The sequence below is a fragment of the Rhincodon typus genome, chromosome 1 (assembly GCF_021869965.1).
Source record: "Rhincodon typus isolate 14 chromosome 1, sRhiTyp1.1, whole genome shotgun sequence".
Lineage (NCBI taxonomy): Eukaryota > Metazoa > Chordata > Chondrichthyes > Orectolobiformes > Rhincodontidae > Rhincodon > Rhincodon typus.
The window spans coordinates 111,287,687-111,511,046 of record NC_063332.1 but is presented as its reverse complement, the minus strand read 5'-3'; the positions used below and the strand labels follow the sequence as shown (position 1 = coordinate 111,511,046).

General features: G+C 39.6%; 3 protein-coding genes across 10 annotated transcripts in view; 2 read left to right on the top strand and 1 right to left on the bottom strand.

Moving 5' to 3' along the window:
* Positions 1 to 9,743: 9,743 nt before the first annotated feature.
* Positions 9,744 to 88,596, bottom strand: cnot6l (CCR4-NOT transcription complex, subunit 6-like). 6 transcript variants are annotated; one of them, XM_048594719.1, is made up of 12 exons: positions 88,060 to 88,596; positions 57,298 to 57,421; positions 54,764 to 54,950; positions 50,011 to 50,096; positions 48,263 to 48,352; positions 47,093 to 47,161; positions 35,008 to 35,165; positions 31,000 to 31,154; positions 25,460 to 25,608; positions 23,427 to 23,660; positions 22,803 to 23,005; positions 9,744 to 14,692 (listed from the first exon to the last, which is right to left on the bottom strand). In XM_048594719.1, the coding sequence occupies exons 1-12, from the start codon at positions 88,072 to 88,074 to the stop codon at positions 14,480 to 14,482; spliced, it is 1,683 nt and encodes a 560-aa protein (XP_048450676.1). In that variant the 5' UTR covers positions 88,075 to 88,596; the 3' UTR covers positions 9,744 to 14,479. The 6 variants fall into 6 exon arrangements, with proteins under 6 accessions (XP_048450676.1, XP_048450779.1, XP_048450835.1 ...); XM_048594822.1 differs by lacking the exon at positions 88,060 to 88,596 and adding an exon at positions 81,820 to 81,904; XM_048594878.1 differs by lacking the exon at positions 88,060 to 88,596 and adding an exon at positions 81,793 to 81,864.
* A 27-nt stretch (positions 88,597 to 88,623) lies between these two features.
* mrpl1 (mitochondrial ribosomal protein L1) lies at positions 88,624 to 140,617 on the top strand. Of its 2 annotated transcripts, none has more exons than XR_007261745.1 (9): positions 88,624 to 88,774; positions 95,718 to 95,823; positions 102,361 to 102,628; positions 103,634 to 103,717; positions 104,269 to 104,340; positions 112,841 to 112,952; positions 120,780 to 120,880; positions 127,806 to 128,007; positions 136,398 to 136,480. XR_007261745.1 is itself a non-coding variant. In XM_020521263.2 (9 exons), the coding sequence occupies exons 1-9, from the start codon at positions 88,675 to 88,677 to the stop codon at positions 139,974 to 139,976; spliced, it is 1,050 nt and encodes a 349-aa protein (XP_020376852.2). In that variant the 5' UTR covers positions 88,626 to 88,674; the 3' UTR covers positions 139,977 to 140,617. The 2 variants fall into 2 exon arrangements, 1 of the variants encoding a protein (XP_020376852.2); XM_020521263.2 differs by lacking the exon at positions 127,806 to 128,007 and adding an exon at positions 139,852 to 140,617 and having other exon boundaries at positions 88,626 to 88,774; positions 136,398 to 136,479.
* A 33,449-nt stretch (positions 140,618 to 174,066) lies between these two features.
* The window catches only part of fras1 (Fraser extracellular matrix complex subunit 1), a 423,924-nt gene continuing 374,630 nt past the window's right edge, over positions 174,067 to 223,360 (top strand). The window contains exons 1-2 of one of the 2 annotated variants that reach the window (XM_048599246.1): positions 174,067 to 175,010; positions 192,602 to 192,633. In XM_048599246.1, the coding sequence (XP_048455203.1) occupies positions 174,938 to 175,010; positions 192,602 to 192,633 (105 nt within the window). In that variant the 5' untranslated portion in view covers positions 174,067 to 174,937. The remainder of the gene's footprint in view (positions 175,011 to 192,601; positions 192,634 to 223,360) is intronic. The other variant, XM_048599242.1, reaches the window with a different exon arrangement.

The following is a 223,360-nucleotide window of genomic DNA, read 5'->3' as shown; positions in this document are numbered from 1 at the left end:
AGTGTGGAGCTGGAGGAGCACAGCAGGCCAGGCAGCATCAGAGGAGGCTCTTTCTATTTCAGAACTCCCTTCTCCTTCCCCCATTTCTGAAGAAGGGTCCCTACCTGAAAGGTCAACTTTCCTGCTCCTCTAATGCTGCCTGGCCTGCTGTGCTCCTCCAGCTCCACACAGAGTGTTATCTCTGACTCCATCATCAGCAGTTCTTGCTATCTCTAAATTAAACATGAGATTGCTATACATATGGTAGTCACAACAATCAAATTTGAAATTCCGCATAGACAGTGAAAATAAAATCTGATTGCAACAATTGTGATACATGAAAGTGGTAGAATTTTTAGAAAATGCCTGCACCAAGAATATTGATTTTAAAATATTGACGTTATAATATTTTCACAATCCTTGAGGTTCCACCAAGTTAGGAATATGCTGATGTGCAAAGTGCTTACAAAGGCTCTTTAAACGAAATCTTAAGTTCCTTGTGAACTCATGGTGCCTCAAAAGGCTCCTGTGGAAAGTACACTGTTTGAAAAATTACTTCTGCACTTGTACCTACCTCAGAAAATGTGTTTATTTAGCGTATTGGAGCCAGTCAGTCACTCATAGCACCTGGGTATTCTGCTCTAAAAACCCCAGTGGAAATAAGGCATAGCATGATTAATTTCCACGACAACTGAAATGTGCTACTTTGATTTTGATCTAGCAACAAGAACTTCTAAGAAATGATCATTAATTGAGAAATGTACTCTCAGGTACCTATTAACAATACATGTTAAGAGTTCTTTTGGAGAAAGGCACAAATTTATTGCAGAAGCATCTGTCCTATATCTGAGGGATTGCAACCTTTTCCCTGAATATATTCAGCAGTAAAGACAAGCCGATTATCATTATTCATGAAACTCTTCACCGAAGTCAATATTCTTCAAGAAAATTTAATCAAAAAAGACTTGCTCATCAAATATCCTTACCCTCCGATTCGACAACCTGTAACCTGAAGAAAAAGTATACTTTCAGAGTACATTTTTGAAGTAATCATACCAGGCTCAAAACATCAACACTGTTTCTCTCTCCACAGATGCTGTCAGACCTGCTGAGTTTCTCCAGCATTGTATTGGTTTCATACTTTCCGAAAACTTCAGAATCAGGACAGACATCCAAAAAGGATAGCACTATGGTGTAAAAGAGTTTCACAATTGTGAGATCGACTTGAAAAAGGACATTAACTTCCAAAGATAATACAGTCGTGTCTGTCTTCATACCACATTTCTACAATCAATTGAATTTATTGTCGACTGAGATACCCAGGTGCACCTAGAACAAAAGAACAAAGAACAAAGAAAATTACAGCACAGGAACAGGCCCTTCGGCCCTCCAAGCCTGCGCGGATCCAGATCCTCTATCTAAACCTGTCACCTATTTTCCAAGGATCTGTATCCCTCTGCTCCCTGCCCATTCATGTATCTGTCTAGGTACATCTTAAATGATGCTATCGTGCCCACCTCTACCACCTCTGCTGGTAACGCGTTCCAGGCACCCACCACCCTCTGCGTAAAGAACTTTCCACGCACATCTCCCTTAAACTTTTCCCCTCACACCTTGAAATAGGGCCGCCTAGTAATTGAGTCCCCCACTCTGGGAAAAAGCTTCTTGCTATGCATCCTGTCTATACCTGTCATGATTTTATAGACCTCAATCAGGTCCCCCCTCAACCTCCGTCTTTCTAATGTAAATAATCCTAATCTACTCAACCTCTCCTCATAGCTAGCGCCCTCCATACCAGGCAACATCCTGGTGAACCTCCTCTGCACCCTCTCCAAAGCATTCACATCCTTTTGGTAATGTGGCGACCAGAACTGTACACAGTATTCCAAATGTGGTCGAACCAAAGTCCTATACAACTGTAACATGACCTGCCAACTCTTGTACTCAATAGCTTGTCCGATGAATGAAAGCATGATGTATGCCTTCTTGACCACTTGATCGACCTGCATTGCCACCTTCAGGGTACAATGGATCGGAACACCCAGATCTCTCTGTGCATCAATTTTCCCCAGGGCTTTTCCATTTATCGGATAGTTCGCTCTTGAATTCGATCTTCCAAAATGCATCACCTCGCATTTGCCTGGATTGAACTCCATCTGCCATTTCTCCGCCCAACTCTCCAATCTATCTATATTCTGCTGCATTCTCCGACAGTCCCCTTCACTGTCTGCTACTCCACCAATCTTAGTGTCATCTGCAAACTTGCTAATCAGATCATTTATGTATATCACAAACAATTGTGGTCCCAACATGGATCCCTGTGGAACACCACTGGTCACACTTCTCCATTTTGAGAAACTCCCTTCCACTACAACTCTCTGTCTCCTGTTGCCCAGCCAGTTCTCTATCCATCTAGCTAGTACACCCTGGACCCCATGCGACTTCACTTTCTCCATCAGCCTACCATGGGGAACCTCATCAAACGCCTTACTGAAGTCCATGTATATGACATCTACAGCCCTTCCCTCATCTATCAACTTTGTCACTTCCTCAAAGATTCTATCAAGTTGGTAAGACATGACCTTCCCTGCACAAAACCGTGCTGCCTATCACTAATGAGCCCATTTTCTTCCAAATGTAAATAGATCCAATCCCTCAGTATCTTCTCCAGCAGCTTCCCCACCACTGACATCAGGCTCACCGGTCTATAATTACCTGGATTATCCTTGCTACCCTTCTTAAACAAGGGGACAACATTAGCAATTCTCCAGTCCTCTGGGACCTCACCTGCACTCAAGGATGCTGCAAAGATATCTGTTAAGACCCCAACTATTTCCTCGCTCACTTCCCTCAGTAACCTGGGATAGATCCCATCCAGACCTGGGGACTTGTCCACCCTAATGCCTTTTAGAATACCCAACACTTCCCCCCTCCTTATGCTGACTTGACCTAGAGTAATCAGACATCTATCCCTCACCTCAACATCCATCATGTCCCTCTCCTCGGTGAATACCGACGCAAAGTACTCATTAAGAATCTCACTCATTTTCTGACTCCTCGCATAACTTCCCTCCTTTGTCCTTGAGGGGGCCAAACCTTTCTCTCGTTACCCTCTTGCTCCTTATGTATGAATAAAAGGCTTTGGGATTTTCCTTAACCCTGTTTGCTAAAGATATTTCATGACCCCTTTTAGCCCTTTTAATTCCTCGTTTCAGATTGGTCCTACTTTCCCGATATTCTTCCAAAGCTTCGTCTGTTTTCAGTCACCTAGACCTTATGTATGCTTCCTTTTTCCTCTTCGCTCGTCTCACAATTTCACCTGTCATCCATGGTTCCCTAATCTTGCCCTTTCTATCCCTCATTTTCACAAGGACATGTCTGTCCTGCACTCTAATCAACCTCTCTTTAAAAGCTTCCCACATATCAAGTGTGGATTTACCCTCAAACAGCTGCTCCCAATCCACATTCCCCAGCTCCTATCCAATTTTGCTATAGTTGGCCTTCTCCCAATTCAGCACTCTTCCTTTAGGACCACTCTCGTCTTTGTCCATCAGTATTCTAAAACTTACGGAATTGTGATCACTATTCCCAAAGTAATCCCCTACTGAAACTTCAACCACCTGACTGGGCTCATCCCCCAACACCCAGGTCCAGTATTGAATCAGAGAGAGATAGTAGGAACTGCAGATGCTGGAGAATCCGAGACAACAAGGTGCAGGGCTGGACGAACACAGCAGGCCAAGCAGCATCATAGGAGCAGAAAGGCTGACGTTTCGGGCCTAGACCCTTCATCAGAAAAGGGGGAGGGGAAAGGGGGTTCTGAAATAAATAGGGAGAGAGAGTGGGAGGCGGATAGAAGATGGATAGAGGAGAGGATAGGTGAAGAGGAAACAAACAGGTCGAAGAGGCTGGGATGGAGCCAGTAAAGGTGACCTATCCGTCCTCCCTGGACTGACCTATCCCCTCCCTAATCCCCCACCTACAGTCACCTTTACTGGCTCCATCCCCACCTCTTTGACCTGTTTGTTTCCTCTCCACCTATCCTCTCCTCTATCCATCTTCTATCCGCCTCCCCCTCTCTCCCTATTTATTTCAGAACCCCCTTCCCCTCCCCCTTTTCTGATGAAGGGTCTAAGCCCGAAACGTCAGCCTTTCTGCTCCTATGATGCTGCTTGGCCTGCTGTGTTCATCCAGCCCTGCACCTTGTTGACCAGGTCCAGTATGGCCCCTTCCCGCATTGGACTATTTACATACTGCTCCAGGAAACTCTGCTGGATGCTCCTTACAAATTCCACCCCATCTAAACCCCTAACACTAAGTGAATCCCAGTCAATGTTGGGAAAATTAAAATCTCCCATCACCACCACCCTGTTGCTCCTATATCTTTCCATAATATGTCTACATATTTGTACCTCTATCTCACACTCGCTGTTGGGAGGCCTGTAGTACAGCCCCAACATTGTCACCGCACCCTTCCTATTTCTGCGCTCTGCCTGTATTGCCTCACTGCTCGAGTCCTCCATAGTGCCCTCCTTCAGCACAGCTGTGATATCCTCTTTGACCAGTAATGCAACTCCTCCACCCCTTCTACCTCCCTCTCTATCCCGTCTGAAGCATCCATATCCTGGGATATTTAGTTGCCAGTCTTGCCCTTCCCTCAACCAAGTCTCAGTAATAGCAATAACATCATACTCCCAGGTATTAATCCAAGCCTGAAGTTCTTCTGCCTTGTCTACTACACCTCTTGCATTAAAACAAATGCACCTCAGACTACCTGCCCCTTTGCATTCATCATCTGCTCTCTGCCTACACTTCCCCTTAGTCACACTGACTTCATTATCTAGTTCCTTGCAGGCTTTAGTTACTGCCTCCTTACTGTCCACTAACCTCATCATTTGGTTCCCATCCCCCTGCCACATTAGTTTAAACCCTCTCCAACAGCATTAGCAAAAGCACCCCCTAGGACATTGGTTCCAGTCCTGCCCAGGTGTAGACCGTCTAATTTGTAATAGTCCCACTTCCCCCAGAACCGGTCCCAATGTCCCAAAAATCTGAACCCCTCCCTCCTGCACCATCTCTCAAGCCACTCATTTATCCTGCCTATTCTTTCATTTCTACTCTGACTAGCACGTGGCACTGGTAGCAATCCTGAGATTACTACCTCTGAGGTCCTACTTTTTAACTTGGCTCCTAACTCCCTACATTCTGCTTGTAGGACATCATCCCGTTTTTTACCTATATCATCGGTGCCTGTATGCACCATGACAGCTGGCTGTTCACCCTCCCCCTTCAGAATGTCCTGCAGTCGATCCGAGACATCCCTGACCCGTGCACCTGGGAGGCAACATACCATTCGGGAGTCTCATTTTCGACCACAGAACCGCCCATCTACTCCCCTTACAATTGAATCCCCTATGACTATAGCCCTTCCACTCTTTTTCCCGCCCTTCTGTACAGCAGAGCCAGCCACGGTGCCATGAACCTGGCTACTGCTGCCTTCCCCTGGTGAGCCATCTCCCCTAACAGTATCCAAAACAGTATACCTGTTTTGGAGGGAGATGACTGCAGGGGACACCTGCCCAAATATATCAGTTCACTCACGTTCCGAGCGCGCAAGTCGACCGCTCCCACTCAGCTCCGTTGCCAAAATGAAAAACTTACCTCCCGGCAGCCCTCTGGTCCTCGCTCCCACCGCTACTGCTGTAAAAAAAATGGAGCTGGGAACGACTTCAGTGCCCACATTCTAATATTACTGATGGGCTCCTAGCAGTCTCATTTTCTCTCATTGGGAGGTCCCATTAATTAAGATGATTTATTTAAGGTTCTTGTGAACTCACAATGCTTATAACGCTCCTGTGGAAAGTACATTCCTCAAAGTTACATCTGTACTTATACCTACCTCAGAAAGTGGCCTTGTTCATTCAGCGTATTGAAGCCAACTTCCTCTTTTAAAAGCCCAGAAAGTCACAGTGGAAATAAGGCAGAGCATGATTCATTTCCACCATAACTAAAGATGTGTTACATCTGAGAAAATCTGACAAAGCAAGACATTGCGTGCTATTGCAAACTTTAAGGGTTTGGAGCTGCTTAAGGAGCAGAAGAATCAAAGATCCTTTGGATAGATCTGGAATCCAATTTTACAACACAGAAATAGATCATGAAACCCAAGATGCTTATAGCAACTCTTAGAATATACAAAACAGATTCATTTCCCCACCCTATCATAGAAACTACAAGTAGAAGACCATTTAGCCCTTTGAACCTGCTCTGCCATTCAATATGCTTATGGCTGATCAAATTATTATTTCTTTCAAGTGTGTATCTTTTCATGCTACTCAGTATTTAGCTGCTGCACTAAATCCCAACCATGTGTTATTAAAAGACCAAATCTCTTTTGCTGATAAGATTATGTTAGATTTCTAGCTAGTGACTCACTGATGAATGCAAGTATTTGTCATCTTATGTACCAGATCAGAATGCCATATGTGATTTTTATTAGGCCAAGTCTTTTCCTTCTTTGATCCAATTGAAGAGTCTATTTTCTCCTCACGAAAAAAATTTCCCATCAGAGTACCAAGTTAATGAATCACTGTTACAACATTTTCATAATTTTGCCATCCTTCCCCAAGTTCAAATTCCAAATCTTGACAATATTCTGACAGCACTGAAGAAATTATTTTGATAGTTTTTACATCATCTCTTTCCATAGTCAGTATCCTCATCAATCCAAACTGATCAATGTAATCTCCTTTTCTAAAAAAAATACATCTAAACCTCCCAAGTTCTTTAAACTTCCTTTATTATATTTTAGTTCTCAAGCTACTGATTGAAAATTATTCCCCCATTTCTGCCTTTCATCAGTTTTGAAACCATGTTCATATTATCAATTTCCTGTACCTTGTGTCATGTCCTGATCTCCACATGTTGCATTTTAAAAATTCACATGTAACCCATCTGCTTCACACATGTCCTTTCCCTGACATCTGTGATCAATACCAGATCCGGCATACATGAGATTCCACACCCATAGTAAGATGGAAATGGCATAACAAGCTATCTTTTCTTGGCAGAGAAGAGGCAGTAAGTGTTCTTTTGCACAGCTTCACCTTGCAGAAAAGGCATTCTGACTTACTGCTCAGGCTGCAAAGTTAAAACTGAAGTCGGGGACCCCAATGACATATGTACAAAAAAAAAAGATACAAATGCCTTTGCTATCTGCTCAGTTGTGTATGGTTAAAATTTGAACCATCAGTTCTTGACAGCTTCAGTACAGGCAAGTAAACTGGTTAATTTTCAATGTCCACCTTTTCTGTTTGTTCGGTGGAAATTCATTGTATAATGCTTTAGTAAGTCAAAATTTCAGACTTGTTTTCTCCTATAAATGTAAAACAAAAACTATTGGAGAAACTCAGTAAGTTGGCATCATCTGCAGAGAGAAATTGAGTTAACAGTAAGTCCAATATGACCTGTATGACTCTTGTATTCTACATTCGCTACACTATTCAACATTGTTAGTTATGGTGACTGCCAACCTGTATTGATTAGAAATGCACATTGAACTGAAGTTTTAGGGATTGCAACTCCTATGCGAAAAGCATTCATTGAATACGAGGCAGCATGCACTCAATGTTGAAGACTTCTGATCAATTCTCACCTGTCATTGTTCAACATACTTAAATATGTTGTCAAAAATTCTATAATTGCCTCATTCTATCAGTCTTGTTGGTTTAGTATTAGCTTTATATTTGCCAAAAGAAATATGTTGGGTTTCTGAAACAATTTGCAAAGATAAAATTAGAAACACAGTCAAGTGTCCCAGTGATCACAGGGATTCAACCCTGAAAAGTGAGAGGTGATACACTTCAGAAGGAGTAACTTGACAAGTATTCAATGACACTAGAAAGTTCTGTGGAACAAAGTCACCTTGGCATCTTTGTCCATAGATCTCTGAAGATGGAAGGGCATGTTAGTAGGGTGGTGAAAAAGGCATATGGGACACTTGCCTTTATCAATCGAGGCATAGTTTACAGAAGCAGGGAAGTCATGATGAAATTGTATAGAACTTAGGCAAGACCACAGGTAGAATACTGTGTGCAGTTCTGCCACATTATTCTAAGATTTGATTGTATGGGGCGGGGGGGTGGGTGGGAGCAGAGCAGTTTCACCAGGATGCCGCTTGGGTTGGAAAATTGCAGGTATAAAGGAAATGTTGGATAGGCTTCAGTTGTTTTTTGGTGGTGCAGAGAAGACCAAGGGGCCATCTGTTTGAGGTACACAACATTATGACGGGCATGAGCAGAATGGATAAGGAGCAGCTGCTCCCCTAAGTTGAAGGGTCAGGAACAAGGTGGCATGGAATTGAGGTGAGAGCTTGGAAGGTTTGGCAGAGGTGCAGGATAGGAGGAAAAATCTTTTTACCTGGTCGGTGGTGATGGTCTGGAATATGCTGCTTGAGAGGGTGATAGTTGCTTCACGTCCTTTAAGAAGTACTTTGAATGAGAACTTGGCATGTCATAACATTCGAGGCTATGGGCCCAAATGCTGGTAAATGGGTTTAGGTTGAAGGTCAGATGTTTCTCACATGTTGGTACAGACCCAATGAGCTGAAGGGCTTCTTCTACACTGTATGATTCTATGAACTCGTCAAGCAAATACTCAATCATTGCTACCCTCAACCATAGATGAGATGGATCTTAAATTTCTCCTTCAACTTAAATGACAACCACCTGCAGATGTTTTAAAACCACAGAAGTTACAACAGTTCACTACTTAAATAGGTAGCAATGACCAAAACCACAGAATGAGAAATTCTGAATGGGCATTCTCTACCCAAGCCTTGTGATTTGTGTACTTGTGACTTTCAACTTTACAATGTACAGGAAACCAACCTGTAATTATATTTTTCTGTGGTAGAAAAATTCATCACTAACCTTGGGGAAAGAGGGAAGAAGAAAAATAAATCAAAATAGGTCAGAACCATGCATTAGGAATATTATTAACCAGTCAAAGCATAAAACCTACTGAGAGTCTGTGCCCTAGAAGGGTTTTTTTATGTCATCCCTAGGGTATTAGGTCAATGCCCTTATTTAATCTTTGATACAGATAGGAAATTACTTGTTCTAATTCTGAAACCATTTTGCCCCACAGTATCAAAGTTCAGCATGAGGGAAAATTTGGAGACTAAACAAACATCGGAAGTTATAGCTTTGACTTTACAACACCAGGTAAAATAATGTGATTACTTGCATACTAGCATTTCTAAATTCATTCACAAATGTGGATTACACTATGGCCCAACCATAATTGTCCTTGAAATGGTGGTCAAGAGAGTGATCTTCAAATCCAACTCAGTGCCTTGTTCAGCCACTTCAGAGGACAATTAAGAGTCAATCATATTGTTAAAACTCTTGCATTACATAGGGCCAGACCAATGCACAGAGGACAGATAATTTTGCCCAATAAAGATATTAGTAACACAGATTGGTTTTCATGATGATCTAGTACTTTCATGGTCACTATTACTGATACTGGCATTTTACCGCACATTTATTTAATTAAGAGAATTGGAATTCTGCAGCTGCCAAGGCGAGATTTGAACTCATGTCTCTAGATCACTGGTCCAGGTCTCTGGACCACTCACACAACATAACTTTACCCCAAAATATGTGGAAATAAAACCAACTCATTAAATTTTAAAAAGGGTGGCAGACAGAAACCTCAATGTCATTCTCCCTTACAGTTTTGACTCATTAAACACAAAAGAATAATTTTCAAATGACCATTTATTGCCTAATCAAAAAGGAAAGAAAAAAAAAACTACACAGGTGCAAGGGAACAAGCAGACATAATTTAGCCCCATACATTGAGAGCAGTACCCGAACTCCATATGGAAAAATACTCATCTTTTTAAATCTTTCACATAGTAGTACAAGTGAAGCATCTCTGCTGAACTGTCACAAGCTCAAAGACAGACTGAGAGTACAGTTACTGGCTTAGTTGGTATATTTCCATTGCAGTTAAATAACTGGAGACAAAAAACATAAATCTAGAGCAGATTGGATAATGCAAAAATACTTACGTAAATTAAGCAGTTTCATTTTTGGACTGATTTTAAGAGGGGAAAACAAAAATCAGCTGGTGAACATCCAATAACTTCTTCATGCTTATTTAGTTCAAGTAAAATAGCACCTATCACATCAGTAGGAGGCAATTTACTTTTACTAAACCTTTACATTTTTACCCTTTGCAGAGTATTCAGGAAGAAATAATATATAAAAATAAAAGATTGTTGGGAGTTGGGGTGTTGGGAAGAAAGAACGAACGAAAGAAAAATAACATCCAACTGCTCAGAGTTCAGGGAAACAAACACTATCCAGTGACCAATGGTTCTATACAGACACTGGTGATGCAACACAGTCCACTTTCATTTCCTATTAACCACCATGATAAATTTCTAATAGCAAAAACTATATATTTTTTTAAAAAGGATGTTAAAAAAATAAAGGTGGTCAAATGCTGAAAATGTCTGATTCACGTTTAAAAAAAACTAAATCATTGCTACCACATTTACAAACTATATTCCTTTAATACAATACAGGCAAGGCTTTGCAGACAGAAGCACCATAGGTCTCAAAAAGAATCATATCACTCATTTTTTTGGCGTTGCACATAAATAACGCAACATCTAAAAACATGCACTGAATCCCCCAGTAATTTAACTAACACTTAACTACACATCACTCTAAAATCTCACTGCCCATTTCCCAACAAATATATCCAAGTATTTTTTAAAACCTTATTTGGAATTTATGTCCAAAATCTTTTGTTTTTTAAATTTAAATTTATTTCCACTTTCCACAATAGAGCCCAAATGCAGCATAATAGAAATATTAATGAGCATCCTTTTTACTGTCTGTAGGATAGAATAACTTTAGCTAGAATCATTTCACCAATACCTTATATCTTCTGCTACTGACATACAACATGCAAACATTCTGACCCAATTTGTCATTCTCCATCTGAACTTATTCTTGGCCCAAAAGCATTATTTTTGAGGTGCGGGGGGCGGGGGGAGGGAAGTGGAGGAGAAGAATGGGGAAAAGGTGAAAAAAAGAGAGAGAGTGTGAGGAGGAAGCTGCAATCCACCAAATCAGCAAAAGTTTTACTGTTTCAATTAGGTATTAACAAAATCAGCATGTCAAAACAAATCAGGTTTCTCTAGATCTAATCAAAAGTGCAACTTGTCACCAATTCTCAATGACTGATCTAATTTAAAAATGTCAGCAGTTACTTATAAATTGCCTATTAGAGAGTGTGTTTGGAAAACCCACCATTTAATTAGGCCAATTTTGTAGTGCTCCTTTATTGAAATGTAAAAGTACCTATGCATTAAAGGCTGAGATCACGGTATATTTTTGATCGTGCTTCATGGTTTTAAATAAGCACTTTTTTTGGTTATCTGCAGCTTAGTGAATATGAAGCTGCCATATGCGATTCATAGAAATATATAATTACTATTACAAAAACCTGCTTTTTGTGACTGTCTTAAGTCATGAGACCCGTACTTCATTTTAAATGACATTATCCAATATATATGCTTTTGTACTGAGTGATATGAAACCTTGAAAGACTGAAATTCAGTAGCTTTTCAATCCATTGAGAGCTAGTAAGTACATTTGATAAGGGAGTGAAGGGTATTGAACAAGAAAGGGAATCTCTCCACATCAAAATGCACAATACCCAGAAAGTGACAAAAACCTTCACGCATTTGCTGGCTTTGCGCTAAAGGTAGTACACTCCTGCATTACACAAAATAAAAACAAAAGACAAGCAGTGCTGGGAATGAGACAGAAATAAAGCTCATCTCAGAAATCATTGTGCCATATCTGACTTATGATGCGGTTTCCAATGTCCCACACTTCTTACACCAAAGTTAAACACATTACAGAGCTTGTACAAAACTGTTTTTAAGTTGTTTTTCATGTGTTTTTTTTACATAAAATCTCACAAATCTTAACAGATTTATTGTATAGAATTTTAAAAGTTGCCTGGAGAAGGCCTGTCAGGTTTTCTCTGCTTGCTTGGGCAGTGCAGCTGCTTGGGCAAATTGAATGAGGCACATTGTTATGAAACGAGGGACAAAATATAACAGAAACGTACATGAATCTGACTGTGCTTTCTTTATTTTTTTTGCCTGAACAATTAAGATAAACACACACATAACAAAACTTACTATCATCTCCATTTCATTGTTTTTTTTCTTAAAATGTTCTTTCCCTCACTTATCTATTTTTAAAGTACACAGTTGTTGAAACTCTGGAAAAATGCATACAGAAGCAAAGAAAACCTGATGAACATCCTCTTGCAACAGAGTGTCTCGATCCTTTTTATACTGAAAGCAGACAAAATTTGCAGCTATTAACAGTAAGCTTTCCCAAAAACTGTTTTCCTCTTCAATTATAAAAAACAAAGCGAAAAATCCAGTAATTGGGCTCTTCTGTAGTTCATATACAACCATTATAGGTAAATTTTAAATTCCATTTTATACAAACTGATCTGACAAAATATTGGGAGTGAAGTATGGTAAGTTAATATTGCTTATAGTTATTAAAAGAAATGCATGAAGGAAGTAAGTGTTTTAACAAGCAGGGTCATCACAAAAAAAATTTAAGCACATGAAGCCTGGGAATTTTAAAAAAGGGGCTAAAAAGTTCAAATTCTTTCACCAGAAGTGAATGCAAAACAAAAAGCTTGAAATTTAGTTGGTGCCTCCAGTTTCTTTCATTCTCATTAGCTTTATCTTGCTCCATACTTCATGTCCTTAAAAACATGAAAAGTTATGAGGTTGCAGAATTAAAGTGCTGACTTAAAGCTTCAGATTTCAAACAAACAATCTTGAAGTCAAGAATCCAGTCAAAGATATCAAAAGTAGGTTATTGGCAAATTCTAAAACTAGGTCTTGTCCACTTATGAACTTTATTTGATGTAACACTAGCATTATATATTAAACTAAAAAAACAGATTTTACACATCAGAAGATATGCTGTCTGTCTGATTCAAAATCAAGAAGATTAAACTTTCAAAGTGGGTTCTTAAAATGCAGTCTGTCTTTTTAAATGGGGGTGGGATATAGTTGAAGGGGCCCATTAGACTGATAAACTATAACTGCATCAATGAAAACCCAATTTCTTTATAAAGTGCAGTAGGTTGTTGGGAGTATACAACATGAGAATTAACGACCATCAGATGGTGCTTATTTAGTACAGTAATCTTTTAGGTGCTTTACCTGACTGTGTTCAAATTATTTATGGTGCACCTCAATCACTGCTTGCTGCATGTTTAATTCATTGTGGAATAGAAAATGTGGTCTTGTCCGATAGACCAATATTGAATTGTACCTTTGACTGGCTGATGACAAAGCAGCTATTGGCTGTTATGTCCACGATTATCTTTCTCCCCAAAAAGGAGTAAATTATTGCCAGTTCAACTGGGAAGACAAAATCTAAATGGTAGTTCTTTTCTTTTTACAAAAATGCTTTATAAGGCAATAGGATAAATTTAAAATTCTATAGTTCATTTTCATTTGCTGTAATATACGCTCAATAAACAAGTAGTTTGAAAAACCTGAATCTTCTGTCCAACTCTCTCTTTCTTTCTATACAGATCAATAACCAATGGGTATCCTCTTTCATGAAACCAGATATGAATCTCATTCTGAACAAAAAAGGCAAATGTCAAATCAAGTCACAGCTGGACAGAACCAACCCTGTCTCCTGGCCACCACCTCCACCTTTTGGTTTCAATTGTCTCTTGACTCAGGATCTGCCCCGAGAGATTCCACTTAGCTGTGGCAGAGAGCCAGAGAGGCGAGGCAAACTGTTGATCAGCCATCAAAAGTTGAAAAGAGAAGCACCAAAGAATTAAAGTGAACTATAAAAAAACATATGATTGAGACAGGCAAGGAAAACAAGGATAAACAAATAGAAAGATATCAAAAATTCTCACTCAAACCCGTGAAATGAGTCAATATGATTTCAATCATGATTTATGAACAGATCTAAACAAAAAAGGGGCAAAGCTCAGAACAAACATCTGAAGATGTTCTGCTTGTTGGTCTTTGGAGAAGAAGTCAATGGCACCATATTGTAAAGCACGTAATTCTGCTGCTTCAATGCCAGATTATTTACATAATCCAACAGCAAAACCCAAACACTTGACACACAATATTGTAAGACAATGCTTTCAGAGTTGTAAGGAATGTGATCTCCAGTGTCTCCAAAGGTCTGAGTAATAAACCTTTTCAAAGCAAGTTTTTGTTTGTTCCAGCCTTAGTGTTAATAGTGAAATAAACAGTATACTAGAAACATATAGAACACATACATTTTTTTGTAATAAAAAGAACAAATAAAGGTTTCACAGGCCATACTTCACTCCTTCATACTTTGACTTTACAACTGTACATGTCCGTAAAAGTGAGTAGTGCTTCCATGATAGGGATTCACTACCTCCTGCTGGGTAAATGTACACCATTCATCAATGGTGGCAAGGAAAGCTGAAGTTCAAGCTGTATTAACAGTGAAAAGTGGTCAGAGGGGATATGAGGATGTGGACATCCGGTGATAGAATTGTCCACAAGCCACTGAGGATCCAAAGGGCCAAGAACGCCCAACACGTTCATCAGAGTCTTGGAATAGAAAATGTAGTCAATAACACCCTGGGAAACAAAAAAAAAAAGGGAGACCATATTAACATCAACAAAACAAGAACAAAATACTTGATATCAACATTCTGTAAGTTGCATCGCTGCACACACACTGAAGGTTTGCACATTGCGATCAATGCACTAACACTTCACATCAGGAACCGGAAGTCACAGCCATGGATGAACCTGAGGTCCACGCAGATGAAAAAAAATGAGTGAGAATGATGCTGCTGGAAATCTGGAATAAAAATAGAAAATGCTAGAAATGCTTAGCAGGTCAGTCTGCATTCTGTGAAGAGAAAGAGTTAATGTGTCAGGTAATGATACTACTAAAGTAGACTGTTGTTTCTGCCATCCTTAGTAACAATATGAAATAAAATTAAGAGCAGAAACATTGAGAACATAGGTTTTGATTAAAAAAAGATGGGAAATAAGTTTCTAGAGACCACAGATCAGTCCCTTATACTTCACTAGTGCAACTGTATATGCATCATAAAAGCTCAATTACCAGCATTTTACATTTTTGTTTCAACGAAGTGCTTACTAATATTAGCATGCACCCAGCTACCTTGAATGAGGTTATATTAGCACAGTAAAAAATGGTTGCCATTGTACTACATAACATAGTCAAAATCTGAAAAGGTAGCACAAAGAAATGGGAAGACAAAGGCGGCAGGTTTAAAATTTCACTCCAACAATTAGTGCATACACAAGAGTAACCCAAGTTGAGGTAACACTGTGTGGAGCTGGAGGAACACAGAAGACCAGGCAGCATCAGAGGAGCTGAAAAGTTGACGTTTCAGGTCGGGACCCTTCTTCAGAAAATGAAGAAGGGTCCCGACCCAAAACACCAACTTTCCTGCTCCTCTGATGCTGCGTGGCTTGCTGTGTTATCTCTGACTACAGCATCTGCAGTTCTTACTATCCCTGAGTGAGTAGTAGCCCAAGTTGACATGGTTTTTGGATTTGCATGCTATTCTCTTGTGATGCAAGATGTATAAATAATATTAATATATGTAAATCATTTTAGAATCTGGAGTTCAAACTAATAGCAAGTGGGTTTTGGTCTATTTCTATGATGGGTTTAAATAACCTCAGTCTTTCTGGAGCCATAATTGTAAACCAGTGAGAGTCAAAAAGTGCAGGCGACTGGCACCACATGGAACAATAATTTCAGCTTGTTGGTATTAAGTTTTACGGTGTGAGAGAGAGACAGACAGAGAGAAAGAAAAAAAGAGAGAGAAAAAGAGAGAGAGAGAGAAAAAGAGAGCGCGAGAGCACGCACGCCAGAGACAGAACGCGAGTGCGACAGCGCGCAAGTGACAGAGTGTGTGTGAGAAAGTGAGAGAGAGAGAGAGAGAGAGAGAGAGAGAGAGAGAGAGAGAGAGAGAGAGAGAGAGAGAGAGAGAGAGAGAGAGAGAGAGAGAGAGAGAGAGAGAGAGAGAGAGAGAGAGAGAGAGAGAGAGAGAGAGAGAGAGAGAGAGAGAGAGAATACCTCTACCAAGTATTTAAGGACAATGGATACCCAAACAGCTACATCCTGACACACTTATCATGTTACCATACATCAAGAACATATCCAAACTGACCACAAGATTCCTTCAACCAAGCAGAAAGGCTAAAATGGGAAAAACCAGGGAAACTGTGTGAGATATTTGCAGTTTTAAAAGCAAGTTACTTGACCATGTTGATATGTATCTACAATGTTGCTTTATTTAAGCACAGCAGGAAAGTCTAGACACAATAGCACTGCCTGTATGTATTTAAAGCAATCTTGCCCAGGAATTATCATTCGATGTGGTTAGTTATTTCAGAATCAGTTTTGTCGGGTCAAGGGCTCACCATGGTGACAAGCACTTGATTGCTTCCTGTGCTGGTGGCTACATCCCTATGTGAACTGTGCAACACAAAGCATAGTGTCTCTATTTATTCTCCATCACCTTTCTCTGCAAGCTGCTCCCTCTGCAGATCCCCTATTGAAAGGAAAGGAAAGCAACCACTTTAGGGACACTGAAAGGGTGAATCCTGAACTTGTAAATGAAAGATTGACTATTGGTCATGCTCACAACCTCAAATTACCAGCAAAGAATCAGAAGGAGTCAAAAGAAAGCCGAAAGAAAATAACTCATCCACTGTGATTTGTCTTGCGCTGGAAATACACTCCTAACTTTTATTTCTTTCCCTACCCATAATATCTGTCTTATCCTGTTACTTTGCATCAATTTGTATGTAATTGGGTTTTGAAGAAAGGGTTTTTCCCATTTTAGCCTTTCTGCTTTTTTATACCCCACAACCCCCAACCCAACTGTGCCATATTGTGTGATGCTGTTTTCTTCTACAACTAATAAGTGTCATCACGTTACTAGTGAGACTAAATTCCCAAGATTGTTATGCTTGTATCCAAAATGTTGACCCTTTAGCACATCAGATCCACTGGGGATGGGTTAGCTTCATATAATGCACTTCTGCTGAGGATTAAAGAGTATAATCTATGAAAAGCTAGTCTGCCTCAAGTGTCACAGTTATTGTCCGTTATTTCAAGGATGACATCAACCCAAGGTCTTAACAAAACCAAAAAAAGAGTCTTTTTTTGACTCAGATCTTTGGGCACATGGGGAGAGGTATCCCAAGTAGTTAATGGGACCCAGAATGTAACTTGCTTTCTTTACTTTCCTTCTCTGTTCTTGCCCTAGCCCATCATTAAGGTGTTTGAACAGTTATGACCCCATGGCGATACTGGGCAAATCGGATCGCACAGTGAAACCTGGCTTGATGGACAAGTTTTAATTTTCCTTTGTTTACTATAAAGGTCAGATATTGAACATATTCACAAGAGGCTGCCAATGTATATTTAACAAAAGATCACGTTGTTACATAGAATAAAAACTACTTTAAAATTGCACAGGAACTACTGGAATTATTTCTTTCCAAACATTGGAAAGATTTATCCCAGCGTTATGCTTACAGACGCTCTAACATCACTGAAGAGACGCCCCATCTCCACACTCAAGCATCTTGCATTAAAGACTCTTAAAACAAACTGCTAACTCAGTTCGCTATTTCTTAACATGGACTGTCAAAACTCATGTATTCCACAGCCTTTGAGAGAAAAAAAACCTGCAGGTACTGGAATCCAAGGTAGACAAAGAGGAGGCTGGAAGAACACAGCAAGCCTGGCAGCATCTGGAGGAAAGCAGCAGTCAACATTTTGGGTATTACCCTTCTTCAGGGCTGCTCTTTTTTTAAGATTATCAAATACAGATATTTTATTTACACAAAACAGGGACCACAAACAACATTTTTGATTACAGAATGTGCTACAGATAATTAGGGGACATGGTCAAAAATAAAATCAATGACTTCTCATGTCACTGGGGGTAAAAATAGTCATTGAATTGTGAAATACTGGAAGGTGGTGATGATTGGAGCATACAGAGGGCACGAATCGGTCATTGAATCAGCACTTGGTCTCACCGACAGAGGATGTCATGTTGGGTGCGACAGATGCAATAAACCAGGTTAGATGACGTACACATGAATCTCTGTCAGATTTGCAGTGATTGTTTGGGACCTTGGATGGACGTGAGAGGTGAGGTGTACGGGCAGGTGTAGCACTTCCTGCGGTTGCACGGAAAAGGTGCTGGGGGTGGTAGGCTTAGTGGGGAGTGTGGAGCAGATGAGGGAGTCGAGGAGAGAGCGGTCCCTACATAAGGCAAATACGGGTGGGGAAGGAAATATGTTTTTGGTGGTGGGGTCTGATTGCACGTGACGTAAATAGCAGAGGATGATGCGTTGGATTTGGAGATTGGTGGGGTGGTACATAAGGACCAGGGGGACTCCATCCTTATTGTTGTTGAAGGGAGGAGGTTTGAGGACAGAAGTGTGGGAATTGCAGGTGGTTGTTTAAGGCATTATTAATCACAGGAGAGGCGAAATTATGGTCCTTGAAGTAGGAGGAGTGGTATGTTTCATCCTGGAAGCAGATGGGGTGGAGGAATTGGGAGTATGGGATTGCATTATTACAGAAGAGCGGGTGACAGAAGATGTAGTCAAGGTAGCTGTGGAATCAGTGGGTTTGAAATGGATGTTGGTGCTATGTTGGTTGTTGGAGATGGAGCCGGAGAGGTCCAGGAAGGGGTGGGAGGTATCAGAGATGGTCCAGCTGAATTTGAGGTCAGGGTGAAAGGGGTTGGTGAAATGGATGCACTGTTCGAGCTCTTTCTGGGAGCAAGATGCAGCATCGATACAGTCAATGTAGCGGACGAAGAGGTGAGGATTGGTGCCGGTGCAGCTGCGCCAAGAGAGACTGTTCCACATATCCTACAAAGAGGCAGGCATAGCTGGGACACATGCGGGTGCCTATAGCCACCCCTTTGGTTTATAGGAAGTGAGAGGAGTCAAAGGAAAAATTGTTGAGAGTTCACCAGCTTCAAAATCTTCCCACCCTCACCACATCCCACGTCCAGTCTTCCGTCTCATTCCCGCTTCCTTGACCTGACATAACCTGTCCGTCTTCCTTCTCACCTGTCCGCTCCACTCTTCCTACTGAACAATCTCTACAACTCCCTACCTGCATCCACCTATCATCATCCCACTTACCTTTCCCCCAGCCCCAGCCCCAGCCCCATCCCCCTCCCTCTATATATTTTTGAGCTCCCTTCCCCCTTCCCAGTCCTGATGAAGGGTCCAGACATGAAATATTGACTTTTCTGCTCCTCCAATGCTGTCTGACCTGCTGTGCTTCTCCAGTTCCACATTTTATTGACTGTAAACATTTGGGAATTGTTTACCAGTAAATCCCATTGGCTGGGTTCAAATGTTGTGATCAGGTTTGGTCAATTCATTGACTGCGTGCCAGAGAAGTTTCTGGAAGAACGAGCACACTGTGGGGTAAAAGTTACCAGCACAAAGGATTTTGCAGGAGTAACCATTCGAGATCCACGTTTGCAGAGTATGTGCCCTGAAGTTACCTTCAGAGATACAAAGAACTACAAGGTAAGATCTACACCAAGAGCAAATTGGGGTAGTATTTGTTTCAAGCCAAACTTAGAGTTAATGTTAGAGTCTGAGTCAAACGTGAATTAAGTTAAAGTAAGTTTAAATTAAGTGAGTTAAAATAGAAGTTAAGTTAAATGAAGTAAGAAGTAAACATTGCAAGAAATTTGAGATAGCACCGTGTGGAGCTGGAGGAGCACAGCAGGCCAGGCAGAGAAGCAGGAAAGTTGATGTTTTGGGTCGGGACCCTTCTTCTGGCCTGTTGCGTTCCTTTAGCTCCACACTGTGTTATCTCTGACGCCAGCATCTGCAGTTCTTATTATCTGAGTGAGTTGCAACAAATATATATGTTTTATTTAACTCTGAGGTATCAATATAAAGAAGAGTTTGTTTAATTAAATTCTGAATTGACTCTGTCTTTTGTCTGTCACACAAGAGAAGAACATCTGGGAGAAGGTCGAAGTACTCTTTTGGGTGAGCAGATGATATCACTAAACTGTCATCAGCTCGAGATTTTTTCCAGGTGCAAAAAATATCAACTTTCAGATGTTGTCCACAAGGAACCTTGAAGTGGAAAGTTTGGTATAATACTGGTATTCTCTGGTTCCAGTTTACAGAAGTTCTTTGGCTCAACTTCAGGCTTCCATCCAAATGTTTTTCAAAACTATGAATTCACATTTGCTTGATGACTGCCAATATACTTGGGAAACTACCATTTGGGATTGCTGTCACCTTTTATGGTAAGACAAAAAGCTGCAGATGCTGGAAATCTGAAACAAAAAACAAAAAAATTGCTGGAGATGTTCAGCAGGTCTGGCAACATCTATGGAGTGAAAATAGTTGACGTTTTGAGCCCAATGACCCTTCTTCAGAACAGTCAATGGACCCAAAAAGTTAACTCTGCTTTCTCTCCAAAGATGCTGCCAGACGTGCTGAGCATCTCCAGCAATTTCTGTTTCTTCCGCATTTATGGTTTTGCCCCTCTGCAAGAAATGTTCAAACAGCTATGTACACACATTTAGCAGACTCACTAAATATGTATGAACTAACATTAAGGATGTGGAAATGCCAGTGTTGGACTGGGGCGGACAAGGTCAGATGTCAGACAACACCAGGTTATAGTCCAACAGGTTCATTTGAAAACACAAGCTTGTGGATGCTGCCCTTGGTCACTTACTTCACCTGGCTTGTATCCAAGTTATTTATATATTCAGTGAACAGAAACAGCCCTGGAGCTGTCACCTGAGAGACACTATTATTATCGACTTCTGATTACTCTGGAAGAATTGCCTTTAATCCCAACTTCACTTTCTTCCTTTCAACAAATTTCAAACTAAAATATTATTCTTCCCCTAATTCTATATTCCTCAATCTCTTACACTGCGCAAACATTTTACTTCAATAGCCAGAATAAAACTATAAAAGAAAATGTAAGGCAATGGTTCTTGCAAAGTGAGCAATTTGGTTGGGCAGTCATCTTTTTTCGTGATTGATATATTTACTTTTAGGTATTCTTACAGTATCAGTGCTTCCCAAGTGTGTTTTCTCTGAAAACCAAATAGCTGCTTCCATTTAAACCCATTGGTTGCTTGAAAGAGAGTTGGCTTGATGCCAAAGCAAAGCAATCTCAAATAAAACCACAGCACGAATCCTCAACCACATGACTGAATATGGCAAAGTACCAAATGATGTGATTTCAGCAAGAATATGTACCATGTGATAAATGTGATAAGAAAAATTGCAAAAAACCTCTCAAACCGATTCCTTAAAAACTGGACTGTCAGCACGTTAAATTGTTGTCAACTCAGTTAACACAAGCATACAGACATAAAGCAGCACTCTAATAACATCTCCATAAAGTGCGAAGATATTTTAGATTGGACGCAGCATCTCTGACATGGCACATACATAACAGTGAAACTTTTATTTTCACTGACCAGCCTTTTCAAATTGAGCCATGATACTGCTGGGATAAGCAAAAGATGGGAATTTACAGGAAAACAGAAAAGGATGACAATCATTCCACTGAAAAGCTTCCTGTGGACTTAGGGACTGAAGTAAGGGTCTTTGTTAGAGCTGGGAAGAAAGTTTTTAAACTAATAATTTCCTTCAATTCTAAGTATTGGACTGAAACTTGGTAAACCCTAGGCCTGATAACTCTGGATACTAAGGGACGCAATGGAAACAGCTGATGTTTTGGTTGGGGTTAAAATTGAATCAGAGATAGTAGGAACTGCAGATGCTGGAGAATCCGAGACAACAAGGTGCAGGGCTGGATGAACACAGCAGGCCAAGCAGCATCATAGGAGCAGAAAGGCTGACGTTTCGGGCCTAGACCCTTCATCAGAAAAGGGGGAGGGGAAGGGGGTTCTGGCAGCTTCCAAAATTCTGCAGATTCTGGAATACACGCAGTAAATTGAGAGTGGCAAATGCAAACACACCATTTTTTTAAAAAAGGAGGTAGAAAGAAAGCAGGAAATTACAGACTGGTTAGACTATTATCAGGGGGAGGAGGGAAAATGCCAGAGTATATTGTAAAGGATGAAATAACAGGGCACTTGGAGCAATCCCCTTGGTATTTTCCAAGTCAAAATGGATAAAATGAAAGGGAAATTATATTTGACAAATCTTAAGATTTTTTTGAGGATATTATTAGTAGAACAGATAACGAGAACTAGTACATATGATGTATTTGGATTTTTAAAATGCTTTTTGTGTAAAGTTCTACATAGATGAGAATGCGCTAAATTGAAAATATTAAGAGAAATACAAGATAATTAAAGAACGGCTCCAGACCACAGATGTTCTTAAATGAATGGAGGAATGGGGACCTGAAACACTGTGAAACAATGAATGCAAAATGTACCTCCTTGTACTGTTAAACAAGTTAGAAGATAACTGTTCAGAAACACCATTTTGAGCCAATTTTTCTTCCAAAATGCATGCAGTTTTTCTTAATGAATGTAAAATTTCATTTTATAGTATTTCAACACCTATTAGCAAAATAGAATAGTTATATAATCATTCTTACACCTAGCAATTAACTGTGAAAAATATCAGCATTAATCTACAAAAGGATTCCACAAGCCCATTTCAATGAGAACTCACAGTGCAGCATACTACTTACTTTAAAGTCAAAAGTGTAATTTGTGTAAGGCATCAAGTTGTTTTCGTAAGCACTCTTGAGTTGGAAATCATGAGTAATTCTACCATCAGAAGTTCCATTCTTCCCATTACAGCTGAAGTTCATCAAACACTCGTTGTATCTCAGCTCCTTGAAGTCTTTGTGATTCTGTGCAACACCTCCAGTGCTCAAATATTCCACAACACCTAAATAACAATCAGCAATGCATGCAGTTGATAGATTGAATGTTGGTAACTTTGATTTACAATTTGCTTTGCAATAACATCTATTCTATAAATCGATCTGATATATAGACACACACATAATTTAACATCAACTGCATGAAACAGTTAAAACATTGTTGTATAATATAATTAGATTCAAAACTGAATATATTCCCTGCAATTCCATTTCGATTAGTGTTATTTTCCCTGAAGACACTCATTCTTACAAAGGTAACTCAAATGTACAAAATTGATCTGGACTGAAGGGCAAATATTTCAATTATGAGGAACAGAGAGAGTTGACTTTACTCAAAATCCGAACAAAATTTATACAGATTTTCTTTCCAAATTCATATGCACAGCAAGAGATAACAGTCACTGTAAATTATCTTGATGGTTTTACCTGAATCTGGCAGTGAATTGAGATCTGCACACAGCACCAATGGGATGCAGTTAGGATCTGCAGAAGGGCAGCTTGGCCTAAGGGAAGCAGCTGACTTCTCTAGAATGGTTTTGAGTTCAGAGATAATCATCATGGTTTGGATTAATTTCACATCAGAATACTCAGGATCCCAGTGCATGTGTGCATTGGCGACCAGAATGAGCTGCTTTTCTGTTCCTTGAAGTGTCTTCACACCTAAAATGGATGATACTTTTAGGGCATGCAACAACTGACAGAACAAGCAAACCTGCATTTGTATAGCACCTTTAATCCAGGGCACATTACTGGCAAAAAAGTTGTTTTGAAGTCACTGCTGTACCGTAGCAAAGACAATAGTCAAACTCTAAACACCAATTAATGAAATGATCCATTTGTTTAGTTGCAACCTGAGAGTCCAATGTTGGTTTGGACACCAGAACAACATTGTATTTTGAGACAGCAAGACAGGCATTGAATCTTTTACACGTACCCGAGGCGCCAAACTGGGGCCTTAGCTTAACATTCTGAAATTTGGTACCTTTAACAGCATAATACTAAAGTAGTACTGTACAGAAACAGTTGTCTTGATTATATGCTTGAATCTCAGGAGTAGGGCTTTAAACCAGGACCTTCTGACTCAGATCCAAGGCATAGTTATTTTAACCCAAATTTGTAAAATGTGGTCAAATCAAGTGCTATAGGAAAATATCAAGCTTGGCCGGTCTTTCAACTCTCCAATGGTGCTTCTCTTCTTCCTACAAGGAAAAAAAAACTTAACCGAGGCAATTCCAATGGAAGAGCTCACTGAGACAGTATTTCATTTATTGATTGTGATGGTGATGATTGGAAGAGAGAAGGAGAAAGACTAGATAGCTCCCGAACAAAGTGACTATAGAAAAAGGACTGAAGGAAGTGTTTGAAAAATTGGCTGGAAGTTGTACAAAATATCTCCTTACAAAGCTCTTTTAATCAATGACCTCAGACAGATCACAATCTCTTCCAGTTCAGACCGACAAAGAGACAGACACACACACAAACAGGCACACCTACGTACACACCCACCCTAGCTTGGCACCACATTCCTACCCAGCAATGTTATGACAATTGGTCCACTTTACAAACCGATGAGCTACCTTTAGGATAGTTGATTAACAGAAGGCATAGCTAAATTTGTCCGTTAGACATTAATATAGGTGTTTCCAAATGAAGAAGAATGAAAAGCATCCTTTGTAGATACAAAAGCACTCAATGGCATTTACCCCACTTCTGGTTTCCCCTTCTAATGTACAAAATTATGCTCATATTTACAATCACTGTGATTACTTTTGAAAAAATGTCCACATACACACACGTGTTTTATGGAGAGTAAAACAATGCGAATGACTGGATTCTTAAGATAACCCTACATTTTTTTTAAAACTCGGAACAGTTCAGTCAGTCATTCTCAGGCATCTGCGACACATCTTCAGTTATATATGTATTGAACATTTACAAAACAGCATGAATAAAAAGGAATAGAATCAAAAATATTGTTTGTTTCACAGACATTGTTCTTTGAGTATATCGATCATATTTATGTTAATACAACATATTCTGTAAGAAAATTAATTTTTTTTAAAGTCACTATGGGTGGTGCTGGTTCACCTCCAGCAAATTTCCTGGAATTAGCATTAAAAGGCCTACAATCCATTGTTTTATTTAAAAGGAAATGGGGAAACGATTGGAGGAGTCAAAAAAGGAAGAAATGCAAGTACGTAACTTGCTTTCTATATGCACCATACACAAGTTTGAATGAAAGCTTTTTGATGCAAGTTGGAAAATAATAATAAATTGATCATGAATTTAATCTTATTAGTGGTAGCAAAGCATTTTGTTTTTCCATCAAGAACATCAGCCAGACATCTGAATTATGCCCCCAATCAGATGTTGGTCAAATCTTCATGCACTAGTTTTATCTAAATAGCTGGTCAATTAGCTGGTTTTCAATTGCAGTGTTAACAGTATAAAGCAGGTACCTCCAAAAAGATCCTTGTGGACCTCTAAAAGCACTGCGACCCCAATATTATCTTTTGTCATCACTCGATTTAGCATGGCTTCAGAGCCATCCGAATTGGCCATTGCCAACTGGTTGAATTCCACTGTGTGTTTCTGCACCAATGCAAATCTGTGAGGGAGGAAGAGGAGAAAAATCAAAAAAGGAAAGAAACAGAGGACTGAAAACTATTTAAAATCAACATAGAAAAATGTTATTACAAATCACAACAAATTCAAAACTACAGGTTTCACAAATTCAAGCAATATTGTAAAAGTACAGTCAAAAGGATAAGACTTTAATAAGTCTGTCCAGAAATGAACACACCAGGAACCCGGGTTCAATTCCACCCTTGGGCAACTGTCTGTTGAGTTTACGCATTCTCCCCGTGTCTGCGTGGGTTTCCTCCGGGTGCTCCGGTTTCCTCCCACAGTCCAAAGATGTGCAAGTTAGGTGGGTTGGCCATGCTAAATTTCCTGTAGTGTTCAGAGATGTGTAGATTAGGTGGGTCTTTGTGGGATGGGTCTGGGTGGGATACTCTGAGGGTCGGTGTGCACTTACATAGAGTTTACATAGATTTATATAGAATCCCTAAAGTGTGGAAACAGGCCTTTCGGCCCAATAAGTCCACATCGACCCTTGGACCATCCCACCCAGACCCATCCCCTTAGAACCCACCTAAGCTACACATCCCTGAACACTATAGGCAATTTAGCATGGCCAATCCACATACCCTGCACATCTTTGGACTGTGGGAGGAAACCAGAGTACCTGGAGGAAACCCACGCAGACACGGGGAGAATGTGCAAACTCCACACAAACAGTCGCCCGAGGGTGGAATTGAACCCGCGTCCCTGGTGCTGTGAGGCAGCAGTGCTAATCACTGTGCCGCCCCCTGACTTGTTGGGCCGAAGGGCCTGTTTCCATACTGTAGGGATTCTAATATTCTACGAATCTTAGTCTTAGTGTCACCCACATCTAGGGAAAGACTGTTCTTCAAAATGCCATAATTTTGAATGGGAAAGCACTGAATATAGCAGACATTATTTTTGGTCCGTCTGATCTCAATTCTTTAGCAGATAGAGATACAATAAGAAGTGACTACATCAGTGACTTCATTCCAAGTCATGGTAATAGGGTGATAGGGTGTACAGATGATAAAAAGATGCATTTGTCACTAATTACCCCACAGGTCTAGGCTCACGTCCCTTAGAGTCTACAATGGGAATACAAACAACTCAGGTTATATATAAGTTAAATGACCAGAAACCAAGATAAAAGTTCCTACAGATGATGTAGAGGAGAAATACATTAAAACTTATGTAACAAGAACTATAGAAAATGCACCAGTTGTCTTACAGTATTAAACATGTTCAAAATAAGTGCACAAGGAGCTAGCCACATCTCCTTTTAAGTATATAAATGCCATATTTTCTACATCACCAGGATTAAAGATCCCACAGCTCATTAAAAAGCTGTGGGGACAAAGTGAGTGCGGCATATATGTGGGTGAGGGAGTGGTTGGATCACTTTATTTTGGAGGGGGTTACAGTGAAGATCGGGGAAGAGTTAAAATAGATTTTAATTATTCCAACGTTCCTGTATAACTATTCAGGTAAATGTGCTGGAACCCTTGGATGTCTCTGACGAGTTAGTGAGTAAGGACTTGAAGAGTATCATACGCATCTTTCAGGATACAATGCAATGCTTGTCTTCCAACTGGAAGATCTAGTCCTATGTAAATATTTAAAAAAAAGTTCCCTCAAGTGGTAGATTACAATTACTACATGTAAAATGTGAGCATCTGACAAATGTTTGCAGTCATTTACTTATTAAGTACGCACCTTGTCTTTTTCCTCTTCACAAAAGACTCAATAGGAATACCCAGAGTAGGGGTGGCTTATAACATGTTTAAAACATACAGGTGGTCAGATATAATGGTGAAGTAAACAGCAGAAAATTGTGTTATGGATTAAGAAAACGGAGACCCATCTATTTATTCTTATCCATTATCTTTGGAATTTCCTCCATATTGGTACCCAGAGATATGCACTAAAAAACTCATCTTAAAATAGCCAAGAACATTTAGCATTAATGAGCTACCCATGTACACACCCAAACATTCTTGACTTGTTACAGTTTTCTATTGATCGGCCTACTGAATCCATTGTGACCACAGTAATAGCCCATCTACAAATGAAGGATCCTTGATTTCTTGTAATTATTCTTGCTTTGAGCCTCTCTTCAAATTACATGATTTGCAAGCACAGCAAGAAATAAGATAATTTTCTTGTGATTTATTGCCATGTTTTAGATTTGTTTTACAACTTTATCCTCAAGAGACTGTAATATAATTACCTTTCTTAAAAGAGTCAAGATGCCTCACAAGAAACCGGAGCTTTTCCTGACAACAGATTCCTGAATATTCAGTGCTCAATGTATGAGAATGATGGATAACTAAGCCAAATCTCCAATTTTCAGACTCAAATAAGGACAGTGTCCGATTTTTGCTAATTTACATTCAGAGACATCCTACCAAGAGGTAGGTGTAACTGAAAATGGGCAGAAGGCTCACTTGAATGGATATATGTTCAAATCTAACTTTAAGCTTGCAGCAGGTTCCACTCTCGAGGGTCATTCTGGCTCAAAATGAAACGTCCAAGTATCTCATACCACCTAAGGTTTTTGAAAACACTGTTCTGATCCAGTTAGGGACCATTCAGATTTAAAGAGAAATTCAAAACCTCATTTCTTGAACGAGTTTCAAGGCTGGGCAGCAAGATGGCCCAGTAGTTAGCACTACTGCCTCTCAGTGCCAGGGACCCAGGTTTGATTTCAGCCTTGGCTGACCGTGTGGTGTTTGTGCATTCTCCCGATGTCTGCTTAGGCTTCCACAGGGTGTTTTGGTTTCCTCCCACAGGCCAAAGATGTGTAAGTAGGTGGATTGGCCATGCTAAATGCGGGATTATGAGGATAGTGGGGGGCTAAGTCTGGGTCAGACACTCTTTGCTGGGCAAAATGATCTCTCTAGGCACTGTACAGATTCTAATATACTATGAAGACACAAGTTTTTACACTCGTATACAAAAACAAATGTTATTCAAGTCTTAACTATTAACTTCACAATATGGCTGAGGTATAGATAGAGTGGACAGCCAGAGACTTTTTCCTAGGGTGGAGGTAGCTATTATGAGGGGGCATAGTTTTAAAGTGAGTGGAGGTAGATATAGGGGAGACATCAGAGGTAGGTTCTTTACTCAGAGTGGTAGGGGCGTGGAATCATTGCTGGAGAGGGTCGTGGAGTCGGCCTCATTAAGAGCATTTAAGCGGCTATTAGATAGGCATATGGACGATAGTATAAGGTAGAGGTGGAGGTTAGATAGACATTAGGTTTAGGGTAAAAGTTCAGCACAACATCGTGGGACAAAGAGCCTGTACTGTGCTGTATTGTTCTATGTTCTATGGCTTATGACTATATATGCAGTGCACTTATTTTTACTTCATTCTTCCAAGAATTCGCTTGTATTTCGATACTTCACAGTATTTAGGTCAGATCCATTTTAAAATTATATCACAATGCTCTAGAAACAGCACTTAACCACCATGAAGTCAGTAAACAATTGATTGTGCACTGTGCATTAGGCAGAAAAGTACATACAGCATTATCAGAAGTGTGCAACTGTAGCCTGGAATGGCATGCACTTAAATTCACTGCAACTAGTTTTCTAATTGGAAGATCTAGTGCTATGTAAATATTTAAGCGCTCCCTCAAATAGCAGATTACAATTACTACATATAAAATGTGAGCAGCTGACAAGTAATTGCAAAAAGGACATGGAAAGGAGAAGTTGTTAGAAGTTATTAATGGCATTATAACCAGGCATTTGGATAAGTTTAAGGCAGAGCCAAAATAGTTTTATAAAAGGGAAACTATGTTCGACTAATTTATTAGAATTCTTTGAATTAGTAATTTGTGCTGTAGATAAAGGAAAACCAGTGATGTACTGTAATTATATTTGCAGAAGGCATTTGATAAGATGCCACATCAAACATCATTGCAGAAAATAAAAGCTTATGGTATTGGGGTAACATACTGACCTGTCTCGAAGATTGGCTGACTAATAGAGAGCAGAGATTAGGAATAGATAAGTCTTTCTTAGGTTGGCAGGCGTCGGGAGTGATATTGCACAGGAGTCCGGTGCTGGGACCTCATCACTTCACAAATTTATATTAGCAATTTGGATGAAGGGACCAAAGGTATGATAGCTAAATCTGCTCATGACCCAAAGATAGGGAACAATGGGAGTTGTGAAGAGGACATCAGAAGCCTACGAAGGGGTACAGACAAGTTGTGAATAGGCAACAATTTGACAAATAGAGTAAAATGTGGAAAAAAAAAGTGAAATTGCCCATTTTAGCAGAAAAAAAAAGGAGTATATTATTTAAATGGCAAATGATTGCAGTGCTCTGAGATGCAGAGAGATCTGGGCATCTCAGCGCATGAATCACAAAACGGTTAGCATGTGGTTATAGCAAGTAATTAGGAAAACTAATAGAATTTCACATTTTCTTGTGAGGGAATTGAACGCAAGGGTAGAGAACATACACTTCCGTAATACATAGCATTGGGAAGACTCATATGGAGTTCTGTATACATCACTGGTCACTGTACTTAAGGAAGAATGTTAATGCTTCGAAAGCAATTTAGAGAAGGTTTATTAGACTAATACTTGAAATAAGTGGACTGCCTTGAGGAAAGGCTAGCCCTATATCCTCTGGAGTTCAGGAGAGTCAGAGGTGAGTTAATTGAAACATAAAAGATCCTGCAAACAGTTGATTGGGTGGATGTGGAAAGGATATTTCCTCCTGTGGGAGAATCTAGAATGAGAGATCATAGTTTAAAAATAAAAGGAGATGCCCATTTAAGCCAGAGATGGGGAAACCTTTTCTCTTTCAGGAGGGTTGAGTGCCTTTAGAATTCCCATCCTCAAAAAGTAGCGGATGTAGAATCTTAAATTATTTTTAAAGGAGAGGTAGATAGATTCTTGGTTAGCAAGGTGGTTAAAAGATTATTGTGGTTAAAATGTAGAGTGGAGGATAAAATTAGGTCAGCCATGATATCATTGAATGGTGGAGCAGACTCGAAGGGCCGAGAGGCCTACTCTTGTTCCTTGTTCATAGGATAAAATATTTAGAAAGAGCAATTTCTTCAGTGCTTTAGAAAGATAATAAACCCCAAAATCTTTCACATTAACACTAAAATTAGTTTATAGCCTTTCATCCATTCTCGTCTTTATATTACTTTGTAAGCCTGCACTGTAAATTCATGAAGTTTCAAAAGTTCAGAATACAGCTGTATTCTGTTGACAGTGAAAGTCAAAGTACGTGATTAGCGCAATTAATAACACCTACATCAGGGTCCAAATAAAATTGACAAAGGTTACACTTTAACAAACCCAAAACAACAATCAACAGTGGATGACCAGGGCATAAGCAGTACATTAGCCAAGTGTCTACACGTACTTCTCTGTTTTGAAGAATATTGCACATCCATCAACATGCTTTCTTTCTTGCTCTGACATCAATTTGGCACGAGATTTTGGACAGAAGAACCCATCGTATCCACGTTGCTTCAACTCGGGCAAAAAGAGGTTAAAGTATTGCTCTGTTTCTACTTCCTATTAATAAAAAACAAAAACATTTTAAGTTTGGAACATCTATTAAAACACAAAACATTAGGACTGAGTACAAATCAAAAGGCAAATGTAATCATTTTGAAATGTAATTCCTGGCAATCATTACAAATTTCACAGAAAAGGCTTACAAACCTGGATCCAAAACAAGTTTTCTATTTACAATCCTTTATTTAGATTCAGGGCCACAGTATCAGAATCAACTACATCACTCTCTGTTCTATTTATGGTCACTCTTTCCCAAGGAGCCTTGCAATATCAGATTGTCAATTATTCCTTTTTTCATTACATAATACCCAGTCTTGGATGGCTTGTCTCTACTTAGTCCAACAGACCGATCTAAAAAAACCAACTTGAACATATTTCAGAAACTCTTCCTCTATGGTGGTTATTGATTTGATTTGCTCAGTCTATATGCAGATTAAAGTCAACCATAATTACATCTGTACATTTATTGCTCGTTTCTCCAATTTCCTGTTTAATGTCTTCCCCAATGTTAGCACTACATTTGGGGGTCTATATACAATGCCCATTAGAGTTTTTGGTCCCTTCGTGTCTCTGAGCTCTACTCATACAGATTCTACCTCACCAGAGCCAATACCCTTCTTCATGATTGTGCTTACTGTTTTGACAGCAATGCTACCCCATCTTGTTTTTCTTCTTGTCTGTTCTTCCTAGAAAGAACTCCGCATTGTGACAATGTCTTGATTGGCTCATGGTCAAGTGGCTACAGCTTTGTATGATGGACAGATCAAGAGAAGCTTTTAGCCAGGAAAGAGAAAGCACCTAAAATTTCTCTGACCCCATGTGGATAATTCACAGAAAATCTCCTGGTAGCTTTTCCTCGCTCACCATTTTTCTGTAAACCACCCTCTCTGTAAATTCCCTTGTTAGAAAGAAAAGACAGGGCTGAGGAAGGTGAAAAATAAAGAGAGAATGAGGAGGAAGCTGCAATCCAACAAATCAGCAAAATTTTTTAATGGTTCAATTTGGTATTTACAAATCAGCATGTCAAAACAAATCAGGTTTCTCTAGATCTAATCAAAAGCGCAACTGGTCTCCAATTCTCAATGGTTAATCCAATTTAAAAATGCTAGCAGTTACTTATAAATTGCCTAGTTGTGACACCATCATTTGACAGAAGTATTATTTAAGCAGGATGTTCAAAGTCTCCTTGGCAAAAGGTTTTCCTCATTTGTCTATTTGATCAAATAACAAGCCAATACAGTCCATGCAGAAATCTGAATGTGACAATCCCAAGTTGACAGGCTACAAATCACTTAAGTTAGTGAAGCTCCTACGTGGGCAATTACATCTAGTATAACTTATACATTTGTTGCTGAGCCAAATGTACAGGTGTTATGATTTTTCAGGACCCATCATCCTGTTCTGATTTCTACTTTTAAGTTACATAATGAGCCTCTGCCAACAGAGGCCCTCCTGACAGATGTAGATTCAAAACCAATCCTTTGTGCTGATAGTTGTAAAGACAGAACTGGACATTTTTACAGTTTTTACTATTTTAGTAAAACTCCTATTCTGGTCATACTTCCAAAAGAACAGTGCCCAGAATCATCACAGAATTATCATACAATCTCTACAGTATGGAAACAGGTCATTCGGTCAATCAAGTCCACACTGACTCTCCAAAGAGCATCCCACCCAGATCCCACCCCCCACCAATTCCTGTAACCCTGCTTTCCCATGGCTAATCCACCTAACTTACGCATACCTGGACTAATATGTTATAAAATTTTAACATGACTTTGTAGTATTTTTGGACTTTGACATTTATTTATAAAAGGCAAGCATCTAGTCTATATTTTTAAAAACAGCATTTTCAATATGTCCATCCACTTCCAAGAGATGTGCACCCCAAAGTCTTTCCATTCCTGCTCTTCTAAAATTGTAATGGTTTATATTTGCTCACTTCATCCTTCCTACTGAAATTAAATGCTTCACATTACAGTTCATTAACTTGCATTTCCGTGAGCCAGTTTATTTCACCAGTTGATATCCTCCTGATTATGTTCCTTACGGCTCATAAGGCTTTAAATTTTCAGGCTATCTACCAACCAACCTTGAAATTATGGCCCGCACAAAAGTTTAAGCCATAAATAAAATCAACAAAGATTGATGATTCAAACATCGACTTCTCATGCAATATTATATGATATATTTATCTCAAATCTGTGTTTACCACTACTACATTTTGTTTCGGAGCCATTATTCACTAGTACAGCCACTGCTCCTTTAACCCACGTGATTCAGATTTTGCCAACAAGTCTGCAACAGCGCTTTATAGATCACCTTTTTAAAAAAAGTTTATATAGACATCATTCCTAATACCCTCACTGAGCCAGTTTAAATACTTCAAAGCAGTATTGTTAATTATGATTTATTTTTAACAAATCATGTTTCTCTCTAACAAATCATGGCTGGATTTATTGTTTATGTATACCCCGAACCCAAGCCAAATCTTCACCAAATTGTCTCATCACCTACACTAGGTTAATAGATCTGTAGTTGTTAGGCTTAACTGTGTATTGTACTCATTTTTCAAATAAGTAAGTGTTAATATTTGCAATTCTCCAGTACCACTACTTTATCAAAGAGGAATTGGCAGGTTGTGTCCAGAGCCTCCACGGTTTCACTTTTAATTCCCTCAGCAATCTAGGATGTATCCAATTCAGATTCAATTTTACCACTTTGCACACTAACAATATTTTGAAACCCACCTCAATGCTTTTATACAATTCCAATTTTCTACTGCTTTCCCCTTTCATGGTGAGTAAAATCCTTGGCTTAGTAATGACAGATGCAAAATACTCAATTTGCAACCTCAACAGTGTTGGCCGATTCCACAAGATCTAATGTTTGATCCCAAAAATCTGTCTCATCTGTTGTTTGATTAACTTTACACTATATACAGATTTATTCTCGGAGAAATATTTTAATTGTTATTCAAATGCTTTGAAACAGAGAGTTTAGGGAGACAAAAAAGGCCGTTTTTTTCCTCTCCCTTGATGCACATCTGCTGGAAAAAGGAAGACTGACACACAGAAGTGGACACAACACACACAAGATAAAAGGCTGCTCACATGCCAGAAGAAGTTTTTGAACTCATAACAGAAGTTCCAGAACACCCATCACTGCATCCCACTGAGCTAATCTTTTATTATGCCTATTATTATTTTTTGTGCAAAATCTTAATACTGCATGAAAGACCAACAGTAAATCAGCAAATCTAGGTGTCATACAAACTGCTTTAGCAGAACAACCACATCTTTGAAATTACAGAACCAGCTGGAGAAGAAACAGAACAGCAAAGCTTGAGTTTTAGGAAATAAATGTCAAATTGTTCCAAATGGTTTACATGAGGCTTCCAAATTTGTTGAATTGTAGAAATAGAGCCTGAAAGATTCAATTTTTGGCATTTTCTAAATTAATGGAACATTAAGAGCTCATTATCCACCTTGTGATTCTCAAGTGAATGAGTCTTTAAGCAGCTTTCTTTTAAAATAAAAAAGTTCTGGGTACAGGGAATCAGAGCTGCATATTCTTCTTTTCTTTGCTTCATCTGCTCAAGATGTAGATGAAGAAGAGAAAGTGAGGAAATGTACACAAACACATTCAACAAACTCCTTTATTCTTCCTGATGGTAGGACCTGACCAGATACAATACTGCATCATGAGACTAAAGAAAATTACTATTTAAACTTAGAGCTCCTATTTAGGATTCCAAATCTAAGTATTAGTTAACTACCTCATTAACAGCATGAATAAATATCCTCTCCTCAACTGATGCAGCATGCTTTCTGTTAAACATTGGTCTTACCTGAAGGCTAAGGATGTCTGCATCACAGTTTACGATTTCTTCCATTATTCCCTTTTTCCTGTACTCCCAGTTCAAAGCCCAGGAAGGGCAGTAGCCGTACAGCTGCCTTGTGGCATATTTGTCGCACAGTACATTATAACACATGATAGTGAACAATGCTGTAAAGAAAATCCATAATTATTGAAATGGTGTAAATGATCAACAGCTTGCTAATACTGGGAGTTCTTTGATTAACATTTAATTATATCCACACAAAATAAATCAAACATTCTGCTGGTAGACAGCAGATGCAAAGACAGAAAGTATATGGACATCATAAATGGAAATCCACATGATTCAAAACACACAGAAACAACACTGTGAACATCATTTGTGAAACATTAAAAGCAAAACACACCCACAATATGATATGTTAACTGGAATTTGGGAGTCTCTTTAATGTGACTTAGGAGTAGCTGCAAACATGAGCTTTTACTAAAAACTAAATTTTCTTAAAATTTTAGCAACTCCACTTCTTAGTACTGCAGAGCATTAATCAAAAGCATTTTCAGGTTAGACACAATAAAGTTTCTCCATAATTATAAGTTCTTTCACACAATTCCAGGAAGATGCTTGATCAATGATTTCCGGTTAAGAATCACTGACTGTACACTTCTGTTTCTCATACACCATCTTTAACAGGAACATTAATTCATGTCTTTCCCCACTATTTATGACTAGTACTATCAACATATTTTGAAAAAAAAATTACCAAATTTGATTCATCTTTTCTGACAGTCCAGATATGTGCGGCTCCATAGATACCACAAGCATCATAACGTTGGTCAAATGCTCAATCATCCAAAATACCATTCAAACTGGAACGGGCCCAACCTATTCGTGCCGATCTGTGTCGCCTGCTTTGGCAATTTTTTCCTTGCTGGAGACGTGCATCATCCTTCATTTTTAAATTTATATTGAAAGTACAGATTCTCAACTGCCACAATTGATATCATTTAAGTCAACACTAGGATGTCACCTTTTGTGTCTGTGTGGATTAACACCAATTCAGTAGGTTCCTTTTCAAGTTAATCCATTAGGGGGAGCCAATTATTACTTTTGCACACTGGACTAGATTCATCTTTCCCACTGTCACAGTCAATTTACAAAGATATCTGACATCTGTCATGTAGAGGCAAAACTTTCACTCTATAAACCCAAATTTGATTTGAACTCCGGCCGTAAAGTGGCAAATGAACTAATCCATGACAATCATTCATCAGTAGATTAAACTAAGACCTATTGAAAAAGATGGTTGTAATACAGCACTTCTCACAACTAGATTTCTCCAAGCATTTTGCAGCAAATGAAATACAATTTAACCGTAATCACTGCAATAATGTAAGAAACATTGCAGACAATTTGTATGCAATTCTCATTTCAGTGACTTGGAGAATGATAGATATTGACCAGGATATCAGTAATAACTCCCCTGCTGTTTCAAGAAGTGCCCAGAATATTATATATCCATTGAAGCAGGCAGATGGGGCCTCAGCTTAATGTCTCATCTGAAAGACAGCACCCGACACTGCAGCACCCTCAGAACTATGCAGGAGTGTCACTCCTGATTTTTGTACTCAAGACCTGGAGTCGAACCTGAATCCAGAATCTTGTGGGTCAATAGAGCGAGTGCCACAACAAAACCTTTATTGACGTTTGATTAATTAACAGAAAAGTAGACCCAGATTCGGAGGTAGGAATAACTGGGAGACTCTGAGCATTCTCCTCTTTAAGGAGCAAATTCAGGAATCTGTACACATATGAAATATAGCAATCATGAAATTGCTCTCTGGTTTGTTCAGTCCATCCACATGCTTTGCTAACAGTATCATGCTGCACAGACATTTAAAATGAGTACGAAACACATCAGAAAACAATAGGATTGGAAAGTGTTGGTGCAAACAAATTTTTAATTGCAAGATTAAGTCTTAATTAGGGTTAAATCACCTCTGTGAAGTTCTACATTTGAAAAATTCTTATTCCTCCAGAACTCAGTTTTAAATTTTTTTTATTAAAACAAAACCTATTCCTCTTCCATTCAATTTATTCTGTTCCCTTTTCTTCAGTATGCTATAAAAATATTGAATTAAATATTCTGTTCTAGATTTCCCAATTTAAACTGCTCATTTCAGTGAGGTTTCTTGAAGAGATACTATTGCTTGTCATGCTCACAGGAGGAAGGATTTTGGAATATTTTTATACTTTGCAGTTGCGACACAAAATGTAGGTTATTGTTGTTGATGAGCATACTACATCTGGGGGTGGCGGGGTGGAGGCGCGGAGGAAGGAAATCCAAATGCTGCAAATGCAGCATTTGGTCCGGCATGACCTCAGCATGGACTTCTGGTCTTCAGGTGATTCCTCAAGTGCAGTCCCACCAGGGCCAAACACTTAAAGATTGTAATGTTTGAACTTTCAGCTTTGTTTCTTTATTTTCTACTTAAAACTAAGGAGATCTGCAATGTGTGATTTTCGACCTTACTTCGTATTTTTTACGCTATATGCAGTGCAATGCTTAACTTTTAACTTTGTTCTTTCTTTAAACCCTGTTCTCAATTTTCTGTACCAAGATACTTGTACCCAAGATGGCACCTTGTGCAGTGACATTATACACTATTCATTGTACTCGTGTGTTTTTATACTGGAGTACACGTGACAAAAAATCAAAATAAAAATCAAAAATCGAAAGTTGCTTCTCAAGTCTGCAAAAAGTTTGTGGGCAGCTGCAAATGCAATGAAAAGCAAGCAGCATCCTTTTGCTGCTCTGACAGCCATTAAAAATGCTGTACTGCCTTTCTTTACATCACTATTAATCTGGGGGATGAAAAGAAAACCTGTTTTATGGCCCCAGCAAATAATATTATTTAATTAACTACTGGAAGTGGTATTATAAGAGGTTACAATGCCTCAATTTGAAACTTTGCTGCAGCGAAGCACATGCTCTGTGCTCTGCATTCTTGGTAGCAGAGTAGGGAGTTGATTAGTTCTCTTGGCTGAATAGCTGGTTTGCAATGCAGCGTTATGCCAAAAGCATGGTTTCAATTCCCGTACTGGCTGATGTAACCATGAAAGACTCTCCTTCTCAGCCTCTCCCCTCACCTGGGGTAGTTTTGGTGACCATCCAGTAAAACCACCAACTGTCACTCTCTAATGAGACCAGCGTTATGGTCTGTAGCACTACGTTGACTTTACTTTTAAATGAAACAATTAATCCTAAACACCCAGTTAATGTGTATTAAATTCATATTTTTAAGCGTGTAGTCACACGTTGGTGTTCTAATGCTGTGCACCACCAGAAATACAGCCAGATTTTATCCCTGCCCTCAGTTCATATACTGCTGAAAGCCACACCCGTCGCTTTGTTACTGCTACACAGTACCATTCCAACACACTCCCTAGTGATCGCTCTTAATTTTCCCCTCAAACTTGAGGTCATCCAAATCTCTGCTGCTGTGGTCCTATTTCATACCAAGACTCACTCACATAGTGAACACTAGGATGATTGGTGAACACAGAAATACAATGGTTCCTGGTCAAGCAATAATTCTTTGCTGTTTCCCATCACTTTGTCTCCTATAGTTCCACGACCCCAATATCTCTGCACTCATCTAACTCTAGCCTCAACGATCCCCGATTTTAATTACTTCACTGGTGGCATGGCATAGAGTCATAGAGATGTACAGCACAGAAACAGACCCGTCAGTTCAAATTGTCCATGCCGACCAGATATCCTAAATAAATCTAGTCCCATTTGCCAATATTTGGCCCATAGCCCTCTAAACCCTTCCTATTCATACACCCATCCAGATGCCTTTTCAAAACGTTGTAACTGTACCAGCCTCCATCGTGTCCTCTGGCACCTCATTCCATACACTCCCCACCCACTGCGTGAAAAAGTTTCTCCTTATGTCCCTTTTAAACCCTTTCCCTCTCATCTTAAACCTATGCCCTCTGCTTTTGGACTTCCCCACACCAAGGAAGCGACCTTGTCTATTTACCCTATCCATGTTTCTCGTGATTTTTTTAAGAACTTCTATAAGGTCACCCCTCAGCCTCCGATGCTCCAGGGAAAATAGCCCCAGTCTATTCAGCCTCTCTCTATAGCTCAAACCCACTAACCCTGGCAAGATCCTTGTAAATCTTTTCTGGACCCTTTCAAGTTTCACAACATCCTTCCTATAGCAGGGAAACCAGAATTGCACACAGTATTCCAATAGCGGCCTAACCAATGTCGTGTACAGATGCAACATGACCTCCCAATACCTAAACTCAGTGCACTGACCAACAAAGGCAAACATACCAAACACCTTCTTCATTATCCTATCAACCTGTGACTCCACTTTTAAGGAACTATGAACCTGCACTCCAAAGGTCTCTTTATTCAGCACACTACCTAGGACTTTACTATTAAGTATATAGGTCCTGCCCTGATTTGCCTTTCCAAAATGCAGCGCCTCACATTTCTCTACATTAAACTCCATCAGCCACTCCTCAGCCCATTCGCCCATCTGACAAAGATGTACTCTGAGGTATCCTTCTTTGCTGTCCACTACACCTCCAATTTTGGTGTCATCTGCAAACTTACTAACCATAACTCCTATGTTCACATCCAAATCATTTATGCAAAAGGACAAAAAGCAGTGGATCTAGCACAGATCCTTGTGGTCTCAGGTCTCCAGTCTGAGAAGCAACCCTCCACCACCACCCTTCGTCTTCTATCTTCGAGCCAATTCTGTATCCAAATAGCTAGTTCTACCTCTATTCCATGTGATATAACCTTGCTAACCAGTCTATCATGAAGAACCTTGTCGAACGCCTTACTGAAGTCCATATAGATCATGTTCACCACTCTGCCCTCATCAACCCTCTGTTACTTCTTCAAAAACCTCAATCAAGTTAGTGAGACACAATTTCTCATGCACAAAGCCATACTGACTATCCCTAATCACTCGTTGCCTTTCCAAATACATGCAAATCCTGTCCCTCAGGATTCTCACCAACTTGCCCACCACCGATATCAGGCTCACCAGTCTATAGTTCCTTGGCTTTTCCTTACCACTTTTCTTTTTATAAAAAAAAAAAATGGCACCACATTAGCCAACCTCCAGACTTCCGGCACCTCACCTGTGGCTATCGATGATAGAAATATCTCAGCAAGGGGCCCAGCGATAATTTCCCTAGCTTCCCACAGAAATCTAGGGTACACCTGATCGGGTCCCAGGGATTTATCCACCTCTCTGCGTTTTAAGACATCCAGCACCACCTCCTCCATAATATACCTAGCTCCAAAAAAGATAATTCCATCCCTACTCTTATTCCCCTTTCTTACACTATTCGTTCCATTAACAAAGGTACTACATGAAACCTACGTGCTTGACCAAGCTTTTGATTATGTGACCTACTATCACCATATGCAGCTTAATGCCATATTTATGGCATTCCTTGGGCTGTTATATCTCTCATGTTGCTAGCATAAGTTTTAAGCTATTCAATAGTTGAGAAATCTAAGATTAGAGTTCGAACAAGTAAGTGGAAGTATTTTTAATGGAGCTGACTTTATTTACTTGTGGTTATGATCAACTGATCTGGGATGTTTTTCATTGCAGCAAGCTCAGATGATGTGGAATTCACCAATAGAACACTAAAGCTGATAGACTCAATTGAGTCTTTGTAAAGAGAATTGATATAATTTGTTCCTTTTCAAACATAAAAAAAGGTAGTGCAGGAAACTAACACATGTACAATGAGTGGAATGCCCTCCAAATGAAAATATTTCACTTAGGATTGCTATTTTACTGTCACGCACGGAGTCCAACACGATAAAGAGAATTATCAATTTATTCAACAAGGTGGCAACCCATGCCTATCAATTACAGAAAAAAAAATCTATACGTGCTATAAAGTACCATCATAGAAATTCATTTGATAGTCAGAGAAAGAGAAATCACTTAAGTCTGGGGAAAACATCTGAAAATTTTGATTCAAAAATGTGTATTTGTGTATACTTATGGACTGAAGTATCACAACTTTTATTTGACATTTAAACTAAATTTCAAAACAGAATGTGCACATGTTAATGTTTCCAGGAACACGTGTTCTTGATTTTATGTTTACCGTCTAGTACAAGTTATTTTGCAATAAATTGCTCTTTTATTAAGGAAAGGACAGTGGAACGAATTGAAAATCTGTTAATTGGAAATTATACCTATTCAGACTACCTAATAAAAAAAAAAACTCTGTCCAGCAGCAAAACCCCAAATTCCAACACGCAATGAAAATTCATCAGTCACAAAAATCCATAATCAAATTACACACTTCACAATGCCAAACAGTTCTATTTACACTCCACTCGAGTCAATATAAATATATTTCACGTGTTGCGGGCTAGTCAACAATAAAAAAATTTCTTCAGCAGATTTAACAATTTGTGTTTTCCAAATGTAAAAGTGTAACACCTCTGTTCAAACAAACAGAGGGAGATAATTTCACAACTATAGCTTAGTCAATCCAAATGTCAATTCTGGAGGTTCATGAGACATTAAGCTAAAGCAAAAATTGGGCTTACAAAAAAGTTATATTAACAAAATCAAAGTCAGCATGAATTTTTTAGAAGCAATTAGACTAGCTTAATTGGAGTTCTCTGTTCCATGAAAGAAGATTTGGGGGTCACATAGTTGATATATGCAAGATGATTCAAAAGATATTTGTTAAAGGGGCACATAGCAGATTGCTTGGCAAAAAGTGAGGAGATTACATTGACTGTGTAAAAGATAGCAGAGAAGTGCTGACAAGTTGTTTCACAGTCCAGAGGGTAGCAGGCAGTGGTGTCTCTAGAGGGTTGGTTTTGACCTTCGCTTGAATATATAAAAAAAAAGGTATAATTTCAAAGTTTGCAGATGACATGAAACGCCAAGGTTCTGCAACCAGCAAGGAGGTAGTGAGAAAAACATAGGCACTTCGCCCAATATCAGTAGTCCAGAGAATGCCGAAATCTCGAGGAAATCTCTGGCCTTAGAAAATCATGGCATAATCAAACTTAACATGACTTTATGAAAAAGACAAAGACATAGACATAGTGTTGAATAAATTTAAAAGCTTTTTTAACATATTACAAAGAGATGGACAAACAGCAGATATTCAATGGAATAGCTGAATTTCCAAAAGGCATCTGATGAAGTACCACACAAGTTGAGAGCTGGTGAGTTTAGAGTAATAGAGATTACCCTAGAGACAGAACTGGCTTACAGAGAAGATATGGAAGTGCGAGTGTTGGACTGAGGTGGACAAAGTCAGAAGTCACGCATCACCAGGTTGTTGTCTAACAGATTTATTTGAAATCACAAGCTTTCAGGGCGCTGCTCCTTCATCAGGTGAAGTCAGATGAAGGAGCAGCACCCTGAAAGCTTGCGATTTCAAATAAACCTGTTAGACAATAACCTGGTGTTGTGTGACTTCAGACTTTACAGAGAAGATGCCAAGCATAGGGCTAAACCAGGCATTTTCAAGCTAGCAGTCTGCGACCAGTGAAGTGCCAAAGATCAGAATGGAGGTGTCAAATACTTGCAACCTAAATTAAATGAGTTGGACAAGAAAAGACTAAGAGGAATTAACTATGTTTGTTGACAATACAAAGTTAGGTGGGAAAACAAGCTGCCAGAACATAAAAAATTTACATAGAGATAAAGACAGGTTAAGTGAGTGAACAAATAAGGTGGCAGATGAAACATAATGTGGGGATGTTATGTCAAGTGCTTGGGTTGCAAGAACAGAAAAGAATTTTGGTTTTCAAAAGAAGTCACAAAACTTCAAAACATTGATGTGTCAAGGGACCCTGGTGAACCCTATATGGAATATAAAGCTACCATACAATGCGAAAGCCAAATCGCATGTTAGCCATCACTACAAAAGAATTGGAATAGAGGAATGAAGGTCTTCTCTTATAATCATATTTAGCTTTGGTGAGACCACAACTGGAAACTATGTGCAGTTTTGATCTTCATATTTCAGCAAGAATGTACAGTACTTGCATTGGGAGCTGCAGAGTAAATATTCACTGGAATGTTCCCTAGGACAATGGGACATTGTACTGTGATGAAGGGACAGGTAACTGGGTCTATATTCCCTGGAGGAGTTGTGCAAAAAAAAGGATGCTCTCACTAAATCATTGAAAATTCTGATAGGGCTCGACAGGATAGATACTGAGAGGTTGTTTCTTCTGGTTCAGGGGCACAGCATCTCAAAGGTAAAGGGACCAAACATTTAGCAAAATTTTAAAAAAAGAACTGCAGATGCTGGAAATAAGCAATTAAGACGTTGCTAGAGAAAACTCAGCAGGTCTGGCAGCATCTTTGTTTTCCTTCCACAGATGCTGCCAGACCTGCGGAGTCTTTTTCTGACAATTTCTTTTGTTGTTATCAATTAGGATTGAGAGGAGGAATTTCTTCAGAGTTATGAATTTCCCAAATTATCTACACCAGCAAGTTGTGGATTCTCAACCCATTAAAATGTATTTCAAATGGAGATGGACAGATTTTTGATATCTTGGCTAATCAAGGAACACAGGAGGAAAAGCAGAGCTGAAGCCGAAGGTCTACTATGATTGCACTGAATGGGCAAGCAGGCTTAATGGGCTGTATGGCCTACTCTTGTTTCTGCTGTATTTCTTACATTCGCACGCTGAAATGACAGATGAAATTTAATACAGAGATGTAAACCGATTTAGAGGAAGAATGGGGTAACAATATGAATAGATTTTGAAGTGGGTAAAAGCGTACAAGGCAGCAGGACAAGTCTTACAAGATTATTAAAAGGTAGGATGAGATCCTTGGCCCCAAAAATAGAGCACAAAAGCAAGGAGGTTTGTTAAATTTCACCAAATATTAGTTAGGCCCCAGTTGCACACTTTCATAGAACATCAAGGCCTTAGAGGACGCAGAAGCTAATTAAAATGCTAAGAAGGACTTCAGTTACATGGAGAGGCAATAGGTAGCAAAGTTATAATCATTTGTGTTGCTATCTCAGAAAATTAAAATCCTTATGAAGGGAACTGAACAATAATTAGACCTCTGTATTGTTGTAGTGGAGTGCATTAAAAACTTTTTGAATGTCTCTCCTGGCACTGTAATCATAAGAAAATACACTCTCTAATGGGTACAGAGACTGGAGTCAGACAGGAAGTGTATTTGATGAGCAGATTGTTCATGACAAAAGTCCACACTCAAAAAATTTTGACGCAAGTAAAGAAAGCTTCACAATAAGAATCAACCCTTGTTTCAATATTATTGTTGGGCGTTTTCAGGAAAAAAGGCTGTGCAATTCTGTATCAGTTTTGTACCCTTTCCTAAAAAAAGCTATGACTGGGTGAACATATTCATGATGGGGCACAGACTATTTTAATATATTTACTTAAAAAGAGAGAGTTAGTTCTGTGATAGGGCCATACAGGTTTTGAATGAGTGAGTAACGTATCTGGAATTAATTTCCTTACAATAAGATAAAACTGAATTCTACTTGAAGAAACTGAGCTGTTCTCATTAAAAACAGAAATGGTTAAAAGAGGATTTTTGCTCAAAAATGTTTCAAATTCATGAGCTTTGATGGAGTAAATGAGGACAAACTCTCATACTGCTTGTATGGATCTGAAAAGATTTAAATTTATAGGCAAGTGGCAAAATAACCATACAGAGTGCAGGGTTGTTATGATACAGACTACGTTGCATAAAAGAGAGTGCGGCAGCAGGTTCAGTAAGTACTTCAAAAAGTAAAAATTGGGTTAATATCTGCAAGCAAAAACTTTTCAGGGCTGCGGGGAATAAGCTAGGGTGTTGAATGTTCTGATAGCGCTTTCAAAGTGCTGGACAAACACAACGACAATTTATCTTTACCATCTGCAGCACTTTGCTTTTGGATAGGTTGAACTTTATTATTCCATAAAGTTTTTCCCTTACAGTTTTACACTGTTTTCTTTCTCTCTTCCCTCTGCCAGATTGACCCATTGGGTAGGAGAAACTGTGAGATGATTGGCAGAGGTCAACTACCATATAGATATACAAGAAAGCTATTTACAGTGTCAAAAGTCACACGACACCAGGTTATAGTCCAAAAGATTTATTTAAAATTGCAAGCTTTCAAAGCACTGCTCATTCATCAGGTGAAGTGGAGGGAAACGCACAGGCACAGAATATATTGACAGAGAGATAATGGCAAGCTAATTCCAGGTGATTAAGAATAATCAACAGTTAAAATATAAATAGTGTGAATAAAATGTTGACAGCTGAATAATAAGTGAAGGAATGACCTATGAACCAATTAATAAAGGCAGAGAAATAATTACAAATAATCGAAAATAAGATGGTTCTACAGAAACCAAATCGACTGGAATACCATGAGTAGGTATCAGAGTTGCATAACAAGGGTCTAACAAAAGTAACAAATCAAGTAAAAGTTACAATAGTGTACAAACTATTTGAGGCAGAGAGATCATCACAAGTAATTAGTTTGTACAATTTTTGATGACTTGTTACTTTTGTTATCAACATGCAACTATGATACCTACTCATGGCATTCCAGCCAATCAGTTTATCTCTAGCACCATCTTATTTTCCATTATTTGTAATTACATTTCTGCTTTAATTAATTCATAGATCATCCCTTCACTTGTTCAGCCTGTCAACACTCTACTCACACGATTTGTACTTACCTGTTGATATTCTTAACGACCTGGAATTATCTTGCCATTATCTCTCCACCTATATATTCTGAGCCTGTGCGCCTCCCTCCACTTCACCTGACGAAGGAGCAGTACTCCAAAAGCTTGTGATTTTAAATAGATCTGTTGGACTGTAACCTAGTGTCATGTGACTTTTGACTTTGTCCATCCCAATCTAACACCCGCATCTCCACATTACGGCTAACAACATTGGCTGCAAAGCCATTATCAGGAGAATAATCTTTGAAACAAAAAATGTATTGACGACAGTGAAAACCATGGCTCTGTATTATCAACTTTATTGCTAACCCTGGAGTCACCAATTGATAAAAAACATGGCCCCTATGAGGGGAAAAAAAAAATCAGAAAAACCAAAGTAAGTACAACATGATCAAGGAGATTGTATGAAGCAACCTGATTAATTTTGATAGATTTATTTTTCCACTTAATGTATCTCTTGAACTCAATTTGTCCTACTCGTTTGTGTCGATAATTGTGACGAAAGCAGCTGAGAAAAATTGCAACACAAACACTTTACCACCAATTGAAATCCAATTTCTGAAAATTCCCAGTTGTTTAGCACTGCATTCCAGCATTTCAATTCAATCCCTTATCATAACAATCCAGTTTAATTACTCATTAAGTTTCAAATTTATAAGAATTGACTAAATGAAAGGGCTCAAAAGAAGATTCGAGAAGCAACTTAATGCTTCGCATTAAATGCTGTGAAACATCATTCTTTTATGTTGGCTTGTTGATGAGGATATAGATGTCAGGATTTAAACAGTAAATTTGAAGCAGCTCACTTATTGTACCATGGATTATGCATGTGCAGGAAATAAGTGGTCACCTTACTGGTGTGGCATGAACAGACGGAACTTTATTCCCCAGGGCAGAAATCTGGTTTGTGTGTTTGACGCATCCATCATCCTTTAATCATACATATAATTCACCCAAGTCATCTTAAAAGTAAGAGGAGCAACTTTCACAGTATCCCAATTGAACCTCCACTCTCAAATGCAGAGTAAAAGTTTACACAACAAACTTTCAACAAAGTCATCGCATAAGACTTGGCTAAAGTACAACTGTTTACATAAAATGTTTATTATTGCATCATATTTAATTTTACTTTTGTTCATTATTGACAATGTTATTGATTCACTACTCAAGCCTCTAAAATCAATTTGCTCATAAAACATTAAACATGAAATTACTAAATTAAGCATACAAGAAAACTACTTCCCATTATGTGAGCAGCAAGAAATTGCAGGAGATTCAGTAGCAACAGATCCACTTTAAATATGCAACTATGTTTAATGACATAAAATGTACATTTACCTGTTGGCAACACTTGGTCTCTTTCCTTCAAAGTGATCCACGGTCTCTGAGGAAGCTGCTCCGGATGAACTTGAGGAAAGAAAACATAAAACTTTCAAAATGCAAGACTGCCATTTTATGTCTTCCCATGGTCTTGCTTGCTACACACCAGCTACCGCTTAGAATAGACAATTTCTAATTGCACACCTGCATTTTTGAAGTAAAGCAAAATCGTGCATTTGCTGGAAACTTGAAACAGGCATAAAATATCCTGGAGGAATTCGGCAGGTCTCGCAGCATCTGTGGCGACCGTGCCAGCGGAAAGTGGAGGGGTAGAGGGAAGAGAGTCAACATTCTGAGTCGAATACGAGCTTCAGAAGTAGGGTCATACTCGACTCAAAACGTTAACTCTGTCTCTCTGCTCTCTCCCTCCCTTCCCCTTCCCCACCCCCACCACCCATACTTGCCAAGTTTCTTCAGCATTGTGCACGCTAGTTTACATTTGTGAAGTAACCACTAAAAGCTGCCAAAACAAAAAAAAAGCTTACTCAAACTGGCCTACTCTTCTTGCCCAAATTGCTGAGGAGACATAAATTTCAAATCCCATAACACCAACTGTTAAAATCTAAAGTCAAACACAGAAATCTAGAACTTAAAAAAGAAATCGATAATGGTGGGCATGAAATGGTGAAACGTGTTCACTCTCATGTTTTGGGCAAGAAAATTTGCTATTCTTTGCCTATATGATTCCAAACCAACAGCAGCAGTACAATTGACTTGAACTCTCCTTTGAAATAGCCTTATGTCTCACCATCAGCGTCAAGGACAAATGTGGACTTTAAAATAAATGTCACTTTGTTAGTGTCACCCATCAGCTGTGAATTTATTTGGAAAAAAATTGCAGCAGTGAGAAAACAGAAAATAATAGGCCAATGAAAATGATAGTGGGAGAGAAGGAGAAATGCAAGACACAATTATGTCTAGTTTGTGGCTCTGCTAAGTGTAAGAAATACCAAAAGATCATGCACACAAAATCAGAATACAATACACTGGAACATAGATTTTCTTTTTCTGTTAGGGATTTTAAGAATTTAAAAAAAAAACTGCATACATTAAATGTTTTTAAAAACAACTGGAGTATACATTATGAAAGATTGTGGATACAGTCAATGGAAAGAGCTCACAAAATACCTGCTAAATTATCAAGCATGTAGTTCAGTAGCTTTCTTGTTCCGTCTGGTTCCTGATAGAGGTTCAAAATATCCTGTGACAAAGGATTGCCTGTCACCAAAACAGAAACATCACAATTATGTTAATCTACACATGACTACTTACTGCCACATTATCAAAAACACATTTCTAGTTTGTTGCACTGAATAATAGAATTTGATATCAGTATATTTTCACAAAAAAAAATCCTGATTTCATCTCAGCCACTAAAATAAGCTGAGAGAAGGCCAAGAATGTTCCCCCAAGTACAGAGAGGAAAAAAAAAAAATCAGACACTACTTGGCAAATCACTTGCACAAAACCAGCACACTAAAAGAAAAATGAGAACTACTGACAAAAATGTGACATGAAATCAATGATCTGCCATATCAACAGTGTGTATCATGAAGGAGGACGAGCAATGTAAAAGGGAACAAACTCTTTTTGTAATGAAGCATGCCACCTCACACTCACTGCATTGTAAATATATTTCTTATACTTGCATTCACATCCAATAAGTTCAGTCAAATTGATGCTTTATTACATTGCAGTTACTGGTTTCAAGGAAACCATTCCTGAAATGATATTCATAATCGCCAACAAAATACAGCACAAGTTCAATTTTGCATTCCTGTAAATTTGCTGAACTACTAGCTTGCAATTTCTGATGTTGTACTTGTAATTCATGTCATAGAGTCTAACAGCACAGAAATAGACCCTTTTAGTCCAAACTGTCCATGCCCCCTACCAGGTTTCCCAAACTAAATTGGTCCCATTTACCAGTGTTTGGCATTGACAGCATAATTTCAGTCTAGAATTAGTGGGATAGTTTCAAAAGAAAGATGGATGTATAGTTTAACACTGAGAACAGGAGAAATTTCTTCTCCCGGTGGGTCATTAGTCTTTGGAATTGTCTACCTCAAAGTAATATAGGATGGGTCACCGAACATTCAAGATTGCGTTCAATATATCTTCAATAGACAACGAAGTCAAAGGAGGGTTGGTACAGGAGTCAGGAACATGATGGCCATAATCAGATCAGCTCTAAATTATGCTGAATGGCAGTGCAGACTCATGAAGTCAAACAGCCTACTGCTTCTCCTATTTACATTTTCTCTAATGACGCCATTGTAAGTTAAGCTTTGGATTGCCAAGTGTATGTCAATAATAGCAGAGAGGTTTTCTCACAAACATTGGAAAACACTCAAATGAACTAACTTTGAGAAGTCTTGAAATGTACATCTTCTATCAATAACTGAAATTGAAACAAAGGGAGGATGTAAGGGGAAAACAAAAGTGCACAAATCGGGGCCACAACAAGGTTAACAGAGATAAAAGCTGCTACTCAAGTCATTTTGTGAACCATGCACTTTTTAAAAAAATGTTTTACCAGGCATTACACAGTAAGTTTACATTTAACAAGGAGCTATGAAAAGAAAACGTACAAATCATTTCAACATTTCACTTACTTAAAATTAGAACAAACTGGACAAAAATCTGCAAAACGAATCATCAAGTAATATATTCAATTACATCTGTACCCTTATTTTTAAAACCTAAATCACAGAACAGGTTTTAAAAAAGTAACTAAAACAAAAGTTACCCTTAAAATTAGGGTAGTGGTGTGGGAGGGGTAAAAGGATTCAAGAAATCCATCAGTAAAGTTATAAAAGTTGTCAGAAATCAAGACAGGATTATTAACGTGCATAATAATACTGATCAACCCTGACCTTTTAAACCTAGGGTCTGTAGCTGGAACAGTCTTCCTAGTTCGTAAGGCAAAACCCGTAACAGATTGTTATTTAAAAGCAATTCCCTGCAGGAAAAGAAAACAAAAATGCTTAAATGTAGAACTTTTTCCCACCTGTACAGATATTGTTAAAAGAAAAATACAAAAACATTGTTACTATAAAAGACCTTCCTTTAAAAAAAAAGCAGACACCATGCAAAAACAGAAAAGGAAATAAATATAGTTTCCAGAGTCAAACAGGGAAGTTCTACCAACATCTCTCCCCTTATGACAGCTTTAAAGGACATGAAGTTTAATCACAATAGCATCACCTGATTATGTCCACAAAAAGCTAAATTCACACTCCACTAACAATAATTTTGCTTTAAATACATCTGAGAATTTGCAGTTGATCTGGGTTTTAGTTTTTTTTAAGAGCCACTGTTTTGGAGTTTTTTTAAAAAACTCATTCATGGGATGAAGGAATTATGGCTAGGCTAGTATTTATTGTTCATCCCAGAGGCTAGTTAAGAGTTAACCGCATTGCTGTTAGTCGGGAGTCACATGTAGGCCAGACTAGGTAAGAATGGCTGTTTCCTTCCCTAAAAGGACATTAGTGAACCAGATGGATTTTTCTGACAATCAATAACGGATTCATGGTCATCATTAGATTCTTAATTCCAGATTTTTTTTTAAAAACTGAATTCAAATTCCAACAGCTCCCATGCCAGGATTAGAATTCGGGTCCCCAGAACATTACCTGGATCTCTGTATTAATAGTCCAGCAATAATATCACTAGGCCATTGCCTCCTTGCGACCAGTTTGTAAGTGATAATTTGACACGATTACAGAATTTGATCTACTGCTGAAAATTTTAAAGTTTACAATGATGACGAGCTTCTCAAGACAGTCCCATGTTGTAACAATACATTATACATGGTCAGTTATGCTAAACACCAAAAGCAACACACGTTAAACTACAAGCAGCCACATAGGATATTCTGTAGATCTGCCTGATCACTTCCAATCAAGAATAACAGTGAACATTCAGACATTAAATGGGAAGACGTTTCAAGAACATCCCTCATTCCCAACCAGCCCGAAAGCAAGAATCAAGAATAAAGCAGCTGCAAGTGCGTTTAATCAAGAGTGTCGAGTGAAACATCCTACATGACCTCCTGAGATTCCAGCCTTCCTGGATGCCAGTGTGGAGTCAATTTGTTGTGCTTCAGCACTTTGCATGACATCAGCATTATAGAGTTAATAAAATCAATGGACTGTAAAAATTATATGACCTGGCTTTTTGGTTGCAGTGCTCAAATCTATATGCAAAACTAGTCACCACCTCATACTAAGTGGAGTTGTGCACTGCAACAGCAGCGTTTGTCCCTTTCTATTTAAAACTAACCTCCAGACCTAAACCGAACACTGGGTTAGAACTGTCCTGTGTCTTCCTAAAAGGTGAAACCATTCCTGTGGCTCCCACGTAAGAGGCCATTGGTACTGGCTCTGCACAAGCTGGTCACGGAGACTGTCCTCACAGTCTACTCCGACATTAATCTCAGTACTGGGGTCTAATTGCCTTGCAGAGGTGACAGCGACAGCAGTTATTTGTCAATGTGCCCTCTGTGGAAACATTTCAGGATTAAAAAGTATGCAAAAGAAGTTTTGATGCACTAGTGGCAAGTGTACTCCCTAACAAAGCGGCTTCAGGCTTTCAGCAATACTTGAAATATTAAGGAATTTTTAAAGATCATTGCTGAGGAAGCCTAGCCAACAAACCAGACAGGGCTGTAGATGAAAATCACTTTTCATTTTGAATGCTGAACAGGATTCTCGATATAAAACAACCAATAACTGTTACCTTAAAAAAGGTAGCAACTAATCATTTTGATTCATTCCTTTGAAAACAACAGCGACTACTTGTGGGACAAAAAAGTGATTTCTTTGACATAGTTCTGAGTTTCACGCTGAAGGGGTGATCAAGTACCTGTGAACAGTCACACTCAACCTTCTGGTATTAGACCTGAAAGAGACAAATGTACTGGCTGGTGCTTCTGAACAGTGAATATTACGCAAGATTTCCTTCCATCAGACACATGATTTGGGAAGAATGACAGGCAACTGTTCGTCACATGATACAAGTTTGCAGAAGTGGCTAAATTCCATCAGAATCCACTCCTACTTGGGAACATACTTGCCTTCAGGTTTCCCTTATCTGTGGTAGCCCCTGAATTATCGGAACCAAAGTTCTGTATTTTCAGGTTTGGGACACATGGCTGACAGACGGAAAGACCAAATTTATGGATGCACTAGATGGCAACGGAGTAAGTTGGAGGTCAGCTGAGACATTGGATGCTTGGATGCCCTAACACCATGTTCAACCTTCAAATCCATCCAGGTTCTAGCAGTTACAATTGACTCCACTACCTACTGGTCTCTGGGAGGACCAAACATGCAGCAACTTAAATCGATTCTCACCCTCATTGAGGCAGTCATTGATGCAGATTCCATTCTTAAAAAAACGTTTAATGATTTGAGGTGAATACAGATCTCTATTAATATAGGTCTTGCAGCTTGACACATCTTGACCCATTTGACTCATAAATAAATGCAAGACTAATTAGTTATGGGATTGAGGTATTTGCACAAGATGCCTTGACCAGAGTTTCTCTATTTTTTTCTGTTGTATGATAAGTGTTTTTATATCTTTGTAGTTTGCAAAAATTGCTGTCTTATGTTATGCCTGAAACTCTATAAAACAGCTCAATCAAACTGTTCTCCACCTTTGTATCATAGCATTGCTTTGAGAACCAGTTCTGTGTTATTTACAATGCTAAAAAGAAATCAATCCAATTTGGTGCTGGAACAAAATGCAGATTTGAAAGGAATATTTTGTGACAGCTTTCTGGCTACTAGATAGAAAAGTTTCATACACAAAAAGGATTGCATTGTTGGGAGTGTAGTCTACATGACTTGGGCCACTTGCAACGAAACAATTTTGTTTTCAAACTGAGGAACTGTTTATATTACTATTCATGCACTATAGTCATGTCTAAATTATAGTAAAGAGCGTAGTTTTCATTCAACATCGAGAAAATATTTCAATTTTGGTCATTTAAAGTGAAGAATGTTTTCTGTTAACACATGCTGACTGGAAGTCAATATTCTGTAAAATTCATTCATACCAAAGACAAAGGCGATCTTCAAAACAAACCAACAAGTTTTCCAATTCTTTCCTTCCCGAACCTAGATATTTTATCTTCCCATAATTAAACTTTCCTCTCATGTATTGTCCTCTTGTCCTAATCATCCTAGCTAAAAGAAAAATGACTTCAATCTCCCTTCTAACAGAAAAATAAACATAATTAACTGTGCGCAAATACTAACGTAATTTTCAGAGTAATTTCTTTCAGATATCGAAGGAGTTAAACTTTTATACCTAAAAGGCTCCGGAGTCCATCATCGGATAATTCCACTACTTGCAATGCTAAAGAACCAAATCGGTTTGGAAGCTAAGATTTCTTAACAACCTTGGCAACTTCTGAATCAATACTTGGGTATGTTTAACAATCATGCATTTCCCAATAATGTTAAATTGTCTTTGTCCTGAATTTAGAGGAGATGCGTCCAGTTCCATGGATGCATAGGAGAGAAAAAAAAATTCTTTGGGATTTAAGCCTCAAGTTTCAATGCGCCTTGCACTGTTGTCACATCAGGCTTTATGCATCCAATAATTTCATGGAACTTCTGAATTGGAATAGTTAAATTTAAATCTTTTGATGAGAAACAACAGAAGAAGAAAACTAAGACAAAAAACATCCTCTCCCCAAACTATGCATAGAGAGAAACCAGATATATCAAACCTATATTTTAATCATCAGTCAGAACAATATGCATATTTGGAACATGGAAACTGACTTCTTCTCAGCTTCTTTCTTTTAAATCGTTCATTCATAAATCTAAGGTAATGATTTAAAATATCCTAAAGACAACATTCAATGATAAAAATCACAAAAAAAAGCACAACATAGATTAAAAACAAATGCAGACAGACCATCTTTACAGTACTATTTTGTCTAAAACTATACAAATGCTATTCAAACACTATACAAACAACACTAGGTCAGATCAGGTAACTAGAAGGTTGATCGAAGCTGAAAGGTTTTAAAGGAATGTTTCAAAAGGACAAATACAAATTGAGAGAGGCAAAGAAGTATAGTGATGGAATTAAAGCACAGATGCTAACTGAAGGTGCAGCCACGGCTGCCGGGGCAGCGGGGGGGGGGGGGGGGGGGGGGGTTGGTGGGTGACTAAAGTTTTAGATGTTCAAGAGGTTACAATTAGATGACCATAGATGTCTCAGAACTGTGGGAATGAAACACATTACAAAGAGATAAAGAGGCAAAGCCAGGATAGAATCTAAAAACAAAAATAGACATTTTAAAATCAAAATGTTGCTTGCATTAGGTCATATAAATTAGAGAGCAGAGGGGTAACACAAGATCAGGGCTGTTGTGGTTGCTTTAGTCATGAAGTTAGACGCCTTTACAAACATAATCGCAACAAACAAAAGTGGAATTGCTTATTTCAGGACTGAACTGTTGAAAAGCTATTCAGGAAAAATAATGATCCAACAAGGTAAACACTTCAGTAGAAATTGGATAAGAATGGTTCTAATGAAACTACCATGAGAACTTCCAACTTGCAATAGTTGAACTGTTTGTTAGAAATTAATCTTTAAATCACTTACCTGAGTGACACCATGTTTCCAAGCTCAGCTGGTAAACTGCGCAATTTATTAGATGATAGATCCAAATAAGCTAGATTATGGAGCTTGGCAATATCAGGTGGAATGCGTGCAAGGTTATTGTCCTTCAGGTGCAGTACAGTCAAGTGTGTTAAAGACCACAATGAAGTACTCAAGCTCCTCACTTTACCTGCATAGGGAAAAGGAATTTGAAAATATTTCTGCATATATTGACTGCATAACAAGAAATTTATTGCCAACTGGCTATTAGAATTCTAGAGTGGTGAATGTTTATGTAACTGACTTTGGAGCCTCTTAAGAGGATTGAGAGGGTATTTGTAAGCCACTAGATTTCTGGGTTGTGGTCATGGTATACTTATTAGGTCGAGAACAAAAATTCAGGTAACACTGCTTTAACTTTAACTTTACCATAGGACAAATATCGTTGAGAGTTGATGACGGTTGAAATCTTGCAATAGAGGGGATTCCTGCACCCATTCAGGTGGAGGATATCAATGTGAAAGCCATCATTTTCTGATGCATAGGCACTGGACTGCAAATGCCAACCATAAACAGAACAGCCAGCTCAGGGAAATGAGTTGGAACAGAAGTGATGTCCAAAACTTATAAATCAATAACATTGTATCTACTGAATGGTCAGGCGTATGTCCATGTCAAATTTTAATGAGAACCAGCTCTTGCAAAACTAGCATGATCACAGGGTTGGTTAGTAGCAGGAACAGTGCCACAGGGTGTTCAGTTAGACCACATTTATAGATTCAAACACAAGACTGGTGTCCTAATCTGTTTGATGCAAAGAATGGTAGCCTTGGGCTTGAAGCACAATAGTTACTCAGATAACAAGGTATAGAGCTGGATGAACACAGCAGGCCAAGCAGCATCAGAGGAGCAGGAAGGCTGACGTTTTGGGCCTAGGCCTTTTAAGTCACGTATTGGTTACTTGCAGGTATTTTCTAAATCAACCTGTTCTGTTCTAACATGTTATGACACACCTATGGAGCAGGGGAACCCAGGCCTTCTGACCCAGAGGCAGGGGCACTACCACTACATCACTGAAGTCCTCTTAGGAAATTGCTAGAACATTTAAGACAGCTTAACCACAGTTTGCCAAATCTCTGTTGATTTAGAAACCATTAGATAGAATTCTTTCTAACCAACCTGTGTTTAGAGATGTTATGACACGCCTCTAAAGCTGGTGGGACTTGAGCCCAGGCCTGTTACACTGCACGACAAGATTTTTCTTCCCTTATTTGTTCCTTCTCTACTTTTAAACTGAGCAAAGATATTGTTATTTTAATCAATTTGTTCAAACATGTTAGATCACATAATTGCAGCAGGTTGGACTTGAACCCTGGCTTTCTGACTCAGGAGTAGGGACTCTCCAAGCATTTTTAGAACAAACTGTTCAGATATGTCATGTCTTCCAAACATGTGGGACTTCAACCCAAGCCTTCTAGGGACATTTACCACTGTGCCACACAGCCCTTGATGCACTTCAGTTGTATGTATTTTCTAAATCAGAGATGTTACGACACTCTTCTGGAGCAGGTGGAATTTAACCCCAGACCTCCTGACTTAATCTCTGCACCAGAGGAGGCCTTTATTGCTTACTAGTAGATATCTTCTACATCAACCTATTCAGAAATGCTCTTACTTACCCCTGGAGCAGGGGGGACCCGAACACAGACCTCCTGATTCAGAGGCAGGTAGACTATCACTGCCTACTTGTAATCAGATTTGATTGATTAGAGTGATGTGTCAATACTTCATCAAGATTTGATCCACTGGATGGTACTTAAAAATGCTCAGGTTGTGTTTCCTCCAAACCTCTCCTTTTTCCTCCCAAAACTCCATCTGGCACAGTTCAAAGAATGTTGACAACATTTCAGTACTTTGCTCAAGTGGTCATTTTTCATGGCTAAACCCAAACCATATTTTAGAGTTTAATGCCTGCATTTGTTGTGGCATCTTCCATTCACCAGGTTTGCACAGCTATTGGTAACACATGAAACAAAAAAAGCTCAACTTTATCCACAAAACGAACACTAAGTGATGCTCTGGAGGCAGAAGCAAACCAACTAGTTATGCCATGATTTTGGTTAAGTGTACTAGCCAATCATTTGACAGTCTACACATATGCAAAGCAACAGGTTCCAAAGTGTAATGCATTTACTGGAAGGCTGGGAGTCTGCATTATGTACTGTTAAACATTGGAGACTGATGCAATTAAGTCACTCTCCAAAACTCAGATTATAGTTTAAAATCCATCTACTAGTTCAAATCAAATTAACTGCAGAATCCTGAAAAACAAACAAGGAATAGAGAAAGAACTCCAACACAACAAAGCAACACAATGCCACACAATTCTGAAATAAGAAGAGGAACAAAAGGCACAAAATTTCACTACCTGTATTTCAACTTGAATGGAACCTGCAAATAGCTGTATATACACACAACCTTAAAAACGCTCTTGCATGAGGAAAAGAAAGCCGCATTTAAGAATCACATCTACTCACCCGAGATTTCTAATTCCGCCCAGTGTGTTTTTTTCCCATTGGCTGCTTCTTCTAATGACATGATTGCATATATTCTGTGTAGATCTTTTGGATCATATTTTTCCTTTGGCATTCCTATGGAATTCTGTGGAGAAAAAAAAATCTCTGGTCAATATAACAGAGCAAACTGCACTTGTTACTTTCCTCTTAAAGAAGAAGTAGTTAAAAATGCAAGAACCTTCCAGTTTATTTGCAGCTGGTAATCAACAAGTGACAACACTGTTAGGTTTTGATTCAGTTCAGTGATTTTAAATGAACATTTGCAGAACCACAACTTGAACTATTACTTCAAGCCTACTCAGAAGTATTTGTATAGTATTGATTTCTTTCTTAAAATATCCTCAAGTGAAGACACAGGAAGAGATGATAAAGATTACTTGAGGATGGTACAGGCTGCACAATAGGTACATCAAATCAAGGTTCAGTAGCAGGACCTCTTTTGTATTAAAAAAATGACTAGATGTTGGAAAATTTGAAAATATTACTCCTTATCCAAATGATGCCAAATTTGGAAGTGTGGGAGACAATGGGAACGATGCCAATTGACTGCAACAGCACATTAGACAGTCAGAACGGGCAGACAGAATAAATACAGACAAATGGCAAAGTGGCATTTTAGAATCAGATGCAGGAAAAGCAATACAGACTTAACGGCACAATTCTAAAGAATGCTCAGGAACAGAAAGATCTAAAGGTTCATGAGGATTGACCTTTGAAGATGGGAGGCCATATTGGGAGAGTAGTTAGCAAAATATATGCAATGCTGGACCTCAGTAGTAGAGGTACGAGTGAAAAGCATGGGAGTTATGTTGAAACTTTACTTAATAATACTTTGGTTAGCCTCAACTAGGTATTGCATTCTGTTCTGGTCACCATAACCAAATTTAAAATACGATACTCATGATGTTGTGCCTTGATTTGATACATTTACTCAAGTACAGTGAGCAGCCCTGATTGCCATCTTACAAAATAAAAATAACAAGACAATGGACAGGGTGCAAAAAAAAAATTTGAAAAGGACGATACCAGAAATGCATAGGCATACTGTCAGTAAAAGGACTGGAAAGCTGGGTATCCTCTTTCTGTAGCCAAGAAGCTTTTAAAAAGTTATCTACATACCCCAACATTTTGCCAATTATCTTTTTATTGGTATCTCTGATAATCAGCTCCCAGTGGAAAATTGACATGTTTACTCTAAACCCCGATTAATTTTTAAAGAGGACTAAAAAAAATTGACCTTCTTCGCTCCAAAGGAGAACAATTTGCCCTTCTCTAGTCTCGCCACATGATTGAAAACATTCATCACTGGTAGAATTTGGAAAGTTTCTCATGCCTTCTTCCTCTTCAGTAGACTCTCCCTATATCTTTGACTTGCTGTTCCTCACTTATTTAGAAGATTAAAAAACTACTTCAACTGTGCATTTGGTTATTTCTCTGTTCATCCTCACCTCTGCTTTGCCCAGCCATTGCTCTACACTAGCGATGTTATTGTACAAATTTAAATAGGAATATAAATTAAATTATGCAAGGAAAGTGAGGTTCCACTGCATAGGAACAAAATACAACATTACAAACATAAAACTTCTGTATCACACATCAAACTTTCTCAGGATGGCAGCCGGTGACTAGTGGTGTTCCGCTTGGGTCAGTGTTGGGACAACTTTTCATTTTAAATGTTAATGATATAGATGAAGGAACTGAGGGCATTCTGGCTACGTTTGCAGATGATACAAAGATATGTGGAGGGACAGGTGGTATTGGGGCGGGGTGGGGTGCAGGGTGGCTGCAGAATGATTTGGACAGGTTAGGAGGGTGGGCAAAAAAAAAAGTGGCAGATGGAATACAATGTGGGTAAGTGTGAGGTCATGCACTTTGGTAGTAAGAATAGAGGCATAGACTATTTTCTTAATGGAGAGAAATTTCATTAATCTGAAGTGCAAAAGGCCTTGGGAGTTGTAGTCCAGGATTCTCTGAAGGTAAACTTGCAGGCTAATCAGTAGTTAGGAAGGCAAATACAATGTTGGCATTTATTTTCAGAAGACTGGAATATAAAAGCAGGGATGTATTTCTGAGGCTTTATATGGCTCTGGTCAGATCATATATAGAGTAGAGTACTGTGAGCAGTTTTGGGCCCCATACCTCAGGAAGGATGTACTGGCCGGGGAGTGGTTCCACAGAAGGTTCATTAGAATGATCCCAGCAATGAAAGGCTTAACGTATGAAGAACATTTGAGGACTTGGTCTATATTCTAAGGAACTTAGAAGGATGAGGGGTACCTAACTGAAAATGAACTGCTTGGACAGAGTGGGCATTGGAAAGGGGTTTCCATTAGCTGGAGAGACTAGGACCCAAGAGCACAGCTTTACAGTAAAAGGGAAGACCCTTTAGAACAAAGATGAGGAGAAACTTCTTCAGCCAGAGAGTGGTGAATCTATAGAATTCATTGCCACAGAAGGCTGTGGAGGCCAGGTCGTTGAGTATATTTAAACAGAGATAGATAGGTTCTTGATTTTCATCACGGGGATCAAAGGTTACAGGGAGAAAGCAGGAGAATGGGGTTGAGAAACTTGTCAGCCGTGATTGAATATCAGAGCAGACTCGATGGGCTGAATGGCTTAATTTCTGCTCCTACATTTTGTGGTCTAACTGCCCCCAATCTACTTATATTGTGTGAAGTTATCTATTGGCATACCATGAATGCAGATTATTTCAAATATGCAGTTGGGAGTTCAACGGGGGGTGGGGGGTGCATGTGGGGTGGGGAGAGGGGAGAGGAGAAGAAAAATCTGTTCATGTGTATTTCATTTCAGTTTTACAGCTTTTTTGCTTTGAACAGGAAAATCTTGGGTTATACCTATAATTGCAGAGAGGGTGGCTCAAAAAAGTGGCAAAGGTAGTGATCTTATTTGGGGGGCTGAGAGTTGATTAAACCAAGAAGTATCTATTCTAACTTATTTGTGTAAACACATATTTAAAAAGATAGGTTCAGACTGATTTTGATACTTTTCTACATAACCCTGGATGTTCATATGATTCAATCTATGCAAACCAATGACATACATAGAAAAGGTACTAGGTAAATATATGTGTCTTTCCCACAACTAACAAAGCCAGCTGTTGCAAAGTTGCTTCAGTGCCTGAGATAAGCAGGTAGGCACATTTCATCCACTTGGCTGAATGCTGCTGTTTATAGTCTTCTGCTTCCAACAACATGCCACTCTTATCTTTTATGTGGAAGGTTGTGCAGCACTAGATTTGTAGCAGCAGTTTATTGGAGGTGGTTCTGCTATCATAACTAGGGCAAACATCAGAAAAACGGCAGAAAAAAAAACTTCTGAAAAGCACAAATCGATTAAGTTGGAAACAGACGTTCACTTTTAATGTTCAAAAGAAAACTAATTGAGCCCCGAGGCTGGATGTACCAATTTGTCTTATAATGTTTTGTTATTTAAAAATTCAGATATGCTTGCAATACATAATGCAATGCTGTTTGCCCTCTGTAAAAGCTCCATTATGCAGCAGTTTGAAAAAATAAATCAGACTTTAATGTAAACAGAAGCTACCTTGGCAAGAGATGGAGCACAACATGAGACAAAAATCTAATCAAAATTACTGACAATAATTGACCAATGTACTTAACCAAGGTACAAGAACACTGTACAAGAAACTGGGGGATGCAGGAATGAAAAGAGCAGCATAATTAAGATATCAGCACATCCGTGGAAACTTGAACAAAATAGTTTACTTTGTGTGATATTATTTTCTTTCTATATCCTGTAATATTGCTGTGAAGGGAAATTGTTCAATACCTTGAAACTCTGTTCCACAAATACTCCCAATAATTCTGTACAACACTCTGAAATATTTTGCTATATAGAGATCAGGATGGTATAATAGTTATACAAAGATTTTCAGAAGACATTGACCAAGATGCCTTACTCAAAACCCATTAAAAAATGAATTAGCTACAGGCATATATCATCGAAAATAAAATCCCCTGGGATAGGCATGAAAAACATGGGTCATGCATTTCGCAGGTTTGGAAGTGATGCACCTGGCATATTAATTCTGGATTCCCATTTGTTCTTAGCATATTCAGATGATTTGGATGGGGTTTTAAAAAGCACAATATTGAAATTGATGATCTGGTGAGGTACAAGCAAACAGTCCACTTGGGTATCCAACATTGTATGATGTACATCAAACCAAATGAACGGTTTGTGAATGCATTTTAAGTTTAGGTCCAAAAACCTAATAAACCTAAGGCAAACTGGTGTTAGAATCCACATCAATTTTTAACAAGTTTATAATTTTTTTAACACATTAGCAGATGGGAAGGGAAGTTAGACCATACAAACAAGGGGCAGAAGAGTGACATTAGGCCCTTTCAGCCTGCTTCACCATTTCACGGCTAACCTAATTGTAACCTCAAATCCACATTCCTGATTAACACAGAATATATTCAATTATGCCTTAAAAATATTCAAAGACTCTGTTTCCACCACATTTTTGAGGACGAGTGTTCCAAAGATTCACAACCCTCAGGGAAAAAAAACTTCATAGAATCATGGAAAAGTTAATAGTACAGAAAGAGGCCACTTAATCCATCTGAATAAACTAGCTACCATTCAGATCCCACGTACCAGCACCTAGTCCATAGCCTCATAGGTTCTTCGATTTTAGGTGCAGGTTCAGATTTCTTTCGATTAGGTTGATGGTTTCCACCTCAAACAGCAAACAAGATAGTGAGTTCCAGGCAATCTGGTTTCCTTAAATCCCATCAAATCCTTCTACCAGTCACCTCAAATTTGTGCCTCCAGTAAATGGCCTCTCCAGTAAGGGAAACAAGTCTTCCCTGTCTACTCTAAGTCACTCATTATCTTGTACACGTCAATTAAAACACCTCTCAGCTCCTCTGTTCTATAACCTGAGCTTATACAATCTTTCCATATGCCTGCAATTTTCAAGCTCTGGCAATATTGTTGTATGCTCCTCCGTACTCATTCTAGAACAATTACGTCCTTCCTGCAGTAGTAGGAACTGCTGATACTGGAGAATCTGAGATAACAAGGTGTAGAGCTGGATGAACACAGCAGGCCAAGCAGCATCAGAGGAGCAGGAAAGCTGACGTTTCGGGTCTGGACCCTTCTTCAGAAAAGGAAATGACCCTTCTCTACGTCCTTCCTGTAATGTGTTGACCAGAACTATAGACTAAGCTCCAGTCTTACTGGTGTCTTGCATTATCCCAGCTTTACATTCCTGCTCTTGCATTTATACATCATCCAATGCATTCTTTATCACCATCTCCGGTTTTAATGTGCACCCTTACTTTTAAAACAGTGACCCCAAGTTCTAGATTCCCACACAAGTGGAAACATACTTTCCACATGCAGCCTATTAAGACTCCTCAGGATCTTGTATATTTCAACTAAATCACTCTTAAGCTTCAAAACTCCAGTGAACACAGCTATCCTAGCTTTCTTCATAGTACTAAAATTTTTTAAAAAGTAAATGCTGAAAATCTGAAACTAAAAATAAAAGAAACGTCTGGAGAAAAATCAGCAGTTCTGGAAGCATCCATGGAAAGCAAGCAAGACTAGACGTTTTGTGTCCAGTGATCCGTCTTCATAACTAAGGGTGGCTGAGTGGTTAGTACTGCTGCCACAGAGCGCCAGGGACCTGGGTTCAATTCCAGCCATGTTGAGTTTACATGTTCCCCTTGTGTGCGCGTAGTTTTCCACCAGGTGCTCTGGTGGATTGGCCATGCTAAAAATTGCCCAGTAGTGTCCATGGATGTGCAGGTCAGGTGGGTTAAGCCATGGTAGAAAGAAAACCTATTCAGGGTTACGTGGAGTGCTCTTCAGAGGGTCAGTGTAGACTCAACAGGCTGAAAGGCTTCAATCTGCAGTGTAGGGAATTCTATGAACTGGTAGTAGCTAGGAAAAGGGGGCAGATATGTGGAAGATGGAGGAAGGAGTGATAGGTGAAGATGGAGCCCAGAGGTTGAAAAAGAAAGTTAGACAAACAAAGGAATGGCAGCCAGAAAGAAGAGCTGCCAACGTGGATCGTAAGTAGGGGAAAAGTCAGTGACCGACATATCTGTCTGTCTGTCTCAGGCTTGAAGCAGTACTCCACCAAGGCTCAGTGCAAGCTGGAAGTGTAGCATCACATTTTCTACTTCAGGACTCAACATTGGAGTTCAATAATTTTAGAACCTGAACACCACTCTCTACACCCTTCACCCACCCCGACATCTCAGGCCCCATCATATGGGTTCCTTTCAGCACAACCAACCCATTTTCGCCTACTCGTAGTCCCAATTAGTAGCTCTTCTTTCTCCCTGGCTTGCCATTATCTATCCTTTTGTCTGCTTCTCTCTCTCTCTCTGGGTTTGGTTACCACCATTCATCTCACTCCTTTACCCTTCCAGCTCCTGTCTTTAGCATTTATACCATCTTTTCGTAGCTACCATTTATTCTGAAGAGGGGTCACTGGACCTCAATAGTTAACTCTGTGTTCTCTCCAGAGATGTGAACACTCCTGCTAAATGATACTCTAGCACATCTGTTTTTGCTTCCTCATAGCTGGACTGGACCACTTATACTATTAGTATAGAAAACCTCAAAACTGCTTCCAATGTATTTGCATCTTTCTTTACATAAGGTGACCCAATACTGCACAGAGTACTCTCTGGAAGTCGAGTTGACGAATTATGTACAGATGGAGCTTTAGTTGGTAAAAGTAACTGATGGGCTCGCTGGTGCCTTGTGCAACTGAAGCATAACCTCCCTACTTTTGTAGTCCATTCCCCTCACAATAAATAATGACATTCTATTAGCTTTCCCAATTACTAGAATACACCTCAATGGCCACATTTAATCTGAAGTTATCAAACTTCATGGATTTGAAGTTGATTTTGAGGACTCAAAGGGAACTCAACCCCAAGATTAGCACTGTGCCATTCCAGGTTTGTTGTTGGTCCCTTTTTCAATAATCTGTACTACAGAAGTACTTCAAAGACAAAAAAAAAATGAACAGCTATGGATTGTCAACTATAAACAGGTCGTCTCCTAGAGCAGTGCAACCAGTCTTACTGTCCATATACAGCACCAAACACGACTGAAGGATATAAAAATCATTTTGCATCTTGAAAAGGCTGTTGTGGAAGTTGAACCAAATTGTCAGGCAAGTAAACCCTTTCTGCTTAATTGACTTAAGGGATCTTATAGAGGTTTATAAAATCACGACAGACATAACTAAGGTGAATAGTTAAGGTCTTTTCCCAGGTTAGGGGAGTCCAAAACTAGAGGGCATAGGTTTAAGGTGAGAAGGGCAAGATTTAAAAGGGACCCGAGGGGCAACTTTTTCACAGAGAGGATAGTGTGTATGATTGCCAAAGGAAACAGTAGAGGCGGGTACAATTACAACATTTAAAAAGATATTTGTACAGGTACGTGGATAGGAAAAAAAGTTGTCAAGGGATATGGGCCAAATGCAGGAAAATGGAGCTAGTTCAGTTTCGGAAACCTGTTTGACATGGACGAATTGGGTGAGAGAGACTGTTTTCATGCTATATACATCTATGATTCCCTGTCACGTGTGTAGGAAGTGCAGTTGTTTTGGTATAATGAGCAGATAAACATTATAACTGTGCTCTAAAACTCAGACTACCAAGGAATGAGCAATGCCACAAGTAAGCAGCTACACATTTTTCAAAAGCCTACAGAAAACACTGTACTCTGAAATTTCAGGTCTGTACAAAAGAAAACATGGTATACTGTAAAGACTTTCTTTTTATCTGCATTTTTAAATTATGGACTGAAACAAGGAAAGAATGGTTTGGAAAAACCAAAGGATTGCTACATGTTTTACAAGCAAGCAAGCGGATACTCATCAGAAGGACCATTTACACTAGTGCATGCTCGAGCGGTGGTTAGAGCGAAGCAGAGAGCACATGCCAGGCAGAGAGATCCCTCTCTTTTCTGCATTAAAAGCTACTTTAAACATGATGAAAACCAGATCATCTTTCCTTCAGCAGTTGCTGTAAATTGATAAATCAGATACATTTTATTAAGTGAACCAGCCACCCTGTGCCTCTTTAAAACCAGTGGAAACATCCCAGAGAAGAATGACTGAGAACATTAATTCCGATCAACACAAGTATCAGAAGAACCACATCATGAAACGTAACGACTTCCCTGGTTTTTTTCTCCATCCATAATGCCCACGCATTATGTGTGTGCATGTATGTATTTATACGAAGGGGAGTTTATGAAGGAATTAAAATTTTTAACTGGTATAGTGAAATGCTGACAGTTCATAAATATTTACATGTATTACTTGCGACGAATATAATTTCTGCTAAGCACAGAAACCTGATCCATGTTTTCTGTTAAATTGGGAAATTCTGCTTAATTTTTAAACTAACTTTTGTGACAATTCAATAAATAGCAGGCTTTGACTACCAGCACATACCCCAGTGAGGCATAACAACAGGCTTCTGAACATTATAAATATGTTGTATTCATATGCACTCCCATCCACAAAACCTTAGCTCCTATTGGTACACTCATGATGACATTTTTTTTCTCATAATAAATGTTTATTACAATGGAAACTTCCTTAGTAAACAAGACACACCACAACGAAACCATCTTGCTATTAAGATGTGACACAATGTTCATCCAAGATCATAGGGACACTACCGTGGCTCAGTGGTTAGCATTGCTGCCTCACAGTGCCAGGGACCCAGGTTCGATTTTAGCCTTGGGTGACCGTGTAAACTTGAAATATACATTCTCCCCGTGTCTGCATGGGTTTCTTCTGGTTCCTCTGGCTTCCTCTAATAGTCCAGAGATGTGTTCGGTGGATTGGACATAGTAAGTTGCTCAGTCATGTCCCGGGATCTGCAGGCTAGGCAGCTTAGCCACGGTAAATGCAGGATTATGGGGATAGGGCGAGATGCTCTTCCGAGGGTTGGTGCCGATTTGATGGGCTGAATGGTGAAATTGTGCTCTGTGGGTATTCTATGATTCATAGAGTTCTACAAATTCTTCCCCTGTAGTCCTTTTCAGTAAATATCCAAATCCCCTCAAGGGTACTACAAATCAGCTTCCACCACTCTAAAACATCAAGGACAGGACATTACATGACCTCACCAACCCACCTCCCCATAAGCTTCTGCCTGATGCTCCAGGCCATAGCTTAATCATTAATATTTTGTGTGGGGAGTGTTTAAAAATGTCAAAAAAACTACAAATCACATTTAAAAATAGATAACATCTCAAAGTTTTACTTGTAGGCCTCAACTTCCCATGAGCTTTAACCTCAAGTCATTGTCATTAGATCACAAATGCTTCTCAGAATTTCAACTGTGAAGTCAATCTTAATGGCCAGGATAATGCAGTGTTTTCCTTCAGCTTCCACACTTGTATTTCAGCATTACTCAAAGAATAATCTAAAGACAAATTTTAAATTTTATTTAGATTTATTAGCACAATGCCTTTTTTCTAAAAAAAAATGGGGAAAACATACAGACAAATGGGCAGAGGTTATTTTCTCAGTCTAATTTGATTTCTCATTTTGTTACAGCAAGATTTTTTGAGTTTACAAGCAAATACCCCCTAGGCAGAAGGCAGGGAGAATTTGGCTGATATTCAAAGGGCTTCTAAAATCTCCTTTCCTATCCCTGGAGTAGCAAATAGTGGGGGGTGGGGGGAGTAGAAACAGAACCAAAGTCAAGATTGCAGGTGTGTTGGGAATGGGCAAAGTAGAAAGTGGAGAAGCAGACAGGAAATACCACACACAATTAACAGCAGAAAGAGATAACATTCACCAACTTACCATGTGAAACTTTAATCAGTATTACAAATGTCTGTACTAGTTAATTATTTATGGAAGAGCCAAACCTTCCTTAACTACAGAAAAAGATTCTAAGGAACCAAGGTCACGCCAAGAAGCAATCCTTTAGGGATTGCTTGTTTATTGACAAACCCTCATGTACTTAGTGATTCACACTGGATTTCTCTGCTTGAACACATTTTATTGTTACTGCTTTCTTGCATTAACATATGCAAGTCAGTTTGTCCTAACAATATGTAATATACATATTCATTCCATAACCAAAGCTTTATCGTGTTTCCACAAAAACAAAGGTGCAAGAGACTATTTTGGATCAAAAACAAAAATTGGCAAGATTAACTCCAAGGAACCACTCATTCATACATTCCATGATGTATCTGTACCTCTTTAAAATGAGTTTCTTTTTAATGTTGCATCCCTATGTTGTCACCCTCTACCCAATTAAGTTCTCTTTGGCTCAATAATGAGGTTTAAATTTACTTAATCTATCTGGATGTAAAACAAGTCTCTGTCAGGTTGTACTTCTGTCTCACAGGTGAAAAATATAAGAGTGAGAAAACTGACAACTATGCATTGACTGGTTAATTTACTGTATTATTCTGTTTGGATACACCATCTTAATCTGACACCGTCAAAAATAAAAGGTCAAACTCAAAGAAAAACAAAAAAATGTAATATATAAACTTGCTACAAAGTCAGCAAAAGCAGTGAACATAGTCTGATGACCCTGTCTGTGATTGTACACAGTAAGAAAAGAGGGATATGAATGGCATAAAAACATGAGCTACAGGCTATAAATACTTAAACTTTGTTAAAGTTAAACAAGTCCGAAAAGCAGTCCTCCATGCCCATTTGGCCCTGTATCACTAACAATTCTGATGAGTTACACTGTTCAAGAACACAAGAAATAGCAGAAGTAGACGACATGGCCCTTGCCATTCAATACAATCATGGTTAATTTTATGCTTCAACTTGACTTTTCTGCTCACTCCCCAGATCCCTCAAATCATTGAGGGAGATCAAAAATCTGTCAATTAAAGGATATTCAATGATGAAGAATTTACAATCCTGTGGGACATACAAGTTAAAAGACTCACAACTAATTGAGTGATGAAATCTCTCATCTTAATCCTAAATAACTGGCCCTTTATCCTGAGATTGTACCCAAGTTTTGGATTCCCTAACTGTCAGAAACACACAGTCAGTATCTACCCTATCAAGGCCTTTCAGAATCTCATACATTTCAATGAGATTACCAATCAATCATTCTTCTAAAATCCAAAAAAATTGACTCAAATTGCTTAGTTTTTCAAGTAACAAGTCCTTCAACCCAAGCTTGACTTCACTGAACTCTAGATGTGATCTCATCAAAAAGTCCTGTAACATTCTAACAGAGCTTTCTAACACCTATACGCTAATATTTTGCGAAGGCAAATAGCATGTTTGACATTATCACAATTGTTTGCTGTACCTGCGTAACAACAGTGCACGCAACTTGCACGGGACACCCACATCTCTTTGAGTGTGAACACTTGAAAATTTCACACCTTTTAAAATATTATTTTGTTATTGACTAAAGTGAATAACATCACACTTTCCTACATTGTAAGCCATTTGCCATCAATGTTCTATCTATCTCTTTACAACTTTTGTCCTCCCCACAGCTTACCTCTCCACCTAGGTTTGTACCATTGCAAATTTAGATACATTACTCTTTGTAACTTCTTACTAATCATTAATGTAGATTGTAAATAGCTGAGGTCCAACAGTTACCCTTGTAGCACTCCTTTATATTCACTGCCTGTCAAATTAAAAATACCCCACTTATGTCTACTTTCTGCTTGTTAATAAATCCTCTACTCACACAAATATATATCCCATCTCCAAGAGACCTCACCTAACCTATTAATCTTTTGTGTCACATCTTATCAAGGTGTGGAAAGGCATTTATTGCCTTTTACATATTTATTTGTAAAGATGATTGAAAGGTGGGCATATTTTATTAGGGTCAGAACAAATAACCTTGAGCAAAATCAATATTATGACAGGATAACACACAAGGAAACTGATTAAAAAGGTACTAAAATTTAAGCCTTTAGAAATAAGTCTACGTGAAGGCCCTGTACTTGAAATAACAGTGAAAAGATGGGTCCATTGAGAGACAAAGATAACAAGAATCATCTTGTACCTTAGAACTGTCCTAAAACACTGGTTTAGCTTCAACTACAGTATTATGTTTAATCCTGGGAACCACCCTCAGAAAGGTGGAGGTAGCATTACAGTGGTTACACAGAAGCTTTACGAAAACAGTTTCGGGGATGAGAGATTTTAGTTACCAGGAGTGCGGAGAACTGCAGTCGTTCATCTTGGAGAAGAAGATTAAGAGCAAATTTGATAAATGGCGTTCAAAATCATCAGTGGGTCTAGACAAAGTAGCTGAAGAAAAACTTTTTTTTGTTGGAGAGGTTCAAGCACTAGAGGACATAGATAAAGATGATTGGTAAAAGTATTAACAGCAGCATGAGAAAACTTCTCTTTCTCCTTACATGCAGCAAAGTTACAGATTGTACGACTGAATACGATGGAGAAGGCAGATTCTACTGTTGTTTTACAACATTTCAACTGCTCTTTGCCTCTTTTATGCCTTCAGATTCATAATTTTATTGTTGAATACTACTGTTACTGTTGAATTTGCTTCCAATCTTTCAGGCAGTACATTGCAGATCAAAACTCAATCTTTTAAAAAAAAAAGTTTGTGTGCCACAATTGGTTCTTTTGGCAATCAACTTAAAATTTGTGTCTTCTGGTTACTAACCTTCTGCTACTGGAAGTAGTTAAGACAAGGATGAACTATTAAAATCATGTATCAGATCTCCCCACATAACTGCAGTCCTGTACTTGGTACCATTTAAATAAATATTTCCTCCAAAATCAAATTCGATGAATGAGTCAGTGTCGAACAGCTAGAAAACAAACATTCTTCTCTATGAGATAGTAGGAACTGCAGATGCTGGAGAATCTGTGATAGCAAGGTGTAGAGCTAGATGAACACAGCAGGCCAAGCAGCATCAGATGAGCAGGAGGTCCAGTTTTCTCAACTATCAAATGGCCAATACTACAGCTAAGGATGAAGAAAACATGCTGAGGACACTCAAGTTCTCCTTGAAAAATGTTATTATTGATATCAATGATTTGGAGGAGCTTGCTGTCATTCACTGGCAACAGCTTGCCATCAAGCTAATGTCACAGTGACTCAACATCTTAATGATGAGGTACAATGACAAAAAAGAGGAAAGAAAAGAAAGCAACATCTGTCACCTAGATCTTACTAGCTCACAAGACAACCCACCAAGAGCCAGAGCTCTGTGGGTTGAGAATCAGCAAGTTAATCACACGAAGACCCACGGCAGAAACTCGAAAACCTAAGTAAATCTCATCCTCAAATCAACAGTCAGCCAATGACAAGGATCTCTCCCAAGACTTCTAAAATAGCACTGGATCATCTGCAATTCTCCTGTCTTCTGGCACCACTCTCAAACAAAGAGCACTGCATGGCTCCAAAAATGTCCACCAGTGGATTTCCCAAGTAAAAATCAAGAATGCAAGCCATTTTTAAAAATTCATTCATAGGATGAGGGCATCGCTGGCTTAGCCAGCATTTATGGTCCATTCCTAATTACACAGAAGGTAGTTAAGATTCAACCACATTACTGCGGGTCTGGAGTCACATGTAGGCCAGATGAGGTAAGGATGGCAGCTTCCTTCCCTAAAGGGCATTAGTGAACTAGATGGGGGTTTTCTTGACAATCAACAATGGTTTCATTGTCTCATTCGACACTTAATTTAAGACTTTTTTTATTGAATTCAAATTCTATCATCTGCCAATGGTGTAATCCGAACCTGGGCTCCCAGGACATTACCAGAGTTTCTGGATTAACAGTCTAGCCATAACACCACTAGGCCATTGCCACACCTAGACCCAAGGATAATAATGCTTAGGTGTATTCAATACAGCCACTGCCTCTGTATTTTTTGGAACATTAAACATCCTCTTCTCAAACAAAGAGAGATAAAGTACATAGTTAGCAGTTCAGCCACGCTGTCTCTGTAAGATCATGTTCCCACACGCTTAATTTTATCGATATTTTCTAATCAACTTGTTCAGAAGTGTCGTTACACACCTCGGAAGCAAGTGGGATTTGAACTCAGGCCTCCTGGCTCAGAGGTAGGGACACTATCACTGCACCACAAAAGTCACTTGTTAATTGCATAGAACGTTTTCAAATCAACCTGCTCAGATGTGTTCATGCAGGGGCAGGGAACTGGTGTTTGGTGGAAGTGCAAATGTTAACAAAGCCATTGTTTCATCCTTCTTTCACTGGTTATCCAAGCTCGAACAGTTTTATTATTTATCATTCTTCTAAACTGATGGAATGGACAAGTGAGTGGCAGCTAATTAAAAGCTGTGCAGTTAAAATATTAAGAAGTGATTCATATCATATAACAGTAAAGTCTAAGCCTACCACAGTGTTCCAATGAAGACCATTATAAGCTGAAGGAACGACACCTGACTGAGCACGTTATAGCCTCTGATCTCAACATTAAGTTCAATAACTTCAGACCATGATATCTTTGTCATATTTGTCCCCCATACTCCGTGTACACATCTTGTTTCGGTGTCTTGGCTTTCAATCAGAACTGTCCTTTAAAATTTTGCTACTAATAGGGCAAATAGGGCAAGACGGCAATGGAGCAGGACACTCCAGCTGAAGCTCATCTGTTCTGCCCATTCTTCTTCCCCTTTTTACTCCCCTTGTTTTTTCTCCCTCTGCAACTCCCAGCCTCCTCCTGTAGGGGCCTCCCGGCATGGTGTGTCGCCAGCGCAGTGTGGAGCCAAGGCCCAGTGCGGACTGGAAGCTAGGTGCCAGTGTGGTCTGTTGAACAGAACTTTTATTTCCATAATGCTGAAGTTTTATTTTTCTATTGTCTAAGATCTTGTAACTAAAGAAGCTGTGCCGAGATAGTTTTGTGCCTAAGTCGGTGCTATAATTGGTGACATATAAACTTTTCACTGTACTCACTGTCAAATACTCAAATCAAGGCTATTCTATTTTATTATACATCAAAGCTTGTTTTTTTTTTAATCTCTGTAAACACAGAGGTTTTCTACTTATTTTATTCCACAACGTGTGAACTCACTTTGCCTCCAACCTTTCTATCTTGTTCCACTTGCTCTTCTCCATTTTTACAACATCTTAAAACACATCATATTTCCACTACTCTTCAGTTCCAACAAGCAGTTATACAGGACTTGAAACATAAACCAAGTTTCTCTCTCCACAGATGCTGGTGGGCATACTGAAGTTCTTCGAATGAAGTATAGGAAGCTACTGTTATGATCCCAGCTGATGATTATAACCGGACACTTAAACCTCAACGTGAAACATGATAGACCCTAACTTAATTTTTTTTTAGAAGCCAAATTGTGGCAGTCAAATACACATTACAGTCACAACTGTATGTCATTGTACTTTAACACAACAAATGAAACATTTATTAAGAGAAACAGGAACAATATTACAGTTGGGAAAAAAAGGTTGGAAACATGTAATTGCCAAAAGAAAATGATTTAAATTCGGGAGTACTTTATAACCGTCAATTTGCTTACGAAAACCATACAGCCGTGAAGCTTTCCCACTATCTCCACACCGAGATTTTTTGATTAGGCTAACACAGCTGCAGTCAGTTTCCTTCCAGCAAATCCCTGCACATTCACTAGATACTTCTTCCTTCAGCTGGTAGCTGTTCTTGGAGAGATTCAACCAAACTATGGTAATTATTACATTAACTCAAGAACTACCCACAGGTGTTTGATAAACTCAGGTTCCAGCAGTCTCCCTCTATCTGGTACATACTCACTGACTAACTAGACAACATCAGAAAAATATGCAAAAGAAAAAGAAGTTAACTGTATAATCTATGATGAAACACAGTTTGTAATCAGAACGTGCAGCAAATCTATGAAAGTTGTTGACAGAAGATCTTAAGTATCACCAATGTTCAGAGTTATGAGAAAAATTTCAGCCAACTCCAAAGTAACATACATAAGAGACAAATTTATCATACTAGTCAGAAACCAGTGATTCTATAAGCAATGCTTCTACAAACAAAGAGACTGGGAGCAACGTTGGTAGAAGTGGAAAAACTAGTAGCATTCACATCCAAAGCTCGAACAGCAGCTGAGACCAAATTATGCCAACACAAAAAGAATAATTTTGGCATTCGTGTACGAATGTGAGGAGTTCCATTCATATCCCTATGACAAGGTTTCAGGGGAGAGACACCTCATTGGAATGGATCTACGAAAAAAAAACCTCAGTAGCGAGCTCCAGCAAGACTGCAGAGGTTACACGCAAAGCTCCAAAGTTATGATTTACTCGAAAATAAGGAAGAGAAAAAAAGCCAGGGAGAGAAACGTTGCCAGCAGTAGTTCCATTTCAGTCACGACATGAGAAACAGGAGTCAAAAGATCTAACTATAAAAGATCTATTGTCAAATGGAAGTAACACCATCTAAACAAAATCAAATCAGAAACGAAATCAGCCAAAACAAAAAGGTGGCATTTCTCCTCCCTGGTGTGCCATGAGCAATGGAGTAAAATATGAGAAAATAAAGAAAGAAAACCAAGAAAATACAACGTCGATGTTAAGATTTATTATTACAATTTTGCACTCAAGCTTTATGTGGTGTCTTCAGAATCTCACCATTGAGCAGCAACTACCTTATTTCCATGCACTTTTGTCTCATTGAAGCTCCAACACACCTGACTTGTATGTCACTTCAAATTCTCTTCTCCTTCCCAAAGAAACTAGGTGACACAAATCTCCAGCATGTAAACCGGAATGGATACTTGGTGGCTGAAACTTGCTGAATGTTTGTCCCCGCCATCATTCAACTACCTTCATTTCAATAAAGATTGAACACATCATAGCCACCATCCTCCTCGACCCTTCATCTATGCAAATCAACACTGATGAACCACCAGCCTCACCAAATCAGAACTGATCTGAAATCAGTTATGATGACCACACTACAGCTTTTCAATGCTACTTTAAAACTCATATATAACTATGATTTGTATACTAAGGCAGGGTGCACTGTATACAGGGACAAATCTTACAGATGCACTGATCTTAAAGGTTGTATCTTATTGCAGTCCATGGGTTGTTAACAGTTGCCAAGTCACTTGGTCCCAGCAGGGTCAGGGGATCCGTGTCTTTGCAGTCCAGAGAATGGAGTTAGTCAGTCCCAGAGATCAAGTGCATGCAGTCCACGAACTATAGCTACATCTGTCAAGATTATGGAGAGACAAGTCCAGGGGTCAGGCCAATTTTTCCTGCAATGAGATAAAAGGCTGGAATTGAGCATGATGGAAAGGGGTGGAAAAGCAGTTCATGGTGATGCACAAGTAAGAGAGACACAGTGAGGTGTCCCCAGTGAGCAAGTGCAAAGTACAGAGGGCAGGAAGGCTTACCAGACGATGAAATGAATAAGAGCTGCTGAGTAGTTACAGAAGATGTTGATATTATGATTTCCAGAAGATATTTACTAAAGTTCCCAATAAAAAGTTTACAACACAAGAGGGGAGTTCATGATGTTAGGGCAATATTAACGTAGACTGGGATTGGCTCATGCAACGATAACACAGCCACGACAAATCAGTTACTTTCAGGCTGGCAAACTCCAACTAGTGAAATGCCACAGGATCACTGGTAGGCTTCAATAATTTACAATGCATTTTACTAACTTGAAGGAAGGAATCGACTTTTGTTGATCATATTTAAAAAAAGATGGATCGTATGTTGCAAGAAGGACAAATAGACTATCAAGAGATATAATTACATTAAGTGAGTAGTCAAAAAAACATAGTATGATGTGGGAAAATGTGAGGCTATGCATTTGCGGGAAAGAACTATAAAGCTTATTAGTTAAATGGAAAAAGACTGCATAAAACTGGTTCAATAAGGACCTGGACGTCCTTGAACATGAATCATAAAAGTTAAATGTAGGAACAGTGAGGGGAGAGGCAAACGGGTTGTTCGTCTTTTGACAGGGAAATAAAGCATAAATTTAATGAAGTCTTGTTACATTGTATATGCCATTAGTGAGACCAAAAGCAGGGTTATGGTCTTATTTTTTAAACAAAAAGGATATACTCAGAGTGGACAAAATGTGGAGGTGGAGGAACACAGCAGGCCAAGCAGCAGAGAACAGGAAAGTTGACGTTTCAGGTCAGGACCAAAACATCAGCATTCCTGCTCCTCTGATGTTGCCTGGCCTGCTGTGTTCCTCCAGCTCCACACTTTGTTATCTCTGACTCCAGCATCTACAGTTCTTGCTATCTCAGTGTTTTATATACTCAGAGTGGAGTCAGTTCAGACAAATTTCACAAGGTTGATTTCTGAAAACAATGCATTGCCTAACGAGGAAACATGGAGTTGGTTGAGCTAATATTTGATTCAATGGGACTCAATTGGATGGAAGGCTGGTTGGCAAGGCATAAGTGACAACAACAGCGACGTGGATTCAATTCCCACACTGGCAAGCTCACCATGAAGGCTCTGTATTCTCAACTTTGTCCTTCGCCCGAGGCATGGTGACTCTCTGGTTACATTCATCACCAGTAATCACTCTCTCTTTAGAGAGAGCAGCCCTATAGTCTTCTGGGACAATGGCAACTACTACTATTTGTTTCAACAAGGAATAAGTAAGATCCTATGTGAGCTTAACAGCTTTGGTGGCCTCATGGGGGAATCCAGGACTTGGGTGCAGAGTTTCAGGGCAAGGCATTTCCCATTTAAGATGGCAGTGAAGAGGAATTTCTTCTCTCAAGGGGGCGTTAATCTCTCGAATTTTCTATCGCAGAAAACAATTAAGGCTGGGTTACTCAGTATGTACAGGATATTTACAGACTTTTTACCTGTAAGGTGTCAAGGGGTATGGGAGACAAGCACAGAAGTAGATTTGAGGTTTTGATCAGATCAGCCATTATCTGTTGATCATGTTTAACAGGCCAAATGGCCTGTTCCTGTTTCTATTTCTCACGTTCTTGAAATGTGTGATTAAGGGTGTATAATATATTACATCTTAAAAATTCAAAACCCAAAAATAGAGAAAGGTGGATATAGGTCAGTTACGTGAACATATTTTTCAACAGGTCAGAAAGTCAGCTGAAACAGTGAGCCAAATGCATCTACTCAAAAAAAGCATGTGACTGTAGTCTTAAAATGACTTTCACAAGAGAAGTGAAAGTAACTTAGTCAATTTTACAGATATGTTACAAAAATAGGTGGGAAAGCAAATAGTGAGACACAGTCTACGGAGGGACATAGACAGATTAAGTGGGTGTGCAAAAACTTGGCAGATGAAAGATAATGTGGGAAAACGTCAAGATATGTGCTTTAGTAAGAAGAATTGTGGAGCTGAACATTTCCTGACTGGAGAAAGACTTCAGAAAGCTTCAGCACAGACAGAACTGGGGGTCTTCATGCACAAAAATCATGTTAGCATCCAAGTTTCGCAGGTAAAAGTAAAGACAAATAGACTGTTGGCCTTTATATCAAAGGGAATGGGATTATAAAAATGGCAAGTCTTGTTAGAACTACGCAATAAACAAGTCAGACCACACCCAGAATGTTGTGGACAATGTTGATCCCCTTATCTGAGGAAAGATATACTGTTTTGTAGTTAGTCCAGAAAAGGTTCACCAAATTGATCCCAAGCATGGAGGAATTTTCTCATGAAGAGAAGCACTGAGTTGGTTAGACTTGTTCCCATTTGAGTTCAGAAGAATGAGGCAACCTTAGTGAAACACACATGATTCTTAAGAGGTTTGAAAGGGAAGATGCAGAGAAGTTGTTTCCCTTTCTGTAGGGGAGTTGAGATGAGCCATCAGTGGCAAATGGAATTCAATCCCACTAAATGTGTGATGATGCACAAGAAAAAAAGGCAAAGGAAAACACAAATGTGAGGACCCTGGGAAGTACCAAGATTCAGAGGGACCTTTGGTCAGCAGATCCACCGTTCGCTTAAGACATCAGAACAGGTGGATAATGTGATATGCCGATAAGGCATATGGCATACCTGTCTTTATTAGTGAAAGCATAGAGTTCAAGATCAGGGAGGTTATGCTAAAACTTCATAAAATGTTGGTTAGGTCACAGCTAGAGTACTGTGTGCAGTTCTGGAATCCACATTATAGGAGATATGTGTTTGCACCGGACAGGGTGCAGAGGAGATTTACCAGCATGTTGACTGAGCTGGAGAGGTTTAACTACGAGGAGAGATTACATTGACTGTGTTGTTTGTCTTTGAATAGAGATTTGGCTGAGGGGGGGGGGGGTACATGATTGAGATGTATAAAATAAGAGGCATAGACAGGGTAAACTGGAAGGAACCTTTCCCCTTATTGGAGGGAGCAGTGACCAGAAGGCTTAGATTTAAGCTAAGGGGCAGGAGATTTAGAGGGGATGTGAGGACTTTTTTTTTCATCCAGACGATAGTGGGAATCCGGAATTCACTGCATGCAAGGTTGGCAGAAAAGAAACCCTCATAACATTTAAGAGGTATTTAGGTGTGCACTTGCAATGCCAAGGCATACAAGGCTATGGGTCAAATGTTGAAAATTGGGATTATAATAGTCAGGTGGTTGATTTTTCATCAGGGCAGACTCAATGAGCCAAATGGCCTTTCCTTGTGCTCTGGATAGACCTCTACGACCAGAGCACATAATCTCAGAATAAAGGGTCACCCATTTAAGACAAAGATGAGGATTTTTTTGCTCTCAACAGGTACTGAATCTGTGGGAATCTTTCTTTACCACAGAAGACTGGCAAATGGCGAGTGGCATTGAGGATTATCAGATCATCCTTGACCTCACTGAATGGTGGAGCAGACTCAATGGGTGTACCTATATCCTATGATCTGGAGTGTTAACGGATGGAATGTTTACATCGCTGAACTTTTACAGACTCAGAATCCCTACAGTGCAGAAAGAAACCAACCAAGTTCTCATCAACTGTCCGAACAGCATCCCCCCCAAACCTACCACACCCCATCTCTATAACCCTGCATTTCCCAAGGCCAATCCACCTACCTCCACATCTTTATACTATGGCAGGAAACCAGGGCAGAAACCTACACAGACATGGAGGAAATGTGCAAACCCCACACAGTAACCCAAGGCTAGAATCAAATCCGGGTCCTTGATGCTGTAAGGCAGCAGTGCTAACCACTGTGCCATCACACCGCCCAATGGAGCAGAAATCTTAAGCAGAGCTTTGACTACAAAAAGTTCAAGGTCTCAGCTCAGAAAAGAAAAATTAACAGTGCATTCAAAAGGGAGAACAATTCTCCTGGTGGAAGAGTCAAGTTTTTTTATTCAAATCAGTCACCCTAGCCGAAGTGTTTTAGCTTGTGGAGCTTCTACTCAATCAAGTTAAAAAGCTCTTTGTGGAGAAATATAAACAAAAATTGCAAATAAACGATTGACAGAAAGTCATTAAATCAAAATAATATTGTCCAGGGTGATGATGCACCCCAGCCCCTGTACCATCCAGAGGTCTCTAAAGGCATCTATCACGCGAGTGAGCATTGCACACTCCCTCTCAATGGACATCCAAGTGCGGACATGACTGCAAATGAGGGGCAGTCAGGCACAAAGACCCCCTCCAAGGCCTGTTGTCAGGATCTGTTAACGGCCTCTTTGGCCTAACCCAGAAGGATGCCCTCTGATCCATCTGCATCTCCCAACACTGGGAGCCTGTAAAACAGGAACATGGGGTTGAACAGCAATAATGAAGAGCGGCCTCTTCAAAAACTAAAAAGGGGCTTCAAATGAAAACATTCAACATAAATGTGAAAAACAGTTTCATTCAGGCCACAAAAACTTCGTGTAGCCAGGGACCCAGTGTACTTGCATGGGACTGTTGCGTGCAGAACTCTCCATCCCAGATCCCCGACAGAAAAGAGAAGGAACTTATATGTTAATCACATTGCTATGGATCTGCAACCATGTATAGGTCAGATGATTTCCTTCCCTAAAGGATATGAACGAACCACATGGGTTTTTATGAAAATTGACATAGATTATATGGTCATCATTAAACTAGCTTTTAATTCCAGATTTTTTTTTATTGATTTCAAACTTCACCATCTACCATAGTGGAATTCAAACTCCTGTCCCCAGAACATTAGCCTGGGATACTGCAGTGACTAGTCCAGTGATATCACCACTACATCACCACCACAGGGGAGGTGATCGCTTAATGGTATTATTGCTGGACTGTTAATCCAGAGACGTGGGTAATGTTCTGCAGACTCAGGTTCAAATCCCATCACGGCAGACAGCGGACTTTGATTTCAATAAATATCTGGAACTAAGAGTCTAATGATGACGGTGAATCCAGTCAATTGTAGGAAAAACCCTCCTGATTCACTAATGTCCTCTGTGGAAGGAAATCTACCATCCTTACCCAGTCTGGCCTACATGTTACTCCAAACCCACCGCAATTATGCATGACTCAACTGCTCTCTGGGCAATTAGGGATGCACAATAAATACTGCCTGGCCAGTGATGCCCTCATCCTGTTAATGAACATTTTAAAAAAAAAATTCCCTTGTGGAGCTTCTAAAGCTGGACAGTGTTGATAGAAATCTTCGAATTGTTCAAACTGGAAGGTAACCAGAACTGTCAAAGGCTCATACTATTCATCTCAGAAAGGAATTGTAAAACTGTCTCTGTGGTCCAAGGAAAAGAATCTGGGAGGGTTCAGTTAGGTGAAAACATAAGACTTTAGCTTGGAGTGACATTTCTGTGAAATTGAGGATCTGTAGGAGGATAGTGTTGGTGAATGCATTGAGACTTAGTTATATCCTACAATGGCAAAATTTGTCTTAGATACATCTTAAGTTTATTACATGAAAGAAAGAAAAAAATGTTCTATTAATAACACAGAAGAACAATGATGCTGCCTCACGTGAACTTGAGTAAAGGTAAAAGGTAAAGTCACTATAGTCCTAGCGGACCATAGTGCTGCCCTCTTAGAGTTAGGCGACTGGTGGAGGTTTAACCTGAGGATCAACATGCCTCCGGTGAGGGGAGAGGTTGACAAGGACAGGCCTTCATGGTAACCACAGCTAGTGCAGAATTGAACCCATGCTATTGGCATTACTCTGCACAAACCAAATGAGTTAAATCGGCCCCCAAAATGAATGATCACCATGGTCAGCAACTACAAAATTAAACATTGAGGAAATAGGTGATTTACAGTTATACAAGGCTTATAAAAGTCAAAAATATGCAGTTCTCATGAATTGATCATACAGAGTCTAAGGGACACATATTTAAAGCTTTCAGCAAGACATGCAGTGGGTTGGGAGAAAGATCTCAAAAGTCCCCAGCAAGTGGAAATGACCTGCAACTTTATATGCATGAGAACAGCAAAAACAAAAACAAGGAGTTGATTCAAAAGAAGGTGTATTTGAGGAAACAAATTTGAAAAGCTCCAGGATTACAGTGAGAGGACTAATTGAACTGCTCGAGAGCCAGCACAGATTCAACAAGCCAAATGTTCTCCTCTGTGCTACAATGACCCCAGGTGCAATGTTGAAAAGCATTTTGAATTCAATTTTCAGAACACAATCTAATGGCAAATATCACTTTTAAATTTTCAAACACAATTACATTACATGTGGAATGAATATCACTGGTCTTTTTAAGTCAGGCTGATATGTCTGCTATATATAATGCAACTAAAATTAGTTATTATTGTGCAGAAAATTCTCAGCATCAAAAAGTTGGCAGAATATCCGTCTCTCTTTTATTCTCTACTTTCTCTTCTGCATGGATATCTTCTCAAAACAGACAGGAAACAAGATCTCACTTAAAACCTTAAAGCTCTCCACCAAAGGGCCCACAACACAACCAAACCAAACTCTAAAAACTTGCTGCCTAAAAACAAAGTTCCCCCCTCACAAATACGCCATCAATTGAATTTCCAGCTTTTAAAAGTGGAACTCTGTAAATCTACAGAGCAAAGGTTTATGATCGCGATACAAACATTAAGGTAAAGGGGAAGTGCCTGAACTTCACCACCAAAAGAAGTCATTTCCAGCGACATTTCCGAACCTCCCGCAACAAAGCCCCAGTCGCTACCTTTCAGGGTCCAGTCAAGAATCAATACAGACCCCAAGGTTCCCGTTTCTTGCGGCCAGCAAAACGAAAAAATACGGATTCAAACCCCCGGATCCACGATGGGCTAAGGCCGCCGTGCTGTCCGTCCCTCCACCGCCCCGGGGCCTCGCTCACAGGCCCGGGCATCCCCTCAACCGCCAACAGGCCGGAGACAGGGCCCAGGCAGCAGCTCCCAGGAACCGAGAGGTTCAGGCCCAGCTCTCAGACTCACCTCCAGCCCGAGCGGCGCTCACATCTCTCCGGAGACGCGGCGCTGGAAAGACCGAGAGACACCAACGCCGCCCCCGCCAGCGAGCGATCCGATTGCTGATCGCCCCCCCACACACACACACACACACACCTCACACCCGGAGCCAAGCGGACTCACTGAATCTCTGACATGGCCCTGCCTTCCACCGACCGCCTCCCTCCTAGCAGCTGGTGTACAGCAAAGGGTGTGCACTATATATATATAAATGTGTGATCTATACCGTGTGTGCAATATACATATACACATGTAAAATATATAATTTGCACTATTGATACCATCTATATGACGTCATATAAACCATGTAAACAATTTATATACTCTGTACAAAAATGCAGTGGTCACTAAATACAAAAATACTCTATTCAACATACAGCATCCAGATATAATCATAAAATAATTACAGTACAATGGCCAATCTGCCCATCAAACCTAACCCAGCTCTATCCCCATGGGTAAAAGTGGGGAAGCGATATAGAACATAAAAGAATATACATTCTATTTAACCTTGTGAAATATGCATCGTGTATAACACCAATTTATATAGATGGAGAACAAGATACACCTTGCAAGATATAAAGTCCACAATAAGTATGATGATATTTATCACATAGAATAAATAGTACTGCATTATGTATACAATATTTACCACATATACTGTGTTCATAATGTCATGTGCACAAACTTTCTATTGTTCACATTTACTCTGTTCATAATATATTTATTGTACATAACAAATGTGCACAGCATATGGCATTTACAATATGTACAGAGAGCACAATACATGCTTGTACTATAGAAAAGAAATATTTCAATCCACTTCAAAACATGTAATCATAGACAATAGATGACAAGCAAAAAAAAAGTTATTTGGAGTGACCAAAAATTCAGTCCAGAAGGTAGTTTCATGAAATCTTAAAGCAAGGGTTTTGGTGGGAAAGCATGACATTTAGGAAGGAAATTTCAAATTGTGAGGCATGGACAGCTGAAGGCACAAGTGCCAATCATGGCGCAAAGGAGTTGGAGGAGGCAGAGCTCTTGAAAGGTTGAGGTCTGGAGCAGACGGTGATAGGTAAGGGTGAGACCAAAAGGTTTAAATAAAGGATAAAAGTTTTAAAATTCAGGCATTGATGACTAGAAACCAATGAGCACAGATGTGATAGGTATTCAGGATTTTATGTAGATTAGCAACCAGAAATCATTCTTTTGAATTAGGTCAAAATCATGAGATTGGAAGACAGGAAGTCAAAGAACATGTTCCTTCACCATTGACCAAATTCCTTTCCCTGCCAATTGTCTGTACACAACTATGGTATCATATTTGATCCCAAGATGAATTTTCAACCAGATAACCATATCATAATCAAGACTACTTTTGTCCACTTCCATAGTACTGACCAATTCTGCATCGCTCTCTACTCATCTACTTTTGGTCACCAGCCCTAATATTAGCTATGTCAGTTAGAGTCTGGTTTTGTTTATAATGCTCCTGTGAAGCTACTTGATAGGTTTTAAAATGTTAATGCATGATAGAAATACAACTTTTTATGTTGCAGTGGACAGGCCTAAATGTAATCAAAGCATAGGGAGGCTTTTCCCAGTAGTTGAGCAGATCAAGGGAAAATTAAGATTAGTAGATGGAAATAGTCTTTGTGATGGGGAGGATATGGGGTGAATGCTAATCTCAAAGTGATATGAGATGCTGTGGATGTAAGCAGTTTGGTTACTGTTTCAGCATAGCCAAGGTGGGGAATGGAATGAGCAACCCAGTTCCTGGAGGAGGCTGTTGATAATGTCTTCCCAATGTTTAATTTGAAATGATACATCCAGGATTGGTCTATATGTAACTTCAGAGTCGAGTCAAGCCTCAGCCAATTAGATTTCTGTCCCTGCCACAATTCTAAATGGCCCTAATATCAAAGTCACAATTTCTTCTCAACATTCTTGGCATTTCTCCAATTTTTACCACAGTTGAACAGACTATTCTCTGTCAAAATCTCTTCACTGTTGTCCAGCAAGGACTGAAATGCTCCCACATGGCTTAATTCTTACTTACCTAATCATAATTAGACCAACATTTGCAATGGCTTTACTTTGTCCTCCTACATAGACACTTCCGGTGATCCCCAGGAATTTATCCTCGGCCCCATCATTTACCTCACCCACATGCTACCCCTCAGCAACATCATTCAAAGTATTAATTTCACTTTTACGTTAACAGCTACCTCTACCCCACCACATTTTCTCTCAACTCTTCCACTATCGCTAAATGATCAGATTGTTTATTCAACAGCTAAAGCTAGTTGAAAAGAAATATCTCCCATTTTCTAAATACTGAAAACACTGAATCCATTATTTTTAAATGCAAACTCCAAACCCCAAATACTGATTCCACCCAGATTAACCAGTCTGTTCACAAACTTAGTCATATTTGTTCCTAAAACAAGCTGCCAAACTCATATTTATACAATCATTAAGACTAACTACTTCGCCCTCTATAACATCACCTGAGTTCATCCCACCTCAGCTAATCTGGTGCGGACACCCTCATTTATGCCTTTACCAACTCTAGACTATTTCAAAGCACTGCTGGCTGGTTACATATATCCTACCTTCTCTAAACTTGAGATCATTAGAAACTCAGCAGCCTGTGTCTTAATTCACAACAATGTCCTATTCACCTATCACCTCTGTTCCCTAAATATTTCCACAATCTAATCCAATATCATCTTTAAGAACATTTTAAAGCCTATCATTTTGTAAGTGCCAAGCCAGAAAACATGAGCTGTGGTGCTATTTCTGGCCTGGGCCCCACTGTCAAGCTGGAAACTGAACCCCACCAAAGTACAGCATCTCCATCCCAGGCACAAGTACAGAAACCTCATCCTGATCTGAGCACAAGAGGCCCCAACCCCAATCCAAACAGCCCAGCTCCCGATTAGTGGCCCTACTTCCCCAACCTAAACACAGTAGCCCTGCAATGACCAGCCTTGCCCCTGCCTCAAGGTTACACCCCACATCCAACCCAGCCCTACCCTGACACAAGTATAATGATTCCACTAACCCAACATCAGCCCAGCGGGAGCTCCCCCAGAACCTCAAGGCCTGGTCATTGGGTTCCAATGTACCCCCATGTGTCCCTCCCTACCTTTTTGGCCAAACATTTTGTCATACAACCTGACAACTCCATATTTGTTATCATAGATTGTTTTATAATGTTATTGTGAATTTTCTTGGAATTTTTCGTTATAATAAAATGGCTATATAAATGTAATGTTGTTGTTGTTAAGTTTCAACCCACAGTCAAAATTTTACTTATTTCCACTGTTGCGGCATTGTTCATTACTACCTCTACTTCATACCCTCAGAATGCTTTTGTTCCTTGCTTTTCTACCTTTACTGCCTCTAAAGCAGGTCTGATAGTGGTGTAGGAGTAACTTATAAGGTTGACAAGGCTGGTATGTTATTCTGTGATCTATGAGTGTAAACTGACATCAGACACACTGCAGAGAGAAACTTGCATCAGAATCCTAATTTGTGATTTTGGGTAAGTATGAAGATAAGGATCTGAAATGAGAAACAAGAATAATTCAACCAGGTTAAAAGTGTGAGGTTATAAATTCTAAGCCTTAAATTATTTCAAGACTAAAATTTTATTTCTTATAAACTTAGCAAGTTATTAATAAACAGAGACATTGCAGGGTACCTCAGCTCTGTCAAATACATATCCTGTAGCATGTGGAAATTCCAGGGGGCTTTTTATGTCTATGTCAACAATATGAGCAGGAAACGTTGTCAGCTTGGAAGCTCAGCTCCAGATTTTGATGCTTGAGCAGTAGCTCGGGGCACTTTGATGCATCCACATATCTGAGGGCTATCTGGATAGCATGTTTCCAGTGGGTGTCATCCCACATCTTATTATGGGGAGATAGAAAAGGAATAGATGAACCCTGGATAGACAAGGAGAACCAGGCAGGGAATACATGATCCCACTAAGAATATTTCTCTCTCTCTCTAAATGATATTTCATAGTGAGCGCAATGCTTTTTACTGCAACTGCAGCCAAGTCAAAAAAGACTAAAAGAATATAAATGTTTACTATAGATATGTAAGCAAAAATAGATGGTTAATAAGAGGTAGGCATAGAAACTAAACTAAAGGCATAACTTGGAAGCAGAAGTCATTTCCCGAGTACTAAAATGAGTATGTTGCATCTGTCTTTACCAGGAAAAAGGATAATACCAAAGTCACAGTAAGGATGGAAATATTTCAGAATGGCTAATAATTGATGAAAAGTGTGTTTTACAAGGCTGGCTCTACTTTAAATAGATAAACGTCAAGATTCAAGGCAAGTGTCCAAGGATGCTTGGCAAGTCAGCTGGAAATTGCAGAAGCACTGACCATTGTCTTACAATTCTTTTTTGATACAGAAATAATACCAAAGGACTGGAGAACTGAAATGTTTTACTCCAGCTCACAAAAGGGTATCAAAATAAAATCAGCAACTGTAGGCCAACCTCGGTTCTGGAGAAGCCTTTAGAAATGATAATCCAGACAAAATTGTCAGACACATAAAATACAAAAGCCTTTCTAAAACATCAGTTCAGCCACAATTCTGGGCACTACGCTGTGCAGATGAAAAAGGCCTTAGAGAGAATACAGAAAAGATTTACTTAAATAAAACAGGAATGAGGGACTTTAGTTGCTTATATAAATTAAAGAAACCGGGCATGTTCATCTTAGAGAGATAAGGTTGAAAGAAGGTTTGATAGAATTGTTCAAAATCATGAGAGGTCTTTACAGAGAAAATGTTACCAATGATAGACGTGATAAAATGATTGTCAAAACAACCAAATCTTTTATTTATATTGGTTACATTGTGTTCTGTCATGCAGCACTATCATGATTTTGTGTTTATATCATTGACTTTTACAGCACAAAAGGAGGCTGTTCGCCCATCATTCCTGTGCCAGATCTTTGAAAGAGTGAAACAATTTAACCACAATTCCTTTCTCTTTCTCTAAAGCCGAAAAAGTTTCCCCTTTTTAGGATATTTGTTCCGTTTTGAATGATAATGAAATTATTTTCCAGCACCCTTTCAGGCAGAAATTCTAAATATGAACAAAATTTTGAGTAAATAAAAACTCACCCCCCTCCCCCCCACCGACAGCACCCCCTCATCCCTACCCCACAACTCTCCCTCATACCAGGAAAACTTGTCCCATAAGCTCATACTTTATCTTTGGAACTTAAATCTAAAGCAGAATTACTTGCAACAGAGAGTTTCCTTCTTATTTAATTTTCAAGAATTTCTCACAAGAGTTAGTTTCTCTTACAGAACTAAAAACTGAGGTTGCTGAAAACCTGGAAGAAAAACAAAAATTGCTGGAAATGCACAGCAGATCTGGCAGCATCTGTCAAGAAAAACAAAGTTAATATTTCAGATCTAATCAGTTCTCATAAAGGTGACAAACTCAAAATATTACTTTCCATGATTTCTATTAAGAAAGGATGGCTGATCAGACATTGTTTTCCTGCTTTGTCTTTTGTGCAATACTCAATTGATAAAATTAACACCAAATTTTAACATAATAAATTGACTGTAAATTGCAACTATTCCCTTGCACATTTTACATTTGTAGTTGCTCCAGTACCAGCATGTTGTCACTTGAAATTGAACAGATTATGTGTAAGATACTAAACCAAACTCAGACAAACTGGATTAGCAGCATACTCCAATAGTTTATGTAATTGCAATGTGTGAACAAGGATCATTTCACTTGACTTGCCAACAGTAGTGGCTGGAAGATCAGTTGAAGTTCTAATGAGGAATGTCAAAATTCCACAGTATTTTCTGCACAATGTGTATGGACGTGTATTGTATTTGTTGCTTTTTACTTATAATTTATGCATGAAGTCCATTTTTAAAATAAAAAAGTTGTCCATTGCAGAGACTGCCAAGCAATGTGGGAGGGTTGTTCGAAGTGCCAAGTTCAAAAACATTGTTATTATTTACATATGGTGTTATAATCTCAATCAACAGTATCTCATAACTTTCGTCCAGCACTATATGATCCATTTGTCCTTGAAAAGACAGTATGTATAGTTAGTAAGGCTACATCAATGGAATGTATATAATTAATTTAGTTATGGTGGTCATTTTCCCTTGCACATGAAGCATTTGCTTCAATTTGAATTACTTGCTTATTTTTCAATGGTCCCCAAGAAGAACGCGTATCATATAAAGCTTTATGTTTCCATTTGGTAATACTGGGGCAAGTTTGTATCTCTGCCACAGGTCAAAAAAGGCCTGTGCCCTGTATCTACTACTTGACTATGGTGTTTTGGAATCCTCTTTACCTTTGGTTTCACCATTGGTAGCAAAGTTCATTAGCTTCACTCTTTCAAACTCGTCACTTCACCCTACACTTTAGTCCTTGTCTTTAAAAGACTCCTTAAAATATATTCTTCCGAGCATGGTCCCCTCATCTATCAAAGGTTATGAGGTGAAAGCAGGATTAGGCTATAGAGTTGGACGATCAGCCATGATGGTGATGCATGGCGGCGCATCTCGAAGGGCCGAACGGCCTCTTCCTGCTCCCATCTTCTATGTTTCTCGCTGCACCGCCCAATGTTTCCCATTTCTGATTTGGCACTTTCCACGTTAATGTCGCTGGAAAAGAGGAAAGTGTAGATCCTGGTGGACCTGGGTGGGTGACAGGCTGGTGAGAACATCAGTGATCTGTAATTGGTTTGGAAGCTATGAACAGGTTTTCCCTTCGTCATTTGAGCAAAATCATACTTGCAAGTCATATTTTCAGCAGGCACACTGGGAATGAGTCCTCCACGTCCATTCTCTGATAAAGTATTGGTGATGGGGGTGGGGGGACGACAAACAGTACATAATATTGAACGCCCCATTGAAGTCTGCGCTTGTTGAAATGCACCGGTATGAGCAGCGCGGGGTAGGAACGGATGTTTGACGGTCCGCAGGGCAGCAGGGACCGCAAAAACGGACGGAACGTCGGGGAATTCAGCGGCATGGCGGCAGGTGCAGCTGGACGATTGCTCCGAGGTCAGTTAGTGACGTGATTTAAACTCGCTGTGGTTCGCTTTGAAAGTTCGATGGTGTGGAACGTTCCAGAAACCGCTCGAAATCCCGCGAGGATTGGGGGGAGGGGGTAGGAGAGGGAGAGGTGAGCTTCCCTTGTGGGCGCAGAGGTAGCGTTCCTCGCTGTGAGCCAGGAGAGCTGGCTTCAAGTCCCACCTGCTCCAGAGGTGTGTAACAACATCTCTGAACGGGTTGTTCGGAAAATTAAATCTGGGATGGGTTATGTTTATTGATCCATTGCAATTTTGTAATTGGATAATAACTCATAAAGGAGGGGCGGGGGTTGGCTGGCAGATGGATTTGTGTGAAAAGGCGGACACATAGGATTGCAACTGTTCGGGTATTTCTGACAAAGTCCGGTCAGAGAAACGATGGGCTAGACGGCCTCCGTGTGTTCCTTAACTCTTGGGAATCCGTGGACATTGCCACCGGATGTTTCCGATGGCCGTGTGGTCGTTATTCCGGCGTCGGCGGGAGTTACGCCTCGAGGGATCCTGCGGAATTCCCATTGTAGCAGATTCGGAAGGAACTGCCTGGGAAATTGCGCGATGCCTGGAACTCAACCCAACGAAAGCCTGCATTTAAAACGGAGAATCCAGAGGGTTCTGCTGAGTAAATCGTTGCTCATTTTAGTTAGACAATTGACTATCTAGTCAAATTCCTGAGTAACGATTAAACTGACTCTCAACTTGACGCATACACCCCAACTTCTCCTCCCCCAGACCTCCATCATCTCCTCCTCCCCTCCACTGAGACACTGACCTAGATCGCTAGTCTTTCCTTATCCCCTCACTGGGCTTGATATCTCCTAATTAATCCTATCTACCCAAAACACTCTGCCTGGCATCCAACCCCTGACTGATTGACATTACAGCCACTGCCCATCTGGCACCCTAACCTCACACTTGCCTTACATTCTTACAGTTGGAGTTATCAAAGTCTGTGTTGGATCTTTAAATTTAAGAATATAACAGCTGACTACTGTGAAGGAGGAGATGTGGTTTGTCTTTCCAGTATGTGTCTACACTGAGAAAGACCTGCCATAATGGAAATACAGCTCTCCATTTCTAAAGGAGGCCTGATCAGACTCTCCTGTCAAAAACGTGCAGCTCCTTCATTGTGTAAGAAAAGAAGCAAAACTACAGTGTGTAAAATTTCCACTCTGTGGAAAGTCTGGCCCATTTGAGGATCTAAAACCTAAAGACTCCAAACTTCTTGTGGTAAAGAATAATGATTGTTGTGGTGGGATCAATGATTTCCACCACTATGTATGAAATGAACTTTAATAAAGGTGGTCATTAGTAAATAGTGACCAGAAAATAACACTGAAACCAATCAGCTAGAAGTGAAAACCCAACGGATTAGCTTGAGACTGGATGGAATGAATCATTCAACTCCTTCCTGCTTTCAGGCTCTATGTGACCTGGGTTCATGCAGTAATATATGGTTGACTCTTCATGTCCACTAAAGACAAAAGCCAATAAGTTTTTTATTAGAATGCTTTCTCAGAGTGACTTAATTGAACAATAAAGGTGGCTTAGTTAGTATCAGCCATGTGTCAAGAATAAACAACGAAACCTCAGATAAAAGCTGGGATGTGGGTGTCACTGGCTAGCCAGCATTTGTTATCTGTCCCTAGTTGCCCTTGAGATGGTGGTGGTTAGCTACCTTCTTGAACTGCTGCAGTCTACCTGCTGTGGGTTCAGCCACTATACCAATAGGGAGGGAATTCCAGGACTTGACCCTGCAACAGTGAAGGAGCAGTGGTATATTTTCAAGTCAGGATTATGTGTGGCTTAGAGGGGAATTTGAAGATGGTTGTGTTCCCATGTATCTGTTGCCCTTGTCATTATAGATGGAAGTGGTTGTGGGTTTGGAAGGTGCTGTCTGAGGATCTTTGGCAAATTTCTGCAGTGCATTTTGTAAATAGCGCACAATGCTGCTACTGAGCATTGGTGGTGGAGGGAGTGTGCTTGTGATGTAGTGCTAATCAAGCGTGCTACTTTGTCCTAGATAGTATTAAGCTTCTTGATTGTTGTTGGAGTTGCACCCATCCAAGCAAGGGGACAGTATTCCATCACACTCCTGATTTGTGCCTTTGTGGACCGTGGCCAGGCTTTGGGGGGTCAGGAAGTGAGTTACTTGCCATAGTATTCCTAGCCCCTGACCTGCTCTTGTAACCACCGCATTTACATGGGGAGGCAATAGGCTTGTGGTATTATTGCTAGGCTATTAATCCAGAAACTCAGCAATGTTCTGGGGACCCAGCTTCGAATCTTGCCATGGCAGATGGTGTAATTTGAATTCGATAAAAGCAACTGGAATTAAGAATCTACTGATGACCATCGATTATTGGAAAAATCCATTTGATTCACAAATGTCCTTTTGGGAAGGAAATCTGCCATCCTCACCTTATTCCAGATCTACAGCAATATGGTTGACTCTCAATTGCCCTCTGAAATGGCCTGGTAAGCCATTCAGTTGTATCAATCACTGCAAAGTCTCAAAGAAGTGAAACTGGATGAATCATCTGGCCGCGACCTAGGCATCATAAAAGACAATGGCAGAAACAGACCTGTTGACCCTGCAAAGACCCTCACTACTGTCTGGGGGTTAGTGCCAAAATTGAGAGAGCTGTCTCACAGACTAGTTAAGTGCCAGCCTGACATTGTTTGTAAATATGATTCCATGACTCTAACTGTGTCCTGGACACCAACATCACTATCACTGGATGTCTTCTGTCCCACCGGCAGGACAGACCCAGCAGAGGTGGTGGCACAGTGGTATACTGTTGGGAAGGAGTTGCCCTGGGAGTCATCAACATTGACTCCAGACCCCACAAAGTCTCATAGCCTCTAGTGAAAAATGGACAAGGAAACCTCCTGCAGATTATCACATACTGCCTTCCCTTGGCTGATGAATCAGTACTCCTCCATGTTGAATAATACTTAGTGGGAGTGTTGAGGGTGGCAAGGGCACAAAATGTACCCTGGGTGGGGATTTCAGTGTCCACCATCAAGAGTGGGTCAGCACTCGAGCTGGTTGGGTCCTAAAGGAAGTAGCTGCTAGACTGGGTCTGCAGTTGGTGGTGAGGTCACACACGAGGAAAAAACATACTTGACCTCATCCTTACCAGTCTGCTGGCCACAGATGCATCTGTCCATGACAGAATTGGTAAGGGTGACCACCACACAGTCCTTGTAGAGAAAAAGTCCGTCTTCATATTGGGAATGCCCTCCATCGTTGGTTGGCACTATCACTGTGCTAAATGGGACAGACTTTGAACAGATCTAGCAACTCAAGGTTGGGCATCCATGGGGCACTGTGGACCATTAACAGCAGCGGAATGGTACTCCAGCACAGTCTGTAACCTCCTGGTCTGGTATATCCACTACTCAACTGTTAGCATCAAGCCAACGGATCAACCTTGGTTCAATGGAGAGTGAAGGAGGACGTACCTGAAAATGAGATGTCAATCTGGTGAAGCTACCAAACAGGACTGCTTGCATGCCAAGCATCATTGCAAGTAGCAAGTGATAGGCAGAGCTAAGTATTCCTACAACCAGCGGATCAGATCTAAGCTGTGCAGTCCTGCCACATCCAGTCATGAACGGTGGTGGACATTAATCAACTCACTGGAGGAAGAGGCTCCATGAATATCCCCATTCTCAATGATGGAAGAGCCCAGCACAAGATAAGGCTGAAACATTCGCAGCAATCTTCGAGTAGATGATCCATCTCGGCCTCCTCCCAGTGGTCCCTAGCATGACGGATACCAGTCTTCAGCCAATTTAATTCACTCTGTGATATCAAGAAATGATTGGAGACAGTGGATACTGCAAAGGCTATGGGCCCTGATACCATTCCTGCAACAGTAATGAAGATTTGTGCTCCAGAAGTTGCTGCTCCCCTAGCCAAGCTCTTCAAGTATATTTACAGCACTGCCATCTACCTAACAATGTGGAAAATTGCCCAAGTATGTCTTGTACATAAAAAAAGCCGGACAAATCTAATCCAGCCAATTACCGCCCCATCAGCTTGCTCTTCATTATTGGTAAAGTGATGGAAGGTGTTGTCAATAATTCTGTCAAGCAGCATCTGCTCAGTTTAGGTTCCACCAGTACCACTTAGCTCCTGGACAGAAGAGCTGAATTCCAGAGGTAAAGTAAGGTGAGAGTGATAGCCCTTCACATCAAGACTGCATTCAACCGAGTGTGGCATCAAGGAGTCCTGGCAAAACTGGAATCAGTTGGTATCAGAAGACAAACTCTCTGCTAGTTCGTCATACTTGACAGATAGATGGTCATGTTTGGTGGAGGTCAGACATGTCAGCTCCAGGACATCTCTGCATGAGTTCCTCAGGGTAGTGTCCTAGGCCCAATCATCTTTAGCTGCATCATCAATGACATTTCCTCCATCATAAGGCCAGAAGTGGGTTTGTTTGCCGATGATTGCATGATGTTCAGCACCACTTGCAATTCAGATACTGAAGCAAAACATGTCCAAATATAACAACATCTGGACAATATGCAGGCTTGGGCTGGCAAGTGGCATGTAATATTCGCGCCACACAAATGCCAGGCTATGACCATCACCAATAACAGACAATCTAACAGATATTCAAAAGTGTTACCAGCACTGAATCCCCCCACTAACAACATCGTGGGGTTGCCATTGACCAGAAACTCAACTGGACTTGGTTTGTGGACTGATTTCTTTGCAAGCATGGCAGTTGGCTGAGTAGAAGACAATGGAATGAATCAAAAGAATAGGCATTAGCATGTAAAATTAAAATAAACAGGATTTGGGGCAATGTACTGAAATGGATAGAGAACAGGGAAGCAGACAGGAAACCAAGTGTAGGAATAAATGGGTAATTTACAACTGGCAGCCAGTGAGTAGTGGGGTACTGCAGGGATTAGTGCTTAGACCCCCAGCTATTCACAATGTCTGTCTATAATTTAGATGAGCGAACTAAATGTAATATTTCCATGTTGGCAGACAATGCAAAGCTATGTGATAGGGTCAACTGTGAGGAGAATGCAGACATGCTTTAGACAAGTTGAGTAAGTGGGCAAATGCACAGCCAGTGAAGTAGAATGTGGTTAAATGTGAGGTTATCCAATTTTTGGTAGCAAAACAGGAAGGCAGATTATGATCTGAATGGCGATAGATTTGGAAAAGGATGTACAACAAAAAGACCTGGGTGACCTAGTTATACCAGTTGCTGAAAGTAAGCATGCAGGCACAGCAGGAGGTGATGAAGACATATGGTATGTTGGCCTTCGTAGCGTGAGGATTTGAGTACAGGACCAGGGATGTCTTGCAGTTTTACAGGGCCTTGGTGAGACAACAACTGGAGTCTCGTGTGCAGTTTTGTTCTGCTTTTCTGAGAAAGGATGTTCTGGCTACAGAGGTAGTGTAACAGAGCTCTACCAGACTGATTCTTGGGATGGCAGGACTGAGGTATAAAGAGAAACTGGATTGGTTAGGACTATATTCACTGGAGTTTTGAAGAATGAGGGGTATCTCATTGATACCTTTAAAACTCTCTAACAGGACTAGACATGGTAAATACAGGAGAGATGTTCCTGATGACTGAGGAGTCCAAAACCAGGGGTCACGTTCTAACGATATGATGTAGGAGTGAGATGAGGAGAAATTTCTTCACCAAGATAGTGGCGAGCCTGTTAGAATCCTCTGCCACCAAAAGCAGTTGAAGCCCAAGCATTGAATGCCTTCAAGAAGGAGATACCCTGTAGGTGTAGTTCTTTGGTCTAAAGGAATCAAAGGATATGGGAAACAGCAGGAACAAGTTACTGAGTCAGATGATCTGCCATGACCATGCTAAATGGCGCAGCAGGTTTAAAAGGCCAAGTGGCTTACTACTCCTATTTTATGTTTCCAGCAAGAAAACTAACAACTGAAAAGACTTTTAGAGATTTATTTTCTGATTTTACTTAATTATTGAATTGATTCTTTATTGATTGCTCAGAAATTTGAGTGACTTTAAATACTTTGCATCTTATAGCCTTCCGAACAGACATTGTTATTTGAGATGTAATATTTTATTTTGATTGCTGTTGCTGCTTTTCATAGAATCTACAACAAAGAAGCAGGCTAGCTAGTGTTTACACTATATGAGCCTATTCACACTTTAATTACCTGTTCGAAGCCCTATGTTCACATCCCACTGCAACACAACTTGTAATATAGTGGCTGTAACATCACTAAACACCCATGGCAGTTATTAGAACTATTTTAAGACAAGTTAACCAACATAGTCACAGAGGGATTTGAAAACAAGGTTGAGAATTTGAAAAGCAAAAATTGTTTGCCTGGGAACCAGTGTAGTTTGAGACCACATGCATTATCAGGGAATGGTGCTATTCTGCTTTATACAATAAGCTGTCTTTTAAATACAGCATTGTTGTTTGCTTCAGCTACTCGTTATGGCAGCAGATTCCACTTCTTGGAGGAAAGTCTTTTTAAATACTTTATTAATGCCTGTCGTACATTTACTCCTGTCTGTTCTACATCTCCTCACGTGGAAACAATTTCACTGCAGCCACATTTATTTTACTGTGCATTTTTCACTTTGCCAATTGACAGGTTGGCAATGATAGATGAAGCTTCCTTTTGCCATTGACTTCAAAATACATTACATTTCTCAAGCTGCATCTTTTCGCAGTGATATTTGACAAGTCTGGACAATGGCTGATGTATCTTACAAAAATTAATTTCGGTACTGCAAATAAATGGCATTTTACTTTTAACATTTAAGTATACGAATAAAGAAATAGAATATATTCTATCTTCACTTGCTTTGCAATCCAAAGAACTTTTAATGTATCAATATTTAAATATGGTATGATAATGGCTGATTGGTTTTTCTTTTGTATTTCAGTGTTTACTGGAAGTCATAAGCACATACTAACAGGAGGTCGCAGCATTACTGGTGTATCCTCGATATTGAAGAAACATCTTCCAGTCAGGCAATTTGCTGCTGTAAAGTAGGATTTCTCAGATTTATTGAAATGTTTTATTTTATATTGGATGAATATCAATTATATTTTTTAATGTATACACTCGAGTTACCATTCTGCATGAGAGCTTTATTAATCATGCATAAAAGGGACAGAGACATGGACATATATGTATCATATATATGAAGATGGCAGGGCAGGTTGAGAAAGTGTTTAAAATGGAACAAGTAGTACAAAAGCACAGAGTCAGTCTCAGTTGATATATTCTGCCCAATTTTAGGGTTCTACTCTTCAGATGAAATGTAAAAGCTTTGGAGAGGGTGCAGAAAAGATTTGAGACTAAAAGATGTTGGAGCAGAATTTGGACATTTGGTCCATCAGGTCTGCACCAGTTAGATCATGGCTCATCTGATAATCCGCAATTCCACTTTCCTGCCTTTTCGTCATATCCCTTCATTCCCTTACTGACTGAAACTCTATCTCAGCTTTGAAGATACTTAATGACCCAACATTAGCAGTCCTCAATGGTAAAGAATTCCATTGATTCACTGCCCTCTGAGAGACAAAAGTCCTTCTCGTTGCTGTCAAAAATGAGCACCTCCTTATCCTGAGATTATGCCCTCTGTTTCAAAACTGCCAGAGGAGGAACAACTGTTGTGCATTTACTGTTAATTTATTTAAGAATCTGTATGTTTCAATAAGTTTGTCTCTCAATCTTCTATATTCCAACATGTATAGGCCCAATCTATTCAAACTCTCCCAATAAGACAGTCCCTCCATATCATCTGGTATTAGCCTAGAGAACCTGCTCTGGACCTCCTCTGATGGCAATGTATCTTTCCTTACATAAAGGGTCCAAAACTGTTCATAGTATTCCATAGAATCATTTAGCAAGATTTTTGTACTATTTTTATACTCCTTTCCCTTTGCTGTTTCCCTTCCTTATCATTTGCTGAATTTGTATGCTGACTTCTTGTGATTTATGCACAGGGTCTCCCAAATTCCCCTGTGCTGTAGCTTTCTGCAGTCTTTCTCTATTTAAATAATAATCAGCTTCTCTATTCCTCTTGCCAAAGTGCATAACTTTTTATTTTCCCACGTTATTTTTTCATCTACCAAATTTTTGCTCACTTGCTTAACCATTTATATCCCTCTAAAGATTCTTTGTGTCATCCTCACCACTTGCCTTTCCACTATTTCTGTGTGAATGCAAACTTGGCTATTTACAATATTGATTCCAGGGATAAGAACTTCAAATATATGGAGAGATTCAAACATAGTAATTTAGGCAAGATACTAACTAGATTTTAATGGAGTTGATATCTTTTGTAGATCATGCCGGGCAGCTGAGACGTGTTGCTTGCAATTCTTGCATCTTGTTGGAACCTCAGGTTACCTTGTGGGGGTCAACGTGTGGAAGTAGTGGCTCCAGCTGCTTGCGCCCAAACTCAGGATTTCTGAGTTTGAGGTGAACTGAACTCACAGTGGAGTATGAAGAAAGCTAATAATTCTTTGATCAGACATTCTAGGAGTTAAGCACCCAATAGGCAGTAAGTGTTCAGGATAGTGGCTAGATTTCGATCGGGAGGGGACAAGTAGTACAGGAGCTTTCGAGGTGTGTGACATTGTCAAATAAGTATACCACACTGGGGATTGCTGAGAGTTATGACAGCCTTGAAGGAGTGCAGTCCAGACATAGTATCAATGGTTAAGAGATTGCACAGGGTATTGTACCCTGTTATGGTCCCCACACTTTTGGAAGGATGTGAAGGTTCTTGAGAGAGTGCAAAGGAGGTTTACCACATTTGTCCCAGGAATGAGGCAATTTAGCTGTAAGGTCTGGATGGGATAAACAGATTTATTTTCTTTGGAGTAACAGAGATTGAGGAGACATCTGCTAAAGATGGTGATGGTGCAAAGAGTAATGGATACAAATTTAAAGCTTTGGACAAGAGATACAAGATGAAATGAAGATGGTGATGATCTGGTCAGAGCGGAGATAATCAAAAATTTCAAAAAGAAATTATTACGCACTTGAGCAAATTAACCTGCAGGCTTTCAGGAAGAGAATGGGGAATCGAACTTACAGGTTTGCTAAGGTTTTTGAGGAGATTTGTAGCTCGGGTTGTGGATGCAATGGTTGGTTCGATAGTTTGCACATGTTTCATTACCCTGCTGGGTAATGTCATCAGTGCGGCCTTCGATGAATTGTTGTGTTTTCCTGCCTGAAATTTAAACTCTGGGGTCCCTTGGATTTGATTACCTCATTTCCGGTTTCCCTTCACCAGTGGTGTATACATAGGGCCTGGTTCTGTGTGTTTGTTGATGGCCTTCTTGGTGGAGAACCAGGCCTCTAGGAATTCCCATGCTTGTCTCTGTTTGGCCTGTCCTCAGATCCTGGTGTTGTCCCAATCGAACTGGTGGTTCTCCTTATCCGTGTGAATGGAGGTGAGTGAGTATTGTTCGTGTCTTTTTGTTGCTAGTTGGTGTTCATGTACTTTTGTGGCCAATATTCTCCCTGTCTGTCCAATGTCATGTTTGTCGCAGTCCTTGCAAGGAATTTTGTATATTACGTTGGTTCTGTCCATAGTGGGTAAAGGGTCTTTGGTTCGAATTAGCAGTTGGCGTAGAGTTGACGTGGGTTTGTGTGCTACTCTGATGCCCAATGATCGTAGCAATCTTGTGGTCAGTTAGGAAATGTTCTTGATGTATGGTAGTGTGCTGTGTGTGTTAGGACATGCAGTATCTTCCTGTTGTTGTTCGTGTGATAGGCATCGTCGGATCCAGTTGTTCGGGTATTCATTGTCTTTAAATACTTGGTGGAGGTACTCGTCTTCTTTTTGACGTAGTTCCGGGTTGCTACAGTGTGTTGTCGCTCATTTAAATAGTGTTTTCATGCAACTTCATTTGTGGGTGTTAGTGGTTACTGTTGAAATTCAGTACTTGGTCAGTGTGTGTGGGTTTTCTGTGTACCGTTGTCAGGAATTCCCCATTGGCCCTGCATTCTACCATGATGTCCAGGAATTGTTTGCTCTGCTGAGCGCCCGTATGGACTAAATGTGCCAAATGGTCTCCTGTGTACCATGACTGTACCTCTGTGATTAGAGAATTTGGGGTGTTCTCAGTCGAAAAGATTGAGAGCCAATTTGATAGTGGTCATTAGGGCGTCAACAGAGCAGATCTTGAGGAGTTTTTTCTATTGACAGAAATCAGAGGACACTGATTTAAAGAAACAATGACATTATGAGAAAAATCCTTTCGCATGCAGCGAGTGGTTAGAATGTAGAATATGCTACCTACATGTTTGTGGACGCAGACTTAATTGATGCTTTCACAAGAGAATTGAATAAATTCCTGAAGAAAATAATTTGCAGGGTTACAGGAAAAGCTTGGGGGAGTGAGCCCAAATCTGTTGTTCTTGCGGAAAGCCTTTATGGACATAGAACATAGAACATTACAGCGCAGTACAGGCCCTTCGGCCCTCGATGTTGCGCCGACCTGTGAAACCAATCTGAAGCCCATCTAACCTAAACTATTCCATTATCATCCATATGTTTATCCGATGACCATTTAAATGCCCTTAAAGTTGGCGAGTCTACTACTTTTGCAGGCAGGGCATTCCACGCCCTTACTACTCTCGGAGTAAAGAACCTACCTCTGACATCTGTCCTATATCTATCACCCCTCAATTTAAAGCTACGTCCCCTCGTGCTAGCCATCACCATCAGAGGAAAAAGGCTCCTACTGTCCACCTATCTAATCCTCTGATCATCTTGTATGTCTCTATCAAGTCACCTCTTAACCTTCTTCTCTCTAACGAAAACAGCCTCAAGACCCTCAGCCTTTCCTCATAAGACCTTCCCTCCATACCAGGCAACATCCTGGTAAATCTCCTCTGCACCCTTTCCAATGCTTCCACATCCTTCCTATAATGCGGTGACCAGAACTGTACGCAATACTCCAAGTGCGGCCGCACCAGAGTTTTGTACAGCTGCAACATGACCTCATGGCTCCGAAACTCAATCCCTCTACCAATAAAACCTAACATACTGTATGCCTTCTTAACAACGCTATCAACCTGGGTGGCAACTTTCAGTGATCTATGCACATGGACACCGAGATCTCTCTGCTCATCCACACTACCAAGAATCTTGCCATTAGCCCAGTACTCTGTATTCCTGTTACTCCTTCCAAAGTGAATCACCTCACACTTTTCCGCATTAAACTCCATTTGCCACCTCTCAGCCCAGCTCTGCAGCTTATCTATGTCCCTCTGTAACCTGCAACATCCTTCCGCACTATCCACAACTCCACCGACTTTGGTGTCATCCGCAAATTTACTAACCCATCGTTCTACGCCCTCATCCAGGTCATTTATAAAAATGACAAACAGCAGTGGCCCCAAAACAGATCCTTGAGGTACACCACTAGTAACTGAACTCCAGGATGAACATTTCCCATCAACCACCACCCTCTGTCTTCTTATTGCTAGCCAATTTCTGATCCAAACCGCTAAATCACCCCAATCCCATGCCTCCGTATTTTCTGCAATAGCCTACCATGGGGAACCTTATCAAATGCTTTACTGAAATCCATATACACCACATCAACCGCTTTACCCTCATCCACCTGTTTGGTCACCTTCTCAAAGAACTCAATAAGGTTTGTGAGGCATGACCTACCCTTCACAAAACCGTGTTGACTATCCCTAATCAAATTATTCCTTTCTAGATAATTATAAATCCTATCTCTTATAATCCTTTCCAACACTTTACCCACAACCGAAGTAAGACTCACTGGTCTATAATTACCAGGGTTGTCTCTACTCCCCTTCTTGAACAAGGGGACAACATTTGCTAGTCTCCAATCTTCTGGCACTATTCCTGAAGACAATGACGACATAAAGATCAAAGCCAAAGGCTCTGCAATCTCCTCTCTAGCTTCCCAGAGAATCCTAGGATAAATCCCATCCGGCCCAGGGGACTTATCTATTTTCACGCCTTCCAGAATTGCTAACACCTCCTCCTTATGAACCTCCTTATGATAGGCTATGTAGCTTTCTTTTGTGCTGTAAACATCTTGTGATTCTCATCATTAATGAATGGAGCTAGGTTAACATGCTGACTTCTATTACCTGTCATGTTCATTAAATATATTTGGTGAAAGTCTCCTGTATCTATCCTTTAGCTAACAATCATATTGTGCAGTGAGTCTGAACGGTCTTTGGCATTTCCTTCTAAACATTAATTCAAAACACAATTTGATCTGCAATTTTGTCGCCTCAGAAATCATTGGATAGTTTTAGGCACAGGATTGATTTTTGAGGTGGTTGGGGCACATTACTCAATTGCTTATTGCATTTTGTTGACAGTTGGTATATTCTCCCACTTTTAGCATCCATTTTCCAGCACACAGATTATTGTCCTTGATGAGTTCAGAAAATTGTGAAAAGCATCTAAGTTCACAGTTTAGAACGTTTATTTTATTAAAACGCCTACAACTGATCAGTGAAGTATAATCTGAATAATAACCATCATTCCAAAAACAGCTTGCCTCAAGGTGTAGCTTGAAATTTAGGGGATGCCAAGCATTTAGCAAATCTGTCACTGCATTGTTGTACCATATGAAAAAGCCATGAGATGCCCCTCATTAGATAATTTGATACCGATATAATTTCAGAAGCAGTATCACTCCACAATACCACTTCTGCTTTCACGAAGTGAAACCAATTATTTTTGTAATATTAATAAAAGACGGTGGGTTGGAATGTCTTTGGTACCATCCAAAACCTAAAAAAGCCCAGATTATCTGGGCTCTTCTTAAATGTAAAAATTTAAGTTAAATAAAGTGGCATCCAAAATAACATCAAACAACATAAAGTGAAAGCAGGATGAATGGCTTCTTCCAGGTTATCTTGTACTAAACCCAAAATGCTAAATTGGCACAGATTCAGCTGCAGTGATTCTGTTTATCATGTTGCAATGATGCAGAAATTGACAAGCTATTACTTAAGATGTGTAAAATCCTCTGCTGTCCCACTGCCAGGTGAGTTTTTCTCCCATCTTTCACCTAGCTCATGTATTCCATTTTTAATATTCTATGATATATTTTACAGCTTCATGGTTTTGATCTCTGATGCTGATCTCTGTCTCTCTCTCTCTGCGGCTGTAACACTATTCTTCACTCTGTTCTGCTACCCTGATGCACTTTGTGTACCATCAAAACAACACTTTTCACTATATCTCAGTACATGTAACAACAACAATAAAATCAATCAATCAATCAATTTTTCCACTCAAATCTTTAAAATGAACAGAAATTAAATAAAATTCCAAGATCCTTTGTTATCAGGTAATTGGACAAGTTGTTCCTTTGGATGAACCGCATACTGCATAAGAAATGTTATTGAAACTTACTTTTTCCTTTACTGACATGTTCACTTGTGCATTATAGAGACAGCCTCACCTGTAGAAGTTAAATTTAAAAAAACAGTTTTGATCTACATGCTGTCCTGTATTTGCCATGAAAAATTATCTGATAATTTTCCATGTTTTTCAATGCTAGAGCTGTCAAAACAGAAAAGAAAGAACCAAAGAAAGAAAACCTGAAACCTAAAAGTGAAAGCAAAACAGACTCAAACAGACATAAGCCATTTGGTCTGACAGCTTGGGAGCCAGTCGATGATGTCTACCGGATCCAGTATTATCCAAAGAAAGTGCATGACATTGAAACTGCAATTGACATGCTGAAGAAGTTTCAGCAGTTAGACTTTACTTACCCGAGGCAACCTGTTTATATTGATCTGTGGCTTGACATGAAGCTGGAAAAGAAGGTGAAGTTTGCACGCCTGTACTTTACATTATTGGGCAAAAGCTTGATTTATAGAAAACTTTAGGAAGTCAAATCATTCAAATTACTTGTTCTTAAATTAGCTTTTCTATAATTAATTGATTAAGTTTCTCCAAATGTTTGTGTTTTTAGTTGTGCCAAGTGTAGAATAAGCCAACTGCAACTAGGTATGTCTTGCTGGAATGCTTGCACTGAAAACAAGTACCTGTTGAGGTATCAGTTGCTTTCATTTCACAGACCTTGTATCAGATACAAATATTCTGAAAAACTCCTGCAGTTTGTGTATATAATATGCATTTTCTTGGGATTGATGTACTGAGACCAGTACTTACGTCAGTTCAAGTTTGCAGCCTAATTGGACTGTGAAAATCAAATCTGTTAGTTTGGGTATTTTTCTCCTTTTATTAACTCTGCTGGTTCTCAGATGATCCTGGACTGCATGACAAAAGATGCAGAATTTAAAACAAGGAAAAGAATGGGGTACAAAAGATTTCCCACTGGGCTCAATTGGCATTCTGTGTGCATGACTCCTCTTGGTTTACAAATATAGGAAGTTATCAATTTATTATGCTGGCAAACTGCAAGTGGTTAGGAGTAGGATAGGAGTATCAGTGTGTAAGAAATGTATTTTAAAAATAAGTTAAAATCCTGTCTTCACATTTCTTTCTCTCCCCCTTATGGACCATCTCAAACCCCACTCCTAAGTCAAGCGAGCAGGAAGGTTAACTGCTCTCATTGACTGATCTGTCAGTTATTCATGACTTGTGAGGTAGTTGCAAGAGGAAGGACTGTGGAGTTGCTTTCTTTGTAAGTTATTCTTAGTTGAGCTACATTCTTCAGCTTCTATTTTCAACATCATTGAGATATCAGAAACTTTAAGGAATTTCATGAAGCCACAATAAAAGCCCTCACCACTCTTTGTAAAGCAGCTTGGATACAATTGAAAATTGCGTTTAGTTTGTAACTTGTATTTTCTGTTGTACCCCAGAAAAAAGTGGATCCATTTGTCAGTATTGTACATTTGCCTTACGCTTTTACAACTACAGTCAGTAAAGTGCTGGTATTCACAGAGGTGAGTAAGAGTTATATATTCGTTTATTTTTCCTGTTGGTTTCCATATAGCCTTATAATTGAGGAGGAAGCAAATTATCCTTCTGTTTTTAATAGATAATTTGTAACTACCAGTAAACTGATAGGCTGCCGAAAATTTCAAAGGACAGGAATGGTAAGTGTTGTGGACCTTTTTATATGACAGGAGCATGAGCTGCAGAGTCTGGAATAACATTTTGTAAGGGATGAGGTATAGAAGGCTACCAAAGTGAAAAATTGAACACTTCAGCTCCGATTTATTTTGTTACGTCTATGCATAACTTGAGAGTCTTTTTCAAATACCCAAAAGATCTGCAATTTGATCAAGTACCCTGTGAAATAGATAGCTGTCTAATAATTGTGTTTATTTCGATATTGATTTTGTCACTTGTGAAATGTAAATTTTATTTCACTTAGAGAATGACTTCAAAGCTAGCATTGACCAATTAAGGTACACTAACCCCCCGCACCCGCTCCAGTAACAAACCTTTAGGAGTGTTGCATTTGGTCTCTAAAGTATTGTTGTTCTTGCAGACTCCAGAAGAAGCTGCTGTGGCTCAGAAACATGGAGCAGATATTGTGGGTGGAACAGAGCTCATTCAGAAAGTATGTACTTATGAGCACAATGATGTTCTAACAGTATGATAGGAAATATATGCATCGGTAAAAGGGTTTCTTTTGATAGTACCATGCTAAAATATTAATATAATTTTTCAATGCTTCAAGTTGTTTTCAAAATACAGTTTGACAAATGAGAACAACAGTCCACAGTCTTCAAACTACAGGACACATGCTGTATCTGGAACTTTAACTGCGTCGGGATCTTCTGCCTCCAAGTTCTTTTGGACCAATTACTTTTGTATACTCAGTGTAGACAGGTTAGTGTGAGGTCACAGCAGGTTTTGTGAGAAAAATGTTTTTGTATGATGAAGAGCTCTTTATCCAATATCTATGGTGGCAGAGATACCTCTGTGATAGAATACTTGTAGGACCCTAGTCCACAGACAGAAAAGTGTCTCTGTCATTGTGGATGCCTGACAAAACTGTTCCTTTTGTAAGATGCTGCCTCCTTCCACTGACTCTCACGTACTGATCTCAACAGTCCCCCAAATCAAGGAAAGTCCCAAAAAGAGCAAGAATCCACAGTTGTTTGCTACTCAACATCACCACCACCATACACTTTTTTCAGCAATTGCTGATTGCATCTCTTCCTTTGTCCCCGCTTGATTTTATTTTTCTTAGTCTACAGCAATGGTGGGTCTGCTTCTTTGGAGTTAAGATAGATGGCTATCCTGGGTGTCGCTGTTGTTCTGTAGAATGCCCAACAATTTAACAGTTTTCCTGGAGATTCTCTGCTCAGTCAGAAACTTATTGTTGCACTGCTACCCATACGTAGAAAACAGGGCTAGGCCATTCAGCTGTTTGAATCAGCTCAGCCATGATTATGATAATGTTATGGCCTTGACTGCTTTCTGTGGTAGTGAATTTCACATGCTCACCATTTCTCTGTTTGAAGAAATTTCTCGTCATCTCAGTCCTAAATGATTAATCCTGTTCCTTGTGTATGACATGATTTGTTTCCTCTCTCGATCGATCCTCAAACTTTAGGATTTTGAGTATACTAGTACTACCAGCTGTTACATTTCCTTGCATACTTTCATTGTTAGTCCCCTTATATTGGTGGGAAACCTAAATTAATTTGTTCCAAATGAGAGTAGTTTGAAATGAGATGGGAATTTAGATGGAAAATGTTAAATCAACTGAACTAAATGCGATGGTACAGATGGTGACTCTTGGCATTGTTGTAGCTGATTTAGATGCTGATCCTGAAAGTTGGAGGACTCACATGATAGTTTCACAGGAAAAGTTAGAGGATTTATATCTGAAACCCCGATATCTCCTCTCTTACCCCCTTTCCCCCAACCATCCAATTAGACCATCCAACATGCACGCGCACACACAGACAGACAGACAGATGCAAGCGCACAAACACATACACAAATGCAACTGTGCAAGGACCATAACAACATTCTGGTCAACTAAAATTAGAAGAAGGGTTCATTTCTTACATCCAGATGTGGGGAATGCTTTGCAATGCAGGCACATGAGCAAATATACAAGAAGAGATTGGATGTGAAAAGATACAGAGACTATTCAATTAGTAAGTTATGCATAGTTTTAAAAAAAAATGGATTATCTTTTATTAATTGATGGAATGTGTTAATTGCTGGCTGGACCAGCATTTATTGCCAAATCTTATTTGTCCTTGAGAAGGTGTGGTGATCTGCTTTCTTGAACTGCTACAGTCCATTGCATGTAGACCAAAATGCTATTACAGAGGAAGTTTCAGGATTTTGAACCGGTAAAGGGGTTTGGAAGGCACTATGTAAGAATTGTGGTGAATTTCTGCAGGGCATCTTGTAAATGCTATTCTAAGTTAGTGTGAATGGCGCCACGTAAGTACGGCAAAGGTACACACTTTTTGTTGTATTTTTACATTGAATACACGTGACAATAAATGATTCGATTCGATTCAATTCAGTTCACTTCTGACCTTATGATGATGGGATGGTCATTGACAAAGCGAATGAAAATGGTTGGGCCTAGCATACACCCCTGAGGAAATTCTGAACAGATATCCTGGAGACTGGGTGACTGACCACCAATAATCATTAACATCTTTCTTTGTGCCAGGTAGGACTGTAATGAGCAGCGAGTCTTTCTGCTGATTTTCATTGATTCCAGCTTTGCTCAGGCTCCTTGATGCTACACTTGGTCAAATGTGATCTTCATGGCAAGGGCAGTCAACTTCACATCACCTTTGGAGTTCAGCTCTTTTGTCCATTTTTCAGCAAAGGCTGTAATGAGGTGAGGACCTGAGTGGCCTTGGCAGGACCCAAACTGAATATCAGTGAGCAAGTTATTGCTAAGCAAGTACTGCTTGATAGCACTGTTGATGACAACGTCCCTTACATTTGTAAAAGATCAAGAGTAGACTGGGGTGATAATTGGCCACGCTAAATTTGTCCTCCTTTTGGGGAAAAGGCCATACCTGTGCCATTTTCCTCTCTACTGGGTAGATGCCAGTGTTGTAGCCATACTGGAATAGCTTGGCTAGAGACGTAGAAAGCTCGAGTACGTGTCTTTAGCATTATTACTTGAACATTGTCAAGACACACAGCTTTTACAGTTTGTAGTGCCTCCAGCTGTTTCTTGCTTTCATATGGAGTGAGTTGAATTGGCTGAAAATTGGCATCTGTGATGCCAAGGACCTCTAGAGGAGGCCAAGATGAATCATCCACTTGGTACTTCTGACTGAAGATTGTTCTGAATGCTTCAGCCTTATCTTTTAAATTTATGTGCTGAATTCCCTCATCCTTGAGGATAGCAATATTTGTAGACCTTCCTCCTCCAATGAGTGGTTTAATTGTCCTCCTCCATTAATGACTGGTTATGATAGGACTGTAGAGTTTAAATCTGATCCATTGGTTGTGAAATTGTTTTGCTGTGTTTGTCACTTGAGGTATACACTGTTTGACATGCAAGCAATTTTGTTATGTAGCTGCATCAAGTTGACACCTTGTTCCTAGGTGTCTGCTGCTGCTCCTGGCATGCCCTCCTGCATTCTTTGCTGAACCAGGGTTGTTCGGCTGACTTGTTGGTAATAGTAGAGTGAGGGATATGCCAGGCCATGAGGTTGCAAATGTGTTGGAGTACAGGTCTTCTGCTGCTAATTGTCTACAGTGCCTTGTAGATTCAACTAGGCCAACCTCAAGAGTGTGCTACTAAGATACCACCAACATGTCTCCTGTCCCACCAGAGGCCCAAACACCCTGGACCATTGCCACACAACCATCAAAGACACCTATCATTCCATTCCCTGCCCACATTTGCCTGGTTTACAAGCAGAAACCTGAAGCATGAGGATCCAGCATGGAAAGTCGTACAGTGCTGGTCTGAAGTAATCTGCGTGATTGTTTGGATTCAGTGGACTGGTCCATATTCAAGAATTCAGCGCTCAACTTAAATGAGTATGCCACAACCATCATAGACTTCATCAGCATACCAAAGATGTTAATCCAAGTGTTCCCCAACTGGAAACCATGGGTGAACCCGAAGATCCCGCTCCCTACTGAAGCCCAGGTGTTCTGAGGCATTCAAGTCAGGTGACCCTAACCTACACAGGAAATCTAGGTATGATCTTCACAAAGCCATCAGCGACACCGACAGACATTTCCAGACTAAACTAAAGTCCTGGACTAACCATGCAAATACACGTCAACTGTGGCAGGGCTTACACGAGATAACAGGCTACAAAGCAAATTTGAGTAGAATCACTGACAACCATACATCCTTCCCTGATGAGCTTAATTCATTCTATGCTCGTTTTGAACATAAGGTCAGTCAAAATGATGTCACTTGCCCTGACAGCCTCAGGCGCACCTGTACCTCCAGTTACCGCTGCAGATGTCAGATCGGCCTTCTTGAGGAGAACCCACAGAAAGTGACAGGTCCCGATGGAGTCACCGGCCATGTACGCAGATCCGACGCGGATCAGCTGGCAGGAGTATTTGTAGACATCCGTAACTCCTCTTTAGTATGACATGAGGTTCCCACCTGCTTTAAGAAGACCACTATCATCCTGGTGCCAAAGAAAAATCAGGCAACATGCCTTAATGACTACCACCCAGTGGCTCTGATATCCATTGTTATGAAGTGTTGAGAGGTTACCAATGGCACACATCAACTCCAGCCTCCGAGATGGCCTTGATCTGCTGCAATTTGCCTACTGTCACAATAAGTCCACAGCAGACACCATGCCCCTGGCCCTACACACATCCCTGGAATATTTGGATAATAAAGACACCTATACCAGACTCCTATTTATTGACTTTAGCTCTGCCTTCAACAGCACAATTAAAACAAAACTCATCTCCAAACTCTGAGATCGAGGACTCTACTCCCCTGTCTGCAACTGGATCCTCGACTTCTTGACCCACAGACTGTTATCAGTAAGCATAAGTGACAACACCTCCTCCACAATAATCCTCAACACTGGTGCCCTGCCAGGCTGCCTGCTCAACCCATTGCTATTGCTCCTTCTACACTAACGACTATGTGGCCAAATTCAGCTTTAACTCCATTTACAAATTTGCTGACAACACCACCGTAGTGGTTCGGATCTCAAACAACAAGACAGAGTACAGGAAGGAGACATCTTAGTAGCATGGTATAAAGACAACAATCCCTCCATCAATGTCAGAAAAACGAAGGAGTTGGTCATCGACTTTCAGAAGTGGAGTGGAGGACACGCCCCTGTCTGCATCAATGGTGCTGAGGTGGAGTTGGTCAGGAGCATCAAGTTCTTAGGAGTAAATATCATCAATTATTTATCCTGGTCCATTCATGTGGATGCTACAGTCAAGAAAGTACACCATCACCTTTACTTCCTCAGAAGGTTAAGGAAATTTGGCATGCCCACAATGACTCTGACTCTTACCAATTTTTATAGATGCACCATAGAAAACATCCTATGCGGATGCATTGCAGATTGGTACGACAACCGCTCTGCCCCAGACTGCATGAAATTACAGAGATTTGTGAATGCAGCTCAGTCTGTTATGAAAACAGCCTTCCATCCATTGACTCCGTCCATACTTCCCGCTGCCTCAGAAAAGCAGCCAACATCAAAGACCCCTTCCGTCCTGGTTATACTTTCTCTTCCACCCTCTTCCATCGGGCAGAAGATACAAAAATTTGAAAACATGCCCCAAAGATTTAGAAGCAGCTTCTTCCCAGCTGTTTTCAGATTTATGAACAGACCTGTCATAGAACATAGAACAGTATAGAACAGTACAGGCCCTTCGGCCCATGATGTTGTGCTGACCTATTATCCTACTAAGATCAATCTACCCTGCGTACCCTACGCTTTACTATCCTCCATGTGGCCTATCCAAGAGTCGCTTAAAAGTCTCTAAAGTATCTGACTCCACTGCCCACTGCTGGCAGCGCATTCCACACGTCCACTACTCTCTGTGTGAAGAACCTATTTCTGACATCTCCCCTATACCTTCCTCCAGTCACCTTAAAAATGTGCCCCCTCCTAATAGTTATTTTCGCCCTGGGAAAAAGCCTCTGACTATCCATTCTATCTATGCCTCTCATCATCTTGTACACCTCTATCAAGTCACCTCTCATCCTTCTTCACTCCAATGAAAAAAGCCCTAGCTCCCTCAACCTTTCCTCATAAGTCCTGCCTTCCAGTCCAGGCAGCATCCTGGTAAATCTCCTCTGCACTCTCTCGAAAACTTCCACATCTTTCCTATAATGAAGTGACCAGAACTGAATACAATATTCCAAGTGTGGTCTAACAAGAGTTTTATAGAGCTGCAGCATAACCTCACAGCTCTTAAACTCAATTCCCCTGCCAATGAAAGCCAACACACCATACGCCTTCTTTACAACCCTATCAACTGGGGTAGCAACTTCAAGGGATCTATGGACGTGGACCCCAAGATCCCTCTGTTCCTCCGCACTGCCGAGAATCCTGCCATTAACCCTGTATTCTGCATTCAACCTTCCAAAATGAATCACTTCACACTTTTCTGGATTGAATTCCATCTGCCACTTCTTTGCCCAGCTCTGCATCCTGTTGCAATGGGACATTGACCTACAACAGCCCTCCATGCTGTCCACAACTCCACCAACCTTCATGTCATCAGCAAACTTATTAACCCACCCTTCCACTTCCTCATCCAAGTCATTTATAAAGATCACAAAGAGCAGAGATCCCAGAACAGATCCCTGCGGAAGACTACTGGTCACCGAGCTCCAGGCTGAATACTTTCCAGCCACTACCACCCTCTGTCTTCTATTGGACAGCCAGTTTTGTATCCAGACAGCCAAATTTCCCTGAATCCCATGCCTCCTTACTTTCTGAACGAGCCTACCATGTGGAACCTTATTAAATCATATATTAGAGTTGATCTTTCTCAGCACCTTCTCTGTAGCTGCAACACTATATTCTGCATTCTGTTCAGTTACCCTGATATACTTGCGTATGGTATGATGTGTCTGGTTACTGCGCAATACAATACTTTTCACTGTATCTCAATACATGTGACAATAATAAATCAAATGAAATCAAAAGGATGTAAATCTTGAGTGCCGGTTTGTTCGAAGCCTTTCCCATTGTTCATGGTGATAATGTCACACAACACTTTGGAGGATATTCTCAATCTGAAGATTGGACTTTGTTTCTACAAGAACTGCATGTTGGTCACTCCAAACCATGCTGTTATGGACAGGGGATCTGCAACAGGTGTATTCTTGACAATGAGGTCAAGTATGTTTTTCCCTCTTGATTCTTGCACCATCTTTCTCAGACCTAATCGAACAGGTATGTCCTTTAGGATTTGACAAGCTGAGCCACTTTTGGTGTTTGTCATTGAAGTCCCCCATCTGGAGTCTATTCTGTGCCCTTGTCATCTTCAATGCTTCCTCCAAGTGGCGTTCAACATGGAGGATTACTGATTCGTCAACTGAGGGTTATGATACGTGGTAATTAGCAGGAGTTTTTCTTGCCCATGTTTGACCTAATGCCGTGAATTCTGAAGTTAGTGTTGAGAACTCATAGGGCAATTCCCTCCTTCGTGTATATCACTGTACCACCACCTTTGCTGGGTCTGTCCTGCCAGTAGGAAAGGACATTCACAGTGATGGTGATGGCATTTTCTGGGTCATTGTTCGTGGGCCAAGAGTTTGTGAATATGACTCTTGTCAGGCTACAGGAGGGTATTAAGAAGGGTGTATAGGAAGTGTGAGATCTCGGAGTACATGTTCACTGGCCCTTGAAGGAAGCAGGACAGGTAAATAAAGTGGTTAAGGAGGCATATGTAATGCTTCGCATCATTGTTTTAGGAACAATTTAAAATACTGGTTCGGCTACAGCTGGAGTTTTGTGTGTAGTTCTGGCCACCACATTATGGGAATGACATAATTATCAAAGGTGTGTAGAGAAGAGATAACAAGAACATTACCAGGGTTTGAAAATTTCAGATATGAAGAAAGTTTCGATAATTTAGGGTTGTTTCTCATCAAACAGAGGATGCTGAGGTGTGACTTAATTGGCATATACAAAATAATGAGGTAGTTGAAAACAGTGGATGGGAAAGACCTATTTCCTTCAGCGGAGAGGTCATTTACCAGGAATTACAAATTTAAGGTGATTGGTAATAAGATTATAAGGGAAATGAGGGGAAAAAAGCCATGTTCACCCAGAACATGGTGGGTGTGTGGAATTCGCTGTTCATTTTGATGGTTGAGGTGGAAACCCACAACTCATTTAACAGGAACCTGGATCTGTACTTGAAGTGCTGTAACCTGCAAGATCACAGACCAGGTGCTGGATAGTGGAATTAAAACGGGCAGCTAGTTAATCCTTCGGGTGCAGACATAATGGGCTGAATGGCTTCATTCTGTGCTGTGTCTTTCTTTGGTTCCAAGTATTATTAGTAATATTAAATTAACTTTTATTACATGCATATTTTTTGTATTGCTTTTAAGATGTGTTTTTAATTTTCCTTTTTCTAAATTAATTTTGGAGTTTGCAATTTCAAGCCTCAAAATAAATGTATTTATTTACACACGACTCACCAAATTTGAGCATGCCACACCACATGCACTTGCAAGTAAAAGTCTTGTGGTATTTACTGCAACCTCAGAAGAGCACTCGATGCCTCATTAGTGTGCATTTTACCAGTATCCATGCCCTAACCATTGCCGTTCATCAGAAGTATAGCAAAATTATGTGCAGTTTCGCTTAAGATTTGAAACAAGGCATCTTATTTAACATAAGACCCTTACACCAAAATGAGAGATTAGACTTCTGTCAATTAAGTGGGCTGAATTAAGACACAGTTTTCATAAGTAAAAGGAAAGCTTTCTGACTCATCATGTCATCTACTTCTCTGACGGATTGTTGGAGTACAAACATATCACTTTGAATGATGCATTGAGGAAAAAAAATTAGGAAGTGTATTTCAACTGACTTGAGTAAGCATTTTATTCTTCATCTTGAATGATTTACAAACAATTTTATTTTCAGATCTTGGATGATGAAATTCAAGCAGATTTCTATGTGTCTGTTCCTGACATGGTATCAAAACTCGTGCCTCTCAAGAACAAACTAAGAAAAAAGTTTCCTAAAAGCAAACGGGGTAAGCAAATAATTAAACATAATTCATAATTTATAATAAATTTGTGAGGAGTAAAACATCAGAAAATATGAACTCTATCGATCAATCATAAAGTTTTCCATAATAATCATTTCCTGCAGAAATCAATGAAAAAGTAAATAATAAATGTTGCTTGCTTGATGAAATAAATGTAGAAGTTTTTACAAATGAGACATAATTTTAACCTAAAAAATTGATGAACCTATCCTTTCTCAGGAAGTGGATTAGTTACTTAAACCATCTCCGTGAAACAGCTGGTTATATTTAAGTATTTGAAAGAGGTTGCATGACTTCATTTTAACAATGATTCTATTGTCAACCAAATAGGCCTGGAAAACCCAGCAGGTGAAAGCAAGCAAGAAGGAACCTATGCTGCAGGTTTCCTTCTTCTTCCGTCCCTCTCTTTCCTCCACTCCACCCCAATTCAGACCATAAGGTGCCGCAGTTGTACTGTGTTTAGACAATAACATTCTCAGACCGTCACTGCACGTTTTAGTGTATTAGATCACAGGTTTGTATTGGTACAATAAAAGAATATACATGTTTTCCAATTTTTTTCCCCCTCTCTAGAGGTTCCTACAAATTGAATTTAAGTCAAAAGCCTTCCAACTTCATTCCCCTGGTATGTTGGTCATAGACCGCAAGCCTGGGCAGGGGTTACACGGTCAAGGCAAATCTGCCCAAATGTGTGTATTTTCTAGCAAGGACTGGTGGATTATTTCATAATCAATGCCAAGAACCTCTCTACCTTTCCAACATTGACAAATGTTTTAAGGCATTTCACAGTGGAGAAATACATAAATGCTGAAAAAACAGATATAAAGGGAGTTGATCAAAAAGCTTAATCAAAAAAGAGAGGTTCTAAAGAAAGCCTTAAAGAAACAGAGGTAGGTAATTTTACAAGGGACACTGAGATTTCTGAAGGCACCGTTATCGGTAAGTGTGAGGGACGTATTGGGGAAAGGGTCCACAAAGTCCAGAATAAGTTTTGAAAGAGCATTTGTAGTGTTGAAAAATGTTGCAGAATTATGGAAAGGCAATGACATGGAGAGATGCTGGGTGGGTATTTAAAATTGAAGGTGTTAAGAGTCTGGAAACCAATGTAAGTCAGAAAGCAAAAGAGTGATGCATGAGACAATCTCAGGGCAGGATTGTATACTGATAGCAAGTTTTGGGTAAGATAAAATTTCCAAAAAGCAGAATATGGTTTGCTGGCTAGGAGAATAAATTATTGAAGAAATAATGTTGGTTCACATCACAGAAAATGGATTAATTCCCTTATTGGTTACTCAAACAATATATTAATATAAGAAATAGGAGCATGTGTAGGACAACCAGCCCTTCCACCATTTATTGATATCACAACTGATCTTCTATCTTAACACAATTTTCCTGCTGTAGCTGTATCTCTTGATGTTTTTAATCAGTGGAAACCAATCAATCGTAATCATGATCATACTCGATAACTGAGCTTCCACAGCCTTCTGGAGCAGAAAGTTTCAAAGATTCAGCTCTTTCTGTATGAAGAAATTCCTCCTCATTTCAATCCTAAATGGTCCGATAGTCCACAGTTTATTATGGAATTCTGTCCTCTGGTTTCTATTTGCTAGCTGTGCCTGCATGTTAATTTCCAGTAACTTATGAAGGAGGACATTAAAGTTCCTTTTTGAATTTCAACACTTCCCAGCTCTCAGCATTTAGGAGAGAGTATATTTCTGTTCTTCGTAATAAAGTGCATAATCTTACTTTTCTCAAAATGAGTTCCATCTGCCAAATATTTTCCCACCCACTTAGCATTTCCAAAAGTCCTTGAAGCGTTTTTGCGTCCTCCTCTCACAACTCTCATTTCCCTCTAGTTTTGTGTCATCTGCAGAGTTAGAAATATTGCATTTTAATAATCACAAGCAAATCATTGTATGGATTATGACTCAGAAGCACTGATCCTCATGTATTCTACTAATCATACGGTGTCAACTAAAAAATGACCCATCATTTCCAATTTTATTTTATGTTCATTAACCAAGTTTTCATCTGAGAAGAGGCACTGCCAACTGTTTATGAATTATATGACTGTTTACATTTCTACTAGTCCATAAATATCCATTAACTGCTACGTTGTTTTGTGGTAAATCCATTTTGACTCATAATTTGACTATCAAAAATTGCACATGAATCTCAAGTGCAGAATGTGATCAACTGTGGAAAGAATTGCAGTCAACCGCAGGAAAACACAGATAAGTTATAAGATAAAGCAGATTGTTGTTAATTAAAATAGCATGCTAAAATTGTGAAAAATGGAATAGAGAGAATGTACATTAAACAATAAAATTTTAAAAAATTCTGTATTCATATATGCCTCAAAACTGGTACCCTGTGGCGATTGTAGCATTTAAGCACAGGATGTTCCATAATTTTTAGTTATATTTGGTTCGGCCCAGTAATAAAGATGGGACCCTCTGAAAGTGTTTTTATAAATTACTCAAACAGTTCAAGGATCGCTGAACAGCAGTTCATGAATCAATTACTTTAGCCAATCAAAGAAGAGGATCTAAGCAGTGACAGCACTGTTAGAGGGCTGTTCAGCCATATGACCCAAGTGCTGGATCTATGCTTTAGAAAACACTAGGGCTAAAAAAAAGGCTTGGGAGCCCCGATGATAGTTCAGTGCTGCTGCGAATGAGGGCAAGGAAGCCCACGAGCAGTTCTGGGCTTTGCATATTTTAGGCTAAACATATTTTATAAAGATAGGAGAAGTTCAGGTGTAGTGCCTTAACTGCTTGATAAATAGCTAAAATTGTGCCAGTAATTAGTTGCTTGAGGACAGTGGCAGGCATCCTGGGGAACACATTCTCAGGAGAAAAGATCGAACTAGCATGATGTGAACAATTGTTGAGGTAGTTCATGATGGAGTGAGGTGAAGTGCACTGCTATCCACTGCGGAAAAGGTAACCTTTTAGTATTCTGCTCAGAGTGGCTACAATTGCTAGAGTTTTCCAGTAAACCAATGCTGGAGGATATTCAGAATAAAAGTCGTTTTTCAGGAAATGCAAAGGCTAGATTTTCAAAAGTGAAGATTTCAAATCTTTTGTGAAGGAGACAGAGCTTCTCTCTGGCACAGTTGCTCAGAAAACTAGGCTCTGCCCTAACTACATCTGCCAATTGATGTAAAAGTTGGTGTTCATTCTAGGTGTTGAAGGATAATTTTGTTATTTGAGATAATTTTACTTTACTGACTTTGTCTTAAAGTTTATTTTATTTGTTTAAAAAAACTGTGGAGTCTTGTTGCTTTATTATCTTATTCGGTACCTGTATTTAATATTTTGTTAGCAAAAATTAGTTGTCATTAACCCAAGCATTTGGCAGTTTTGCCTCGAATTGTATGGTTTTCCACCCATTAATCAACTTCCTTACTGTGCTCTTCCATTCCCTTCAATACCATGTGTCATGACTTAATAAAACAGAATCCTTTGTGACACCTTATTAAACAGTTCTTGATCCTTTTTGTCCAATGGTAAAGATGGGAACTGGCAGCAATTTTGCCCTGCCAAATGGTGGAAATCCGGAATATGTATTGTACATTTGTTCCCGATCTTTACCACTTGAAACTATAGCGAATCTGTAGATTGAAATGAAGGCTATGATACTTATGTAAAGAAGGTCACCATTACCTGTTAACTGATCGTGATACAATTGTGATATGTTATGATGATGTCAAATGCCTACTTTGCTGATGTGTAGCTGCAAATAGAAATTTATTCACTATTCTGGAATTTATAAAAACCTTAGTAAATTGGAAAATGTTTTAAAAAATGTTGAGATTCAGTTATATATGCCTGTAAAACCAGCAATCATTTACAGGTAGACAAAGCAACTGTCATTAAAAACCCTAAGATACTTACAGGAGAAGTATCAAAAAATGTTTATTATTGAATAAGGTGGAGAGAGAGGCAAATGCATTGAGGAAAGGAATTGCAGGACTTGCATATATTATTATTTCCAGAACAGCTACTAAATTCCCGTTTTCTGCTCTGCATGAACAAAGTAGGCATGTGACGTCATTATAATAAATCAAAGATAGCAGTATTAGTGAACAGGAAACATTGATCTATTTTATATGAGTTAGATTATAACTTCAAATGGTAAAATACAAGCAATAATTCATAGTTACAGTGTAGTGATATATTTTCCTATTCTAAAGGTCTGGGTTTCCTCCGGATGTTCTGAAGATGTACAGGTTAGGTGGATTAGCCATGCTAAATTGCCCAGTAGTGTCCAGGGGGTGCGCAGGTTAAATAGATTAGCCATGATAAATGTGAAGTTACGAGGATAGGCAAGGGGGCTGGGTCTGGGTGGGATCCCCTTTGGAGGGTCAGTATAGAATCGGTAGGCCGAATGGCGTCTGTGTGCACTGTAGGGATTCTACGTTGTTGATAGTATTCAGGTTGACTTCCAAATTCTCAAGTGCATTTTATTTCTCAAATGCAATTCTCATTTTAGTCTAGTTTGGTATTCTATGTTTCAGCACAGTATCACCAACTGATTTGAATCAGTTAAAATCCATATAAAATAAGCATTATTTAAAAGTCAGTTAAACAAAGAGGACTTTCACATGAACTAACATACCCACAGTAAGTATTACAATCCCTTTTGCTGTGCCCCACACTTTTGGCAAAAGTGTAATAGTACAGCAGCAAGTGGAATTGATGGGGAACTAGCTAAATTGATACAAAATTGGCTTGAAGGTAGGAGACAAAGGTTGGTGGAGAGTTGATTTTTCAATCTGGAGGCCTGTGACCAGGGATGTGTAGCAAGCATTTGGTGATGGATCCACTGCCTTTCATCATTTATATAAATAATTTGGATGCGAATATAAAAGATCTGGTTAATAAATTGGCATATGACACCAAAATTGGTGGTGTAGTGATCAGTGAAGGAGGTTATCTTGATGTACAATGAGACCTTGAGCAGATGGGTCAATGGGCTGAGGAGTGGCAGATGGAGTTTAATTTAGATGAATGTGAGGTGTTGCATTTTAGAAAAGCAAATCAGGGCAGGACTTATCCAGTTAATCTTACAGTCCTGGGGAGTGTTGCTGAAAAAAGAGACCTAGAAGTGCAGGTGTGTAGTTTCTAGAAGGAGTCACTGGTAGGTAGAGTGGTGAAGATGATGTTTGGTACACTTACCTACATTGGTCAGTACATTGCGTTTATGATTTGGAATGTTATGTTACGGCTGTACAGGCCATTGGTGAAGCCAATTTTAGAATACTGCATTCAATTCTGGTCTGCCTGCTATAATAAGGATGTTGTGAAATTTGAAAGGATTCCGAAAAGATTTACAGGGATGTTGCTGAGATTGGAGGGTTTGAGCTATAGGGAGAGGTTGAATAGGCTGGGCTATTTTCCCTGGAGCACTGGAGGCTAATGGATGACCTTACAAAGGTTTATAAAATCATGAGGGACATGGATAAGGTGAATAGCTAAGGTATTTTTCCCAGGGTAGGGAGCTCAAAACGAGAGGGCATAAGTTTAAGGTGAGAGTGGTAAGATTTTAAAAAGGACCCAAGAACCAACTTTTTCCTCACAGAAGATGGTGAGTGTATGGGACAAACTGCCACAGGAAATGGAGGTAGGCACAATAACAACATTCAAAAGGCATCTGGATGGGTACATGCATAAGAAGGGTTTAGCAAGATATAGACCAAAGACTGGCAAATGGGAATAGATCAATTTAGGATATCTGGTCGGCGTGGATGAGTTGGATCAAAGGGTCTGCTTCCGTGCTGTATAACTCTATGACTAATGCGATTATTAATCCCAGCTGTCCAGAACGCTCACTCTCCCTGCTGTGCTATATTGCAACTTCCATTAAACTTTGAAAGTCATTGCACTCAGCCTGAATATTTTAGATCCAACTTCCACCAGCAAGCCCCACCTCTGTACTCCTTGTTTCTTAAATCTCCAAATGTCCTGTTTGTTCTGTTCTCTTTCAAACAGAAAACAAACTCCTTCTCCATATCAGTATCTGCCTTCTTTGTCTCTATTGCTGTGTTTTACAAAAGCTTACTATGAATCATTCTGGAAGATGTGTCAAAACTAACACTTGATTTCAACAGGTTTCTTGTTCAAGTTTCACTCCCATGGCAAGCAGACTACAAACATCCTGAGTTGAGATGATTTTCAAAATCTCATTTTTACCTTAAATTGGTACATTTTAAAACATAACTATCTTGTAATCTCCAGCACAACTTTCATGTTTTTCCCATTTTAAAAATATTGTTGCAAGATCACCTGTTTGCAATTCTGTTTTTTTCAAATCCACATTTGTTGGTCAAATGCAATCTTGATTTAAAGCACACCCCCGCCCCCAAAGGAACCTAATATCTCCCACTCATCCTGATTTACCAAAACACCGCGTCACATGCCTTTGTATAATAAAACCAAGAACTGCAGATGCTGGAGATCTGAAACAAACAGAAACAGAAATTGCTGGAAAATACTCAGCAGGTGTGGCAGCATCAGATGTATCTGGTGTAAAGCATCTTGTGTAAAGACAAGAATCTCTCCCTCAATGTCAAAACAAAGGGGCTGATCATCAAGTTCTGGAAATGGAGTGGAGGACATGCTCCTCTTTGTATCAGTGGTATTGAGATGGAGATGGTCGAGAGCTTCACGTTCCTTGGAGCAAGTATCACCAGCAATGTGTCCTGGTCCATCCACATTGATGCTATTGTCAAGAAAGTACACCAATAGTTCTATTTCCTCAGAAGACTAAGGAAATTTGGCATGTGTACAAAGACTTTTACCAATTTTTATAGATGCACCATAGAAAACATACTGTCTGGATGTATCACAACTTGGTATAGCAATGCTCTACTCAAGACTGCAAGAATTGAGACTTGTGAACACATCATGCAATCCAGCATTCCATCCATTAACTCCATCTATATTTCCAGCTGCCTCAGGAAAGCAGCCAACATAATTTAAGACCCCCCAACCTCGGTTATAATCTCTTCCACCCTCTTCCTTCAGGCAGAAGGTACAAAAGTTTGAAAACACATACAAACCATTTCAAGGCCAGCTTCTTCCTTGGTGTTTTCAGAATTATAAACAGACCTCTCATATGGTGAAGTTGATATTTCCCTGTACCTCCTCTGTAGCTGTAACACTATATTCTTCATTCTTTTCTGTTACCCTGATGTACTTATGTAAGGTATGATCTGCCTGGATAGCACGCAATACAATACTTTTCACTGTATCTCAGTACACGTGACAAAAATAAATCAAATCTGTGGAGAGAAAACTTAACATTTTGAGTCCTGTGACTCTTCTTCAGAACCTTGCTCCCTGACAGTCTACACGCTTGACACCCTATTCCATCAGGGACCCTACCCACTACTCACTTGGAATCTGAACACCTGGCACCCTGACCCTCACCCATCTGGCACCTACCATCTTGGAACCTTAATTTCACACTTACTTTCTGTGCTTGCCGTTTGAGAACAGCTGTCAAAGTGACTATAATTCTGAACTTTTAAATTTCAGAATACAGCAAATAACATGTGAAAAGGGGGTTGTGTTTTGCCTTTCCTTAATCATTTCACACTGCGAGAAATCTGTCAAAATGGAAGTATGGCTCCTCATTTATGAAGGTGCCATGATTGTAACCTCCTGTCAGAAATGAAGAGCTCTTCCCTTTTATTATAAAAGGGGCAGAGTGGTGAAGTAAAATTGTCATTCATAAAATCCAGCCTATAGTATCACTGATTCTCTGAAATCCTCTTATGTATTTGATCATTTTGTTTTCCAGGGTCTGTTGGACATAATATTCCTGAAATGATAGAAATATTTAAAACTGGCCATGAATACCTGGTGGAGCGTGACTGTTACATTCTAACCAAAGTCGGGACGGTAAGTTCAATTAAAACAGCAAATACTTGTTACACTTAGCGTGTAGCATTTAAAATTTGTAAACGAATCATTTCAGTTTGTGAAAACATGTTACTGAGAACTGTAAAGCCTGTCTGTCAAGCCTTTTCATCCATTTGCAACATAATCAACTTGTAAAAACGGTCCTTTAGTTTTTTTTTAATTTAGTCTAACATACTCCACTTTAGATAACTTGCAGCATCTGCTGAACAGTCATTTTAGTCTAATCTCGTCCTGTTAAATAGATTCTTGGATATTTTGCAGTATTTAGCTTGGTTATGAAAACAAAATAACTACAATTTTGAAGATAAAATTCAAATAAATTGTGATAATTCAGCGAATCTAATTCAACGCCTTGCCTTGAGTATCTATTTTTGAATAATTACTGTATCTTCTATGTTTCAGTTTACTGCAATCTCTACTTCACTTCGTACCTGTAGTAATGTAGAACAATACTAATGAATTGAATATGCCAAATTTTACAGTTACATGCAAGAAAAGGTTGCATTTTTAAATTTCGGCTCTAAAATTAATGTTGGTTTGAACGCACATATGTAACGTGAAGTTGCATTAGCCACAGGTTGTATCTCACTAGACATGTTATGGACTTAGCCACTCTCTTAGCTGTATTATTAGACATTTTTTTTTGTTTAAAAGGAAATAAATTGGGACCATTTGTTGTTTGATGTTCCTAAAAATATCATGTGCAGGAGATTAGTCATGTGTATCCGTAGATAAAAGCAGACCTTGAGATCAGTAATTATTCAGAGAAAAGTATGGTAAATGAAAACTCTCAGATTTATAAATTTGAGGAGCTGCTGTCTAGGTACAATTAGCTTTGTAACTTATGGCATGGTAAATGTGCAGAATAAAATGTAATCAAATATGTAGATAACAACGCTTTTGTGTAAATATCATTTGCTTTTTTTCCCTAAGTTCTTCCTCCTTTGTCGTTCAGAAATAATGCTTTTTTAATGCCTCCAGGGTTCTGCCCCACCCTTCCCCAATATTCAGTTTTACCTCTTAACTTGACTGCTGTTAGACCACGTCCCTGGTAGAAAAAAAGTAAGAAACAGGAGCAGGAATAAGCCTTTGACTCAACTCCACAATTCAGTGATTTTGTGGCTTATCCATTTCGACAACATTTTCCTATACTATCCCTATATCTCTTTATGCTTTTAATGTGTAGAATTCTGTCAATCTCGGTCTTGCACATACTCCGTGACTGGGCCTTCACAGCCCTCTTGGACAGAGAATTCCAAAGCTTTACCATCCCCTGAATGAAGAAATTCTTCTTCATTCAGTCTTGAATTACTTGCCCCTTATTCTGGGGCTTTATCCCTTGATTCTAGATGTCCTCCCACCCAGGGAAACATCCTTTCAGAATCTACCCTGTAAAATCCAGTAAGAATTTTGTATGTTTTAATGTGAGCACCTGTCATTCTTCCAAACTCCAGAGAATATAGACCCAGTCTATTTAATCTTTTTTCATAGAATGTTCCTTCCACCCCAGGGATTAGTTTAATGAACTTTTTTTGCATTTTCTTCATGGCAAGTTTATTGTTCTTTCACAAGGTGATCAAAACTGCACACGGTATTCCAGATGTGGTCTCACCAAGGTTCTCTAGAATGTTTATTTCTATACTGAAATCCTCCTGGAGTAAAGACCAACATTCCATTTTTCTAAATTGCCCTGCTGTTCCTGCATGTTAACTTTGTGACACATGGATACCCTGTTCAATTTAAAGCTCAACACTTTTCAACCTGTCATTGGTTTAAAAATATACTCTGTTTTTCCTACCAAATTGGATAACTTATTTTTTTTCTTAACATGATCAAATGGAAGAGCAACTCGATGGGCTGAATGACCTAACTCTGCATGTAATATTTACGGTGTAGGTAACAACAGCAGCATATTTCACCACCCCACCATTAACCTCATCAAGCTGATAGAACCAGTGCTGGTTTAATGAAAAGAGCAAGAAGGAATGTCAGGAACAGCACTAGGCACAAGTAAAAATTAGGCCATTCTTAGTGAAGCTACAACACGGGACTACTTGCACGCCAAACAGCAGAAGCAGCATTTTGTACAGATTTAAGCAATCCCACAACCAACAGATCAGATCTAAGTACAGCAGTTCTGCCACATCCAGTCATGAATGGTGGAGAATAAAACTAACAGGAGGAGGATTCACAAATACACCCGTTCTTAATGATGGCAGAGTCCAGCACCTCAGTGCTGAAAATGAGGTTGAAACATTTAATTTCTTCCAGCCAGAAGTGCCATGTGTATGATCCATCTCTACCTTTCTCCTGAGAGCACAGATTCCAGTCAGTCATTTTGATCCACTCCATGTGATATCAAGAAAGAGCTGAATTGCACTGGATATTGCAAAGGCTATGGGTCCTGGCAATATTCCAAAATAGTACTGAAGACTGGTGCTCCTTAACAAGCTGTTCCGGTGCAGCTACAACTTTGGCATCCAGCCAACAATGTGGAATATTTCCCAGGTCTGTTCAGTCTACAAAATGCAGGACAAATTCAATCTGTTGAATTACTAACCAATCAGTCCATTTTCAATCATTGGCAGAGTAATGGAAGGGGTTATTGACAATGCAGTCAAGTCGCCCTTGTCATTGGAGGTCAAACATCTCAGTCCTAGAACATCTCTGCAAGATTTCCTGAAAGTAGTACCCAAGGCAGAACTATTTTCAGCTGCTGCATTGTTGATCTTACCACTTTCATAAAGTGAGAAATGGAAATGTGACTAAAGCAGATAAAGATGAGGAATTCTTCAGCATGTAACTCACCTCCTGACACCCCAAAGCTTGTCCACCATGTACAAGGCACCAGTCATGAGTGTGATGGAATACTGTCCACTTGCCTGAACGTGTGCAACTCCATCATCACTCAAGAAGCTTAACCTCAACCAGGATAAAGAAGCCCATTTGTTTGGCACCACATCCTCATGCATTCACTGCCTTTGCCACCAATATACAGTGGCAGCAATATACATCATCAACAAGATGTACTGTGTGAGTTTACACAGGCTCCTTTGACATAACTTTCAGGCCCATAATCTTCTACCATCTTTCAGCAGATGCTTGGGAACACTACCACTTGCAGATTCCCCTCTAAATCACTCACTGTCCTGATTTGGAACTGTAACGCTGTTCTTTCACTGGTACTGGGTTAAGTTCATGTTCACGAATTTTGCAGGTTTCTCTAAGATTTGAACAATTAAAATACATTCAGTTGGGTCCCAGTGAGAAACTGCAGTGCTTGATGTAGTGATATTCAAATTGGCCAAATCTCATGTTTAAATTAATGATCAATGAGTAACACAGTTACTGCCAATATTCCTTGCAGGAGTGTTTTAAAAATATTTGGTGCAGCTGTTAGAGATTGCAATTCAGCGACATCTGCTCTATTAGTGTAAGGATATACGAAAACAATAACCAAATCTGTGGTGATGCCTCCAAGTGATGATACCCTGTTAACACTGACTCTGGAGACCGGTATTGAATAATTGAATCTGGGGCCCATTTGGAATGATATCGCAATAGGAGAGATTAGTTATGATGAGAAAAATATTTGGATAGAACTGATGATAAAATCATGACCCATCACTATAGTATTTCTTAAAAGGTGCAACAATAATGCAGAATAGCCGTTGTCTAATGTTTTCAAAACGCTCTTCCCTGTGCAATGCATATTAGCATTAACTGTGTTATTCATTGCCTGATCTAATTAAAACAACATTTAAAACTACATTACAACTTTGAACATTTTAGGGAGTTTGAGGTATTTACTCTGTGGTATGGTGTAATCTGCTTTCTATAATGTATGTCAGGATTCTGTGATTCTGAATCATTATTCATACCTACACAGTGTTGTTTTGCCACATTTTTACATTGCTATATTTTACTGGCCAAATTGGAAAACCATGAGAAACCTATTATCTACCAATGAATAATGATTTATTGGAAATATTTCCTTTGATATTTTATGGAAAGTCTGTGCCCATAACTGAATAAAATTGAGTCAATACATTCAAAGGACCCTTTCACATTTAGAAACATTGAATGAAACCTTCCGAGCTGCAACTTAGAAGGAATATTGGTCTGGAATCCTCTAAAAACATCTCCAGCTCTTGTGTTAGACCACATTCAACCACCCTGACTTATGACTGAATGACAGCAGCCTCCTCTCTGCCAATCTACTGTACAAGCCACAGTATGCGACCCCTCACCCCTATAGACTAGAATTAAGGGCTATTGTTTGGCTTTCAGAGGCTACTTTTCACTCTCTCAATCTCCTTCATTAGGCAATGCATTCATGTAGTAACATGGAACATGTGTATTTGTGTGTTGTGTAGGGTACTTGGATTCGCACGGAAGCAGAATCAAAATAATTTTTGAATATTCCCAATAATTGTTAATCCCATGAACCTTAAATTGACAAGATGTAAGGAAAGCATTAATAACCTAGATACAACAGCATTTGGCGCAGCAGGCATAAGTTAGCAAAGTTTTTTTTTCAAAATAACTGACATTTTTGTACACACACATTGCCATCACCCTAAACACACCATTTCAGATTGGCAGTGTCACAGCTAATCTGTTTCCATCACACATTCTCAAAGGTGGAATATTTTAATTAGGCAATTTGTACATTGAGATCTGAGCTACAGTAAAAACAATCTCAATATTAATAATTTAACAGTGCTAATTACAATAGTATTCATAGAGTAACTGCTGAATATTTGTCATCTTAAGTTAAGAGATCCTGTATTCATTTGCACATAATTAATTTGCTCAGTGATTTCTAGTTTTCCAAACTCCCTCGTTATCTGCTTTATTAACAAGTTTAAAATAGGTCTGTCTTCTTTGTAGCCTTTTTTATTTCCTGACTTTAGCCTTCCCTCTCCCTCCCAACCCTCCTTGTGGTCTCCTGGGCTCTTCCTACCCTGTTACATACTTCCCATCTCCCACTGGCCCCTTACATCTTGTCTTTCCATCCTCACTCAGCACAAGTTTCTTCCCCAGCACCCTTGCAGCCTCTCCATTTTGTTGCACCCCTCCCACCTTTGCAGCCTCCTTCACCGGCCCATCACTCCCACCCAAAGACCTGGCATCCAAACAGCAGCCTAGGCAAAAGAAGGCTTCCCATCCCATCTCAGCAAAAAGGCTGCTCTGGCTTTCCCTCCTTGCCTCAGCAAAACAGCTACTTGCTCCCAAACCTCAACACCCTGTCCTGAAAAGAGCTCCGCTTCACCAGCGACTCCCCTGCTGCTGCCCTAGCTGCTAATAATTGTTCAGAGCCCATTAGGAGCAATCATAGGAGAATAACAACCTGTGATGGTGGAGTAGCTTCTCACCATTTCCTCTAATTCTATTTGCAGGGGTATCTTCTCTGATTGGTCGCTCAATGAGTGAATTTTCTGGGCAATTTGGAATTTTGGAGGTCATTGCTGCCACCTATTCTGAGCACCTTCCTGTTCCCTGCCACTTTATATCTACCCACCTGCCACCCTTAATCCTCAACCCTGCCCTGCCAGATGTATCTTCTCTCCACAGCTCGTCAGAGTGCCTGTAGAACCTGTAAACCTTGGAAATTGCAGTTCAAGCTGTAAGAATGAGGCTTTGCTTGGCTTCCAGTGCTGATATCATGCTAAGCTAGAAAGCTGTCAGATCAGGTGTGCCACATTTCTCAAGAGCCCTGATTTGGAATTTCTGGCAGAAATGTGGAGAACCAGGACAAGTTAAGAAAAAAGTATTGGAGTGGCAATCAGATGGTATTGAAACTCCTCAGAGGGGGGTGATCCGTGGCGGGGTGGAGTCAGCATGGACAACTGACCTTTCCCCCTTCTGGTACCTACCACAAGGTTGTTGAAAGTGGCAGCAATAAGAGACTGTAAGATTAACAGAGTTGGTCAAAAACAAATATTTGGGAAGCGTTGCTCAGCTCTGGTGACAAAACTTCCATTAAACTAAAGGGTCTTGCCTGGGGAGCCAGTCACAGGAGCAGAACATATGTGGTTAAAATAGGAGAGAATGTAGCCCAAGTTTGGATTTAATACATGCCTTTCCCAAAATACTTGTCATTCTCTGGCAAATGTGCTGCTACAGTGCCACTTTGTGGTAAATGTAGAGTACTGCAGTAAAAACATAAGCAGCTGTTATTACACATCTCTGGAACAGGTCGGACTTGAACCTGGGTCTCCTTGTTCAAATGTAGGGATACTATCATGACACCACAAGCCCCCTTGGAAGCAGAGGATAATCTATGCTCTTGTAACTGTAGGTGACACACCACAGTGCCACAAACGTGGTAGTGGCATTAGAATATTGCCACCAGTTGCCACATTTAGTATTTGATGGAGAATATTTTCTCACTTTGTTGAAACGGAAATACTTTTAGAAAAATTAATGGTAAAGTTTAACATTATTGTGCCATTAAGGCAGTAGTTACTTTTTGCATTTTATTTTGTAAAAGAGCTGCAATTCATTTGAATGTAGATCCATTACTCCAATAGGTTTCATGCCAATTATTAATAATGTGGCGGTAAAATCTACTCACAAGCTTTTGACCTAAGGTTTCAGGATTTATAATTTCTTTTGGATGTATCACAATATGAATATGTATTTAAAATTCAACTGAACTTTGAGCCACTAAAGGAGATTGCACAGCTGCTTGCTTTTACAGTAACTCTAGCAACTGCAGCATTCAGAGGGCAGAAATCCTGTTTGATTACAGCTACTGGAGAATGTGATTTTATTGATGCAACTATATCCAGTCAGTTTGTCATCCTTTCTTGTCTCAGCTTGTCTAAATTAAAGCCTCAGTAGTAGCTTGACAAAATGGAAAAGGGACTGATTTGTTTTGCTATCTTTGGTTCTGTAGTTTGGCTGATCGTGGGGCTGTACGTCGTTGTGTGCGTTTTACTTCTGTATTCAATTTGTTGTAAACCACAAAACAACAATCACCAAATGGAAAACCAATCTCTGCCAACTGAAGAATTTTCAGAAAGTGTGTGACATGGACTGTGGACAGATTATATGAAGTGCGTGTTTTGGAACGTTTGCCAGAAAAAAGACACAGTGAGGTACCAAAACTGAGATACTGCACTCCTTCAACAGCTTGGCTTGCTAAACAAAATAGTTTGAACATAGTACAATCTATTTCATAATCTGGTTTGGAAACATTGGTTTATGGGATTAAGAATGCTTAATCAAGGTGTGATTGTTGGACGGTGGCATTCTATAACAAGATGTATTTCATGAGTCTGTGACACCTTTACAGTGATTTGGAATACGTTCAGTGTTAATTGTTCAGTGCTGCTTGGAAGTCTTTGCCTGGAAAGAATTATGTTAATTTCATGTAGGTTTATCTTGTACATTTTCTGATTATATTGTGGCATATTGATTTTGACATGTCTTTTACTGTGGATTCAAATTCAACGTGTGTTTTTATATGTTGAGGGATGACAAGTGCAAGCATGCCTGGGAAATGTGCAATAATTTACATAAAGCTAAAGTTTTCTTTATCCTGAAAAGAAAAACCTTTGTTTCTACTGAGACTTGGGTTTATGCTCAACATAAGTACCTAGCCAATTTGACATTTCTGAACAACACTGAAGAGATTGCAAAACTGTCCAAGATTAAAATTGGCAGTTATTTAGCATAATCTTAACTTTTATACTTCATAGTTAAGTATCCATTATGCTGCAGGACTTCTGAGTAAATAAGTTGAAGCTGAATAAAATGGACTACATCCCAGAGTTCTTAAGGAGATAGCGAAGAGGTAGTGGAAGCATTAGTGGTGATCTTTCAGGAATCACTAGAGTCAGGGAGGGTCCCAGAGGACTGAAAAATCACTATCGTGACACCCCGTTTAAAAAAGGAGTAAGGCAAAAGACAGAAAGTTACAGGCCGATTAGCCTAACCTCGGTCGTGGGTAAGATTTTGGAGTCCATTGTAAAGGATGAGATTTCTGAATATTTGGAAGTGTATGGTAAAATAGGGCAAAGTCAGCATGGTTTCATCAAGAGGAGGTCATACCTGAAAAATCTGCTAGAATTCTTTGAGGAAGTAACGAGCAGGGTAGACCAAGGAGAGCCAATGGATGTTATCTACCTGGACTTCAAGAAGGCCTTTGACAAGGTGCTCCACAGGAGGCTGCTGAGTAAGATAAGGGACCATGGTGTTAGAGGCAAGATGCTCGCATGGATAGAAGATTGGCTGTCTGGCAGAAAGCAGAGGGTGGGGATAAAAGGGTCTTTCTCAGGATGGCAGCCGATGACAAGTGGTGTTCCGCAAGGGTCAGTGTTAGGACCACATCTTTTCACTTTATACATAAATGATATCGATGAAGGAACTATGGGCATTCTGGCTAAGTTTGCAGACGATACAAAGTTAGGTGGAGGGACAGATAGTATTGAGGAGGTGGGGAGGCTGCAGAAGGATTTGGACAGGTTAGGAGAGTGGGCAAAAGAAGTGGCAGATGGAGTACAACGTGGGAAAGTGAGAGGTCGTGCACTTTGGTAAGAAGAATAAAAGCATGGACTATTTTCTAAATGGGGAGAAAATTCAGAAGTCTGAAGTGCAAAGAGACTTGGGAGTTCTAGTCCAGAATTCTCTCAAGGTAAACTTGCAGGTTGAGCCAGTAATCAGGGAGGCAAATGCAATGTTGGCATTTATTTTGAGAGGACTTGATTATAAAAGCAGGGATGTACTACTGAGACTTTATAAGGCTCTGGTCAGGCCACATTTGGAGTATTGTGTGCAGTTTTGGGCCCCATATCTCGGGAAAGATATACTGGCCCTAGAGCGGGTTCAGAGGACGTTCACGAGAATGGTCCCAGGAATGAAAAGTTTAACAATATGAGGAACGTTTGAGGACTCTGGGACTATACTCATTGGAATTTAGAAGGATGAGGGGGGATCTAATTGAAACTTACAGAATACTGAATGGCCTGGACAGAGTGAATGTTGGGAAGATGCTTCCATTGGTAGGAGAGACTAGGACCCAAGGCCACAGCTTTAGAGTAAAGGGAAGACCTTTTAGAATGGAGATAAATAGAAACTCCTTCAGCCAGACAGTGGTGAATCGATGGAATTCACTGCCACAGAAGGCTGTGAAGGCCAGGTCATTGAGTACATTTAAGACTGAGATAGATAGGTCCTTGATTATCAAGGGGATCAAGGGTTAATGGGAGAAAGCGGGAGAATGGAGTTGATGAATTTATCAGCTGTGGTTGAATGGCAGAGCAGACTTGATGGGCCAAATGGCCTAATTTCTGCTCCTATGTCTTATGGTCTTAAAATACATACCTGTTATTTTTAAATCAAATGCAGAGATATACCAGATATGGCCATGCATTTGAAAGCTTTTAAATATATTTTTGCATCTTAGTAAAATATAACTGCGAATTCAAATATTTTATTTATATTCTCTACAGATGTGACTTTATAAATCTAGGTGCTGGTGTAATTTGATTAATGCTTGGACACACCAAGCAGGGACGCGATAGCCTAGTGGCAGTATCACTGGACTGTTAATCCAGAGACCCAGATAACATTTTAGGGACCCGTGTTCGAATCCCACCACGGCAGATGGTGGAATTTGAATTCAATAAATATCTGGAATTAAGAATTTAATAATGAATCCATTGCCAATTGTTAGGAAAAACCCATCTGGATCACTGATGTCCTGTAGGAAAGGAAACTGCTCTCCTTACCTGGTCTGGCCTACATATAACTCCAGACCCACAGCATTGTGGTTGACACTTAACTGCCCTCTGGGCAATTAGGGATGGGCAATAAATGCTGCCTGACCAGTGATGCCCTCATCCCATCAATGAATAATGAAGAAAAAAAGGAATCCAGGAATACAGGTCAGAATTCTTTCATTCAAAACCTTGGGACCAACTTTTTTTTGGATAAAGAATATTTACAGTTTTTGGAAATAGGTACATTCAGCTTCGTTCAGGCCCTTTGGAAAAAGCTTTGCTTAGTCAAATGGATCTGAATTTGGAACTTTTGGGAAAAAAAAACTTCGCTTTTGGATCCGTTCAGGTCCGCTTTCGAAGAGATCTTTGGTTTGTGGGTCTTTTTGGTATCCAGATATGTGGTTAAAGGATACCCAAGCATTTGTGAAGTTTGGTCACAGAACCATACTGCTGTCAATGGAATGATTTAGGTGCAAGACAAATATTGTAGTAAAATACTTTTATTCTATATTGACTAGGTGCATTACATTCTTGCTAAGCAGGAATACAGAGGTTGCTGGAGATCTGGAATTTCCTGCCTTAAAGGTGGAAGTCAAATGAAATGCTGGCCTTTATTCCAAAGGGAGTGGTGTGTAAAAGTAGAGACGCTTTGCTAAAACTATACAAGGCACTGGTCAGGCCACATCTGGAATACTGTGAACAGTTTTTGGCCCCTTATCTAAGGAAAGATGTACTGGTATAGGGAACAGTTAAGAGAAGGTTCATTCGGCTGATGCTGGGTATGGAGGGACTGTGTTATGAGGAGAGGTTGAGTAGATTGGGCCTGGACTGGTGTAATATAAAACAATGATGGGCAACCTTACTGAAAGAAACAAGATTCTTCAGCAACTTGACAGGTTTGATGCAGAAAGGTTGTTTTGCCTTGTGGGAGAGTCTAGAACCAGATGGCATAATCTCAGACTAAGGAGTTGCATATTTAAGACAGAGAAGAGGAGGATTTTCTTCTCTTGGAGGTTAGTTAATCCGTGAAATTCTTTACCATATAGAGGGTGGTAGAGGCTGGTTCATTAAGTATATTAAAACTGAGTTAGATGGATTTCTAATCAGTAAGGAAATCAAGGATTATGGGGAGAAGACAGGAAAATGGAGTTAAGAATTTTCAAATCAGCCATGCTCTGATTGAATGTTGGAGCAGACTTGATAGTCTTATTCAGTCTAAGACAGAGGAACAGAATAAGGCCGTTCGGCCCATCGAGTCTGCTCTGCCATTTGACCATGGCTCGTATATTTCTCAACCCTATTTTCCTGCCTTCTCCCAGTAACCCTTGATCTACTTGCCAATCAAGAACTGACCTAGCTCTATCTACCTCCTCGACTACTCTATTTGGTCCTCTCAGTATTCTGTAAGCTTCAATCAGATCACACTTCCTGTTTCTAAAGATAGTCATGTGCAGATCCAGATTCCTCAACCATCCTCATATGACAGACGGGATTATTCTTGTAAACCTCCTCTGGACTCCCTCCAATGCCAGTAAATATTTACTTAGATACGGCTCAAAATTCCTCACAAATGCAGTCTAATCGAGTTCTGCCCCTACATCTTAGGGTCTTATGGTGGAGGCAGAAACACCATTGCATTTGAAAAATACTTGGATAAGTTGGATGTAGAATCAGAATCAGCATTACTTGATGAGCCAAATGGCCTTACTCTCTGCTGAATTTTTTACATGTTTCTAAAAGCCAACCTAAAATAGTGATTGCAAACTTCAGTGCATGTTTATCCACCTGGTAAAACTGAGTTTGTTTCCAAAGTCTAAACACCATTGAATTTCTTAGTGCATGAGTTACTTTGCTAATGATATTTATGGTGTTTAGCTTTTGCTCAGTGAAGGCTGCGTTCATTATAGTAAATCTCAACAATACATTTAAAGTATGAAGCCTGGCAATTCACACAAGTTCAGTTAATTAGGTTACTTGGTAATGTAAAGAAAAATATTGAAGTAAAAAAGCAAATGTTGGAATTATGCAGAAGATTAAGAGAGAAGACATTAATGTGTGGATATCCACTTTTTTCATAACAATAAAGGGATAAATGTGAATCCATCTTTCCTCTTTACAAAAGTTATTGACTTGCTGTGTTTTCATCAATTTTGTTTTCTCTTCTAATACTTTAGAGTATTAGTTAGAATATTTTTAGGGAAAAAATGTCGAAAAATGTTGAGCATGGTTTGTCTTTTCAATAGTTTCATCTCTTTACGTGCTACTGTAATTGTAATAGAATTGAATGAGATTATGAATTAAGTTTGAAAACATTTTTACAAATGATTGAATAAAAATGTGCTATTTATTTTTCTTGCTTCCAATCATTACTGGTATACACAATACAAAAGTGCTGCAATGATTGATCATGTTAAAATTGGGTGTAATTTGAGAAAATGGAAAAATATACAGAAGTCTTGTAGTATCAGCACTAAACAACAATCAATTTTAGCAATGTGTATAACAAATACGAACATAAGAACTAAGAGACAGAGTGGGTAATTCAGCCTCTCAAGCCTGCTCCACTTCCCTGCCTGCTCCCAAAATTCCTTTGGCACATTGCAAATTAAAAATCTATTTCCTCCTCGAACTTATCCAGTGTCCTGGCTTCTTCATACTCTGTTGAATTCCACAGGTTCATGACCCTTTGAAAGAAGTAATTTCCCTTCATCTGTTTTAAATCTGCCACCCCTTAGTCAAAAGCTTTGACCTCTCATTCGACATTCATCGACAAGGGGAAACATCTGCCCAATATTGACTTCATTAATTCTCTTTAGCATCTTGTATACCTCAATTAGATTGCGCCTCATTCTTCTAAACTCTAGCAAGTATAGGCCTAAACTGCTCAAACTTCCTTCTTGAGAGAAACCTTTCATCTCTGGAATTAGTTTAGTAAACCTTCTTTGAGCTGCTTCCAATGCAGTTGCATCTTCCTCACGTAAACTGACCAAAACTGCAGTACTCCAGATGTGGCCTTGTACAATTGGAACAACACTGCCTTACTTGTATACTCAGTTCCTTTTTGACATATTTTTGGAATTATGCCTGTTCGTGTTTCAGCATTGGCAGTTAATAGGCTTCTCATGGTATTCTAATTTGGCCAGTAAAATATAAAAATGCAAAAATATGGCAGTAACTGCACTATGTAGGTATGAATAACTATTCAGAATCACAGAATTTTGGCATATATTATAGAAAGCAGATTTCGCAGAACCACAGAATAAATACCTCTGAAAATCTCAATGTTCAAATCTGTATTGCAGTTTTAAATGTTGTTTTAGTAGGCAGACAACAACTATTCTGTACTATTGCTGCACCTTTTTAGGAAATACAATCATGATGAACCATGATTTTATCATCATTTCTATCCAAGTATTTTTCTCACCATAACTAATCTCTCCTAAAGTGAAGACAGTAACTTCTATTGGGATATAATTCCAAATGGGCCCCAGTTTCCATCATTCAATGTAAGTCCCCACAGTCAGTGTTAGCAGTGACTTGGAGGCATCACCATGGAATTGCTTGTTGTTTTCATGTATACTGACACATATTGAGCAGATGTTGCTGGATTGCAATCCATAATAGCTTCCCCCAGATATTTTTAAAATTGCCCTTCCCTGTGCAAGGTATATTGGCACTAACTGTGTTACTCATTGACTTGGTTAATTCAGTTTAAGTGAAGGATCAAACATGAGATTTTGCTGATTTGAATAGGTCAAACCACATCAACAGTTGCAGTTTCTCACTGGACCCAACTAAAATGTATTTTAATTGCTTCAAACCTTTGAGAAACCTACAAAATTTGTGCACATAAACTGTGGTAGTACATTTCTTGTGTGGATGGGATATTAGAATCAACAAATGTAAGGTTTAAAGGTATTTATATTGTATAAACCAGTCAACTCAACCTGAACCAAATGTTTAAACAATATTGTAAAATTCACTGTTTAATTACAGCATGAGGAATTAAACGAGTATTGAGCAGGATTGGGCTTTAAACTAGAAATGGATTGCAGTTTCTGTATAAACTCATTCAGAAAAATATCTCTATTTTCAAGAGTCTTGCTGCAAGTTTGTATTTATGTAATTAAGATATTTTATAACTTTTACGATAATGTCTTTACCACAGTTTTGTGGAGATTGAGAGTTGACAAAGAGCTGCATTATTTACCTCCTCAGGATCAGATTTAAACAATTCTTATTACAGCTTAGACTTGATATCTGGGGTGCAAAGGATACTCATCTTCAACTGAATTCAGTGGTGCCGGAGTCAGAGAATAATTATTTGCGTGCAATCAGAACTAAAACTGGAGAATAAAACATGAAAACTTATTGCTTTTGTTGGAAAGAAAAGATGCATATTGCTTTGGTATATAAACAAATCCCCACCTTAACATTGTACGATTACTCTTTCATCAAGACTGATTCAGTACTCTTATTCCGTAGGCATGTTAAAATGGCTCCTTTGCACTTTTTGATCTGATAACTCAAGCAAATTACCTTTCCCCGTTTTTTTAATAATCTGTAGTTAATCATGATCTTTGTAATCATTACATTTTAAAAAGAATTTGATAACACTTTGCAGTGACGTAAAGATAATAAAGAATTAGCTCATTGCTGTTCAAACATGTGAAATTGTACTTCATTTATATTGCATTTTGTTTAATATATTTACACCAACAGTTGCCTATTTAGCTAAATTATGCTGTTAGTGCCACAATTAAAGTGAAATAGAAATAAACCATGGTAGACACATGAATGAACTAATCATAGACTCACTAAAATTATTCAAGTGCATATGATAGTTTTAAATTGCATTATTGTAGATAGCTAATGCCAATCGTTCTATCTCCTTCATTGAACCAGTATTTATGTTGGTGTATTTTGTTTTGATGAACAAGGAATTCAAACCTGTGTTAAGTTGCAGGAGTTCATTATATATGGTTAGACAAGATATGAACAGATTAACCTCAAATAGTTATTTGATTGGTGGAAAAATATTTTGCATAGTGAAGTGACTGCCTTATTAAATATCTCAAATTTTTTTGAAGAATTTTGTTACATGCTGGGACTTCAATGTAATATAATATCTGTAGCATGCTGCATGTTTTGAAAATAGTGTAGAGCATAAATGAAGGCAAGATAACTTACTGAGGAGCTACGGCAACAATTTGCATATACTTAGTCTCTTTTAATGTTGAAATCATTCCACGGCTCTTTACAGAGTATATGCTAAGGCACAATGGGAGAGGTGACCAAAAGCTCAGTGGAGACTATTGATTTTAAGAACGTTTTTAAAAAAGGAGCATGAATGCTAAGGGTTGAGGAAGAGATCGTAGGGCTCAAGTGTTTGGAAGCTTTGCCACTAATGATAATTGTGTGCAAAAGTTGCAAATCAAATCTATAGTATGTTGCAAGGAATTTAAGCCTGGAGCAAGTTGCAGACATTGAACACAACTTGGATATACTAGTGATTTGAAAGTTAGGATGGAACAGACAGAATAAGAGCAAAAAGCAAAGAAGAAAATGAATACTTGACTTGAACAGACTAGAAAAGGGGAAACAGACAGAAATGAAGTGAGCAATTTATATAATACGGAATAATCAGCAGATCCAGCTGTCGGGATGCAGGGCAATGAATTCAGTAAATTGAAGATGTTTTGCATAGCAATAGTGTCATCTCCTAAACTGTACAGCATCTTGTCATCCTGTCTGTTATTTTTCAGCTGGATATGCCAAGGGAAAACATTGTTGCTAATGTTGCCACAATTATCAAGGATGTTTGTACACACAGACCAGTGGGATTTGGTGAGTGATGCTGTTGCTGTGTTTAGAGTTTGTATCCTATTTATTTATGTACACATCTGGAGTATTTTTGAGAAGTAAACAAAACAGTAACCATTTGTTTATTGGCATATGTGTCAAAATCTTCACTACTGTCAGCACGCTTATTTTCAGATACAGCTTTGCAGGTATGGTATTTGTTGTGTGATTGTCTACTGGAACCTCCTGAGATTCTTCGGTAGATATATCGCGGCCAATCCTTTTTCTTGGTATTAATTTAAATTATTGATACCCCAAATGGTGAAGGTTGCTCACACCAAGTCTTTGGCAGAAGATAAACTCAAACTTGATAAACAGAACAGTTCATTACATATTACTAATTACTGGTTATGTTATATCTGAGAAATACAAGTGTCTTTGGTAAGAGATCATACTCAAGAGTAAGTACACATGACTGATACAGAACTGTTCTGGTGCATAACTTAGAGACAACTGAACAAAAACCTAAACACTTGAAGACAGACTGAAGACAAGTGATGTTGAGAGGGACAAACCCAGTGCTAAAACTTTACAAATACAAATTAGTCGCCATTCTTGGAGCTGTAGTAGGAATCTAGCTAGAAATTTGGATACTGATACAATGAGTTTACTGAATCTCGATCAATGTCTTAATAATTTGTGTGGTACATCCACATCAAATATATATTAGTCAAATGTCTTAAGTGACACTACCTGTAACAAGGATAACAGTTACGAAAACAAGAAAAATACTTGCCATGACCACTGAATGTCTCAAAACCCTTACAGCCAATGTAATACTTTTTTTGTGGTCTAGTCATTGTAATAGTGTTGGAAATTTGGCAGTTAATTTCTGCGCAGCAGGTATCCCTCAAACTACAGTGTGATAATGACCAGATAATCCTGCTTTTCTGATTAAGTGTTAATGATTGGTCAGTATACTAAGGGGTAAATTCTACAGCCTTTCTTCCAGTGGTACGGGATCTTTTACATCCATTGGAGTGCAGGCAAGGTTTTTGTTAACATCTCCGTCAAAGGCAGCATTTACAACAGCACGATATTTCCTCAGGACTGCACTGAATGTCTGGCAACAATTTTACACTGAAATTCCTTAGTTTGGCAATGGGGAAAGGTGTTCAGATAATTTTCAATGTTTAATGCATTAAAGCAGATTTAAGAGATTTATTGTACATTTAACAACTACTACACCTGACATGGAGCATTCAATTTAGACAATGGATTTCTGTTTCTTAAGACATTATATTTTTCAAAAAGAGCACACATTCAAAATGTTTTTGTTACGTGTGTTTCATTTGTTTTAAAAGAATTGAAAGATGAGTATTGATGAGTTACAGATGAGTTAAGGGTGTAGATTATCTGTGGATTTGCGATGTTGCCATCACAGACATGGTTGAGGGAGGTACAGGACTGGCAACTCAACATTCTGGGGTATAAGAGCTTCAGGCAAGTGTGTAAATGAGGAGGGGGTGTCACATTATTACTTAAGAAGTCTGTTATTGTAGTTAAGAGGAAATTATACCTTGTAAGCGTTGTCAATTGATGCTTTGTGGGAACAGTTTAGGAATAAAAAGAAGGCGATCACACTGTTAGTCATGTATAATAGGCTGCCAAACAGTCAGCAGGCAGTTGAAGAGAAGACATGTAGACAATTCACTGAGGTGTGTAAAAATAAAGGGTGTAGGGGGGCAAATTACTCAGGAGAGCTTCAACAGCAATATGTAGAATATCTTACAAGGGATGGTGCAGTGCTGGACCTAATTTTGGGAAACAAAGCCAGTCAGGTGTTTGTATGAGCACAAAGATTGGCCGTGTGGTTGACAGGTCTGAAGTCACAGGAGGATGTAAATGGATTGGTCAGATAGGCATATCAATGGCAGATGAATTTCACCCTGATAAGTGTGAGGTGATATACTTTGGAATAAGTAACAAGACAGGGGAGGACTTAGTGATTAGCAGGACACTAAGAAGTTCAGAAGAGCCGAGGGATCTCTCTGTTTGTCCACAAATCCTTGAAGGTGGCAGGGCATGTTAATAGGATAGCTAAGGCATACAGGACACTTGCCTTTATCAGTCATGGTGTACATTATAAAACCATGGAAGTGGTGTTGGAGCTGGGTAGGATTTAGTTGAAGGGCTAATAATAGGGGGACATGATTTTAAGGTGAAAGGTTAGTAGGGAATTTAGGAAGAATATTTTCACCTAGAGGGTGGTAGGGGTGTGGAATACACTGCCCAGAATGGTAGTTAAGGCAGGTAACTTCACAACTTGTGAAAAAATGTTTGAAATATACATTCAAGTCTCTGGGCGTAGTGGTGGAAAGTGTTGATTTAGTGTAGCTTTGACTGTTACAGACTTAAAGGGCCTCTGTTCTGTGGTGTGAGATTCTATTAAATCACAGCTTCCCGGTTATAGCAGTTAAGGGCCCGGAAACTTGAGTTTGCTCCTTGCTTTGTGTTGAATTAGTTATGGCAATAGAAATAATATAATTGACATAAATGTTGGATCAGGAAACTTGATTTTGCTGAAGATCCAGCAACCATACTGATGTAAACATATGCGTATTGCACACAGACAGATAGGATTTAATTAAATCCTATCAGTGGTAGACTTTGGGGTAAGTAGTCATGACAAGTTTACAAAGGCAATTTCTATTTTAAACATGGATGTGAAGATTTCATTTTGGAGAAAGTGAACAGGTACTCAGATGTAACATCTTTGATATACTATAGGTGAGAAGAATGATAAGTTTACAGGTGAACAGAAAGGGAACCCATATAATAAGGTTGTATGACATAAGAGTAGAAGTAGGCCATTCAACCCATCGATGCTGTTCCACCGTTCAAAGAGGTCGTGGTTGATCTGATGATTCTCAATGCCACTTTCCTGCCTTTTCCTCATAACCCTTCATGTCAGTACTGATTAAAAATCTCTCTCAGCTTTAAATATACTTAATGATCCAGCCTCCATGAGAGAGAATTCCACAGATACACTACCTTCTAAGAGAAGAGATTCCTCCTCACCTCTGTCTTAAATGGGTGACCCTTTATTCTAAGATTATCATCTTAAAACATGTTTAAAAGGAACAGACTTTGATAATTCTACCATTTTTGATTACCAGTGATGTCTCAATTGCTCAACAAGGGTATTCTGCAAAAAAGCATGACTTAATTGTATCTTCAGTACTGTTTTTATTCTTGGTGATAAGCTTTTTTAATTGCATGATTTAGAAATTATTTTAAATATGAAATGTTCTCTTCAATATCATAGGTTTAATTTTGCATTTCAGTTAATTGTTGAATTGTGTTGTACTTTTTCACATACACAGTTTAAGTCAGCAAATGTTTTCTTTTTTTCAGGGCCATTTGTGGAACGAGCCATTATTTGCAGTGCAACTAGTGAGTCTTTGCTGTTCAAAGCAGAACCTTTCCTTCCTCAAATAACAGAAGACAATGAAGAAGAGAATGAAAATGCCAATAATTAACTATATTGTATTATGATGTATAGATGATCTGCTAATTGCTGTTGTGTGTCCATTTGGCAGGTTGTAATGCAATAAAAGCCTTGATTCATGTGACATGAATGAACAAGTTGAGTTTGTCAGCTTTGCTTAAACAGGGGTTTTGGACATTGAAATTGAATCAAGTAAACAACTAGTGTGTATCCTGTTAATGTTTGTTTAAGGCAAATATTTGCTGTTGCACAGATACAATCCTGCTCATGTTTGTTCAATGAGAATAATTGGAAAATATTTTTCGCAATATGGCTTGATACTATAACCTTCACAAGGATTACCTTCTGCATGGTGTCTGCTAATATCTAAATGTCTCCAATGTTCCATAGTACCATATCTTATATACACTGCTTAAAAAGTGCTGTGATACTTTACAATTTGAAGAACTTTAGTTGTCACATTAAGGACTGTCCAAGGTTGACTCAACGTATTTTTAATTCTAGCATAACAATTGGGCAAGTTTTATAGTACTTGTTATATCTGCTGAGTACTTTCTAAACTGAAACAGTTTCCAAATTTCCAATTTAATTTGCATTTTTTGATGTTGTCAGTGTACATGCCCAAAACTATCTAGTGGCAGTGTATTTTAATATATTCTTTTGTGAACAATATTCAGAAAGATGTGTTTGATTCTCTTATCTTCTCTTTAGATGATGCATCTTTCATTGAATCATAAATGCTAGAACAAAATATTTACGTGATAATTATTAATCCTTGTGAAAACATTTCAGGTGGGCACTGCACTGTTAAAAGGAGCAGTATAAACTGGTAAACTAAAAGTTAAATTCTGGACATAAACAGCAGGTCTAGTTGCATCTTTAAATGGAAAAATATATCAACATTCCTTATTAGGGCTCTCTTCACAACTGTCAAAAATGGTTATCTGAGATCTGAGTGAGCCTTCCTGGACCGTAAAGTAAACGTAACAATGAGGTTCTGAGGTGGGTTAGACAAAACTTTAAACTCTTTTTCTCTGCCTCATGAATGCATTGGCTCCACTCCCATGTCAATTGTGATTCTGCTAATCATTTCAGTTTAATATTAGTAATTTTATATTAGTTTCATATTTTTCTTTTCCTCAACATTTTCTGCTATGTAAAGTGACATATATCAGTACATGTTGAAATTGGCAAATCTGCCAAGCCCCCTTAGTGGTGTTTTGACTTGAGAGGTTGGATAATGTCTCCTGCAGCAGACATCCCTGTGGCACTTGGACAGAGGCTGCATCATAGGTTTGTATATGTCTATGATGGGCAAATAACATTAACTTAGGTTAGGGGAAAAGAACTCATAATCCATATGAGGAAGAAGACTGCTAAGTGACGTGTTAATTATTATATTTTCGTGTCTAGATGCCAACACAGTGGAGGGCATGGAGTTAGTAAGCCTGAAAGCAGTAAGCTGGTTGCTGAAGGTGAGCTGGCCATCCCTGGTCATATGGAATTGCAGAGAACATGGTGCAATGTGCAGTGCCTTCTCATCACTCTCCCCTCTTTCTCACAGGTCAGGAAGAAGAGACAGCCACTGATCCTACTGGGCAGCTTTCCACTTCTGAGAAGCTTTCCACTTCTGAGAAGGACACCACATGATGTAGTGTCACATAATTCCTTCACCAACACTGAAACTGTCATGTCAATTAGCAGTCCCACACATACAGCAACAACAGCACCACACAGGTGAATTTTAGCATCTGATAGAGGTAGTGGCAGTAACACCCACATATACTAGGAGGATTATGGAAGGGCATGGTGATGCTCAGCTTCAAAGATGACATGCCTCTGCAGTCAAGAACAATGTGGCAGGTGCTGAAGCTACAGTATGAGGTGTCTAAACATCTGACTGAATTTCCAGAGGATTTGAGTATCTTTGCATGAATAATGGAGGAGTCAAGTGGAGGCACAACTTTCTGCGCAAGGCATCCTCACGTGGTGACCCTCTATGGAGGGCAACGCCCAGAATATCAGAATGGATGCCAGAAATGCATCTTCTTTGAGCTCTGTAGAGCAATGGCTGAGTGATAGGAGCTAGAAGCACCTGAGTAATCACCAGATGCTCATGCTCATCGGAAGAGTGATGAATATGACCTGAAAAGGTGAGAGTGGTTGTTGCAACTAGGAGTTTTCTCAAGGTGCTATGGTGTAGACAGTGAGTCCTCATCCTTTCTAATGATGACATGAATGAACTGAAACTGCAAAGGTGGAGGTTGTTTCACGTATGTCCAATAGCCATCAAGATAGCCAGTCTACACCTCAGCTGCTAGTGCAGGAAGAGAACCATGCAGGAGCATCTGCAAACCTGTGTGAAAGTCCATCAAGCTGCATTTGGTTTCTAGTAAGTAGTAAGATGTTATCATGCTGTTTAATTTGATTAACAAAATCTGACATGCTGCATCATCAAATGAATCCATCATTATTTCAACACAACTTTGATCAAGAATTTGATTGATCTTGCAAAGTGTATGACATCACGCCCACACCATGTTAGGTCAACTATCCATGCCATGAATAACAAATTCAATGAAATGGCAAAGTCAATAAAGGAAATGGCAACAGAGTTAGAAAGGTAGAAGATTTGATTGCTTACATTGGGATCTAAAAAGGCTAATAAGAAAAATATCTGTAATTGTGACTTGTGAGCCTGTCCCATTGCATCTTGCCCATTGTCTCTCTTGTATATTTGGATGCTGAATCATAATCCCTGATAACTTATCGACATTTGAATTTAATTCCAACCTGCTTTGACCAAATACTAAATATGCAAATACAGAGGCTATATGGAGAGAAAAATCCTGAAATGTCACTCCTGACAACGGGTCAAGGAACCTTAAAAGGAATGGACGTAAAAGTGAGAAATGCAGTCCAAACTGAATTGTGATCTCTTGGGAGTTATTGAAGGCTGTGAAAACATGAGAGAAAAGATGGCAGTCTGGGCCAGAATGTATTTTGTGTCATCCCCTTTTAAACATATACAAGAACTGGAGTTAAAAAACTATTTTGACCTTGATGTTTGAATGCTAGTGGAAGACGTGCAACTAAGCTCGAGCACCCGTGCATTAGCCCTGGGTCAAGCACTCATCTGCTATGAAGGCAACAGTTGAAAAATTACTGACTACTCATCTATGTGTTGCTTGTAAAACATACTCTCACTGAATGCTAAGAGCCAGTTGTTGTAAGCCAGTCAAAAGGAAACCAAACAGAAGAATTTAAATTCACTTGTAAAAACAAAAATCTCAGACCACTGCTCAACTATCAAACTGCCACATCATCAACAACCTCGAGACTGAATTGTATATCTTCGAAATATTTTTCAACGCACCTCATTTTTATGATACATTATTATTTCTTCACACATTTAGAAATGAACCAACTCTTTATTTAACTTCAGAAAGCCTGGTTAAATTGGCTTCTTTAAAAGGATGAATTTATTTGGTCTGAGAGAAATGTATCCATAAAAAAGCCTTCATGAACTAAACTTGTTGTGACCTACTTTGGTAGAAGGTGAGGTAGTGGGAAGCTGATAAATAAAGAAGGGGAACCAGTTCATTGCTCCTTATCTGGGAGTTTGCCAACTTGATGTATCTTTGGAACTGTTATAACTTCTGAAAACCAAACCTGGTTATTAAAAAATCACCAGAGTCCACTGCATCAGACCTCTCTCCAAATCTTCATCCTCAGAGAAACCATCCCATCTGGTCAAGGATATCATCATTGTTTGAAATGTTTCTCCTCTAACCCCAAAACTTTTAAACCACAGAACATCAGCATGTTACTGAAGACCCTTGATGGGCCATCTATCTTGAAGGCACATGAAGTGTGCAAAACCTGGGCACCTGGGACTGGCTTAGAATGATGGCATTGGAACATGTTTCCCTGAAACATTATAAGAGTTCTGAAGGAAACACTTGCAATGGCCCAAATGGTGCACATTTGACAATTTGAGGCAATTTCTGTTGGAGAAGGCTGCTGCCTGGACCATGGAAGTGTTGATGGTCACGTGAGGTCAAGGACACACCATAGTTCAAGGAATCCTCTGGTCATCTCAGCCTGACTATCCAGATCAATGTGAAAGTGCACAAATTGGCTCACCCTGCTGAACATCGTCTTCAGCTAGTCACAAAGGTTGGGAAACCCTACAGATGCGTTGAGATGAAAAATTTAGCACCACAGCGACTTTGACTGCCACAGGCATTGGATGTCCAGCAATTTCCTTTTTGGGATCAGACTTATCCTCCAATAGCTACACAGCTGAGTTACTGCCTCCCTGGAGAGGTGCATTCTTGAGTGATGTTGCTGTTTCAACATTTCCAGGAAGCAGACCATCAGACTACAAGCTTCTTTCCCCCATTTTGTGAAAAGAGGCTGTCTGGAAATTCTTCTGCACTACCTTCCTGCCTCATGATCTTATGCCTCTCTGGGTGCTGTAGCCCCTCCCAAAGGCTGCAACTTTCTCCACTGTTTTATTGTCCTCCTCATTTGACATTTCAAACCTGGAGTGAATGAGCCTGTGATAAATTGCTATGTACATTTCACAAGGTCTCTCACTATCTCATTTCATAAGACCATAAGAAGTAGACCATTCAGTTCATCGCATCTGCTCCAACATTCAGTGAGATCAGGACTGATCTGACAATCCCCAACTCCACTTTCCTACCTTTTCCCCATGAACTTTAATTCCCCTACTGATTAAAACTTTGTCTATCTCACCCTTTAATATGCTGAATGACCCAGCCTCAATGGCCCTCTATGCTGAAGAATTCCACAATTTCACTATCCCCGAAAGAAGAAATTCCTCCTCATTTCTGCCTTAAATGTGTGATGCCCTTATTCAGAGATTGTACCCTCTGGTCCTAGGCTCTCCCACAAGGGGAAATTACCTTTCCGCATCTACCCTATCAAGTCCCCTAAGTATCTGCAATGTTTCAATAAGATTGCTCAAATTCTCCTATATTCTGATGAGTACAGCCCCATTGTACTGAACTTTTTGTCTTAAGACAGTCCCCCCACCCTGGAGTCTAGTGAACCTTCTCTGGACTGCTACCAATGCTAGTATATCTTTCCTCACAAGTGGCCAAATCTGTTTATAGTATTCCACCTGTGGTCTGAATAGTGCCTTGTACAGTTTTAGCAAAACCTTCCTACTTTTATATTCCATTTCCTTTGAAATAAAGGCCAAATGAAGAATCTGTGGATTCCAAAGTCACAGTACAACCACAGTCTCAATACCGAACTCCTGTGCACTAGTGAGACAGTGCCACAATTCAGATGAGACATTGAATAGTGTCTGTTGGTTGATGAGAAAGATCCCACAGCAGAATTCAAAGAAAAACAGGGGTTCTCTCTGGGGTCTTAACAAATATTTAATCCTTAATTGATATCACTGAAGCAGATTAGTGATTACTTTTTATAATATTCTTGCTTAAGTGCATTTGCAGATTTTACTTAAAGAAAACATGAACCTTATTTGAGATGCAAATTACTGTGGCGCCATGTTGCTACAAGAGGGGCAAGATCATGTGACATTGCAAATTTTCCTTTTAATTATGTTTCTTGTGTCTTATTAACATGCTATCCAGTCAGGTTTAACCCCTTATTATGTAAGTTTGTGTGAATTTGCACATAACAAACTGTTGGCTACAGGATCTCAAGGAACTAAAACAAATTAATAATTCAGCCTTTCCTTATTGAAAGTAATTGAAAAGAGGTGGAAAAAAATCAAAATATATGAAGTTACTGGAGAAAGTCATAATATGTTTATGTGGGCCAAGTCCTGACCCAAAGCCTGGCCAGCTGTGTTCTTCCAGCTCCACACTTTGAAAGACACTATATAAGTCTTTTATAACAATCAGTGAACATCAACACTGTTGTGATGTAGGAACTGTGCCACCTCATTTGTGCAGATTGAACTCTCCTAACAGTCATTTGAATAATGTCCTGATGCAGCTCCGTTTATGGGTGTTGGGTTAGTTGCTGGTGTAAAAAAGTATCTGCTCTGTATGGGTGATCTTTCTGTATATTTAATTACACCAGCAACCACCCCAACACCCATATGAGCCACAACACACTACAGCAAACCAGAATTGTCCAAAGTAGAAGAGGAACACTCATATGGAGTTTTTAAAAGGAAGGGATACCCAAAAAGCACAGTCCGCCGTTACCTCTGTGACAGATCACAACAAAAAGACACAACATGGCGAGACACACTAGTCACCCAATCATACATCAGAGACATTTCAGAGATGACCACAAGACTACTCAGACCCCTAGGAATCCGGGTTGCCCACAAACCAACAACCACCCTGCAATAGCTAATTACGAACATAAAGGAACTCATACCCACAACCAGTAAAACTAACAATGTACAAAGTACCGTGCAAGGACTGTGAGAAACATTACATAGGTCATACTGGAAGAAAACTGACAATAAGGATACATGAACACCAACTAGCCACCAAGAGACACAGCCAATTCTCACTGTCTCAATACACATGGACAAAGAAGGACATGAATTCAACCGGGACAATACATCAATAATAGCACAAGCCAAACAGAGATATGCCAAGGATTTCTTGGAGGCCTGGGATTCCAACCAGAACTCCATCAACAAACTGAACTGGACCCGATATACAAACCACTGAAAAATAGAACTGGAAGTGATGCCAACCACTCCAGCAAACCAAGGCATATAAATAACAAGCAGGACAGAAGACCAATGCTTCACCGGAGGCGCACTGATGATGTTACCTAGCAGGGTGACAAAACATCTGCAATCAAACACACCGGCTTAGCAAGCAAGTCTACAACCTCATCCACAAACCAAGCTACAAATCTTCTCAAAAACTTTGAAAGTCAGAAGTCACACAACACCAGGTTATAGTGACTCCAGCATCTGCAGTTCTTGCTATCTCCAGGTTATAGTCCCTTCGCTGCCCTCTAAAAGCTTGCGATTTCAAATAAACCTGTTGGACTAAAATGTGGTGTCATGTGACTTCTGACTTTGTCCACCTCAGTCCAAAACCGGCACCTCCACATCATGGCCCAAAAGGACAGACAAAGCCTTCGGCTGTTATGAAAGGCAGCTCCTATAATAATGCAACAATCTCTCAAAACGCAGTGGAGAGTCAACCTTGACTTTGATGCTCAAATCTTAGACAGAGTTGAATCTACAACCTTCTGAATTAGAGGTAAAAGTGGTACCAACAGAGCCTAGTCTGACACAGAGACAACAAGGTGCAGGGCTGGATGAACACAGCAGGTCAAGCAGCATCACAAGAGCAGAGAGGCTGACGTTTCGGGCCGAGATCCTTCATCAGAAAAGGGGGAGGGGAAGGGGGTTCTGAAATAAATAGGGAGAGAGTGGGAGGCGGATAGAAGATGGATAGAGGAGAGGATAGGTGGAGAGGAAACAAACAGGTCGAAGAGGCGGGGATGGGGCCAGTAAAGGTGAGTGTAGGTGGGGAGTTAGGGAGGGGATAGGTCAGTCCAGGGAGGACGGACAGGTCAAGGGGGTGGGATGAGGTTAGTCGGTAGGAGATGGAGGTGCGGCTTGAGGTGGGAGGAGGGGATAGGTGGGAGGAAGAGACGAGCTGGACTGGTTTTGGGATGCGGTAGGGGGAGGGGAGATGTTGAAACTTGTGAAATCCACATTGATACCATTGGGCTGCAGGGTTCCCAAGCGGAATATGAGTTGCTGTTCCTGCAACCTTCGGGTGGCATCGTTGTGGCACTGCAGGAGGCCCAGGATGGACATGTCATCTGAGGAATGGGAGGGGGAGTTGAAATGGTTCGCGACTGGGAGGTGCAGTTGTTTATTGCGAACCGAGCGTAGGTGTTCTGCAAAGCGGTCCCCGAGCCTCTGCTTGGTTTCCCCGATGTAGAGGAAGCCACACCGGATACAGCGGATGCAGTATACCACATTGGCAGATGTGCAGGTGAACATCTGCTTGATGTGGAAAGTCTTCTTGGGGCCTGGGATAGGGGTGAGAGAGGAGGTATGGGGGCAGGTGTAGCACTTCCTGCGGTTGCAGGGAAAAGTGCCGGGTGTGGTGGAGCTGGAGGGGAGTGTGGAGCGGACAAGGGAGTCACGGAGAGAGTGGTCCCTCTGGAAAGCAGATAGGGGTGGGGAGGGAAAGATGTCTTTGGTGGTGGGGTCGGATTGCAGATGGCGGAAGTGTCGGAGGATGATGCGTTGGATCCGGAGGTTGGTGGGGTGGTACGTGAGGACGAGGGGAATTCTTTTTTGGTTCTTATTGCGTGGACGGGGTGTGAGGGATGAGTTGCGGGAGATGTGGGAGACACGGTTGAGGGCGTTCTTGACCACTGAGGGGGGGGAAGTTACGGTCCTTGAAAAACGAGGACAACTGAGATGTACGGGAATGGAATGCCTCATCCTGGGAGCAGATGCGGCGGAGGCGAAGGAATTGGGAATAGGGGATAGCATTTTTGCAGGAAGGTGGGTGGGAGGAGGAGTATCTCTTGTCTGACACACACTACTTTAGTATACAATATTATTACAATATTTGAATAAATGCCCAAATTTTCTTTCAAGTTAGCATGAAATAAAGTTACAAATATTGTTCATCATATCTTGGAACAAGCAGTGGAAAAAGGGCTCCTATTCGCAGTTCCCATGACAAGTTCTTTATCTTGTTTGCGATATTAGAACTAGGCATGATGCAGTTGTTTCTGCTCATGAAGGTTTTGCACAGAAAAGCTGGACAGCAACTCAGTCTGGACTACTCATTTGCACCATCTGGTGATCATTTACAGAACAATTTTGACACTCGATTAGCTGTGTGTAGATAATGCATTGTTAAAGGAAATACTTTAATCTGGCTCTGTCTGCAGACACTTGGCAGGCAGGTAGTTAAAACTGTCCCAATGCAAACCTAGTTTCCAATTCTGCCCACACCCCCCACCCCCTTTCCCTTGTTTGGGTAGGTTATAAATAAGCATTCTTTATCAACCCACTGACTGGAACATGGAACTGTACAGCACAGGAACAGGCCCTTGTGCCCATGATGTTGTGCTGAACATGACACCAAACTGAACTAATCCCTTCCACCTTCCATTGGTCCATATCCCCCCATTCCTTGCATATTCATGTGCTTATCTAAAAGTCCCTTAAATGCCCTTATTGCATCTGCCTTATCCACCACCCCTGACAGTGTGTTCCAGACTCCTACCACTCTCTGTGTTTAAAAAAAACTTGTCCCTCACATCTCCTTTGAACATTCCCCTCTAACCGTAAATGCATGCCATTTAGTATAAGACATTTCAACTCTGGGAAAAAGGTTTTGACTATCGAGCCCATCTATGCTTCCCACAATTTTATAGACTTCTATCAAGTCTCCCCTCAGCCTGTGCCACTCCCGAGTTTTTCTAGCCTCTCCTTATAGCTCATACTCTGTAATCCAGATAGCATCCTGGTAAATCTCTTCTGCACCCTCCTCAAAGCCTCCACATCCTTCCTGTAATGTGGTGAACAGAATTAAACGCAATCCTCTTGAGTGTGGTCTGATCAAAGTCTTATAAAGCTGCAACATGACATCCTGATTCTTGTACTCAATTCCCCGACTCATAAAGGCACGCATGCCATACGCCTTCTTGACCATTCTATCTACTTGCGTGGCCACTTTCAAGAAACTATGGACTTGAAGCCAAGATCCTTCTGTACATCAATGCTGTTCAGAGTCCTGCCACTTACTGTTAGACCATAAGACATAGGAGCAGAAATTAGGCCATTTGGCTCATTGAGTCTGCTCCACCATTCAATCATGGCTGATAAGTTCCTCAAGCACATTCTCCCCGTAACCTTTGATGATCAAGAATCTATCTATCTCAGTCTGAAATGTACTCAATGACCTGGCCTCCACAGCCTTCCGTGGCGGTGAATTCCACAGATTCACCTCTCTCGGGCTGAAGAAGTTTCTCCTTATCTCCGTTCTAAAAGGTCTTCCCTTTACTCTAAGGCTGTGCCCTCGGGTCCTAGATTCTCCTACCAATGGAAGCATCTTCCCAACATCCACTTTGTCCAGGCCATTCAGTATTCTGAAAGTTTCAATGAGATCCCCCCCCATCCTTCTAAACCTCAATGAGTGTAGTCGCAGAGTCCTCAAATATTCCTTATATGTTAAGCTTTCCATTCCTGGGACTATTCTCGTGAACCTCCTCTGAACCCGTTCCAGGGCCAGTACATCCTTCCTGAGATATGAGGCCCAAAACTGCACACAATACTCTAAAAGTACTGTGTACTATCTCCTTAACATTTGATTTCCCAAAGTGCAGCACCTCACACTTAACCGGGGTTAAATTCCATTTGCCGTTTCTCTGCCCATATCTGCAACTGATCAGTACCCCGCTGTATCCTTTGACAATCTTCTACACTATCCACAATTCCACTGATCTCTGTATTGTCTGCAAACTTACTAACCCACCCATCTACATTTTCATCTGAGTCATTTATATGTATCACAAACAGCAGACGTTCCAGTACAGATCCCTGCAGAACACCACTAGTCACGGACCTCCAGCCTGAATAACACCCTTCCACCAATACTCTCTGTCTTCTATGGGAAGCCAATTCTGAATCCACGCGGCCAAGTCACAGTGGATCCCATGCATCTTAATCTTTTGGATGAGCCTACCATGGGGGACCTTGTTGAAAAACTTACTAAAATCCATGTAAACAATGTCCACTGCTCTACCCTCATCGATCACTTTCGTTGCCTCATTGAAATATTCAACCCAGGTAGTAAGACATGACCTGCCCTGCACAAAGCAAGGCTGACTGCCTAATTAGGCCATGCTTTTCCAAATATATGTAAATCCTATCCCTAAGAATTTTCTCCAATAATTTGCCAACCAGCTGTATGAGAATCACTTGTCCATAGTTTCCTGGATTATCCTCATCTCCCCTTGTGAACTGAAGAACAACATTAGCTACTCGCCATCCTCCAGGACCTCTCCAGTGGCTAGTGAGGATATAAAGATCTTGGTCAAGGCCCCAGCAATCTCCTCTCTTGCCTCTCTCAATAAACTGGGGCAGATAGCATCGGGCCCTGGGGATTTATCAACCTTAATGCTCTTCAAGAGATCTTGATCTTAAAATGCCCTAGCATAATAGCATGCTCCACACAAATCTCTCTATCCTCCAAATCTTTTTCCTGGGTGAATACCAGTACACATTTAGGATCTCACCCAATTCTCTGCCTCCAAGCACAAGTTCCCTCCTTTATCTTTGAGTGGTCCTATCTTCTCCCTAGTTATTCTCTTGTTTTTAATGTATCGATAGAATGCCTTGGGATTCTCTTTAACCCTACATGCCAAGGTCATTTCATGGTCCCTTCTTGCTCTCCTAATTCCCTACTTGAGTACTTTCCTGCTTTCCTTATATTCCTCACCGGCCCTGTCCAATTTTAGCTTCCATAACCTTACATATGCTTCTTTTTACCTTTTGACTAAATTCACAACCTCTCTCGTTATTCGAAGGGTCCCTTACTTGCCACTCTTATCCTTCCTCCTTACTGGAACATGCCGGTCTTGAACTCTCCCCAGCGGGTCTTTAAACAATTCCCACATGTCAAATGTGGACTTGCCTGATAACAGCTCCTCCCAATTAATACTCCCTATCTCTTGTCTAACACTGATGTAATTCACCCTCCCTGAATTTATTACCTTCCTGCAACATCCTGACTTATCCTTATTCATAGCTATCTAAAAACTTAAGGAGTTGTGTTCATTGTTGCCAAAAGGCTGTCCCACTGAAAGGTCAGTCAATTGGTCAGACTCATTAGCCAATGCAAGGTCCAGTATGGCCCCTCCAGTTGGATTATCCACAAACTGCTTCAAGAAACCCTCTTGGATGCACTTAACAAATTCTGCCCATCTAAGCCTCTTGGTGTAATGGAGTCCTGTCAATACCAGGAGGTTAAAGTCACCCACTAATGACAACTCTTTTTATTGCACCTTTCCACCATCTGCCTACATATTTGCTCCTCAATCTCTCGGTGGCTGTTGGGAGGCCTATAGTGTAATCTGATCAGATTTATTGCACCCATTTTATTTTTTTGAGCTCTACCCATATTACCTCAGTGGTATGCCCTCCAGCATGTCCTCTCTGAGTGCAGATGTAGCATTCTCCCTGATTAGTTAAGCAACTCCTCCACCTCTTTTACCTTGCTCTCCATCTCATCTAAAATGACGAAACCCTGGAACATTGAGCAACCAGTCCTGTCCCTCTCTCAACCAAGTCTCTGTAATGGCCACAACATCATTGTCTCATGCACTGATCCAGGCTCTAAGCTCATCTGCCTTACCTTTAATACTCCTTGCATTGAAATAAATATACTTCAGCCCATTAGTACCATCATGTTAATTTACGTGTCTCTGTCCTTTCTTTCTGATTTACTGATCCTAACATCTACCTTCCCCTCAATCCCTGCACTTGCTGACCTGCTGTTCTGGTTCCCAGACCCCTGCCACTCAAGTTTAAATCCTCCCGATTAGCACCAGCAAACCTCCCTACAAGGATATTGGTTCCCCTCCAGTTTCAGTGTAACCTGTCCATCTTTTACAGGTCATTCCTGCCACAGAAGAGGTCCCAATGATCCAAGAACCTAAAACCCTGCCCCCTGCACCAGCTCCTTTGCTATGCATTTATCTGTCCTATCTTTCTATTCCTTGCCTCACTAGCATGTGGCACTGGTAGTAACCCAGAGATTACTACCCTTGAGGTCCTGCTTTTCAGCCTATTTCCTAACTCCCTGTACTCACTCCACAGGACCTTATCCTTGTTTCTACCTGTGTCGCTGGTACCAATGGTCACCACGACCTCTGGCTGCTCACTCGTCCCCTTAAGAATTTAGAATTTAGAACATAGAACATAGAACATTACAGCGCAGTACAGGCCCTTCGGCCCTCGATGTTGCGCCGACCTGTGAAACCAATCTGAAGCCCATCTAACCTAAACTATTCCATTATCATCCATATGTTTATCCAATGACCATTTAAATGCCCTTAAAGTTGGCGAGTCTACTACTTTTGCAGGCAGGGCATTCCACGCCCTCACTACTCTCGAAGTAAAGAACCTACCTCTGACATCTGTCCTATATCTATCACCCCTCAATTTAAAGCTACGTCCCCTCGTGCTAGCCATCACCATCCGAGGAAAAAGGCTCCCACTGTCCACCCTATCTAATCCTCTGATCATCTTGTATGTCTCTATTAAATCACCTCTTAACCTTCTTCTCTCTAACGAAAACAGCCTCAAGTCCCTCAGCCTTTCCTCATAAGACCTTCCCTCCGTACCAGGCAACATCCTGGTAAATCTCCTCTGCACCCTTTCTATTTGCTTCCACATCCTTCCTATAATGCGGTGACCAGAACTGTATGCAATAGCAAGTGCGGCCGCACCAGAGTTTTGTACAGATGCAACATGACCTCATGGCTCCAAAACTCAATCCCTCTACCAATAAAACCTAACACACTGTACGCCTTCTTAACAACGCTATCAACCTGGGTGGCAACTTTCAGTGATCTATGCACATGGACACCGAGATCTCTCTGCTCATCCACACTACCAAGCATCTTACCATTAGCCCAGTACTCTGTATTCCTGTTACTCCTTCCAAAGTGAATCACCTCACATTTTTAATTTCGCGCAACCGCTCAGGGATGTCCTTGACCCTGGCACCAGTGAGTAAACACACCATCCTGGAGTCTATGACATGGCCACAGAAACACCTGTCTGTGTCCCTAACTAGCGAGTCTCCAACTACTATCACCCACTTCAATCTTGCCTGACCCTGCTCTACAGCAGAGCCAGTTGTGGTGCCACAGGCCTGGCTGCCGCTTTTATACTCCCCCGAGAGGCTATCCCCGACACAGGTGTCCAAAATGGTATACCTGCTAGAGAGGGGAATAGCCACAGGAGACTTCTGCACTCCCTGCCTGCCTCTCCTGGCGGTCACCTATCTACCTGACTGAACCTGTGGTGTGACCACCTCCCTGGAACTAGTGTCTATCACGCTCTCTGCCCCCTGTATCCTCCTCAGAGTGTCCAACTGCTGCTCAAACCAAACAACGCGGTGTGTGAGGATCTGCAGCCGGTCATACTTCCTGCAGACATAGTCGTCAGGGACACTAGACTGCTCCCTGATCTCCCACATCTGGCAGGAAAAGCACACCGCTGTCCTAACTGTGATCTCTGTCCCTTTACTACTACAGCTACCTTTGACTATACTTATTCACATCTGTCTGTTTCTAAGGATTCTAATCCATTCTCCCAGTTTTTCCAAAAATTCACAATTCCTTACCAGCGTTATTAAATGTTTACTTTGTTTCTCAGCTGAGAATTGTCACAACAGCAGTTGACAGGGCCCTCAGCCACATCCGTTCAATTTCCTGTACTTCTGCTCACCACTTGCAGAATCACAACAGGACTCCTGTTCCACATCACCAGCCTTTTAATTCAAGAGATCACCTTCTGCCATTGTGGCCATCCCTGACATGATGCCACCACTAAACACATCTCCCCTTCCACTTTTAGCATTCTGAAGGGAATGGTCCTTCCGTAATACACCGGGATATACCTTGATCATCCTTGACATCCCTCTCCTTCACCTGAAAGCACAAAGGATACAATATCTAGCCGGCCATTTACCTCCTCCATTTGCACAATCCAAATTCCCAATCACACCTTCCAGGTGAAGCAGCAATTTACCTGTATTTATTTCAATTTGGCTTGATCACTGCTGATAATGTATAGGCAACCGCACTAAGGAGAACAAATTAATATTGAGAAATTGAGAAGCATGTTTCAGAATGGGCCTTGTCAATAAAAATTGTCACCAGAAATGCAGTGTATTTAGGTGGGTCGTATCAAACTCCACTGACTCCAGTAAAGATTTCAGAGCTAGTTGTTGTAGCCACTTTATGGAACAAAAACGTTGAGTTCTTGTGACAGAAGGCCAGGATTGTTTAGAGATTATCTTGACAGTAAAATGACCAGTTCCTTGCAATTCATTATCAGACAGTGGTAAAAATATGGGTACCAAGTTTGCCACATCAGCAAAATGAATAAAACGCTCATGAATTTTGATGTGCCCACGACCAAGCTGTGGAATGGAAATGTTCAAAGACAATTCTAGTGAACATCACAAGAAAACAAAATCCACATTGGTTCTAACTCACTCAGAGATAGTAAGAACTGCTGATGCTGGAGTCTGAGATAACACAGTGTGGAGCTGGAGGAATACAGCAGGCCAGGCAGCATCAGAGGAGCAGGAAAGTTGATGTTTCGGGTCAGGACCCTTCTGCAGAAAAAAAAGAATCTGAAAAGGATCTGAAGAAGGGTCCCTACCTGAAATGTCAGCTTTCCAGCTCCTCTGATGCTGCCTGGCCTGCTGTGTTCCTCAAGTTCCACACTGTGTTACCACAGTGGTTCTAACTTCCATGGTTGATGAATCAAAATGAAGCTTCTGGTAATTTTTGAATGTAAAACCTTATTGAAAATCAATTTTTCTACAGCGTGCATGTTCAGAACAAGGGTTGGATGTAGGAGGGGGTGGAGTGAAGTTTAGCTCATTAGTGTGGGGCATGTTCAGATCCTACAAAAATCAATGAGATCAAGAGGTACCTGTAAAGAAATACAATCCACGTTGAAGTTAAATTAAGAATGGTCTACCTCCATTTTCAATCTTTGGATGTGACCTCTGTAGGGAATGCTGTCTGGTTTGTTGTTTGCCAACTCCCCGGTTCTGACACTGGGCTTACATAGTGGAATATGATGTGGTGGAAAACAAAGGAGGCAGATGCTTCAGAGGCAAAGACAATTTCATTGAAAAACAAGCAAATTGTATATATTTACAGGAAAACTGGAAAGTGAATATCAAACCCAACTATTACTGACTGGGACCTTTCTCAAAGTTAACTTGACTCCCAGTGAAGCCCTGCAGCCAAGACTTGATACAGTGGGTTTAACAGTTACAGTGAGTGGTTATCACCTGATGGCCGACAGAGAGAGAGAGAGAGAGAGACTACCTGCTAACCCAAAGTCATATCCTGCTTCCCTTCCTTAGGAGTGCCCTACACCGTTAGCCCCCAGATCCCACCTTCCCCTATCTAAGACTAGCCAAGCTGGGTTAGAGGGTCTCAATCACCATAGGCCCCCCCGGAGTGAAAACACGATTTTGACTGGCTCTTGTCTGTGGTCGCTTGCTGTAGCTGGGACTCCACGAAGGGCCGCAAGTGCTGCTAACAGTCAGTCTCATGGTGTCCGCTGATGCGGTTCGGCGCGTTGGACCTGACAGGTGAGTACCTTGGGTTCCTTTACTTTCTTGGTGCTCCTCGCGAGCAGGTTGTCGTCTCGGATGGTGGTGGATGTTGCTGGTGCTCGGTGTCTTGTGTCTCTGGGTGCTTTTTGTCACCTCTAACTGTTGAACGGAGATTCGTGGTTGATTGATGGTGTTCGGTGGTTGTAAGGGCTGCTCTCGGTGCGGAGGGTTCGCAGAGTCCTTGACTCGGAGGCGTCTGCGGGAACTTTTCTCTCGGTTGGTAATTTTGACTGATCTTCCTTGGCTCAAGGACTCCTTCGTGTGTGCGTCGCTTTCTTCTCGTTCCGACCCTCGAACTCCTCTCGCGAACCATTCACACCGGGCCGCACACAGCCCTCCTGTGAGCAAACACACCTAGTTGGAATCGGCGGCACGTTGCTGGTATCGCAGTGCCACTGCTGGGATCGGGGGCCCCAGTTATGCCCAACTACAGGCCCCCCTCATCTTCTGCCGAATCTGGTTTTGGCTGCCAATCTATTGTTCCTCCTGTCAGGGCTGATGACTGGAGGAGGTGTGAATGGCTTTTCGATTAAGGTGAATGGTTTTGATGGTTTGGAATGCCCAGTATTTCCTGTGGATGGATATTCGCTAAGTTTTGAATAATAGTGTGAATGTTGTTACATCCAAAGGTGAAACAGGTTTACATGTAGCACAGAGATAGCAAGAACTGCAAATGCTGGAGTCAGAGACAGCACAGTGTGGAGCTGGAGGAACGCAGCCAGCCAGGCAGCATCAGAGGAACAGGAAAGTTGACGTTTCGGGTCAGGACCTTTCTTCCGTAGAAGCGTCCCGACCCAAAACGTCAACTTTCCTGCTCCTCTGATGCTCCCTGGCCTGCTGTCTTCCTCCAGCTCCACACTACATGTAGCACAATTGTGTGGAACGTTTGGTATTTCTGTGCCTGAGCACTGGTTGGAAATTGAGAGGCTTTCTACCTGTGTAGGCTCCAGAAGGTCTGAAGTTGTTTGTTTTCTACAGTCTGGCTTCCATTGTTTTAAGCTGGGTCGTGAATGGGGTCTTCCTTTAGTTTCTGCAAGCTAACCCTTGTCTCAGACATCTGCCCCAGGCTTGCATATTACCCAGTCTGTCCCAATCAGCCTTTTCCTGGTTCAGTTGAGGCCTTTGGTTTCTCAAGTCCAAAAGTTCAGTGAATGTTAGGGCCAATGTAATTTCCACAAACTTACATCTTCAGAGGATTTTAGTCCAGGGTTTGTCTATAAGCTCATGGGGATTTTTGCCCCACCTTACACCTCAAAAAGTCATTCAAAAATCGTATTCTTGTGGAATGTGACAGGTGGATAATTGGCAATTTTTAAAAAAAAACCTTTAGAAGGATGTGTTCCAATTGATGTTTTATGTGGTTTTATCATCAAGTCGTAGGATGCTTTTAGTGCACAAACTGTCATCAGATTAGAGTCATAATGTTCCAAAAACTGCAGAGTGTCCATCTCAGTGGATGGGTTTGTTGCAGAAGAAAAATTCTTAAACTGAAAATGCCACGTCATTCAGAATGAGAATGCTTACAATGATGGCATTGTTAAAATGACCCAGAATGAATCTGATGAACTCTGTCAAAAGCCAAAGACAGTGAATTTGACGAGTTTTAAAATAGCTTCTGTGGTTAAAGGTATCTTCGTACGACTAATTTATTCAAGAAGTTGTGCCACTGTTAAATTAATAGGAACTACTAGTGTTATGTTTTATTTCTGCATTTAAAAATTAAAATCAGTAATATCTACATGAGTGGTTCACCTCTTATCCTTGGTATATATAAACTGATCCTCATTTTAGAATGATTTCTGGAGGCAGATATGCCAACATCTATGATATTCACAAACACGTCTAAAGGTTTAATCCTTCATTCTTCACCTCTAGATGGTGACAAATTTCCAAAGGGAGAAAAATAAGAAGCAAGGCTAACAGCAGCTGCATTGTAACACAATAGTTCATAACTTCGGTATATTAGAGCACTTCAGTCTTGAAAGGATATTTTTAACTCAATCCAAAGCTGTATTTATATTAATGTTCTCTAATCTGACGCAACATGCCCTGACATGCAGCATTAAATAGAAGGTTACTCTGCAGGATTTGTTGTTAACATTGATAAAAACACGAGCAACGAAATGAAGAATTAAACAACCAAAAAAGTTATGAATGTAGACAGGTACTCAGTAACTCTAATTTTTGAGTAATCTGTTAATTTGTTCCAATTTTTTAAACTATTTGAGTAGAAATTAAATGAAGTAATCATATCTGGATATTTAGAAAGTCAGCATTTGGCCCACTGTAACACCTGGTTTCAATCCTGTTAGTTCCTATAATCTAATTCTTACAGAAAGTTTTTCGTCATGTGTTGACTTGCAAATTTTTTAGTCTGTTCCATCAATTAAAAACATAAACATATACACACATTGTCAATAGGTGTTTCTTCTGTTTCTTAAAAATACACTGCTGGATATCATCCTGATGATAAATATGAAGGGAGAGGGATTGACAAATTCTTTCCCTCAAGCTGCTAAGTGCCTCAGGTCAGGAACACACTAGCAAGAGTCAGAAATCAGACAACACCGGGTTATAGTCCAACAGGTTTATTTGAAAACGTAAGATTTCGGAGCCTCAGTATTTCTTCAAGTGTTAGTGAGAGAGGTAGTATCAGACACAGAATTTAAGTAAAAGATCAAAGGTTCATAACATTGATGAGGATGTACTACACAAACCTAAGATGCTGTTAAGTCTTTAATCAGTTAGAAGGTTTTAATTGATTAATATGTATATGCAAATCCCCAAATTCCTTTCAAGTCATGGTCCTGAGAGAACTAAAGGTTTTATTCAGTGTAAAGAAGAGGTGACATTTTAGATCAGACAATGCATGTTAGGTATGAGACAACAGAGTGCCCACACAGCTCCAGCTCCACACTATGTCATCTCTGACTCCAGTGTCTGCAGTTCTTGCTATCTCGATGTTAGGTGTGAGGCCTTGTTTAGAATTCCTTTGTGTTTTAGTTTTGAATCAGATTGGTTTTATTTCTAAAGTAGGAATTTATAAAATGCCACATTGACTGACTGTCTATAAATTGTGCGCTTTTGAAAAAAATAAAATCTATCTGCAAATACAAGTTCACCCCATAGATTCACGTGTGTGTGTGTGTGTGTGTGTGTGTGTGTGTGTGTGTGTGTGAGTGTGTGTGAGAGAGAGAGAGAGAGAGAAAGGGAGAAAGGGAGAGAGAGGGAGAGGGAGGGGGCAGGGGGGAGTGTGTGTGTATGAGGCAGACAGAGTGTGTGGGTGTGTGGGAGAGAGAGAGAGTGTGTGTGTGAAGAAGGACTGAGGCTCCAAAAACTTGTGTTTTCAAATAAACCTGTTGGACTATAACCTGATATTGTGTGATTTCTGATCTTGTCCATTCCAGTCCAACACCAGTACCTCCACATATTCTGCCATGGTAATAAGCTTTTGGTTGCTCTAGTAACAATGCTATGGCTTAAATGGGTAAGGTCATTAATTCTGGCACCTTTACAATGATCATTTGTCACAGATTTTAAAACTCCGCAGATAAACATTTATAGTTCATTTCATAGATTAGGACGGCATGCAGATATCCTTTTTAATATTTGTCACCTATTAGATTCCCCCCTCCCCTAGATTTCATGCTTTCCTAATGGTGCTGCCTCATGGTGCGATGCATTTTCACAGCTGCCATCTCTGTGTGTAAGTCTGGGCAGTATGTGCTGCATTGGCAGGGGGTGGGGTGACATGAAAAGAAAGTAAGACAGACTCAAATTTATACCATTTTCAAAACCACAGAATGCTTCAAGATGTTTTACATTCAATTATTATTGAAATGTGGTCACTGTTGTAATGTGGGGTGGGAATGAGATACAGTTGAATCTCATTCTCAGCCAGATGTACCATCAATAAGCACTGGAAAGTGAAGGGAAACAGAAATCTTGGTGGATTTATTTTCTTTTCAACCTGCCCAACTTGCAGCAGACAAACATTTATTAACTCCTACTGTGATCCTGGAATTAGCTAACTCATCACAAACTACAGATGAGAACCAGAATCTTCCTGGTCTATGATCTTCAGGTTCCGCGAGTCAATTACAATGCATAGAAACATAGGAACAGGAGAAGGCCATTCAACTCCTTGTATCTGTTCTGCCATTCAGTGAGATCAAGGCCGATTTGTGGCCTAACTCCATATACCTGCCTTTAGCCCATATTCCTTAATACCTTTAACAAAAAAAAACTATCTAGGTTTAAAATTAACAACTTATCTAGCATCAACTGCCATTTGTTGAAAAGAGTTCCAAATCTCTAACAACCTTTGTGTGTAGAAATGCTTCTTAACATCTCTCCTGAACAGCTTCATCCTTCTTTTTAGACTATATCCCTAGTTCTAGAATTTCCAACCAGTGGAAGTAGTTTATTTTTAGTGACCTCCTGTCTTTTCATTTTAATATCTTGAAAACCTCGATTAGATCATCACTTAACCTTCTAAATTCTAGTGAAAACAAGCCTCTACAGGAGACAGTATTGGAGCAGTGGTGTGTATGTGTGCAAAAGAGAGATTGGTGCCTTGTTATTGTGCTCATCATTTAAAAAATATTAAAGATATTACAAGCATTTCCAAGCAGTAAAGAGAGGATTACCTAACTACCACTTGTAACAAATTCATAAAGACACATTAGAATCAAAGTATTTGTAATAGGTATTTCAAAATTCGATAAACTGAACTACTTGTACAAAGTTGGAAAGAGTACAACATACTCAATAGAAAAGAAAACATAGGGCAGCGCAGTAGGCAAGGTAAAGAGAGATTTTACAGATAAAAACCAAAAGAACTGCAGATGCTGTAAATCAGAAACAAAAACAGAAATTGTTGGAAAAGGTCAGTGGGTCTGGCAGCATCTGTGGAGAGAAATCAGAGTTAACGTTTCAGGTTGAGTGACTCTTCCTCAGAACAGTTCTGAGGAAGGGTCACTCAACCCGAAACGTTAACTCTGATTTCTCTCTACAGATGCATCCAGACCTGCTGAGATTTCACTGATACTGTGTAAAAAAGCATTAAAGTTACAACATGTATTGATTATACCAATTAAATAACCATTTTCACCAAAATGATGGATTAATTCAACTTCTTTTTCAAACATAAAAAGCAGGCTCTTTGTTTATGGAGAATGTTAGTGCATCAGCTATTCATGAGTGTCTTTGCTTAATTTAGCCCTGAAATTCCATGGGGATTCTACCAATCTTCCTTTGGAATTGCAGAAACAAACTGGCACAATCCTGTCAAATTTCTTGACTTGTTGCAGCATACATGTATGGAAATGAAAGAATTTTATACCTAACTTCAGATAGTTCAAGATAGGGTACAGCGCAGAACAGAAATAGGACAAAAAGGGAAAATTCAACTATATCATCTCCCTCCCATACAAAAGCGTACTTGCAAATTCCTGTCAATTACTTAGGCAAGAGAAAGTGCCTATGTGAGTATAAATTGGAACATTTTGATTAAAATAACTATTAGTTTTTGATTTCTGACTGCCGTCATGTGTTGGTTGATTATTTGTTATTTGACATGTCATCAGCATTACAAGAGAAGTACATATCAATACTAGCTGATCAAATGAAACAGAAGCCAACCTTTTGTATTCTGTTGATGTAAACACATCACCCTGTAAGTATGCACTTTGACTCCAAGACATATTTCCCACAGATCACCCAATACCCATCATTCTGAAGAAGTTTTACCCGCATTTCTTTGATCTGACATTTTGTATCAATATCTGAACATTCTATGTCCAAAGTAAGTGTTTGAATAGTATTTTGGAAATAAATGTTCAACAGGATTTAAGCTTATTCATCAAGTGCCTTGTGTATATTTTGCTTTCTTTAAAACTTTTAACCAAATGAAAGGCAATGTATATAATTATTAAGGATGCAAAAGAACTGTTCCATCTGTTTTGTCATATTTTGCTTTTAGGCGTTAGCGCGTTTTCTTGAATTATGTGGGTAAAACTGCAGGACAAATTTCAAAATCTTTAGACAGGTAAGGCTTATTTAGTGGTGCAAGATTCCTGGACACTATACTGATTCTGAATTGTGTATCTGAGGTTCGGCCAAGGTCATACTACTAAAGTAAATGGCAGGCATGCATATGTATGGACTCAACTTGGACACCCACTAGAAGGAGGTGCAAAACGTCGCACGGAGACCAAGCTGATGAAAATTCAGTAACCATTGAATATCCATCTCTTTACTCGAGGTCTATTTAATTCTAAACCCATTCTTTTATGAGGGTGGTCTGAATTACATCAGGCTGAAGTGGCTCTATCAGCACCATGTTGCCTCTTAATTAATATGGTATCATGCCAGAGTGTAAATTATTACCCTAGTTCAAGCAGGGCCCATAACAAATTCAACAGTTGGTACCAACTTTTTTTAACATCCAAGCAATCATTCACAGCTACACAGGAAATCCCAAACTCACCTTGATCAGATCAAGGAACTGAAGGGGTGGTATTTCTAGTTCCCACCAATTATCCACTGTCTCCATTTCTCCCACTCCCAGCTGCTGCATACTGGATAAGCACACCAATCCCTGAGGAAATATGGCGCATGAGATTTAAAAAAAAATGGAGTGAATGGTGACACTGCTGTATCTGCTGATGAATTGAAGGTGGGGTAGGTTTGAGATTTCAATGTTCCCATAGAACCGTAGAAAGTGGGATTATTTTTCCAGCATAAGGCAGTGAGCAGATGATGGTAGTATAAAACAAATTATGTGCCTAACATGAATGGTAGTTACTTACAGCAATGTGGACACTACACATAATTATCCAAACATCTACATTCTGTTCCTGATTTATGTGCTGTATTGTTGGTTTGGGGCAAAACTCAAAAGTTAATTCAGCAGGTCAGAATCTATGCTGGCTTGAAACAATTAATTTTGACTTCATTATTTTATGTCTTTAAGTGTGCAGTGGAAAAGGTATGCATCCACATCATGTCATCTCAGCTGTATTTAAAGGGGCAGTGAACATACAGAAATTAGAAGTGTTTGCGATAAATATTGTTCACATTATTGGGACAAATGGACAAATATCCCCTGATATTTATAAAAACTCTTGGTCATTGTGGTAATGCTTGCATTAGCATCTATGTGCAGCTTTTGGCACCTTATGCCTGTGACAATCCAGCCAGATGGATGAATCCAGACGTATACTGATTTTAGCTGTTGTTACCACAGGGGCGTTTACATAATTTTCAGTCCTAGCAAACAATCCATCCATCACTTGCTTTCCACATTTACATGCAACAAGTACAAGATCCTTGCAAGGTAGCACCTTAAAAGGAACCACAAGCAAAGAAATTGAGCCCACCAATGATCTACACAGCCACAGCTTATTCATGTCATTGAGGTTCAGCAAAGACTGGATTCTTTTTTAGGAGCTGGAGATATGTGACCGTGTGATGTCACATTCTCAGCATGCAGAATTACTGCTCTTCTAAGATGTAGAGGAACCTGACTCTAAACTCTATGACATGCATAGTAATTCCTGTGACCTCAGTCGCCTCTTGTGTGCACCGGTCTACTCCGCAATACTCTCTTGTGTTTCTCTTATCATGCATATGCTGATCCCACTGCACCATGTTATGACTGCAGTGCAAGCTAATAGTCTTCCTCTTCTGAAATGCATCAAACATATCCAACACCGCTTCAATCCTGATCTTAGCAGTTTGAAAGTCTTCAAGGTTTTGGAAAAAATTGGATCTGACAAAATGTTTGCCAGAGAGAATGGAGACCACAGCAGCAAGGTGAGGATTTCTTCAAAAAAAGGGCAAATACAAGTTTAAATACATACTTGAACTATGGCTCAATCTCACACATTTCACTAGTCACTTTTTTCAACCCTAAGAAATCTGGAATGGAGTTAAATTTAAAGCCAACCTCCCACCATCCCATTATAGTCTGTTGGAAGTCATAATTTACACAGTAATTAAAACCCTGGCTAACTTTGATGTGTAGTTTACTCAAAGATGTTCAATCATGTTTGTTAAACCTGAAAGGACAGGAGCCAGGATGCTGTTTCACCTAACAAATCATTAATAAATAGCACATGGGTCTGTGAAGTAAAGTCCTGAATATAAACTTCCTGTATCTTACACTTTGTGTCCTATAAGCTTAAGAAAGATTATTAAACTCAGAATGACATGGAAACAGCAAGAACAGAGGAAGTTTAACCTCACTCATCTGCCAGGAAACTGGCAGCAGCAAATCAGGTTCCTGCTTCACACAGTTCCTAAACTTTTATGCCATTGACTATCTCAAAACCTAGCTCATTGCAGGTGTCATTAAGTAACCATAAATCATGCATCTTAGGCTATGTTACAGTCCTGTGATGTTTCAAATCCTTTGAAGATTTGAGCTAAGACTTACAATTGCAAGTTCCAGCTACAATGTGCACCCCACAAGTATCAATGGTCAGTCATGTAAGAGCTGTAAGTTTGAGAGAGGACTTGGCAGGGATCAACAGTACCTGAGGGCAAAAAGATCTTTCACAGATAATAGCTTTAGCTAGTCCCCATCAGTGGTTGCAGCTAATAACACCCAGGTTTGTCTATGTTAAGTAAAGGTTATGTTAAGATAAGAAGAGCCTAGAATAATCTAATGGAAAGCCAACCTTAACTTACACTGTCTTGAGTCATGATGGACTGACAAAGTGAAAAGAATTTCTGCAACTGAATTGCAAGTGACTTCATCACATGGATTGGCTGAAGTGGAAAAGATAATTACTATAAAATATGTCACATTTTAACCCAAAGATCAGCAACAAGTTAACTAGAGAAGACAAATAGAAGACTTTTCAGAAGACTCACTGGATTTCAGGGAAGGTAAAGATTTCTACTAGACAGAAATGGCGAAATAATTAAACACATCAGATACACAAGTTAAGAGAATGAAACAGAAATAAGATTTGAATGAGGGTAGGGAAATATAGAAAATTGCACAACTTTAAAGGTGGCAGATGGAAATTTGTCATATTGATATCCTGAAGATAAATCTGAGCAGCCCAAAAGGAAGGTATGCAACACACTAACTAGGAAGAAGGACATCATAGAAAATGTGGAAAGATTGTCATTTTAGTTAAGATTACCAGCAGTAGGTTGAACCTGCTAAATTTTAATATAATCGGGTGAGCTTATCTATCCAAAGCTATTAACTTGTCAGCTATTTACAGTTTAAATTAAAATGATTGACTTTATGCCACTCATGGTAATTGAGTACATCAACCTGGAAGATGTGGAACCTATCTGATGATATATTGAACTATCTTTGTGAACAGAGATATTAATTATGTCAATGATATCGTGTACATTGAGGATCATGACAAATTAATATTAATTTGTTGTTAGTTGTATTATCATAAGTGAGTTACTGAAGAAATCCTTCTCCACCACCATACAATCAGAATTATTTCTTTCTTGAATTTGGCAAAAAAATTGTCCTGATATTTATTATGGGGCGTAGTGTCAAGAGGCAACAGCTGGAAATACAGCAAGTCTAGACTATGGACGTGCAGGTGAAATTAAAAGTGTGATATTATGATTAAAAAAAAATCCATTTTCTGCTTGGAAGCTATGAAGTGGGACCGTGAGAGTGAAGCTTAGCGATCATGATTTGGAAGTATGGGATGTCAGTGGTGAGGGGAGGCTGTGAGAGGAGGTAGATTTTATTGACAGCACAGGGGCAGCACCCCTGATGCTCAGAGCCCATGAAAAGTGCTGGAAATAGCATATAGCTCCCAGTCATCATTTCACTGCTGGGTTCCCTGATCCCTGGAATACCTGCACAGCAGTAGTGAGTTTTAAATTAGCTCCCAATTGCATCATGGGAGCTATATTTGACAATGTTAATGAACAGGCAGGACCTCAAATGACACAATATCCAACGCTGCAAAAAAAGTCTGTTCAGAATATGTTCACACTATTTTTAAGTCTTTAATGCATCCACTGCACTCTATCCACTGTATGTTTGGGATGGGAGTTAATATTTTTAGAACTGATACGTTGGTTTAAAAGAGCCAAGCTGGTGCTTTCTTCAGCTGATGATATATTCCAAAATAGTTTACGAGAGAAAGGTTAAGATGAGGGTTTAAGAGCCCTTGCATTAGTATACTTTATTGGTTGTTTGATCCCAATGTTTTTACACATAGTTCCCAATTTACAGAGCTAGAATCAAAGAAAATGTTAAATCAATTAGATTGCAGCTTGAATGTGAAGAAGATTAAAATGATCTTGAGGCCATGCTGCATTCATGATATTTTGTTACTACACAATATTATTTTGCTGTAATGTTCTCATAAAATCACAGTTTTTTTTTATAATAATTGGTTTGTAAAAGTGATTGGAATAATTACAAGCAGGCATTATAATCACTTAACATCAGCCAGGAAGATGAATGAATGATTTAAGTCACCCAATTCATCAAGCTATCACCACACTATTGATGACCTTACCTCCAAAATTTGCAGTTAAGTAACAATGCATCCATGTCCTTAGTGACTACTGTATAGCGGATTTCTCAAGTGCCAGAAAATTATGGAGATGGATCTTAAATCTATTTATAATATGGATACATCAAAAGCTGGTTAAACAAACTCAACATCACTTTAATGGGAACAAATGAACAACATTAAGATCATGATTATTTTCTGTGCTGCCATTCAAATGATTCCAAATATGAACTTCCCAAAAAGGCTGCATTCCCAAATAAGGTGCAGACCTGGCATATGCTGAATGTATTCCTGTCATGTTACAATATCCTCCCTCTCTCAACACAATCTATGACAATGCTAGTTTGTCAGAGTGGGGCACTGTGAGCTTGTAAATTAGTAGATAACGGCTGTTCTTGATACACAAATAATGCAGAAGATAATTTAAATCTGTCCAACTCGACACTGCAACTCTGGCAAAATTCCATGACAGCAAGAAATAAACAACTTATATAATGTTACAGCAGCCAGTTTTAAAAGAATATTAAGGTACATTTTTGTAGTGGGGAATTGATGAAGTCCAGGCACACAAAGGCAAGACTGATTAGAATATCAATTTAAGCACCCATGGCTGCAGTGAAAAAGACATGTGGATTCTAGTTCTTAGCACAGTATGAAAGCCTGCATGAAGCATTTTAATGTTCTGCTTGGGAATACAACCTGTGTTATGGATAAAGGTTTAATCCAATATGTCAGGAGAGAAGAAGCATTAAGCGAATCTAAAGGATGAAAGGATACAGGAAAGATAAAACAAGAAGGTAACAAAGAACACATCACAAAAAGACCCAACTTTTAAAAAAGTAACCTCATTGAAATTTGGTATCAGAATTAAGTGGTAATTGTGTAAACGTAGAAGGTATTCGAAACAAAATTGAAATATCAGAGTCATTAATAACTTTGCAGAAGTATAACATAACAGCTCTAATGGATCTATGGTTCAAGTCTGAACAAGATTGGGAACTTAATATTCCTACTTACAACGTTTGCAAAAGAGACAATGATCCTAGCATTTATGGGGAGACAGGGGGAAGGAAGTCCGGGACTAGGTGAGATTCATCCGAGGGTTTTCAAGGAACTAAGAGTGGAATTTGCAGGGTATTGGCCACAATCTGTCAGTCTTCCCTAGACTCAGGCGAGATGCCATGAGACTGGTAAATTGCAAATATCATGGATTTGTTCAAGAAAGATTGTCAGGATATGCCTAGCAATTACAGACCAGTCAGTTTAACTTAAGTGGTGGGAAGCGTCTACAGACAAATTATCTGAGATCGAATTAGTAGTCACATGGAAAAATATGCATTGACTAGGAAGAATCAGCATGGATTTCTGAACAGAAAATCATATTTAACTACATTGCTGGAGTTATTTAAAGAGGTAACAGAAAGGATTGATGACGATGACGCTATTGATGTGGTGTACATTTAGTTTCAGAAGGTTTTTGTAAAAGTGCCACAACAGACTTGTGAGGAAAGTTATAAGCCATGTTACAAAAGAGTCAACATGAATACAAACTTAGCACAGTGATTGGAAACAGAGACAAATGGTCAATAGACATTTTCCTAGCTGGAGGAGGGTTTGTAGTCGAGTTCTCCAGGGGTTGGTATTAGGACCATTGCTTTTCCTAATAATACATTCATTATCTAGGTCTTAGTGTGCAGGGCAATTTCCAAGTTTGCAGGTAACGCAAAACTTAGACAAATTGTAACCTGTGAAGAGGACAATGTAGAACTCCAGACGGACAAAGACAAGTGGTGGAGTGAGCAGGTAGGCAGCAGATGAGTTTCAATGCAGAGAAGCAGGAGGTGATGTATTTCAGTATGAAGAACACTGAAAGACAATATACATTTTATTCTAAATAAGATATATTAGAATTCCAAGGGAATGCAGGAGCAGAGGGACAAATATGTACATCTGTGCACATTTCACTGAAAGTGGCAGGACAGGTAGACAGAACATAGAGTAAACATACAATATTGTCAACTTAATAGGGGCATAGAGTTCAAGAGCAAGGAGGTGATGTTATACTTGTTAGACCTTAGCTGGAGTATTGTGTACAGTTCTAGGTACCACATCATAGAAAGTATGTGAATGCATGAGAGAAAGACGGAAGTAATTTACAACAATGGTTCCAGGGATTAGGAACTTCAGTGTTGAGGATAGATTGAAGAAATTGGGGCTGTTCTGCATGAAGAGAAGAAGCCTAAGAAGAGATCTGATAGAGATTTCCCAAATCATGAGTGGGCTGGATAAAAAGGGAGAAACTATTCCTACTTATAAAGAGGAACCAAAGGGCACAGATTTAAAATGACTGTAAAAGAAGCAAGGGTGAAGCGAGGAAAAACATTTTCATTCAGTGTGTAGTTGGGTTATGGAATGAACTGCCTGGAAATATGGTTGGTGGCAGGTTCAATTGAAAGGGGATCGAATGATTAGTTGGATTAAAATAATGTGCAAGAGAATGGGGAAAATGCAGGAGATTGGCACTAGGTAATGATGGTCATTTAACAAGCCAGTGCAAGCATGATGGGCAGAACAACGTCCTTCTGCATGGTAACAATTCTGAGATTCTGTGAAATAGAATAGGGGAGTAGGTAGGGAAGGCAGACGGGTGGTCATCATGGCTGGGTAAAATGTATGCATGCCAAATTCAGACGTCTTGCTGAACTTAATGGCAAAACTTAATTTGATTCTCTTTTCCTTGCTTCCTACATATAGCCAACTAGATTGATTAAGGCGGGTGGGGTTGATTTTTAAATTTTTAACCTCTCTTTCATTTGTTGTGGATATTAGAATTATTCCTCAGAAAGGGAAAACAGTGTGAAGTGGGATGACAGTGTTAATACATGACTTACTCACACTGGCAAATTTTAAGGTATTCTATATAGTTTCATTAAGCTACAACTTAAATGATTACATTTAGAGATTTTGTTCATTCATACGTACTCTGCCTGAATTTGGTTCATTGCCTGCTGATGCTTTTCGTTTATTTCTTTTTCTGAATGGTTACAGTCAGTGGTGGTTTGCCATTGCTTTCTACTCTCAGATGCAGGGTAAGGATGCATATCACAAGTTAATCTCAACTGGAAAAGGGGACTAAACACACAATGTAGGCATTATTCTGTTCAATTGTCCCTATCTACAAGGTTTGCTGAGCTGATCCTTTTGCCTTACCAGGACTTGGTGTTTCCTGATCATCCTTCTCCAAGTATTTTCACTTGCTCGCAGGAGGCACAAAGTGACTGGTTCACACTTATAACAGTCTCTAACTTATTAGTTAAAAGCCACAGCTTATTGCATCTGAAATGAGGGGAAAATAAACCGGTGGTCTTCAGGATTGTGAGTTTCTTTTTTAACAGCACAGTAAAGAACAGCACTTTCCACCTCAGAGGTCCAATAGTTTCTGACCAAACATTCACATCCACAAGATGTTCAGCTATCTTGGAATCAATTACATAATTGATGGCTGGCAGAAGGACATCGGAAACTAATCATCATTACACAGACCAATCAGCTGCTTGTTGCCAACTGAATCTCCCTTTGTATATACTCCCCTGGCTCAAACCTGTCGACAGTCATTCCCCTACTGTTTGAATAAACAGCATTGTAACTACAGTTTCAATGAGTGTTGGTAGCTTGCTTTTAAAAAGTGCAGCAATCTCTTCAATTATCCTTGGTTTTCAAAACAGTCCTTTTCCCATTTTGGTCCACAATCAAAAATACAGAAAAATAAAAAAGTGGTCTTACTTAGCTCATATCATTTGAGGGTCCTCTCATGACTGAAGAGTCTGATGTGGGTTGGCAACATCCACAGAAGTTAGTTCCATGTTGTCATGGTTGCTGTCCAGGGGAACTAGCAAAGTGGTACTATCTATGGCCTTCCTTTGGAAAGCTGGTGAGGCTGTGGCCATAAGACCATAATAAGACCATAAGACGTCAGAGCAGAAGTAAGACAATTGGCCCATCATTCAATAAGATCATGATTGATCCAATAATTCTCAACATCACTTTCATGCCTTTTCCTCATAACTTTTGATTCCCTTACCAATCAAAAATCTGACCATCTCAGCATCAAATTGACACTTTAATCTTTCAGTTATGCGCTCATTCCTTACAGGAAGCAGTTTACAGCAAATGGTAGGAGGAACTACTCTTTCAGTTTTTGGTTACTCAATCGTTCCTCATATGACAAGCTGTTTATCCCCGAGACCATTCTTGTAAATCTCCTCTAGACCCCCTCCAATGCCAGCAGATCCTTCCTTACATACAGAACCCAAAACTGTTCACAATATTCCAAGTGCATTCTGACCAAAGCCTTGTACAATTTCAGCAATGCATCTCCCCTTTTGTACTGCAGCCATCATGAAACGAATGGTAATATTGCATTTACCTTCTTAACTGCCACTGAAAGTGCATGTTAACCTTAAGAGAATCCTGAGACTCGGACTGCAAAGTCTCCTTGTACTTCAGATTTCTGAAGCATTTCCCCATGTAGAAGATAGAAAGAATAGAGGCATATACTACCAAAGTGCATAATCCCACACTTTCCAGATTGTAGTCCATCTACTACTTCTTTGCCCGCTCTCTTCACCTTTCAAGTCCTTCTGCAGCCTCCTGCTCCTTCAACATTACCTGTCCCTCCACCTATCATTGCATCATCTGCAAACTTAGCATCATTGACCTCGGTTCTTTCGTCCAGATCATTAATGTATAACGTGAATAGTTGTGGTGCCAACATGGACTTCTTGTGGAAATCTACTGGTCACCAGCTGCCGTCCTGAAAATGGAACCCATTTTCCCTACTTTGTCTTCCGCCAGTCAGCCAATCCTCTATCTATGCCAGTACCTTGCCCCTAACACTATGGGCTCTTATCGTATTTAGCAGCTTCCTATGCAGCAACTTGTCAAAGGCCTTCTGGAAATCCAAATAGATCACATCCACTGGCTCTCCTTTGTCTAACTTGCTCATTAGCTGTTCAAAGAATTGTATTTGAATTGTCAATCCACAAAACATGATGAATCAAATTTCAGTGCTTATTTCCTTGTGGACTGGTTGGCTGCAGTGTTTTCATGAGAGAGCTGAACTACAATGCTGATGTTTGTATGTTTATTTTTGAATGGTTTCATTGTAGTATTCATAATTATCATTACGATATTGTTTGCCAGGAAAAAGTTCCCCACGGAAATATCTGCTTGAGGATTCTGTCATAATTTGTGCTGAAGATGTGGTTTTCCCATTTAGGTTGAATTTTCTGGCTTCTGGTCTTCATGCTAATAAGTGCAACATGGTGAGCAACCTTGTTGTTTGTAATTTTGCCCTGCCATTGAGTTGTTGTAATAACCATGACAAGTTTTATTTCATTCATAGGACGTGGATGTCACTGGCTTGGTCAATATTTATTGCTTGTCTCCATTTGCCGTCGAGAAGCTGGTGGTGAGTTGGCTTCTGGAACCACTGCAGTCCACGTGGTGTAGATACTCACAATACACTTATGAAGGGAATTCCAGGATTTTGACCCAGCAACAGTGAAGGAATGGCAGCATATTTCCAAGCCAGGGTGGTGAGTGGCTTGGAGGGGAACTTGCAGGTAGTGATGTTCCCATGTATCTGCTGCCCTTGTCTTCTAAAATTGATGTTTATACCACCACTGTGGCTTTGCCACCTTTTCAACATTTCCATTGTAGTTGTGATGGAACATTATAAGAGACAACAAGGTGCAGGGCTGGATGAACACAGCAGGCCAAGCAGCATCATAGGAGCAGAGAGGCTGACGTTTCGGGCCTAGACCCTTCATCAGAAAAGGGGGAGGGGAAGGGGGTTTTGAAATAAATAGGGAGAGAGTGGGAGGCGGATAGAAGAGGGATAGAGGAAAAGAATTACTTTGGAAATATCATTCCATTAAAAACTAAACAGATATTTATAGGAGACATAAAAAAACTGAAGCAAGAAAGTAATTTTCAGATTACAGAATGTTTGGCAGGGACATGACAGAGAGAGATGAGGGACTAAAAGTGAATATGTAAAAAGGTGCCAGTAATATACAAGTAAATATTTATTTACAGGCATGTTAAAAGTAAAACAACAATTAAAATGAGAGTAGGAGGAATCTAGCTGTGGCAGATAAAGCTATTGTAGAAACATTATATAAATATTTGTGTCTGTTTCTACAAATGAATAGGTACTAGTTTTTTGGAGATTTCCCATTCAACTGTAACCCTTCTCACCATCTTTGTCACTACACCCAACATGGTGCTGTATTTGACCTAGGAGTGAACAAAGTGTATACTAAATGCGAAAAGTTGAAGATGGATAAACATTCTCCGTACTGTGTCACAGAGTACAAGATTTGACCCAAAGACATTGTTAATTTTATCTTAACTGGGTTACTTATTCCTGATCTCAGAATTCCTGGGCTAAGACAGGGAAAATTGACCAAGCAACTTACCTTCTGATTACTACCTCGTAAACTTTGTTTGAAGTGTACAAGTAGAAAGATAATGTTAAACTACAGTGATTTGTAGGACCCAAAGTAATACTTCGGTTGCAATGCTCTCACCAATTAACCCTTGTACTGATCGACCGACCGTCTGGAATCATAACTGACGATTAGCTATACGAATTGTGTCCATTGCATTTTTAAAAGTAAACAGTGACTGTAATTAGAATTTTTTGCAGACAGCTGCTGAAATGCAAGTTTTTTTGTTTGCAAATGAATGTTGTTTACTAGTCTTCAATTTGACAAAGGCACATTTCTCATAGTGCGGCTACGAGCAAGTCAGAGACAAGCATGCGAACAACTACACTCAAGCGCGCCATCTGTTGTCACGAGGAAAAAAAAACAGTAAATGGAAGAAAGCATTTTGTTTTAAAAAGAAGCCACAAATAGGAAAATCGTAGCATCCACCAAAATAAAGGCTGAAGACAGAGAATGCGTTCGGTTTCTCCTTTTCGTACATCCAGTTTAGAAAACCAAACGCCTACATTAGGATCTTTCTGGGGGAATTCGCTCTCGTGAATAAAAGATTCGTGTGCATTATTAAAACTGAGATTTTCCACACGATGTGAATGATCTGAGGACACTTACTTCATTTGACTGGGTTACTGCAGCATATTTAGCGCAACGTTGGGAGCTCTTTTTGCTCTTGAAAAGAAAGAGAGACCCCGAGTGGGGAGAGGTTATCGGGTTACATACACGTGACTCGCTGGAATCCCGGTGCAGCGTTTCCCCAGTTACCAAGTAGCAACTGCGAGTTTTGTCACAACTTCGAGCTCCTAACTTCTGCTCGAGGAGTTTTCCTTTCTTGTTCCTCTTTCTGTCATCCCGTTCAGTGTGGTCACTCCTGCCCGCCAGCTCCGGGAAGCTGTGGAGGGACGGATTTGCTGCATTCAAGGCACAAAAAAAAACTCCCGCCCACCCCACTGGAGCTCGTGCAGGGAGCTCACTAACGCAGGCACATTGGCATTTTTCATGTTTCTTTTCCCTCAAAAGGAAAAGTTCATAAGGAGAAATAGGTCTCGGAGAAATTTTTTGCTCGGATTGACTTGAGGGCTATCTACCGAAGAAGGTGGCAAGGAGTTCGGCTCAGAAACGCTAAGCATTTTTTTTTTGCCTGGAGTATTTTTTTAAAATTGGGGGTAGGAGGGGAACAATGATGTCAACGTGAAGTTCACACACCGGGCAGAAAGATAAATCTGTGCCGGTGCAAAAAGAACGCTCGAGCCCAGCAATAGCTCCGGGAATAGTGCAGCGCCGATTCCCGTTTGCTCCTGAAACTCAGCGCTGCTTTTGACTGCAGCTCAGTACATCCCCCAACAGGATCACCGGGCTGGAAGCAGGACCAGCAGACATATCAAAAACATTTGTTTCAGTCACAACTTGCAACTGCTCTCAAACAAGTCATTGATTCATTAACCCCATCCCCCCCGGATGCATTAACTTAAGCGGTACCAGGGATCGGTGAGATGCCATTTGGAAGTGCCTCTCTTACCGACTTTCGACTGAAACGAAAATAACAGCGATCAAAGACATTTCAACCGGATCATCAACATGACTGACTTGAGCTTTTGGGTTATTGCAGCCGTGGTGATCGGCTTTGTAACCTTGCCGCAGCAGAGTGAAGGTTGGTACATGTAATATATATTGAATATTGTACACGACAGTGTTTGCTTCTCCAACATTTTTTGGATTAAATCATCTATTTTACTCTTAATTATATTACCGCCCATACATTTAAGTTCAAACTTGGGTAATTCAAAATTTATCTTTCGGTATGTTTGTTCAGAAGGTCCCTAAAATGAACTGTGACAAGCGACACGAATAAAACTAAACACTTGAGTTTCCCAAAACTGTAACTGAAAAGAGCAAATTGAGAAGCTGTTATATGGATACATACTGTAACATAATTTCACGAGTTGTTATAATTGAGTGAAATTGGAATTTATATGAAATTTTGTTGCGCTTCCGTCTGATGTCAATAATAGTCTGCGGACATGTTCCAGCAGTGGTTGCTGTTCGGAAGCAGAAGTCACTACAAATTACACCCATTCATTTTTCAGAGGGAACGTTACGATCGCTTAAGTTTCAAATGTACTGCAGTGGGGTATTACAGGCTGCATTGACACCGATGTAACTCCAATGCTCCTATCTGTGTTTACATTTTCATTTGGATTTCCATTATTTACAACCCCCACCCCCATCAACCACCAAGTGAGCGAATTGTTGACTTGTTGGTACTTTGTCATTGATGCTCATTCATAAATCGGCCGTTGTTTTTGAACCCATCTTAAAAGGGCAATATACATTTTTATATTCATGTAGGTATATATTGTATTTCAGGAATTAGAAATAATGAACTACCGGATGTTCATCGGTTCGCCTTGCAAAATCTGACACAATCTGGTGGGACCCACAATGTAGCGAGGATCTCCTTACATGAATTATGTTAAAACAATCAGAACTGCGGATACTGTAAATCAGAAACAAAAAAAAAGAAATTGCTGGAATAACACAGCTGACAGCATCTGTGGAGAGAAAACAGATTAAACTTTTCGGGTCTAGTGACCCTGCTTCAGAATGTTAAACTTGTTAGCAAATAGGTAACGTGGGAGATACCACTTTGAAATGAATTATGAAAGACAATTAAGCAATGTTGCAACGTCGCCGGGGGAAACCGATGACTTTTTTAAAGCAAAATGTTCTCATACTTTGACATATGACCCAGGCCCCTTCTTCAGGAACTGATCTGACCAGACCTCTGATATTGTCCCTCCCCAAAGCAGCACGTATTAAAGGGGAAGTTGTTAACCACAGTTTGCTCATTGATCCTATAAGCATTTAGGAAGCCCTCGGTTCCACACTGTTCTGTGCAAGGCAGTTTTGCATACGACAACAGTTTGCAGTATCACAGATAACAAAAAGTATCTTCACGATGCATTCATGTGTTTAGGCTAAAGTACATAACCAATATTTGTAATAAGTTGTCTGGTAGTTAATGCTGATCTGACATTAGATCATTCAAAATATTAAGCCACTTTTACGATTCATTGGGAGCTTCCAGTGAAAGAAGATGGTGGGATGGGAATGGGAACTTCTCCGTCAAGCCGATCGTTTACCTGTTTTGTTTGGGAAATTATTCTAGGATGTGTTCATTCAGTATTTGATAGGTTGTTGCGGAACCAATATTGTAATTATTGTTTTTCACCTCTACTCTTAAACCCCTCTCAACAGATTCATCCAGTAAGTCTGTAACGTTCCAGTTTAACGTATTTGATAATTTGTTTTCAATAGACGAGTGGATGTAGTTACTGTTGGATTAAAAACAAACGACAGAGAAGGATCATAACAATTAGTTTCAATGACCCCGCACCCCTGCAACAATAAGGAACGGTTGTCTCTCGTACAAGAGTATATATACATCCAAAAATAAAGTTCAATTTGACTTGAACAGACTCACCACTGAAGTTAGGATTGACAGCATTTCACTTTCTAAAATCATTTTGTCTTTGTTTACTGCTGTGGGAATTAACAGACTGAAAACAAGTGCGTTTGATTCTGAACCATTGAAATAGATATGAATGACTGAAAACGATTACCTTGTTTTTCAAAAAAAAACTTGCAGCTAACTTGTGTCCTCTTTTGAGGAACAAAAAGGAATTCTCTCTCAAATGGCCATAAAAAAGTGAATGAGGTAGCTTTTCTACCTGAATATCAGATCACACCTGAGCCCAAATCCTATGCATTTATTCATTTGTAGATATGAACATTGCTGGATTGGCCAGCATTTACAGCCTGCCCTTAATTGCCTCTGTAGAAGATGGTGAACTACAGCAGCCCTTTGGGTTGTATAGATGAAGTGGTTTGGAAAGGAAGGGATTTCCAGGATATTGTCCCAGTAACTGTGGAGGAACAGTGATATTGTTCCAGGTTAGGATTGTGCAATTTAGAGGGAACTGGCTGGTGTGGCCGTGACCCTACTACTACGCTTAACCTTTTACGTGATAAAGGTCCATGGTTTGGGAGGTACGGTCAGGGAGACTTGGTCAGTTATTGCAGTACTTCTTGTGGATGCTTGCTGCTATTGTGGGTTGGTGGTGAAGGAAGTGTAAAGTAAGATGGCAAATGAGGTCCCAATCAAGTTGGCTGCTTGGTCAGGCATGGTGTCAAGGATGCTATCAAGTTTCTTGAATGTTTTTGGAGCTGCATTCATCCAGGCAAGTGGACAGTATTCCATCACCTCCTCACTTGTGCATTTTAGATGGTGTACAGGCTTTATTCACTGCAAAATCCTGAGCTGCTGACTTGCTGTTGTGGCTGCGGTATTTATATGGTTGGTTCAGTTCAGTTTCCGATCAATGGTAATCCCCAGGATATTGATAGTAGGGGATTCAGAGATGGTATTGCCTTGACATTTAACTGCAAAGATCAGATTCTCCCTTTTTGAAGATGGTCATTGTCTGGCACTTTGTATGTCATGGAAGTTGCTTACCAGTTAGCAGCATGAACCCAGATATTTGTCCATGTCTTCCTGCATATAGGCATGGATTGCTTCAGTAGGTGACATGTTAGAAATAGTGCTGGGCATTGTTTGGTCTTCAGTGAACATTCCCACCTCTGATCTAATGTTGGTTGGAATGTTTTTGAAACAGCTGAAGATTGCCAGGCTTAGGACACGACCTTAATGAAGTCTTGCAGTGACATCTGAAGTTGAGATTATTGACCTCTAGCGACCATATTTTGTTTCCTTCACCAGAAAATTCAAAAAACATTCTAGCAATAGCTGTAAACCATAAAATGGAATGGAGAGAGGAACTTAGTAAAGTTGAAATAACTCGGGAAGGGATAATGGGCACAATGCTGTGTCCCCAGATCATGATAGATTTCATCATTGGATCTTAAAATAGGTGACTAATGAGCTAGTGCACATAGAGAAAAAATGTGAAGTTTTGTACTTTGGCAGGAAGAATAAAAAATGACTATTACTTAAATAGAGTACAACTGCACAATTCTGAGGTGTAAAGGAGCCTAGGTATTCTAGTGCAAGAGTCACAAGAAGTTAGTAAGCAAATACAGCAAGGTATTAAAGCTAATTAAATGTTATCTTTTATTCCAGTGAAACATAAAGGTGAGGATGTCATGCTTCATTGTACAGGACATCGTTGAGCTCTCATCTTGAATATTGTGTGCAGTTTTAGTCCCCTTGTTTAAGAAAGCTTGTAAATGCATTAGATGAGTTCCGAGGAGGTGTACTACATTGATACTTGAAATGAATAGGTTGCCTAACGTGAGCAAAGATTGGACAGACTGAGCTTATTTCCACTGGAGTTTAGAAGAGTGAGGTGTGACTTGATTTTTAGTATATGAGATCCTGAATGGTCTTGACAATGTGGATGTGGCAAGGATGTTTCCTCTTGTCAGTGAGTCCAGATCTATAGTATATACTGTTTTAAGATGGAGGATTGCTCTTTTAGGAGAGAGATCTGGAGAAATATTTTCTCTGTAAGGTAATGAGACACTTGCAGCTGTCTGAGTCAGAAAATGGCAGGGGCAGTGCAATTGAAAATTGAATATTTTCAAGGCAGAGGTAGATTGATTCTGTTGTCTTTCAAAAATCTAAGGTTATCGGGGCATATGGAAATGTTGAATTCAAAACTAAAGCAGATCAGCCATCAGCCTTATTGAATGACTGAGCAGGGGCCAGGATCTGAATGCCTACTTTGCTCCTAATTCTTATGTGTGTTCTTTTTCTGATTTAAGAACGCGTTTGACCATTTATATAAAAATGTGTATGACATGTCATGAGCATAATCGTACAGGAATATATGATACAAACCTACTTAGTATGTGTGAAACTGCTAGGCCTTCATTCACTAAATTTGCCATTCATACTTTATCATTCTTATTCATTTCTTCAATGATGAATTTTTGATTAGGAAGTGCCTCTCTTTTTCATTGTTATGATAACTTTCTGTTCATGTTTTGAATTCTGCTGTTCATTTTGTAACTTTTTGGTAACTATATCGTTTATCTTATTCTTCAGCTAATGGGGATAGGGTCAGTGCAGACTCGGTGAGCAGAATGGCCTCTATCTCCTCTGTAGGGATGTTATGATTCTAATGTTAATGACTATTGCATCAGTCTTCATGGTGGAAGACACCAGTACCATGAAAAAACTTCGAGAGTTGGGGGCAGAGGTGAGTGTAGTGGCCATCACTTAAGAGAAGGTGCTGGGGAAGCTGAAAGGTCTGAAGATGACAAAATAACCCGGACCAGGTGGACTACACCCCAGACTCTAAAGGAAGTAGCTGAGAAGATATTGGAGACATTAGTGGTGATCCTTCAGGAATCACTGGAGTCGGGGGTGGGGGAGGAGGAGGAGGGTGATCCCAGAGGACTGGAAAATGACTAAAATAACACCCTTGGTTAAGGAGGGAGGGGGGCAAAAGACAGGAAATTATAGGCCAGTTTCCCTGACCTTGGTCAGGAGACAGTTCTGTTAGAATTCTTTGAGGAGGTAATAAGCAAGTCAGACAAAGAAGAGTATGTGGATACGATCAATTTGGATTTCCAGAAGGCCTTTGACAAGCTGCTGCAGAGGAGGCTGCTAAATAAGGTAAGAGCCGATAGTGGAAGAGGCAAGATACACCGGTGTGGATAAAGGACTGGAGAATCGTCTGACTGGCAGAAGGCAGAGGGTCTCTTTTGGAACGGCAATCGGTGGCTCTTGGAGTTCCACAGAGGTTCGTGTTGGGACCACAAAAATGCCTTAATGATCTGGATGAAGGAGCTGAGGGCATTGTTGCTAAGGTGCACGGTCAGGATGGTGTTGAGAGAGCAGCGAGGCTGTAGAGGGAAAGGAGTTGGGGCATCATGTTGAGGTTGTACAGGATGTTAGTGAGGCCAGTTTTGGAGTACTGAATACAGTTCTGGTCACTCTTCTGTTGGAAGGATAATGTTACGTTGGGGATGGTTCAGAAAAAATTTAAAAGGATGTGCCAGGACTGGAGATTTTGAGTAATAAGGAGAGGCTGGGACTCTTTTCACTGAAGTATAGGAGTTTGAGGGATGATCTTCTAGAGGTTTATAAAATCATGAGGGGCACAGATAAGGTTAATAACAAAGGTCTTTTCCTTAGGGTAGGGGAATTCAAAATGAGAGGGCAGATTTTGAAGAGGAGAGGGAAAAAATTTTGAAGGGACCTGAGGGCCAACTTTTTCACACAGTTTGTATGTGGAATGAACTGCCAGAGGAAGTGGTAGATTCAGGTACAGTTATAACGTTTAAAAGACATCTGGACAGGTACATGAATAGGAAAGGTTTAGAGGGCTGTGGGACTAGTTTAGTTTGGGAAACTTGGTTGGCATGGACAAAGGGTCTGTTTCTGTGCTTCATGACTCTGTGACTCTATAAAAGAATGGGCAAAGAAGTTGCAGATGATATATGATGTGGGAAAGAGTGAGGATACTCATTTTGGTAGGAAGAACAATGGAGTAGACTATTTTTAAATGAGGAGAGCCTTCAGAACTGAAAGGGACTTAGAAGTCCTAGTCAGGATTTTCTTAAGGTTAACGTACAGGTTCAGTTGACAGTTAGGAGGGCAAATGCAATATTCGCATTCACTTTGAGAGGACCAGAATACAACATTGGGATGTACTACTGAAGATGTATAAGACTGTGGTCAGACTGCATTTGGAATATTATGAACATGTTTGAGCTCCCTATCTAAGGAAGGATGTGCTGGCATTGAAAGGGTCCAGAGGAGGTTTACAAGAATGATCCCAGGGCTGAAAGCCTTGTCATTTGAGGAGTGGTTGAGGATTCTAGGTTTGTACTCTATAGAGTTTAGGAGGCCAAGTGGGATCTGATTGAAACTTAGAGAATACTGAGAGGCCTGATAGTGTGGATGTGGAGAAACTGTCTCCACAAGTAGGAGAGACAAAGACCTGAAGGTACAGCTTCAGAGGGGTGGGACGATTCTTTAGAACTGAGATGAGGAGGAATTTCTTCAGCCAGAGGGTGGTGAATCTGTGGAATTTGATTGCAGCAGAAGGTGGGGAAGCCAAGTCATGCAGTGTATTTAAGACAGAGGTAGATGGTTTTTGATTAGTCAAGAGTGTTATGGGAGAAGGAAGATGAATGAGGTTGAGAAACATATCAGCTGTGATCGAAAGACAGAGCTGATTCAATGGGCCGAATGGCCGAATTCTGCTCCTATATCTTGTAGTCTTGCTCTGGAACTTTGACCAGTGGCCTAAATAATGGGAAAGAATGTGGATAATATATTCACACACAGACCCACTATGTAAAACAAATAATGGATTTATTGAAAAACAGCTGTAGTATTTTAATCCAGGTATTTGAATTCCTGTGTGTATAGTGGGTTCCTTTCTTGAGTGTTTTTTTTCTGTTTGCTAAGTTTTCATTAAAATATAGACGTAAATATACAATGGGGGAACATTACATAAATATCTTAGACATTGATGTTCTGTTTGTGTCTATGATAGATAATGGATGTCAAGTTTTGAATGTTTAAATTATAAATAAAGCTGATTATAAATCTAAGTAACATTTCTGAAAAGAATTTTGCCGTTAATCTTTAATTACAGTACATAATACTTTACATACCAGTGCACCACCTAATTATTGTACACATGTGCAAAGACTCGAATATTATTAATACAAAGGCATCCTGCTCCAAAATTAAGTTTGCGTTCAAACAGCAATTACAGCTGTCTGCATTCTGTAAATTTTTTTGCTCAATCATTTTGCTCAGACATTATAGATAAATTTGCAAATAAAATGCGCATATTATATTGTAGTGTATGGTCATGCAGAAAATGGGCCTCAAGGTGTTTCTCCATTAGGCATGCACCAAAATTCCAAGGCAGTGAAATACACATCTTTTATACTATATGCATTCTGCTATCTCATTATGTAGAACCAAATGTGGGAATAAAGAAATAAATGTGAGAACCAGTCAGTTTAAAGTCAATGGTAGAAAATGTACTGGAATCTGCATGAAAATAAGTGATAGAGCATTTAAAATTACCAAAAAAAAACTAAACCTTGTCAGCACAGATTCCAAAAGGCTAAGTGATGGTTAATTGGGCTAAGAATTCTTTGAGGAGGTAGTTAAAAAAAAATAGACAAAGATGATGCAGTAAAGGCCTTCCATTTGGATTTTCAAAAGACCTTTTGATAGTTCAGGCACATGAAAAGATTAGGGCAAGTGGTTTGAGGATAATCGGAGCACAGATAGGAAACTGAGTAAAAAATAAATAGGGATAAAGGGTCATTTTCAGATTGGAAAGGGTTAGAAAGTGGTGTTCCATAAGGATCAATGCAAGTCCCTCAGTTATTTATGATTTATAATTCAGGATTGGTGTAGAATTGATAGGTTATAGCTATTGGGCAAGTAAGTGAATAGTTCAGGTTTTCTTCTTTGGAAAAGAGAAAATTTAGAGGAGTCGGTAAAGAGTTCCTTAACATGGTAAATGGATATTTCATGATACATACAGTTTCTTGGATGAAGGCCTTAAGGAATAGATCTTCATACATAAGATGAGATAATGGCCTGCTTCTCATTTATGTGACTACCTGAATTGTCAAACTCTTAAAAGGTCTTTGATGTAAGCTGAAGCATTTTGAGTGTCTATGAATAATAATAGTATTTTGAGTTTGCTGCACGAGTGAGTCATAAGTTTATAACAGTGCAAAAGGAATCTCTTTGGCCCATCATGTCCAGCTTCTCAAGCCTAGTCTTGCAGATAAAATTCTTCAGCCCCAGAATCGTTCCAGTAAATCACCTTTGCCACCGTTTAATGATTGTTGCATCCGTCATGTTTTATGGCAACCAGATATGGGCACAATACTACAGCTGAAGCCAAACAAGAACTTTATAAAGTTTCAGAATAGCTTTTTGCATTTGTGTCAGTACTTGTATTTATGAAGCTGCATTGATCATTTGTTTCCAGTTTTGATCTTTTGCACCTGAATGTATTGGGTTCTGCTGAGGTCCTGTTCCTTTGTATTTGCATGTCCCAGAAGAACGTAAAAAGGAGCAGGATTGGGCTATGCAGTTCTTTAAGCCTGGTCCATCATTCAGTACAATCAAGGCTGATCTTCAGCTTCAACTTTACGTTCCTGCCCACTCCCCATATCTTGAGATTCCCTGAAGAACCAGAAATTTGTACGTCTCAACCTCAAATACGTTCAGCAACCGAGCATCCACAAACTTCTGCGGTATTCCAAATGTTAATGCCCTTTGAGTGAGTAAACCTCTGCTCATCTCAGTCAGAAATAATTGGTCCTTGTTCTGAGACTGTGTCCCCTTGTTCTGAATTACCAGCAAGGGAAACAACCATAATTACAACATTTAAAAGGCATCTGGATGGGTACATGAATAAGAAGGGTTGAGAGGGATATGGACCAAATGCTGGCAAATGAGACTTGATCAGTTCAGGATATCTGGTCGGCATGGATGAGTTGGACTGAAGGGTCTGTTTCTGTGCTATATAACTCTGATTCTGTCTACCCTTCAAGTTCCTTTAGAATCTTGCATGTTTCAATGAAATCACTTCTCACTCTTTTGAACTCCAGAAACTATAGGACCACTTTACTCAGCCTGCCATCATTGGCTGACCTTTTTATCAGAGGAAACAATGTACTGAACCTTTGCTGTACTGCCTTTGGGCAGGTATATCCTTGTTTAGATATGAGGACCAAAATAGTATTCTCTTCACCTGTGGTCTTGGGAAAGCCCCTTATAAAATTGTGGTAAGGCTTCTTTATTCTTGTACTTCAACTCCCTTACAACAAAGACCAAAATGCTGTTTGCTTTCTTAATTGCTGCGCCGGCATGTCAAATTTAATCCAAGCCCCTCTGAACATTGAAATTTACAAACTTCACTACTTTGTTTTTGAAAGCAAATTCTATTCTCACCACCAAAGTTAATAAGCTCACATTTCCTTACATGATACGCAATCTGCTACCTTGTTGCTCCCTCACTGAATCTGTCTATATTTCTTTACAACCTCTTGGTATCCTTCTCATAGTTGGCATTCCCAACTAACTTCGTATTCTCAGCAAATGTGGATACATTACTCCCAGACTGCTTTGTCTTGGCCATCAGTATAGATTTTAAATTTAAGTGCTGAGCGTTCAGCACTTTTCCTGTAATACTTCACAGGCCACAGCCTGTCAACTTGAATGTACCACATTAATGCCTACTTTTTGCTTCCTGTCTATGGTGGTTCTGTGGTTAACACTGCTATCTCACAGTGCCAGGGATCGGATTCGATTCTAGCCTTGGGTGAGTGTCTGTCTGTGTGGAGTTGGCGTGTTTGCTCCATGTCTGCGTGAGTTTCCGCTGAGTGCTCTGGTTTCCTCCCATTGTTTAAAAATGTACAGGATACGGGGTTTGGCCGTGCTAAATTGCCCCATAGTGTCCAGGGATGTGTAGGTTATGTGGATTAGCCATGGTGAAATTCAGGGTCATGGGGATAAAGTGGGGTCTGGGTCTGGCTGGAATGCTCTTTGAAGATTTGATGCAGACTCAATGTTGAATGGCCTCTTTCCATATTGTAGGGATTCAATGTTTGTTCAATTCTCTGGTCTTTCCCATGATAATTTCTCCTGTCTCTGTGTCCAAGGGTGTGCATGTCCCAGAAGAACATAAATAAAGGATCAATGGGCAGAATGTTCTGCTGCACTAACCACTCTGGGTATTGACAAGAAAGTTGGCAAAATAAAGTGAAATCAGATGAAGAGATTTTTGACATTCAGAGCAAAATGACTGATTTTTCAAACAAATATTGATTTGCAAGATGAGAATTTTGCTGGTGAACAGAGAGAGACATATTTACATCCATTTCCATTGTTTAATGTGTTAGTTTTAGCTAAATTTATACGTGATTTCCCATTCTCCCACAGGATAGATAGAAATTAGAAGGTGACTATTCCCAACATGGAAGTCAGAGTGACTATCTGGTGACTCTAGCCTACCATTTGCTCCTCCTCTGGCCCTTCTTCTTTGACAGCAGACACCAACATTTTATGGCATGTTCCATGGTCGGCAACCACATGCACCTCCATCCACAAATCTTGACATAGGACACCTTTCAGCTTCACTCCACCATCGTGGCACATTTCTGATCCACTTACAATGTGTTTCTGTCCTTCAGTGCTGCTCATTGGAGTGCACTAGCATTTTTGATTGTGTACACCAAACATATGGTTTTAATCAGGGTGCTGTCTTAGCACTTGCTGCCTTTGCACCTACTTCAGTGTTTACAGCATCTCTGCCTTGCCTTGCTTTTTTGCAGTTGGCCCTCTCAGCCAGAGCTTAAAGGCTTACATTTGTTCTGTCTTGCTTTGCCTTTTAGTGCAGACGCGAAACCAGACAACTTGTCGTGATTGTCAGTGGTCATCGGTCAATGGAATAAACATGTTGTATGTCACCATACAATGTCACTGTCACACCTGCACCATGTGCCAGCACTGTACATAGGAAGCACACACTTTATGCATCAACCAACTGGCCATGTATCAAAGTGTAAAGACCGTGTCTTTTTATTTTTGTGTTTTTAAGACCTGTGTTTTGAAGGATTACTGCATGTTTTGAAAAGCAAGTAACCCAGAGCTTATCACAAGCATTGTGTAAACAGTAGTTTGACCAAGTAGTAATTGAAGTGGATGCAGGGTATTGTTTACAGATACTGCTGGTGGCAACACGAAGTTGATTGGTGCATGGACTAGTGACTAAAAGGATGATCAGGACATTTTCTAGATGGTACGAAGTGGATGCCACAAGAGACTTGGGGTTTATCTGCGTAAATATTTAAAATGCCGCAAGCAGAAAATGGTAAAGAAAGCTAATGAAGTGCTGGCCTTTTTCATCGAGAGGATAAAAGTATAAGGATGCAGAAGTTACGCTGCAGAGCCCTGGTTAGACTAGACATACTATGAGCAGATCTGAGCACCACACCTTAGGAAAGATATATTTGTCTTGGATGGAGTATGATGTATGTTCACAAGAATGATACCTGGACTTTAGGGTTAAGTTATGAGGAGTGATTATGTACATTAGGCCTGTTTTTTCTAGAATTTAAAGGTTAAAGGGTGATTTGTTTGAAGTCTTAACAGGAAAAGACAGGGAAGGTAACGATAAATTTAATTCACTGATTGGAGATTCTAGAACTAGATGGCATAGGCTAAAAGGTAGGTCTAGACCTCTCAGGAAAGATGTTTGGGAGCACTTCTAGACACAAAAGGTGGTCGAAGTTTGGAACTCTCTTCCACAAATCACAGTTGATTCTGGATCAGGTGTTAATTTTAAACGTGAGATAGATACCTTTTTGTTAGGCAGCTATATTTCATCAGGCCCAGAGATCAGCAATGATCTCATTGACTAGCAGAACAAGCTTGGGGAGCTGAATAACTTTCTTGCGTTCCTATGTTCCTATTTCAATGACAAAATCCTTTTGCCTGCGAGAGACCATGGGATCAATTCTTAGTTAACTGAACAATGGGAGGCTGGAATGAAATAGGGAGAGGTGGTACGGTCACCACCAAAACAGGAGCTGTCTCTCTGTTCTCTGCAGTCAAAACCCATTTTTAATCTGAAGAAAACCAGTTCATCTTTCCTTCAGCAGTCATAACATGTCGAAGACATTTTACAAGCTCATCAACCACTTTGTGTCTTTGCAAACCAGCAGAAGCATTTAAAGAAAAGTGATTGAGAATCAATATTCTGACCATCATAAGGATCATCTCACAACTTGGGAATAGGAAGCAGTGAATTCTTTGCTGGTGTGTATGTGTGTGTAGAAGGGGGAGTTCATATTAATTTGTAGTGATATATAACTGATGATTTTTACTGTTTGCCTATAGCTAGTGTCTAATTATTGGTAATAAATGATGATTCATGTTAAATGCAGAAACCAAGGAAATGTTGGGGGAAACGGGAATATTTGTTGTAGAAGGCACGGACTTGCTGAGTGTGCCCTACCCAGAAATAGGGACATCCTCCTCAGATTGAACTGCCACAGTGCTGAGGGTGATAGGTTGGAGATGAAAAGCCTGGCCTACTCTGGAGCCTCCTGAGAGGAGGATTCTTGCGGGGAGGTGAGGGGGAGCCCTGTGTGTGGTTCCTCTTCCAGTTGGGTCTTCTCGTGAGGCAGGGGAACCTAGAGTGAGGTCAAGATCACTATTCTACTTGTTGCTAAGCAGTTAGCATCCTATTGTAGGTTGTTTTCGCCTAAAGTGAGGCATAAGGATGGATTGAGTGAAATGAAAGGAGCCAGCTCAGCTGTTAGTACTGATGCAGGTGCACTGTCCTGAATGGGTGAGTCAGCAGCACAGAGACCATGCAGAGTTAGTAGAGTGGGAGGAGTCTGGGGTTTGTGAAAACAAAAGAGGGAAGAAGGTGCATATGATCGTTAGAGTAGATATTCGATTATTCCACGAGCCTTGATGGGGGTGAAGGCAGTAGCAGAGGGTGAGTGTGAGGTTGCAGAGAGAAGATGGGACCACTTATCCTCATGGAGATGAGAACGTTATTGACCTTCTTACAGTATTGCTGGATGGTCCTCTGGACTGTGGATACTGTACTGACCTGGGTGGGAACCTTGGACTAAGCTGGGAGTGGTCTCCTTTGCCAGTCTTGAGGGAGGTGAATAGCACTCATCTGCATCATCCTGTCCTTGAGAACCTCTAGGTCCTGCCCACAAAATGGGGTGTCAGTTTCCCTCTGTCCAACATGTCCACAAACCGAGGGCAGGGCAGCACCAGACTGACACTCCCTGACACGGTGACCAATTGCATGTTAAATATGGCACCAACACCAGAAATCCTGGTGGGTCTCAGCTGTGGCAAGTACTTCCAGCTTTTGTGAGAGGAAAGGAACAGTGGGGTGCCATAGAAGCGTAGTGCATGGGTCATGAGGCGATCTTTGGAAAACTGTGAGAAATTTTGCTAGACTTCGTGGAGAGAAATCTCCGTGAAACTCGCTAAGATTGATACTAAGCCAATTTCTGGGAAAATTCAGCTTGATGTTAATATTTAGCTACATTCTTTTCCATGTATTGGAAAATCTCTTAGAATCTGTTTTTACCTTCCAAACTAGTTTACTATTATTTTCCTCCTTTTTTAAATGCCTTTTTGGTAGCTATTTGTCGGTTTCTTCGAGGAAAAAAATAGTCATCAGGCTTACTACTATTCTTTGCATCATTATAAGCCTCTTAATCTAATTGAGTATTTTTCTTAACTTCTTTAGTAAGCCCTGATGGATCTTGCCTTTGTTTTCTAATGGAATGCATTTCTGTTGAACATTTTGAATTGTTTCTTTGAATGTTTCCCACTTCGTTTTTCGCCATACCTTTTCATTCTATTTACCTAGTCAACTGTAGCCATCTGTCATCTTATGTGTGTGTGGTTTGCTTTATTTAAGATTCTTATTGGGTCTGGAGTATGTATGTTCCAAACTTAAGACTGAATTCAGCAGTATTGTGCATACCATTTTCCAGTGGGTCTTTTACAATAAGATTAAAATTATCCCGGCCTCAATGTACAATAGTAGACCAAAAGCAGCTTAATATCTAATTGGTTTACCCACCTATTGTTCCAAGAACCAGTTGTGAAACATTTTACAAATTCATCTTTCAGACCACTTCTGCTTCTTTGACCACTGCAGCCTGTAATAATTAAAGTCCTTCACTGTATTACATTGCTTTTGTTACAATTCCAATAATATCCTGTTTATTTCTCAATAATACTATAACTACTGTCATGGGTACATTAACTAATCTCACCAGCATTTTCTGACATTTATTTCTAATACCTGCCTCTTCTGATTTTGCTTCCTTATGTCCGCAGGCAAGATCCTTTCTTACTGCTGTCCAAAGGTTATCCTTTACTATCAGGCCTGCTTCTCCTCTTCTTCAAATTTTTGCGTGTCTTTTGGAAATGTTGTGTATTCTTGAATATTTATTTGTTAATCTTGATCACCTCATAATCATGACTACACAATGACAGGGGACAGTAGCAAAATGTAAGGGACTTGGTTCAGTCAGACTCTGCTTTCAGCCAGTATCCAAACAAGTGCACTTTTCAGGGGTAGGAATCTAAATTAATGTTTTGCCTTTCTAATTGAATCCACATTGTGGAGCTGATGGTAATAATAGTGCACCTGTGGTGCCTTATCAGAAATCGGCCAAACCGGTAATGTTTGAGACTTACATATGAGGACTTCAGTTTGCTTCCAATGTTTTAGGCTGTTGATCAAGCTTGAAAACCAGACCTCTTTCAATTCTGCGAATTGCGCAAGTAGAACCTGACACTGCACAGATCTACAGGGTGTGTGTGTTTGGGGATGCTTTGGATCTGTCACTGGCACCTGCCGGGAATGTATCACAGCAGCTGATTTCTGCACAAGCTGTCCCTACTGCTACATGTCCTTGCTGGATTATATAATTGCTACTTTTATTTCCAAAGTTATTTGAATTATAGTGATTTCCTGTTCCTCCAAAAGGAGCAACACTTAAGTCCTTACAGAGAGAAATCAATAATAAATTACTGAAATAATGTAATATTCCACTTCTTAGATCATTCATTTCTGTAAAACACTTGGAAAAGTAATAATTAAGACTGAATAGTCGTTCAAAGGTTTTTGTCTTGCGTACATCAAGATTGACACAAAAGTACCAAATTTCCAAGGGAACAATAATTTATCCTGCATAATAATAGGGTGTTGATTGATTGACATATATCACAGGAGCAGAAGTAGGTCATGTAGCCCATCTAGTCTGTTGTGCCATTCAGTGAGATTATGGCTGACCTGACAATCCTCAATTCCACTTTCCTGCCTTTTCCCCATAATGTTTTATTCCCTTACTGAATGAAAATCTGTCTCTCTCAACCTTGAATATACTTAATGACCCAAACTCAGCAGCCCTCTGTAGTAAAGAATTCCACAGATTCACTACTCTGAGAGACACAAAATTCTTCCTCATTTCTTTTCTGAATGTGCAAAGCCCTCATTTCTGTGATGAAACACTGTGTTTCTAGACTGTCCCACAAGGGAAATAACCTTTCTGCATCTATCCTGTCAAGTTCCCTAAGAATCTTGTGTGTTTCAATAAGGTCACCTCTGATTCTTCTATATTCCAACAAGTTCAGGCCCGTCCCTCCATACCCAGCATCAGCCAGTGAACCTTCTCTGGGCTGTTCCATTGCCAGTATATCCTTCCTTAGATAAAGGGCCCAAAACAGTTTACAGTATTCCAGTTATACTCTGAATAGTGCATTTATAGATTTAGGAGGACCTCCTTAATTTTGTACTCCATTCCCTTTGAAATAAGGCCAACATTCCGTTTGCCTTCCCTATTACCCATTGAACTTGAATGCTAGATTTTGTGACAAAGATGGACAAAGATTCCCAAATCCTTCTGTTCTGTAGCTCTCTGCGGTCTTTCTCCATTTAAAAAATATTCAGCTCCTCTATTCTTCCTACCAAAGTGGCAGACTCCTATTTCATTACATTATATTCCATCTGCCAAGTTTTTGTGCACTCACCTAATTTACCTATATCCCTTTGGAGACTCTTTCTGTCATCCTCACCACATGCCTTCCACTATTTTTGTGCCATCCACAATGTAAACTGTTGCCAATCATATTCCTCATCCAAGTTACTGATTATTGTAAATAATTGTGGCCCCAACATTAATGCCTGTGGCACACATCTAACTCCAGGTTACTGTCCTGAAAGTTCTTCCCTTATCCAACTCTGTTTTCTATTAGTTAGCTCATCCTTTAACCACATTAATGCGACTTCCAACACCATGGGCCCTTATCCTATTAAGCAGAGTAATGCATGGTACCTTAACAAACACTGTCTGAAAATCCAAATGTATTGCATCCACTACTTCCCCTTTTTCTGTTCTGCTTCATACGTCCTCAAAAAATTGTAATAAATTTTTCAGGTCCGATTTCCCCTTCATGAAAACTTGCTGACTCTGCTTAATCATATTATGCATTTCTAAATATTTTGCTATTACATCCTTTGTAATAGATTCTAACATTTTCCCAATAACAAATGTTAAGCTAACTCACGCATATTTACCTGTTATTTTTGTCTCCTTTACTTTGTAAGTAAAGGTATTAGATTGTGGGTTTTCCAGTCCTCTGGAACTTCTCCAGAATTTAAGGATCCCCAGAGGACAACCACCAATGTATCCATTATATTTGTTGCTACTTTCTTTAAGATCCTAGGATCCATCCTATCTGGTCCAGGGTGTCTTTTACTGTGCAAACTGGTGCAATGTATTTTAACAACTCCTCCTCTATCATTTCCTGGTTACCCGTTATTATTTCCCCAGCCTCATTCTGTAAGGGGCCTATTTTCATTTTGGCTTCCCGCTTCCTTTTTATTATTTAAAGAAGCACTGGTTTTCCATTTTGATATTGCTTGCAAGTGTACCCTCATTGTTTGTTTTTGGTAAATTGTCACTGGTTAAGGTTTGTATTCAGCTGACTTAATGATGTCACCTGCTGGATGCCTCACATTCCATGCATCTAAGTAAGAATGAAGTTAATGTTTGGAATCGTGAAATGTGCAGCACAGAGACCTTTGTGGTCAAGCATGTGAATTTCTACACTGACAGGGAAATTTGAGATAATCCTAATGCTCCCTTCACTGGATCACTGTTAATATATTGTGTTCTACTCCTTTTCAACCTCTTGGGAGATATTACTACAACAAAAAGTACAATATTAATGCAATTGTTGTCTTGAGGGAACAGCATTTGAGCAATCTTGGTTTCACCTGACATGCCTATGTGTATGTTTCTGGAAGCACAGAAAATTTAGCAGCAGGAATCCTGACATTTTTTTTCTCTCCTTTTTGTTAATGGATTTTAGAGGCTAATTGTGGTATTAGGACTATTCTGTTTGTGATGAGATAACTCAGCACAGGGCAGGGATAATGTGTTTATATGGCCATGTACATTTATCCAATGAGCCATCTGAATAGTAGAAACATTTTCTTTTCTCTTTTCTTACCATTTAATCTTTCAGTATAATACAGATACAATTTAAAAAATGACAAAAAATGACAGCATATGTATTACTTGATGAATATTAGAATTGAGCTATTTTATCAGTTCCCATAATTAAACAATCCTTTATCATTGAACTGACTTCCTGTTTCCTTTCTCCAGGTGCATGTATCCACCAGGGGTCACTTTTTGCGGTAGGTCAAAACTTTACCTTTTTATTTTGTTATAGTTGCAGTTTCAGACATGTATGTATGACGATATTAATGGTGACCATCAGAATTACAACATTTTTTCTGTCCAAGTATGGGTTTGGATTAATCAGTGCTAAACATCTTGCTTCCGTCAGGGCGTACTAGGTTTCCATTATAACGTCTAAAAGGACAACCGTATAAAGAGGACCAGAAAAGTAATCCAGTTAAAACAAATACAGGATCTGTGTATGTGGGTTAGTGATGAGAAACACAATCGTATTTTGATGCAAAGTAAAAATTAATCATACCTAACCTGTTACACTTCAGATTATAATTTGTTGTATTTATATTTTGGGTGGCACACGACTGCTTCACTTTCTAGGAAATTACAGCAGTGACAAACTAAAGGCAATTTGTAAAGTGTGAAATGAAATGAACCACTGACTATCACTGTAAAATTGTTTTGAAATTAGACTGCACTATGTAAACATTTGGAAAGCAGAATAGGTCTTAATTTGATTTGAAATGAAGTTCTCCTCCAACCACCACTGTTGTCATACTCATTAGAAACCTTTTCGCATTAAATTATGCATCTGAAGGTCTGTATAATGCTCTAAGGAGTTAGACTGAAATAAACACTGCTGTTCTGTAGTCTTTGAGATTGATATCATCCAACTTCATTAGATGTGCTGTGTTAGTGGAATTTTTAGAACAGGAGAAATTGTCTGGTCAACACACATGGACGTTGAATTTAATTTCTTAATCAAGCAGCAACATTTCCAATCATGTCAGAGACAAAGTTCTTTTACACTGGTGACATCAATCAGAATTAGAGAGATGAATTATCAGACTTACAATTGATTGTATATCTGTTAGGAGGACAACCTTCACTCTGTTGTTAATAAATGCAACAAAACAGAAACCATTATTGAAGACCTGGGAATATGCAAGTGTTCAGGATTTTATCGATTTACAAGTTTATGTTACCTTATATAATGCAATGCAATACTTCTATTGAAGCTGTATAAACAAAAGAATTTACTTAAGTGTGGAACTTGGATTTTAGCAACATTCCAATTTACTATAAGGTCAATTAATCTTGCTTAATTGAAATGTTTTGGACTCACCCCTCCCACTGAAAAATGCATCTGGTTATAGGACAATGTGTAGGGGCAGTTGAAAAATTAGATGCAAGGCCAGGGAGAGAATATGAGAGGATTAGCAGGTATTGTAAAGGGGAATCTAAAAATATTTTATCAATATTTAAAAAGTGAAAATGTAATTCAAGAATGAAGATAGAGTGTGTGACATTTGATACCATCGATAACAAACCACGTGTTAGGATTTCACGCCTCTCAAAGGTGTACAGAATTTAAAAACTGAGAAATTAGGTTGAACTTGTATTGAACCTTGGTTAGCTCATACGTGGGAGTACTGTCTAAAGTTTTGGTTAATGTGTTATAGAAAGGATATGGAAGCACTGGGGAGGTTTCAAAAGAGATTAGCAGACAACATAAGGAAAAGGCACATGGTTAGACCATACAACCTGTCAAGGCTGGTCCATCATTCAGGAAGAATGTGGATGATGTTCAACCTCAACTCCACTTCCACGAATTCCAGTTGGACATTTCCTCTGGTACGCCCCTTTATCTTTTCCTCGGTTACACCCTCTGAAAACTTTTAATCGATTGATTTCCCCTTCATAAACTAAATAGGCTCTGCCTAAGTATACTTTGATTTTCTAAGTCCCCAGTACCAGTGGTTGAATGGATTGCAGCATTTCTTGATGATTCATGTCAGGCTAGCAGGCCTGCAGTTCCCTATTTTCTCTTTGCTTGCATTCCTAACGATGTTACATTTGGTATGTTTCGATCAGCTGTAACTGGTCCAAAATCCAGGCATCTTTGGAAATTTGCATCCATATCACTGCAGGCCATCAATTGTCTGCTTTTATTGCCTTTGATTCTCCAGTTTTTTTTTCTTTACTAATTACTTCTATTTTCTCAATCTCCCCACAGTTCTTTGTTCCTCTGATTTCCATTTATTTTGTTATTTCTGCACTGGGGCAAGATAATATTTGTTTGATGTCTTTCATATTTGCTTATTGCCCAGTATAAGTTATCCTGCTTCATTCTCTAAGGGACTGCTGCAGGTTTCTTTTTGTAATGTAACTTGTAGATGCTGTTACAGTTTGTTTATATATTTCTTTCTAGCTTACTCTCATTTTATTCATTCTTCCTTTATCAATTTTTGAACATCCATTGAGACAGTTTTAGAAATCAGCAATCTTCAGGCATATCACACATCATGACATCTTTGCTTAGCATAGATAGATAACTTTCCTGTGGGGGGCAAAATAGAAGGATAAATCTGGTAATCCACAATCAGTTAAAATCAGTTGTGTGGAGAATTCCCAGAGACCGTTGTCAGGAAGAAAATTGATTCTGACTTTGATAATTGTTACTTATTAACCAATCAGCATAGACTTGTGAAAACCAAGTTATCTCTTGTAGCAAAACCTGATTGAATTATCTGATGGCCTAACAGAAAGGATTGATGGGGATAATGCATTAGTTGTTGTATAAAGGTGGCATAGTCCCAGAGGACCATAGAGCTGCTCTTATTAGAGATGACTGGTGGTGAGTTTAACCTGATGGTCACCATGCCTCTGGCAAGGGGTGAGGTTGAAAAGGTGGGACCTTCATGATGTGTTCAGCCAGTGCATGAATTGAACCCGTGCTCTTGGTGTCACTTTGCATCAGAAAGCAGCCAACTTAGTTATTCAACTCCACCAGTCGTTGTATAAATAGACTTTAAAAGAGATTTGATAACATACCACAGATTTATTCAGAAAAAGAAGAGGCAAGTGGTATTAGAATGATAGTAGGGGTAAATTACATAGCCAGTTGGTGGAAGGATATGGCCAGGCAATATGAAATGGAAAGCAATAATGCATAGATGTTCCTTTCTAATTAGAGAGAAGTATGCTGTGGTTTCCCCAGAATCATTACTTTCTTGCTGTAAATAATTATCTGGACTTGGATACAGAGTGTATAGTTTGCGAATGATAGAAAATTTGTTAATGTAGTGAAAATGAGCAGGATTGTGGATTACAGGAGAGTGTAAACTGGTGAAACGGACTGACAGATGGAAGATCCAAGTTGTTGCAATGGCAAGAGAGATCTGAAGTCAAATTTTCATCTGGGTGCGAAGGCATGTTTATGTGTGGAACGAGCCTCAATTTTTTTTAGAGTAAATCTGATTTTCCTCCACATTCCCAGATTAGGCATGCACACAGTCTCTTGGTGAAATTGGGATCTCCATTTTAAGTGGGGTACATAAATTAGATTTCCTCCTGCATGCCATATTCCTCAGGCTTTTGAAGCCCATTCAGACCATTGAAGGTTTGAGAGCTCATGAAGAAAATGGAAAGACTGTTGAAGAGTCGGGACAGTTCTTCAAGACAAAAGTAATGTATTTTTAGGAGTTCAAATATCATTGGTGGGTGCTGAGTTGGAATTTGCATGCATTTTTACAGTAGTGATTCATAATAGCCCTTTAAAGGTATGTTGACTTTTTCATTGACCAGTTTTGTATGTTTGTTCACATGTATTACTGTGCTTCTGGAACTGAATAATGGAGTGGAAAAATGTTACAAAATGTCTTGATGTGGAGGTGCATGTCCTGTCAGACTATGCTGTCACCTTTTCTGCTGTGATTTTGTGGATCTGACTGGTACATATATATAAAAAAACATAGTTTTGACATCTGAAAAAATGTTTAACCAATTGTTTCCTGAAATTGATTTACATAGACTGCTCTTAATAAAAATGAGCAATTTCTACTCTTTCTTTCCCAGACAATATCTGTCATTTAGACAATTGTAGCTATTATCAATGCTTAACTGTGTTTCTAGAGCTAATGAAATACCCTGCTGTGCTGAAGACATTCATCTGAGAATGAAAGGCAGTTTCAAGAAATTGAAAATACAAATTGTCCTTTGTAGTTTGTGGCTTGTTGTCACATGAATAAAATCACAAGTATCACAAGGTTGAACCTTCGGCTGAAAGCATCTTTTTCGCTGTCTCACTGTAATTAAGGCTTTATTAAATAGCAAAAAAAAACTATATTTTCTCCATTAACGTTTAAATATTGCATAAAATTTGATGACTTTCTACAGCGCATACTTTTGAATGATAATGGAGGATGCATGGGATGGCATGGGTGATCTGAAGGGGCATGGGCTGGAATGGGTGTGGGTGAGGGTTATGAGGGAGGTGATGGTGAGATTTAAGGGGCTTTCCACACAGTTGGAAGTTATGATACTGGGAACTGAGGCATGACGTCTAACTGAACTGCCTCCATATCCACAGACCTCAGGTGTTCCAGTGTGCCTTGCAAACTACACTGCATACTGACCAGTCTTGCTGCTTTGAATGGCATATGAGATCACACACTGGTCCAGGGTGCAGATTTTTCTGAGTCCCAAGGGAAATTTGGCACTTGGAGGTGAATTTTCATAAATCATTGAAGGTTACAGGGCATTTGATAAGGTAGTTAAGAAAGTATAGGTGATAATTGACTTCATTACTGGAGACAGTGAATACAAAAACAAGGAATTTTTATAAGCCATTAAATATTAGTGGTTATCCTTGAGTTATGTGTAATTTTGCAAAGCAAACTTTAGGAAGGATGTAGAGTGTACAGAGGAGATTGACCAGGAAGATGTAAGGGATGAGAACCATCTGGTAAGATTGGAGAAGTTTCAATTGCTCTTCTTAGAGCACAGCAGATTAATGAAGGAATTAAGAGGTATTCAAAATTTTGAATGGTCCTAATAGAACAAGTAAGGTGAAAGTCTGGCAAGTGGGTCTGTAACCAAATGCTATTATTTCAAAATATTTGGCAAAAGAACCAGATGGGGAATGTAGGGAATATATTTCACTCTGACCATTGGTATGAGCTGAAATGTAATAGCTGAAAGGTGGGGGAAGCAGATAAGACAAAACTTCCAAAATGAAATTTGATATGTATTTGAAAATAACTAATTTGCCAGTTATGGGGATAAACTGGACCTGAGATTGAATTGAACAACTGTTTCAAAAAGCCAACACAAATATGACACGCTGAATGGGCCCTTCTGTGTTGTATTCTGTGCTGTATGATTCTGTGTTGTGTTCCAGTCATAAACAAGGATATTGTTGGGCAAATTGGATAACTTCTAGTAGTCTTGTTGCCTTAGAGATGCAGTCCTATCATGGGTAATTTCTTTGTAGTAAAATTGTTAATTTATTTCATTCTGAAACTGACCTAGGATGTCTGCTGACCCTGGTCTGACTGACAATGTTCTATTAAATGTTATGTTTCATAAATAATGGGGAGGTGCCAAATAAAATATATCAGTGGTCTCATGGATAAGGTGCTCATAGATTTTACTGTGGAAGTCAGTATTGAACATTTAATATGCTTGCAGTAAATTCCATTTGCACCAATTTTTTTTTGTGGTGGAATTAACAGCTTAATGCCTTTTTAAAATAGTGGGGAAAATTATTTCATATGTACTAGCTAAGTATTTGCACATTAAGTTGCATGCTATAATCAGCGGGATTTTAAATTGACCAAGCCTGTGTCAAATACAAACAGTTTCTTCCAATATAAGTAGGCTTTCTCAAACTGTTCAGAAATTTAAAATTAAAATTAGAACTTGCGTTTTTTCTGACATCAGTCTTGGAAAAACCTAATGAAATTTCTGAAGCTTTGAAATCATTATGTGGATGGTAGCAAAGAAAATATGATAAAATATTGAATAATTGGTTTAGATGGTATGAATTTTTCCATTAGCACTAGTAGGAAATGTTGAGGTTGGTTGGCTTGCCGAGCTGGTTTGTTGTTTCACAGACGTTTTATTACCATGCTGGGTAACATCATCAGTGCAGCCTCCAATGAAGCGTCGGTGCATCGGACAACACCAAAATCCTGGGACAAGCTAAGCAGAGACGGGCACGGGAATTCCTAGAAGCCTGGCACTCCATGAAGCAAGCCATTAATAAACACATGGAACTTGACCCCATATACACTCCACTACGAAGGAAAACTGGAAGTGAGGCAATCCAGCTCAACGGACTCCAGAGTTTAAAAACCAGGTGGGAAAACACACCGACGCTTCATCGGAGGCTGCACCGATGATCTTATGGTAATGAAACGTCTGCAGAACAACAAACCAGCTCGGCGAGTCAATCAACCTCAACACCCACAACCCGAGCTACAAATCTACTCCAACACTAGCAGGAAGTCTTATATGTCATACCAAGAAAGTAGAGTTTCAGTTGTTGAAGAACATTTTTACAATAAACAAAGAAAAGTGTTATATCAACTGAGTGCAATGTTTGTAAAAGCCAGAAACATTGTGAACCAAGTGCTGCTGCTTCATATAGCATTAAAATATTGGGATTGAGTTTTTGAATGAAGCAACCCTTAAGGGAATCAATAACGTCCTTTTCTTGATCTGTCTCCAGTTCTCAAAGTATTGTATTTGCTGTCTTTTGTTGATTATTATGTGGTCTGCTAGAAATCAGTGGACTTTTAAAGCAAAACAACAGTGATAGAATGTGAAGATTAAAGTCAAGAAAATTAACTTTGGGTCGGCCTTTGAAGTTATAACTTGAAGTGAAAGCAAAGTGAAATACGTAGTTTTACATTGACTTTGACAGTTGTTGAGCATAAAATCAATTCTGGCCAGTGTAATGTTGAGCTTTGCAGTTTCTCACTGCTTCTTTTATTAGACTAAAAAGTCTAATAACCCAAAAAATCCCAGATTTCTCTCTGTTATATACATCAATTATTTTAAAAAATATTGAAGTGTAAAGCAGATCTTAAAAAGAGAATAAGGGCAAAGAGAGAGTATTAGAACAGATTAACAGGTAACAATAAAGCGAAACAAGAAATATTTTAAACAGACAAATGGTAAAAAATGTTGTTAAAGGAAGAGTAGGGCTGTCTACAGACCTAAAAGCAGAATATTCGGGGGAGGCATAGGGTGTAGCTAAAATGCTGAATGAGCACTTTAAACCATCTTCAGTAAAGACAAGAATGCTGTATATGTAGCAGTAAATGATGAGGTACAGCAATATTATGTGGGATAATAGTACATAAATTATGCATTTAAAGATTAGCAGTTCTCCAACTAGAAAGGTAATACAGTCCAAATGAAATGCATTCTAGGTTACTGGAGGAAGTGTCGGGGGAAATTGAAGGAGCTCTACCTGCAATTTCCCACTCATCCTTGAATATATAGGTAATTTAAGAGACGGGAAGAGTGTAAATGTTTGATCCCTGTTCATAAAAGGCAGAAATATTAATCCGACTGCTACAGACCAGTCAGTCTAACATCTATGTCATGAGTAGTTTTAGAGATAATAATCCAGGACAAAGTTAAATGGCAGTTGGAAAAATATAGGATGATAAAATTAATGTCAGAAAATTAGTTACATAAGAGCTATTTTTAAAAGCTATGATCAAGTAGAGAGAAAACAGAGTTAATGTTTCGAGTCCAAAGAACTCTTGTATCTTGCAGACCCCCATCTCCTCTTCCCCTTTTGCAGTGGTCCCTTCTTTTCACCACCCCTCTTTCCATCCTCCTCCTCTCCCTCTTCTCCATTGCAGCCTTCTCCTTTTCCCTGACACATGTAGCTTTCTAATCTCCTTGCAGCTTCTTCCTTCTTCACATCTGTTTTGGAGCCTCTTTCTTCCATCACCACACCTAGCAGACATAACACCTGAAACATAGCTGCCTGACCTCTGCCAAGTCTACATTACCTGGAAATATTACCCACTATTTTAAGTTAAGCTCAAGCTTGTTCACTAACTTATCATGTGCCACTGTCCTAATGTCTGGCCCAACTCCACTGATGTCTCATCTGGTATAACTGAGTTATTCTGACTGGAAGGATCTGGGCTTAATCTCAGTTGAATGCAGACAATGTTAGGATTGGGCGAATTGTCTAAGATTTACTCTTACTTTCTTGGACACAGTTAAAACTGTATGGTTTGCAATTTTTCAATCATTACTGTCAAGGCTCATTGCTGAATGATGCTTAGTTGAAATGAGATACTGCTGGGCAAACCATACTTAGTCGGAAGCTAACCCCTTCAATTGGATGGAGAAAAATATTTAACGATGACTTCTCTGCCTCCTTCTGCGGTAGACTGTTCCAAAGTCTCACAACCCTCCGAGAGAAAAAAAAATCCCCTCTTTCCTGTCCTGGAAGAGCAATCCCTAATTTTAAAACATTGCTCTCTAGTTCTGGAGTCCCCCACGGAGAAAATATCCTCTCCACATGTACCTGATATTCAGGATCCTTATACACTTAATCAAATCAACCCTCACTCTTCTATAAATTTCACAGCCATGCATGAGAAACTTGCTGAAAAATCATTACGACACCACATTTCAAAGACTAACCTAGGATCTTTCATCATGGCTGGTGCTGATATTCTACAAAGGGGTATTTTCAGTTTTTCCAGAGTACTTTTTGCATGTATTAGTTTTCAAATGACTAATGCTCAATGATGAAATACAGACATTTTAGTTCCATTCCAAAGAAAAGCTGAGGACGTTATGTATAGAATGAGTGTGCTGACTCTGAAGGAGTCCAAAAGACTGCACGTGTGTTTTGCTTCGTCTCAAAATATTTTTGTTTTGCCTTGAATATCTTGAGCAACACTGGCCCTCAAAATCATTCATTTTACGGCAATAACTGACTACAGTACGTGTTTTTATGATGTTTGAAAAGCAAAGTTAAAATTTATTTTTAAACAAATCAAAATGCTTATTTACTTTTTCAACAACATTGACTTACTAAGTCTGAAACAATGAATAAATGAAATTGTATTTTAATAGAGAAAGACTCTGGTCTCTCTTCCTCTGTGCTTTATAGTTTAACAACCTGTACATATATAGGAGTACTTTTCTGATTATGGTAGCAAACTGTTAAGATAACTGCCAGTCTAAAAGAACATTTAATTTTAAGTTGTGAATGTTTTTATTATAATATTTTCAACATATTTGGCTTTTCAGCTCCAATACAACAAATATTTGCCTGCAACCTCTATTTTTAAGAGGCCATATATTTATGACATGTTGAAGGGTATAATTAGCAAATAATCTGGCACGTAGCTGTATCTTGTGAAACTGACAATCGAGATAAATGAAGGTAAAGAGAGCCACTTTGCTTTTGGGAAGGTGGAATTAATCCAGATAGAGTCTGTGTTGTTATTGCACATCAAAGCTAACATCTGTCATTACCTCTTTCTTAGAACCTACAAAATGACCCTATTACTTTGTATGGGACCTAGAATTGTTTTGACTGGAGTGCAATTCCTAGTTTGCTTTCATAAAGCACCAGGGTATACAGAAAGAAAAAACAATTTTATTCTGTTCTGACATGAAATAGTAATGATTGCAAAAAGTTTTCAGACAGTCTGAGAAAGTGTAATTTTCTACATTTTATAGTTTTAATCTAATTCTGGTCTCTTTCCTATCTTTCAGCTGTCTACAAGTCCCTAAATTCTGAAATTATCTTCATTTACCCTTCTCTCTCGCCCAGTCTTTTCCTCTCCCTCCACCCTACCAACCACTTAAAATTTAGCTCTTTGACCAAGCTTTTTGACATCTTTCCTAATATGTGACTTGGTATCAATTCTTTTATTTGATCATGGTTCTGTGAAGTATCTTGGTAATTTCTTTTGTGCATTCAAGATACTACGTGAAAACCAGTTGTTGTTTCTGTGCTGTCTCATGATGAGAAGCAGTAAAATTGTGTTGAATGAATTCAGAGGTCTGAAGGCATATTGAAACCTGTGGAGGATGATCAAGAATGACACACGGAATGATAAATGGTCTGCATCAATGCTTTGGTGACAGAGTAAGGCAGACTAATAGTAAATATTTCTCACCTTGCCCTCATTTTCTTGTATTTTTGATGACCAAAATTACTAACAGAGATTTCTGATCAAATAATAAATGCCAGTAATGGAAATGGTGAAGAGATGTTGGACCTTTGAAGTAATCAGTTGGATTAAGCTAGTTTACAGACAGTTGTGTTGTGTCTTACAGTCAGTATATACACTAGTTACATGCTCTTGATATCCTCATTGTATCATAGCATTTTACCTAAGGTATGAAGATCTCACATTCCATCTTTCTTCAAGTCACCTGATGCATGACAGACTTCTGACACATACTTCTATGTGATAACCTAATCACTTAATATTATCTCAGACACTGATGTGCCTGAGGAATGTAATGTTTGTACACAATAGTAGAAATAGAAATCAGTTGCATTCTTCAATACCACACTATTCATGCCCAGTCACTTAAGTAATGGGAGATAATATCAGTATTACCACATAAGGCAAAGCACTCTGTTGGACAGAAACTCTCCCCATGGTAGCAGTGATGGCTGTCTATGAAAGACTCCAGTATCCTGGTGACGGATACTTGATGAACTAATTGGATATCAACCTGACCGAAGATTTGGACAAAGGGAGAGTTTCTAAACCTTAAGCAGCATCAGGTTCTGTGAATGCATCCAGCTGTGCAGATCTGTAGTTCGGACATTAACCACGAAAGAAACTGAACTAATTTATTTTTGATTAGAATGCAAGTACTTCAAGATAATATGAATTTCAAAGATTCCCTTCATTAAAAGCAATAAAACAACTGAATTGCACTTTTGAATTAGGATATAAAGCCAGTGCAATGCACTACAGATAGCTGGAAGGCTGCAATTCTTTGCTCCTGACAGTTGATATATAAGCAATGGCTTCTCATAATAGCTGCAAAGCCTCTAAAGGAGGGACCAGTTGTAACAGAGTAACTCAAAGTCAATGAAACATGGCTGCAGGGGTCCAGTGGAAAGTTTCCAAGGTGAAATCGTTGTTTAAGATGTTTTAAGGACATAGCCAATTGCTCTCAACTGAAAAATATTCCAGAAAGGAAGGAATATTGTAAGAGGAGGGGAAAAAAAGTCTATGGCTATGCAAGCACGTTAAAGTTAATATAAAGACAAAAACTAAGGTATGCCATCTTGCAAAGGTAAGTAGCAGGCTAGAAGATTGGGAATATTTTAAAGATCAACAAAGGGTTACTTAAAACAAAAGGAATAGCTAAGGTGACATATGAAAGAAAACTGGTGCAAACTATGAAAATGGATAGCAAAACCTTCTTTCAGTATATAAACGGGAAGAGAGTAGCTACAGTGAATATTGGAGGATGAGACTGGGAATTAATAGTGGGGAATGCAAAAATAGCAGAGTCACTAAATAAATATTTTGCTTCAGTTTTCACAGTGTAGGACCTTAGCATCAGCCCAACAGTGACAGGAAATGTAGAGGCTTTAGAAAAGGAGGAACTTCAATCATCATCACTAGGGAAAAAGTACTGAGCAAACTATTGACGGCAGACCTGCAAAAATGCAAGTAACATGAAAATACGTGCCTGGGTAATCAGAGAACTGATATTCCAATTGTTGAAAGACTGAATATTATTATGAAAAATTACATTCAAAACAACAAAGTATTCAAAACGATTGTATACATTTTCCACTACCTGTAAATGTTGCTTGACCTGAATAATTTCAACATTTCTTGTTTCCTTGTTTATATAATATAATATAATAGAATATTATGTCTGCTATAGAACCAACTAACATAACAGTTTAAATGTTTTGCTTTACAATGATCCCGTTGATAAACTGAACCATAACTTAGCAAGGATAAAAAAAAAGGCACACTTCTTTGAACAATCAGTGGTCTTAATAATTGAATACTTTGTTAATAAATTACTCTAGTAATCTAATTTATCACAATTTGTTACTTGATGTTTAAAATCAACTTTTTTACATTAACTGATTTCTTTGGAACAAAAAAATGTGAGTCATGCAAGTTCAAAAAAATTGCCTTGCCAACATCTCCTGCCTATCTTACAACAATGTTAACAATGCCACCTGCTCCATTTGTCACAAAACTCAATCATTCACCTCAGATTTGCAGTCATATATTCCTGACATGCTGCTGACACTGCATTTATTGAAATATTGTGTTTCAGTCACTACATCACTTCCAGCTTGTATCGGGGGAAGAAAGAGATTTACTGGAAGGTGGGCTTGTGAATTATTTGTAAGTTGTGGATAAGGTGGCTAAGTGTGAATTTTCAGCTTGAAGAAAAGATTTACATCTCTTTTCTTTTGGGTCATCTGCAGACTTTTTAAGTTAAAGCATAAAACATTTTATTTTTGCTTTTTGTATTTTTTTTTAGCATAACAGATAAATATGTCTTTGAAGTGTGTTACAATCATGTTTTCACATCCTTTAGAGCTTTCTCAATAAAACCAATTGATTTGAAGATCAAGTAATTTAGATATATAATACGGGTGTTTAATGACAGAAGTGTGTGGGTTATTGTTATGGTTTAATTATGTACCTTTGTGGGATAGAAGCAACTGTAAGAAAAGCTTGGATCAAATTTGAATCATCATTACTGTATGTATTGCTTTTGTCATGGAGTATTCTGCCAAATTCTTGGCCACGCTTCTGTAACAGTTTATAGCAGTGAAGTGAATTATTTCAGAGGAAAAGTATTCCTAAAGCCTGAACAACTTATCTTCTGTTAGACAGCTGTTGAATGGCATTGAGTGTCAAGGCAGAAGGAGTCAGGGACAAGTTCTTGTTCGCTCTTGTCTGGAACAGGAAGCAAAGTAATTTGAGAGCTGCAAAGAGTAGAGGAGACTGTTTGGAGAAAAATATTTTGAGTTTTTAATGTAAGCATTGTGCTTAAATTGAGAGTGATGGAAAGGGGACATACTTCCCTTTTGACATCCAAGAGCTAATTTTTTCACATTTTGCATTTGAGATGGGAAGATTAAGTCTATGAGAAATTGGCTTACTCCTATTCCTTTCAGTCCCTTGAGCCTGCTCTGCCATTCAGTAGAATCATGGCTGATCCAGTATTCCTGACATCAATTTTTGCTGCCCTTTTCCCCCTAATCCTTGATTCCCCTACTGATCAAAAATCTATCTAAGCCTTAAATATACATAAGGACGCTGACCTGCAGCTCTTTCTGGCAAGGAGTTCCAAAAACTTACAACCCTCTGAGAGAAGTTCCTCCTCATCTTAGTCTTAACTTGGTGCCCATTTATTCTGAGACTATAAAGTCTGGCCCGAGACTCTCCCATGAGGGGCAACATTCTGTCAGTGTTTATCAAGCCCCTTAAGAATCCCATATGTTTCAGTGAGATCACTTTCATTCTTCTAATCTCTAATGTGTAAAGTCCTAACCTGTCTAACTTTTGCTCATAAAACAACCCCTTCATATCAAGGATCATCCTCGTGAACCTCTGAACTGCCTCCAATGAAATGATATCTTTCCTTAAATAAGGTGACCAAAACTACTCGCAGCAGTCCAGATGTGGTCTCAACAGCACCTTGTACAGTTGCAGTAAGACTTCCCTACTCTTGTACTCCAACTGTCTTGAAATAAAGGCCAGCATTTCAATAGTCTTCCTGATTACCTGCTGCACCCATGTGCTAGCTTTCACTGTTTTGTGCATGAGTACCTCCAAATCTCTTTGTGTTGCAGCTTTCTGCATTTATTCTCCATTTATATAATATTCTGTTATTTCGTTCTCCCTTCCAAAACAAACAACTTTGTATTTTCCCACATTAGATACCATTTGCCAACTTCTTGCTCACTTAATTTAACCAATGAATAGCTTTGTAAACAGTTTGTATCCACCTCACAACAGGCCTTTCAGTCTGTTTTAGTTTCTTCTGCAAATTTGGCTACAGTAAATCCACTTCCCTCCTTCAAGTCATGAATATATATGAAAAGCAGTAGCAGTCTTAACACAGATTCCTGTGGAACCCCACTGGTCGCAGGTCACCAACCTGAGAAAGAGCCCTTATGACCTCTCCTGTTTCCTGCCCATTAGCCAATTCTCCATACATGCCAATATACTACCTCCAGTACTCTGGGCTCTTATCTTACCACAACCTTTTGCGATGTACCTTGTTGAATGCCATCTGGAAGTCCAAATACAACATATTTACTGGTTCTCCCCTACATGGTCTGGTTGAGACTTCTTCAGAAAACTGTAATAAATTAGTCAGACGTGAGGTCCCTTTCATTAAGCCATGCTGACTCTGCTTGATTAGACTGTGATTTTCCCAACGTTCTGCTATTGCTTCCTGAATAATTGATTCCAATACTTTCCAACAATAGATGTTAACCTAATTGGTCTATAATTACCCACTTTTTCCATCCTTCCCTTTTTGAAAAGGGGTGTCACATTAGCAGTTTTCCAATCTTCTGGTACTTCTCCAGAATCTAAAGATTTTTGGAAAATTACAACCAATGTATCGACTACTTCTGTAGCTACCTCTTTTAGGATCCTAGGATTCAAACCATCAAGTCCAGGGGCCTTATTGCCTTTAGTCCCATTAGTTTGTCTAATACTACATTTTTAATGATGGCGATGGTATTTAATTCTTTGTATTCTCAAAGCTCTCGTATTCTGAAACCAGCATGTTGTATCCTCTAATATAATGTAGAGCAGGATGAACACAGCAGGCCAAGCAGCATCAGAGGAGCAGGAAGGCTGAAGTTTCGGGTCGAGACCCTTCTTCAGATAATTTTCTACACTGTGTTATCTCAGATTCTCCAGCATCGGCAATTCCTACTATCTCTGTTGTATCCTCTAATTTACTGGTTACTGATTAGAGTATTTCAATGCCACCAATCCTTCTTGCTAGGCTGAGTCCAAAGCCTTTCTATTATTAGTGTAGAAGATAGAACAAAGCCTTAGCAAAAGTCTTAACTTAAAGAAGTGTTTGGCTTACAAAACATGGTATTTATTGTAGGATGGTGATAAGTACAACTAACATTAATTGTAACTGAGCTAGGTATGTCATGTCATTGGGAACTTGTGCAAGACTAGCTGTTTCTCCATAGCTCGTTTAGAACCATTACCTTCTATAACAGAAGCCTTCACACTACAGTGGATGTCAGTGATTTGCAAGTATGATGTCCATGTTTGCTACAAGTGGAGGTGTAAATGGAGAACAACAATCCTCCATTATTTTCGTTCAACATTCCCAACTCTTGGATAACATAAAGAATTAAATTCCTGGTACACTCCCCAGGATAGTGCCTTATCTCATAACTTATAAATATATTATATTGTATTAATATGACAATCACAAGTTTCCACAGTAGTCATTCTTATTGTCTACCTAAATATGTAACACATTTCTGTTTCATAGTTATTTGGAATTCAGTTAAAATTGCTAAAGCTCATAAGAAGATCATGCGGCTAGAATTTCATCTCCTGATGGAGGCAGGGATAGGGCCAAGAAACGTGAAATCTTTAAGGTTTTGCACGTAATAACTGATGTCCCCTCTCTTCCTGACACTCTGCTGTTTTTGTGTGATTGTACATAGGTTGGAAAGGCCTTTGGTTGTGACTCCTCATGTATATCCACCGACATCAGAACCACCCATTTTTCAAGCTGCAGCAAATTTGCTTTTTTTTTTACACATTCAATTTTTGTTTGTTGTAGCAAGTTTAAAAACCTTAACAAGAAATCCTGTGTTCAAATCAACTCTTGTCCACGTCTGCCTGGTCAGGAAGAGTGAGGGAGTAATATGCAACAATCTTGCAATGTTTTCTTCAACTTGTTAATATCTGTTGCTTGACTGTGAGCCAGCAGATTTTCTGCCAGGGAGTGGGGAGATGAAGGTTTTCCAGAGGCCATATTCACACTGCTGAGAACATCTCGGCAATAGATCTCCATTTCAGAATTAGAGCCCTCAACAATTCGACCCTCTCTAGAGTACTTCCTTTTGTAAAAGGTGCAGGACAAAGCCATGTTGAGCACACAGAGGCTTGGATGAAGTAGTAGCAACTCCTTGAAGTGCTTTGCTTACTATGTTCAGGAGTCCGAGGACACGAAGAATTAAGATGCCAAGTGCCCACCATCAGGGATCATCAATGAATGAAGCAAAATCCACTCAAAAAGTAAAGAGCTGCGCTTTCACACTTGCCTTCAGTGACTGATGTATGAGGACACCCAGGTCTTGCTGCACATTCTCCCCTCTCTCAATTTATGGCCATTCAGATATCCTTACATTTATCTACATTATTATTGCATCTGGCATGCATTCTCCCATTCGCTCACACTGAAGTATCTCTGTATCCTCCTCACAGTTCACTCTCCTATCCAGCTTTGTGTCATCTGCACATCTGGTGATATGTTAGTTTCTTCATCCAAACCATTAATAAATTTTGTGAGTAGCACTGATCCCTGCAGTACTCTACTAGTTGCTATCTGCCATTTGGGAAAGGATCTGTTTGTTCCTACTCTTTGTTTTCTGTCTGCTGACCAGTTTCTGTCCCTCTCAACATTCTACCCTCAATCCCATGCACTTTATTTTAGACACTAATCTCTTATGTGGCACTTTGTCTTAGCTGTTCTTCCACTACTGGAAATTGGGAAAGTTCGGGGTAGCTCAGTTGTTAGCATTACTGCTTCAAAGCTCCAGGGACTCAGGCTTAATTCGAGCCTTGGATGACTGTCTGTGTGGAGTTTGCACATTCTCCCTGTGTCTATGTGGGTTTCCTCTTGGTGCTCCAGTTTCCTCCCACAGTCCAAAAATATGCAGTTTAGGTGGATTGGCCATGTTAAATTACCCATAGTGTCCAGGGATGTGCAGGCTAGGTGGTTTAGCCATGGGGAATGCAGGATTACAGGGATAGCGTGGGGGTGTGGGTCTGGATGGAATGCTGTCTGTGGGGGGTCAGTGTGGACTCTATAGGCTCAGTGGCCTGCTTCCATGCTGTAGGGATTTTATGATTCTACTGCAGTGGTGCTACTGCCACTGCATAGGAGATCTTTCACCTAATACATGTGCTGCACTTACAACTAAGGCATGTATTGAGATCATGGTTACTTTGGACTCCTCCTTTTATGGTGTATGAGCTTACAATGTCTTGGGTACTCAGCCTGATGGCCACTTCTCTGCCTCTACAGATCCAAAAGAAGATTCCTGAGACTCTGTCACACTGCTGTGCAGCACGTGAGTCAGTATGTGTGGTTGTCATGACTTTCCTTGTCATTAACATGATGGGATGTAATGTGGAGAAGGGCATGTGCTGCTCTGTATTGACTGGGACTAAAAGGTTTGCCTAGCATAGTTTTGATGACCTAAGCATTGTGTTACAAGCAACAGGATGGCAAGCCAAGATTGCAATGATACTAAGAGCCTGAGGGCTTCCAGGCATATTCATTACCTGCTTTGTGGGCAGTTTTGGGGGTGAGCCTGGGAATCCTCAATACATTGTGCCCTCTGCTATGCCAATTTCTGTAATATTCTTGTGAGCACTCCTGCACTGGAATATTTCTGCTAAACTCCACAGCTGTTAAATTGATGGCAAGGGATGATGTTATGATAAAAAGATTCACTGGCTACTTCCTGGAATAAACTTCTATTTCTGAATGGAAAGGAGAAGTGGCAGATCAGTAAGAAAATATCTTGGCTGTATTCTTTTTCTGTCTGCTAATCTCGATGAAAAATTAATTTGTGCAAACAATGGCACAGTCCCTGTTCAAGACTTTAACATGAAAGAGTAGGAATGGATTATTCAGTTTATTGAATCTGCTCCACCATTCCGTGAGATTGAGGCTGGTCTGATAATCCTCGACTCCATTTTCTGCCCTTTCTGCATAACCTTTAATTCTCTTCTGCCCACCTCAGCCTTGAATATACTTAATGGATCAGCTTCTACAGCACTCTGCAGTAAAGAATTCCTGATTCATTACTCTCTGAGGACTCCTTACTCTGAGATTATGCCCTCTGGTTCTCGGCTCTCGCACAATGGGAAACAATATCTCCATGCCTACCCTGTCAAGTTCCTTAAGAATCTTATCTGTTTCAATAAAGTCTCCTCTCATTCTGAAAAATCCCAGTGAGTACAAGCGCAAACTACTCAACTTCTCAAAAGAAAATTCTTCCAGACCTGGTGTCAACTTAGTGAGCCTTCTGTGGACTGCTTCCGCAGCCAATATATCTTTCCTTCAATAAGAGAACCAAGACCATTCACAGTATCCCAGCTCTGGTCTGACTAGTGCCTTGTACAGTTTTAATAAGATTTGCCTATTTTTAGGTTCCATTTCCTTCAAAATAAAGGCCAGCATTCCACTTGCCTTCCCTATTAACTGCTGAATTTGAATGCAATCTTTTTGTGATTTATGAATGAGGATCCCCATATCCCTCTGTGCTGCAGTTTTCTGGAGTCTTTCACCCCTTTTTTTATAAGTTATTTAGGTTGACACCTGCAGTCAGACAGAAGAATATCTTCTTCTTCATTCTTCATTACTGTCCACAATAACTTCTCTCTTGTGTTTAATAATAAACCTCGCAGAATATTGGCAGTTCCCTCCAAACAAAATACACAGACAAATCAAATTTCAGTTCCAATGATTACAAATCCATTCAATAGACATAACTTACTTTAATCTACAACTCAGTGGGACAGCAGACAATCTGGATCTACAATTTCTTTCACCCTGTGCCCTGAACCTTTGTACTAATTTTGCAGTATATTCTCTTTGGCATCATGCCATTTTATTTGCATATCCCTGCTAGTTTTACTGACAGTGCCTGACTTGCATCTCTGTACGAAGACAGCATTTTCCTTGTATATTTTAAGAAGCATAACTTTCTGTCCTTTATCCTGTACTAATACTTCACAGCTGTGTTCTTGCCTTTCCTTTTGAATTATTTCAGTGTATAAAACCTGTTTTATACCTCCTGTTATCCCTTCATAGGAATGGGAATTCACATTCTCCCAGATGCATTGTGATGCATTATATTCTATTTAATGGTTATCTTCCTGCAAGAGAGATTCTGTGATTTCTCTGTTCAGTGCAGAGAGAAGCTCAGGTTTTCATCTTTGTCTGGTAGCCATTTTGAGTAAATCCAGAGCTGTTCAAGTGACTTACTAAGGAATGTTAGAAGATCATTATTACACGTGTTTCATGTGCCTGCTTTCTGTCCATTCACTCAAAATCACTTTCTTTGGTTGGAGTTGAATGATGGTACAGATCAGCCCTTTTTGTGTCAAAATTGAATTTTATGTTCAGATCCCAATGGTTAAGCTGGGTGGATTGAAGTGGAGACTGACAGACCTAAGTGAGACAAAGGAGAGCAAGTGGACATGACCTATTTAAATTTCCAGAAGGCCTTTGATAAGGGGCTGCACAGGAGGCTGCTAAATAAAATAAGAGCCCATGGGGTTAGGAGCAAGGTACTGGCATGGATAGAGGGTTGGCTGATTGGCAGAAATCAGATAGTGGGGATAAAGGGATCTTTTTCAGGATGGCATCCGGGGAGTAGTGAAGTTCTGCAGGGGTCAGGGTTGGGACCACAACTATTCATATTATATGGCAAACTTTGTTTTAACTGGCATCTTTATAAACCAGTGCTTTTGGCAAAAATTATATACCCGAAATACCAAAAGGTTATGCAATTATCACTGCTACTGTGATTTCTGAGTAGACAGTTGAGGGTGCAAGTGAGAAGGCTCTTTCCTGGTAAGTTTTATTTCAGACAAAGTTGCAATATGATTTAAGTGATATAATATGCTGTAAATAAAAGTATAACAATGATGTATATACCCCCTGCATTACGTTTCTATTACTTAGTGTGTGTTTTTACGTGATCATCTGGCTGCTTGATTATCTGGAATATTTGATTAACCAATACAGTCCTGGTGCCATAGGTGCCAGTTAATACATTAACAATTTGAACGAGGAACTGTTTATCGCTAAGTTTGTAGATGACACAAAGATAGATGGAGGGCTGGGTAGTGTTGAGGGAGTGGTGAGGCTGCAGAAGGACTTGGACAGGCTAGGACAATGGGCAAAGAAATGGCAGATGGAATACAATGTTAAAAAGTGTGAGGTTATACCCTTTGGTATAAGAATAGAGGCATAGACCATTTTCTAAATGGTGAATGGCTTTGGAAATCTGAAGTACAAAAAGACTTGGGAGTCCTCATCCAGGATTCTCGTAAGGTTAACTTGCAGGTTTGCTTGGCAGTAGGAAGGCAAATGCAATGTTAGTATTTGTTTCAAGAGGGCTAGAATATAAGAACATGCTGCTGAGGCTGTACAAGGCTCTGCTCAGACCACGTTTTGAATATTGTGAACAGTTTGGGCACTGTACGTAAGGACAGATGTGCTGGCGTTGGAGTAGTGGAGAGGAGTTTCACAGGAATGATCCTCAGAATGAAGGGCTTTTCATATGAGGAGCAGTTGATGGCTCTGGATCTGTACTTGATTGAGTCTAGAAGGATGAGGAGGCATGTGATTGACAGAATAGTGAGAGGTATAGAGTGTGTAAAGTGGATGTGGAGAAGATATTTCCACTAGTAGGAGAGACCAGGGCTGGAGGGCACAACTTTAGCGTGAAGGGATGACCTTTAGAACTGAGGTGAGGAGGAATTTCTTCAGCCAGAGAGTGGTGAATCTGTGGAACTCATTGTTGCAGGGGTCTGTGGAGGCCAAGCCATTGGGTGTATTTAAGACAAAGGTAGATCGATTGCTGATTAGTAAGGAGGTCAAAGGTTACAGGAAGAAGGCAGGGAAATGGAGTTGAGAGGCAGAACAGCCATGATTGAAAGGCCCAGTTCTGCACCTGTATCTTGTGGTCTAAGTGGTGAAACCAACTGACATCTCACTGCTTTGATCAGGACTTTTCTCCTTTTTTTTAGTGACTATTCTTTCTTCACCTACATTGCAATTTATGGGGCTGGGAATAATGAGGCATAAATCATTAGAAAACTGAAAACTTTCCTCCCATCTAACCAATGTACTGCCATTTGCCACAATCTCTGTTGGAAAATGGTGGCAATGGTAAAGGGTTCAAGATCAATCAATACATGGATAGGGCCCTCCAGTTCAGGTCCAGCACTTGCCGGCTGAATGCCTTGGTCTCAGCTAAGGCTTTCATATGGGGCCTTGATGCTGTCTTCAATGTGCTTCTTCTGTTGCGTCCAAGTCATCATTATCTGTTTGATTATGGGAACTCCGCCATGCATCATAAAAGATCTCAAGAAAGGGAAATGATTTGGATATTGGAGCAGGGATGTTGGGTGTGTGGTGTCGGTCACTCCCACTTGAACTCCATCTGAAAATATAATGAACTTTACATTTATTTTTAGTAAGCGGCTAGTTTTGTTGTTTTTGTCACGATGCAAGAACTGAAGGATGGAATGTGAACAGCTTAATTAGTGGACTGTGGAAATTCAGAAAGGTCCTTCATTTAATTGAAACCCGAAACGTCAGCTTTCCTGCTCCTCTGATGCTGCTTGGCCTGCTGTGTTCATCCAGCTCTACACCTTGTTATCTCTTCATTTAATTGAAGTTGCCTTCCACAAAGGAAGGCACTATGTCATAAGCTATATTAATAGTATAGAGATAATTAAAGTATCTTTTGCCATATGAAAAGTAGAATGGAAAAAGACCATTGGAATAATCAGGCCCACCACATCCTTGCATATTGCATTCATGCCATCGGTCCAAAACCTAACTCATTCCTGCCCTTTCATCCCATATATCACCTTCATTGTGTGATCTCCTGGCTGACGGAAAAGACTTAGAGAAAAAAGCGTCAAGTCAGTTTAGTATAATTTATGTGAAGTTCCAACCAGATGCAGTAAGGCAACCAATCATACTTCCATTTTAAAGACTGTGGTAAATCCATTTTCACTGCATAATGAGGGAATTTGCTTCAGACAGAAGCATTTGACAAGCATTTAACCTAACATTTTTCTCTTTTTGCTTGCATAAATATTTTATATGTTTGCTTTCTGTTTGTACCATCCAGGTGAAGACCTGACGAAGGAGCAGTGCTCTGAAAGCTTTGATTAGACTAAAAGCTGGTGTCTTGTGACTTCTGACTTTGTCCACCCCACTCCAACACTGGCGCCTCCACATCAACACTTGTTCTAAAGCCATCATCTTTCTAACCAAAATGGCCCTGACCCATGCAGCACAGTTGTACATTGTAACAAAGAAATCTTTAGTTAAATATGCTTAATTTCCCTCTGACCTTCAATATCCTTCATCGATGGCAGGGATCTGAACACCACATTGCCTAAATATGATGTTTTGCACTTGATCGTAGTGGTAGCTATAGCATCTAAAATGCTTCTTAGCAAAAGGAAATACAATACGAGGATAACATTGTGTGAAAAGAAGGGTCCTGACCCTAAACGTCAGCTTTCCTGCTCCTCTGATGTTACTTGGCTTGCTGTGTTTCTCCAGCTCCACACTGTGTTATCTCTGACTCCAGCATCAGCAGTTCTTACTATCACACAGTACAAGGATAGTTTCTTTTGAAAACTAAAACATTTTTAAACCAAATAAGGCCACAGAGCATTTGATAAATGAACTTAAAATTAAGATAGAATAGGACAAAGTTGTTAGGAAAAGAAACAGATCTCTTTTAACTGCATGCTCAGTAATCAGGAATCATCTTATATTTTCTAATCACCCTGTTCAACGACAGTACTATATACGTCTGGAGCAAGTGGAAGTTGAACCCAGGTCTCCTGGTTCAGAGGAAGTGATACCACCAACTGTGTCACAAGAGTCCTTATCAGGAACCAGGCATTTGGTTAGCTCAGTTGGCTGGATGGCATGCTTTGCAATGCTGACTGATGCCAACAGCATGGGTTCAGTTCCTGCACTGGCTGAGGTTACTATGAAAGACTGTCCATCTCAACCTCTTCCCCTCACCTGAGCTTGGTGGCCCTCAGTTTAAACCACCACCAGCCATCTCATTAAATGGCAAAGGTTTATGACAGAGCAAGAGAAATGTTATTCACACAAGATTATGAAGCTGTCACATACATTTGTGGGTTAATGATTGAAGTAGTGACTTGTAAGAATGCAATAAATAGATGGTTGTCGAAAGGGACAGTTTAGGTTCATAGAATATGGCAGGCAAATGGATTGTGTGGGGCATAACATGGACATGAACTGCCTGGGCCTATTTTCATAAGTAATCATGTCTTATTCCCTCAGTGTTTATTTTTGTGCCGTGACTTCAAAGTCGTGCTTCTTTGAATGTTTTCCAGAAATCAAAACATCATCATATTTCTGTTGCTTCGTAGACCATATAGTTTTTGACTGGTTTTCTGTCTTCTATTTACTGCTTTGCTATCAAGTTGAGCATTCAGATTTTCTATTGGGTCACTCACCAGCTTGTCTGTTGTTGTCCCTTGCTGTGTAAGTTTCAAAATCTGACATGCCCTAATTCTCTCTCTTGCTTACATCCCTTCTTTGTTGCAAAAATAAAACAAACCATCAGTTTGATTTTACCATTTGGGAGTTCTGTCACCATTAGGAGTAACCTGATTTCTACTGAGTGCTGATTGTAGAAGTTGGCAGTCTTGAGGTATAGTTTATTTTTTGCTTTTCCTCTGGCACTTAAAATGGTACTATTGACCTGCTATTGATTTCCACATTTCCTTGTCTTTGCTACCATTTGCCGAAGAGCGATGAGAAATACATGAAGCAGATTTACTCTCTGTCACTTTCAAAGAGGTCACATCCTTGGGCTGTCTGCCGCAGTAATAGTCTTGCACCAGTCATACACAGAGCAGGATGCTTACAGTTAAGTAAATCTCATATAGGTGAACATTTTGATTTTTCACTGTCACCGTGAGAGGTACGGTTAGTTTTCTGGGTGTCAACTGCATTCTGTAGTGGCAAATGAGGAGAAGTCTAATGTGTACAGGGGCAAAACACTGACCAATTTTATAGAAAGGTGATTCGTCCTGTTTCAGAGACTGAAAGCAGTACCTGATCCCAAGTAAGCAGGCATTGGGACCCTGGTAAGCCTTTTACAAGTGGTGCTCGGTTAAGAAGCCACCATCAGAATCGTGAATCAATTGAGGATTACAGCCCACCTCCCACAAGTCCTGGCTCAATCAGAGGGCTGCTAACGCTATTATGTTAAAGGTAGCCATTGCTGAGGCAAGATGAAGAAGTAGAGGGTCCATCTAAAAACAAAGGTGCCCAAGAAACTCAGGAAGTTTTTAATTTCTTTTAATTTTGCTCAGGCCAGGCAGACAGGCAGGCCCCCTGTGACCACAGGATTCCTTCCTGAGTAGTAGTGCTTTAGCTGCCTCAGCATTTACATTGTATCTGCCTCCTGGTACTTTCCACAGTTATTCTCTAAGAATTTTCATCTTACAACCCATCTCCAGTGACCTGGTGCAATCCAATCCTATAAATTCACACAACTTGTTAAGCTGACGCTAGAACATGACACTCCCTGTCTACTTTATTTTTAGATTGATTCAGGCAAAATATGGTAAGGTTCAAATAAAGTATTATACAGTTAAAGATCCACTGAAAAATAATACTGGCCACAGAGTCTGAAGTTAATTCAAACCTGTTTCTTGGTGAATTATTGCCATTTAACCTTTGTTCTGTGTTAAATATTGCTTTTGCATTTTTTAAAAATCGAGGTATTAATGGATATCAGCAACAGATGTTTATGTCTAGTAAATGTATACCTTAGTCTGCACTTAACTTTTATAAAACAAAGAATTGAAGGAATGTATCTGCTGAGACTAATTTGGTTGTTGGCACAGTAAAACATCTTTGTCTCACACTGTCATACAGTTACGTATTTAAATTCCAGTGCAAGAAGTTTTACTGCCATGGAAAAGGTTAATGACCTGAGAGTGATTTGTGACTGAGACGGAAATGAGATGAAGGCCTTTAAGCATTATGACAAGGATCTCAAGTTTCTTCTGGCAGTACAATATATTTCAGCACACTCTCCAAAGAGCACATTTCACACGCCACTTTCTCTGTGTTGCAGTCTTGAATTATAATACTATCTATGTTCTAAAATTAGTATGGGTAACTATTATCCACTGTTGAATCAAAAGAGAATTTGTGTTATGAGGAACTAGTTTGGCACAAAGGTTTTTTTTTAAAAGTTAGCATGATGATAAAAGTGACCTTAGATTACAGTGCCTTGAGCAAGCAAAAGAACAATGCTGCAGTGACCAGAAAATCTGTTTTTAGTGGTGTAGTTTGAGGGATAAATATTGGTGAAACAGGAAGAGAACACACCCCTGCTCTTATTCAAATAATGTGATAGGATTTTGTAGACCTACCTGAAATAGACTTGACTTTGGTTTAACATCTCATCTAAAAGATTGCATTTCTAACCTTGCAGCATTGTCTTTTTGACTGCATTGATGGATTGGACGAGATTATGGGGTCATGTTTCTGAAATGGGGCTATGAACCCACACTGTTCTGACTTAGTGTTGTCACTGAATCAAGGCTGACACCTAAGGTATGGATTTGATACTACAATTCTGTATAGGTTAAGTGCCTGATCTCAACAATGCCCTATGGGTTACACACTACCTGGAGGCCAAACACACTAGGATAAGTGTCAAATACTAAGAAAGTTCTCTCATCCTGAATAGTTGTGGAGATAAAACTGGATATATTTGAAGCTGTCGTGTTCCATGTTCTCATAAAAAAGGTTTGAGATTTGTATAAATCAGACCTAAAATGTTCAAATTTTTCTCTGATTTGCTGATGAAAAAGGTTTTTTTTTCAGTAAAAGGGATTGCTAACATTTATTTAACCACTTTTTTAATGCATTCCTTGGTTAAAAGCTCAGCTTCTCTAAATTGGTTACGCTGAATAGGCTGGGGCTACTTTCCCTGGAGCATTGGAGCTGAGGGGTTATAGAGGTTTATAAAATCATGAGGGGTACGGATAGGGTAAATAGCCAAGGACTCTTCCTCAGGGCATGGGAGCCCAAAACTAAAGGTCATAGGTTTAAGGTCAGAGGGAAAAATTTAAAAGGGACCTGAGGGCCAACTTTTTCACGCAGAGGGTGGTGAGTGTATGGAATGAGTTGCTGGAGGAAGTGGTGGAGGCTGGTGCAATTAGAACATTTAAAAGGCATCTGGATGGGTATATGAATAGGAAGTGTTTAGAGGGATATGGGCCAAATGCTGGCAAATGGGACTAGATTAATTTAGGATATCTGGTCTGCATGGATGAGTTGGACAGAAAGGTCTGTTTCCATGCTGTACATTTCTATGACTCTGAGGAAAGGCTAACAACTCAGTACGTTCTGTTACAGCTACCAGAGCAGAATGTGGTGAAGAAAGTCTAAATATAAGATGGGAAAAATAATATGAATATTTTTGTTGTGAATATTGTGCGAATGTTCCAATGAGCTTACTACAGACACACTCTTCATTTATATTAGTTTCTTCTGTGTTTCATGACATATTTGTACTTAACCTTTCCACAATAATTAATTTCTGTGGAGCACCTCTTATGTCCAGATTATTCCCACGCAGGGAGTCAGGAAGTATTTAGGCAGCATCGGAATTGTTGGATGGTTTCCATCTGATGTGCTAGAATTTATACAATGATTCACAGTTTAAGGTATAGTGTACCATGTTTTGTTAAATCAGTAAGTGATTATAGATCACCTTGCACTGTCAGGCACTTGCTGATGCTGACCATTTGTGTCTTTTCTAAAAAAAAAGACCAAATTTCACTCTAGGCATTTTTTATAGCTGTGGACTTTGACATTGAATCAAATGGTTGGTAAAAGTTAAGCCTGAATATACCAGATTGCAAAGAGCTTGATTTGACTACATTTTCTTCTAATTATTGTCTCACTTTTGGCAGGAAGGAATATTGTAATTTTATTTCACATGCAATTGCATTCGTTAAAAATGAGCTATTTGCAGGTTGTGCTTATGTTTCACAATGTGTGACTCAGCAATTTGAGCTGCTTTTTTTTTTCTTTAAGTTGATACACCTAAGTAGGAAAGCTAGATCAGAAGATAAAATTTTTTGAGTTCTGGCTGGTTACCCAATAGTGATTAATCGTTTGGACTAAAAGCCGTTCAGTCCTGTGCGGTTTTCCCTTCAGGAGTTGAGCCCCATTAAGACAAGGATTTTTTTTTGTAGTTTGAAGCATGTTTTATGATATTGCTTTCAAATTTCTGATATGAGATTACATATTTTGCTATTTAATAGATTATTTCCCAAACAAACATGTGGAGTTTGTTTGTCAGCTGATAAACTTGGTACAGCAGTTCATTTACATCTATGGCTTCTGATATTTCCTTCATCTGTCACAAATCACTAAGTTGTTGCAATAGCATTTAATAAAAACCAGTGTCCTTTTTAACAATGAGAATTTTTCTTCAATTAAATTTCATTTACAACCAATAATTGATATATTGTTCAGTGGCATATACCAATAAACTATTCATTGTTCTGTAAAAGGGTTACTGGACTCGAAATATTAACTTTGCTTTCTTTTAACAGATGCTGCCAGACCTGCTGAGTTTCTCCAGTTTCTCTTTCTGTTGCAGATATTCAACATCAGCAGTTCTTTGTTTTTGTTTTATCTATTCATTGTAGCTCAGTTTGTGTTCTGTCGGGCCCCTTGACTCTAGTTCTCAAAGCAGACATGATTCAAATTTGGGCAAAAGACCTGATTTCCAGAGGTGAGCCAAGAATGACTACCTTTGACATGAAGCAACTCTTACTTTCATGTGACAGCAAGAAGAAGCACCATACATTGAATGGGAGTCAATGTGGATCGAGAAAATGTCCCCGCTATCTGGAGTCCTATGCAGCACAAATGAAGATGGCTCTAGTTGTTGAAGACCAGTAACCTCAGTCCCAGGACATGGCTGCAGGAATTTCTGAGGCCGAACCACCTTCAGCTGCTTCATTTTTGACCTTCGCTTCAACATGGTCAGAAGCAGTCAGATGAATGCTCTCAGATGATTGCAGGGTATTCATTTTCATATGTAGTCGTCAGGTAATTCATCAATCTGTGCCTGTGCATTGCAAAATCTGGACAACATTTAGGAATAGGCTGATAGTCACAAGTAACAACTATAATTCACATGTGTCAGATAATGACACCCTCAGACAGGAGAGAGTATAATACCACATGACTCCACAAAATCTGTCGACCAGCTGCAAGAACAAGTCAAGAGTATGATAGAATACTGTCCACTTGCCTGATGACTTTGGCTCTGATGACAGTAAGGAAGCTTGACACCATCCAGGACAAAGCAGCACTTTCCATTCATACATTTCACAACTTGAAACATCCATTCTCTTCTCGACACTGCAATGTGACTGTAGTGTGTAGCATCCATATGATATAATGCTACAACTTAGTGCAGATTGTCTTATTACAAATTTTGGGATTTAACTGTATTAATAAGATGTATAGCTGACTATAATCATACCCAGATATATACAAGAGTTTTACAAGGTACTTTGTTGCAGTTTTTTTGTTTTGTAACCCTCCCTGTCTTCTATTCTGCAGGAGTTATTTAATCTCAGTATTATGTCCTCATCTAAACCTTAGTATGCTGTATGTTCCAGAAGTTTGTTTCATGAGATGACACAAAGCAATGATAAGAACAGAGAGATATTTCCGTGGAGGGAGATATTTCAACACTGAATAGGGTAATGAAAATCTGTATTGTTGCTAGACTAGTAATGAAAATGACTCTCTATGGATATGGATCAAATCCCACCATGGCAGCTGGTGGAATTTAAATTTAATTAATGTGAAATTTAAAAGCTAGTCTCAATTATGGTCACCATAAAGCCATTGTCAATTTTCACAAAAATAACCTTCACGGTTCACAATGGTCTTTAGGAAAAGAAATCTTCTATTGTTGCTCGACCTGCCCTACATGCGATTTCAGATCTAAAGTAATGAGCTTGACTCTTACTGCCCTCTGAATTTGTCTAGTAAGCCAATACATTGCATCAAACCACTATAAAGTCAACAAAAGAGATTGAGACTACTCTGTAATGATCTAGGCACTGGAAATAACAACAGCACACATTGCCCTATTGAACTTGCAAAGCCCTCTTAGCTTCTAGGCACTTGTGCCAAATTTGGAAGAGCTACCCTACAGAGTAGCCGAGTAACAGCCCCTATGTAGCCTCATTCGCTGAATCATAGCTTTCAGTACCAGCATCATGCCTGGGTACATGCTGTACCACCAGTGGGACAGAACCACCAGAGTCAATAGTGGCACAGAGTTGAGGGGGAATTGCTGCGCACACACTCAGGCACACCCATACACTATTTCAGTGCCCCACACAATGAGCGGTTCAGTGAAACTACAGTCAACTGGATTCTGAAGATTAAAGCTGCTAGGTTAAACCTGGATGTGTATGGAAACCAACAAGACGGATAAACTTATCATGCCTGGTCCTCACAAATCTAGCTGTGGCAAATGAAAGACCTGATCAACATTCAGGTTTAGGCTGATAAGTGTCATAACTGTGGGAGTTCAGGTGGGAATTTGAAGTTGGGTGGGGTACCATTGATGAAAAATTGAAATACTGCAGCTACGTGAAAAGGCCAGAGGCTGGGAATTCTGAGGAAAGTAGCTCACCTTGTGACTGCCCAAAGCCTGTTCACTATCAGCAAACCAAGAGTATGATAGAATACTTTCCATTTGCTTGAATGAGTATATCTCCAACAACACTCGAGGCTCAGTTCCATTCAGCACAAAGCAGCCTGTGCTTGATTGGCATCCCATCCACCCCCCTCAGCATTCAGTACCTTCACCATTTAGTCAGTAGTAGCAGTGTGTGCAATCTACAGGTGCACTGCAGCCGCCACCCAGACTCCCTTAGCAGCACCTTCCAAACTAGCATTCCCTCTAATTGTTTTTCCTTGCAGACCTCTAAGGTTTATGCACGACAGCAACTTCTGGAACCAGAAGAGAATGCTGCAATCCACATCAACATGCCAACTGTCATGTGGGGAAATGTTGGAGTGGCTGTGCATAGCTTAAAGGGAACATTGTTCCAAACTCATGACCTCCATCATGTAGACAGACAAGGGCAGCAGATGTAAGGTAACACCACCTTCTGTAACTTCCCCTTCAAGCCACACAGCAGCATCTTCCCTTGGAAACATATGACTGATTCTCACTTTGGCTGGCTGAAACACCTGGGGCCACCTTCCTCATAACACTGTGGGTATACCTATCATCCAAGGACTGTAGCGGTCAAGACAAGCTCTGACGTAGACAGTGATGCTATTTCACGTAATGATGCTATTTCATATAAAAGAATGACTAAAATGAAGTATAAAGTTTGTCTCTTTTCTTCTGGTTGTGGTAATTTTAATTTTCTGTCTAATACCCACTCTGACCTCTCTGACTGTTCTGATGAAGCTCAATGTAAAATCAAGGAACAGCACCTCATCTTTTGCTCTTCTGACTTCAACATTGATTTCAATAATTTCAGGTCATAGCTGTTCTCACTATTTTAGCAGCAGCTTTTGGTAATAATTCTGCTATAAACACTATTTATAAGTATAAAAATATTTATAAATGCTTTGAAAACATCTTTTAATTCTTTACTGGTTCAGTTTGAATTTCCTTTGCCTTGTGTCCTCATTCCTTTTGTCATGTAATCTCCATGCCTCCCAACATTTGACAGACCAGAGATAGTAGGAACTGCAGATGCTGGAGAATCCGAGACAACAAGGTGCAGGGCTGGATGAACACAGCAGGCCAAGCAGCATCATAGGAGCAGAGAGGCTGAC

Coding starts and splice junctions, on each gene's coding strand:
- mrpl1 (XM_020521263.2), top strand. CDS start 88,675: ATGTTTGACGGTCCGCAGGGCAGCAGGGACCGCAAAAACGGACGGAAC. Junction 88,775..95,717: donor AGCTGGACGATTGCTCCGAG/GTCAGTTAGTGA, acceptor TTTGTATTTCAG/TGTTTACTGGAAGTCATAAG. Junction 112,953..120,779: donor GTTTCCTAAAAGCAAACGGG/GTAAGCAAATAA, acceptor TTTGTTTTCCAG/GGTCTGTTGGACATAATATT.
- cnot6l (XM_048594719.1), bottom strand. Junction 48,353..50,010: donor ACAGACCCTAGGTTTAAAAG/GTCAGGGTTGAT, acceptor TTTTGGTGACAG/GCAATCCTTTGTCACAGGAT. Junction 23,006..23,426: donor CAATTCACTGCCAGATTCAG/GTAAAACCATCA, acceptor ATTGTTATTTAG/GTGTTGTGGAATATTTGAGC.